Here is a 288,358-nt window from a genome sequence, read left to right on the forward strand (position 1 = left end):
GTTTACAATTCTGAAATTGATTTTAAAGGGTTGACAAATGAAGAAATAAACTTTGCGCGACAAAAAAAAACCAATGCCCTTTAAAAGTTATATGATTGCTCCCATATCCCTTAGCAATTTTAAGTCGTCACAACATGGTTGACAATTACGAGAGATGTGCCTCATTAAATGAATTAGTCACGAACTGTTTAATGAAAAGTCAACACGAGAGTACCAAAAAGCTAAAAGCTCGCATACACCTTGTTTCCTAGCCTCGTACAAATACAGCTGATATTTAAAGACACTAAACAGTTATTGTCTATTTATACCGGCAAGATAATAACAATAATACATTAAGTTAAATAATTAAAATACTACAGAAATTAACATTTACTATAGAAACTATTTTCATCATTCGTAAAAATTGGTCAGCTGTCATTATATTTTAGACTTTTTTAAATGAAAGGTATTTAATAAATTTATCTTCAAAAACATATTGGATATGTGATATATGAAAATATATTTATGAATGTGGACATAGTTTGACAATTAGAATACATAATCTATATAATATAAGTTGAGATGAAAGTTTAAATAAACCAGCTGTACATCTGATCCTTAATCTTACGTTGAGACCAACAACAAATCTCATGAAAATTCAAAACATTATATCTCCTGATTTGAAAGATTTAAATCATGTGACAATCTATGTATAGAAGGTATAACTTCCTTTTCCAAAGAAATGTTCTCTTGTGTAAGGCGTACTCAGGTATGCAACTTGTTTAATTGATTCTGTGTATAATACAGTCACAATTCACACTCATCCCACTCACGTTTGATCTAAAATGAAATGCCCACACTTTTTAAAATGTAAAGTTTGTTGATATACTTTTTGATTTTTTTTACTTTCGTTTCGTACATATGTGCTTAAACATGTTATATGTTTAATTATACTTACAAATAAATCTACCCCGAGTGTTTTTTGCATCTAAGGACAAGAAAAAAGTATGTGTGTTTACTGTACCCCTACCTATCCTAATTTTTATCCACTACCCTAAAGTTTTTTTTGGCCAGTTTTGCTTAAGCACTGTAAAAGTCACAATGTTGCTCCAATGGACTCAATGTAAAAAAAATATATAAAAAAAAATCCCTAGCTACCGTCCCTGTTTTTCCAGCATGTGACAGTAAACACACATACTTTTTTGTTTGGCCTTATGTTTGTTTCCTTTAAAGGAGTAGGTTCAGTAAGACCCTTTTTTGGCCCCAAAATATAGCAGTTTTACAAAATTGTGAAAATGTAAACTTTTAGCTATTTATTGGAAAGTGGAATGCTTCTGCTACACAAATATGGTCTGTTTTTGACAATACAAAGCACATATATCGGGTACTAACATCATTAAGTCATGCTAAATTACTGAAATCTTCACAATTTTAGCATTTTAGTTAAATTTAAGACGGTTCCCGTCTTAAATGAAAGTGACCGCATTCGTTTTCATTAATAATATTGAAATATAAGTTGTATTTGATGATAATACATAACATATATAAAGGTTGAGGATGAACCTCGGATGAACACGGATGCGGCCACTTTCTTTTTTGACAAAAAACATTTGAAAAGTGACGATTTTTTGAATATTTGATAGATTTTTTCATATTTAAGCTTGAATCGGAGCATCTTTAATGACTTAATCAGTTAATATCTTTCACATAAAGTAATTGAATCAATTTAAATAGACACTTAAGTGTTTAAAAAGTGTTCAAAATATTTCTTTAGATGAACCTGAAATTTGAGGCCAAAATCGGCCCTTACCGGACCTATTCCTTTTCCCAGGATTTCCTTTTATGCTTTTAAAATAAAATTAATGAGATGAGGTTTAATTCCCAATCAGATTATCATTCAATAAGGAACAAAATACAAAGGGAATGTTGTTTTTTTGAAGGGTTGAAATCCGGAAAGAAACTGAATATACAGCATATGAAAAATCTAACCAAACATACATGTGGTTAATGTTCGAAACGTGCACAAGGATAATAGTTTATTAGTGTTCAAGCGAAAATACGTTGTATATTCTTAACTATAAGATAAATAAGGCAGAAAGACAATCTGAAAGTATTTTTATTTCATGTTGCATCTTTCGTTTCTGGCATCTGTTGTCCGTGCCCTTTTAAAAACCTTCTTCGCCTATCCAACAGAACATGTTTGTATTTGTTCGTTGTTTCTCAGTACTATGATACTGCAACCAACCCTCCCTACCATCGCTCATGACCACCCATTTACACTTATTTAGAGTTTGCTCTTTAAGGTTTTTTTTTATTATTATCTGTTGTTTTGTATCTTCTGTTCAAGCTGAATAGGATTTTCTTGTGTTTGTAATACTTTTTACCACATATGAAAGTGATAGGGAAAGAGGGCTCTAAGAGATTAGGGGGTGGTACACAAAAAACTGATTGAAACCAATCCTATGTTGTGCTTTTATTAAACCAGGTTATTTAAGATCATTTCTGTTTCTATCCCCTTAATTTTTTAATCGGATTTGCCACCCAATGTATATAATAACAATTATGTAATTTGAAATGTAGGAAATAAGGTAAGATTGACTTTGAGACAAATATTAACCTTAAGACCAAATGTCAAAGATTTGAACAACTAGAAACGATGACAGAATTTATCAGTTAGTAAGGCCAATACCGTAAACTAAGCTCACTACAGATATCAGGCCTACAAATTTTGTACGCGAGACGTGTTGTCTTGAATATAAAAAAAAAGACATCAAATGAAGTACGAAATTATAGAGCATTGCATGAGAACCCAAAATTTTGAAAGGTTTTAACAACTTAACTTGGGTTTTCTTTTCTTGTGGTAGAAAATCCTTGTAATTTTGATAAAAATTAAGTTTTGTAAACAGTCTAATTTTTTATAATGATCATATCAATTATAAAAATATTAATGTCATCATTTTTTGGCACCAGATGCATTTCGACAATAAATGTCTCTTCAGTGATGACCGAGTAAAAAATAATAGAAAATGCTAAGCTTATTAAAAAGACGAAGAGCTATAATTTATGTCAAAACAGAAGTTTTTACTACTGGAGATACTTCTATAACAAAACAATTCCAAAATCGAGATATTTCAAAACAAAAACAAAACATCTTTGACAGAATTCAGCCACTGAATAAACTCATCATAAATACCAGAATTAAATTTTGTATTAACGCCAGACGCGCGTTTCGTCTACAAAAGACTCAATGACATTCGAATCCAAAAAAGTTAAAAAGGCCAAATAATGTACGAAGTTGAAAAACATCCTTCTGCCACACAAATATTATAGTGTGAAAAATGTGTGTTTAGGCCTTCATCTCTCCTTAACTGGGTTTTTGGTGCATCAGACCAATACATTTTTTTTAAAATCAATTTTGAAACGATTTGGATCATTTAATCGGAATAGGGGGTCTCATGTAATGATCATACATCATACTTAAGAAAAAGTCAATGGGCATTTAAGAACTTTTTCTTTGACCTTGAACTTTTTGGTAAGATTGGAAGAACGTGATAAATGGAAAATGTTGTACACGCAAATTTTTTTGTGAAATATTTGGTATGACCCAGGGGTCATCTCCGTCCCCATCTCATTGCACTGTAAGAATGTATCTTGAACATTGTTTTGTCTTGTTTCCAATCGGTCAAACATAGACTCTTTAAATTTAGAGCGTCTTGAAATATCTTGTAAATAGCTCAGATACTTAACCTATGCAATATATTTTCTTATTTCGTCTTTATCAAGATTGATTTAATTCAATAAATCGGGAAAATCCCCATCCCCTCCACTTGAGCATATCAAATATCTTTATAATGATCGAGATCCCTACTCAAAAACACATATATTCTAGTAAATTATATAATCTGTAAGGTAAGTCACTTCGATCCCCCTGCCATTTTTTGAATGCTCAATTGTCTTGCGATTGGTAAGAATATCTTTCCTTAAACATCATATGAACTCGATGATGAAACTACAGGATTATACAAAAAAATATTAGTTTTCACTACACTACTACTATCAAACACTGTGAATTCATTAATATTCTTTGGATAACAATTTTTGTGGATATCGTGGGTAAGAGGGAACAACGACTTTAAAAATTCAACGAATTGCAAATTTTCTAAAGGAATGTATGCAGACTTTGCGAAGATAAAGTTTTCCTCAAACCACGAAAATTGGTACCCACGAAAATAAATGATTCCACAGCAGTTTAAATTCCCAAATCCCTGAACTTTCACAGACAATTTGCCTACCTAATTAATAAATATATAATTTGAGTATTTTATTGATTATTAGTTATTTTAGAGTTTCTGTAAAAAATTTTACATCTAATACTAATATCCTCTAATGTTTTAAAAAAAATCTATGCAAGCGAACAACGAGTCTTCGATCTGTCACAGTTATTTGTTTTCGTTCTGATAATTGATGAAACATTTTGCACAAGACGTGAAGTAAAAACCATAACACTATTTATTTCCTTATTCAATTAACAGCAGATGGTTGTAAAGAATAATGTATGTATATGTCATCTCTTTTATATACATGTATTTTTCAGGATCATGGCCAGTAATTGGAGTCTTTGTGATGTTTGTGATAATCGTCAGATATCCAAACAAGACTTATTCTGGTGTTCTGAATGTGATGTAGGGTTATGCGGAGATTGTAAAGAACATAACAGCAGTTCCAAGCGTTTCCGTCGTCGAATACAAGAAGTTGCCGTTCGATGTTCTACAAATCGCCCAAGTCTGCAAAATACATAATGAGAAATACGAGCTTTTCTGTAGTATACATGACTGTCCATGCTGTAAGATATGTGTGAGGTTCCACAACGACTGTAAAGGTTTAACCGACATCAATGAACTCACGAAAAACGTTAAAACTTCAAATGCATTTTCTGAAATCGAAGATACCCTGCTGGAATTTGTCGATAATATAAATAGAATCATAACTAATAGGACAGACAATCTAACTTCTCTAAAAAAGAGGCAAAGAGAAATTGAAGAAGAAATAAAACAAACCAGGACCAGAATCAATAATCACATTGATAAACTTCAGAACAATATGATGAAGGAACTAATGGCAACTGAACAAAAAGAAAGCAGTAAAATACAGAATTTGTTGACTGCTCTAAAACAGAAGGAAAAAGAGATCACAGAATTCCAAGCAAACATCGCTATTATCAAACAGCATGCAAACGAACTTCAAACCTTTTTGGCCTTGAAACAAATCGAAAAAGATTTTGTAGTTGAAGAACAATTTATTCAATCGATTATCAAAACTGACACCACGAATCAAGTCGATATTTCAATCCAAATCAGCAAGTCTTTACGGCAAATTACAGCCAGCAGTAACAATTTTGGAGAAATTAATGTTAATTCTCAACTTTGTGATTTGTCCATGCAGAAATGGAAGAACAGACAAGCACAGATTATGGTAGCTCTTCCAGCTAGAAATATCGACAAGGTTACTCTGACATCACTGAAACTTATCAATACAAGGACGGCAAAATAACAAAGTGAAGAAAACTATTGACACAAAGTCATCCATTGGTGGAATAGTATATTCAAATAAACATTTGGTCTACTGTGTCAGGGAGAAAGGAATACAGATGATCGATTTAAATGATGAATCCATTACCAATCTTATCAATGAAGAACTTCCAGGCTTAGCTTATGTTGCAACATTAGGTGACAAATTGTTCTTCACACACTGTAATAATGACATGGTTACCTAATGTGATTACCATGGTAACATACTGTGGACGTTCATGGATACCACCGTTCTACTTCATCCATACGGTATCTCTGTAGACAATGATGGTTACGTGTTTGTAGTTGGATATAGTTCTAATACAGTGGTTGTCATATCTCCTGATGGACAATGCCATAGAAAAATTCTATCACGAGAAGATGGACTGCATTTTCCTACGGTTCTACACTATAACAAATTTACTAATCAACTGTTGGTTGCAAATACAAAGACGCTTTTTTGTTTGAAGTCAAACGATAAGTAGTGATGTTTAATACTTCTGTTAAGCTAACTTAACAACACATTTCGTGAATCTGAATTACAGATTATATTTGATGAAATATAATTTAGTTTATATACAAGTGTTTGATAATTGGAAGTGAAATGTTTTCAATATGTATGTATCATTTTGGGCCTATATTATGCATGTATGGTAGAGGTTATTTAAATCATTTTGGTGCAAATACTCATTAGTGGCACTCGTGTCAAAATAACAAAACATAAACAATGAATTAGGACATTGAAGGGCATGGAAAACCATGACATCTAAGACTTATTGTACCAAACACAGCTACAGCCATCGAAGCTTAATTTCAAAAATTTGATTAGAAATCACAAAGAACACAAATATTTTGAACACAAATAAAAGGAGATGATGAATATATAATTAAGTAACTGAGCGTCACTGATGAGTCTCATGTAGACGAAACGCGCGTCTGGCGTATCAAATTATAATCCAGGTACCTTTGATAACTATTTACAAATACCAAAGACATTGCCTTTCACCTTTTAACTTAGCTTTCCGATCTAAAGACGAAGTACATTCCATTGAAGTAGTCAAAGTTTGATAATAATGTTGACTGCAATTATACTTCAGGAGAACTATATATTAAATAATCGAGTCGGTATATGTTAGTCTTTTTTGTTCTGGTCACTTTATTTTTAGTATTCAAATTTAAAGGCAAGCCTTAATTGATTCTTGTAAAGTTATTTAGAATTTTTATTAAGATATGGGGGATTAAGAGTTTAACATATTGTGTAGATTCCTGTACATTATGAAAACTGTCTGTTGTTCTCTAGAAGTCCTTTTAGCATTTGTGTCGTTGTGTTACTTTCTTAAATGACATAGACCCGCATATCATATTATGAAAACGGTTTAGCTCCGTTTGATGCATTTTGAAATTAGTTCAAAAGAATAGTTCTCAAAGTTACCAGGATTATAATTTAGCACGTCAGACGCGCGTTTCGTCTACATAAGACTCATTAGTGACGCTCATATCAAATAGTTATAAAGCCAAACAAGTACAATGTTGAAGAGCATTGATGACCCAAAATTCTAAAAAGTTGTACCAAATACGGCTAAGGTAATTTATGCCTGGTATAAGACAATCCTTAGTTTTTTTTCTCGAAAAATTCAAGTTTTGTAAACAGAAATTTTTTAACAATTACCACATTATTGATATGCATGTCAACAACGAAGTGTTGACTATTGGACTAAAAAGTGTCAAAACAAAATCTCAACAAAAATTGAAACAAACAACTGTGCAAAAAACTAAGAGTTGAGTTAAATTAACACAACAAAACCAGAAGTTAGCTTTTAATTGGGATAAGCAGTTCTTGCTGTAAACGAGTACACGTCTAGCATTTCGTGAAAGAGCAACAAGTGGTTGATAGTCAGCAACGAAGAAAATTAGATTAAAAGGCGGCCGCGAAGAAAACTCTTTAATATATACGACCCATATAATCCAAAAGATGGGGGCGTTTGTAAAACATCGGAAAATATAACTTAATAGTGTAATTAAGTCAACAGTAGTTTCCCGCTATTTAAAAGTCATACATCTATTGAGAAATAAAACCGGACTATTTGATAACAAATGATCGTCATTGCGCAGGATATACTAGAAATAATATTGGTTCTGTATATACCTAATCACAATTTCCTAATGACAGCAGTGCTGAAAGACAATTATTAGAATTCAATTTGCCGAATAATTCGTGCAAAAAAAACCTTACAGTTTTCCAACCGCTGGCTATAAACATAGGAACGGAAGTGACGACGCTCCTAAACGCACGAATGGTGTTCACTAAAAACTAAAGTTTTTGACGGAAATGCATCGAACTCGAAAGTTGTCTATTAGGTCATGTGTCCCCATAGAAGAACGACAGTATTCGTTCCGTTTGGACACTCTAAATGAAGAATGTAGTTATTTGTATTTACAAACAAACTAATGTACTTTGTCTAGGTAACTGTTTCAGAAATGTTGTCAAAATTGATGACATTGGTCTGTTTGATTCACTGATCTTTCTAGTGGATGTACAAATAGTTACAAAAGAATACAAAAAGAGCACCATAGCTTGATAAGAAATATTGTGTTTGAGTCACAGAGAAATTAATATACAAAGATCAAATTTATTGGGTGCAAAATCTTCTACAGACTTACAAATTCAAATTAAACATACGATCGTTACAATTTATGAGGTAACTGGTGTATGTTTTCTATGCTTTGGACTTTTCACTGTAAACGTTTCTACTTTCTAATGAATGTAAATCCTAGAGTATACAAGTGTTTTGCTGGAAGTTGTCGATAATATAAATAGAATCATAACAAATAGGACAGACAATCTAACTTCTCTAAAAAAGAAGCAAAGAGAAATTGAAGAAGAAATAAAATAAACCAGGACCAAGATCAATAATCACATTGATAAACTTCAGAACAATATGATGAAGGAGCTAAGGCAGCAACCATTTGATTTTCTGGAAGGGGGGGAGGGCTATGGTTTTTTTTCTGGACAAATTTTTTTTTTCGCCTGCGGCGAAAAACAATCTATTTTTTTCGCGACAAGTCGAAAACAATTTTTTTCTTTCAATTTTAGCATTACATATAGTGGCAGCTGAGGGATTTAAACAAGAAAATCAAATGGTTGCTGCCTAATGGCAACTGAACAAACAGAAAGCAGTAAAATACAGAAGTTGTTGACTGCTCTAAAACAGAAGGAAAAAGAGATCACATAATTCCAAGCAAACATCGCTATTATCAAACCGCATGCAAACGAACTTCAAACCTTTTTGGCCTTGAAACAAATCGAATAAGATATTGTAGTTGAAGAACAATTTATTCAATCGATTATCAAAACTGACACCACGAATCAAGTCGATATTTCATTCCAAATCAGCAAGTCTTTACGGCAAATCACAGCCAGCAGTAACAATTTTGGAGAAATTAATGTTAATTCTCAACTTTGTGATTTGTCCATGCAGAAATGGAAGAACAGACAAGCACAGATTATGGTAGCTCTTCCAGCTAGAAATATCGACAAGGTTACTCTGACATCACTGAAACTTATCAATACAAGGATGGCAAAATAACAAAGTGAAGAAAACTATTGACACAAAGTCATCCATTGGTGGAATAGTATATTCAAATAAACATTTGGTCTACTGTGTCAGGGAGAAAGGACTACAGATGATCGATTTAAATGATGAATCCATTACCAATCTTATCAATGAAGAACTTCCAGGCTTAGCTTATGTTGCAACATTAGGTGACAAACTGTTCTTCACACACTGTAATAATGACATGGTTACCTGCTGTGATTACCATGGTAACATACTGTGGACGTTCATGGATACCACCGTTCTACTTCATCCATACGGTATCTCTGTAGACAATGATGGTTACGTGTTTGTAGTTGGATATAGTTCTGATACAGTGGTCGTCATATCTCCTGATGGACAATGCTATAGAAAACTTCTATCACGAGAAGATGGACTGCATTTTCCTACGGTTCTACACTATAACAAATTTACTAATCAACTGTTGGTTGCAAATACAAAGACGCTTTTTTGTTTGAAGTCAAACGATAAGTAGTGATGTTTAATACTTCTGTTAAGCTAACTTAACAACACATTTCGTGAATCTGAATTACAGATTATATTTGATGAAATATAATTTAGTTTATATGTACAAGTGTTTGATAATTGGAAGTGAAATGTTTTCAATATGTATGTATCATTTTGGGCCTATATTATGCATGTATGGTAGAGGTTATTTAAATCATTTTGGTGCAAATACTCATTAGTGGCACTCATGTCAAAATAACAAAACATAAAAAATGAATTAGGACATTGAAGCGCATGGAAAACCAAAAACATCTAAGACTTATCGTACCAAACACAGCTACAGCCATCGAAGCTTGATTTCAAAAATTTGATTAGAAATCACAAAAGAACACAAATATTTTGAACACAAATAAAAGGAGATGATGAATATATAATTAAGTAACTGAGCGTCACTGATGAGTCTCATGTAGACGAAACGCGCGTCTGGCGTATCAAATTATAATCCAGGTACCTTTGATAACTATTTACAAATACCAAAGACATTGCCTTTCACCTTTTAACTTAGCTTTCCGATCTAAAGACGAAGTACATTCCATTGAAGTAGTCAAAGTTTGATAATAATGTTGACTGCAATTATACTTCAGGAGAACTATATATTAAATAATCGAGTCGGTATATGTTAGTCTTTTTTGTTCTGGTCACTTTATTTTTAGTATTCAAATTTAAAGGCAAGCCTTAATTGATTCTTGTAAAGTTATTTAGAATTTTTATTAAGATATGGGGGATTAAGAGTTTAACATATTGTGTAGATTCCTGTACATTATGAAAACTGTCTGTTGTTCTCTAGAAGTCCTTTTAGCATTTGTGTCGTTGTGTTACTTTCTTAAATGACATAGACCCGCATATCATATTATGAAAACGGTTTAGCTCCGTTTGATGCATTTTGAAATTAGTTCAAAAGAATAGTTTTCAAAGTTACCAGGATTATAATTTAGCACGTCAGACGTGCGTTTCGTCTACATAAGACTCATTAGTGACGCTCATATCAAAATAGTTATAAAGCCAAACAAGTACAATGTTGAAGAGCATTGATGACCCAAAATTCTAAAATGTTGTACCAAATACGGCTAAGGTAATCTATGCCTGGGATGAGAAAATCCTTATAGTTTTTCGAAAAATACAAAATTTGTAAACTGGAAATTTATCAAAATGACCACATATTTGAAATGCATGTCAACACCAAAATGCTGACTACTGAGCTGGTGATACCCACGGGACAAAACGTCCACCAGCAGTGGTATCGACCCAGTGGTGTAAAAAGTTATCAAAGGTACCAGGATTATAATTTGTACGAAAGACGCGCGTTTCGTCTACATAAGACTAATCAGTGACGCTCATAATATTTATAAAGCCAAACAAGTACAAAGTTGAAGATCATTGAGGATCAAAGATTCCAAAAAGTTGCGCTAAATACGGCTAAGGTAAATTTATGCCTGGTATAAGACAATCCTTAGTTTTTTTCCGAAAAATTCAAGTTTTGTAAACAGAAAATTTTTAACAATTACCACATTATTGATATGCATGTCAACAACGAAGTGTTGACTATTGGACTAAAATGTGTCAAAACAAAATCGCAACAAAAATTGAAACAAACAACTGTGCAAAAAACTAAGAGTTGAGTTAAATTAACACAACAAAACCAGAAGTTAGCTTTTAATTGGGATAAGCAGTTCTTGCTGTAAACGAGTACACGTCTAGCATTTCGTGAAAGAGCAACAAGTGGTTGATAGTCAGTAACGAAGAAAATTAGATAAAAAGGCGGCCGCGAAGAAAACTCTTTAATATATACGACCCATATAATCCAAAGGATGGGGGCGTTTGTAAAATATCGGAAAATATAACTTAATAGTGTAATTAAGTCAACAGTAGTGTCCCGCTATTTAAAAGTCATAAATCTATTGAGAAATAAAACCGGACTATTTGATAACAAATGATCGTCATTGCGCAGGATATACTAGAAATAATATTGGTTCTGTATATACTTAATCACAATTTCCTAATGACAGCAGTGCTGAAAGACAATTATTAGAATTCAATTTGCCGAATAATTCGTGCAAAAAAACTTCTAGTTTTCCAACCGCTGGCTATAAACATTGGAACTGAAGTGACGACGCCCCTAAACGCACGAATGATGTTCACTAAAAACTAAAGTTTTTGACGGAAATGCATCGAACTCGAAAGTTGTCTATTAGGTCATGTGTCCCCATAGAAGAACGACAGTATTCGTTCCGTTTGAACACTCTAAATGAAGAATGTAGTTATTTGTATTTACAAACAAACTAATGTACTATGTCTAGGTAACTGTTTCAGAAATGTTGTCAAAATTGATGACATTGGTCTGTTTGATTCACTGATCTTTCTAGTGGATGTACAAATAGTTACAAAAGAATACAAAAAGAGCACCATAGCTTGATAAGAAATATTGTGTTTGAGTCACAGAGAAATTAATATACAAAGATCAAATTTATTGGGTGCAAAATCTTCTACAGACTTACAAATTCAAATTAAACATACGATCGTTACAATTTATGAGGTAACTGGTGTATGTTTTCTATGCTTTGGACTTTTCACTGTAAACGTTTCTACTTTCTAATGAATGTTAATCCTAGAGTATACAAGTGTTTTGCGGTCTAATTTTTTAAGAAATCATTAACGTCTTATGATCTGAAATTTTACCGATTGTTGCCTCAATATTTTAGCGTCCAGTTGTCCTATAGATATGTATAAATAAAAGGTGTGTTACAAAAATATTTGCAGTAAAGGCTTAAAGCATATTAAAACGTATTCGATCTCGCTCGATTCGAAGTGCCTGCATTTTAGGTTGTCTTTTTAAATTTTCTTGGTTGGTTTATTCCAAAAAGATAGACTAGATTTGAGCATCTGTTGCCTCATTTTTTACAATACGTTTAACTACACTTATTTGCATGATGTTGTAGATATGCATTGAGGACGTTACGCCCAACGGGTGTATCTAATGTACATGACAACATTTTTTTAAACGAAGAATGATAGTTTTTCATAATTAAGAAAGGGGATTTTTAGCGATTTGACCATATAGTATTGAAAAGCATGATAAAAACAAAGTAATAAACTGTATCCAATTTCATTTTATGACATCTTCGTTTATAATTTTGTTGTTTTTGTTTTTCTTTCTTTTCCTTTTTTTAATTATTAATTCTATGAATGATTAAAAGGCGATGTAGGGAACTCAACACATCCATATGTGTATTATCTTCAGTTATTAAACCGTCATCATGTTCGAGTGCCATAGCGCAATGTCAAATTATGCTAATATATGTGTGTGTATAATATCCATTTTCCAGTTGAATTAACACTTACACAGTTAAGCATCGTTGGATGATTTATGATTCCATAAAGTAGTTGTTGTTCTTTACCAGTTATTATATTCTTAATGCATAGATAATATAAATGGGATTTTGTGACACTCGGGGGTCTATCCAGAAACGGCGGCAAGTCTCATAAATGAGTTCAATGTGTGCCATTTGTAGTGACACTTGAATTTACCATTATACATACTTCATTGATGAAAAAGAATACAAAATAAAGAGACCATTAATAACAGCATGATGCAACATAAAGTACTTTTAATACCCCATTTTCAAGTATGAACCACAAAAAATAAAAATGAAAAAAATCTTGTTTACGTTTTATAACTGATTTTCCCCCTTTTAAACGTGTAACTGCAATGAATGTCAAAATCTAAAGAAACTTTAATTAAAACAACTAAATGGCACATTGCACACATTAAACGTTAAGATGGGAAAAAAATAACTGAAAATAACAGGAAAAGTTTCTAAAAATAAGAATGTGTTTAAATCATTTTTTTTTAAATATTAGTTAAATAGTAATAATTTTCTCCACTTTGACGCGACATGCAGGGTCGGATGACTTAAACCGATTAAAAGACAGTGAGGGTTGGTAGTTGAGAACTTTACCACATCTTCTTAGCTTTATAGTTATGAAAAAAGATTTCACGTGCCCCCCACATTTCGTTCTACTTATACGACAAATTAAATATAGCCGTGGTCATCTTTCAAACCGTGAGTTCAACATCAGTTACCCAAAATATGATGTAATCTCTAGTTTTTCTTTAAGCGGGGACTTCGACTTTACTTTATTACATGGAACTATCATGCTTTGAATGATTAAGGCATCATATCTCAAATATAAGACCAGTTTCAAGAACTAAAGGACTATGATTGGTAATTCAGATGTTCGTACCCCAAAATGAATATAACGTACGTCATTTGTTAAATTCCAATTGTTTATGACATTTTTAAACAGCCGCAACCTTGAGGTATACATTTTGAAAATATTATCCTTATTATCCTTAAGGCATTATAAGATTTTAAAGCAGTGAATTTCCCATGACTGTACATTGCTGGTAAATATATGAACGAGTATATGTAATTTGTAATCAGTCCTATCAATTTCAAGGTGGAAAGCAAAATTCAGCTTCTTAACCCGTACCGTGGATTTGTTTGCCATTTTATAGAGCTTAAAATCAAGAAAAAATCTCAAACAATATAAGAACACACTCTACAAGACATTGAACAGACTGGCATGACGCATATAACCATAACATTCAAATTGGACATGAATAAAGGGAACAGTAGTATACCGCTTTTAAAAAGTCATACATCGATTGAGAAAAAACAAATACGGGTTACAAACTCAAACCGAGCGAAACACATCAGCTATAAGAGGGAAACGACGGAACAACAGAAATACCGAAGTGCAACAAAACAAATGCCAATGCAATATACATAATATATATAGAAACGAATCATAAGCATGACATTTTAAGAAGACATGATGGATTGGACCTGGTTTATGGCAAACCAACCCTCCCACATCCATGGCAATGTTAACAAAACAAACTGATGAAAGATGCATATCAAGGTCTAGTTTCAAAACAGTGTTGGTATGGACAATTATTACATTCAAATCATATAAAGATAATTAAGCAATCATGTATTTTTTATTCCAAAAATTGAGAATGGTAACGGGTAAGTCAAAGAGACAACAACCCGACCAAAGAGCAGAAAACAGACCAAGGCCAAGGGTCTTTAAAACAGCGAGAAAATGCTGCACCCGTACAAAAACACCCTCATCACCCGTAGTCGGGTTTCAGCTGGACATTTAATCTTCTATGTAAAAAGCTTAAACAAGCAACTGAGTGTATTTATTAACACTATATGCTGCCTTCGCAACCGAAAATAAATAAATTATATGCGTCTTTTTATCCAAGCTTTTTCAACGTTTGCAGTATTCTGGTAAAAGTGCAGAAAGAGTTGTAATCATTACTTTTGACTCCAACAAACAAAAACCTACAGAGGGAACATCTACAAAGGGTGTGATGTATTAAAAAAGTTCAAGAACAAAGAATATTTTGAACATAAATTTAAAAAAAAAAGTAATATTAATGGGTGCTAACACGTTCTCTTAGTGCAATTATTTCAAACTAGTACATAGTTCAAAAGTACCGTAAAAATGTTAAAATACGCGAAAGGGTTGATAAATACCGAACACTGTTGTTGTTGTTGGTGAATCATCCCTTTTTTTGCCAACGTTAAAAATGACAAAATGCGTTCAATTTCCCCCCAAAGTTAGTATTTTTTGGTAACACAACTTCAAAGATCACCAACGGCAAAACTTTTTCTCTAAAAAGAAACAAAAACCAAATTCTTGTTAGATAAATTATGTATAAGTTAGCTGTACTCTTAAAGTTTTAAGTGTTATTTCCCAATTTACAGTGTGAAAGTTAACATGAAGAGCCCATCATAATTCTATTACACACGTATTAGGCTAAATCGGCCCAAAAACTCTTCAATCAATCTTAATATACATTCTATATATTTATTTGTTATCATTGTTGTGAAGTTTGTACGATTGCCATCTTATTTTCATTGGCACGACCCGATGAATTTATCGTTGCTCTGCCCTATGCGTCGACACATATTGCTCACGTGATACGTTGTTACTATGTTGCTTCGCCATATTACTCACGTGATATGTTGTTCGTATGTTGCTTCGCCACATATTGCTCACGTGATACGTTGTTAGTATGTTGTTACGCCACAGGTTGCTTTCGTGATACGTTGGTAATATGTACAGATATAAATTTGTTGTGCATTTATTAAATTAATGATAATCGGTATGTAATATAGATATATATATATGTAGATCTAGATCTCGAAACAAACTTATTGTATATTGCGGCGTACCTGTTAAGACACGTAGTCCTATTAGTGAGATACACATGTAGTATTTAGATACATATATACAAAAAGATGTGGTATGGTTGCAAATGAGACCACTCTCAACGAGAGACCAACACGGCATATAAGTCAGAATGAACAAAGCCCATACCTTATATATAGTCAACTATAAAAGGCATAGAAATAACAAATGTAAAACCATTCACACGAGAAAATTAACGTCCTAAATGCACTATCGAGTCAAATTAAACTAAACACAGTATGAACAGGATAGAATAATATATTATCACAACGTATAATGTGGTCATGGCCCGAAAACTTCCAAATCGGTAAAGATATTTCCTCGGTCAAAGAACGTTATAATACAGCATAAGGATCTCTTATATTGAACGAATTTGATTATAAATCAATTTGAGATACTATTTTTATTTTTCCGTAAAAATTGTGTTGTAACTGTATTTTTGTACTTCTTGTGTGTGTGTGTGTTTGGAGAAAGGGGTGGTGGTATTCATAACCCTTATAAAGCTTTTCAAAACACTCTTTTTAACGTTCTGATATATAACATCTCATGATAAATACTAACTAAGTGTAGATTCAATAGACGCCTGGTATTCATATTGTTTCACTTAATTAACCAATTTTCTAGCTGATTTACTAGCTGATAGGGAAGATAAAAGCATAAATTAAGTTAAGACCATTATATTTTTGTTTGAGGGACAGTTCAGGATTGATATTTATGATATGTTTTTCGCAGTTTAGAAATTGTTTACTCGATGTTGTTACTTTTTCCCTAGGGACTGAAAAGATCTAATTTGCTGACGCCATTTTCATCAGTAGAAATTTCCAATTATCATTATCGGAGTCATAGAAACTCCAACCGTTCTATGGAATCGTTATATTTCTACATTTGTTGGAGCCACTAGTATATCTTAGTATTACATTGTAACAGTCTCATTAGTTTATACTTTCATACCACAAAATACTACAGATATTGACATTATATACAATTAAGAATGGAAATTGGGAAGGTGTCAAAGAGACAACAATCCGACCATGCAAAGAGCAAAAAAACCCAGCCGAAACCCACCAATTGGTCCATAAACACAGCTAAAATATCCTGCACCTGGAGGCGTGCTTCAGCTGGCCCCTTAACAAACATGACTTTTTGTGTTCTAGTTCAGTGAAAATGGACGTCATATAAAACTAAAAAAAAATGGACTAAAATTAAAATCATACAAGACTTACGGAGGCCAGAGGAGTAGACACTAAATAAGACCATGTTTATCGATTCTATGAAGTAGATTTACAGTTACGATACGTAAAAAAGCTGTGTTTTTTTCAACGAAACTTAACCAGAAAATGCGTCCAGAGGCAACGCAATGTTCCTTATATAGAGAGACCTGTCTATCTTTCAAAAAACATGAAAATATTTCTTGGAGTGTTAATCACGCATGTATGGTTCTCCTGTCTCAATATTGCCTGTCCCAAGTCATGGCCAGGAGCTTAAAATACAGTGGTGTCGTTAGTCTGGCATAAGTATTTTTTTCATAATTGCCTAACATTTTGTCGATCCGGAGATATTTATAGCTTACTCCATATGCAGTATGAGATTTTCGAACTGTCGAAGATCGTACACAGTGACCTGTTTTTGTTCCCAATGCCATCATCGTCTTTTTCTTCTTTGAAGTTAGTCGTCCAATTACCAATTATACCACATCTCCTTATTTATTACTGTTGCATCACGATTGCACTTAGCAAATAAATTGAAAATATCGCAAAGACTGTAAGTGTTAATTTTGGTGATTGCAATCCCCATCATAGTGCAATTGTTAAAAAAAATATCAATAAAATCTACAGTTTTCAACATAACATTAAACAAAATGGGAAATTTGCTAGAAGTAACTTGATTTAAAGTCCGATACAATAATATCAATGGCTATATTGAGGTACATAAAACTGAGTTACATCGGCGCCACATGCTTCAAATTTTGATTTCAATATGAAACAACCAAGAATCTAAACATCAAAAGGAAAAATATCTTTGTTACATAAACATCAAAAGATGGTTACAGTTGCAAAACAAATTAAATGTTTTGATAATAAAATCAATTTATTTATTGAATTACATTTGTTTTATAGCTATAATCATTAAATTAGGTACTTAAAGAACGAGATAAAACTTACTTCAGAAACACGTGCATCACATGTAAATTATAAAAACGCTCGTGTTTCTTGTCAGAATAATGAAAAGACAATTATATTAATGTGTAAATTCATCTTACAATTTGTATAGCTTCATTTCTTTGCCAAATTTCATTTTATATTTTTACTATAATTCTGTGTTTTCAACTGAAAAATACGGAGTAAAACTAGTACAATGAAAGTCGACGTTAGGTGTCGCCTTCAAATTTCTGTAAATTTTATAGACACGTCACACTTGTAACGTTACAACAAATGTTTTGATTTTAACAAATATTTTCTTAACTTTTACAGAATTGTTTTCTCATGCGCAACCATTCTATATGCGTGTTTCTATCCAATTAATAAAGTATGTGTCCTTATAACAGATCGAATGAATGAAACGTTATATATGAAATTGCATAGTTTCCCAGGATATTCAAAACTTATTTCGTCTGAAAAATTCATAAAGGTGTTCTAAAAGTCTACAAAAATCACATCTGAGAAGCGAGCATATTTAACAGCACAAGACCAAATGGACAATATTCTTTATAAAGAACAAACATGTCTGCATTGAACTCAAAAGCTTATCATACCTTTAAGCAGACTTATTCGGAAAGGATATACATGTAGTTACGATACTGTTGTCAGGTTTGCATCGGAAATAAACACAATTATTCTAAAACCAGTTGTTGATATACATACGGGTTATGTTCTTCTCTTATTATATTACGAGAGGGGTTATACTTGATTTTCATATGATGAAGACGAAGACGTAATCTTTCAATCACTTAAATTGAGGTCTGGAGTAGGCATGTCAGTAATTGCTAGTGATTCTTTGTTTAAAATTTATATGTTTCATTGTCATTTCACTTAGTTACTTTTGTTACCTGTTCTGACATCAGACTCGGACTTCTTTTAAACTGAGTTTTACTGTGCGTATTTCTATGTGTTTCTTTGTTCTACATTGGCTAGAGATATAGGCTAGGGGAGGGTTGAGACCTCACAAAGCATGTTTAACCCCGCCGCATTTTTGCGCCTGTCCCAAGAGCCTCTGGCCTTTGTTAGTCTTGTATGTTGTTAGATTTTAGTCCCTTTTTATGTTTTTGAGAACAACAACCACTGAATTACAGGCTACTGAAAATTCAAGTACGTTCATTTTTGTCACATTTATTGCGTCGCAGTATATATATATATATTATTCGTCCGCTATCTGGGACCTGTATACGATATATGGACTAGTTGATGTTAAATAGATAAGGGGATAGTAATTTGAGTGCTTTTTATCTTAAAAAAAAATTATGAAAAAAATAGAATGGATTTTCATTCATTAAAATTTGATCCTTTGTTGTTTTAGACAAAGTTAATTATTTATTAATCACTCTTATATATTTTTATTCCATTAATAACATTTCATATAGAATAGAAATGTATCAGTTAATGGACTCAGTTTCATTTTAAGTGTTGCAATTTACATTTAAAATTGTCTAACTGAATGAATTGATTAAAAATTAACAAAAACATACTGATAGAATTAGATAAGAGGTGCTATATTCATCTAGTAATTAATAATTGTGTTTAGTAGGAGCCTCCAGAGACAAATAATTTGTATGCAATCAAGATATAAACTAAGGTAAAAAAAAGAAAAGAACTTTAAACAACCGTAAAATTGGGGTAAAAACTCTAATTTGGCATTAAAATGAAAAAGATCATATCATAAAGAACATGTGTACTAAGTTTCAAGTTAATAGGACTTCCACCTTGACATAAAAAAAAAAACACTCTGAAGCGGGAGAGACAGACGGACGGAAGAACGGTACAACACACGGATGAACAGACGATCGGGCGAACGACAGACGCACAGACTGAAAACATTTTGCCCCCTACTATCGTAGGTTGGGCATAAAAATGTGACTATCATGAACCAACGACTATCACTAAACTACAGGCTCCTAAAATGGCACAGACATATATAGAAATGTGGTTTTAATTAGCTCTCCGAAGATCAGGCAAAACTATAAACATAACTTAGACGGATATATACACTTTTTATGTCTATGACTTCCCATGCAAGCTTCTATTTCTTTCATCGCTATTATCATTGAATGCAATATTTCTATTCTTACTATAATATTCAGTGTTATTTATAAAGTATGTTCAAATACGAAATAATACTTTAAATTGAACGAAGGATTATGACTATTCTATGGCAGCTTTTATTTCCAGTTTCATGCGTATTCTATGGGATGGTCCTATATGATGACCACACAGTCTGTCATAAACCATGCCTTACAGTTGGAAACCCAAGACTAATATATTACGCTTCATATTTAACAATATGTTTTAAAACACCTCTATCTATCGAAACTAAAAAGAGAGCGTACAGATTCTTTTCATTTTAATTTAACCGTATAAAAAAAATCACAAAAACACTGAACTCAGAGGAAAATCAAACCGAAAAGTGCCAACTCACATGACAAAATCAAACGATAAAGGCAAATTAGTAAAATATCCCTTTGTCATCATTTTTCTTTAATCGATAAGAATTTTCATTCTGTAAAATACATTCTATACATTGGTTTTTGTTCAAACATAGATATTTTTGTACTTTTATATGAACAATATAAGTATTAAAATCCCATTTTGAAAATTTAGTTCAAGTATTTTTTTTTTATAAATTTTAGAGGTTAAGGTCTGGATTTCTTTTATCTACGTGTACTTGTAAAAGATAGAAGTACCATTGCAATCGAGCTACTCATCAATTGTAAATTAAATAAAACGGAGTGATATCAATTATTATTTCACACAGTCTCATTCAGTTCAATTGACAGCTATCTTCAAATACCAATATCGCTGATGAAAAATAAACATTAAATGAAAATAGGTTCAGATTTCAATCACAATTTTAATTTGATACTTTATTTCTGGTCATTTTCAATTTTAAAAACTCCTGTAATTTTTAGAAATGATAAGGAAATTAGTTAAATGATTCATTATTTAAAGATAACATTTGTTAATGGACTTTGCGGTGGGTCGGTTTTTACAATTGTTTGACGCTAATGGTAGTGAAAGAATACAAATTCAGGGTGCGACTATAAACCGAAAGGAAATTCTGTCTTTACACGTAATTTTTATAATTGCGTACTAATTGCCTCGACGGTGTCGTTATAGCATGTTCGCTTCCAGTACGGAAGTTTTGGGGGTTTGAATCTCAGCAGTCTCAACTTATAAAGTTTTTAATTGCTATTTTCTGCGTCTTTGCTAATACATTTCTTATCGTCCTGTGGTAAATATTGCATGCATGTTTAAAACGGTTGCAGTACTAAGTTATATAAAAAAAACTTTTAAGAATTTTGGTCCTCAATGCTCTTCAACTTCGTATTTTATTTGGCCTTTTTAAATTTTTTGGATTCTAGCGTCACCGATGAGTCTTTTGTAGACGAAACGCGCGTCTGGCGTATATACAAAATTTAGTCCTGGTATCTATGATGAGTTTGTTTTTATACTATCGTTTACTATGTTAAATATATAAAAGAAAAAGTTGCTATATAAAATGAATGTAATACAATTGTAGAAAGATAGTGGAGGTTGGCAGGGGCGGATCCAGCAATTTCAAAAGTGGTGGGTGGGTTTCCAACTATATGTCCCCATTCAAATGCATTGATTGACCAAAAAAGGGGGGTCATTACTGAGATCATGGGGGTTACATAATGGAGAATAATGGGCAAGGAATATAAAATATATAGGATAATAAGGTGCTGATTATTCTGCTCTTTGGTCAGATGGCTGTCTCTTTGACACATTACCCGCTTCCATTCTCAAATTTTATTTTCAGTAATTTTATCAATAATGGACAATAAGAATAGAGAACATCGCCTTTATAGTATAATATTTGTTTAGGGGCCAGCTGAAGGACGACTCCGGGTGTAGGAGTTTCTCGCTGCATTGAAGACCTATTGGTGACCTCTGTTGTTGTCTGTTCTATGTTCGGGTTGTTGTCTCTTTGACACATTCCCCATTTCCATTCTCATTTTCAGAGATTAAAGAAGACAGAAATGAAGGACCCCCTTCCCAGACCCTCATTACTTATTATGAAAAACAAACACTTTTACAACATCTTCTTACATCCCTTCCCAGACCCTCATTACTTATTATGAAAAACAAACACTTATACAACATCTTCTTACACCCCTTCCCAGACCCTCATTACTTATTATGAAAAACTAACACTTATCATCATCTTCTTACACCCCTTCCCAGACCCTCATTACTTATTATAAAAAACAAACACTCATACAACATCTTCTTACATCTATATACACATAAATTATTTTATATTACAACATACAATATAATATTCACACATATTTCGATAGGGGTCAAGGAATACACACATATTTCGATAGGGGTCAAGGAATACACATTTTGTCTGTTTTGAAGACTGTTCAATGAAACCTCGGACTCAACCAGTATAATGGATTCATAAGAAACAATAAGATGTGGTTTGAGTGCAGATGATACAACTCTACTTCCAAGTCAAACTTTGTAAAAAGTTAACAGTTATAGGCTAAAGTAGGCCTTCAAGACGGAGCCTTGGCTCACACCGAACAACAAGCTATATTGAAGGCCCCTTAAATGACTTCAGCATTATAATGAACTCTTAAACAGTCTTATATATTTATGATTGAACAAAAGAAATTTAATTTCGGTCATTTGTCATTTTTTTTTTTTTATCTAAATGAGTAAAGTAAACAAAATACCTAACTCCGAGGGCAATTGAAAACAAAAAGACTCTCAAATGGCAAAATCAAAACCTCAAACACACCAAACGAATGAATAGAATAGAATACCAAATTAGGGCCCCAGGAGGGCATATAGCATACAGACAATATTATTATAAATAATAACATATGCAATACACAAACAATAAAAGATATGTAACAAGTGTTATAAAATGAATTACAACTGTCACACTCCTGACTTGGTACATAGAAAATGGTGAATTAAAACTGGCTTTAAAGCTAGCTTAACCTCTGACTAGTTTGGAGAAGCATTTATGTTTTATTCCACCCAATACATTTAATTTGTAAAAGGGAGACAACCATTCAAACGGAATAGATACATTTCCCGCCATTTTTATGAACCGAAATGCGAGGTGAAGCAGTTCGCTACCTGACAATACTAATATTAATATATTTTCATCTCATCACAATTAATATCTGCATTGATTTTTATGTAAAACGTGAGTCGACATCCAAACGCCGCATTAGAAAACATCAAACGCAATTGACATTTCCCTATTTTTAATATTTGAATATATTAAAATGATTAATCTCTCATTAATAGAGCTTTATATCAATCAGTTTTCATTAATTATTGTTATTTATAAAGGCTCGTGAGTGATGGATGTCATATTAAATTGTAATGTATGATAAACATATTGCTAAAACCATTTGTAGTCCTGTCATGCGTACTAAGATCATTACGTACAATTACACGGTGATGACAAAAATACAAAGATGTTCGGAACGTTTCTATTGCTATTGAAGATGACTGAAGTGATGCAATAAACCGTTGTAAATGATATTGCTGGTGACAGATATCGTTCTTTGATCATTTATCTTGTATAAGCAAACTTTAAATCTAGATCAGCACTTTTCGTACATAAAACTGTGGAAATACGAAGGATAATAATGATGGTATCCAGTAACTCAAATATTACTTTATCCTTATCAGTGTCCGAATTTCTCCCACGCGAGATAATGCAGCCATTGTAGATCAGCGGAAGATAGTTAACGACTGAATTATTCGGTTTAAGTATCCATATATATACAATGGATCCAATTGAGCTTACACTATGTTAGTTTGGACATAGATCGACATTCGTATATATGGGATAGTAGATATACTTGAAATGCAGTCGATGAAAAGTGTTTACTTCCTAGCACTTGGGCGATTATGTTTGTACCCTAATGTAATTATAATCTCAGTTTTCAGTCATTAGAGACTGGCAGCGAAGATGAGTTTCCTCAGGCAACGTTAGATGAATTTTGATATTCTTTGGTTTTTTTTATACTTTTCGGACGTACTAAAAATACTTGTTTTATAGCACTTACTTTTCAATCCAAATAGGATTAGCCTAACGTTGCTGTTTACTACACTATTTGTTTACATAATGCTCTAGAAATTTATTTATTGAGAAAAATAGAAAGAAATATTGCAACTCAAAGCAGGTGATAGGGTTAATGATAAGCTTCCTTTGTTTCAAAAAATATTCTCTATAAACATACTCTCGACCAATCAGTCTTCAATTAAAGCCTCATAATTCTTAATATCTATTCTCTATTAAACCTAGAGATCCTCAATAAATGTCTCATAAATAATATTCATTCTGCTATTTGTTATTCGTACTTCAAATACAACATCTGCAATGTCGTAAAAATCTTTTGAAGTCTATTATTACGACACTGAAACGACCTATTAACGGTTGCAGCGCGCATGAAATATGTTTAGAAGAGTAATTTAGCGTAGTATGTGAGAACATGCGGGATTCCAGCGGGTTGTCGGACCTACGTTGTTCGATCGTATCACAAACCGTCTTCTAAATGAGTTGTTTGAATGTTTTGCACGTAAACAAATTAATTTAACATGTTTAACTTCTGATAGAAACATTTTTTTCCAGTTAATCAAAACAACCCTCTGAGTCTTTGAAGCGGTGAACTCACTTTTTTCTTTTGTCGTAGAAATTTTCTCATTTCGTGCTTGAAAACATCAAATGCTATCGCTCTTTCATCTAGAAAACTATGTTTTCTTGGTAAATTTGTGGAGATCCTAATGATTTTTCCGCCTGATAATATACAATAGGAAATCCTCCTTAACCTTGCCAATTAGACAGGTTTTATATAATGAAGAAAACACCTTTACTAACACCTGCTAAATATTAACGTTCAAGACGAAAAATTCAACCTATTGTTAATTTATAAAGTTTATAAATCGGATATTTTGGGAAGATCCTTTTTGTTAACATTTATCCAGACGAAAACTTCTCACATGAATCAAAGTTTAACATTTGGCTGATGTCCCACATTAATCCGTCAAGAATAGTTTTATTAGAAAGTATCTAGCAGTTTTACCCTTAACAGAGGAAGGTACTTCGACAATTTTTTTTTTAATAAGCGTTTCATAGTAAACAATCCTAAACTTTTGAAATTTAAAATTTCGATGTATTGTTTTAATTTCATTTCTTAAAGAGTGCTGAAGAGACTTTAATATTTATAGTATTCAACGAAAGACAACTCCTGCATATTTCTTAATCTTTATTTCCCGTGAATGCCAATCAGACAAGATGTTGGGCATGCCATACATGTAGATGTGTAGATCTATGGGCTTACTAAAATTTTCGAATTCTAAACAGAAAAGAATGAATATTTGTTTATGTCCTCAGCACAATCTTGATTTTCAATATAACTGACAAGAAACAAAATTGTGGTTGGATATATATGTGGCTGCGTTCAGGGGACGATCAATTGAATTTCCTGTGAGTGGAAGAGAGCACAGGGAAGTGTCTATGAATTTTTGTGTTTAACCGATGAACCATTTACTGCATGTCCAAGATGATGAAATTAAACTACAGAACGGATTATTTCGTCCCGAGTACAGATACACGGTTACCATGGTTACAGACATGACCTAATGAGCCATAGGAAATTGACGATTCTTGTTCCAAAAGATGCAATCTGAACCACAATTACACCTTACCGGCAGAATATCAACTACCTCGACCAAAAACTTTAACCTGAAGTGACAAAAAACTTCCAACCTAAAGCAAGAACTGTCATTTTCGATGTATAGTAAACTCTAATTAGGCATTAAAATTCTAACTACATGTAGCATAGGCAACATGTGTATTAAGTTTCAAGTTGATTGGACTTTAACTTCACCAAAAACTACCCTGACCAAAAACTTGGACATGAAGTGGGACAAACGGACGGACGAACGAACGAACGGAAGTACACACCGAAAAACATAGTGCCCCTAGGTCGGACATTAAAATATTACATTTATTAAGTGTTTAGAAGTTTATTCTCAAATTCTACCAGGGTTAATATAACATGGTACGGAGAATGTATCTGGACTCACTAACGTTTTAATGGCTGCCGCAGTAGCTGCTATTCCAGCAAGAGTACCAACAAATATAATCTCATAATTCAATACTCTCTCCCAAAGGGGAATAACTCTGAAAAACAATAAATGATAAGCTACATTTTTAGTTTTATGTTTCCTCAGGGTATCTTAAAAATACAGTCGTTTTACATGTATCCATTTATTTGATTACTTTTAATGTAACTAATGAACCGGTAGAGGAATGAATAACCAACGAAGACAACAACGGAATAGTTTTTTTACTATTATTATAAACACTTTAGAAACATTTTTTAGTCAGCGCAGCGAGTGGCGAAATTGATGAGTAAATACACAATATATTTAATTAACTGATGCCTAAATGTGTACTTCAAAACGTTGTTTAATTAGTCTGCAGAATGCATGTTTTATATAACTCGAATAATTCTGCACCCTCTAGCGGCCTATAGCCTATCTATTAAAATGTAGCAATCGGAGATTAGACGGAGATCGGCGGAATATAACGACTGACATTATTCGGGTTAGTTTTATATCTCAGAAACTTCTTCAGTGTTTTCTCCTGTCAAATATTACACCAGTCATTTGTTATTTGGAGAGATTTTGGTATTGATGGAAGATATTCTTCATTTTTTTTTTTGTGGTTTTTTTTTGCAGAGATTTTTTTTCAATTTTCAGTGCAATTTATTGCAATTTTTCATATTATATAGACCGTGCCATGTAAATTGTTGAAACATGTTTTTTTTCGCTCTAGAATTCTTTTTGTTGTTTATTTGTTGGGTTGCTGTACCTTTGGCATCAACTCATAGAAGTTAAGTAATGTGACCTATCTCAACTACTTTAAATAACTTAACTTACATTTCCTCAATTAGTTCTCTGTTTTGTTCCTCATATGAATGTGGAGGAGCACCATTGACGTCTTTTATGTCATGTTTTGTGGTATTCAGATCTTTTATTAATGGAGTCTTTTTCGGTTTTTCTGTATAATTTTGCTCAGAGAGATCGCCTTCGTCTGTTGATTCAGCATTTTGATAAGAAATTCCGTATTTTTTGTGAATAGTTTGATTGTTTGATCCTTTAGCTAACTTGAGATAGAACACACACGGAAGGATATAGGATAAAAGTGTAGTTGTCGAACCTCCAATCAGAGATAAAATTGCGCCAAAGTGAGGAACACTTTCAGCAACAAATATAACAACTATTACAATTGCTGATCTCGCAATACAGCGTTTCCATGTAAAAGCTGCAAGCAAAAAAACATTATAAAAATAAAATTCAACAATATATGGAAATAAATTCAATAAAAAGTAATAAATTTGTTACAAAACGTTTGAATTTTAAGATTTGTAACCTTGACTTCTATATAAAAAAACTAAGACTGATTGTGTTAGATCACAATGTTAAATATACGCCGACTCTGTAACGTATACTGTAAACCAACGTATATTCGCGGAACTTTATTTCTAAGCAATTCCCGGCGATTTATTTCGCGATTTTTAAATTTTCATGACGTTTTTATATAAGGGAATATTAAAGTTACCAATTTTGCGATGATTCTTATTCGCGTAATTTTCAAAGTCGCTCACTACAATAAGTTGGTTTATCCTGCGATTAGCCAACTATTGTACACAAATAAAGTCTCCTGTTACCCCACTTCCATGTTGAGCAAGTGGTAATATGAATATTCTGTTTCCAAACCAGTTCATTTCGGAGTCCTCTTCGCGGTCCGCGTTTCAACTAAGTCGATTTCTTTGAGAATTTGAGACAATGATTTAGATTTTATTAACTGAATTTGAATGTGTTAGGAGTAATTTAAGGATAAACACAATATATGTACATGTATGTTTTCGGAAAATATCAAAAAAATATTTGTATTAGCTTCGAAACAAGAGGAAAACTCGACAGAGCCTCGCTTATCGTCCAGTTTCTAACGCTCATACACATATATTTTCCGACAACATACATAAATTGTATATTTACAGCATATTTTCATTTATACCGTTTCTTGAGTTACAATCATTATTTATGTATATTTTAATTTGTAAAGATAGACTGCATAGGGACCTGTTTATTATTTCTATTCGCTTCACTGATTTATTCATACGCATAACGTTGTCATAACCATAATTGTCAAAAAAAATTTCTTGTTCAGAAGTCTCGAGTTATAACAACCAAATCATTCGGGTTTTCTATGATCAAGTGCTTCTCAGCATGTAACAAAACATATATTGAAGTTTTTGGTGTCTAGTTTTGTGACAGATGTTTCCGTTATCTAAAGGAGTAGGTCCGATAAGGGCCGATTTTGGCCTCAAATTTCAGGTTCATCTGACCATGGAAGTAATAGTATCTGACGAAAGATTTTGACGCTTTTTAAACACTTGTCTATTTCAGTTGATTCAATTAGTTTATGTGAAATATTTTAACTGATTGTATCATTAAAAACGCTCCGATTCAAGCTTAATTATGAAAAATCTATCAAATATGCAACAAAATGTCACTTTTCAGAAGGTTTTTGTCAAAACAGTGGCCGCATCCGTGTTTATCCTCAACCTTTATATATGTTATGTATTACCATCATATACAACTTACATTTCTATATTAAGAATGAACACAAATGCGGCCACTTTCATTTAAGACGGAAACCGTCTAAAATTTAACTAAAATGCTAAAATTGTGAAGATTTCAATAATTTAGCATTACTTAATGATGCTAGTACCCGATATATTTGCATTGTATTATCAAAAACATCCCATATTTATGTAGCAGAAGCATTTTACTTTCTAATAAATAACTAAAAGTTTACATTTTAACAATTTTGTAAAACTGCTATATTTTGGGGCCAATAAGGGGTCTTACTGGACCTATTCCTTATTTCACTTTCTATAGTATTACGAACCTTACCTTTAGGAACACCTACTTTAGCCTCTAGTCCCTGACAGACAGGGTTGATGAGTATTAAGTATCCAAATATTAAATGTAGAGTCATTAAAATATCTATGATGTAGGTTATAGGTCCTGAGGTCATGTTCTTTACAATGTTTGGATTCAGATTTCGTCCATAGACGAAGTAACCGGAAGTTGTGGTCGGGAGATACATCAACATGACAACTGTAACGATAAAGACTATTTGTGTATATTTGCTGTTGAAAATCTTAATATTTTGATTCTACTCAATTTGTCAATTTTGTATGTTGAAAGAAAGAGATTTCATGTTGTTTAGATTTTCAAAAATAAATGAAAATTTTGAAATTCTTGTTGTTGTGTGGTTATTGTTTTGTCTTGTCTAATGTATTTGATTTTTGTATGTGTGGATTTGTTTTTTAATTTGTATGTGTGGATTTGTTTTTTGTATGTGTGGATTTGTTTTTTGCATGTGTGGATTTGTTTTTTTTAAGGTTTTGATGTATTTTGTATGTTATCATTTTGTCAGCTTCTCATTTGTTGTGTGTGGTTTTCGCTTCTTGTTCACATTGTTAGTGTGCTTATGTGCTTTATTTTTGTTTTGTTGTATTATGCGTTGTATCATTATATGTGTTATGTCTCTTTCCAAATGGGGTTCTCCGTATCTTTTTTTTAAACAAATAACTAAAAGACGGCTGACCATATTAAAATACTCACTAATATATCCTATCAATATTGCCCATTTAAAATCTGTCTTTTTCTTCATGTCAGCTATAAATGTCGGGAAAGCGGGATGACCGCTAACCGAAAACACCAAGGTCCCAAAAGCTGCAGAGAACTTCATAAAATCGGTTGACGAATGTGTTACTGGTGGAGCAGATTTGTTATCGTGTAAAACCTGAATAAGAATCAGGATGCAGGCTATTCCTGTTGACATAGTGGCACCCACACCAATAGGCCTTCAAATACAAAACAAAGTTAAAACGGTCTAAGGAGGTAGACCGAGGTTAAGGGAAATAACTCTTAAAATCACCAGTACGTTTGTGTCAACCATTTTTTAAGAATATATTCTAAGCTTCTAGGTTACATAGATTATTTTAAATCTGTTTCAGGTAAATGCGTAAAATACATTGATGAACTTGCCTTTTACAAACGCTTAACTGATTTAAAGAGTTATCTCCCTGAACCAAGGTCTACTCCTTAAATATACAGAATCATGAAACATGTTGAATATTACAATTACATACATTAAGAGCGCTCTGGATATGAGGTCGGGAGCATAACAATTTAATTTCGCCAAGCGGATCGAGTGTGGAATTTTTATGCTAAAAAAGAAGTGCATCCGATTTTTTGAAATTGTTGCTTAATTAAAAATCATTGCTGTAAAACCTTTTGATTATGTTCAAAAATATATTTTGACGATTTATTAATCGTGTCTCATAGACGTGTATCATGGCCAACATCGTCTGCGTACCCATAATAAACGTATAAAAAAACAAAAGAAATAACAAAATCTTAATGCATAGTTAAATTTCAACTTTTAATACGATGTGAACCACTTTTTTGTTATAAGTGTGATTTTAAAGCTGGTACATGTATATGTTCAAAACATATAAAATTAAGAACCAAAATTGCCGATAACGATTTCAATAACAATTAAATTATGCATGCAAACCCTAAAAGTTGGAAGAGGGGTTAAAATGTTAACTAATAACAAACAAACACACGGAAGGATCTGAACTGCGATGACAGATTATATAAATATTTGGATTGACAAATTGAGTCGTTCAGATACTCCCCTAGTATATACGTACCAAAAGTCTGCAGGAGTACCAAGACATGTGATTGGTGTAAGTATAGCGCCAAGTATCAACAACCAATAGCAGAACGAGATATCTTTAGTAACATCGGACATGAGATCTTCAATATTCTCGGATGCCAATATTAAATAAACAGTAGATGCACCAAACAGTGTGAAGTTAATGGAAAATGTCACCAAATGTCTGAAATCAAAATTATGGTGAGCACATTTTATATTGAAACAATTAAGTCTCTAATTTGTATGTTGATGATGGCAGACGATCTTTTTTATTTGTACATAATAATAACCTAGATAAGAGTCAAAACGTCCGTGAGTCGGCGACCTAGTTAACACTTCGATAAGCTTTGCAATAAATTATAAATGCTTACCGCTCTTAACATTGGTTGCAAAAGTAGTTTCGGTACCATATGGTGTATTGAAACATTAAGCAGGGGAAGTAATTCTAACGGACCGATCACTTACAAGTATTTATACATAGATAATATCTATAATTGAAATAACTGCTCACCGTCCATGTTTTCCATAAGCTTTTTCTCCTATTACAGGATAAGGGTCAGGAACATGATTCCGGTATTCAGGGAACCTGTCTTGAATTATTATCCAGCTTTTCGCAATAATTGTTCCCGTGTATGATGATGTTAAAGTAAATACTACAAGGAGTGGGATTCCAATCCAACCTAAAACCAAAGAGTTCATTACATATTGATAAAATAAAAATGTTCAGTTTTCGTAAATGATAACTTAACTTGCAACAAACCGTCGATAATTTCCATGTCTATTTTTTACTGACAAGTCCCACATCAAATATATCAGTACATAGCTTTAGCTCCGTACTGTCGTTTTATGATAGGCAATTTATAGGGAAATTATGTAGCATAAAAAAAGTTCAACCCTTATACTTTACAGCAACTATAAAATATACATGCCCCACGCCAGGAACCATTTAAATAGTGCATATTACACTTATTTTATGTATTTTTAGCCAAAAAAAAGTCCCAAATTTTTTTACGATGCCACTTTTTCTGCACCAGATGCGCATTTTGACAAGATACCCCATATCCGTATTTATCATACCTGTATCTTCTACAGCTTTAGGAAGAGCAAGAACACCACCTCCTGCTATTTCACCTATTATAAAAACAGCTGTTGTCCAAATAGTAAGTCCATGATGACTCGCCTGAAATTAAAAAAAAACACTGATGAAACTATAAACAAAATATATGTATGTGGGTAAGCATAAAAAAAATATTGGTTTCAAATCCAAAATTACAATACCGTAATCAAAAGATATATACTTCATACTACATACGACAATTTACAAACTGGGCAAAACCAAACAAACAAATGAAACTTTCCACATAGTAATAATACAAGTATGCAATTGAAGTAAAAATAAAGAGGTGTGGTTTGATTGTCAATGATTTGATTGTTATGCGCGCCCAATCCTTCCCCTTTTACTCCTGTGGCTCTGCAAATGATTTTAAAGCATACAAATAAAAGGGGGTCATCGTTTCAATTCATCATTGATATTATTAAATGTCATTTTAAAAGGGTTAAAAAGTCGCTTATTTTTTTTTTATTTTTTGGCAATTTCATGGAACTCTTAGCTTGTTTTCAGTACCTTCTATAACTCTTTGACATAGTTTTACATGTATAAATTATATATCTTCATTTTGTTCGTTCTAAATACGGTCACGTTTGTTTATCTGTTAAACCGTTTTTAACTGATCTAAGTGATTTCCTTTAAATACATTTTTGTATTAATCTTTCTTCTTGCCATTTCTCAATGTTTTTGTTGTTTTGAAAATTTGGCATTCGTTACATATCTTTGATAATACCCGTTTAAATTACGAGCAACTTTTTAAGACCTTGTGAAAATATAGCTTGGCATATCTTATAGACACCGTTTTGCTAAATATATGTGCTGTCGGGTTGCTTTCTCATTTAGGTTTACATCAAAACTCCTTTGAATTATACTTCTTTCAACAAACAATCTCCTGGTAAGGGAGCTTTTTGATTTTTATGGGGGGCTAGGATGAAATTTGAAAAAAAAGGCAGGACAGGATTTTGAGTAAAAAAAAAGGCAGGATGAGTAACTTGGCAAAAAAAAAGGCAGGATGACAATTGTTGTAAAAAAGTCAGGATAAGGTAAGAAAAAAAAAAAGGCAGGACAGAGATTACAAATAAAAAAAAGGCAGGACACAATTTTTCATCCTAGCCCCCCCCCCCCCCCCTCCCATAAAAATCAAATGGTAGCTCCCTAAACTTGGATGCATTTGCATATCGAAGACATAAAAGTTCCCATCTTCATTGAATGTAAAAATCAACGAAAATCTTTTGAAAATCTATTGAATAATTTGTTACCTATCAATAATAATTATATGTTTCTCACTAAAAAAAAAAAAGAAAGAAAAGTTAAATCAATACTAAACCTTTTTTTAAAACAGTCATTAGAAATTGAGGACAGAAGCATTATAATATAATTTGCCATGCCTGTGTTAATAATAAAACAAATTGCAATGTTATTTCTTTATTGTATTTTTTTCATTTTTTATCGCATATTACTAGAACAACTAAAACAACTAGATTTTAACATTGTATATATTCATATTGCAATAGGATATAGGTTTTACTGCTCTTCTTTTGCTCGGTATTGAAGGGAACCAGTTTACTAATTATAATAATAGGGCTAATATCGGGAACGGGGATATACGCGTTATTCATGTACAAAATACCGAAACATCGTTAGATAACTCTTGTCCAAAAGATATAGAGTATCTTCTATAGAGACTTTTTAAAAATGAGTAATTGTAAAAATTAAACGTCAACTTTAATTCATGCACCTGAGATTTCACAAATATTTCGTTTTAACAAAATCAAAAATGACTTCTTACCTGTTCATTGCTCATTTTTCAAAAGATTAATTTACCTCACAAGATAATGGGCACATGACTGTCACTATTCTCATTTACACATTAGAGTACAGGTGTACTAACACATGTAACAAAATGCATTTCAGAAACCTTCGACTTCAGTGGCGGATCCAGAAATTTTCATAAGTGGGGGCCCACTGACTGACCTAAGAGGGAGCCCACTCCAGTCACGCTTCAGTAATTCCCTATATAAGCAACCAATTTTTTTCCCAATTAGGGGGGGACGTGCCCCCTGCACCCCCCCCCCCCTTAATCCGCCTTTGGACTTTGGACAATGTTAAATTTATATTTACCTTATTCAATTGTACAACGATATTAAAAATGTATCTATTATGATAATTTAGGAGGACGGAAAACGTAAATTATTGTTTGAATCTTAACTAGAGATATTCAATTACTAATTTTCATTTATCGTAAAATGGAATATTCAGCAACACAAAAAAAAAAAGAAAAGAAAAAGGATTTGAAATAATTTAATATTATACATTGTAAGATCAAAACAATATATAAGTTTGCCATCTAACTGGTATGATAGAGGTGCAAATAAATATTAGCTATAGGTGAGATCTATCTATCAGCATGTATATATTCATATTAACTAATCTATAATTATATAATCAGATATGAATTGAGTAAAACTGCTGATCATGATGACATTTATAAATCAATATTTGATAGATAAAGATGTAGTTATCGTTTTTAACCGGATTTTTGTGACAAAAATGTCGGTTATTGATTTGGGGATGTACGGCGGGCGGGCGGGCGGTCGGGCGGGCGGGTGGGCGGCAATCAAATGTTGTCCGTGCATTAACTCATGAACCGTTCAACCAAAGCTTTTAAAATTTTAATATGTTATTACTGACAACTATACGAAGGTCAAGTTCAATAATGGCGATTTTGACTTTTACCGTTCATGAGTTATGGTTCTTGAAAGATTGAAAAATGGAGTTGTCCGTGCATTTACGCATGAACTGTTCTACCAAAGCTTCCCAAATTCTAATATGTTTTACTAATGACAGAATCTAGGTCAAGTTCAAATAATGACGAATTTGACTTTTACCGTTCAGGAGTTATGGTTCTTGAAAGATCGTAAAATGGTGTTTCCATTCACGTTGTTGCATTTACTCATGAACCATTCAATCTAAGCTTTTCAAATTTTAATATGTTGATACTGATGACAAAGTGGAGGTCAAATTTGATATTGACGATTTTCACTTTCACCATTCATCAGTAATGGTTCTTGTGATATTGCCAGGACACAAATAAATGTTAATAAATCCGGTTTGCTGTCGTTGTGACAGCCTCTTGTTTTACATATTTTTCGTAGTACACGTGTTGGCCACGATATGTCATAGAAACATAGGTTCAAAGATTCAAATCCCGATAGAAAGAAGTCTAGACGCTGATTTTGGGGCTAAATTTCGGACAGTGTATACTATACATAATTTGTGATGATAGCACTCGAAACAAATTTAAAGGGGAACACAAAGACGTCGTAAAAATTGATGCGGGTATGTGTTTGACGTAGAAACGGGGATGTCGGGGAGTAAAACCTTTTATAAAAATAAAGAGATATGTTATTACTGCCAAAGAGAGAACTATTTAGTATCCACTAGTGACAAAAGGGCAAGGTTGTTAACATTTGTAGGTCAAGGTTAAACTTTCAATGATGACCAAATACCTTTATCGAAGTATATATCGTTTTGTAAGCTATACATTTCCCTGGCTCGAAAAAATGTGAAACATTTCAAAGAGAATTTAATGTGACTTTACATAAATCTTCAGATAAAGGGGTTTCCATCAACCACAATCCCTCTAGTTTGGCAAATGGTTAAGTTGTTACAGTTGCATCTCCTGAATGCAGAATGCTTTTTCAATTTTTTGCCACGAGACAGACGCATTGATTGCCTATTTGCATAACAATATTATTGCTTGAATGTAGCACATGTGGAGCAGGACCTGGTTACCTTTCCATAAGATCAACCTCGGTGTGTTGGTGGTGTCCAAGTTGCTCAGACGTCGCGTACGGTGTTGGTGTTAGTTTTGGTAACGTTATTTAGACGTTATTTTTCATGCATTGTATAAATAAAGTCGTACTTTTTTTTTTATTTCGTGCAGCTCAATCATACAGCATAATTTATATGAGCGGTTTGCTTGACTTGCTACGTATAGAACCGAAATGCAAAAGTGGCACACATTTTTTTAAGTACAGTTAAATTGAAACGGAAAAATAATATTCATTTACATTAATATCCCCTTGGAGCAAAGATATTTTCTCTTTCTTTTGATTGAAACAGGATATTTTAAAAACAAGTTTAAACCACTGTCTTTTCTGCTGCTTTTTCTTTTAGTTTAAACATATTTATTTATAGTGGATTGGGAAACAAGTTATTACAACTTATATTAATCCGTTTCAACTTTGAGGGTGCGAGAACTTCCTTGTAGCCTTAGCCTGCTCTTTCCGAAATCTAAAAGGGTGAATTTTATGTGCAAGAGATATTGCTCTCTCTTAATAAAACACGGGTCAGTCATTTATCGCCCCCTGCCGACGGACTATCATTGTTTCACAAGACCATCATACTCGCAAATGGTGTCAAGGGCTTATTCTTTTATCCGCTTTTGATAATTTCCGAAGAAAAATGTTATTAGTTGAATCGTTTGTTTCATCGCCTGTATTAAATGTTAATAGAATCAACAGTTGAAAGCAAATTCCAAATTAACCACAATAAAATAAATTTAATCAAAATTGCCAATTTAATTAACAAAAAGAAATTTAATCTCAACTATGAACAAAAAAACAGATGGGCGCAGATAATTTTAGCGCAAAACTACTAGGGGACATTATAAGACCTCACAAAGATTTTGTATAGATATGAATATGGTTTAAGGAAAAAAGGAAAATTAGAATTTAAACCATTTATATATGTTCAATTTGGTTCATCATGGAAATAAAAGTAATTATATAGTTGTCACTCAGCTATTTACGTTTTTCTTGATACTATCATCAACTTGCAAACAACAACATATATAAAAATACAATGTATAGGCGAATGTGCTCCACAATCTAGACAAGATAAAGAGAAAAATCAGCAACTTTATCAACAGTATTGTACTGATTGTGCTTGGGTTTTCTCTTCTAGATCTCGCGCATGGGTCTTTGTTTTTTGATAAAAAGTGTGCAAACAAAACAAATATTGAAACAAATATATAAAGAAAAATGCAAGGATGAACTTAAGGATGTTTCATTTATCCTTGTATGTGCCCATCGAAATTGATAAAGAAGCATGCCAGCATTTTTTATCCTTGCATGTTCCTATGTCCCTAGAAACACACTATCCATTCTTTCTGATTTGCAAATGTGCAATATAAATTTATCCTTTTTCTATTATAATCGTTCGTTCTAAGACACCAGGTCCCATGTACTGAATAGAGAACCTTCAAACTAGTCCCCCAAACTGTCTCAAATAATAGATAAAAGGGGAGGGAGAGGGTTTCAGAAACATTAAACCTGTTAAGAAAGTTTTGAATAAGCATTCAATGATATATTTGTCGCTGGACGTCAGATAAACAATGAATCAATACACACAAAAAATGCGCCAATTTGGGTTACGCAATGTTTCAAACAATCTCATTATTATAATTAAATCATACTATTGGTAGAGAAATTCACAATTTGCTATATCAAATTGACAATTTGTTATTTCTAATTGATAATTTGTTATATCAAATTGATAATCTGTTATATCAAATTGATAATTTGTTATACCAAATTGATAATCTGTTATATAAAACTGATAATTTGTTATATCAAATTCATAATCTGTTATATCAAATTGGAAAAAGTTAATTAGCATGGCACGTCGTGAAGGCTTCCGCAATTTTCGACGTTGGGCACTACATGTCAAGTTTTACAGAACGTAACGTCAAAACAAATAAAAAAGCATGGTGTGACATTATGACTAGACAAAAGTAGTCGCTGACTGTGTCGTTAATACTTCCGACATGTGATCGTAAATGGGTTCAAAAAAATCCCTGAACAGTAGATTTTAATGTTATATAGTATTTTTTGTGCTATTATAATTTCAAATTTTCCCCCCTCCAAAACTGTATAATATGACTTATCATACTTGTAACAAAAATGTAAAAAACGGCGTTTTGTGACATTTTGACTAGACAAAAACAAAGAGATCGCGTTTAATTTTTTTTCAATATTTTCTCTTAAAACTTCGACACAATTTTTTTTCATACACTTAAAAAAAACGTTTTCACGTTTGAATAAAATTTCATATCGTAGAAAAGAATGCAACTGCCTATTACTTTTCATAAGACACTTAACAAATGCGCCAAAACGTCAGAAAACGCGAGTGTGACATTTCAACGGATTTGATAAAATGAACAATTTAGGACATAATTTAAACAATACTTACTAATTGAAGACATAGAAAGTTGTATATTTATTGTATAATTTTGACACAGGAAGGGTGGATATGTAAATTGTGGTTTGGATCTGCAGCATTCGTTCGAATTTTGAAGAGCTCCAAAAAATATGCGAGATTTGGGTTTTGTGACAGAAATACAAATTTCAAAAAATCATTAATTCTGCCACGATCTTTTGCAATGCTGTAACACAACTTTATATAAATTTTTTCCTTATTATATATATATAAGGCATATTCCATTTCTACTTTTAATTACGCACATTTTGATATATACATTTATATAGTTATCAATTCCGAAACTTCTAACAAATGCAATAAAGGCGAACTAGAAAGCAAAACCCGTATTATCACCAACACGGTACACGACGTCATAGTCTTTCGTTTTCTATGTTGCGTTCATATACCTTTGGTTTTTTTTAATGTTATACAAGTGTTAAAACTTTAACAACATATTAAATGCTAAATTATTGCATAATCGAAAATTTGTAAACATAATACTAAGCTCGTTTCGGACTGTAACAGCGTGGATATCTCTCCCTGAAAGCTACGGGATTTCGTTAAAGGGTTATTAACAAAGCTGTCAAGAATACTCAACAAGTTTCTAGCGATGGCTCATAATACATGTATTGGGATACTGAACAATAGAGCTCTGCTTGATTCAGCGACCCCGAGTTAGCAGACTACGCGAAAACGGCGACGTCACAGAATTTCATTGTCATAACGTCAAAAACAACAAAGCCGAATGTGTGTCCCTTGTGTTTTATAGCGGAATTAACATGCGTTCTTAGGAGAGAAGGTATCCAAAGGATGAAGAGTGTCGTCTTCTGTTTTTAATTTATTTTAGGAGTACTCGGTTAGTAATAAAATGGTAAGTTAGATTTGCTTTCTTTTAAAATGGCTACTTAGGGCGGGAAATAAAACAAATGATGACAAACAGGCCATCCATCGATCTAGTATATTTTAAAATATCTTCATCCTAAATTCTTGGAATTCAAAGAATTAAGGGTTTAAAACAATCTATAATTAGATTTTCTTCACTTTATCAGACCGTAATCATAATAATCCGTTATGTAACTATCTGCAGATTTTGAACAAAATCAAAAGAAACAACAAAATATCTGACACCACCTTCAGACGAGTAATTTTTCAAATGGGATTTCAAATTTTCACAGGAATTACAATACGACCATGCATAAAATAGCCATTTTTCTCTTCAAATCTATAAAAGATAAGGAGATGTGGTATGATTGGAAATGAGACAGCTATCCACCAAAGTTCAAATAAAGTGAATGTAAGCAATTATAAGCATCCGAAAGGCCTTCAACCTTGAGCAAAAACAATATATCATTTAGTCGGCTACAAAGTGACCCTACAATGGAAAAGTAATTTAAATATATGTTGTTTACAAATCACAAACATACAAACATAAAAATAAACAAGTCAATGTTTAATTTAATTCTCTTATGTTCTAAAGACTGGCCCAAAAGGGTTGACAGTATGGACATCTTCCATGTTTATCATTGGAGCAATAGCCGGTATTGGAGTACTTTCCCTACCTAAAGCTGTAGAAGATACGGGTATGTACTAAATGTTTCCTCCCGGATAGACCTTTATATTTGAGTTCTAAAGTTACTTTTCTTCTAAGTCTATAAAGTAAATACAGTATTTAAGAAAATACAATGTTTGATTACCTTATAATGAATTGTTTTTCACTCTTGCTCATGATCAAATCGTAGACAACCGGCTCGGTTTACTCGTAATAATATGCTCGCCCTAAATGTGGGTTGCCGTAGATTCAAATCCCGACTGGATCAATTCATTAACTTGTAAATTGGTATTTGCTGCTTTTCCGGCCAGTACTCAGCATATAGAAATAATGGCAAAGCATGGCCCATTTAATTTTAAAACAATGTGTGTATGTAGGGTGACATGTCTTTCTGCGGACTTATTTGTAGTGAACTATCACGTCGATAATATGAATCATCGTGTAATCACAGTTTATCCTGATATGCATGAGATATTTGCCACTGGGCGTTGTATGTATTGCCACCCCCATGGATTGATTCGAAAATGAATTTCTCTACTGTAGGTTTCTTAAAAAAATACATTTTAACTAAGCATATACATTGACAAATTTATTACTCTGAGTTTGAATTACCCAACTAAAGTAATACATTTTCTACTATATATGAGAATAAATATTTTTAATGTGTATTCTTTTTCATTTTATACTCTTGTGTTTTTAGGATGGATTGGTCTATTTTTCATTTTTGTATTCATTGTGAAGTCTGCATACACAGCTACACTGATAGGGAAATGTTGGGTGATGATCGAGGACAGATACCCCGAATATAGATCACACGTTCCTGACCCCTACCCAATTATTGGAGAGAAAGCCTTTGGCACTTTCGGGAGGTATGCAAGGACATTATACATATATAGAGAGAGAATGATTTTATAAGTAATGTCTTAAAATATAACATTCATTTGTGCAAGGCTTAGAAACAGTTGCATGTAGAATTCGAGGCTTTGTCGAGTATTTCTCACCGGTGTCAACGTGATGATCGTAACTGCAGTTACGATCATCCCAATATGGCAGACACAAATATAAGGAAATTTTATAAGGCTGATTTCTCAACTTTAACAGCTAATTTTCAGATTTGTATTATGTCAAGAAACATCTTTATAAGCATTGCCATTGAAATATTTGTTCGGACCGGATGGAAAAGCAACAAGAAGAATGAAAATCGAGATACAAAAAATCACGATGATGATCGTAACTTTTATTTATTTTTATCAACGATGATCGTAACTTTTACTTAAGATGATCGTAACTGTCTGTTCCAACGAAGCATTTTCTGATAAATAAGGACAAATAAAGCTGTCTAGTATGCGAAAAAATGTACGTTATCAGCTGATATTGTGATAATAATGAGGAACGATCACTGAGGGGAGGGTCCTATTGGTAAGTGCACAAATGGGTATGACTTCGCGAGATTTCGTATTTATTTTTTTATCTAGTTCAATATTAAAATGCATTGGGGGTTAACAACTTTATATTTATTTCATATGTTTTATATAAATAAGGTATTGGACAGTTCATATTAATGACCAGTTTGTTAAAATTAGAGATTTTTTTTCATTCCTCCCCCTCCCCCTACACTTTAGAGGGACAATAGTACCTTTCGAGGATCTGGTATTTTTGGGGGATTCAGACTTTATAGTTTCTTTTATTAACAGATTTACGATTTTTAAAGGAGAGGTTGAAAAAATAAAGCATTAAGAAGTGTAATCATATCTGTTGAATGAAAAGATACCCATTGAAACCGTCAATAAAGGGAGCTACTATTTGATTTTTATTTGGGGGAGGGGCTAGGATGAATAGTTTTGTCCTGCATTTTTTATGTTGAAATCTCTATCCTGCGTTTTTATTTTTACTCTATTCGGTCCTGTTTTTTTCATCCTGATTATTTTAACATAAATTGTCATCTTGCCTGTTTGTTTGGCCAAGATGTTCATCCAGTTTTTTTTTACTCAAATCTCCTGTCCTGCCTTTTCGGCCAAATTTCATCCCCCCTTATAAAAATCAAATGGTAGATCCCTTATTGATATGTTTGGCTTAACACAACTTCTTCGACTAACTGCAATAACACATGTCATATACCGTAGAAATGTAAGGATTTGTAGCTTGAAAAATCTTATATGAACATATATACCATCTATTTTAACTTGTCCTTCTTTACATAAATAGCCAACCCATGGTAAATATAGGCAACAGTGGTCCAGTGGCGTATTCATAAAGGGATGGGGGACTGCCTACCTAAGAGTAGGTCCGCTACAGTCATTCTTCGTTGATTCCATATACAATCAACCAAATTTACCCAACAAAAGGTGATGCGAGCACCTTGACCCTCCCTCTAAGTCCGCCTCTATAGTCTACCAATGTTTAATAGTCATAGTTTGATTAAAAAAAACAAGGCCAGGCAACAATTTAAAACCGTTAGAAAGTCATCAAAATAATGAAACTTCATGCCTTCCTTTACTTTATTCAGTGAAAGTTTTGGCCTGTATTCTTAAACTGTATCATGAGAATGATATTTATATCAACGTAAATGCATTTTGAATATCAACTAAATTACTCATAAGAAAATAATATTGTGGACATTTGCATATAAGTCTGCTAATCCCCTTATGTCATTTCTTTTTAGAATAGCGGTTTTCATTTATTCTTTGTTTATTTTTAAAATCACAATTTTCTTTATCGTGACTGCTAAATAGGGTGTTCATTGAGTGAAAAAAAACATTCATAAATTTTGAGTTACGATCATCTTTTTATAAAAACAATTCAAAGTTACGATCATCTATAGACGAAGCTACGATCATCATCGTGATTTTTTGAATCTCGATTTTCGTTCTTCTGGTTGTTTTTCTATAACTTATGAAAAAAACATTCAATGGCAATGCTTATAAAGATTTTTCTTGATATAAAACAAATATGAAAATAAGCTGTTAAAGTGGAGAAATCAGCCTTCTAAAATATCCCTATATTTGTGTCCGCCATATTGGGATGATCGTAATTGCAGTTACGATCATCACGTTGACGCCAGTGATTTCTATCCTGTTTCGATCGAGCCGAGTACAGATACAAATTATTTGTAATAATTCGATACAATGTATGATATACAATTATGGCCCGTTGAAAAGGTGAATATCCAAAATTGTCAACACGAGAAGGTTATTTCATTGAGGGCACAGCCCGAAGTGAAATAACTTTTAAGGGTTGACAATTTTGGATATTCATCGATTCTAAGGGGCCACAATTGTTTTATTATACCGAACTAACAGTGGAAGGGCATTTCGAACACCTAGTGTCTATATTTTTAACATTTACACAGACTGACGTTTGAAAATACATTTGTGTTCGATTTTCTCGAATATACAACAAAAGTAGAATCTTTTTGTAAAATATTGATGGCCCTGAAAAGGACCGTTTATAAGAGACATCATCGGCTGCTGCCACTCTCAGCTGTATCTATGTCCAATGCCGTATTTCCTCGTCTCTCGATGGGCTTCCAGTGTAACGTGAACGCTGCCATTTTGTTTATTTACGTTTGTGACGTCATTTTCATGGGAGGTAACTCAAGTACAAATAAACAAACTCAAAAGGTTATTCACCGGTGAATAATAGGGTTATTCACCGCTGGTGTAAATTCTTTAGGGTTATTCGTCCTTCCTTCAATTGAATGAAAATTAACTGAATTATTCCATGTCACGTGATTACGTTTCACCCAATAGAATTGTTTGAAATATATGTAAGGTATAATAATAGTTATTATACTCTTTTTACTGCAACTCCTACAACTGTCCAAGATGAAATATTTAAAAAAAAACAAAACAATTTTAGAATTTGAAGCGAACGATGTTAAAAATGTATTCTGTATTGACGAATCAAAGAAGTTGTGCAGTTGTAGAACTACTGTTGTTAAATCAACGTAATATCATGAATATTGCTATATAAATTCAACATTTGTAATTAGAATAAGTCCATGAAAAAAAGAGAAATAATTTCAAAATGTTTTAAATTAATTATTATAATGAATAGGCCGTTTCAAATTCTAAAGGACTATGAGTATTTTTTTTCAAATAATTTGTTTAGATAGAAGTCTGTGGAGAATAGAAAACATAAAGGAAACCAAAATTGGTTCGATTTTTTTATTTGCTCTGACCGAGTACTAGGAGTCGGGTTCACATACATAGCGTACGACATAGACTGATTTTAAGTATATTGAATTGTTCAAATCATAAGATTGTTTTTATGAAACCGACTCCATAATGTCCAACACAGAATTACAACCTGTCCGAAACTATATGCTCAGAAGTTTACAGTCAGTTATATAAAAATAGTCTATTACGAATATTAATTTTTTATTGGTAAAACAAATTTATTCTTTCCTTCCAGGAACTTAGTTACAGTTACTAACAATATTTTCAATTTTGGAACGGCTGTTGTGTTTATGGTTCTTGCTGCAAATAACGTGGTAACATTACTAGCGAACTACACAGACGTTTCTTTCTGTTACTGGTTACTGGTTCTGAGCGTTATTTTGGCGCCAATGACATGTCTTGGAACGCCTAAAAACTTTTGGTAAGATTCGTTAACTAAACATTTCTATGACATGGTTAGAAAATGAAGTTTCGATGGCTTAATTAAAGTCAACTAAATTACAGTTAATAGGAGACGCACTTTCTTAAAAGATTTGTAAACAAACAGATAGTTAACTTTGTATACATTGTGACTTGGATGAGAGTTTTCTCATTGGCACTCATACCACATCTTCTTATTCATATTGATAAGTTTGAAACAAAACTCGAGGAAATAATAGATCTGTCTTTTTTCGTCTCTGAAAGTTAAAGGAATCAGTATTCTTAAAAACACATTTGCATTTAAATATAGAATGCACAAAGATTCTGCGAAAAGCATTTTTGAAAATCATCATTATCATACATCTAAAACCAATAATATTCTATAATAGATCTATCTTAAAAGTTGATTTAATCACAGTCAAATTCTTCGACTTCGTTTTTGATAGTATTGTGTTGGTAGTTTTGCTACTAATTTGTATCCTATTTATAGGTATATTGGTATAGGTGCAACTATATCTACAGGAATAGCGTGTGTGCTGATAGTTATCCAAACAGTCATGGACAAACACAAACAACCAATCGTACATCATTCCGAAACAAGTACATTGAAGATATTTACAGCCTGCGGAAAAATGGTATTTGCTGTAGCAGGTCACTCAATTTTTCCTACAATCATTACTGATATGAAGAAGAAAAATGATTTTCATAAAAGTGTTCTTTTAGGATATGGAAGTAAGTTAACTATTATTACATAGCATTTTTCATATTTGATGTATTATTAGCCTAAGGTTCAATATCATGAGCCAATGAAGAAAAATAACAGTTTAATATATATTTTGGAATTAGAACATGGCTTTGTTTCCAAAGGAAAGTAGGACGTCATATTAGGATATAGCATGATAAATATAGAATATCAATAAAAACAAGGGTAGTACTTTATATCTGATTCAGTAAAAAAGGGGCAGTTTTTATAGTACAAAAGCAAGGGGTACCTTATAAAAAAACAAGGGGGATGTACTTTATATCAGTAAAACAAAGGGGTTTATAATGTAGCTATCTTTTTGGATCGTTCAATTCCTTTCTTTATTATCTTTTACAGTTGTTTTGTTGATGTACCTGCCCACGGCACTCTCTGGATACCTGGCGTATGGACGAGATGTAAATGTTAACGTACTAAAAAGCCTGTCTGTTGGTAATATGGCTCACATTACAGAAATTTTGATAACAGTCCACCTTCTATTCGGATTTGTTATTTTTATGAATCCTATTTGTCAACAATTTGAAGCTATTGTTGGTGTCCCAGAAGGTAAGGAGTTCTGTAACTTTGTACTTGTTTGGCTTTATAACTATTTTGATATGAGCGTCACTGGTGAGTCTTATGTAGACGAAACGCGTGTCTGGCGTACTAAATTATAAAAGAGACGAAAATTAAAAAAAAAAAAAACATTTTAAAAGCAAAAGTGTTACTATCATTTCCTTGATTAGATACATATGTGTTTATTCGTATTTAAAGAGCAGAGAGAAGTACATTTGTGAATTGCTTTAAACTTCTAAACGCACTGTGTGAAGTTTACAGTATTTCTTATCGTTGATATTCCAAATCAATTAGATTCCTTTCAAATTGCATTCTGTTTGGATGTTGCTTCTTCTTTTTTTTGACTAACCAAAAAGTAAATATCGATAGTCAATTTCAAGTATAGAATGTAAAGTTAATGTTAAGGCAATTAAAATGTTGAAAATTTTTCCTATAAAAAAATCCGAAACTGACTACATTTCCGAGCATATTAATAAAAGTTACAGGCGAATATACATTCTTTCCTTTATTTATTTCCAGAGTTCACGTGGAAAAGATGTGTGGTTCGTCCTATAATTGTATTGGCAGTCCTCTTCGTTTCTGAAAGTGTACCTCATTTTGGAACGGTGCTGTCGTTAGTTGGAGGTTCTGCCACAACGTTATTAGCCTACGTTTTCCCTTGTGTTTTCTATATGAAACTCTGTAGAGATGTAAACGAGGAGCTAAAACTTGGCCCACATCACGTGGTTAACAAAGAAGGTACGTTGACTCAGAAATCAATCGAGTATTCTCCGTTATTAGACCATTTGACTGGAGAGGAAGAAAGTGAGAATGGGTTTGAATGTGAAATGTCGGAAGCCAGTTCACCGGCATCTTCAAGGACAAGAATCAGCGAGCCAATGTGAGTATTCGTACATGTGTAATGTTTCATTGGATGCGACTGAGTATTGACAAAAGTATCTGTTTAGAAAATATTGATAGCCACATGGTGATCTAAAATGTCTTGTATCATTTACAGAAACTTTGCAATATACCTTATTGCTATTCGTCCGCCATTGCTGGACATCACACAGGTTCTCGTACAATTTTGACGTCAAAATACCAAATATTTGACGCCACAATACAAAATATCTGACGCCACAATGGAAAAGTGCTTGTTGTATGACGTCAATAGTTCAAGCGGGACAGATTCTTGGGTCAGAGGGGAATAGCGATAAGGTGTATAGTAATCAAGAGAAATTGATTCTTCAACTTACACCGTGTTTGTTATTTCCCGAAAAAAAATCAATGAAAACACGTGACTTTTATTTAGAATGGGAATACTGAGCGACTGTGTCGACAAATAATGTGTGTTAACTTTTTACATTATATACATCGGACTTGGATATTTACTTTGTCGAAGTCTGCGCTCTATATGCTTCCTAGGCATAAGTTGATTGAAATCCACGCGATTTTCTCAAACTTCCATTGATGCTCAATTTGGCTTATAAATTGTTAAACTTTTAAAGAAAAGCTTTACCAAAAAGACTCATATTTCAATTCTGACGTGTCTTTTCCTGTGAACTTAATATTTAGGACCAAATATTGCCGTTACTAAACTAACTCCCTTAGACAGAAATAGGAAACATTTAATAAAAATATGAATGTGCCTATTTACATGACGTCTTTATTTGAAATAACCTAAAATATGTTTTGAACACTATGAAATATGAAAAAAATAACATAACAAATGGTGTGCACATTGAAACAACCGCATACCGGGTTATTTAAAAGTGTTCACCATATTTTTGAAATTATTTTAGAAAAGATAGAAAACATATGTGACAGAATGATCGAAAAGCTTATAAGCTGTCTGGAAACAATTGAAAGTAGGGTTCAAACAAACTATTGTGTACACTGAGATCCTAAAGAGCACCGCAGAAAAGATTTAAGAACGCATTGACAATTTCAATCAAACAAGTCTATACATGCATTTCGTTCCTTAGAATATAATTCTTAAATTCATTTTTAAGGAGTAAATCACAAACAACCGTTGATGACTTCATGGTCTCATGATGACAAAATGATGTCTCATAAAATATGTCTATGAACTGATAGACAAAACAATTTAAGCCAATGAGAAGACGTGTTACATCCAAACTTAAATTATAAAGTGATTAATATGATCTTAGAAACCATTTATATGCTTAATTAAGTTTTACCAGTGTTTAATTTTCACAAATTATGTTTCACCAGTGTCAAAATTTCACAATTAAATATTTGTCAGATACATGTATTTCACTTTCGGCCTTCCTGTTCTTGTAAAAGATTCAGTATAATCCTTACATTGAGTGATATACAAAATGATGTTTAAAAAAATTTATTTTGTACTTACTTTCAGCGTTATTCCAATGTGGCAGAAAATTTTAAACACCAAGATAGTAATAATTGGCATATTAGGGGGTACGGCAGCAACAGTGTCCGCCATTATTGATATAACCAATCCAGAGAGTTTGTCTGTTCCATGTTACGTCAGTTTACAAGGAGCAGGAACATGAATTACGTTTACCTTCATTGGTTTTCTTTTCCGTGTCTAGCGAACACGAAGCAAGCAAGGAGTGGTACATGAAGGTTTATGTAAAAAAAAAAAAAGAAGATAGGCGTTGAATTTCAATTGGAAAACAAACGATTTACATCGAATACATCAGGGTTATACATGATTCTAATTGGTAGTTGAAAAACCGTACAAAACTGAAGAATCATATCAATTATGGTTGTTCGCTGATCATTTTTATAACTTTTTGTCAGATATTTGAAATCCTCTGGTTTTATCAATTTTGTGTCTTTAGAAAATCGCCCACTAACTCTTTATTTTTCTGTTTGTAATATCATTACATGTAATTTAAACTTTAAAGCCATTTTGAAATTCCTGTCATTATTCATAGTTCTTGAAAGATAAAGAAAAGTGCCATTGTTAAATGTCAAAGAAAACCATCTCCAGCCAAATTTCTGATGGCGCATAACTTAACAAACAGGGACACATACCTTAATTTTTTCTGCTTTTTTAATCTCCGTTATTTTTAAACTTTTCCTTTTAAAAGGCCTTTTTTTAAACAGCAGCGATTATTCTTAAGTATGAATAGATTGAAATGTTTTGTATGGGGGAAATGATGGCCTTATATTTTTTCATGAGAACAACGCCCTCATATTTATATCTAATAAACAAAGTGGGATCGTGCTCCCTCATTATACTTTGGAAAAAAATGTATCCTTAATGTGAAAATTTTACTTGAGATTCCTTTTGTACGAGTTTCTGTTACGAGTTATACGTTTCATATTGTATATACAGTACATTGAAAACTTATATTTAGTTTATTATGTTTACAATACTTGAATCGTAATTCGCCGTTTCAGAATCTAATGCATCCTGGGTAGTACTTTCAAAAGTGTACACCACAACGTCCTGATTGGTTAAAAATGTCATAAACAATGGAAATTTAACCAATGACGTGGAGTTATTTTCATTTTGGGGTACGAACAATGAAATTACCCATGATTCTTTAGATTCTGAAACGGCTAATATGTTATTAGCTAGAAACATTGTACTGATTGTATTTATCAAATTTATGATCCTTATATTTTCTATTTTCTGGAGGGTAAACGTAATAACTCTGTGTTAAAAATTGTAATAAAATTTCTGATGCATTTAGAACTCGTTTCAATGTATTTGAATAAAAATTTCATATGTATGTATCATTTATTTCGCCAGATATACAGGTATAATCAAACCATAAAAAAATATGATTTTTTTTCTATGTGTAGTAGAGGGACGAAAGATACAAGATGGACAATCAAACTCATAGACTGAAAATAAACTGACAACGCCATGGCTAAAAATGAAAAATACGAACAGACAAACAATAGTACACTTGACGCGACATAGAAAACTAAAGAATAAGCAACACGAACCCCACCAAAAACTGGGGTGATATCAAGTGCTTCGGAAGGGTAAGCAGATCCTGCTCCACATGTGGCACTCGTCGTGTTGCCTGTTATTACAACTCCGGTAAATAGTCCAATTCGGTAGTTCACATTCGTGAAAAGGGAAGGGTATAGTAGTTACGACATAAGGAACATATCCGATATCATCTGTGAAACGGTTATTCCATAACGGTCAACCAACTCGTGATGGCGTCCGTAAAATTTACGAAGGGATGATTTCAACTTCACCATTTGGAACTCATGGTTTAATAGCTTCCTTGTGAGCAGCAATCCCCTATCAAGGAAATCATGATAGAAAATACAAGTCCTGGAATATCGTATCAATTGGGAGATATATAGTGTGTATGTAGGCGCTGCTGGAATGTTGCTACATAGGAATGGAAAATTCACAATTGGGAAGCTACAATCATCTGTTTTGTCGTAAAGTTTTGTTTTCAACCGACCCTCATTGTCAATTTCTAGATGTTAGTCCAGATATGAGGCACTCTTAACTGTATCTGTAGTATCCTTTATATCTAGTTCCATGGGATAGATTCGTGCAACATAGTCACCAAATTTTGTTTTATTTAGTGAGAGAACATCATCTTTATAGGGGAACGTAAAGGTAAGGGATATAACTTTTTTACCCCCTTTCTTAGAAGTTCCTGTATGAAGTCAGCCTCATAATAATAAAAACATAAGTCGGCAAGAAGAGGGTCACAATTGGTCCACATTGAAATTCCGACAGTCTGTTAAAAAACACGTCCTCCAAACCTAACAAATATGTTGTCAATCAAGAAGTCAAGCATCTTGATAATGTCAGTTTCAGAGAATTTTTTGTTTGAATCAGAGTGATTCTTTCCAGAGTAGGATTTATCCTTCCCCAAGACAAGATACTTGTATCTACGTTCGCCAGAATGCACGTCAAAAGGGTCATAACATTTTTGTTTTACTAAAGAACATGATTTCTCAAACTCCTATAAAAGCATGTAGCTTGAAAACAATATCGGTGACTTATATATATATATTTAAATAATTTAATTTTGGATGTTACATGTCTTCTGATTGGCTGACGTTATTTTTTATCAGCCCATAGACATAATTTAGTCATGTGACCGTGACGTCATCAACGTTTTTTCATGGTTTACTACGGTTTAAAATGGAATTTAGAATTAAATGATAAGAAATGACTGTAATATTTTTTCTGTCTATTCGAAATAACATAAAAAATGTGGTGCACACTGTTAAATAACCCGCTACGCGCGTTATTTAGTGTGCATCAAATTTTTTTATTTTATTTCTTCATAGACAGAAAAAAATATTGCAGTCATTCCTTAAATGGTGCAATAAACACCACCTTCCGGTAAAGAACGGTAATTGTCTGTGTTTTTTTTTTATATACTGTTGCCTTTTTTGCATTCCCCCGTTTACCATTACTATCTGTAGCATTTGCAGTCAAACTTATTTTCATATTGATATTTGGTTTTCTATATATGTAAAGACTATTTCTCACACCTTGTTGTTTCTCTTTGAAGAAAACTCAGAAATTTGAGAACATGTCGGAAGTTTGAAAATGAAGTTTGTTTTGCTTCATCAAAGATATTCGTATAATATTTAACAGTTAATGATATTATAGAGAATATATATTGAAAGGTTGTCATCTCTATACATACCGTTACATTGTTAAAAATTGCAATTCTAAGCTGTTTCTGAAGAATGCCGAGTGAATCCGTAGTTGGGTCGTTATTTGTACTACATAATTGTCTTTGTAGACAAAAAAAGATTTGTTAATCATGGATCACATTCTTTTAGTTGTCCTTAGTTTCTTTATTGTCTGGTCTTTGAAAATGTTGAATATGACTTTGTAATTTAGAAATTTGCATGTTATATATCAGTCTTCCTGAATCGATTTAAGATTACATGATATCAATGACGTTACGCCACGAGTTATCGTTGCTGCTGTTTGTTATTTCGTGAATAAAGGAAGGAAGAAACCTATAATTCGTATAGCTCTGTAAGCTTTATTAATTATAATACTTCATATTATAAAAGCAGGTACATAAAAATCGTTTTACATTTTTAAAAGCACATTTATAACAATGAACAATATAATAAAATGAGGTATAAAAAAATAAAATATGTTGATAAAACGACAAACAGTAATAGGTATTTAAAATATTGGTATGAAAATGTTGATAGATGGGTCTCAACAAGGACATCGTCCTTCACATGCAACGGTCACATCACTGAAATAAAAAAAGAAAGATTTGAAGAGATGACATTACATGCATAGTTTGATCTACATTAAAAATATAACGAAGCATTATGATAAATTTAACTTCTCTTTAAGTAAGTCTCCTTATTACATTGGTTGCAATGAATTACATTGATTTCCCAGTGAAATAAAACCCGATAATTTCACATGTGAAATAAACGAGGTTATTTCACTCCTTTGACGTCATACAACAATATGCGTTGTCAAGACGTCGATAACGTCGGATCAAAACAAATTGTGAATGCGTAAAAAAAGATATAGTTCCTTACTTTTTCTACCTTAATTTCATAAAAAAAAGCCATTTGCCAATGTAATAAAAAAATAAATCAAAGAATTCAAATATCGGAAAATATTCAACTCGTGACCGAATAACACTGTTAATTAACTCATGCGCTGCGCGCATTCGTGAATTAATGTGTTGTTCGGTCACTCGTTGAATATTTTTCTCTATTTGAATTCTTCGATTAGTTATTCTATAAATATTATACCTGTGGTTTTTCGTAAGTTTCATAGAACAGGTTATATGTTGGATTGCATAATTCAAATGATGTATTTGTTTTGTAAATTTCAGTTCATATAACAGTGTTCTAAATCTAAACATAATATTCAATTTCCGTAAGCAAATGCAAAAGTGGATAGTTTTGGTTGTTATGTTAGGGTCTCTTTTCAATTTTCATGGCAATTTCATTTTAATTTCATAGTGTCGGCTTTAAAAGTTTTGCTGCAACAAATGTACTGATGTTACAAAATTAAAAAAATCTTCCTTTTGTGAGCGATATTCGTTTTCATAGCGTGTCGAATCAGTATCAAGAAAAAATCCAATTGTGTAATAAGCTAAGATATTTTTAAGTCAGTGACAGTTTGTTGTTATCAATCCGTTTGATGTGTTTGATGTGTTTGAGTTTATGATTTTGCCATTTGATTAAGGATTCCGTTTTGAATTTTCCTCGGAGTTCAGTATTTTTGTGATTTTACTTTTTGTTGCTCTGATGTATTCAAGAATGGATTTGTGTAGTTGAAAGCACGTTTTTGTTAGGCGAAATAAATCAAAAGTGTTGAATTGAAAGATATTATTCCAGTGTTTCGTGAACTCACCGACACTCAGCCAAACATCTATTACTATATGTCTTGTCATCTATTCCACAAACAAGTTTCCTTTCCTTAGTACATTTACATGCCCTTGACGCTTTACAAGGACACCGACCTTCACAATCGACTCCATTAGCCCTTAAAAAAAATATCAATACATTACACATGTCTTTAATCTTCTGAACGCAGATATGATCGTCGACAAAGACATCTACGTTTTTTATGTTCACTTTTTTGTTTGTTTGTTTTACTATTTGTTGTTAGGTTAGGTGGAGTAGGTGTTATGAAGTAAATATCTTATACTCACTTGCAATCTGCCATGCATCTGTTTGCGTACGTCTTTCCATTTTTTCCACAGACAAGTTTCCGTTCTCTGGTACACTTACACAGTTTTTGTTTCCTGCATGGGCATTCTTTTTCGCATTTGATATCTACATTCCTTAAAATATAATAGAATGAAACTTATCCCATGCTCTAGAATGTGATTAATTTTCCCCTTCCACTAAGATTGACATTTTCATAATTCTGCAGTTAGAATAACATTCACTGGTTTAATTATTTTTCATATTCTGTAAGGAATTCAAGGTAAAATGAAAATTGTAATTGGTGTTATATTCTTTAACCTATTTTGCATATTTCATTCAGGGAATTAATTTAATTTTAACAACTTAAAAACTAACTTACTGACATTCCGCCATACACTTGTTGCTGTATGTTTTGCCGTCACGTCCGCAGACTGGTTTCCGTTCTCTGGTACACCTACACAACTTTTCTTTTCTACATGGACATTCACCTTCACATTCAATCTCAACATTTCTACAGGAAGGAAAAGTTAAGATTTTGTCCGATTTTGTAAAACTTATTTGTTAGTACTGTATGTCTTAAATGACCAAAAAGTGTTTTAGCTCTTCTGTAACACACACTAATGACTTTTGATCCCCAAATATCTTTTTCTTTAGAAAAATCCAAAATGTCGGAGATTAAATAGTTTATCCGTTTTGAAGATTGAAAGAAAAAAAGTGCACTATCATACTTACATATCATTACATACAGCTTATTATCATTATTATAGCACATAAATCAATCAATAACTCCATGTCTTATACTAGTTATTGTGAAATTATACTGATTAAAGTACGATGTGAACGAATAGTTATTATGCAATTGTGACACATAATTTTGAGGGGACAAATAATATACACGATCACCGATGATGAAATCACTCCAAGAAACAAAAACACGTGCAATCACGACTTTATTAAAAAACTAATATCTTATTTCACTATAGGAATTCATGCAACTATGAAATCAACTTACTGACACTCTGCCATACAAGTGTTGCTGTAGCTTTTTCCATCACGTCCGCAGACCGGTTTACGTTCCCTAGTACACCTACATATTAACTTTTCTTTTCTGCATGGACATTCTTCGTTACAAGCTATAGGTGTACTGGCACAATCCGCTCCACACTTGTTCCCGTATGTTTGGTTGTTGGTTCCACACACCGGTGAATAGTCCATTGTACAAGGACAAAAACCTTCCAAGGATCTCGTACAAGGACATTCTCCTTTACACTGAATCTGTGCACCTCTGTAAACAAAAGTACATCACTTATCTTTTACATTTTGTCCTATTAATAAATGGTAAAATTATACCTTTATGAAAACGTATCAATTATTTATTAGTCCAAATATCATTAGGACTTGGCCAGTTCTAAGTTGGCAAGAGGCTGGTTTAATCGGTATTAACCTGCGAAAATTACCAGTCACGTGATACACAAGTTATTATCTCGTGTCCTTACTTATAAACATGTATACTATAACTAGATATAAAAACCGTTAATACAACACTTTTGTAATTTTGATAAGTTTGAAATTAACTTACTGACACTCCGCCATGCAACCGTTGCTGTATGTTTTTCCGTCACGTCCGCAGACTGGTTTCCGTTCTCTGGTACACCTACATAACTTTTCTTTTCTACATGGACATTCACCTTGACATTCAATCTCTGCATTTCTGCAAAAAAAGCAAAATATTGTGTTTTTATAATGGTTTAGTCTACGTTCTACGAGTTCCCTGAATTAAATGTTTCCGTAAGACAAATTTGTTACTAGCATAAAACAAAGTTGATTGATCGCATGAAAGAATGGTTAAGTTTTTGTGGAATCAACTCTTTGAAAACTAAACACAAACGCACGCAGACGATGTAATCAGATATATGTATAAGTTTTTTTAACCTTTAAAATTTCTTTAATAACATTAACGGTACCAATTTTCCTGACCAGATGCGCATTTCGACAATATATGTCTCTTCAGTGATGCTCGTGGCCGAAATATTTGAAATCCAAAGCTTAAATAAAAGATGAAGAGCTATAATCCAAAAGGTCCAAAAAGTATAGCCAAATCCGTGAAAGGAATCAGAGCTTTGCACGAGGGAGATACAGCAAATTTTAATAACACAACAAATCCGTATTTTCATGCCAGTAACAAAGTACTGGCTACTGGGCTGGTGACACCCTCGGGGACTAACAGTCCACCAGCAGAGGCATCGACCCAGTGGTAGTAATAACATTAACGGTACCAATTTTCTTTAAAATATGCTGATTGCATGATGCTTTTAATATTTCACTTTATAAAAACAAGTGACACATAATTATATGAAACGCATTAGCAAACACTACTAATCTAGATAGTTGTATCAAATATGAATGCACAAAACCTAACAAAGTTCAGACAAAGAGTGTCAAGGGAAACAGAAGTTGCGGTTTGAAGGAACAATATACCGGTATACCGTGAGCTATTCATTATTATTATATCAAATGTATAAGCATTTGGTCAATACTAATTTTGATAAACAAGATGGATGTGTAAACGTATCACATGAAGCTTGGTACCACATTTCCAGAATTTGTCGCATAGTTCTTAAGAACAAACGGACACACAATATCAAACGAAGGCAACGTTATTTTACCGATATTAAAAACTCCCTCTCTCGGAGCGACAGATATGGTTTCATAAACAAAATACATCCCAAAGAAACAACAAAAACACCCATTTATGACTGAATAATAAATCCATGTACAATATCCGTAATATTAGGTGCTCGGGCATTCAATGAAGTACCCTATACATATAAAATTTCATACGTCAAGTACAGTACACGATATACATGTAGTAACACACATGTTCGACTCAATTCTGATAGCACCTTAAACTTTCCCTTATTATTCGTTTATAAATTAAGATGTCATTAAAAACATATGGTTTCAACTCTCTTGGTCAAAGCTCACCTTTGATGAATTAGGCTATTATTTTTTGTCTTTTTTTTGGTAAAGTAGCTCTTAAAATTTGTTTGGCTTTGAGCGTTCCTGATGAAGGTAAAAAAAAAAAGACATAGCGTCGGAAGCATGCTATTTATAAAGTGTCTTTTTATGTTTGTTAATTCTCAACAGTTACTTATTGTAAATTCCAAACAAACGCGATTTTTAGATTTGAAATAAGTTTTGCAAGAATGGTTCTGATTGATGATCAAGAATTAGAAATACAAGAACACTGCCAGTCCTTTCTTGGCTTATATAGATATTCTTATGTATTCAGTTTTGAATAAATTACTTCGCCTAGCGCAGCTGGATACGACCGCAGAGGTTCAACCCTGAACAGTTGGGACAAAAATGGTGCCAATATTCCCGCTTGATACAGGTCTGAATTTGGATTGTAATCAAATATTTGACACATAATAGGTTTCTGACATAGAATTAATGTAGTCAAATAACTTAGAATTGGTGATATGATGCGAATTTATATTCAATTTTCCGCTTTTTTGCAATACACCATGCTGTTCAGAATTGACCCCCATCCCCCTTTTTTTTGGCAAAAAAAAAATGATATTTGAAGAATTTTTCTTTAAATTTCTGAAACCTGTAATAAAAATTAAAAAAAGTCCGTCCCACCATGGAGGTACGTACTGACAATCGGCACCACATTTGTTCCCATAAGTTGTCCCATCAACTCCACATACAGGTCTGTAATCCATTGTACAAATACATTCCTTCCTACATGGACATTCACCATTACAAGCTATAGCCGTACTGGCACAATCTGCTCCACACTTGTTCCCGTACGTTTGGTTGTTGATCCCACATACTGGGGTATAGTCCCTTGTACAAACACATAAATTGACCACAGAACTGTCACAAGGACATTCTCCTTCACATTGAATATGTGCGTCTCTATAAAAAGGAAGTAGTCACATGTTGTAAATATTTTATCCTATCATTAAACAAAAACCAGTATTGAAATGGGAAACAAGGGAACCACGAGGAAAAAAGATTTTGTTGACTAATTCGGCCCACTAAAAATCACTCTTACACAGGTAAAACGATGACATACATATATTATTAATTCAAAATATGAAATCAAACAAACCTTAACAAATTTGTCAATATAAGTTTGCAACTGCTCGATTTTTGTTTTATACATGTATATATATGTGTGTTTATATCGGGTTGTATAACCGTCGACAGTTTGCAAAGTTCATATCGATAGATAATTGGATGGCGTCAAGTATTGAAAACACACGAAATGTTGATACATAATAAACTGGTTTGTTGTTTATTTTGGTAGTTGAATATAGGTTTCAGTATATTACAAATCAAATATTCAAAATGATGTGTCAAAAAAGTGGACTTGAATTTGACGGTTATATTTATGATAATAAAGAGATGTGGTATAGCCAATGAGACAACTATCCGACCAAGTTGAAATGAAGTGGATGTAAGCAATAATGAGCAAATGAACAGCCATAAACAATTAAAAAATCACATACTGTTTTGTCAGCTATTAAACGCCCACACAATTCATTTGAAACTAACTGCCTAATTTATAACAAAACAATGTATGAACAACAAATATGACAGACATAAACCAACGACAACCGCTAAGCTACAGGCTCTTGACTTTGAACTGGGCTCATGACGAATGAGCCGGGGTTAAACATGTTTGTGAGCGCTGACCGTTCAATCCTCCCCATACCATGGAAAGTGGTGTAACAGCACAACATTAGTTAAAAGAAAATCAAATCAGTAAAAAAAGGCGTAACTAATCAGATGAAAACAAAGCACCAAACACTTTGATGCAAACACTTCCACCAGAAAATAAATTTGCAATTACCACTAACTTCGAACACTGCAATTTGATTTACAGCCGGAATGCATACAATTTTGATAATTGAAAATCAACTTACCGACATTCTGCCATACATCTGTTGCTGTATGTTTTGCCGTCACGTCCGCAGACTGGTTTCCGTTCTCTGGTACACCTACATAACTTTTCTTTTCTACATGGACATTTACCTTGGCATTCAATCGAAACATTTCTGCAAAAAGCAAAACAATATTTGTTTCTTTAATTGTCTATTCAACGTGCCATGGGTTCTCTTGTATAATTGTTTTCAGGGGGAAAATAAATTACTTACACAATAAACAATAAACTCACCATATTAACTAGGATTGAAATTTGTATTTACGCCAGACACGCGTTTCGTCTACGAAAGACTCATCAGTGATGATCGAACAAAAAAGGATAAAAAGGTCACAAAGTACGAAGTAGGAGAGCATTGAGGACCAAAATTTCCTAAATCTTTTGCCAAATACAGCTCACAAAACTCATTTCTTCAATTTTAAAACAAAGAGATAAAAAAAGATACCAACGAGATATTTGAACCCATAAAACGAAAACGAACTAACTATGCCATGGCTGAAAACGGCCAAAAGACAAATAAAAGTGTTAAAAAACCAACAAAATAGGAAGACATTTGTTTTGTTGTCATAATTTGTCTTTGCAGGTTTCTACAATGTTTGTACGTACTGACAATCGGCACCACATTTGTTCCCATAAGTTGTCCCATCAACTCCACATACAGGTCTGTAATCCATTGTACAAATACATTCCTTCCTACATGGACATTCACCGTTACAAGCTATATGTGTGCTGGCACAATCTGCTCCACACTTGTTCCCGTACGTTTGGTTGTTGATTCCACATACTGGTGAATAGTCCATTGTACAAATACACAAATTGTCCTCAGAACTTTTACATGGACATTCTCCCTCACATTGAATCTGTGCATCTCTGTAAGAAAGTAGGACATTCACATGTTTGAGATACTGTATCATATCATTAGAAAAAAGTCAGTATTGAAATGTGAAACAAGGGAGCCACGAGGAAAACCCCCATTTTGTTGACTAATTCGGTCCAATAAAATCACTCTTACACAGGTAAAACGATGACATACATATACTTTTAATTTAAAATATGAAATAAAACAATTTTAAACAAATGTGTCAGTATACGTTTGCAACTGTTTGATTTTTGTTATATATCTATATATGTATGTTTATCGGGTTGTATTATCGTCGACAGTTTTCAAAGTTCGTCTCGATAGATAATTGGATAGCGTCAAATATTGAAAACTCACGAAAGTTGATACATAATAGGCAGTCCTTTACTTGTTTGTTGTTTCTTTTAGTTAGTTGAATATAGCTATACAGGTTGCAGTGTATAACAAATCAAATATTCAAAATGTTGTGTTAAAAAAGTGAACTTGAATTTGATAATAAGGAGCTGTGATATGCCAATGAGACATATATATTCGAACAAGTTCAAATGAAGTGGATGTAAGCAATAATAGGCAACCGAACAGCCCTCAACAGTTACAAAAGCATATACTGTTTTGTCAGCTAGTATACGCCAAAACAATTCAATTGAAACTAACGGCTTAATTTATGAAAACAATGTACGAAAAACAAATATGACAGACATGAACCAACGACAACCGCTGAGCTAAAGGCTCTTGGCTTTGAACTGGCTCATAAAGAATGAGCCGGGGTTAAACATGTTTGTGAGCGCTAAGCGCTCAATCCTCCCCATACATTGGACAGTGGTGTAACAGCACAACATAAGTTAAAAAAAAGAAGAAAAAAATCAGTAAAAAAAGGCGTAACTCACTAATAAGATGAATACAAAGCGCAAAACACTTTCACGCAAACACTTCCAAGAGAAAATAAATTTGCAATCACGACTAACTTCGAAAACTGCAATTTGATTTACACAAAAATGCATACAATTTTGATTACTGTGAAATCAACCTACCGACATTCTGCCATACATCTGTTGCTGTATGTTTTTCCATCACGTCCGCAGACTGGTTTACGTTCTCTGGTACACCTACATAACTTTTCTTTTATACATGGACATTCACCTTGACATTCAATCGGAACATTTCTGCAAAAAGCATTTATTTTATTATTTATTCATCGTGCCATTGGTTTCCTGGTTTGATTGTTTTCAGGAGGGAAAGGTTACTCACACAACAAGCTCGTCATAGAAACCAGGATTACAATTTTGTATATACGCCAGACTCGAGTATCGTCTACAAAAGACTCATCAATGACGCTCGAATAAAAAAAAAGTTTAAAAGGCCAAGTAAAGTACGAAGTAAAAGAGTATTGAGAACTAAACGTTCCTAAACGTTTTGACACATACAGCTAAGGTTACCTATGTCTGAGGAAAAAAGTCTTAATATTTCAAAAATTCAAAGTTTTGTAAACGATAATTTATACCTTTGATTATATCTATGATAATTCATGTACACACATAAGTGCTGACTACGTACCGGGCTGGTAATACCCTTGGGGGAAAAAAACTTCACAAGCAGTGACATCGACCCAGTGGTTGTAAATAAACTCATCATAGAAAAAGTACCAGGATTGCAATTTTATATTTACGCCAGATGAGCGTTTCGTCTTCAAAAGACTCATCAATGACGCTCGAATAAAAAAATAGTTAAAAAGGCCAAATAAAGTACAAAGTTGAAGAGCATTGAGGACCAAAAATTCCTAAAACTGCCAAATGCGGTTAAGGTTATCTATAATTCCTTAGGTAGAAAAGCCTTTGTTTAAAAAAAAAGTTTTGTAAACAGTTAATTTATAATCATGATTATATCAATGTTAATTCATGTAAACACATAAGTGCTGACTACGTACTAGGCTGGTAATACCCTCGGGTAATAAAAACTCCACCAGCGGTGACATCGACCCAGTGGTTGTTTTTATTTACTCAAAATATATACCTGTACCAGGATTAAAATTTGTATTTACGCCAGACGTGCGTTTCGTCTACAAAAGACTCATCAGTGACGCTAGAATCAACAAAAGATAAAAAGGTCAAAGAGATAAAAAAAAAAAGATACCAACGAGATATTTGAACCTTTAAAACGGAAACGAACTAACTATGTCATGGCTAAAATCGACCAAAAGACAAATAAGTGTTGAAAAATAACCAAATGAAACATTCATTAGTTATCATAATTTTTCATTGCGGGTTTCTAAATTTAAGATACTTACTGACAATCAGCTCCACATTTATTCCCATAAGTTGTCCCATCAACTCCACATACAGGTCTGTAATCCATTGTACAAATACATTCCTTCCTACAAGGACATTCACCGTTACAAGCTATAGGTATTCTAGCACAATCTGCTCCACACTTGTTCCCGTACGTTTGGTTGTTTGTCCCACACACCGGTGAATAGTCCAGTGTACAAACACAAAAGTTTTCTGAGGATCTTGTACAAGGACATTTACCGTCACACTGGATCTGTGTACCTCTATAATATAGAAACATGAGTCAAACTGTCTTTCAAGCTAGCTGTTAAACCAGGTTGAATCCACAATTTTCTATATACGGATATGTTTGTACCATGTCGGGAATATGACAGTTAATTTCCATTCGTTTGGTGTGTTTGGGTTTTTGTTTTTATCATTTGATCAGGTGCTTCCGTTTGAATTTTCCTTGGAGATCAGTATTTTTTATTATTTTACTTTCAAAAATCATTCGAGATATACATAGCGAGGATGAGAGACGTCTTAATTGACATATGAATGACAAAACTAATGTCAAAGAGGAGGAAAGATACCGAAGAGGGGTAAAGATACAAAAGAGGGGGAAAGATACCAAAGAGGGGTAAAGATACAAAAGAGGAGGAAAGATACCAAAGAGACGGTCACTCATAGATCGAAAATAAAAACCAAAGAGGGGGAAAGATACCAAAGGGACAATCACTCATAGATCGAAAATAAAAACCAAAGAGGGGGAAAGATACAAAAGAGGGGGAAAGATACCAAAGAGGGGGAAAGATACCAAAGAGGAGGAAAGATACCAAAGAGACAGTCACTCATAGATCGAAAATAAAAACCAAAGAGGGGGAAAGATACCAAAGGGACAATCACTCATAGATCGAAAATAAAAACCAAAGAGGGGGAAAGATACCAAAGAGGGGTAAAGATACCAAAGAGGGGGAAAGATACCAAAGAGGGGTAAAGATACCAAAGAGGGGGAAAGATACCAAAGAGGGGTAAAGATACCAAAGAGGGGGAAAGATACCAAAGAGGGGGAAAGATACCAAAGAGGGGGAAAGATACCAAAGAGGGTGAAAGATACCAAAGAGGGGGAAAGATACCAAAGAGACAGTCACTCATAGATCGAAAATAAAAACCAAAGAGGGGGAAAGATACCAAAGAGGGGGAAAGATACCAAAGAGGGGTAAAGATACCAAAGAGGGAGAAAGATACCAAAGAGGGGGAAAGATACCAAAGAGGGGGAAAGATACCAAAGAGGGGGAAAGATACCAAAGAGGGGGAAAGATACCAAAGAGGGTGAAAGATACCAAAGAGGAGGAAAGATACCAAAGAGACAGTCACTCATAGATCGAAAATAAAAACCAAAGAGGGGGAAAGATACCAAAGAGGGGTAAAGATACCAAAGAGGGAGAAAGATACCAAAGAGGGGGAAAGATACCAAAGAGGGGGAAAGATACCAAAGAGGGGTAAAGATAACAAAGAGGAGGAAAGATACCAAAGAGACAGTCACTCATAGATCGAAAATAAAAACCAAAGAGGGGGAAAGATACCAAAGGGACAATCACTCATAGATCGAAAATAAAAACCAAAGAGGTGGAAAGATACCAAAGGGACAGTCACTCATAGATCGAAAATAAAAACCAGAGGAGGAAAGATACCAAAGAGACAGTCACTCATAGATCGAAAATAAAAACCAAAGAGGGGGAAAGATACCAAAAGGACAATCACTCATAGATCGAAAATAAAAACCAAAGAGGAGGAAAGATACCAAAGAGACAGTCACTCATAGATCGAAAATAAAAACCAAAGAGGGGGAAAGATACCAAAGGGACAATCACTCATAGATCGAAAATAAAAACCAAAGAGGGGAAGGATACCAAAGAGGGGGAAAGATACCAAAGAGGGGGAAAGATATCAAAGAGGGGGAAAGATACCAAAGAGGGGTAAAGATACCAAAGAGACAGTCACTCATAGATCGAAAATAAAAACCAAAGAGGGGGAAAGATACCAAAGAGGAGGAAAGATACCAAAGAGACAGTCACTCATAGATCGAAGATAAAAACCAAAGAGGGGGAAAGATACCAAAGGAACAATCACTCATAGATCGAAAATAAAAACCAAAGAGGAGGAAAGATACCAAAGAGACAGTCACTCATAGATCGAAAATAAAAACCAAAGAGGTGGAAAGATACAAAAGGGACAGTCACTCATAGATCGAAAATAAAAACCAAAGAGGAGGAAAGATACCAAAGAGACAGTCACTCATAGATCGAAAATAAAAACCAAAGAGGGGGAAAGATACCAAAGGGACAATCACTCATAGATCGAAAATAAAAACCAAAGAGGAGGAAAGATACCAAAGAGACAGTCACTCATAGGTCGAAAAAAAAAACCAAAGAGGGGGAAAGATACCAAAGGGACAATCACTCATAGATCGAAAAAAAAACCAAAGAGGGGGAAAGATACCAAAGGGACAATCACTCATAGATCGAAAATAAAAACCAAAGAGGGGGAAAGATACCAAAGGGACAATCACTCATAGATCGAAAAAAAACCAAAGAGGGGGAAAGATACCAAAGGGACAATCACTCATAGATCGAAAATAAAAACCAAAGAGGGGGAAAGATACCAAAGGGACAATCACTCAGAGATCGAAAATAAAAACCAAAAGGCGGAAAGATACCAAAGGGACAATCACTCATAGATCGAAAAAAAAAACAAAGAGGGGGAAAGATACCAAAGGGACAATCACTCATAGATCGAAAATAAAAACCAAAGAGGGGGAAAGATACCAAAGAGACAGTCACTCATAGATCGAAAATAAAAACCAAAGAGGGGGAAAGATACCAAAAGGACAGTCACTCATAGATCGAAAAAAAAACCAAAGAAGGGGAAAGATACCAAAGGGACAATCACTCATAGATCGAAAATAAAAACCAAAGAGGGGGAAAGATATCAAAGAGGGGGAAAGATACCAAAGAGGGGGAAAGATACCAAAAAGGGGTAAAGATACCAAAGAGACAATCACTCATAGATTGAAAATAAAAACCAAAGAGGGGGAAAGATACCAAAGAGACAGTCACTCATAGATCGAAAATAAAAACCAAAGAGGGGGAAAGATACCAAAGGGACAATCACTCATAGATCGAAAATAAAAACCAAAGAGGGAGAAAGATACCAAGAGGGTGAAAGATACCAAAGAGACAGTCACTCATAGATCGAAAATAAAAACCAAAGAGGGGGAAAGATACCAAAAGGACAGTCAATCATAGATCGAAAAAAAAAACAAAGAGAGGGAAAGATACCAAAGGGACAATCACTCATAGATCGAAAATAAAAACCAAAGAGGGAGAAAGATACCAAAGAGGAGGAAAGATACCAAAGGGACAGTCACTCATAGATCGAAAATAAAAACCAAAGAGGGGAAGGATACCAAAGGGACAATCACTCATAGATCGAAAATAAATACCAAAGAGGGGGAAAGATACCAAAGGGACAATCACTCATAGATCGAAAATAAAAACCAAAGAGGAGGAAAGATACCAAAGAGGGGGAAAGATAGCAAAGAGGGGTAAAGATACCAAAGAGACAGTCACTCATAGATCGAAAATAAAAACCAAAGAGGGGGAAAGATACCAAAGGGACAATCACTCATAGATCGAAAATAAAAACCAAAGAGGGGGAAAGATACCAAAGAGGGGAAAAGATACCAAAGACACAGTCACTCATAGATCGAAAATAAAAACCAAAGAGGGGGAAAGATACCAAAAGGACAGTCACTCATAGATCAAAAAAAAAAAACAAAGAGGGGGAAAGATACCAAAGGGACAATCACTCATAGATCGAAAATAAAAACCAAAGAGGGGGAAAGATACCAAAAGGACAGTCAATCATAGATCGAAAAAAAAAACAAAGAGGGGGAAAGATACCAAAGGGACAATCACTCATAGATCGAAAATAAAAACCAAAGAGGGAGAAAGATACCAAAGAGGAGGAAAGATACCAAAGAGACAGTCACTCATAGATCGAAAATAAAAACCAAAGAGGGGGAAAGATACCAAAGGGACAATCACTCATAGATCGAAAATAAAAACCAAAGAGGGGGAAAGATACCAAAGAGGGGAAAAGATACCAAAGACACAGTCACTCATAGATCGAAAATAAAAACCAAAGAGGGGGAAAGATACCAAAAGGACAGTCACTCATAGATCGAAAAAAAAAAAAACAAAGAGGGGGAAAGATACCAAAGGGACAATCACTCATAGATCGAAAATAAAAACCAAAGAGGGGGAAAGATACCAAAGGGACAATCACTCATAGATCGAAAATAAAAACCAAAGAGGGGGAAAGATACCAAAGGGACAATCACTCATAGATCGAAAATAAAAACCAAAGAGGGGGAAAGATACCAAAGGGACAATCACTCATAGATCGAAAATAAAAACCAAAGAGGGGGAAAGATACCAAAAGGACAGTCAATCATAGATCGAAAAAAAAAAACAAAGAGGGGGAAAGATACCAAAGGGACAATCACTCATAGATCGAAAATAAAAACCAAAGAGGGAGAAAGATACCAAAGAGGAGGAAAGATACCAAAGAGACAGTCACTCATAGATCGAAAATAAAAACCAAAGAGGGGGAAAGATACCAAAGGGACAATCACTCATAGATCGAAAATAAAAACCAAAGAGGGGGAAAGATACCTAAGAGGGGAAAAGATACCAAAGACACAGTCACTCATAGATCGAAAATAAAAACCAAAGAGGGGGAAAGATACCAAAGAGACAGTCACTCATAGATCGAAAATAAAAACCAAAGAGGGGAAAGATACCGAAGGGACAGTCACTCATAGATCGAAAATAAAAACCAAAGAGGGGGAAAGATACCAAAGGGACAATCACTCATAGATCGAAAATAAAAACCAAAGAGGGGGAAAGATACCAAAGGGACAATCACTCATAGATCGAAAACAAAAACCAAAGAGGGGGAAAGATACCAAAGGGACAATCACTCATAGATCGAAAATAAAAACCAAAGAGGGGGAAATATACCAAAGGGACAGTCACTCATAGATCGAAAATAAAAACCAAAGTGGGGGAAAGATACCGAAGGGACAGTCACTCATAGATCGAAAATATAAACCAAAGAGGGGGAAAGATACCAAAGGGACAATCACTCATAGATCGAAAATAAAAACAAAAGAGGGTGAAAGATACCAAAGGGACAATCACTCATAGATCGAAAATAAAAACCAAAGAGGGGGAAAGATACCAAAGGGACAGTCACTCATAGATCGAAAATAAAAACCAAAGAGGGGAAGGATACCAAAGGGACAATCACTCATAGATCGAAAATAAATACCAAAGAGGGGGAAAGATACCAAAGGGACAATCACTCATAGATCGAAAATAAAAACCAAAGAGGAGGAAAGATACCAAAGAGGGGGAAAGATAGCAAAGAGGGGTAAAGATACCAAAGAGACAGTCACTCATAGATCGAAAATAAAAACCAAAAAGAGGGCGAAAGATACCAAAGGGACAGTCACTCATAGATCGAAAATAAAAACCAAAGAGGGGAAGGATACCAAAGGGACAATCATTCATTGAAAAAAACAAACTGATAAATAATGTAACTGTTGTTGTATCAAAATTTACACTAGTGTCTGACATTAGTTATATATTTGTTTACAAAATGATGAATTTTGTTCAACATCGTATTTGTCGACTTTATGGATGCGTTAAGCCATTTGAGTCCTACAGGCCAACTTATTGTTGTGGTAATATGTAACAAAACGCATGAAAACTATTCTCGAGATTACTAGTATCAAATAAAGACAACAATAGCATACCACTGTTCAAAATTCATAAATTTACAAAGAGAAAACAAATCCGGGGTACAAACTAAAACCGAGGAAAACACAACATCAACTTTTAAAAGAGGAACTATAAAAACCTGAACAGTCAAGCCACATATAAAAAATGATTTTCATCAAGTTTCTCTATATGATTTACATTTAACTTACTTGCATTCAGCCATACATTTGTTATTATAGGTCTTCCCGTCAGTTCCACATACAGGTTTATATATTATTTACATTTAACTTACTTGCATTCAGCCATACATTTGTTATTATAGGTCTTCCCGTCAGTTCCACATACAGGTTTATATATTATTTACATTTAACTTACTTGCATTCAGCCATACATTTGTTATATAGGTCTTTCCATCAGTTCCACATACAGGTTTATATATTATTTACATTTAACTTACTTGCATTCAGCCATACATTTGTTATTATACGTCTTCCCGTCAGTTCCACATACAGGTTTATATTCTCTAGTACATTGACACAATCGGTTGTTCCTCCTACACGGACATTCACCATTACATGCGATCTCGACACCTTCACAATCGGCCTGGCATTTGTTATCGTACGATTCTCCGTTTACTCCACAGACTTGTCTAAACTCCATTGTACAGATACAGGCTTCACTTTTATTACATGGACATTCTCCGTTACATGAAAGGTCAACTTCCGCACAATCAGCACCACATTTGTTCCCATATGTTTGGCCATTAACACCACATACAGGGCGATAGTCAAGTGTACAAACGCATGGTGTTCTGATGCTCGTACATGGGCACTCTCCTTTACATGCAACAGCAGTATTATCACAGCCTGCTCCACATTCGTTGTCATATGTTCTGTTGTTAACACCACAGACAGGGTCATAGCTAGCCATACAGTAACAAGGGGCTTTACAAGGACATGTGTCATTACAGAGGAGCTCTGCATTACTGTTAAGGAAATGAAAAATAAAAATACAAAAGATAAAAACGTTACTCAACTTTTACTTCCGAATATTTAACGATAATGACTGATAAAATATGTTAGACACCAAGGTCATTAAACATTATTAGTCGAAGGGCATACACTATTTCAAAATTTAATATCAAAGCATCAAACCTACTTATTGAAGCTCCATTAAGCCAATAAGGTGTCTGATGCAGACGGAATGCAATATTAAACTCTTAGCCTGATACATTCGACGAGGTTTTACAAGCACAAGGTCAAAGCCACAAATGGTGGACATTTGTGTCCTCGATAATATCATCCTCCCAATATTCAGCACTTCTGTTTTGTCATAAAACATCATTGTCTGTTCCCTCTATGTAAACTAAATATTTATGAAATGCTGAAATCGTTCGGAAAAAGTAAAGATTTTTTATCAAAGGCATATAAAGCCTGAGTCAGCTTGTGCATAATTTCACTTGGGTGTTTTAAGTTTTCATGTACTTCACATTACAGATGATAAGCCTTTTCATGGAAATAGAATATGTTTTCGAACGAAAATCTAAATATTTAGAAAGCAAATTTAAATAAACATATTTTTGAGGATCACATTCAAAATTACTTTCAAATAATTAATCCTGTATGAAACCTAAGCTCTTGTGCAATTCATTATAATTGACAGTCCAGGGAGAAACTTTGACATTTCTACTTAAAATTACTATTTCTCCGAAATGATAACAAAGTTTTTAAACAATGCTAATTTTAAATGCGTGACTCATACACATACTAATTCGGAATCGATAAGAAAATGATGCTTGTAAATACTAACTTGCATGCTGCTAAACATTTATTACTGTATGTTTTCTTGTCACTTCCACAGACAGGTTTATACTCTCTGGTACATTGGCACAATCTCCGACAAGGACACTCGCCATTACATTCCACTTCAACATCGGCACAGTCAGCCCCACATTTGTTACCATATGTCTTCCCATCAACACCACATACAGGTCTATAGTCCAATGTACATATACAAGGCCGTTTTGTATTTCCACAAGGACATTCACTATCACAAACGACACTAGCTCCATCGCAACCAGCCTGGCATTTGTTACCATACGTCCGTCCATTAACACCACAGACTGGTCTGTAATCCATCGTGCAAAGACAAGGTTTTTTGACGTCTTTGCATGGACATTCTCCATCACATGCGATGATAGCCCTAGCACAATCCGCCCCGCATCTATTTCCATATGTCTGGCCATTTGTTCCACATACGGGTGTGTAATCCATTGTGCATACACACTGGTCAGTTGTATTTCGACATGGACATTCTTCTTTACAGGCCACACCCACCCCAACGCAGTCAGCTTCACATTTATTTAAATATGTTTCATCATTGGTACCACACACTGGAGTATATTCCTTTGAGCATGCGCATGTGCCTTTACAAGGACATTCACCATTGCATGCAACCTTTGTTTGATCACAGCCAGCGTTGCATTTGTTCCCATAGGTCTTCCCGTTTGTTCCACAAACTGGTTGATAGTCCATAGTACAAATACAGGATTTGCTTTTACAGGGGCACTCGCCATTACAAGCCACGTCAGCATTAGCGCAATCGGCATTACACTTGTTTCCAAATGTTTCGCCGTTAGTTCCACATACAGGTCGATAATCTAGGGTACATATACAAGGCTTTCTGCAAGGGCATTCCCCATCGCATGCAATTTGAGTATTTTCGCAGTCGGCATTGCACTTATTGCTGTATGTCTTATTGTTGATGCCACAAACAGGTCTGTAGTCCATTGTACAAATGCAAGGTTTTGTACATGGACACTCTCCATTACACGAAATGGCTACATCACTGAAAGATAAGTATAATTATCATAAAGTGAGTTGAAACCTCTCAACATACACAGAGATCGATAGATGCATTAATTTTTCTTTTTATTGTTACTTTCTTCTTGGGTCAATATAACTGCTTGTAAACTATTAGTTTCCAAGGGTATCGCCAACTAAGTTATCACTGTTTCAGTACTTATATAATATTTAACAAGGTTTTTACAGTTTTTCCGTTCATGACATTAGAAATGCTTAAGAATCTGAGGTTCCAATTTCCTTGGATTAATATGACTACATATAGGTCTGCGCTTGATTTGGTCATATACATCCTTGGGTATTGATTATTTGGGTTTGAGTTTTCCTGATGGAGATATTAATTCAGAAAAGAACTTTACTTCGGACAACGCACGAAACTATTAAATCGTTATTGTCATTCGGTATACTAGTACATGGAACAAAAGCATTTTTGTGGAACTCAATTATATATAAGTTACATTCGAGACTAAAACTTTCCACGTCAAAATGACGAGACAATAAATGTCTTGATATTCAAAACGAGGCAGTCATCTTTGTTTACGTTTGAAGCATTGACATATATGGATGGTCGCACTCCTGCTAACCTAAACTAATGACGAATGTGATATCAAAACGTTCCTTACCAGACTTCTGATGTGCATGAAACAACCTTATGCAGACTGGAATTTAATTAAATTTGAATCGGTTTAATTTATGAATTGACTTACTGACATTTCGCCATACATTTGTTGCTGTATGTTTTACCATCAGTTCCACAGACTGGTTTCCGTTCTCTGGTACACAAACATAACCTGTCTGATCTTAGACTACATGGACATTCACCTTCACATTCAACTGAAACGTTTCTACAAAATGCGAAAAAAAACTATTGTTTGCTTTATTTTATTCCACAGGAGTATTTGCTTTTGCTTTTCATCTAGATAAAGATACATCCTAGTCTCAAGTTAAACTATTTGTCCCGTTAAACCCTAATGATAAAATATGTTGCACTTAATGTTCGTGGGATGAGGTTCATTTCTTAAATGAAACATGAGTTGTACTAGTTTGAGTGTATACATATACTTACCGACATTCCGCCATGCAGTTATTGTTGTATGTTTTGCCATCTCGTCCACAAACTGGTTTCCGTTCTCTGGTACATCTACATAACTTTTCTTCCCTGCATGGACATTGGCCTTTGCATTGTATTTTAGCTCTTCTGTAATGATAAAAATGGCAAATTAAAAGTAAGGAATAATTTTGGGGAAGACTTAAAACCCTTAGAATTATGATTATGTGTTAAAATCTTATATAGTGTTATATATTGATTTTTTTTATGAAAATGAAGACACCTATACTTTCGATACTAGAATATTCGAAAGGTAAATCGTATGATATTTCTAAACCAGTTTACCAAAAAGCTAGAACAAAATCAATAACCCAAAAGCAACTTTCACAGTGACCTATAGTTGTTAATGTATGTGTCATTTTGGTCTCTTGTTGAGAGTTGTCTCATTGGCAATCATACCACAAATCCTTTTTTATATTCAATCTGAATATGATCTATCCCCGCTCCCAGTTCATCCCATTTTAACAATTTTCGCTTCCATTTATGTCTTGGACAAACATTTTCAACGGACAAAGGTATACAAGTTTTGTGTATCAAACTCTTCTATTTCAAAAAATATAATAGAAAAGATATAGGAAGATGTGGTATGAGTGCCTCCATCCAAGTAACAATTTATAAAAGTATACCATTATAGGTTAAGGTACGGCTTTTAAGTTAGTCTTCGAACTTAAAATTTACAATTTCGAATGTTTTAGAAAAATATTGACAATTTAAAGCTTTTTAAAATAAAAATACTCACGAGCATTTCGCCATGCAAGGGTTGTTGTAAGTTTTCCCATCTCTGCCGCAGACTGGTTGGAACTTCCGGTTACAGAGACATCTTATATCCTGTGCTTTTGTTTGACCTTCACAAGGACAATCTCCTTTACATCTAGGTTTAGTTCCACTGTCAAAATAAATTTAATATTTTATTTTATGATTATCAAGTAATTATAAAATGATGATAAAAGCACCCAAATTAATAACCATTTTTCATTTATAACAAAATGTTCATTTAAAGCCACGTTTGTAATACGATATTTACAAATTATAGTTTGTTTACACAACAACTTATAACTTTTGACTTGGAAAAGCAAAAGTAAGACATTGTGTAAGTTGAGAAATTTTTTCAAAGTCTATTGTCTATAACTTACTCGCATTTAGCTAAACATCTACTCATGTATGATTTTCCATTTCTGCCACAAACTGGTTTCCTTCTTGGTTTGCATCCACATGCCAGGCACGGACATTCATTGTTGCATGAAACAGTCGAATTTCTGTGATAAAGCGTAGAAAAAGACATTCAAGAAAGAAAGCATGCTTTTGTAGAAATGGTTAAAAAAAGTACCCTTTCCATGCAAATGTTATCTAGAATCTTATTTGTTTAGTTTCTCTCTTAAGAACATTTATCAAAAGAAGGTGTTTCTTAAGATGTTTGAACTTGATATGAAAAAAATGACATCAGAGAAGACAATTTGCATTAAAGTAAATTTTAAATTCCTTTTTGGAAAATACCGGAAGGGGCAATTGAAACTCGTTACTGAAAAAAAGAATAAACAACAACACGGTCAAAAGAAAAAGAGAAACACTAGTGAACAATTGCCGTGCAAAAACAAGATATTGAGTAATATGAATCCCTACTAAAACACGTAAGAAACTGATATGCCAGTTTTTGTAGCAAGACTGAAATATGTTTAAATACATGTTGAAAGAAGAAGAAAATGCATTATAACTAACATGCGATATCATTAACGTTAGTTTTAACATGCCGATAAACTTCATCTTGGTACATGTACTAGACATCGTAAGCAATATTCAGTATTTCAATTTTGAAATTTTAGTGAAATGCACATACAATGCACAGTATACAATTAAGAAATGACTGTTAGGTTTTTATGTCTATTCGAAATAACCCAAAAAATGTGGTGAACACCTTTGAATAAACCACTCAATTTCATTTTTAAGGAGTATATATCATGAAAAACGTTCATGACGTCACGAGCACATGACAATATTCGAACTTAAATTTCGTATTCTATAATAATAAAAAAATAAAAGATTTTGTATGATTTCCGTTTCCACTGACCATGCAGAATTGTCAGAAAAGTTAGTCTAAGTGGTAATCTATTATAAACTTTGCAGCACATCATTTTTAAGTCCGAGATTACTTTGACGTCCAACGGCTGTTTTGCCAGACAAGCTGGGGCCGTCGGACGTCAAGAGCTCGTCCCATATCAAAAAGAGGATATTTGCCCGTCCAAAATAGATGCGCTACTTCGTCGCTATTGGTGCCAACTAACGGCCTTGGAATTAAATAAATCGGGTATCAATTTGTTCATTTTTCATTTATCTCTTCATTACCTGCCACCCTTTATTTTCTTATATACAGACAGTTTTCACAGTGACCCATCGTTTCAGACATTTTTATTTTTATTTTCAAATGGACGTCAAGTTTCGAGACCTCGGAACGCAAATATGCAAATATTTATGTTTTTTTACCTCCTTTATAGGAGATCGGTAGTTAACTTTAGTGACCAACCACTAGTTTTCACCTCCTTTAGAGGAGATCGGTATTAAGCATTTAGTAGCCAACCACGATAACAGTCGGAAGGTCTCGGACATTTAGATTACTTGCATCGTAAATGAACGAGGTGTTAGATTATGGTCATTTGCATAAATCATCACTTTTTTTCTCGTGGTCACGTGATAATCTTTGAAAATGAAAGTCAAAATGCAGAAATCGATGGGTCACTGTGAAAACTGTCTGAATATAAGAAAATAAAGGGTGGCAGGTAGGTGAAGCTTACATAAATGAAGAGATAAATGAAAAATGAACAAATTGGTACCCGATTTATATAATTCCAAGGCCGTTAGTTGGCACTAGAAGCGACGAACCAGCGCATCTATTTTGGACGGGCAAATATCAACTTTTTGATATGGGACGAGCTCTGACGCCCCATGACCCAAGCTTGTCTGGTAAAACAGCCATTGGACGTCAGAGTAATCTCGGACTAATAATTTTTATCATTTATTTCCATTAAAGTGCTTACTTGCAACCTGCTAAGCATTCATTTTCGTATGTCCTTCCGTCAGCGCCACACACAGGGCTGTAATCTTTTCTGCAGGCACACGGCGGCAGTCCTTCACACGGACACATACCTTTACACGTCAACTTCACACCACTGTAAAAACAAAAATAATAATAGTGAGAAAAGTAACTACAGTCACACAGAGAACTTCAAGGTCCTTCACACGGACACATACCTTTACACATCAACTTTACACCACTGTAAACAAAATTAAATTAGTAAGATATAAATACCGGCATACTGGCACCGTCAAAACGATCCCTAACAGTGCAATTCTTATAAAACACATATCTGGATCCCAATTTAAGCTAGTATCAATAATTTAGTTTTAGTGAAGAATGTGTATCAAATAAAATTTTAGTCCATATTAGAATAATTTAATTTTGGATGTAACGCGTCTTCTGATTGGTTGACCGTGGCGTTATTTTGTAATCATCCCATAGACATAATTTAGTCATGTGACCGTGACGTCATCAACGTTTTTCATGGTTTCCTACAGTTTAAAATGGAATTTAGAATTAAATTATAAGAAATGACTGTAATATTTTTTTCTGTCTATTCGAAATAACATAAAAAATGTGGTGCACACTGTTAAATAACCCGCTACGCGCGTTATTCAGTGTGCACCAAATTTGTTGTGTTATTTCTTCATAGACAGAAAAAAATATTACAGTCATTCCTTAAATATTGTTCATTTATCAGGAAGAAAACGTTATCTTTTTAATTGCCTGAAACCTGGTCTAAAATTCCGATTGTGAATATCAAAACCACTGTGCCCCAAATCGTCCAGTACCGAAGAAAAACACACACACAAAGATATGACAGTTTTTAGCGACCTAATTTAAACGGAAAAGTACTCACCGGCATTTTGCCGAACATCCATTTTTGTAAGTTACTCCATCGGCACCACATACGGGCTTTTTTCTCTTCCCACATGTATCACATGATTTCAATGGCTTACAGGGACATTCACGCTGACATCGTGCCTTTATTCCTCTGTAAATAAAGCATGCACAGATGTAGCATTTTCGACAACAAGAAAAGAATTGCGCTTAAAACGAATGTTACAGGCTGGCTTTTACTAGCTAGCAGTGAGGTGTACGCTTTTGCGTCATGTTGAACACCTCACTGTAAGTTTGAGATGAAGAACATCAATAAAGTGTTTCTTTTGCTTAATGTTTAATAATAATATAAATATTCAATCATTCCTATATTAGCTACAAAGACTTAAAATCTTTAAAATGGTCGTAACCATCTAAATTTCCCGGTCAACATATTTAAGGTTTTACATTTCGTTTGGACAAAGTTATCTTTAATGCGTGTTTTTGACAACGTGATCAAGTGGTTGCCATATTAACATGTACAGCTTATAAAATTTGGCTTTGGAAGAAGTTATCAGAGTAAAACCTGAATAAAACCCGGAGATAAACATGAACGTCTGCGGATTCCATACTTACTTGCACCTTGCCTGACAGATGTTGGAATATGTGTTCCCGTCTACTCCACATACAGGTGTGTAGTTCTTCGTACAGGCACATGGTGTACACGGACACTCGTGTTTACACCCTATCTCTAATCCTCTGAAATAAAAAATAAATATAACAACGATTTTGTTTTCTATGGAGGCCATTCTTTGACAGTCTCATTCAAAAGTTATTTATAATCAGTATTTCATGTTTATAGATGTTCAGTGGTCTGTCTTAAAGTAATCTAAAGCGTTTTAAAAGACCATTATGAATTGATAGCATATAAATAAATAAACGTGAAAAGAAGAAACAAATGACAATCCGTGTCATGTTTTGTTTTTTAAGATATTATCAATTGAAAATTTGGCGGGAAATAATTCTCACTAAATTTTCTAACATTTAGCAATGGCGCCGTTTTTCTTTCAAAAACTATCATGAAAAACTAACAAGTATTTTATAAGATTTTCAAATACAGTGAAACCTGGCTAAACCGAATCCTGCATAAACCAAACATGTTCTAAAGCACCGTCATATCAAATTGTATGCGCTGTGAACCTGATAAAACCGAACATTGGCCAAAACCGAACAAAATCTGCAGTCCCGAAGAGGTTTGTTTAAACAGTTTTCACTGTATTGCTTTTTAAACTATATGAGCGTGCATCATTAATCATTTTGAAAAGATACATGTAGTGTATTTCACATAACCACAATATACTTGCTAAATTGCTCTCTCCGTTGCATGAAAGCCTTTTGTTCCGTGTTGAAGGCCTCAATGTGACATTATGAGATAAGAACAGCAATACAAGAGTCCTTTGCTTTTTATATTGTCAAATAAGTGTAGGGATCCTTAATCATGCATGAGTACATCAAATCCTGACTATTCGTGACATTAACTTGTTAAGTGTGTTCCGGACACTTTATAAAATGTATTATACGTATGCATGTATGTATACGTACCTCCTAATTGCAGCACATTGATGTTTATAAGTTTTCCCGTTTTGAGCACAAACTGGACCACTTTTCTTGTTACATTTAGGACCTGTTAAATAAATGTTATTATCAAACTGTAATATATATTATGGTGATGCTACTTTGTACGTATTTGTGAAAATTTAGGACACAGTACATTTTGTACATAACGCAAATAACGTACGGCTAACAAACAACCATCTAGGGATCCGATCGAGCTTCAATAGCGAGAGAAGAAAAAGGGTCCTCTCCAGTTTACAATGTATCACTGTTGACGCATTGAGGACGAGGTACGAATTGACTCTTATTGTTCTTACATGAGGGTCTGGAAGGGGTTTACAAAAATGGAGAATAATGGGCAAACAGCGCAGAATAAATGTCTAGACAAATACAGAATAAAAAAAAATAGGCAAAAACAAAAAGAAAGAATAGAAAATGATTGGGCGCTGAAACATAACGTAGTGTGTTGGTGATGGTAATGCATCACAGGGTAATGTTATGCGTCTAGTGTACGGGACTGTCCTATGGATGTCTTATGCCGCTGGCTAACAATATTTTTTGCGAAAAGAAAGCCAAGTGCGTAAGTCTTTCCTGCCAGTACATAGCCTCTGCATGGGGATATCGGAGCAGCAAGGGCCCCAAAAATGCAGTGTGTAGGCCCATTGGTATGTGGTCATGCCCTAGCACTCCTTAACCTTGCCCAGACTATGGGTGAAATAGTCCGCCTGGAGAGGGTCTTAGCCAGGTTACGGAAACTAAGAGAGAAGAAAAGAGAAGAAAACTTTAAAATCAAAATCAATGGATAAGCCGAGGAAGGCATCTATCTATTTGAAGGAAAACCATAAACAAATAACCCTGGTCCACAAGGTTGGAGGTTGAGCTAGGGGGTAATCTCCCCTTCTCATAAAACAGCATCTGACACGAGGATTTCCTTGCCCTATGTGCCTCCGGGCAAATGAGGACTAGGTAGGTACATTGTAGGTAAGAAACATGACGAATAACTATTAATCGGGAAAATAAATAAACAATAGGTAAAAATGGTTCAAACAGAAATAATGCTACAAATTATATATATCAACGGTCTAAATACGTGTTTTTTATGGTATAAAACTTTTATTTTTTGATTTTCATAAAAGTATGAAGACAGATATACATGTACATGTATATACAAAAATACTGCATACTAATCTTGTTAATAAGTTTTCTAATATCCGTGTTATTGTGTGAGCCAGTGAATATGTGTACCATCTAAAAATTATAAAAATTATTAATAAGTCATAATTGCAACAGTGAAACGATTGGGACGTTAACAGATTTTTTAACATAAAGCATATTGAAAAAAATAATAAACTTTTCCAGAGAAAAATCGAACAAAATGCTGAATGAAACTAAATGCGACCAAGGTGACATGGCCGCGGCAAATATTAGCAAAATTCAGAAAAAAATGTCCCCTCTAGAGTATAAAATGGTCATCCTTTAAATAAAAAAAAATGAGCCCCTTACCTGATTTTCTCCGCAAGGATTGCACTGTCGTAAGGCAAAGAACAGCAATGAGAATTTGTATTCTCATTTTAGCGTTTGCAGTCGTTAGCCTGTCAACAAGGTATGTATCATTCAATAAGCTATAAATGATAAACCACAATTATGAAGGTTTTATATACGTAAATACTTCAAATCTTATCTGACAGGAAACTTGTCCAAACTTTCACTATCTTCATTTAAAGCGTTTTCCACCTATAGTCTAAGATGTATAACACAAAAGAGGATCGAATCAAATTGTTATTTAAAATTTCTATTTAATTTTCTTACGTGTATTTGTTTACGTCGTTTTTTGTATAATATTTAATTCCAAGTACACTTTATTTAACCTATAATCTCCGAAAGCATAAACACGAAGTTAAATCATTTGACTTCACATGCACCAATGGATTTTTTTCTAATTGGGAAAAGCATGAGTAAGCTGATTTCCAATCCGTTTCTTTTTGTTTGCTCGTAAACTTGTTCGTCTCTTCTTTTTTTTTTTAATTTTCTGTTGGGGTTCCGATTTTTATTATGATTGGGTAAAATACATACGGAAGAAATAGAAATAAATTTGTATACATGTTTATGTATTAAGAACGTTAAAGGAACGTATTTTCGAGGCTTTACTAGCACATTTCTGTCCTTTAAACCAGACAAAATTTAGAGCTCGGCATACTGTTTAGTGTCCTGTCTTTTGCTGAAGGCCGTATGATTTCTGTGTCGTTGTGTCACCTGTCTTTTGTTGAAGGCTGTGTGATTTCTGTGTCGTTGTGTTGCCGTCACATCAATGTACATTTGAATCTTCATTTTTTCATTTTATGAAGTAAATATTTTAAAACGACAAAGACAAACATATATCGCAATCATACATCTTATAAATATAAAAAGCAAGTTTCAATACATGTTAAATTGTGCATAAATCCAGGAGGTCTCTCACTTTATTGCATAAGTTGTGATGCCGAGATGAGGAGAGTGAGAGACCTAATTTTCACCAACCTGTATAATACATTACCTTGTCTTAACGTTTCCAAAATATAAAGATAAATAATTTCCTTCCTATTTATGACAGAATTGCCAAACCTCTGACATTAGTCATATCATTCCCACATATAATAAACGTTTATAGTTCTTGTTATTTATGGGCCTTATAAACAAATGATTGTTTATCAATATTTTAAAATATTTTTTTGTGCGAATTAAATCTGAATGAGTTTACTACCAGATACGAATTTTTTTATGGATTTGCTACTGCAAGGTTCATGTAGTACATAAACAGATGGTTTCGCAAAGATATCGAGCAGAAATTCTGTACATCAACTATTTCACATTTTGTCATTTCGGTGCCGTTTACATGTGTAGTAGCTAGGCTGACTTGACGTTGTGGAATTTGCTTACGTTGAAGGTCGCAAAGTGACCAAATACTTCTGCGTTTGGGCTTTGGTATAGTTAATTGGCAATCCGACAACATTTCCTTATTCTTACAATGTTTAGATTGACAAATCATTGAATCAAACTTGTAAAGGTTCCATGGCTTTTTTTTCTTTTCAGAAAGTTTCATATTCAAAAATTGCACATGGTTTGGTGTGAATTTATCATGCTGGAAATTCGCGACTTTTCAGGCGAGTTGAATTGTACAAATTGTTTAATTGGTCCTATCAGAATCGAGGCCTCCTTAAAAAAAAACGTCGATAAAGTGAAAGAAAAGCAAGCCAATATAAAAAAAAAACAACAACACTAAGGCTTACTCATTAGAGTTGTATCTAAAAGTGAAACTGGCCATGCAAGACCCTGATGGATAGGCAAGGTCGTTATACACCCACAAGTGCCGAAAGTGAAAATGCGGAAATATGTCATACTGTATATTTATAAATGTGCAACAATGAGGATGAGAATGGGGTTATCCCTTATAACAATAAAAGATCAACATAAACAATTTTCCGCGTTAAACGAAAACGATTGCTCATTATAAAAATTATGATGTGACGAATGGCATTTATGTATTAAATTAAATTAAGATAAGGCCAGAGACAAGGGGGTATTGATGGTACAGGCCTTATCTAACCTCAACTAGGGACCTCTCAGTGTATCCGATATTTGGGAATGAAAAAAAGGTACTTGAGAATGACAAATTTATTATCTAGTATTAATGATTCATTGAAAAGGTCGTGGGAAAAAAACGTTCTTAAATATTCTTCACATAATATTTTATGACTGTTGTTTAAATATACCTGCATCTATTAAGTATAAGTACGCATATTCTGGTTTGATTTAATGATATTTCTACAAAATACACACATCAGAACTTACTATAATTACTACGTAAAATTATAATGGTTGTAATCTTGTTTGTTCTTTTTCTTTCAGTTAACGCACTCCATCATAACATTGATGACTGTGTGCCGTGCATGCGGGGGTAAATTTACAATCTTATATTTACATCAAAACTAATAAGGCATTGGCGGATCCAGGGGGAGTTCCGGGGGTTGGACCCCCCTTTTTTCGGGCCAATCAATGCATTCGATTGTGCCTGATGTTCATATGATGAAATCATAATCTTTCAGTCAGTTTAATTGAAGTCTGGAGCTGGCATGTCAGTTAACTGCTAGTAGTCTGTTGTTATTTATGTATTATTGTCATTTTGTTTATTTTCTTTGGTAACATCTTCTGACATTAGACTCGGACTTCTCTTGAACTGAATTTTAATGTGCGTATTGTTATGCGTTTACTTTTCTACATTGGCCAGAGGTATAGGGGGAGGGTTGAGATCTCACAAACATGTTTAACCCCGCCGCATTTTTGCGCCTGTCCCAAGTCAGGAGCCTCTGGCCTTTGTTAGTCTTGTATTTTTTAATTTTAGTTTCTTGTGTACAATTTGGAAATTAGTATGGCGTTCATTATCACTGAACTAGTATATATTTGTTTGGGGGCCAGTTGGGGGACGCCTCCGGGTGCGGGAATTTCTCGCTGCATTGAAGACCTGTTGGTGACCTTCTGCTGTTGTTTTTTTCTATGGTCGGGTTGTTGTCTCTTTGGCACATTCCCCATTTCCATTCTCAATTTTATTCGAATGGGGACATATTGTTGGAACCCCTAGATCCGCCCCTGCAAGGAGTTACAATTACATGGTGTAGTATTGGTTAAGAACAGATGAAGGAATCTGTTCTCTGAAGGCTTCAACTGTGGTGCATTGGACAGCAGTAACTGGTAAAAGGTTTCATTGGATGACTGTCCTTGGATAGAAGGAAAACTTATGAGTCATTTTGTGCCTGTATGTGCCTGAATGAGTGACTGTGAGTGTATTGTCTTGTTCGACTGTCTGATGGTTATTAACAAGTTCGTGGGGTGTATTGCTACTTGGTGGTGTATAATTTTAAAGCAAAATATAAGCCTTGTTCTTATTCTTTTAAGTTCAAGTGTTGGCCAGTTAAGATGGTTAAGCATGTTTGTCACAGAGCTGGTGTTATGATATCGATTACAGGGGTCTCGATTACATATATACCTTTACTTGCTGCACGTCTTTGAACCATTTCTATTTGTGATTTTTGAGATTTTGTATGTGGGTATGTAAAGGTTGTTTGATTCAACTGAAAATTCCAGGACAGATAAATCGTGACCTGATGAAGAATTTTACCCCAATGTCAGATTTGCTCTAAATGCTTTGGTTTTTGAGATATAAGCCCAAATCTACATTTTACACCTATGTTCTATTTTTAGCCATTGCGGCCATCTTGGTATGCAGGCTTGGTCATCGAACGCATTTTTTAAACTAGATACATTGTACCTACCCCTGAATAATGATTATGGCCAAGTTTGGTTGAATTTGTCTCAGTATAGTTTCAGAGGAGGAGATTTTGGTAAAAGTTAACAGAAGACGGTGGACGCCAAGTGATGAGAAAAGCTCACGTGTCCTTTTTGGCTACGTGAAGTAAACGAGACCAGCAAACTATCAACTTTACTAGCATTAAAACACATAAAAAATATATTAAATCTTACCTTTTTATTATTGTTGACAATAAAGATATCCGAACACAACGTTAAAAGCAGAACACACTTGATAGTTAAAATGATTTATATTTTTAATGTAGGTTTCTGAATGTGAGTATATTTTACACCAGTCCTACTATCCCTCTGACAGCTCTGTGTGTTAATTTGATTAGGGATTAAGTGAGCTTAATTAATTACGGTCTTGTTAATCCAATTAAGCAATCATGGAGTCATGAACTTTTCTCCGTGAAGGTGATTTAGAAAAATCAGGATCAGGAAATAATAGATAAACCATCAAAACGTCATATTTGGATATATGACTTTGTGAGAAAAGATTGAAATTTAAATCGCAATTCAAACATAAAGAGTTGTCACCTTTGTCATGTTTTACACCCCAGAACCCCCCTCTTTCAATTCCAACGGACCAGACAAAAACACTTTATTAATATCGCTCGTGTCATGTTAATTAGATACATTTTATTAGATCATTATAAGGATACACTTCTTGGTGTTTGTTTAAGTTGCTCATTTACAAAAACGGCTTGAAAAGTTGATGAAGTGATATACTATATTTTTATATTGATAAAATTTCAAGGTTAAACTTTACTTATATACTTTTTTCAGGATTCGTATATTGCAGATGTTCGTTAATTTACTAGATGCTGTACATGTCCAAGGCATATATCTATACTATACAATGGTGGTTTTCCTGTTTGAACTATTTTACACTAGACATGCATTTGGGACTCTAAATAGCTTACTGTTTGGTTTGAGCCATGACTCCGTGTTAAAGCCGTATTTTTACTTTGACCGATAATGACTAAATGTTTAAATATTTGACCAATAATGTTACACTATTGTTTAAGATAAGGGTGAAGGTTGGTACCTATTAATTTTTTTTAACAAGATGCATTTGTTACCCCAGTCCTAAGTCAGGAATCTGATGTTCAGTAGTTGTCGTTTCTCCTTTGTCGTTTTTATATTGATTAGACCATTGGTTTCCCCGTTTGGTTAGTTTTACCTTAGTCATTTTCGGGGCCCTTTATTAGCTTGCTGTTCGGTGTGCCTAGGCTCCGTGTTGAAGACCTATATTAATTTATTATTTTTAAATTGTGACTTGGATGGAGAGTTGTCTCATTGGCATGCATCCCACATCTTCTTATTTCTAATGAAAAACACACAGTAGAACCATGTACATTTTTATTTATCTCATTTTTTGTAGAAAGGATCCCGCCAGCATGGACACTGCTTATTACAGGAAATAAGCACACCCCTGAAAAATAACAATAATAGTGAAACATTTATTTGTATCTGTGTATCTGTAAAGCCAATTAGAAGAGGTGTTACATCCAAAGTTAGATTGTTTAAGAATAATGTAATGATTGTACATGTATCTAAACATTATTTCAAAATATTTCACAGCATAAATTAATCATATATATATAATCTGAACATGTTTAATTAAAACCTTGACTTATACCGTAATCATTTTATACACCAGCTTTTATCAAGATATGATCTGTACCAAATTTGCCCTATATGTTGATTTTAATAATAGAATATACAAGAAGTAATCAATTGTCAGCAAATTTTAACTTACGCGCATTTTGCCCAGCATGCATTGTAATATGTTTTCCAATCATCACCACATACTGGACTGTATATATACGAACATGCACAATGCCTTTTACACGGACATCTACCAGTGCATTCTACTTTTATTGATCTATAAAAAAAAATAAAGATACTTCATAAATTTCCAGAGGCGCTTTTCTTTATTACATGCAGCAGAATGACTTGAGTTTGTAGGTATAGGATATAAAGAACTAAATGGTGGCCCCGTTGCCGGCAATGCTATTTTTAGCAATTATCTCCTAATAAGGCGTTTTCATTAAACTAATTATGGGAAATCTGTTGTTGTCTAATTGAAGCTCTATATCTATTTGTGATTTTACCGCACTCAAATATATATGGTCCCATGGCTTTTCTTGGTGAATTTTGGGGTTTTTCACGATACCTGACGATTTCGCAGAAAATTTTCCCTAATTTTGAGCAACATAAAAAAATTATTTTCGGCATTTCATACTATACATTTTAGGACAAATTTGTGCTTGCATGAAACTTCATTCATAATGCTTTCCAGAAGAAAAATTTATAAAAGATATAACAACCAATCACAGAGAGCCATCTATTTTTATCTCTATGTCATGTTCCCTTCATAAAATGGCTGCGCCCATGTAATTTTATTTGGTACATTGTAACCTATACGGTAATAAACAATTTTTGAAATTTGATTTTTTTTGCCGCATTAGTTACTTGAACATGGCTTGACTTCATTCTACTATGCAAAATATTTCATTGTTAACTGTATAATACACAGGAATTAATTTCTGGAGCCTACCCCTGTTTAAAAATTGGTAAAAAATTACACTGATTTTTATAGACATTACGGTACTGTTTGTTGCAGGTGTAATATTTTGCCTCTTTGTTAGTATTGCCTTTTCGAAGTAATCATGTGCTTCTGATATTGATCAACAGAAAATTTAATTTGAGTGACACTGTACTGAAAAACAAATAAAAAATTCGGACCAGTTCAATATGAAATAAATTCACTATTTTGAAACGGACTATAGCTTTATAAATCGGATACATGTGCACATTTTAGCTTCTTTTCGTAAAAAACATCCTCTGGTGGTCTATATTAGCTATACAAGTAGTATGGTAAATGTTTTGAATGATGCGAAATCGTTAAGCGTATGCAAATACCCTTGGAGCCGTTTTTACCAAAAAAGGGGGAGGGTTAAATCCGAAGATTTCTGTGTCATGTGATGTGACAAGATCAAACAAGTATCGCCAAAAGTTAGGCCTATGTATGGCTATCAAGCCTGTAAGACAAATTTTGGATAAAAACAGAAAAGACACACCAAGGCGATGAAATCCTGCACCTACCCGTATTTTGAAAGCAAATAAGAAACAGACTATAGCATGAAAACGGAATTTTTCACACAAATCACAACACTAGTGAAGCGTTTTTGATGTCTAAATCTTTCTGTAAATACAATTTTTGACATATTTTGAGACCATTATACGGTAATAAACAATTTTTGAAATTTGATTTTTTTTGCCGCATTAGTTACTTGAACATGGCTTGACTTCATTCTACTATGCAAAATATTTCATTGTTAACTGTATAATACACAGGAATTAATTTCTGGAGCCTACCCCTGTTTAAAAATTGGTAAAAAATTACACTGATTTTTATAGACATTACGGTACTGTTTGTTGCAGGTGTAATATTTTGCCTCTTTGTTAGTATTGCCTTTTCGAAGTAATCATGTGCTTCTGATATTGATCAACAGAAAATTTAATTTGAGTGACACTGTACTGAAAAACAAATAAAAAATTCGGACCAGTTCAATATGAAATAAATTCACTATTTTGAAACGGACTATAGCTTTATAAATCGGATACATGTGCACATTTTAGCTTCTTTTCGTAAAAAACATCCTCTGGTGGTCTATATTAGCTATACAAGTAGTATGGTAAATGTTTTGAATGATGCGAAATCGTTAAGCGTATGCAAATACCCTTGGAGCCGTTTTTACCAAAAAAGGGGGAGGGTTAAATCCGAAGATTTCTGTGTCATGTGATGTGACAAGATCAAACAAGTATCGCCAAAAGTTAGGCCTATGTATGGCTATCAAGCCTGTAAGACAAATTTTGGATAAAAACAGAAAAGACACACCAAGGCGATGAAATCCTGCACCTACCCGTATTTTGAAAGCAAATAAGAAACAGACTATAGCATGAAAACGGAATTTTTCACACAAATCACAACACTAGTGAAGCGTTTTTGATGTCTAAATCTTTCTGTAAATACAATTTTTGACATATTTTGAGACCATTATACGGTAATAAACAATTTTTGAAATTTGATTTTTTTTGCCGCATTAGTTACTTGAACATGGCTTGACTTCATTCTACTATGCAAAATATTTCATTGTTAACTGTATAATACACAGGAATTAATTTCTGGAGCCTACCCCTGTTTAAAAATTGGTAAAAAATTACACTGATTTTTATAGACATTACGGTACTGTTTGTTGCAGGTGTAATATTTTGCCTCTTTGTTAGTATTGCCTTTTCGAAGTAATCATGTGCTTCTGATATTGATCAACAGAAAATTTAATTTGAGTGACACTGTACTGAAAAACAAATAAAAAATTCGGACCAGTTCAATATGAAATAAATTCACTATTTTGAAACGGACTATAGCTTTATAAATCGGATACATGTGCACATTTTAGCTTCTTTTCGTAAAAAACATCCTCTGGTGGTCTATATTAGCTATACAAGTAGTATGGTAAATGTTTTGAATGATGCGAAATCGTTAAGCGTATGCAAATACCCTTGGAGCCGTTTTTACCAAAAAAGGGGGAGGGTTAAATCCGAAGATTTCTGTGTCATGTGATGTGACAAGATCAAACAAGTATCGCCAAAAGTTAGGCCTATGTATGGCTATCAAGCCTGTAAGACAAATTTTGGATAAAAACAGAAAAGACACACCAAGGCGATGAAATCCTGCACCTACCCGTATTTTGAAAGCAAATAAGAAACAGACTATAGCATGAAAACGGAATTTTTCACACAAATCACAACACTAGTGAAGCGTTTTTGATGTCTAAATCTTTCTGTAAATACAATTTTTGACATATTTTGAGACCATTATACGGTAATAAACAATTTTTGAAATTTGATTTTTTTTGCCGCATTAGTTACTTGAACATGGCTTGACTTCATTCTACTATGCAAAATATTTCATTGTTAACTGTATAATACACAGGAATTAATTTCTGGAGCCTACCCCTGTTTAAAAATTGGTAAAAAATTACACTGATTTTTATAGACATTACGGTACTGTTTGTTGCAGGTGTAATATTTTGCCTCTTTGTTAGTATTGCCTTTTCGAAGTAATCATGTGCTTCTGATATTGATCAACAGAAAATTTAATTTGAGTGACACTGTACTGAAAAACAAATAAAAAATTCGGACCAGTTCAATATGAAATAAATTCACTATTTTGAAACGGACTATAGCTTTATAAATCGGATACATGTGCACATTTTAGCTTCTTTTCGTAAAAAACATCCTCTGGTGGTCTATATTAGCTATACAAGTAGTATGGTAAATGTTTTGAATGATGCGAAATCGTTAAGCGTATGCAAATACCCTTGGAGCCGTTTTTACCAAAAAAGGGGGAGGGTTAAATCCGAAGATTTCTGTGTCATGTGATGTGACAAGATCAAACAAGTATCGCCAAAAGTTAGGCCTATGTATGGCTATCAAGCCTGTAAGACAAATTTTGGATAAAAACAGAAAAGACACACCAAGGCGATGAAATCCTGCACCTACCCGTATTTTGAAAGCAAATAAGAAACAGACTATAGCATGAAAACGGAATTTTTCACACAAATCACAACACTAGTGAAGCGTTTTTGATGTCTAAATCTTTCTGTAAATACAATTTTTGACATATTTTGAGACCATTATACGGTAATAAACAATTTTTGAAATTTGATTTTTTTTGCCGCATTAGTTACTTGAACATGGCTTGACTTCATTCTACTATGCAAAATATTTCATTGTTAACTGTATAATACACAGGAATTAATTTCTGGAGCCTACCCCTGTTTAAAAATTGGTAAAAAATTACACTGATTTTTATAGACATTACGGTACTGTTTGTTGCAGGTGTAATATTTTGCCTCTTTGTTAGTATTGCCTTTTCGAAGTAATCATGTGCTTCTGATATTGATCAACAGAAAATTTAATTTGAGTGACACTGTACTGAAAAACAAATAAAAAATTCGGACCAGTTCAATATGAAATAAATTCACTATTTTGAAACGGACTATAGCTTTATAAATCGGATACATGTGCACATTTTAGCTTCTTTTCGTAAAAAACATCCTCTGGTGGTCTATATTAGCTATACAAGTAGTATGGTAAATGTTTTGAATGATGCGAAATCGTTAAGCGTATGCAAATACCCTTGGAGCCGTTTTTACCAAAAAAGGGGGAGGGTTAAATCCGAAGATTTCTGTGTCATGTGATGTGACAAGATCAAACAAGTATCGCCAAAAGTTAGGCCTATGTATGGCTATCAAGCCTGTAAGACAAATTTTGGATAAAAACAGAAAAGACACACCAAGGCGATGAAATCCTGCACCTACCCGTATTTTGAAAGCAAATAAGAAACAGACTATAGCATGAAAACGGAATTTTTCACACAAATCACAACACTAGTGAAGCGTTTTTGATGTCTAAATCTTTCTGTAAATACAATTTTTGACATATTTTGAGACCATTATACGGTAATAAACAATTTTTGAAATTTGATTTTTTTTGCCGCATTAGTTACTTGAACATGGCTTGACTTCATTCTACTATGCAAAATATTTCATTGTTAACTGTATAATACACAGGAATTAATTTCTGGAGCCTACCCCTGTTTAAAAATTGGTAAAAAATTACACTGATTTTTATAGACATTACGGTACTGTTTGTTGCAGGTGTAATATTTTGCCTCTTTGTTAGTATTGCCTTTTCGAAGTAATCATGTGCTTCTGATATTGATCAACAGAAAATTTAATTTGAGTGACACTGTACTGAAAAACAAATAAAAAATTCGGACCAGTTCAATATGAAATAAATTCACTATTTTGAAACGGACTATAGCTTTATAAATCGGATACATGTGCACATTTTAGCTTCTTTTCGTAAAAAACATCCTCTGGTGGTCTATATTAGCTATACAAGTAGTATGGTAAATGTTTTGAATGATGCGAAATCGTTAAGCGTATGCAAATACCCTTGGAGCCGTTTTTACCAAAAAAGGGGGAGGGTTAAATCCGAAGATTTCTGTGTCATGTGATGTGACAAGATCAAACAAGTATCGCCAAAAGTTAGGCCTATGTATGGCTATCAAGCCTGTAAGACAAATTTTGGATAAAAACAGAAAAGACACACCAAGGCGATGAAATCCTGCACCTACCCGTATTTTGAAAGCAAATAAGAAACAGACTATAGCATGAAAACGGAATTTTTCACACAAATCACAACACTAGTGAAGCGTTTTTGATGTCTAAATCTTTCTGTAAATACAATTTTTGACATATTTTGAGACCATTATACGGTAATAAACAATTTTTGAAATTTGATTTTTTTTGCCGCATTAGTTACTTGAACATGGCTTGACTTCATTCTACTATGCAAAATATTTCATTGTTAACTGTATAATACACAGGAATTAATTTCTGGAGCCTACCCCTGTTTAAAAATTGGTAAAAAATTACACTGATTTTTATAGACATTACGGTACTGTTTGTTGCAGGTGTAATATTTTGCCTCTTTGTTAGTATTGCCTTTTCGAAGTAATCATGTGCTTCTGATATTGATCAACAGAAAATTTAATTTGAGTGACACTGTACTGAAAAACAAATAAAAAATTCGGACCAGTTCAATATGAAATAAATTCACTATTTTGAAACGGACTATAGCTTTATAAATCGGATACATGTGCACATTTTAGCTTCTTTTCGTAAAAAACATCCTCTGGTGGTCTATATTAGCTATACAAGTAGTATGGTAAATGTTTTGAATGATGCGAAATCGTTAAGCGTATGCAAATACCCTTGGAGCCGTTTTTACCAAAAAAGGGGGAGGGTTAAATCCGAAGATTTCTGTGTCATGTGATGTGACAAGATCAAACAAGTATCGCCAAAAGTTAGGCCTATGTATGGCTATCAAGCCTGTAAGACAAATTTTGGATAAAAACAGAAAAGACACACCAAGGCGATGAAATCCTGCACCTACCCGTATTTTGAAAGCAAATAAGAAACAGACTATAGCATGAAAACGGAATTTTTCACACAAATCACAACACTAGTGAAGCGTTTTTGATGTCTAAATCTTTCTGTAAATACAATTTTTGACATATTTTGAGACCATTATACGGTAATAAACAATTTTTGAAATTTGATTTTTTTTGCCGCATTAGTTACTTGAACATGGCTTGACTTCATTCTACTATGCAAAATATTTCATTGTTAACTGTATAATACACAGGAATTAATTTCTGGAGCCTACCCCTGTTTAAAAATTGGTAAAAAATTACACTGATTTTTATAGACATTACGGTACTGTTTGTTGCAGGTGTAATATTTTGCCTCTTTGTTAGTATTGCCTTTTCGAAGTAATCATGTGCTTCTGATATTGATCAACAGAAAATTTAATTTGAGTGACACTGTACTGAAAAACAAATAAAAAATTCGGACCAGTTCAATATGAAATAAATTCACTATTTTGAAACGGACTATAGCTTTATAAATCGGATACATGTGCACATTTTAGCTTCTTTTCGTAAAAAACATCCTCTGGTGGTCTATATTAGCTATACAAGTAGTATGGTAAATGTTTTGAATGATGCGAAATCGTTAAGCGTATGCAAATACCCTTGGAGCCGTTTTTACCAAAAAAGGGGGAGGGTTAAATCCGAAGATTTCTGTGTCATGTGATGTGACAAGATCAAACAAGTATCGCCAAAAGTTAGGCCTATGTATGGCTATCAAGCCTGTAAGACAAATTTTGGATAAAAACAGAAAAGACACACCAAGGCGATGAAATCCTGCACCTACCCGTATTTTGAAAGCAAATAAGAAACAGACTATAGCATGAAAACGGAATTTTTCACACAAATCACAACACTAGTGAAGCGTTTTTGATGTCTAAATCTTTCTGTAAATACAATTTTTGACATATTTTGAGACCATTATAGGATATAAAGAACTAAATGGTGGCCCCGTTGCCGGCAATGCTATTTTTAGCAATTATCTCCTAATAAGGCGTTTTCATTAAACTAATTATGGGAAATCTGTTGTTGTCTAATTGAAGCTCTATATCTATTTGTGATTTTACCGCACTCAAATATATATGGTCCCATGGCTTTTCTTGGTGAATTTTGGGGTTTTTCACGATACCTGACGATTTCGCAGAAAATTTTCCCTAATTTTGAGCAACATAAAAAAATTATTTTCGGCATTTCATACTATACATTTTAGGACAAATTTGTGCTTGCATGAAACTTCATTCATAATGCTTTCCAGAAGAAAAATTTATAAAAGATATAACAACCAATCACAGAGAGCCATCTATTTTTATCTCTATGTCATGTTCCCTTCATAAAATGGCTGCGCCCATGTAATTTTATTTGGTACATTGTAACCTATACGGTAATAAACAATTTTTGAAATTTGATTTTTTTTGCCGCATTAGTTACTTGAACATGGCTTGACTTCATTCTACTATGCAAAATATTTCATTGTTAACTGTATAATACACAGGAATTAATTTCTGGAGCCTACCCCTGTTTAAAAATTGGTAAAAAATTACACTGATTTTTATAGACATTACGGTACTGTTTGTTGCAGGTGTAATATTTTGCCTCTTTGTTAGTATTGCCTTTTCGAAGTAATCATGTGCTTCTGATATTGATCAACAGAAAATTTAATTTGAGTGACACTGTACTGAAAAACAAATAAAAAATTCGGACCAGTTCAATATGAAATAAATTCACTATTTTGAAACGGACTATAGCTTTATAAATCGGATACATGTGCACATTTTAGCTTCTTTTCGTAAAAAACATCCTCTGGTGGTCTATATTAGCTATACAAGTAGTATGGTAAATGTTTTGAATGATGCGAAATCGTTAAGCGTATGCAAATACCCTTGGAGCCGTTTTTACCAAAAAAGGGGGAGGGTTAAATCCGAAGATTTCTGTGTCATGTGATGTGACAAGATCAAACAAGTATCGCCAAAAGTTAGGCCTATGTATGGCTATCAAGCCTGTAAGACAAATTTTGGATAAAAACAGAAAAGACACACCAAGGCGATGAAATCCTGCACCTACCCGTATTTTGAAAGCAAATAAGAAACAGACTATAGCATGAAAACGGAATTTTTCACACAAATCACAACACTAGTGAAGCGTTTTTGATGTCTAAATCTTTCTGTAAATACAATTTTTGACATATTTTGAGACCATTATAGGATATAAAGAACTAAATGGTGGCCCCGTTGCCGGCAATGCTATTTTTAGCAATTATCTCCTAATAAGGCGTTTTCATTAAACTAATTATGGGAAATCTGTTGTTGTCTAATTGAAGCTCTATATCTATTTGTGATTTTACCGCACTCAAATATATATGGTCCCATGGCTTTTCTTGGTGAATTTTGGGGTTTTTCACGATACCTGACGATTTCGCAGAAAATTTTCCCTAATTTTGAGCAACATAAAAAAATTATTTTCGGCATTTCATACTATACATTTTAGGACAAATTTGTGCTTGCATGAAACTTCATTCATAATGCTTTCCAGAAGAAAAATTTATAAAAGATATAACAACCAATCACAGAGAGCCATCTATTTTTATCTCTATGTCATGTTCCCTTCATAAAATGGCTGCGCCCATGTAATTTTATTTGGTACATTGTAACCTATACGGTAATAAACAATTTTTGAAATTTGATTTTTTTTGCCGCATTAGTTACTTGAACATGGCTTGACTTCATTCTACTATGCAAAATATTTCATTGTTAACTGTATAATACACAGGAATTAATTTCTGGAGCCTACCCCTGTTTAAAAATTGGTAAAAAATTACACTGATTTTTATAGACATTACGGTACTGTTTGTTGCAGGTGTAATATTTTGCCTCTTTGTTAGTATTGCCTTTTCGAAGTAATCATGTGCTTCTGATATTGATCAACAGAAAATTTAATTTGAGTGACACTGTACTGAAAAACAAATAAAAAATTCGGACCAGTTCAATATGAAATAAATTCACTATTTTGAAACGGACTATAGCTTTATAAATCGGATACATGTGCACATTTTAGCTTCTTTTCGTAAAAAACATCCTCTGGTGGTCTATATTAGCTATACAAGTAGTATGGTAAATGTTTTGAATGATGCGAAATCGTTAAGCGTATGCAAATACCCTTGGAGCCGTTTTTACCAAAAAAGGGGGAGGGTTAAATCCGAAGATTTCTGTGTCATGTGATGTGACAAGATCAAACAAGTATCGCCAAAAGTTAGGCCTATGTATGGCTATCAAGCCTGTAAGACAAATTTTGGATAAAAACAGAAAAGACACACCAAGGCGATGAAATCCTGCACCTACCCGTATTTTGAAAGCAAATAAGAAACAGACTATAGCATGAAAACGGAATTTTTCACACAAATCACAACACTAGTGAAGCGTTTTTGATGTCTAAATCTTTCTGTAAATACAATTTTTGACATATTTTGAGACCATTATAGGATATAAAGAACTAAATGGTGGCCCCGTTGCCGGCAATGCTATTTTTAGCAATTATCTCCTAATAAGGCGTTTTCATTAAACTAATTATGGGAAATCTGTTGTTGTCTAATTGAAGCTCTATATCTATTTGTGATTTTACCGCACTCAAATATATATGGTCCCATGGCTTTTCTTGGTGAATTTTGGGGTTTTTCACGATACCTGACGATTTCGCAGAAAATTTTCCCTAATTTTGAGCAACATAAAAAAATTATTTTCGGCATTTCATACTATACATTTTAGGACAAATTTGTGCTTGCATGAAACTTCATTCATAATGCTTTCCAGAAGAAAAATTTATAAAAGATATAACAACCAATCACAGAGAGCCATCTATTTTTATCTCTATGTCATGTTCCCTTCATAAAATGGCTGCGCCCATGTAATTTTATTTGGTACATTGTAACCTATACGGTAATAAACAATTTTTGAAATTTGATTTTTTTTGCCGCATTAGTTACTTGAACATGGCTTGACTTCATTCTACTATGCAAAATATTTCATTGTTAACTGTATAATACACAGGAATTAATTTCTGGAGCCTACCCCTGTTTAAAAATTGGTAAAAAATTACACTGATTTTTATAGACATTACGGTACTGTTTGTTGCAGGTGTAATATTTTGCCTCTTTGTTAGTATTGCCTTTTCGAAGTAATCATGTGCTTCTGATATTGATCAACAGAAAATTTAATTTGAGTGACACTGTACTGAAAAACAAATAAAAAATTCGGACCAGTTCAATATGAAATAAATTCACTATTTTGAAACGGACTATAGCTTTATAAATCGGATACATGTGCACATTTTAGCTTCTTTTCGTAAAAAACATCCTCTGGTGGTCTATATTAGCTATACAAGTAGTATGGTAAATGTTTTGAATGATGCGAAATCGTTAAGCGTATGCAAATACCCTTGGAGCCGTTTTTACCAAAAAAGGGGGAGGGTTAAATCCGAAGATTTCTGTGTCATGTGATGTGACAAGATCAAACAAGTATCGCCAAAAGTTAGGCCTATGTATGGCTATCAAGCCTGTAAGACAAATTTTGGATAAAAACAGAAAAGACACACCAAGGCGATGAAATCCTGCACCTACCCGTATTTTGAAAGCAAATAAGAAACAGACTATAGCATGAAAACGGAATTTTTCACACAAATCACAACACTAGTGAAGCGTTTTTGATGTCTAAATCTTTCTGTAAATACAATTTTTGACATATTTTGAGACCATTATAGGATATAAAGAACTAAATGGTGGCCCCGTTGCCGGCAATGCTATTTTTAGCAATTATCTCCTAATAAGGCGTTTTCATTAAACTAATTATGGGAAATCTGTTGTTGTCTAATTGAAGCTCTATATCTATTTGTGATTTTACCGCACTCAAATATATATGGTCCCATGGCTTTTCTTGGTGAATTTTGGGGTTTTTCACGATACCTGACGATTTCGCAGAAAATTTTCCCTAATTTTGAGCAACATAAAAAAATTATTTTCGGCATTTCATACTATACATTTTAGGACAAATTTGTGCTTGCATGAAACTTCATTCATAATGCTTTCCAGAAGAAAAATTTATAAAAGATATAACAACCAATCACAGAGAGCCATCTATTTTTATCTCTATGTCATGTTCCCTTCATAAAATGGCTGCGCCCATGTAATTTTATTTGGTACATTGTAACCTATACGGTAATAAACAATTTTTGAAATTTGATTTTTTTTGCCGCATTAGTTACTTGAACATGGCTTGACTTCATTCTACTATGCAAAATATTTCATTGTTAACTGTATAATACACAGGAATTAATTTCTGGAGCCTACCCCTGTTTAAAAATTGGTAAAAAATTACACTGATTTTTATAGACATTACGGTACTGTTTGTTGCAGGTGTAATATTTTGCCTCTTTGTTAGTATTGCCTTTTCGAAGTAATCATGTGCTTCTGATATTGATCAACAGAAAATTTAATTTGAGTGACACTGTACTGAAAAACAAATAAAAAATTCGGACCAGTTCAATATGAAATAAATTCACTATTTTGAAACGGACTATAGCTTTATAAATCGGATACATGTGCACATTTTAGCTTCTTTTCGTAAAAAACATCCTCTGGTGGTCTATATTAGCTATACAAGTAGTATGGTAAATGTTTTGAATGATGCGAAATCGTTAAGCGTATGCAAATACCCTTGGAGCCGTTTTTACCAAAAAAGGGGGAGGGTTAAATCCGAAGATTTCTGTGTCATGTGATGTGACAAGATCAAACAAGTATCGCCAAAAGTTAGGCCTATGTATGGCTATCAAGCCTGTAAGACAAATTTTGGATAAAAACAGAAAAGACACACCAAGGCGATGAAATCCTGCACCTACCCGTATTTTGAAAGCAAATAAGAAACAGACTATAGCATGAAAACGGAATTTTTCACACAAATCACAACACTAGTGAAGCGTTTTTGATGTCTAAATCTTTCTGTAAATACAATTTTTGACATATTTTGAGACCATTATAGGATATAAAGAACTAAATGGTGGCCCCGTTGCCGGCAATGCTATTTTTAGCAATTATCTCCTAATAAGGCGTTTTCATTAAACTAATTATGGGAAATCTGTTGTTGTCTAATTGAAGCTCTATATCTATTTGTGATTTTACCGCACTCAAATATATATGGTCCCATGGCTTTTCTTGGTGAATTTTGGGGTTTTTCACGATACCTGACGATTTCGCAGAAAATTTTCCCTAATTTTGAGCAACATAAAAAAATTATTTTCGGCATTTCATACTATACATTTTAGGACAAATTTGTGCTTGCATGAAACTTCATTCATAATGCTTTCCAGAAGAAAAATTTATAAAAGATATAACAACCAATCACAGAGAGCCATCTATTTTTATCTCTATGTCATGTTCCCTTCATAAAATGGCTGCGCCCATGTAATTTTATTTGGTACATTGTAACCTATACGGTAATAAACAATTTTTGAAATTTGATTTTTTTTGCCGCATTAGTTACTTGAACATGGCTTGACTTCATTCTACTATGCAAAATATTTCATTGTTAACTGTATAATACACAGGAATTAATTTCTGGAGCCTACCCCTGTTTAAAAATTGGTAAAAAATTACACTGATTTTTATAGACATTACGGTACTGTTTGTTGCAGGTGTAATATTTTGCCTCTTTGTTAGTATTGCCTTTTCGAAGTAATCATGTGCTTCTGATATTGATCAACAGAAAATTTAATTTGAGTGACACTGTACTGAAAAACAAATAAAAAATTCGGACCAGTTCAATATGAAATAAATTCACTATTTTGAAACGGACTATAGCTTTATAAATCGGATACATGTGCACATTTTAGCTTCTTTTCGTAAAAAACATCCTCTGGTGGTCTATATTAGCTATACAAGTAGTATGGTAAATGTTTTGAATGATGCGAAATCGTTAAGCGTATGCAAATACCCTTGGAGCCGTTTTTACCAAAAAAGGGGGAGGGTTAAATCCGAAGATTTCTGTGTCATGTGATGTGACAAGATCAAACAAGTATCGCCAAAAGTTAGGCCTATGTATGGCTATCAAGCCTGTAAGACAAATTTTGGATAAAAACAGAAAAGACACACCAAGGCGATGAAATCCTGCACCTACCCGTATTTTGAAAGCAAATAAGAAACAGACTATAGCATGAAAACGGAATTTTTCACACAAATCACAACACTAGTGAAGCGTTTTTGATGTCTAAATCTTTCTGTAAATACAATTTTTGACATATTTTGAGACCATTATACGGTAATAAACAATTTTTGAAATTTGATTTTTTTTGCCGCATTAGTTACTTGAACATGGCTTGACTTCATTCTACTATGCAAAATATTTCATTGTTAACTGTATAATACACAGGAATTAATTTCTGGAGCCTACCCCTGTTTAAAAATTGGTAAAAAATTACACTGATTTTTATAGACATTACGGTACTGTTTGTTGCAGGTGTAATATTTTGCCTCTTTGTTAGTATTGCCTTTTCGAAGTAATCATGTGCTTCTGATATTGATCAACAGAAAATTTAATTTGAGTGACACTGTACTGAAAAACAAATAAAAAATTCGGACCAGTTCAATATGAAATAAATTCACTATTTTGAAACGGACTATAGCTTTATAAATCGGATACATGTGCACATTTTAGCTTCTTTTCGTAAAAAACATCCTCTGGTGGTCTATATTAGCTATACAAGTAGTATGGTAAATGTTTTGAATGATGCGAAATCGTTAAGCGTATGCAAATACCCTTGGAGCCGTTTTTACCAAAAAAGGGGGAGGGTTAAATCCGAAGATTTCTGTGTCATGTGATGTGACAAGATCAAACAAGTATCGCCAAAAGTTAGGCCTATGTATGGCTATCAAGCCTGTAAGACAAATTTTGGATAAAAACAGAAAAGACACACCAAGGCGATGAAATCCTGCACCTACCCGTATTTTGAAAGCAAATAAGAAACAGACTATAGCATGAAAACGGAATTTTTCACACAAATCACAACACTAGTGAAGCGTTTTTGATGTCTAAATCTTTCTGTAAATACAATTTTTGACATATTTTGAGACCATTATACGGTAATAAACAATTTTTGAAATTTGATTTTTTTTGCCGCATTAGTTACTTGAACATGGCTTGACTTCATTCTACTATGCAAAATATTTCATTGTTAACTGTATAATACACAGGAATTAATTTCTGGAGCCTACCCCTGTTTAAAAATTGGTAAAAAATTACACTGATTTTTATAGACATTACGGTACTGTTTGTTGCAGGTGTAATATTTTGCCTCTTTGTTAGTATTGCCTTTTCGAAGTAATCATGTGCTTCTGATATTGATCAACAGAAAATTTAATTTGAGTGACACTGTACTGAAAAACAAATAAAAAATTCGGACCAGTTCAATATGAAATAAATTCACTATTTTGAAACGGACTATAGCTTTATAAATCGGATACATGTGCACATTTTAGCTTCTTTTCGTAAAAAACATCCTCTGGTGGTCTATATTAGCTATACAAGTAGTATGGTAAATGTTTTGAATGATGCGAAATCGTTAAGCGTATGCAAATACCCTTGGAGCCGTTTTTACCAAAAAAGGGGGAGGGTTAAATCCGAAGATTTCTGTGTCATGTGATGTGACAAGATCAAACAAGTATCGCCAAAAGTTAGGCCTATGTATGGCTATCAAGCCTGTAAGACAAATTTTGGATAAAAACAGAAAAGACACACCAAGGCGATGAAATCCTGCACCTACCCGTATTTTGAAAGCAAATAAGAAACAGACTATAGCATGAAAACGGAATTTTTCACACAAATCACAACACTAGTGAAGCGTTTTTGATGTCTAAATCTTTCTGTAAATACAATTTTTGACATATTTTGAGACCATTATACGGTAATAAACAATTTTTGAAATTTGATTTTTTTTGCCGCATTAGTTACTTGAACATGGCTTGACTTCATTCTACTATGCAAAATATTTCATTGTTAACTGTATAATACACAGGAATTAATTTCTGGAGCCTACCCCTGTTTAAAAATTGGTAAAAAATTACACTGATTTTTATAGACATTACGGTACTGTTTGTTGCAGGTGTAATATTTTGCCTCTTTGTTAGTATTGCCTTTTCGAAGTAATCATGTGCTTCTGATATTGATCAACAGAAAATTTAATTTGAGTGACACTGTACTGAAAAACAAATAAAAAATTCGGACCAGTTCAATATGAAATAAATTCACTATTTTGAAACGGACTATAGCTTTATAAATCGGATACATGTGCACATTTTAGCTTCTTTTCGTAAAAAACATCCTCTGGTGGTCTATATTAGCTATACAAGTAGTATGGTAAATGTTTTGAATGATGCGAAATCGTTAAGCGTATGCAAATACCCTTGGAGCCGTTTTTACCAAAAAAGGGGGAGGGTTAAATCCGAAGATTTCTGTGTCATGTGATGTGACAAGATCAAACAAGTATCGCCAAAAGTTAGGCCTATGTATGGCTATCAAGCCTGTAAGACAAATTTTGGATAAAAACAGAAAAGACACACCAAGGCGATGAAATCCTGCACCTACCCGTATTTTGAAAGCAAATAAGAAACAGACTATAGCATGAAAACGGAATTTTTCACACAAATCACAACACTAGTGAAGCGTTTTTGATGTCTAAATCTTTCTGTAAATACAATTTTTGACATATTTTGAGACCATTATACGGTAATAAACAATTTTTGAAATTTGATTTTTTTTGCCGCATTAGTTACTTGAACATGGCTTGACTTCATTCTACTATGCAAAATATTTCATTGTTAACTGTATAATACACAGGAATTAATTTCTGGAGCCTACCCCTGTTTAAAAATTGGTAAAAAATTACACTGATTTTTATAGACATTACGGTACTGTTTGTTGCAGGTGTAATATTTTGCCTCTTTGTTAGTATTGCCTTTTCGAAGTAATCATGTGCTTCTGATATTGATCAACAGAAAATTTAATTTGAGTGACACTGTACTGAAAAACAAATAAAAAATTCGGACCAGTTCAATATGAAATAAATTCACTATTTTGAAACGGACTATAGCTTTATAAATCGGATACATGTGCACATTTTAGCTTCTTTTCGTAAAAAACATCCTCTGGTGGTCTATATTAGCTATACAAGTAGTATGGTAAATGTTTTGAATGATGCGAAATCGTTAAGCGTATGCAAATACCCTTGGAGCCGTTTTTACCAAAAAAGGGGGAGGGTTAAATCCGAAGATTTCTGTGTCATGTGATGTGACAAGATCAAACAAGTATCGCCAAAAGTTAGGCCTATGTATGGCTATCAAGCCTGTAAGACAAATTTTGGATAAAAACAGAAAAGACACACCAAGGCGATGAAATCCTGCACCTACCCGTATTTTGAAAGCAAATAAGAAACAGACTATAGCATGAAAACGGAATTTTTCACACAAATCACAACACTAGTGAAGCGTTTTTGATGTCTAAATCTTTCTGTAAATACAATTTTTGACATATTTTGAGACCATTATACGGTAATAAACAATTTTTGAAATTTGATTTTTTTTGCCGCATTAGTTACTTGAACATGGCTTGACTTCATTCTACTATGCAAAATATTTCATTGTTAACTGTATAATACACAGGAATTAATTTCTGGAGCCTACCCCTGTTTAAAAATTGGTAAAAAATTACACTGATTTTTATAGACATTACGGTACTGTTTGTTGCAGGTGTAATATTTTGCCTCTTTGTTAGTATTGCCTTTTCGAAGTAATCATGTGCTTCTGATATTGATCAACAGAAAATTTAATTTGAGTGACACTGTACTGAAAAACAAATAAAAAATTCGGACCAGTTCAATATGAAATAAATTCACTATTTTGAAACGGACTATAGCTTTATAAATCGGATACATGTGCACATTTTAGCTTCTTTTCGTAAAAAACATCCTCTGGTGGTCTATATTAGCTATACAAGTAGTATGGTAAATGTTTTGAATGATGCGAAATCGTTAAGCGTATGCAAATACCCTTGGAGCCGTTTTTACCAAAAAAGGGGGAGGGTTAAATCCGAAGATTTCTGTGTCATGTGATGTGACAAGATCAAACAAGTATCGCCAAAAGTTAGGCCTATGTATGGCTATCAAGCCTGTAAGACAAATTTTGGATAAAAACAGAAAAGACACACCAAGGCGATGAAATCCTGCACCTACCCGTATTTTGAAAGCAAATAAGAAACAGACTATAGCATGAAAACGGAATTTTTCACACAAATCACAACACTAGTGAAGCGTTTTTGATGTCTAAATCTTTCTGTAAATACAATTTTTGACATATTTTGAGACCATTATACGGTAATAAACAATTTTTGAAATTTGATTTTTTTTGCCGCATTAGTTACTTGAACATGGCTTGACTTCATTCTACTATGCAAAATATTTCATTGTTAACTGTATAATACACAGGAATTAATTTCTGGAGCCTACCCCTGTTTAAAAATTGGTAAAAAATTACACTGATTTTTATAGACATTACGGTACTGTTTGTTGCAGGTGTAATATTTTGCCTCTTTGTTAGTATTGCCTTTTCGAAGTAATCATGTGCTTCTGATATTGATCAACAGAAAATTTAATTTGAGTGACACTGTACTGAAAAACAAATAAAAAATTCGGACCAGTTCAATATGAAATAAATTCACTATTTTGAAACGGACTATAGCTTTATAAATCGGATACATGTGCACATTTTAGCTTCTTTTCGTAAAAAACATCCTCTGGTGGTCTATATTAGCTATACAAGTAGTATGGTAAATGTTTTGAATGATGCGAAATCGTTAAGCGTATGCAAATACCCTTGGAGCCGTTTTTACCAAAAAAGGGGGAGGGTTAAATCCGAAGATTTCTGTGTCATGTGATGTGACAAGATCAAACAAGTATCGCCAAAAGTTAGGCCTATGTATGGCTATCAAGCCTGTAAGACAAATTTTGGATAAAAACAGAAAAGACACACCAAGGCGATGAAATCCTGCACCTACCCGTATTTTGAAAGCAAATAAGAAACAGACTATAGCATGAAAACGGAATTTTTCACACAAATCACAACACTAGTGAAGCGTTTTTGATGTCTAAATCTTTCTGTAAATACAATTTTTGACATATTTTGAGACCATTATAGGATATAAAGAACTAAATGGTGGCCCCGTTGCCGGCAATGCTATTTTTAGCAATTATCTCCTAATAAGGCGTTTTCATTAAACTAATTATGGGAAATCTGTTGTTGTCTAATTGAAGCTCTATATCTATTTGTGATTTTACCGCACTCAAATATATATGGTCCCATGGCTTTTCTTGGTGAATTTTGGGGTTTTTCACGATACCTGACGATTTCGCAGAAAATTTTCCCTAATTTTGAGCAACATAAAAAAATTATTTTCGGCATTTCATACTATACATTTTAGGACAAATTTGTGCTTGCATGAAACTTCATTCATAATGCTTTCCAGAAGAAAAATTTATAAAAGATATAACAACCAATCACAGAGAGCCATCTATTTTTATCTCTATGTCATGTTCCCTTCATAAAATGGCTGCGCCCATGTAATTTTATTTGGTACATTGTAACCTATACGGTAATAAACAATTTTTGAAATTTGATTTTTTTTGCCGCATTAGTTACTTGAACATGGCTTGACTTCATTCTACTATGCAAAATATTTCATTGTTAACTGTATAATACACAGGAATTAATTTCTGGAGCCTACCCCTGTTTAAAAATTGGTAAAAAATTACACTGATTTTTATAGACATTACGGTACTGTTTGTTGCAGGTGTAATATTTTGCCTCTTTGTTAGTATTGCCTTTTCGAAGTAATCATGTGCTTCTGATATTGATCAACAGAAAATTTAATTTGAGTGACACTGTACTGAAAAACAAATAAAAAATTCGGACCAGTTCAATATGAAATAAATTCACTATTTTGAAACGGACTATAGCTTTATAAATCGGATACATGTGCACATTTTAGCTTCTTTTCGTAAAAAACATCCTCTGGTGGTCTATATTAGCTATACAAGTAGTATGGTAAATGTTTTGAATGATGCGAAATCGTTAAGCGTATGCAAATACCCTTGGAGCCGTTTTTACCAAAAAAGGGGGAGGGTTAAATCCGAAGATTTCTGTGTCATGTGATGTGACAAGATCAAACAAGTATCGCCAAAAGTTAGGCCTATGTATGGCTATCAAGCCTGTAAGACAAATTTTGGATAAAAACAGAAAAGACACACCAAGGCGATGAAATCCTGCACCTACCCGTATTTTGAAAGCAAATAAGAAACAGACTATAGCATGAAAACGGAATTTTTCACACAAATCACAACACTAGTGAAGCGTTTTTGATGTCTAAATCTTTCTGTAAATACAATTTTTGACATATTTTGAGACCATTATAGGATATAAAGAACTAAATGGTGGCCCCGTTGCCGGCAATGCTATTTTTAGCAATTATCTCCTAATAAGGCGTTTTCATTAAACTAATTATGGGAAATCTGTTGTTGTCTAATTGAAGCTCTATATCTATTTGTGATTTTACCGCACTCAAATATATATGGTCCCATGGCTTTTCTTGGTGAATTTTGGGGTTTTTCACGATACCTGACGATTTCGCAGAAAATTTTCCCTAATTTTGAGCAACATAAAAAAATTATTTTCGGCATTTCATACTATACATTTTAGGACAAATTTGTGCTTGCATGAAACTTCATTCATAATGCTTTCCAGAAGAAAAATTTATAAAAGATATAACAACCAATCACAGAGAGCCATCTATTTTTATCTCTATGTCATGTTCCCTTCATAAAATGGCTGCGCCCATGTAATTTTATTTGGTACATTGTAACCTATACGGTAATAAACAATTTTTGAAATTTGATTTTTTTTGCCGCATTAGTTACTTGAACATGGCTTGACTTCATTCTACTATGCAAAATATTTCATTGTTAACTGTATAATACACAGGAATTAATTTCTGGAGCCTACCCCTGTTTAAAAATTGGTAAAAAATTACACTGATTTTTATAGACATTACGGTACTGTTTGTTGCAGGTGTAATATTTTGCCTCTTTGTTAGTATTGCCTTTTCGAAGTAATCATGTGCTTCTGATATTGATCAACAGAAAATTTAATTTGAGTGACACTGTACTGAAAAACAAATAAAAAATTCGGACCAGTTCAATATGAAATAAATTCACTATTTTGAAACGGACTATAGCTTTATAAATCGGATACATGTGCACATTTTAGCTTCTTTTCGTAAAAAACATCCTCTGGTGGTCTATATTAGCTATACAAGTAGTATGGTAAATGTTTTGAATGATGCGAAATCGTTAAGCGTATGCAAATACCCTTGGAGCCGTTTTTACCAAAAAAGGGGGAGGGTTAAATCCGAAGATTTCTGTGTCATGTGATGTGACAAGATCAAACAAGTATCGCCAAAAGTTAGGCCTATGTATGGCTATCAAGCCTGTAAGACAAATTTTGGATAAAAACAGAAAAGACACACCAAGGCGATGAAATCCTGCACCTACCCGTATTTTGAAAGCAAATAAGAAACAGACTATAGCATGAAAACGGAATTTTTCACACAAATCACAACACTAGTGAAGCGTTTTTGATGTCTAAATCTTTCTGTAAATACAATTTTTGACATATTTTGAGACCATTATACGGTAATAAACAATTTTTGAAATTTGATTTTTTTTGCCGCATTAGTTACTTGAACATGGCTTGACTTCATTCTACTATGCAAAATATTTCATTGTTAACTGTATAATACACAGGAATTAATTTCTGGAGCCTACCCCTGTTTAAAAATTGGTAAAAAATTACACTGATTTTTATAGACATTACGGTACTGTTTGTTGCAGGTGTAATATTTTGCCTCTTTGTTAGTATTGCCTTTTCGAAGTAATCATGTGCTTCTGATATTGATCAACAGAAAATTTAATTTGAGTGACACTGTACTGAAAAACAAATAAAAAATTCGGACCAGTTCAATATGAAATAAATTCACTATTTTGAAACGGACTATAGCTTTATAAATCGGATACATGTGCACATTTTAGCTTCTTTTCGTAAAAAACATCCTCTGGTGGTCTATATTAGCTATACAAGTAGTATGGTAAATGTTTTGAATGATGCGAAATCGTTAAGCGTATGCAAATACCCTTGGAGCCGTTTTTACCAAAAAAGGGGGAGGGTTAAATCCGAAGATTTCTGTGTCATGTGATGTGACAAGATCAAACAAGTATCGCCAAAAGTTAGGCCTATGTATGGCTATCAAGCCTGTAAGACAAATTTTGGATAAAAACAGAAAAGACACACCAAGGCGATGAAATCCTGCACCTACCCGTATTTTGAAAGCAAATAAGAAACAGACTATAGCATGAAAACGGAATTTTTCACACAAATCACAACACTAGTGAAGCGTTTTTGATGTCTAAATCTTTCTGTAAATACAATTTTTGACATATTTTGAGACCATTATACGGTAATAAACAATTTTTGAAATTTGATTTTTTTTGCCGCATTAGTTACTTGAACATGGCTTGACTTCATTCTACTATGCAAAATATTTCATTGTTAACTGTATAATACACAGGAATTAATTTCTGGAGCCTACCCCTGTTTAAAAATTGGTAAAAAATTACACTGATTTTTATAGACATTACGGTACTGTTTGTTGCAGGTGTAATATTTTGCCTCTTTGTTAGTATTGCCTTTTCGAAGTAATCATGTGCTTCTGATATTGATCAACAGAAAATTTAATTTGAGTGACACTGTACTGAAAAACAAATAAAAAATTCGGACCAGTTCAATATGAAATAAATTCACTATTTTGAAACGGACTATAGCTTTATAAATCGGATACATGTGCACATTTTAGCTTCTTTTCGTAAAAAACATCCTCTGGTGGTCTATATTAGCTATACAAGTAGTATGGTAAATGTTTTGAATGATGCGAAATCGTTAAGCGTATGCAAATACCCTTGGAGCCGTTTTTACCAAAAAAGGGGGAGGGTTAAATCCGAAGATTTCTGTGTCATGTGATGTGACAAGATCAAACAAGTATCGCCAAAAGTTAGGCCTATGTATGGCTATCAAGCCTGTAAGACAAATTTTGGATAAAAACAGAAAAGACACACCAAGGCGATGAAATCCTGCACCTACCCGTATTTTGAAAGCAAATAAGAAACAGACTATAGCATGAAAACGGAATTTTTCACACAAATCACAACACTAGTGAAGCGTTTTTGATGTCTAAATCTTTCTGTAAATACAATTTTTGACATATTTTGAGACCATTATAGGATATAAAGAACTAAATGGTGGCCCCGTTGCCGGCAATGCTATTTTTAGCAATTATCTCCTAATAAGGCGTTTTCATTAAACTAATTATGGGAAATCTGTTGTTGTCTAATTGAAGCTCTATATCTATTTGTGATTTTACCGCACTCAAATATATATGGTCCCATGGCTTTTCTTGGTGAATTTTGGGGTTTTTCACGATACCTGACGATTTCGCAGAAAATTTTCCCTAATTTTGAGCAACATAAAAAAATTATTTTCGGCATTTCATACTATACATTTTAGGACAAATTTGTGCTTGCATGAAACTTCATTCATAATGCTTTCCAGAAGAAAAATTTATAAAAGATATAACAACCAATCACAGAGAGCCATCTATTTTTATCTCTATGTCATGTTCCCTTCATAAAATGGCTGCGCCCATGTAATTTTATTTGGTACATTGTAACCTATACGGTAATAAACAATTTTTGAAATTTGATTTTTTTTGCCGCATTAGTTACTTGAACATGGCTTGACTTCATTCTACTATGCAAAATATTTCATTGTTAACTGTATAATACACAGGAATTAATTTCTGGAGCCTACCCCTGTTTAAAAATTGGTAAAAAATTACACTGATTTTTATAGACATTACGGTACTGTTTGTTGCAGGTGTAATATTTTGCCTCTTTGTTAGTATTGCCTTTTCGAAGTAATCATGTGCTTCTGATATTGATCAACAGAAAATTTAATTTGAGTGACACTGTACTGAAAAACAAATAAAAAATTCGGACCAGTTCAATATGAAATAAATTCACTATTTTGAAACGGACTATAGCTTTATAAATCGGATACATGTGCACATTTTAGCTTCTTTTCGTAAAAAACATCCTCTGGTGGTCTATATTAGCTATACAAGTAGTATGGTAAATGTTTTGAATGATGCGAAATCGTTAAGCGTATGCAAATACCCTTGGAGCCGTTTTTACCAAAAAAGGGGGAGGGTTAAATCCGAAGATTTCTGTGTCATGTGATGTGACAAGATCAAACAAGTATCGCCAAAAGTTAGGCCTATGTATGGCTATCAAGCCTGTAAGACAAATTTTGGATAAAAACAGAAAAGACACACCAAGGCGATGAAATCCTGCACCTACCCGTATTTTGAAAGCAAATAAGAAACAGACTATAGCATGAAAACGGAATTTTTCACACAAATCACAACACTAGTGAAGCGTTTTTGATGTCTAAATCTTTCTGTAAATACAATTTTTGACATATTTTGAGACCATTATAGGATATAAAGAACTAAATGGTGGCCCCGTTGCCGGCAATGCTATTTTTAGCAATTATCTCCTAATAAGGCGTTTTCATTAAACTAATTATGGGAAATCTGTTGTTGTCTAATTGAAGCTCTATATCTATTTGTGATTTTACCGCACTCAAATATATATGGTCCCATGGCTTTTCTTGGTGAATTTTGGGGTTTTTCACGATACCTGACGATTTCGCAGAAAATTTTCCCTAATTTTGAGCAACATAAAAAAATTATTTTCGGCATTTCATACTATACATTTTAGGACAAATTTGTGCTTGCATGAAACTTCATTCATAATGCTTTCCAGAAGAAAAATTTATAAAAGATATAACAACCAATCACAGAGAGCCATCTATTTTTATCTCTATGTCATGTTCCCTTCATAAAATGGCTGCGCCCATGTAATTTTATTTGGTACATTGTAACCTATACGGTAATAAACAATTTTTGAAATTTGATTTTTTTTGCCGCATTAGTTACTTGAACATGGCTTGACTTCATTCTACTATGCAAAATATTTCATTGTTAACTGTATAATACACAGGAATTAATTTCTGGAGCCTACCCCTGTTTAAAAATTGGTAAAAAATTACACTGATTTTTATAGACATTACGGTACTGTTTGTTGCAGGTGTAATATTTTGCCTCTTTGTTAGTATTGCCTTTTCGAAGTAATCATGTGCTTCTGATATTGATCAACAGAAAATTTAATTTGAGTGACACTGTACTGAAAAACAAATAAAAAATTCGGACCAGTTCAATATGAAATAAATTCACTATTTTGAAACGGACTATAGCTTTATAAATCGGATACATGTGCACATTTTAGCTTCTTTTCGTAAAAAACATCCTCTGGTGGTCTATATTAGCTATACAAGTAGTATGGTAAATGTTTTGAATGATGCGAAATCGTTAAGCGTATGCAAATACCCTTGGAGCCGTTTTTACCAAAAAAGGGGGAGGGTTAAATCCGAAGATTTCTGTGTCATGTGATGTGACAAGATCAAACAAGTATCGCCAAAAGTTAGGCCTATGTATGGCTATCAAGCCTGTAAGACAAATTTTGGATAAAAACAGAAAAGACACACCAAGGCGATGAAATCCTGCACCTACCCGTATTTTGAAAGCAAATAAGAAACAGACTATAGCATGAAAACGGAATTTTTCACACAAATCACAACACTAGTGAAGCGTTTTTGATGTCTAAATCTTTCTGTAAATACAATTTTTGACATATTTTGAGACCATTATAGGATATAAAGAACTAAATGGTGGCCCCGTTGCCGGCAATGCTATTTTTAGCAATTATCTCCTAATAAGGCGTTTTCATTAAACTAATTATGGGAAATCTGTTGTTGTCTAATTGAAGCTCTATATCTATTTGTGATTTTACCGCACTCAAATATATATGGTCCCATGGCTTTTCTTGGTGAATTTTGGGGTTTTTCACGATACCTGACGATTTCGCAGAAAATTTTCCCTAATTTTGAGCAACATAAAAAAATTATTTTCGGCATTTCATACTATACATTTTAGGACAAATTTGTGCTTGCATGAAACTTCATTCATAATGCTTTCCAGAAGAAAAATTTATAAAAGATATAACAACCAATCACAGAGAGCCATCTATTTTTATCTCTATGTCATGTTCCCTTCATAAAATGGCTGCGCCCATGTAATTTTATTTGGTACATTGTAACCTATACGGTAATAAACAATTTTTGAAATTTGATTTTTTTTGCCGCATTAGTTACTTGAACATGGCTTGACTTCATTCTACTATGCAAAATATTTCATTGTTAACTGTATAATACACAGGAATTAATTTCTGGAGCCTACCCCTGTTTAAAAATTGGTAAAAAATTACACTGATTTTTATAGACATTACGGTACTGTTTGTTGCAGGTGTAATATTTTGCCTCTTTGTTAGTATTGCCTTTTCGAAGTAATCATGTGCTTCTGATATTGATCAACAGAAAATTTAATTTGAGTGACACTGTACTGAAAAACAAATAAAAAATTCGGACCAGTTCAATATGAAATAAATTCACTATTTTGAAACGGACTATAGCTTTATAAATCGGATACATGTGCACATTTTAGCTTCTTTTCGTAAAAAACATCCTCTGGTGGTCTATATTAGCTATACAAGTAGTATGGTAAATGTTTTGAATGATGCGAAATCGTTAAGCGTATGCAAATACCCTTGGAGCCGTTTTTACCAAAAAAGGGGGAGGGTTAAATCCGAAGATTTCTGTGTCATGTGATGTGACAAGATCAAACAAGTATCGCCAAAAGTTAGGCCTATGTATGGCTATCAAGCCTGTAAGACAAATTTTGGATAAAAACAGAAAAGACACACCAAGGCGATGAAATCCTGCACCTACCCGTATTTTGAAAGCAAATAAGAAACAGACTATAGCATGAAAACGGAATTTTTCACACAAATCACAACACTAGTGAAGCGTTTTTGATGTCTAAATCTTTCTGTAAATACAATTTTTGACATATTTTGAGACCATTATAGGATATAAAGAACTAAATGGTGGCCCCGTTGCCGGCAATGCTATTTTTAGCAATTATCTCCTAATAAGGCGTTTTCATTAAACTAATTATGGGAAATCTGTTGTTGTCTAATTGAAGCTCTATATCTATTTGTGATTTTACCGCACTCAAATATATATGGTCCCATGGCTTTTCTTGGTGAATTTTGGGGTTTTTCACGATACCTGACGATTTCGCAGAAAATTTTCCCTAATTTTGAGCAACATAAAAAAATTATTTTCGGCATTTCATACTATACATTTTAGGACAAATTTGTGCTTGCATGAAACTTCATTCATAATGCTTTCCAGAAGAAAAATTTATAAAAGATATAACAACCAATCACAGAGAGCCATCTATTTTTATCTCTATGTCATGTTCCCTTCATAAAATGGCTGCGCCCATGTAATTTTATTTGGTACATTGTAACCTATACGGTAATAAACAATTTTTGAAATTTGATTTTTTTTGCCGCATTAGTTACTTGAACATGGCTTGACTTCATTCTACTATGCAAAATATTTCATTGTTAACTGTATAATACACAGGAATTAATTTCTGGAGCCTACCCCTGTTTAAAAATTGGTAAAAAATTACACTGATTTTTATAGACATTACGGTACTGTTTGTTGCAGGTGTAATATTTTGCCTCTTTGTTAGTATTGCCTTTTCGAAGTAATCATGTGCTTCTGATATTGATCAACAGAAAATTTAATTTGAGTGACACTGTACTGAAAAACAAATAAAAAATTCGGACCAGTTCAATATGAAATAAATTCACTATTTTGAAACGGACTATAGCTTTATAAATCGGATACATGTGCACATTTTAGCTTCTTTTCGTAAAAAACATCCTCTGGTGGTCTATATTAGCTATACAAGTAGTATGGTAAATGTTTTGAATGATGCGAAATCGTTAAGCGTATGCAAATACCCTTGGAGCCGTTTTTACCAAAAAAGGGGGAGGGTTAAATCCGAAGATTTCTGTGTCATGTGATGTGACAAGATCAAACAAGTATCGCCAAAAGTTAGGCCTATGTATGGCTATCAAGCCTGTAAGACAAATTTTGGATAAAAACAGAAAAGACACACCAAGGCGATGAAATCCTGCACCTACCCGTATTTTGAAAGCAAATAAGAAACAGACTATAGCATGAAAACGGAATTTTTCACACAAATCACAACACTAGTGAAGCGTTTTTGATGTCTAAATCTTTCTGTAAATACAATTTTTGACATATTTTGAGACCATTATATATAGGATATAAAGAACTAAATGGTGGCCCCGTTGCCGGCAATGCTATTTTTAGCAATTATCTCCTAATAAGGCGTTTTCATTAAACTAATTATGGGAAATCTGTTGTTGTCTAATTGAAGCTCTATATCTATTTGTGATTTTACCGCACTCAAATATATATGGTCCCATGGCTTTTCTTGGTGAATTTTGGGGTTTTTCACGATACCTGACGATTTCGCAGAAAATTTTCCCTAATTTTGAGCAACATAAAAAAATTATTTTCGGCATTTCATACTATACATTTTAGGACAAATTTGTGCTTGCATGAAACTTCATTCATAATGCTTTCCAGAAGAAAAATTTATAAAAGATATAACAACCAATCACAGAGAGCCATCTATTTTTATCTCTATGTCATGTTCCCTTCATAAAATGGCTGCGCCCATGTAATTTTATTTGGTACATTGTAACCTATACGGTAATAAACAATTTTTGAAATTTGATTTTTTTTGCCGCATTAGTTACTTGAACATGGCTTGACTTCATTCTACTATGCAAAATATTTCATTGTTAACTGTATAATACACAGGAATTAATTTCTGGAGCCTACCCCTGTTTAAAAATTGGTAAAAAATTACACTGATTTTTATAGACATTACGGTACTGTTTGTTGCAGGTGTAATATTTTGCCTCTTTGTTAGTATTGCCTTTTCGAAGTAATCATGTGCTTCTGATATTGATCAACAGAAAATTTAATTTGAGTGACACTGTACTGAAAAACAAATAAAAAATTCGGACCAGTTCAATATGAAATAAATTCACTATTTTGAAACGGACTATAGCTTTATAAATCGGATACATGTGCACATTTTAGCTTCTTTTCGTAAAAAACATCCTCTGGTGGTCTATATTAGCTATACAAGTAGTATGGTAAATGTTTTGAATGATGCGAAATCGTTAAGCGTATGCAAATACCCTTGGAGCCGTTTTTACCAAAAAAGGGGGAGGGTTAAATCCGAAGATTTCTGTGTCATGTGATGTGACAAGATCAAACAAGTATCGCCAAAAGTTAGGCCTATGTATGGCTATCAAGCCTGTAAGACAAATTTTGGATAAAAACAGAAAAGACACACCAAGGCGATGAAATCCTGCACCTACCCGTATTTTGAAAGCAAATAAGAAACAGACTATAGCATGAAAACGGAATTTTTCACACAAATCACAACACTAGTGAAGCGTTTTTGATGTCTAAATCTTTCTGTAAATACAATTTTTGACATATTTTGAGACCATTATAGGATATAAAGAACTAAATGGTGGCCCCGTTGCCGGCAATGCTATTTTTAGCAATTATCTCCTAATAAGGCGTTTTCATTAAACTAATTATGGGAAATCTGTTGTTGTCTAATTGAAGCTCTATATCTATTTGTGATTTTACCGCACTCAAATATATATGGTCCCATGGCTTTTCTTGGTGAATTTTGGGGTTTTTCACGATACCTGACGATTTCGCAGAAAATTTTCCCTAATTTTGAGCAACATAAAAAAATTATTTTCGGCATTTCATACTATACATTTTAGGACAAATTTGTGCTTGCATGAAACTTCATTCATAATGCTTTCCAGAAGAAAAATTTATAAAAGATATAACAACCAATCACAGAGAGCCATCTATTTTTATCTCTATGTCATGTTCCCTTCATAAAATGGCTGCGCCCATGTAATTTTATTTGGTACATTGTAACCTATACGGTAATAAACAATTTTTGAAATTTGATTTTTTTTGCCGCATTAGTTACTTGAACATGGCTTGACTTCATTCTACTATGCAAAATATTTCATTGTTAACTGTATAATACACAGGAATTAATTTCTGGAGCCTACCCCTGTTTAAAAATTGGTAAAAAATTACACTGATTTTTATAGACATTACGGTACTGTTTGTTGCAGGTGTAATATTTTGCCTCTTTGTTAGTATTGCCTTTTCGAAGTAATCATGTGCTTCTGATATTGATCAACAGAAAATTTAATTTGAGTGACACTGTACTGAAAAACAAATAAAAAATTCGGACCAGTTCAATATGAAATAAATTCACTATTTTGAAACGGACTATAGCTTTATAAATCGGATACATGTGCACATTTTAGCTTCTTTTCGTAAAAAACATCCTCTGGTGGTCTATATTAGCTATACAAGTAGTATGGTAAATGTTTTGAATGATGCGAAATCGTTAAGCGTATGCAAATACCCTTGGAGCCGTTTTTACCAAAAAAGGGGGAGGGTTAAATCCGAAGATTTCTGTGTCATGTGATGTGACAAGATCAAACAAGTATCGCCAAAAGTTAGGCCTATGTATGGCTATCAAGCCTGTAAGACAAATTTTGGATAAAAACAGAAAAGACACACCAAGGCGATGAAATCCTGCACCTACCCGTATTTTGAAAGCAAATAAGAAACAGACTATAGCATGAAAACGGAATTTTTCACACAAATCACAACACTAGTGAAGCGTTTTTGATGTCTAAATCTTTCTGTAAATACAATTTTTGACATATTTTGAGACCATTATACGGTAATAAACAATTTTTGAAATTTGATTTTTTTTGCCGCATTAGTTACTTGAACATGGCTTGACTTCATTCTACTATGCAAAATATTTCATTGTTAACTGTATAATACACAGGAATTAATTTCTGGAGCCTACCCCTGTTTAAAAATTGGTAAAAAATTACACTGATTTTTATAGACATTACGGTACTGTTTGTTGCAGGTGTAATATTTTGCCTCTTTGTTAGTATTGCCTTTTCGAAGTAATCATGTGCTTCTGATATTGATCAACAGAAAATTTAATTTGAGTGACACTGTACTGAAAAACAAATAAAAAATTCGGACCAGTTCAATATGAAATAAATTCACTATTTTGAAACGGACTATAGCTTTATAAATCGGATACATGTGCACATTTTAGCTTCTTTTCGTAAAAAACATCCTCTGGTGGTCTATATTAGCTATACAAGTAGTATGGTAAATGTTTTGAATGATGCGAAATCGTTAAGCGTATGCAAATACCCTTGGAGCCGTTTTTACCAAAAAAGGGGGAGGGTTAAATCCGAAGATTTCTGTGTCATGTGATGTGACAAGATCAAACAAGTATCGCCAAAAGTTAGGCCTATGTATGGCTATCAAGCCTGTAAGACAAATTTTGGATAAAAACAGAAAAGACACACCAAGGCGATGAAATCCTGCACCTACCCGTATTTTGAAAGCAAATAAGAAACAGACTATAGCATGAAAACGGAATTTTTCACACAAATCACAACACTAGTGAAGCGTTTTTGATGTCTAAATCTTTCTGTAAATACAATTTTTGACATATTTTGAGACCATTATAGGATATAAAGAACTAAATGGTGGCCCCGTTGCCGGCAATGCTATTTTTAGCAATTATCTCCTAATAAGGCGTTTTCATTAAACTAATTATGGGAAATCTGTTGTTGTCTAATTGAAGCTCTATATCTATTTGTGATTTTACCGCACTCAAATATATATGGTCCCATGGCTTTTCTTGGTGAATTTTGGGGTTTTTCACGATACCTGACGATTTCGCAGAAAATTTTCCCTAATTTTGAGCAACATAAAAAAATTATTTTCGGCATTTCATACTATACATTTTAGGACAAATTTGTGCTTGCATGAAACTTCATTCATAATGCTTTCCAGAAGAAAAATTTATAAAAGATATAACAACCAATCACAGAGAGCCATCTATTTTTATCTCTATGTCATGTTCCCTTCATAAAATGGCTGCGCCCATGTAATTTTATTTGGTACATTGTAACCTATACGGTAATAAACAATTTTTGAAATTTGATTTTTTTTGCCGCATTAGTTACTTGAACATGGCTTGACTTCATTCTACTATGCAAAATATTTCATTGTTAACTGTATAATACACAGGAATTAATTTCTGGAGCCTACCCCTGTTTAAAAATTGGTAAAAAATTACACTGATTTTTATAGACATTACGGTACTGTTTGTTGCAGGTGTAATATTTTGCCTCTTTGTTAGTATTGCCTTTTCGAAGTAATCATGTGCTTCTGATATTGATCAACAGAAAATTTAATTTGAGTGACACTGTACTGAAAAACAAATAAAAAATTCGGACCAGTTCAATATGAAATAAATTCACTATTTTGAAACGGACTATAGCTTTATAAATCGGATACATGTGCACATTTTAGCTTCTTTTCGTAAAAAACATCCTCTGGTGGTCTATATTAGCTATACAAGTAGTATGGTAAATGTTTTGAATGATGCGAAATCGTTAAGCGTATGCAAATACCCTTGGAGCCGTTTTTACCAAAAAAGGGGGAGGGTTAAATCCGAAGATTTCTGTGTCATGTGATGTGACAAGATCAAACAAGTATCGCCAAAAGTTAGGCCTATGTATGGCTATCAAGCCTGTAAGACAAATTTTGGATAAAAACAGAAAAGACACACCAAGGCGATGAAATCCTGCACCTACCCGTATTTTGAAAGCAAATAAGAAACAGACTATAGCATGAAAACGGAATTTTTCACACAAATCACAACACTAGTGAAGCGTTTTTGATGTCTAAATCTTTCTGTAAATACAATTTTTGACATATTTTGAGACCATTATAGGATATAAAGAACTAAATGGTGGCCCCGTTGCCGGCAATGCTATTTTTAGCAATTATCTCCTAATAAGGCGTTTTCATTAAACTAATTATGGGAAATCTGTTGTTGTCTAATTGAAGCTCTATATCTATTTGTGATTTTACCGCACTCAAATATATATGGTCCCATGGCTTTTCTTGGTGAATTTTGGGGTTTTTCACGATACCTGACGATTTCGCAGAAAATTTTCCCTAATTTTGAGCAACATAAAAAAATTATTTTCGGCATTTCATACTATACATTTTAGGACAAATTTGTGCTTGCATGAAACTTCATTCATAATGCTTTCCAGAAGAAAAATTTATAAAAGATATAACAACCAATCACAGAGAGCCATCTATTTTTATCTCTATGTCATGTTCCCTTCATAAAATGGCTGCGCCCATGTAATTTTATTTGGTACATTGTAACCTATACGGTAATAAACAATTTTTGAAATTTGATTTTTTTTGCCGCATTAGTTACTTGAACATGGCTTGACTTCATTCTACTATGCAAAATATTTCATTGTTAACTGTATAATACACAGGAATTAATTTCTGGAGCCTACCCCTGTTTAAAAATTGGTAAAAAATTACACTGATTTTTATAGACATTACGGTACTGTTTGTTGCAGGTGTAATATTTTGCCTCTTTGTTAGTATTGCCTTTTCGAAGTAATCATGTGCTTCTGATATTGATCAACAGAAAATTTAATTTGAGTGACACTGTACTGAAAAACAAATAAAAAATTCGGACCAGTTCAATATGAAATAAATTCACTATTTTGAAACGGACTATAGCTTTATAAATCGGATACATGTGCACATTTTAGCTTCTTTTCGTAAAAAACATCCTCTGGTGGTCTATATTAGCTATACAAGTAGTATGGTAAATGTTTTGAATGATGCGAAATCGTTAAGCGTATGCAAATACCCTTGGAGCCGTTTTTACCAAAAAAGGGGGAGGGTTAAATCCGAAGATTTCTGTGTCATGTGATGTGACAAGATCAAACAAGTATCGCCAAAAGTTAGGCCTATGTATGGCTATCAAGCCTGTAAGACAAATTTTGGATAAAAACAGAAAAGACACACCAAGGCGATGAAATCCTGCACCTACCCGTATTTTGAAAGCAAATAAGAAACAGACTATAGCATGAAAACGGAATTTTTCACACAAATCACAACACTAGTGAAGCGTTTTTGATGTCTAAATCTTTCTGTAAATACAATTTTTGACATATTTTGAGACCATTATAGGATATAAAGAACTAAATGGTGGCCCCGTTGCCGGCAATGCTATTTTTAGCAATTATCTCCTAATAAGGCGTTTTCATTAAACTAATTATGGGAAATCTGTTGTTGTCTAATTGAAGCTCTATATCTATTTGTGATTTTACCGCACTCAAATATATATGGTCCCATGGCTTTTCTTGGTGAATTTTGGGGTTTTTCACGATACCTGACGATTTCGCAGAAAATTTTCCCTAATTTTGAGCAACATAAAAAAATTATTTTCGGCATTTCATACTATACATTTTAGGACAAATTTGTGCTTGCATGAAACTTCATTCATAATGCTTTCCAGAAGAAAAATTTATAAAAGATATAACAACCAATCACAGAGAGCCATCTATTTTTATCTCTATGTCATGTTCCCTTCATAAAATGGCTGCGCCCATGTAATTTTATTTGGTACATTGTAACCTATACGGTAATAAACAATTTTTGAAATTTGATTTTTTTTGCCGCATTAGTTACTTGAACATGGCTTGACTTCATTCTACTATGCAAAATATTTCATTGTTAACTGTATAATACACAGGAATTAATTTCTGGAGCCTACCCCTGTTTAAAAATTGGTAAAAAATTACACTGATTTTTATAGACATTACGGTACTGTTTGTTGCAGGTGTAATATTTTGCCTCTTTGTTAGTATTGCCTTTTCGAAGTAATCATGTGCTTCTGATATTGATCAACAGAAAATTTAATTTGAGTGACACTGTACTGAAAAACAAATAAAAAATTCGGACCAGTTCAATATGAAATAAATTCACTATTTTGAAACGGACTATAGCTTTATAAATCGGATACATGTGCACATTTTAGCTTCTTTTCGTAAAAAACATCCTCTGGTGGTCTATATTAGCTATACAAGTAGTATGGTAAATGTTTTGAATGATGCGAAATCGTTAAGCGTATGCAAATACCCTTGGAGCCGTTTTTACCAAAAAAGGGGGAGGGTTAAATCCGAAGATTTCTGTGTCATGTGATGTGACAAGATCAAACAAGTATCGCCAAAAGTTAGGCCTATGTATGGCTATCAAGCCTGTAAGACAAATTTTGGATAAAAACAGAAAAGACACACCAAGGCGATGAAATCCTGCACCTACCCGTATTTTGAAAGCAAATAAGAAACAGACTATAGCATGAAAACGGAATTTTTCACACAAATCACAACACTAGTGAAGCGTTTTTGATGTCTAAATCTTTCTGTAAATACAATTTTTGACATATTTTGAGACCATTATACGGTAATAAACAATTTTTGAAATTTGATTTTTTTTGCCGCATTAGTTACTTGAACATGGCTTGACTTCATTCTACTATGCAAAATATTTCATTGTTAACTGTATAATACACAGGAATTAATTTCTGGAGCCTACCCCTGTTTAAAAATTGGTAAAAAATTACACTGATTTTTATAGACATTACGGTACTGTTTGTTGCAGGTGTAATATTTTGCCTCTTTGTTAGTATTGCCTTTTCGAAGTAATCATGTGCTTCTGATATTGATCAACAGAAAATTTAATTTGAGTGACACTGTACTGAAAAACAAATAAAAAATTCGGACCAGTTCAATATGAAATAAATTCACTATTTTGAAACGGACTATAGCTTTATAAATCGGATACATGTGCACATTTTAGCTTCTTTTCGTAAAAAACATCCTCTGGTGGTCTATATTAGCTATACAAGTAGTATGGTAAATGTTTTGAATGATGCGAAATCGTTAAGCGTATGCAAATACCCTTGGAGCCGTTTTTACCAAAAAAGGGGGAGGGTTAAATCCGAAGATTTCTGTGTCATGTGATGTGACAAGATCAAACAAGTATCGCCAAAAGTTAGGCCTATGTATGGCTATCAAGCCTGTAAGACAAATTTTGGATAAAAACAGAAAAGACACACCAAGGCGATGAAATCCTGCACCTACCCGTATTTTGAAAGCAAATAAGAAACAGACTATAGCATGAAAACGGAATTTTTCACACAAATCACAACACTAGTGAAGCGTTTTTGATGTCTAAATCTTTCTGTAAATACAATTTTTGACATATTTTGAGACCATTATAGGATATAAAGAACTAAATGGTGGCCCCGTTGCCGGCAATGCTATTTTTAGCAATTATCTCCTAATAAGGCGTTTTCATTAAACTAATTATGGGAAATCTGTTGTTGTCTAATTGAAGCTCTATATCTATTTGTGATTTTACCGCACTCAAATATATATGGTCCCATGGCTTTTCTTGGTGAATTTTGGGGTTTTTCACGATACCTGACGATTTCGCAGAAAATTTTCCCTAATTTTGAGCAACATAAAAAAATTATTTTCGGCATTTCATACTATACATTTTAGGACAAATTTGTGCTTGCATGAAACTTCATTCATAATGCTTTCCAGAAGAAAAATTTATAAAAGATATAACAACCAATCACAGAGAGCCATCTATTTTTATCTCTATGTCATGTTCCCTTCATAAAATGGCTGCGCCCATGTAATTTTATTTGGTACATTGTAACCTATACGGTAATAAACAATTTTTGAAATTTGATTTTTTTTGCCGCATTAGTTACTTGAACATGGCTTGACTTCATTCTACTATGCAAAATATTTCATTGTTAACTGTATAATACACAGGAATTAATTTCTGGAGCCTACCCCTGTTTAAAAATTGGTAAAAAATTACACTGATTTTTATAGACATTACGGTACTGTTTGTTGCAGGTGTAATATTTTGCCTCTTTGTTAGTATTGCCTTTTCGAAGTAATCATGTGCTTCTGATATTGATCAACAGAAAATTTAATTTGAGTGACACTGTACTGAAAAACAAATAAAAAATTCGGACCAGTTCAATATGAAATAAATTCACTATTTTGAAACGGACTATAGCTTTATAAATCGGATACATGTGCACATTTTAGCTTCTTTTCGTAAAAAACATCCTCTGGTGGTCTATATTAGCTATACAAGTAGTATGGTAAATGTTTTGAATGATGCGAAATCGTTAAGCGTATGCAAATACCCTTGGAGCCGTTTTTACCAAAAAAGGGGGAGGGTTAAATCCGAAGATTTCTGTGTCATGTGATGTGACAAGATCAAACAAGTATCGCCAAAAGTTAGGCCTATGTATGGCTATCAAGCCTGTAAGACAAATTTTGGATAAAAACAGAAAAGACACACCAAGGCGATGAAATCCTGCACCTACCCGTATTTTGAAAGCAAATAAGAAACAGACTATAGCATGAAAACGGAATTTTTCACACAAATCACAACACTAGTGAAGCGTTTTTGATGTCTAAATCTTTCTGTAAATACAATTTTTGACATATTTTGAGACCATTATAGGATATAAAGAACTAAATGGTGGCCCCGTTGCCGGCAATGCTATTTTTAGCAATTATCTCCTAATAAGGCGTTTTCATTAAACTAATTATGGGAAATCTGTTGTTGTCTAATTGAAGCTCTATATCTATTTGTGATTTTACCGCACTCAAATATATATGGTCCCATGGCTTTTCTTGGTGAATTTTGGGGTTTTTCACGATACCTGACGATTTCGCAGAAAATTTTGAGCAACATAAAAAAATTATTTTCGGCATTTCATACTATACATTTTAGGACAAATTTGTGCTTGCATGAAACTTCATTCATAATGCTTTCCAGAAGAAAAATTTATAAAAGATATAACAACCAATCACAGAGAGCCATCTATTTTTATCTCTATGTCATGTTCCCTTCATAAAATGGCTGCGCCCATGTAATTTTATTTGGTACATTGTAACCTAAACGTAATGTCTTTGGTTAGCTTGTTTGCTAGCTGAAGCATGAAATCATTATTAATTAGATATTCTACCATCCTTTAAGAATAGACTAGTCCGATTAATAACAAATGTATCTGTCTTAAGGACTAAACTACTTCGAAAGGAGGGTAGTATAAAGTAAACCTTATAATGACTTCACTGTTCAACTAACAGTCAGGATTCTACTTCGTCAAAATTATCTCCCCATTACGCCAGTTCATTTTCACAATCGTAGAAATGGAAGCCATTGTAGGGATGACGCGCTGCCAATTTTGCTCTTGATAACCGATAAATTTATCCACATAGCACCATTACGATCCTTAAATGCCAGTTGTATTTTAAACGACAAATGTATCTACTAGCTAATGAACATCAGTTAATGATCTTGTCTGCATTGATTCAACTTAAATCTAATGTTTGATCGGTTGTCAGGTGGAATTTGGGAAATTCTTAAACATTTAAACTAATTAAATATTTCGCGGACTTAAGGGTAGACTTAAAATTTTCAGTGGTTGAAGATTATAAACCCTAGGTATCACACACACATTTTTTTCTCGAAGATATGCATTTTCATCATCCAACTTAAAAGACTGTCGTCAAGCACTTTTAGTAAAAAAAAAAATACCTTTCGAACACACCTACTCTGTTTTTGTGATTCAATAGATAGGTATTTCACTTGACCCATATATTTCATCTTTTCGTACTGTGATCTTTTAATGTTATAAAGTCAACCTGTAGCTTTGATAAATAAAAATGATAGAATCTGAAGCGAGATGATATATCAAATACTGTTACTTTGGACGTTTCAAAGACAAAATATACACCTCAAATACGCCCTAACATAAAATGGTGCACTCGATTTTCTCTTTCTGATACAATTGTAACCCATTTTTTTGGAATTTTTTCTTGAGTCACATAATGGAAGGGCAGACACGAAAATTACTGAACTAATGATATGTTCTCCGTCCGTGGTGAAAAAAAAAAAATAAAAATAGGAGGTTATGCATTTTCTACATCCAACTTGATAGATACCCATGCCGTGGACTCGATATCTAATTGTTCTGCATTACTATGTAACAGATAAATTGAAAACTTATGCAAATGGTGTTTTTGAAATGAAACACTTCGAAAAAGAGAAGAAAATTGTCGTTTTATTTGTTTCTTTTCACTTTTAAAATTTGTGTTACTATAGTAAACATTACAGTAAGCATTTGTCGCATTCTATAACAAAGAGCTTCGATTCTTTTGTTCTATTTCAACTGGGTTTCCACCTGATACAAGCAGGCTAGCCATATATATTATCTTTACCTATTTTTCTGTAGCTATCACAAGCACACTGATGAGTCTTATGTAGACGAAACGCGCGTCTGGTGTACCAAATTATAATCCTGGTACCTTTAATAACTATTCATGAGCTTCATGACCAATAACGACTAGTAATATTTATAACCCTACTCTGTACTAGACCCAAATATTGATTCGAATTTCAACATGTTCATAAAGGTATAGTTTGCAGGAAAACATATCACCCTTCCTGGACACAATACTCTGCCTCAGAGCTCACTTGTCTTAGCTCTAACTCCTTATTGCCGCGTGCTAAGCGGTAAATAAGCAAGTATCAAATTAACAATCTTTTGGTAGGGCACGGCTTGTGTTAGCTTTCACGACCTCCCGCACCCGAGGCGAACACAATACAACGGGATCCCCGAGACTTTTGGTTTATAGATGTATATATGTGATTTATGTTATATGTTAAAAGCAGTTGGTGTCGTTTTATATCTATTTAAATTTTCATTAACTTTTACCACTTTTTTATGATCAATTTGTTTGGTATTCAAACAATACAATAAGATATAGTTTTACCTGCATTTTGGAAAGCATTCATTGACGTATGATCTCCCATCAGCGGCACATACAGGTTTATATAAGGTAGAGCAATGGCATGCTTGTCTACATGGACATTTCCCTTGACATTTGACGCTCACTTTTCTGGAAGGACACATTCAAACGTTTAAGAAAAGTAATAAAATTTGATACGTTTTACAAAATGTTTCATAAAAGCAAAACTTTAATTGCAAATGTTTTTCCTTGCCACTGTGCTATAATAGTTGATACTGTAGATTTAGCCGCTGTGCTATGATTGTTAATACCGTAGTTTAAGCAATTGTATTAGGATAGTTAATACCGTAAATTCAGACACTGTGCATAAGGGTGCAATAATAGTTTATATCGTAGCTTTAGCCACTATGCAATTATAGTTTATATCGTGCTATGTTTGTTGATATCGTAGATTTAGCTACTGAGCTATAATAGTTGATATCGTAGATTTAGCTACTGACCTATAATAGTCTACTGACCTATAATAGTTGATATCGTAGATTTAGCTACTGACCTATAATAGTTGATATCGTAGATTTAGCTACTGAGCTATAATAGTTGATATCGTAGATTTAGCTACTGACCTATACTAGTTGATATCGTAGATTTAGCTACTGAGCTATAATAGTTGATATCGTAGATTAAGCTACTGAGCTACAATAGTTGATATCGTAGATTTAGCTACTGAGCTATACTAGTTGATATCGTAGATTTAGCTACTGAGCTATACTAGTTGATATCGTAGATTTAGCTACTGAGCTATACTAGTTGATATCGTAGATTTAGCTACTGAGCTATACTAGTTGATATCGTAGATTAAGCTACTGAGCTACACTAGTTGATATCGTAGATTTAGCTACTGACCTATAATAGTTGATATCGTAGATTTAGCTACTGACCTATAATAGTTGATATCGTAGATTTAGCTACTGAGCTATACTAGTTGATATCGTAGATTTAGCTACTGAGCTATACTAGTTGATATCGTAGATTAAGCTACTGAGCTATACTAGTTGATATCGTAGATTAAGCTACTGAGCTACAATAGTTGATATCGTAGATTTAGCTACTGACCTATAATAGTTGATATCGTAGATTTAGCTACTGACCTATAATAGTTGATATCGTAGATTTAGCTACTGAGCTATAATAGTTGATATCGTAGATTTAGCTACTGAGCTATACTAGTTGATATCGTAGATTGAGCTACTGAGCTATACTAGTTGATATCGTAGATTGAGCTACTGAGCTACAATAGTTGATATCGTAGATTTAGCTACTGACCTATAATAGTTGATATCGTAGATTTAGCTACTGACCTATAATAGTTGATATCGTAGATTTAGCTACTGAGCTATACTAGTCGATATCGTAGATTAAGCTACTGAGCTACACTAGTTGATATCGTAGATTTAGCTACTGAGCTACACTAGTTGATATCGTAGATTTAGCTACTGAGCTATACTAGTTGATATCGTAGATTTAGCTACTGAGCTACACTAGTTGATATCGTAGATTTAGCTACTGACCTATACTAGTTGATATCGTAGATTTAGCTACTGACCTATACTAGTTGATATCGTAGATTTAGCTACTGACCTATACTCGTTGATATCGTAGATTTAGCTACTGACCTATACTAGTTGATATCGTAGATTTAGCTACTGAGCTATACTAGTTGATATCGTAGATTTAGCTACTGAGCTATACTAGTTGATATCGTAGATTAAGCTACTGAGCTACACTAGTTGATATCGTAGATTTAGCTACTGAGCTACACTAGTTGATATCGTAGATTTAGCTACTGAGCTACACTAGTTGATATCGTAGATTTAGCTACTGAGCTATACTAGTTGATATCGTAGATTTAGCTACTGAGCTATACTAGTTGATATCGTAGATTTAGCTACTGACCTATACTAGTTGATATCGTAGATTTAGCTACTGACCTATACTAGTTGATATCGTACATTTAGCTACTGACCTATACTAGTTGATATCGTACATTTAGCTACTGACCTATACTAGTTGATATCGTACATTTAGCTACTGACCTATACTAGTTGATATCGTAGATTTAGCTACTGACCTATACTAGTTGATATCGTAGATTTAGCTACTGAGCTATACTAGTTGATATCGTAGATTTAGCTACTGACCTATACTAGTTGATATAGTAGATTTAGCTACTGAGCTATAATAGTTAATACCGTAGATTCAGCCACTGTGCTATAATAGTTAATACCGTAGATTTAGCCACTGAACTATAATAGTTAATACCGTAGATTCAGCCACTGACCTATAATAGTTAATAACGTAGATTTAGCCACTGAACTATAATAGTTAATACCGTAGATTTAGCCACTGAACTATAATAGTTAATACCGTAGATTTAGCCACTGAACTATAATAGTTAATACTGTAGATTTAGCTTTTGTGCTATAACAGTTAATACCGCACTTTCAGACATCACGCTTTTATAGTTTGTACCGTAAATTTTAAGACATATTTATTTGACTATTTATGCATTTTTCTTTATCGAATAAAATAAAGTATTGCATTGTAATAGGATTTTATGCGAGTTATTAAATCAAATTATAAATCATATCGGTTACTTATTATTATATGTGTCTTAAATATTTTAACAGTTTTATATATCTTAATCAATTCGCGAATTAAGTGAATTTTGTAAGAAAACTAGGGACATCAAGTGATGTGCTGTTTAAAGTAAAATGGAGTGAAATAACGCAATACATTTTGCAATATTATAAATATCTATTTTATGCAGACAAAGTATTTAATCATTTTAGTTTCTGAGTATAGAACATACATGTTAATACAATGTATCCTGCATTTTTATTGAATGATGTTTTTGGCGATTGATATGAAATACTTACATTCGCCCGAAATGACAATTTTTAATAATTATAAAGAATAGATTTTGATAATTAGCCATCACTCTATCTACATGCATTCCACGTAGGAAAAGAATGGGAAGTGAAACTAGAGACTCTTAAGAGCCTGTGTCGCTCCGCTTGGTCTATGTGCATGTTAAAACATTACACAGAAGGATTCATGACAAAATTGTGCTTTACTGAACATTCTTGCTACTTACAATTTTCTCTATCTATAATAAACTTGGCCCTTCTGTTACAGAGGAAAATATTTTGTAAAAATTTACAAAAATTTACCAAATTAATGAAAATTGTTAAAATTTGACTATAAAGGGCAATAACTCCTTAAGGGGTCAACTGACCATTTTAGTCATGTTAACTTATTTGTAGATATAACTTTGCTTAACATTATTGCTTTGTACAGTTTATCTTTATCTATAATAGTATTCAAGATAATAACCAAAAATGGCAAAATTTCTTTAAAAAATACCAATTGGGGGGGGGGGGGGGGGGGGGGGGGGGGGCAGCAACCAAACAACAAGTTGTCCAATTCATCTGAAAATTTCAGGGCAGATAGATATTGACTTGATAAACAATTTAAATTCTTGTCAGATTTGCTCTAAATGCTTTGGTTTCAGAGTTATAGGCCAAAATCTACATTTTCTATCTTCTATTTTTAGCCATGGCCGCCATCTTGGTTGGTTGGCCGGGTCATCGCACACATTTTTAAAACTAGATACCCCAATGATGATTGTGGTTAAGTTTGGTTAAATTTGGCCCAGTAGTTTCAGAGGAGAAGATGTTTGTAAAAGTTAACGACGACGGACGACGACGACGACGACGCCGGACGCCGGACGCCGGACGCCGGACGCAAAGTGATGAGCAAAGCTCACTTGGCCCTTCGGGCCAGGTGAGCTAATATAAAGCAAAACGATACATCTGGGATACCTTGTTAGAACTTTCCACTTAATGGCTAATTCTTTAATGTCATGTCAGGCACAATGCAACACATATATCTTGTTTTTTTCACTTTCACAGATAAAAGCATTAAGCATAGAGAATTTCTAAAAGATTTAAAAAACAAATACAATTACTGGCAATTTGCTGTACACTTGTTGGCATACGTCTGACCATTGGCTCCACATACTGGCTTATATTCTGTAGAACATCCACAGTTACATGGACAACGAACTGAACATTTTATTCCAACTTTGCTGTTGATTTCACAAGAAATAAAAACAGTATAAATTAAAGCCGCAATATAACATATTAAGAAATAATTGATTACACTGCATCCGTTCCAGGAAAACAAAACGTGAGTTATGCTTGAGTTTGGAAGGTCATAGATACGAGACTGTATCCTTTAATATTTATTAAAAAAAATATATGCATACAAATTATATATAATAAATGGAAAATCAAAAGTCCTCTTAATGCAATGTACTATTAAGAGAATATGTAATGACATATTCAGACAAACACGACAGTGTGGATGAGGAAACGTCTACATTGATCTTATTCTTTTTTTGCACTATTTATTAGATTGTAAGTCCACTGTTCCTTTATTTTCTATATTTTAGCACCATATTAATCTCTCTTCTTGATCTTTTAAGCACATTTTCTCTATTTCTTTTTGTTCACATGGTAATTAAAAAATTAAATCTCAATAAATTAAAAAGATCTTGTTTGAAGCACATCAGTCTTGTAAATCTTTCCTCAATACCTTGTAATTGCGAACAAAAATGACGAAATTGACTTTCGATCAAATGGTACCGTATTATATATTTGTTTATTATCTGTCAGTCAAAGTCTAAATCTCCCGGGAATTCTTTTAACTTTCCATCTGTTTAAAACAATTCATAATCAGCTAAGATTTGATATGTGCTTTGAATTTTAGCCGACTGCAAGATCTTTGACGAAAAAAGAAAAAGAAAAAGCAAACTAAGATTTCCTCGGCGGCGTCAAGGTTCAATATATGGTTAAACGTTTTTTGAATATCAATAATTTTGTCAAACCTTGTGAAATTTTACGAAAGTTGGACAGAAGCTGTTAATTCTCAGGAATATCCATGCAGAACAAAATGGTAAATTTATATTTTCAATTTCCCGTATTTTACTGATAAAAGGATTTTTTTTTGCAATAGATACAGTCTGCTGTGAAAGTTTGTTACACTTCAATAACGCTGTCAAACCTTCATCGAACTAAATGAAACTTTGGCAGACGTTTTTTTGTTGTTGTGATTAATGTCTGATGCACCATTTTGCAACAGTATATTTTTTTTCATTTTACAATTGATATTCGGACTGATCTTTCAGCAATTAACTGACGGTCTGAGATAATTATTTTTCACATGAAACCTTCAGATATTGTCACGAAACTTGGACGGAAGTTAACATATTCTAGATCAAGTATAAAAAATATCTAAAAAAAATGTTTGATTATTTTAAATCCTGTAATAGACTGATAAATTGACTCCATTTTCGCGGGAAGCGGTAATCCAAAGCGAGAACCACGGCTTAACAGAACCCTTTACGAATTTTCATAATGCACCTAAACATCTATGCAAATCAATCATTTCATATCCATTAACGACATTTGTACGAAAAAGGGTTTTAGTCGAGTATTCGCTTGACCCCATGGTTCCTTTTAAACATATTTTAAAGTAACTGGTTGGGATGTTTTCTCTTACACTAATGACCATTACATTCCAAATCAACACAATGAATACATTTAACATAAAAAAAAGTATCAACTTGCTACATGTATTGATTAGCTTATAATGATAAATGGGCCTCCTCCTCGAACCCACTACTAACAGGTGTTATAACCTAGATCAGATTGGAACCCTCAAACCCCTAGCCGATGTTGGGGCGTACACTTGAAAATAGCCTAGCTACGCCACTGTAAATCAGTCGGGTTCGAATAAACATCAAGAGGCACCGATGTACCGACAAGGTAATATCTTCTTTTTAGGCATACACTTCTATATAAATAATTAAAAAAAAACCCATCAAGGAATGTGACTACAAAATTTGTCAACAAGTTATGTCCAATTAACAAGATCCATCATGCCTTTATAAACGTTTAGTGTTGACTTACCTGCATTTAGCATGACACTTGCTATCATATGTTTTATCATCAGTACCACACACAGGATTGTAGGTTTTAAGACACTCACATGGTTCTGGACATGGACACTCAGTCTTACATTTGACAGCAATATTACTGTAAAAACAAAATTAACTAAGTCCTAAGTCACCATTGTAATGAGATCGTAGATTTAAAAAATTTATCGCAAGGACAAATTCTTATGTTGCAGGTATTTTCCAAACTTGATTTTTCTTTTATTTCGTTATTCCGTTTTTATAGACCCTATTTGCTTTTTTGTCTAATTACACATAGTGTTTTCTTTCACTTGTCACAATTGAAAAAGTTCTTATGAATTATATGGAGATACTGAAAGGCATACAATTTAGAATGGAAATAGGGAATGTGTCAAAAAGACAACAACACTACCATAGAACAGACAACAGCAGAAGGTCACCAATAGGTCTTCAATAACCTATTTACCTCAGTTTGGCATAGCATTCATTGTTATACATCTTGCCATTAACCCCACAGACGGGTTCGTATGAATCAGGACATGGTTTTACCTCCTCACATGGACACTTGGTATGGCATTTTATTGGAACTTTACTGAAATTACAAATATATGATACATGTACTTTAAAGAAAATCCGCATCAGTCTTATAATGAATAACCGCCCCAGTAGTATACCACTGTTCAATAGTCATAATAACCGCCCCAGTAGTATACCACTGTTCAATAGTCATAATAACCGCCCCAGTAGTATACCACTGTTCAATAATCATAATTCGATTAAGCAAAAACAAATCCGGGTAACAGACTAAAACCAAGGGAAACACATCAACTACCGGTATATAAGAAGAAAACAACAGAGCAACAGTACTTTTCATAGATTGAGCAATAGATTGGTATTTTGAAAAACAGTTGCATTATTTACGTCCAATTTTTATTTACATAATTTGAAAATATTTGTACTTCCTCTAAAACAGTGCATGCTCTATAGATAAAACCTCGAAAGCTTTGAGTATGCTTTATAGATAAAACCTCGAAAGCTTTGAGTATGCTTTAAAGATAAAACCTCGAAAGCTTTGAGTATAAATGTAATCTTAATGCTAAGAATGAAAAGCTTTAATGGTTATATACTTACGCACATTTCGCTTGACATTCGTTTGAATATTGGCTACCATCGACTCCACAGACAGGTGTGACGTTAGAAGGACAGGTACAGCATGGACATTTGTGGTCACATGATACTTTTACATCCCTATATAGAATATTAAAGACATGTCTATATATTACCGCATTACACATTGTTACTTATGGCAGCAATTACATGTATATATATTTTCCAGATAGAAATAGAATTCCAAATTTTGAAAATTCTCAAATGCAGAAAGTGGACAACTTATTACCTTTCTTTCATATCATGATAAGCAAATGAAAGCACACAGTAAAAGTCGGTGTTCTGCAAAAATGTTTATATATATTATTCTGATATTTACCATTTTTTCCCATTTTGATAGCTTTGAACTTAAGCTTATATCTACTGCACTTACTTGCATGACGCTACACAGGTATTACCATATGTTTTACCGTCTACGCCACACACTGGGTGATAGTTCCTGGGACACATACACTTTGTACAAGGACATTTCCCTGTACATAATACAGTGGTTTTGCTGTAAAACAGTAAGGAAATGAGTCTAGGTGATATTAATAAACAATCAGACAAATAAAATGTAAAATACATAAAGAGTCTCGTTATGTTCATCTAACAAAATGGATTGTATGTCTCAGTATGTTCTAAATAAACATACAAAAAGCAAAATTTATACAAGGTAACCTCATAAGCCTGAACGTGGCTGTTCATATAAAGTTAACCGCTTATTTGTCACAATTTTCTACCCCCATAAGCCTGGAAAAAATGGAAAACCACTATTGCGTCTGAAGCGCTTTTCTGGATTAACCTTCATCAGGAACCCTCAAAGCCAAATATTTGAAATCCGAAGATGGATAAGTACCGAAAGTCGTTGAAGAGCTATATGTCAAAAATACCTAAAATAAATAGCCAAATTCATTTTAAGCCACCTTTGCTTGAGGGAGTTGAAACCTTAGTTTTATAAAAATTTCAAAATTTACAAACGGACAATTTAGTAAAGTTTGTTAAATCATGTCAATACAAAAAGGCCTGACTACTAAGTGGTTGAAATGACTGGAAACGTCGTAGCGGGTAAGGCATAAACATTTATTAGCTGGTTATGTTATACCGTGGTACGCGATTTTGGTTCGCTAAAAGTACAATTTCTATAATTAAAAGTAATGCTCGTTTATATATGCGGGTCTTGGGGGCGGTCCTTTATTTCTGTAAACTGTAAATCATTATTCTGTATTCATTACATTTTTTCTCATTATTCTCTTTTTGTTATATTTAAGCACATCAATATTCTCTATCCTTAGTTTTTTAATGGCTCATTTTTCTATACATTATACCCTTCATTTTCTATTCTGTAAACCCCAACCAAACCCTCAGATATAAACTGTTCGTCATATTTCGTTGCAGTTATTTATATATCTAACAGTACATCATTCCAACACAAACAAGACTTACTTTAATTGATTGATTTTTTAGAACATTTATAATCATTTATATTTCAATAAGCAAATTGCGGAGCAATACAAAATCAATATAATGCCATATTTGATTTGTAAGTTACTGTACCTGCAAGCAGCTTGACATTTGTTGTTATATGTTTTACCATCGGTTCCACATACGGGTTTGTATTGTAGTGTACATCGACATGGGGGTTTCACGTGTGTGGTTGGTCCTACTGGACAGGGACATTGCTGGTGACATTTAGTCTTAACCTCACTAAAACATAATCGAATGTCTCAATTACTTAATTCTGACTCTTCATGTTCGTGGTACATTATATTAACATGATATACATTTCTTTGCAACGATAATCATTTAGTAATTAATAATGCATGCATACTCCCACATTTGTTGGACAATGCACTGTGCATGTACCTCAACTCTAAAGTCACAAAAATGTTGCCTCTTCTAAAATTTACCGAATATGATAATAGTATATGCTCTTCTGGATTTTCAAACTTATAGTGTATTTATTTTTGAGGTGCCATAATATTTTCTCAAATTTAGACCAGTTTGTAAACTAAAATTTTGATGAGACGCACGCCATTCCTTTCCACGTTAAATTATTTCATTTTCAGACGTTTATGGACATGATGAGGACGGGTTCAATGTACTGTTATTTACCCGCTACCGGAATTTTGCATACATCAAAACATGTACTTTATATACAAGAAACAATCAATATACAATTACCAAAATATATTCCACACAGTAATCCTAGGACATTAATTTTCACCTATGCGTAGGATTTTGTTTTTAAATATTTAATACTTCCACGTTCTGGGTGTTCTTTTTGTCCGAGGCCGATTTGGTGGTGTTACATCTTACAAAAAATATTCAATTGAATTTCTCTTAAATTCGGTGCTAGGGGACGTGTCAAAAATGCAATAAGGTGAGAGTTTGTTTTTGTTTGCTCCGTCTTGGAGGCCTCATTGTGACTGTGAGATGAAATACAGTAATAAAGCACTGTTCCTTTGCTTTTAGTGTTTTTTTACTGTGTTTATACTGATTCTTTGTCATGGATCATGGACAACTAATATCCTCTGTTTTTCTATTTTATCATAGTCGACCTATTTCAATAACCTGGAGTTGAAAAGTGGTTGACGCATACCAAGTCGACTCAGCAGATCTCGCTCTTTTTGCGTTCAATCGATCACCCCAGATTTAGCGATATTTTTGCCATTCATACTTAGAACAGGACTACTTACAGCTTTACTATTCGATATAATATGGAAAATGTATGCACATTGATGAAACTTTCCATTCAAGTTCGATCTGAAATGGTATACTTACGCATATGCATGTATAGCATATCATTGTATAATTACGCATATTTAGCATAGCATGACAGACACACACATTAAGCATAACATGGCATACTTACTTATATATTGCATAGGAGAGCAGACTTACGTAAATTTAACATAGCATGACAGGTTTTCGCACATTTAGCATAGCATGGCATGCTTACGCACAGTTAGAAAAGTATAACATGCGTATATTTAGAATATCATGGCATACTTATATGCAAATTTGGTTTAACATAGTATACTAGTACTATACTTACGCACATTAAGCATTATATGACATACTATTGCAAATTGATCATGAAATGTTTATTACATTTAGCATACCATTGCATACCAATGCACGTTTGGCATTTAATGGCATACTTACGCACATTTAGCAAAACATTTATTATAGTATGTCTTGTTGTCCTCTCCACACACATCACTTTTGTATGGCGGACATTTACCTTTACATGATACCGTCACACGTCTGTAAAATTCAACCTTTTTTAAAATTTACGACATTCATGCATTATACATCAATTAGCACTTAACGGGATACAAAGGTCAATTTTCAATACTGTTTATAAAGTTTTATTTATAACAAATGGTAGCAATGCAAAGGAAGCGTTGAAATTTCACTACTCCAATAAAGGTCATCATTATAATGTTATTCGTAAACTTTAGCAAGTTCCCATTGTTTAATTTGTAACAAACTGATGCTACACGTGAAATCTATGGAAAGCCAACGGGGTCAAAATTCTTAATTCGTAACTTGTCAATTCGTAACTTGTAACTGTGTCATTTCTAAATTGTTAATTCTTAAATTGTTAATTTGTACTTGTTACTGTGAAATTCATAATGCTTAATTCGTAAATTGTCAATTTATAACTTGCACCTTTGTTGTTTCAACATTCTTAATCGGTAAATTGTCAGTTTGTTACTTGTAACTGTGCAATTTCATAATGCTTCATTCGTAAATTGTCGATTTGTAACTTGTATCTTTGTATCAAAATTCAACATTCTTCATTTGTTAATTGTCAATTTGTAACTTGTAGATTTCAAAATTCTTTATTGGGTAATTGTCTTTTTTAATATTGATGTTTTGTAACTTGTAACATGTGACTTGTCGATTCGTGAATTGTCGATGTGTGAAATGTCGAAGTGTTAAATGTCATCGTTGTATTATGCTAACGATCATTATGACGACAGATGGCGCTCGGGTTCTTCTTCGGTGTATAATCCTTCTGTAAGTCGGAGTACCTCCATGTGGAATATATACCTAAGTAATTTTAATCCATTAATTACAGCAAATGCGTCTAAAAAAAGCAAAACAAAAATTGCATGTTTACAGGATCCCAGTTTTATTTTTATTACTGACGTGGACTTTCGTTCGGAAACTATATAAAAAAACATCCAGACTAGTTCAGTCCCTCAACATATTTGATCTCTTTTAATTACGAGGTTAATGAACTAGTCGTTGGTCAGTGGAATATTACGACTGAATTATTCAGGTATATACAATAAGGAGATGTGGTAATAAACCGTATGATTACCAATGAGACAACTATCCACCAACGCGAAGTACAATTAAAGTCTATGTAAGCAACTATATATATAGGCAACCTAAAGCCTCCATCAATGACAAAACCGTATACCATATAGCTTTCGACTCTGTTATTCATACAGGTATACAACTTGAACTACTCCAACACAACATATGCTATAGTTAAAGATATTATGTATAATAAAAGTAAGCTATGTGTCAAAATTGACAACCAATCAACTCCTTTATTTAGATCATTTATTGGAGTGAGACAAGGGGATGTTTTAAACCCCAATTTATTCAAACTTTTTATTAATGATCTCCCTGATGTCTTTTCTTCTTGTGTTAACCATGTCAATGTTAATAACCAAAGGGTTGATTGTTTAATGTATGCTGATGACATTGTTATTCTCTCAGATTCACCAGAGGGATTGCAAGAGAGGTTAACCATGCTTAACGATTACTGTTCTAAATGGTGTTTAAATGTAAATGAGAACAAGACAAAAGTTATGATTTTTAATAAAACAGGGAGACATTTTAATCTCCCTTTTTACCTAGGTGAAAAAGCTATTGGTTGTACATATAATTATAAATATTTGGGCATCACTTTTATACCCAGTGGAAAAAAATTTCAATGTAAAGATGAACTGTACAAAAGGTCTATGAAAGTATGTTTTAAATTACAACAATGTATGTCATCGTCAAAACGGCCTTGTGTTTCAACTTTACTCCATTTATATGACCATTTTTAACCTATGGATGTGGAGTCTGGGGTATGTTTTCTGTAAACTCAGCTGCATGTAAGAAAAATGATCAATATATTTTAGAAAAGGTGTTTTCAAATGATACATCTGAAAAATCACATATCAAATTTATGAAATATGTTCTAGGTGTAAATAAAAAATCCAGTAATCTTGCTGTGACTTCTGAACTAGGGAGAATACCCAATGTATTTTTATATTATATTAACAATGTTGAAATATTATCATCGACTCGATAATTCTAAGAACATGTTATTATATGATGCATATTTATGTAGTAAAGAACTTCACAATAATAAAGTGAATACATGGTTTTCAAGTATAGACTGTATTTTAAAAAAGCTGGGCATTCAAACATGTAATTTAAAAACCAGTATCTACTCTTTCACAAAATTTATCAAAGATAAGCTATATAAAAACTATATCCATTTCTGGAAGGAAAATAGAAATAAAGTTTTACAATCAGATCAAGGTAAACTTGCTACCTATTTTTCCTTTAAAACTCTATTTTGTTTTGAAAAGTATTTGGATCTAAAAGATTTTAGATTAAGACAATAAATCTGTAAAATTAGAATAAGCGCTCATCCATTAAGGATTGGGACTGATAGATATGCCAAACTTTATGTGAATAGGACACTGAGAAAATGTTTATACTGTACTTTAAATAAAGTTGAAGATGAGATACACTTTGTAACTGAATTTCCACTATATATTGGTAACAGAAATGAATTTTTTACTGAAATTTCTCTAAATTGTAATAATTTTCAATCTTTAGACAATTTTTCAAAGTTTTTATGGCTATTTACACAAGAAAATTTAAATGTGTATAAATGTTTAGGAAAGTATTTATCTAAAAATCTAGAAATAAGGAGAAGTTCAAAAATAATAAATGCAAATTAGCCACACATATACATATTTTAAGTGGTATATGATTTTAAATGGTATATTTTAAAGATGTAAATTGTATTATCTGGTTCTGTCCTGGCCTTTTATAGCCTTTTTAATAGTATTAAGTTGTTTTCTTATATGTCTCTAACTTATGTCTAATCTTACGTACTTGTATGTAATGTCATGAAGGCTCTTTATAGGGCCCTTTAATTGGAAATAAAATATGCTTATTCTTATAGTCGGCTTTAAAAGGCTACATCATTACTGAAAACCCCAAGTACTAGTAATATTCTATTCTGCTGTTGTCGGTTATATGGTCGGGTTGTTGTCTCTTTGACACATTCCCCAATTCCATTCTCAATTTTATGTATTAATATATATGCCTACTGAATTTTTCTGGACAAGAAGCTTAAAAATTGTCGCTACCAGATTTCCTACAATAAAAATGTATAACCAAGAGTCCCTCGATCTCAAAAGCTGCTTAATGCCCCGTACTCCCGATATGAACCCCACCTGGTGCCACACCTCCTTATAGCCCGGCAACCTTACTAAATCTAACATGTTGTTAATCGTTAATTAACTGAAATGATTCACGATCTTAATCAATATACCTAAAAAAAAAAATAATTTACATGTCAAATATAAAATAAAAAATCATTTGCAATGAATTCGTAACATCCTAATATCCTATTAACAAACCAGGTTGTATTCCGCCTGGGTCTTCTGTCTATCATTTTACTCTAAAACTGACCAAATACATACTCCTTTGACCAAACCCCAAATAACGTGCAAATATTTTCGTGGAGAAATAAAATTAAAGAACCTTATTGAGCGCGCTCACACGCCCCACGTCCCCACCGTTTGATTGTCACTGGAGAAATAAAATCACTGTAAGAAAAAAAAGTTGTATAAGAAAAAAAATGAATCATAATTTCCTGTCGATATGTACATCTGCATAGTAGGGGCGGTTCCAGCCATTTTAAAAATGGGGGGTTCCCAACCCAGGATAAAGGGGGGATTCCAACTATATGTCCCTATTCAAATGCATTGATCGCCCGAAAAAAAGGGGGGTTCCAACCCCCGGACCCCCCCCCCTCTGGATCCGCCACTACATAGTATGACTTGTCCTTATTATCTACAAGGTTTCATGATATTCTGTGGTGTGGTTTCAGAGGAGTTGCGACGACAAACTGTTGCAGAGGTATATCGAAGCACATAAGTTCAAAGGGGCGTAACTTCTAGAAAAAAAATGAATTGTAATTTCTTGTCGATATGCAAATCTACTTAGTATGTCCTTATTATCATGAAATTCTGTTGTGTGGTTTGAGAGGAGTTGCGATGACAAGAAACAGGACCGATGGACTGACGTACGGACGGAAAGGCAGACAGACAGACGGACGGATCAAAACATTAAACCCTCCGCAACTTCGTTTCGTGGGGTATAATTAGTGTAAGCATATAAGAGATAATTGCCTCTTTCATGCAAATGGCGTGATATGACAAGATCTTTTCTCTGACAAGTCAGAGGGAGAGGGCGTCAATTTGTTTAAAAGTGGGAGTATTAAAAAGGGGGGTTTGAAATTTAAAAAAAAAACAACACTGGCCTTTGTTAGTCTTGTATGATTTTTAATTTTTGTTTCTTGTGTATAATTCGGAGTTCATTATGACGTCCGGTATCACTGAACTAGTATATATTTGTTTAGGGGCCATCTGAAGGACTCCTCCGGGTGCGGGAGTTTCTCGTTGCATTGAAGACCCATTGGTGGCCTTCGGTTGTGGTCTGCTCTATGGTCGGGTTGTTGTCTCTTTAACACATTCCTCATCTCCATTCTCAAATTTATGTAGGTGACGCGTGTAGTAAAAAATAAACAGTTTCATAGTTTAACGATCATGGTCATTAAAAAATATATAGAGGGGACACCTCCTAGTATATTTCGATCTTGTACCATGATCCTTTTAGATCTGTATCTGTAGGGGAACGTTTTTGGGTACAAATACCGGCTTTCAGGTTGTCGTTTGTTTATGTGTTACATATTTGTTTTTCGTTCATATTTTTACATAAATAAGGCCGTTAGTTTTCTCGTTTGAATTGTTTTACATTGTCTTATCGGGGCCTTTTATAGCTGACTATGCGATATGGGCTTTGCTCATTGTTAAAGGCCGTACGGTGACCTATAGTTGTTAATGTCTGTGTCATTTTGGTCTTTTGTGGATAGTTGTCTCATTGGCAATCATACCACATCTTCTTTTTTTATATTTAATACAACGGTAGAGAGAGCGCCGTCGATGTATTGACGATGCACGAGAGCAGTTTCATAACGGCTGTCAACGCTCGGTGTACGCACTACGCTTCTTCAATGTGGTTCTATTCAAATACTGTTTATACGAAAAATGAGTTAGAATATTGTTGTATTTTACTCGTTGAGATCTCAAAACGCTGCCTGACCTTTAAAATATATGCGGTTTCTCGCATTCCGGTTGACAATATCTCAAATTTTAGGGCCTCGATTAGTTTTTCTGGTTCCTTTAGATTTTATTACAAAATAGTGCATATTCAACACAGTTTTGATATATAGTATACATTAACTAATGGCTCATTTAAAATATTTTTTCATTCAGTTTGTTTTACAAAAAACTTATATGATATCATTAAACATTTTTTATAGATATAGGAAGATGTGGTATGAGCGCCAATGACACAACTCTCCATCCAAATAACAATTTATAAAAGTAACTCATTATAGGTCAAGATACGGCCTTCAACACGGAACCTCGGCTCACACCGAGCAACAAGCTATAAAGGGCCCCAAAATTATTAGTGTAAAACCATTCAAACGGGCAAACCAACAGTCTAATCCATAAATAAAAAAACAAAAAACAAAAGAAACGAGAAACACGTTTAAATTACAAAAATAAACGACAACTGCTGTACATCAGATTCCTGATTTATGTTCATTACTCAGGAGCCAAATAAAAAAAGACTGTTCGTCCATTTGTTTCTTGTATTAAAACATATCATTAGATAATTATATTCTTTTCTGAAATTTTAATATTGAGATTATAATATTAATGAATGATGGTTGTCAAACCATTTCTGCCATTATACATTGAGTCCTAATTTGCGGGCCCAGGACAATATTAGTATTTTTCCAGCACCGTCTTATATTTCATGTGTTTAGTCTTGTTTTGACCCGGTTAAATATTAAGTAGAAATTTCTTGCCAAGTGACAGTTATATATTTGCGAAGTTGATAAGGAAGCCCGTTCCACCGACACATCTATATGCCTTAATAAAGGAAGTGACACACCTCATTGCAGGTTTGGTGACCAGTACAGTAAACAAACATGTGTATACGAGGTTACCTCAATATAAAACCGAGTCCCTTTTATTGATGCCATATAAAACAAACAATCATGTATTTATCTATTTGTTATCTTTTATATGTATACGCTGTACATAATTGATTTATACTCCTTTTCAGTAATGATGTAGCCTTTTAAAGCCGATTGATGAAGGCAGTATGTTGCCTATAGTTGCTTACATGGACTTTAATTGTACTTCGCGTTGGTGGATAGTTGTCTTATTGTCAATCATACGGTTTATTACCACATCTCCTTATTGTATATACCTGAATAATCCAGTCGTAATATTCCACTGACCAACGACTATTTCATTAACCTCGTAATTAGGGGAGATCAATTATGTTGAGGGACTGAACTAGTCGGGATGGTTTTTTTATATAGTTTCCGAACGAAAGTTCACGTCAGTAATAAAAATAAAACTGGGATCCTGTAAACATGTAATTTTTGTTTTGCTTTTTTTAGACGCATTTGCTGTAATTAATGGATTAAAATTACTTAGGTGTATATTCCACATGGAGGTACTCCGACTTACAGAAGGATTATACACCGAGGAGAACCCGAGCGCCATCTGTCGACATAATGATCGTTAGCATAATACAACGATGACATTTAACACTTCGACATTTCACACATCGACAATTCACGAATCGACAAGTCACATGTTACAAGTTACAAAACATCAATATACAAAAAGACAATTTACCAATAAAGAATTTTGAAATCTACAAGTTACAAATTGACAATTAACAAATGAAGAATGTTGAATATTGATACAAAGATACAAGTTACAAATCGACAATTTACGAATGAAGCATTATGAAATTGCACAGTTACAAGTAACAAACTGACAATTTACCGATTAAGAACGTTGAAACTACAAAGGTGAAAGTTACAAATTGACAATTTACGAATTAATCATTATGAATTTCACAGTAACAAGTTACAAATTAACAATTTACGAATTAACACTTTAGAAATTACACTGTAACAAGTTACGAATTGACAAGTTACGAATTGACAAGTTACGAATTAAGAATTTTGACCTCGTTGGCTTTCCAAAGAAATCGGCCCAACAAAACACATTTCAAAATTCTGCGGTTCATGTAACTCACCAGTCAGTCTTTTCTTAGAATGAATGCCCAACAAAACGAAAGAATTAGAATTATGATATTTATGAAAGAATAAAAAAAGAATTTAAAAACAAACCTTTAAATTGCATGTTCTAAAGTAAAAATGTACTTGTTGTCATCGTTTTTGTCAACTTTGCAGCAGTGGAAATACAATATCCGGCTTACATGCTGAATCTTCACAAATGCATCTTTTTACTCATAAATGGTTTCAATATTCTATCGTGTATATATAAATTTGTACTTACTAAATACATCTATCGTTAGTTTTCTTACTTGCAATTTGCTGTACATTGATTATCGTACGTCACGTCATCTGATCCACACACTGGTTTATATACAGCAGGACAGACACACTTCTGTTTACAGGGACATTTTTGGTCACACTTTATACCAACATTTCTGAAATAAATTTATGTATTTATTTATATTTGTGTTTGCTTATCTTTAGACTTGCGCTTTGAAGACACAATTTAAATTGCAAAGTTTGAACAATAATACAATTAATGGTTCTTTTTGTCTGTCAGCATAATGTGTAGTAAGGTTCGTGTATTCGAGTCTCTCTCACTAGTAGCAATATTTCTAAGTCTGAAACGAACATTTTGGTTTGATCGAGTCTTAATCGATTGTATTTACTGCTAGAAAAAAAACATCAAGATTTGTTCAGACTTTCAAACGCTGTCATAATATACAGTGTAAAGTCTGTTCAGTCAGTCAAGATAAACAAGACAGGACTGTTCTTGCATCCGATTACGACTTGACTACACCATGTGCTGTATTTTCTTGACTGCTGTTAGCGTTTAAGCGTTGTTTGACTTTTTTTTGTAAATGGTGGATGATTTTTTTATTGATTGTCCCCTTAACTAAATTATAATAAAATTGAGAATGAAAATGGGGAATGTACAAAGAGATAACAACCCGACCATAGAGCAGACAACAGCAGAAGGTCACCAACAGGTCTTCAATGCAACGACAAATTCCCGAGAAAGTTCAGTGATAATGAACGCCATACTAAACTCCAAATTGTACACAAGAAACTAAAAGTTAAAATAATACAAGACTAACAAAAGCCAGAGGCTCTTGACTTGGGACAGGCGCAAAAATGCGGCGGGGTTAAACATGTTTGTGAGATCTCAACCCTCCCCCTATACCTCTAGCCAATGCAGAAAAGTAAACGCATAACCATACGCACATTAAAATTCAGTTCAAGAGAAGTCCGAGTCTGATGTCAGAAGATGTAACCAAAGAAAATAAACAAAATGACAATAATACATAAATAACATCAGACTACTAGCAGTTAACTGACATGCCTGCTCCAGACTTCAATTAAACTGATTGAAAAATTATGTCTTCATCATATGAATATCAGGCACAATCCACCCCGTGAGGGGTTTAGTATCATACCATCATAACATATATGAGAAGAACATAACCCGTGTCATTCCAACAACTGGTTTATTAATAATAAATGTGTTTAGTTCCGATGCAAAGACCCTATAAGTGAATCAATATTAACGCCAAAATATGCAATCTTTAATGACCTGACAACAGTATCGTAACTATATCCCTTCTTAATAAGTTTATTTAAAGGTTTCGTTAGCTTCTGAGGTGAATACTGACATTTTTGTGCTTTATAAATAATATTTCCATAAAATATTGGATGTGAAAGACCTGAACGTATAAGAAGTTTGCATGTTGAGCTATATTTCCGAATGATGTCCTTATACCGATGTATATTACTTACTTGCATCTAGCTTGACATTGACTACTGTAAGTGTTACCATCATTCCCGCAAACAGGTTTATATATGGTTGGACACACACAAGGTGGAACACACGGACACTTTTTATGGCACTTTATTGGTATCTTTCTGCAATTATATATCATCTAATTCATTAACAAGAAAAAAAGGAACTACCAAGAGAAAAAAGCAGACGTAGAAAATTACGTCAAACGCCTATTATAGCTAGACTTTATAAAGGCCCTAATTCAATTTTGTTTGACAAAAAAAAATTATGTGCGCAAAAAACCTCCACTTTAGCCTAACCTTATATTATAAAACTAAAACACACGATAAAACATCTGTACAACTACCAATGATCAATGCATGAAACATAACTTTGATAGTATATAGTATATGTATATAGACAATAACAATCAAAACCAAGGAGTAAACAAAGACTCAAAAACAAAAACTACAATCCCCTTCCCTGTCATGAATGTGACCTACCGAATTAGACTATTTACCGGAGTTGTTATCACATAATCAACACGACGGGTGCCACATAGGAGCAGGATCTGCTTATCCTTCCGGAGCACCTGAGATCACCCCTAGTTTTTGGTGGGGTTCGTGTTGCTTATTCCTTAGTTTTCTATGTTGTGTCATGTGTACTATTGTTTGTCTTTTTGTCTTTTTCATTTTTAGCCATGGCGTTGTCAGTTTATTTTCGATTTATGAGTTTGACTGTCCTTCTGGTATCTTTCGTCCCTCTTTTACATCAACAGTTATAAATAATAAATAAGAAACAACACGAACACTGTATTTCATATCTATACTTATAAAAACAACTATATGGCAGTTGGTCCAGGTTTTGGAGTTCTGTGTAACGATGTACGAAATAGACCTTTAATGATTTTGCATTTAATTTAAGAGATGAGCGAAACATATCATATTTTGCAGGATAATTCTCCACATTATTTTGCATTTAATTTTAGAGAAGTTCAAAATAGACCTCAATTTAAAGAAAGATTGTAAGGATGAATGAAATAAACCCTATTTTGCTAGATTACGGTTTATGTTATTTGAAACGTATCAGTTATTATTTTGGGGTATAAGAGATAGGCTTAAATGCATTCCATATTTCTTTCAAGTGTTTTAATAATATTAACGGTACCAATTTGTCTGCACCAGATGCGCATTTCGACAATACATGTCTCTTCAGTGATGCTCTTGGCCAAAATATGTCAAATCCAAAGGTTCCAAAAAGTATAGCCAAATCCGTGAAAGGAATCAGAGCTTTGCATGAGGGAGGTACATTCCTTAATTTATAATAATTTTTAACATTTTGAAACAGCAAATTTTAATAACACAAAAAAATCCTTATTTTCATGCCAGTACCGGAGTACCGGCTACTGGGCTGGTGATACCCTCGGGGACTAACAGTCCATCAGCAGAGGCATCGACCCAGTGGTAGTAATAACATTAACGGTACCATTTTTTAACAATCCCGTTGCTATATTTCTAAAACGTTTTGTTGTAATCATAATAATCCGTTTCTCAAGATATTCACAATTATGCATACATTTTTTAAAATTGTTGTTTAACTCCACTTAAAGTGAAATACCGTAGTAGTCCTTTTTGTGGACTGCCAATTTCTGCATCCTTGACTTTTACTCAATCGTCTCAGAAGTACACTCAATAATTAACTTACTTGCATGTGGCTTGACATTCGTTGCCGTACGTCACACCGTCCGTTCCACACACTGGTTCATATACTGCTGGACACACACATGTTGGAGTACACGGACATTCACGATCACATTTTATAGACACCTTTCTAAAACAATTAAAGATTCACAAAACCAAGATAAACAATCTATCTCTTTTACTTATTATATTCACCATATCTGGAATTAGTATTATATAATTGGTTTCTCATATTTACATTACGTTAGTCACAAAAATACAAAACAACTACTGTGGATTCCTTAGTATTTGTTTGTCGTGGGTTTCGTGGAACAGGTGAGCCACAAATTCAAATGTTCAACGAATTACATGTTTCGCTGTTCTATCTTGTCATTTTCTGGTTTAATTGCTAAAAGCCTGATAATTTTGCTGATAAAAGAGGGACGAAAGATACCAAAGGGACAGTCAACATGATAAATAACACTTATATACAATGGATATGTTAAGGTTTACTATAAGGTGAACTAAGAAGCGCATATAACATGTTTAAAGTCTAGATTCGAAAAACATGGGTGATACAAGAGCACGTATTTATATCTTTATTAAAGTTACGTACACTGGTATGTAAACATTACCACGTGTATTTGTTTATAACTATACACGTGTTGAAAGTATATAATAGGTTAAATGTTTTTCATTGGTCGAGTTAGAACTGACCATAATATTTGAATAAGGTCAATTCAAATATTTTGTGCTACACTTTTGGCGGTTGTGAGAATTTAAGATATTGTCATTCGAGGTTCGCTTTTGGTGCAGTAAAGTTTCCCACCCTCCCACCTGACTTGATGTATTTTTCTTATGTTATTTTTGTTTATTGTGAATAATGTGTGTAAAAAACAGAATCTTTAAATTGATTCATAATATGTCTCTGAGTACATAATGAAAATTGCTTTTACCTTTGTAGGTTGGTTTTTGTGTTCGTTACCTGCAGCGGCCTAGGCAGAAAGTAACAGATGAACATTTAGTATTTTGCATTTGTCTTTAATAAAATTAAAGCTTTGCTACACACTGTCAGGCGAGCTGATCCCATACAAAGGTGTTGAGTTTATATTTTTAAATTCTATGTTCGCTTGAAGTTATGAATTAGAACATAAGACAGTTGATACACTTAAATCTAAATTTATCGTCGCTGATGTCAATTTAACGCCTATATGTTTTTCCAATTTCAAATAATGAACAATCATTTTTTTTATAGTAATTTAACATTTAAACAAAACACTCGTGAAATAATCAAAAGCTAAATACAATTACCGGCAATTTGCAGTACACTTGTTGGCATACGTCTGACCATTGGCTCCACAAACTGGTTTATAATCTGTAGAACACCCACAGTTACATGGACATCGACCTGGACATTTTATTCCAACTTTGCTGTGTATTTGAAAAAGAGCATTGCTTATTGAACATAAAATAATTAAAGAGCACACAAAAAGAGAACAGATGTACGCTTTAGAAATGAAAATAAAATGTTACAAAATGTGAAATCTAAAACTGCTTTGTGATGGAGGATGATAACCATTGTGTTTACTGGTATTATTCAGTTGGTGCAAGTGTCACCATGACAGCAACTAAATTATTGCCTTTATTCATTCCTAAAACAGAAGGTAGGAATAAAATGTACAATTCAAAATTGAAATGCTAATTCCAGTTTTCAACTAAATATATATTGCAGGATAATGATTGATAATTCCTTCTGCTGAAAATGAGTTTGATTTTCTTATGTAATATATATTAAAAACACATAAAAGGTCTGATAGGAATCACTAAATATACAACAAGTTACATTCAACCACGTTCACCAACAAATTCCGTACAGTGACCGTTTGCGTTCCGGAACTATTATCATTTACTTAATTACTATATCTAGTATGCAGATCGTAGCTATAACTGCAGGATAGTTTGATTTACTAATAAACTTCTCCTCACAAGAAGTCAAACAAAACAAATTGATATACAAAACAAAGACATAGACAAACAATAACAAACAACACATGGATCAGCTAGCTTGCCTTGGAAAAACACGGAAGTAATTTTTTTTACAGTTGCCTTTTTATAAAAGAAACCTGGGTTCTAATGAAGTTTTATAGTCCTACCTGCATTTAGCATAACACTTGCTATCATAGGTTTTATCATCAGTACCACAAACAGGATTGTAGGTTTTAGGACAGTCACATGGTTCTTGACATGGACACTCAGTTTTACATTTGATAGCTGTATTACTGAAAACAAATTTTGTATTTCAATATTCAAAATTATAGACAATTTCTGTAAAACATTAGTTTTCTTTTTATAAAAATGTGCATATATTTCAAATTAAAAAGAATTTTTAAATTTGATCTTGAAGTCTTGCACAATCTGTCATGAAGGGCTGGATTTGTCTACAGAATAGAGAATTGTTTACCAGTTAAACAGATAGGTGGTCACTTTGTTGTGCCTTAACTCCACTTTATGTTTTGAATTTACTAGTTGGATTGCTGTCTTTAGCGTTTCAATCAACATTTCAGTTTAACATGTTAGTATTCAATTGTGTAATAGTTGAAATTGTTTTTGCGGTATAAATACTCGTTGGCGATACACTGAACATCGCTACCGACGAGTGTAGATTACTCATTTAGTTCGACTCAATTTTGCTTTTACTTTGTTTCACTGAGTCCAAACATACACAATTTAAAGTCAAATATAAAAAAATACCTTAATCTAGCGTAACATTCATTGTTATATGTCTTTCCGTTCACTCCACAAACTGGTTCATTATTTTTAGCACAGTAATCGGTGTTTTCACATGGACATTTTGTATTACATTTTACTGAAACTTTCCTGCAATGTTATATAATGACATTGTTGTAATAAGAAACTAAGGGACACGAGACGTTGCTAATAAAATTGATATGAAATTGAAAACGTCGTCATAGGTAAATAGCGATCAGTATCATCGGTAATCTCAACTCGTTTGCTTGCTTTCCTCCTTCAAAATCTATAATTATCTGCTCTTTGGTTGCGTTGTTGTTTCTCTGAACATTCCCCATTTCCATTCTCAATACTTTCTTGGTTTTTTTACCTTGAAGTTCTTTATTTTTGTCAATTGTTATTTTGTTTTTTGTCTTTTATTTGTTTGTTTAATTTCGTTTTTTCTTTGTTTTTAAGGTGTAATTGTTTGCATTTTGAGACGTGGAAGGGAAGGGGTGCATTTTTTGTTTTTATTGATATTTATTATTATGTATCATCAGCTGCTTGAACCACGGTTGTCGATAAAACCATAATTTTACAAGAACTAAATGCTGTATTATTAATAATAATGCGCAGCTTACTACATGAAAGAAGTTTGTCTTACAGGTGAACAAATCTGTGATAATCGCAAAATTGGAAATGATGAATAATCAGCTTAATTATAGTTAATAAATACTTTTTAAACAGGATTATTTTATGTGTTACTTATTACGCAAATAATACTTTTTCATAAGGTGTAACATATTTAGAATGCATGTCAATCTCCGTTTAATATATTTACGACCTTATTTGCACTTGTGGCGATTGAGGTCCTTTAGGTCATATAGCTTTTCAACTGTTTCAGTTCTCATTGACGCTCAAATATTCGGATACGAGCGTTCAAGATGAAGAAAACACAGAAAAGCGCATCTGATGAATGATCATTTATAAAGTATTCTTTTCTTTTTTGGTTGACAATTGAAAGTCTTCATTTAGTACATGAATTCTTTTATTTCGCTAGGTTGCTGGTTTAATGACGTTACCCAATATCTCATTTTATTCATAGAGCACAAATGTAGCACGCATATTTAGGGCGATAAAATGATAATAATTCTACACGAAGACGCCCTGTTTTTCACGACGAAGTTAGGAGAATGGTAACGAGACAGGGTGCATCAATAGGATACTATTATGCGAAAGTTGTATGTAAAATCGTATATACTAATTAGATATATGAAGTAAGGTATGAGTGCAACTAAGACAACTCTCCATCCAAGTAATACTTACTTGCAGGAAGCGACACATGTGTTTTTATATGATTTCCCATTAACGCCACAAACAGGATTATAGTCTCGTGGACATTCACATTTCTTACATGGACATTTTCCTGTACAGGATACAGGCACTTTTCTTAAATACAATCAAGTCTTACATTTAACAACAATACAACTAAAAACAAAGTTACTAAATTATAATCCTGGTACCTTTGATAACTATTTGCATTTCAAATATAACACCATTTATATTTTGTTCTTTTTATAATGTGTGTATTTGTTTTTATTGTAGATGAATTAACAGCCTTCAGTTTTGATATTTCCAGTCATTTGGTTATTCGGGTGTCTAAATAATTAAGAGGCAGATACATGTAACCTCGTTTTGTCACTTGTCAAAATGAATTGTGCTACATTCGACATGTCGAGGCCTTATATGGCTTGCTATAGGTTATGCTTGTTATTGAAATCAGTATAGTGACCTATAGACAAACTTCTATATCATGTGATGTCTTGTTATTTTTCATTCGGAATCATACAACATCTTTCATATTCACATGTGTACGTATAAGATAATTCTTTTTTATGTTTTGCCATGATGGATACCTCCCGGTGCCCTTATCTATTTGTGGAGATTACTGTACATTTGTTTTATTTCATTTAACACATTCGTCCCTCTTATTATGTAACTTGTTAATAACCAGTTGTTTAATTCACAAGAAAATGTTGCTCACGTGAATTTAATATGAAATTTACGTGCAAAATGTCTATGAAATTCAACTCAAACGAACTTCTACATGAAAATGTTCATGTCAACTTCATGTAAATTGAGATTAACTTGAATCGCATGTGAAATTTCTCATGAAATTTAAAAAAAAAAAAAAAAAGATTTTTTCATTATTTTGATTAAATTAAAAATTTAAATGTTATTTGAACAGGATATGGGGTATTCAATACACTTACAATATATATTATAGCCAAATAACCTTAGTGTGTAGGTAAAGTTAATATCTTTGGTTAGGTTGCTTGCTAGCTGAACTGCGAAGTCAGTATGAGGTTGGGTATGCTACCCTCCCTTATGAGTACACTAGTCTGACAGATAACCGATTTTTCTGTCTGTAGTACTAGACTCCTCGGAAAGGATGGTACTATACCTAACCTAATGATGATTTCACGGCCCCAATATTACCTTTACTTACACACACAGGTCATTTTGGTGTATAGCAAAACACCCGATGCTTAATTGATTAAGTATATCATTGTCGAATCTGTTTTGTTTTCATAATCGAAACAATATATACTGTATCTTGAAAAAATAACCAGAAGTCGAACATTGCCTGAGATTTCGGGTCAAACATTGCACGATATATTACGATGAGCTTAGCAGAATGGTAAAGATACAGGATGTTCGAATGAGATGCTGATATCATGCTAAGGTTTTATGTGAATGGCATACTATTATACAACTTACTTGCAGGAAGCGACACACGTGTTTTTATATGATTTACCATTAGCGCCACAAACAGGATTATATTCTCGAGGACATTCACATTTCTTACATGGACATTTTCCTGTACAGGATACAGGCACTTTTCTTAAATACAATTAAGTGTTATATTTTACAACAGTATTACTGGAAACAAAGTTTGCATTTCAAATATAACAACATTTTTTTTTCTTCATTTTCATAATGTATGCATTGGTTTTTAATATAGATGAATTTCAAACTTTTTTAAGCAAATGCATTGACCTGTGTTTTCCTTTTTCTATGATTTTATTTTATCCCATTGGGTTCGGTCTTCCCCGTATGAAATATCAACCTTCAGTTATAAATATGTTCAGTCTGTTGGATCTTCTTGTGCCTAAATAATTAAATATATATCAAGGCATATTACCTCGTTTTGTCGCTTGTCGGAATAAACTGTTTTATATTTGTCGTCGAGGCCTAATAAAGTTTGCTATATAGGATGGGATTTGCTAATTGTTGAAGTAAGTACGGTGAACTTTAGACAAAGTGCTAACTTCTACGCCTTTTGGGTTCTGGTTGAAAGGTGTGTCATCTGGAATCATGCATCTTTTCATACGTATATGTGTACGTATAAGATAACTTTTTTTATGTTTTGCCATGATGGAAACCTCTCAATGCCTTTGACTTTAACTGTTTGTGGCGTTGGATTAGAGTACAATTTGAATTAATACACTATTTCTGTTAATCATGTAACTTTTCTATAACCAATTATTTGATAGCTTAAAAGAGCACTTGAACCGAGTGTCTCTATTAAAGAGTTAAAATTAATCTTTTAGATTTTTTATAGCTCAATTTCTTTTCATTATAGCAAACAACCGACACAATTCAAAGGCCAAAATTTCAACAGACTCTGTTTTGTCAGAAAGACACTAACAACGTTTACATTTGTGGTTACATCAGACATAAGTTTCTAGAAAATAAGAAATACGATATCAAGGAAATAATTGGAAAAAGACAAAGATGGACAGGAAACTCCATATAGTAGTACATAAAAGAGAATATACGAAAGGAAAATGACACACAACAGACAACTTGAGATATGAAAACAACCTACTGACTTAAAACACATGGGAGCAAATGGGCAACAGAAGGCTAAGTATAGTTCTTGTTCAAGCAGCGACATGTTATTTTATTTAACTTTAAAACAATACATAAATGGAAGGATAAACTTATAAAAATATAGTAACCAAATATTAGACATTTTTCATACTTACTACATTTAAAATTGAGAATGGAAATGGGGAATGTGTCAAAGAGACAACAACCCGACCAAATAAAAAACAACAACAGCAGAGGGTCACTAACAGGTCTTCAATGTAGCGAGAAATTCCCGCACCCGGAGGCGTCCTTCAGCTGGCCCCTAAACAAATATATACTAGTCCAGTGATAATGAACGCCATACTAATTTCCAAATTGTACACAAAAACTAAAATTAAAATAATACAAGACTAACAAAGGCCAGAGGCTCCTGACTTGGGACAGGCGCAAAAATGCGGCGGGGTTAAACATGTTTGTGAGATCTCAACCCTCCTCCTATACCTCTAACCAATGTAGTAAAGTAAACGCATTACAATACGCACATTAAAATTGAGTTCAAGAGAAATCCGAGTCTGATGTCAGAAGATGTAACCAAAGAAAATAAACAAAATGACAATAATACATAAATAACAACAGACTACTAGCAGTTAACTGACATGCCAGCTCCAGACTTCAATTAAACTGACTGAAAGATTATGATTTCATCATATGAACATCAGGCACAATCCTTCCCGTTAGGGGTTTAGTATCATACCATCATAACATATATGAGAAGAACATAACCCGTGTCATGCCAACAACTGTATTTTAGAATAAATGTGTTTAGTTCCGATGCAAAGACCTTATCAGTGACTCAATATTAACGCCAAAATATGCAATCTTTAATGACTTGACAACAGTATCGTAATTATATCCCTTCTTAATAAGTCTATTCAAAGGTTTTGTAAGTTTCTGAGGTGAATACTGACACCTTTGTGCTTTATAAAGAATATTACCATAAAAAATTAGATGTGAAATACCTGAACGTATTAAAAGTCTGCATGTTGAGCTATATTTACGAATGATGTCTTTATACCGATGATAAAATTTAGTAAATGTTTTGACTAGTTTGTGATATCGAAAACCCTGGTGTAATAATTTTTCAGTAATACATAAATTTCTCTCGTTCAAATCGAAAACATAGTTACATACACGAGCGAATCGTACAAGTTGAGATATATAAACACCGTAAGATGGTGACAAGGGAACGTCACCATCTAAAAACGGATAGTTAACGATAGGAAATGAAAAATCATCCCTTTTATCATAAATTGTAGTATTCAGCTGTCCATTAGTGATATAGATATAAAGATCAAGAAAAGGGCAGTGGTCATTGTTAGTATTAGCTTTATTTAAAGTAAGTTCAACAGGATAAATTTCATTAATATACATACTGAAGTCGTCATTATTGAGAGCCAAAATATCATCCAAATATCTAAAAGTATTATTAAATTTGTTTATCAGATGTTGTTTCGATGGGTCTTTGCTTATTTTTGTCATAAATTGTAACTCATAACAATACAAAAATAGGTCCGCAATAAGTGGTGCACAGTTAGTCCCCATTGCAATTCCGATAATCTGACGATATACGGAATCTCCAAAGCGAACAAAAATGTTATCTAGTAAAAATTCAAGGGCATGTATAGTATCAAAGCATGTCCAATTAACATAGTTTTTTTGTTTATTGCTACTAAAAAATGACCTAAAAGAGTTTGAACATATATATTCACATTCTGATTTTTTGAATGCCCATTTAATTAGGTGTGTGAATTTTTTCTTAATGAGAATGTGAGGCAATGTGGTATACAGGGTAGAAAAATCAAAACTTTGAACAGATTCAAAATCACCAATATAAGCATGCAATTTATCAAGTACTTCCAACGAGTTCTTGACACTCCAAAAGTAATTTATTCCACTATTTTCGAAGGCCTTATTTGAACAATTTATTATCAGGTTTTTAATTGTACCAAGTGTGCTGGTAAGAAGAATAGACAATTTAGTAGTTGAACAATGGCTTGAAGACGAAATAAATCTATATTTGTAAGGGGTTTTGTGTAGCTTCGGAAGCCAATACATAGTTGGGACTTTCATTGTATTTGGCTCTGCTTGTAAAGCGGTGGCTAACAGTTTATGTTTGTTACAGATTTCGTTTTCTGAAAATGGAGTCAGTTGGAATGTTGGTGAATTGGTGATTTCCTTTTTCAGAACCTCAATGTAAAATTTACGTCAAACAATAATAATATTATTAGCAGCTTTATCTGCCGGGACAAAAACAAATTCCTTGGCTAGTTCTTTTAGTTTATGTTTGATACGAGAAATAGGTTTATTGTGGTTATTGTTTATAGTAAAATGTTCTTTAAAATGTTGAATACGTATATCAACTATCTTCATTACTGAATTAAAAAAAGAGTCCAAAGATTTTTTGTCAGCTTTTTCCCGTTTTATCCATTTCATACAGTAAGTATGGAGTGAGTCGTGGATGATATTACGACACTCATTCCAATTAATAATTGACGGGGGACGATATTTAGGTCCTTTACTGAGGAATGATTTTAACTCTCGGTCTTGAACGATGTTAAGATCTCCTGTAATAACATGGGAAATGGGTCCATAAATATATTCGGAATTACTGCAATTACATGAAGTAGGTGTATTTTCACTGATATTAACATCTTTACACAATTGACTATAATTAAACACAAATTTCCGGGTAGATTTCTTGTAAATATAACAAATAAGAGGTAGCTCAGTATTGTCAAAATATCCAGGAATTTGTTCTTTAACAGAATGGTCGTTAAATATACCGGCAATATTTACAAAATCAAAGCCTTTATTGACATACTTAATTTTAATAAAATGTTTTTTATGATCTTCAGGGCGATCAATTTTGGGAAATAATTTAGAGTAACAATATGCCATAATAATTTGAACAATTTCATACTTAGGACTGCTATATGAAATTGTGTTGCAATCCTCCAAAATTTTATTTAACTTATTAACCGGTAACGAACAGAGTTTTGTTAACAGATAATGTCTGCCGTTGTTTTTTGAAATAGAAATTAGGTCCGAAATATTGGTATGATTGGCCCGAAATTTTCTTTGTATACATGGTATTTTTTAAATATCAATTGCGAGCTCCAATATCACTTTTTTGGGTGGCGATCCAACTTACGCACGATGTCTATTCAAGAAAAAATCCTGATACTCTATAAATCAGATAGTATTTGTCATGTTTGTGTGGTTTTCATAACTGAAACAAGAGTTTTTCATTCTTTGACATTATAACTGGAATCATTATATTTCAATAATATCAAGCATTACACGAGATTTTACGATGAGCTTAGCAGGATGGTAAAGACACATGATGTACCGATTAGACGCTAAGGTTTTATGTAAATCGAAATATACCAATACTTACTTGCATAAAGCGACACACGTGTTTTTATATGATTTACCATTAGCACCACAAACAGGATTATATTCACGAGGACATTCACATTTCTTACAGGGACATTTCCCTGTACAGGATAAAGGCACTTTTCTAAAATATAATTAAAATCACTAGGTTAAAGACAGGCAAAAGATACCAGAAGGAACATTCAAACTCAAACGTTGAAAATAAAATGACAACGCCATGGATTAAAAGAAAAAGACAAACAAAAGGATAGACAGACAGACAGACAGACAAACAAACAATCAGATAGACAGACAGACAGTAGAATACAGACACAACATAGAAAACTAAAGATTTACCAACATGTACCCCCAACAAAAGCTGAGGGTGGTGATAGGTGCTTAGGAAAGGTGAATAGATCCTACTCCACATGTAGCACCCTTGATGTTGCTCGTGTATAAGTACAAACCCAGAGATACGTCTTATTCGGCAATTCACATTTGGGGAAAGGGGGGCTGGATGATAGTTACAACAATTGGCACATATCTGCTATCATTTGGAAAACGAATATTCCATAACGGTCAGCCATCTTGTGAAAATTTAAAATTTACGAAGGAATGATTTCAACTTCACCACTTTACCTTAAAGTCTTGGTAACTCTATTCACACAGTGAATAAAAAATTGATGGCAAATATTTCCTTTTTTTGGTTTATACAATGTATACATTTTGTACCTTGACATATGAAAATGTAGCATAGACACTTGACTACTACTGAAGACACCTGCATGTTGCTTTTTGTGTGTATTGGCGGCCTTTGGTTGATATCTGCTCTTTTGTCAGGATATTGATTCTTGACTCATTTCCCGCTTCTAATATATATATTCCTTACAGTTAAGCACCGATGTGGACTCAGCTCACAAACACAAAAAGGGACACATGTGCATCACGTGACAACATTTGCTGTGTTCTTGCCCCTTCGACGCATACCACACATCTGATTTAGTTACCAATCACATACACACTTTCCCGAAATCAATTTTTCACATGACGTTCACTAGTATACCTTCTTACAAATATATACTCACGCGCATTTTGCATAGCATTCATTTGAATATTGTTTCCCATTGGTCCCACAGACTGGTGCTATGTCAGCCGAACATTCACAACATGGACATTTGTGGTTACATGATACTTTTACGTTTCTAAAAAATCAGAAAGAAAAATTACGAAAAGGGTAATCAAAAATAACTGTAGGTTTCAGAGAGGCAGACACAACTAAAGCTAAAATAATCAAAAACAAAAACGAAAATAACACTTTACAGCACAATACATAGAAAAATAAAGATTTGAGGACAGAAATACAACAGATTCAGCTCCTATTGCAACACTCGTCGTGTTAGGTAAACATAGTGAAAAAGCTTGAGACCACAACTGATGGGCATATTTGACATTAGCGACATTAAGCCATACATTATGGTGCTTCTGAAAGTTCCGTTAACTCCTGACCAATAAATATAGATTAGAACAAGCAAATTTAGAATTGTATTCTTATATGACATGTTTAATTTCTTTCGCTTTATAAACATACACATGCTCGAAATAAAGTTGTTTGCACATGCGTTTTTTTCCAATTGATCCTGCATTAATATATTTCATTAAAGGGGCAGTAGCTACTACAGATAGAAGGAATGTAAAACGCGATTGTTTTTGTTCAATTATTAATGAAAGTGAATTTATTTAGTGAAATACTCATTCCCTTTTAGCAGTCAGTATGGTTCAATTTTGTTATAATAAGATGATGATGAATTTGTCACTTGCAAGTGAATAATGCGACCTCATTGAATCCGTATTCATGTGAACTTCAATTTAACCCCTTAGCAAGAGACGAATAACGCATGCACTGTCCGTGTTCAGTTATTTTTAAAAAGCAAAAAGAATGTCAACATTAAAAGTGAAACAAAGGTTAATCATTTGATTGACTAGTTCGACCCACACAAAAATCATTCATATACAGGTAAAACAATGATGACATATATTTTTCATCTATAATATGAAATTAAACAGACCTAGAAATATCCAACTGCACGAGTTTATATATCTATTTATTTCGATATTTATGTTTATATTCCTTATATGGCCAGAGGATGTCAACTCGATAGTTATTAGATGGCGTCTAGACTTTAAAAAAACCCCACACGAGACGAAACTACATTTTATCGAGCCCATGCCTAGTAAATTGTTTGTTTTAAACTTTTTGTAATTTGGACGAATGATTTAGATTGTTAAAAATCAAATATGAGAATTCAAGTCAAATCAGTGAACGTAAGAACCCCACACGAAACGAAACTACATTTTATCGAGCCCATGCCTAGTAAATTGTTTGTTTTAGACTTTTTGTAGTTTGGATGAATGATTTAGATTGTTAAATCAAATATGAGAATTAAAGTCAAATCCGTGAACATGAATTTGACAGCTTGTGCCCAAAATGATGTACATGTTGTTAAATATACTTGACATATTTGACCTAGATACGGCAACGTTTATGTTGACTGTTCAAAAAGCCTCCCTCTGAAAAACTCAGTGCATGTAGTCTTCTTGTTTAAAACAAAAAAGGGAGGTCTATGGAAGAGCCTACACAAACGCTCTACATTCTTACCCATCGGACATTGAAATTACCGTAATTGTCCTAATCAGAGTCGAAATAATTGTAGTTTACAAAAGTAGTACGTTACTCTATACTTCTCGAAAGTAAAATGAAAGTTGAGGTCAGCTTTCATTAACATTATTTCGTATATAAGTAGCAATGTTTATTCTAAAAAAAATTATCTGGAAGCTCATTTATACTCTTATTTACACAAGTAATTCATCAACAGTGTTGGTTACATCGTTGGGTTGTACCGATCAAGTTGACAACAGGTTGTTGGTGTGTATGTAATACCACCAGTTCATAGTATATCACATCCGGTTGCATACAAAAATAGGTAGAAAAAAATATTCCCTTGAACTTGACAGTTGTAGGTAATTAATCTTACATTTCATTTCAGTAAAACATTTCTATGTCATAAGTCATAAACAAATATATTTGGTATTTCAAAGCACCCTTTTTTTATTTTGGGTTTTTATAGAATATTTTGGAATCTTGAGGCTACATGGTTACTAAAGCTTATAGTACTGGAAAGGATAAAACTTTACTCATGCCAAGTATTTCTTTATTTGAAACAAAGATAAATTCCGCATATTTAACAAAGACTAATAGGGGGAAATCATTGGTGGTATTACACTTTTGTATATTGATTTTGTGTAAATTGTCATTCACAATACAAACGGTTAGTTCAGCAAACGAAGCATTCTTAAATAGTTACAGTACATGCATGTTTCAGAAGAATCCGTTATTTTGATTGGATAACAACGCTTGTTCGTCATACTAGAATTCACCTTCATGGCCCAATGAAGTTTAAAATTCATGATCACACGTGTTATCAAGAAAAAAATGCACAGGATATTTAAAAAAAGAAATGATAAAAAAACGTTTTCTATTATCCTATTGAAAAAATGTAATTAGAAGTATTGAATGTTTATTTTAGTAATTGCATAGGGTTGGAACAGCGTGGACCGTGTGCACAGCTTTAGTATGAAGCGCCAACATGTACTTCGGTCAACACTTTTACACCCCAATGAATTTACAAAAAAAAGAATCATTCAATTATTAATTTAAAAACACCTGATAATGGATAGAGTATGCGTGTTTTTTTTCTTAATCAAAACAGTACTTTTTTTTTCTTTCCTTGACAACTAACCGGAAGCATAATAAATATTGCTGGTCACACATTGCTGGTAGGAACAAGGATTATACCGATGACATGTCATTAACATGAGAAGATTTTTGTAAAGGATATAAACTTTAACTTACTTGCAGGAAGCGACACATGTGTTTTTATATGATTTACCATCAGCGCCACAAACAGGATTATATTCTTTAGGGCATTGACATGTTTTACATGGACATTTTCCTGTACATGATACAGGCACTTTTCTAAAATATAATTAAATCCGGATTAAGCATAGTCGATAACACGGTGAATAAAAGTTAATAACAGATCTGTTTTTGTTTTTGTTTTTGTTTCTGTTTAATTTGCATATGAAACATTTATAAACGCGTGGCTATTAAGTGCTTTACATATATTATGACACCTGTCTACTGTTGAAGGTTGCATGTTGCCCTTGAGATGTCTTTTGGTCATTTTTGTCGATGGTTGGCTGTCTCTTTGATGTTTCTTTGAACTTATCATGTTTTACCCCAAGCAATATAAAAAAAAATCTGACAACAAAATGTTCTGATTTTACAGCCTGACGCTGACCATTAGGAAAAAAAATGAATATAGACATGAAAGTTCTGTATACAAAAAATACATACCTACAATCCGCTTTACACCTATTGATATATGTTTTACCGTTGGCACCACACACCGGTTTAAACTGTAGACTACATCGACAAGGAGGCTTTACGTGTTTGTATGATCCATAAGGACAGGGACAGCGCATGTAACACTTTGTTTTAACCTCTCTAAAAGTACAAGATGTAGTTTACGTTCGAGAATCTTTATTTTGATATGATTATATCTACATGTATATGATACATTTATGTAGAACATAGCCGAATGGTGCATTGTAATACTTTTTTGGAGAAGACGTTACTAAGTTAAAAAAAAAACTGTGTCTAATCCATTTGTCATTTTTGAACAATAAACAATGTTTAAACTATTGTAATACTACATATTTTTATGTGAGCATGTATAACCATGTACCTTTAGTGTTTATATTCAATACAGTTTAGATTTGATACAATATTTCTACAATGCATACACAAAAAATTGCAATAACAGATGTTTTGTCATTCTGGTACACTTATTCAAAATAAATAACTCTATGTGACAAGGTTGCATGAATATAGTGCATTCACAATCAAGATAAACATAATTATGTTTGATATTTTTGTTTTTTATAATTATAATGTGACATATGTGCAAAACATTAGTTCCAGTATGGCAAACATACATGTATGCTGATTTGCAAAACATTTCGATCCTGAATAGCTTTCATAATTGTAAATAATTGGAAACACATTAGTGCCAATATGCCTTACATGCGCAACATTGGCCAACTATTACTTTAAGAAAAACACACTTACGCACATTTGGCAAAGCATTCGTTCCAATAAGTTTTATCATCTTGCCCACAAACTTGTCGTCTCTGCTGAGAACATTTACATCCACATGGACAGGTTCCCTTACACGATACAGCAATACCTCTATAAATCATACAAATAAGAAAACAGCAAATATCAAAAAGTGTTACTACAACAAAAAAGACAGATTTTTAAAAAGCACTGAGGCTGTATCAGAAATGCTTAGGCATCATTGACACTTATTTTTACTATTTCAACTCCCATATATATAGAATAGTTTGTACACAAAATATGTTTTAGTATTATATTTAAAAGTCAAAAAATAAACATCATAATTAGAAAACAAGAAAAATTAACTGATAAATTTTCTCTTTTCAAGTTATAAAGCTTACATCTATTGACAAAAAAATATTTTCAGGTGGAAAAGTGTAACAGTTTTGTATATTATTGACGACATCACATCTGTCCGTTGCCATGGACGAAATATAAATCGTCTTGATCTTTGAAAGTTACCAATTACCTAACGAATAGCCAATGGAAGTATCGCAATCTCGTCACATGGTGCTGAATAACCTACTCAAATCAATGCAGTTTTCGTATCACTTTTTAATTGTCGCAGTGTGATACGAGAAATATCTCTTCACAGCAGAAATGGATAACTGGCAATAACCATAAGAGAAATAGGTGTGACAACTAGTCAGGATCAAATTACGGTATATATGGGGTCAGTAAATTCCATATGGTATGAGAGCGAAGCTCGAATCCCCATATTGAATTTACTGACCCCATATATACCGTATTACGTCACTAGCACACTATGTAACGAATTTATCTTACCGACTATCTTAACTTGTGAAATTTAGACTATATAGTGACCTTTCAAAATGAGCAAGTCTTCAATACTTTAGCATTAAGAAACCAGTTACTTTCGTTGATCCTACAAAAACAGATGCCAACAATAACAACTTGTTAGGTTTAAATGTGTTTTATGAGTTTATTTCCATCTTAATCAACAATTTCTTCGTCTGTTGAAACCGTTAAGATTTTTGTTCAATACCGTTTTGTTTTTATAAAGGGAAGTAACACCACTACTAACCGTGTATGAAAAAAGGTCCCCCCCCTTTCTTACCTAATATGGAATATAAAGGGATGTAACACCACTACTAACCGTGTATGAAATAAGCCCCGCCTTCCTACTAACCTAATATGAAATATACACGGTCTCCACGAGGACGCTTTTAACCTATCATATTCCTAGAAATGTATAAGAGGTAAGATAAAGCTAGATAGTAACTTTCGTTATGCAATTCATATAGTAATGATTAACACGCCCACGGCTCGTTCATTATTATATTTAAATTACATATCTCCAGTAAATATCAAGCGAAACTAATATCTATACAAACCTATGTGATGCATGACATTCATTTTGATACGTTATCATATCTTCCCCACACACTTCCCCACTGTCAGCATTACAATCTGAAACAAAACTTGTGATAGAAAATCATTCAAATGATAATCTGAACAATGTTGCGGCTTTACACAAGACTTTTTTAATAGTTCACCTTTTAGATTTGATATGATACAAATTTCATTTGATATAGTTGTATAAGTTGAGAGCTGACACTTATATTTTCCCTTTAGTCGGCAGTGGCACCACATACTTATATGATATGAACAGACTATAAGCGTTTTCCTTGTTTAGACTGGATTCTGATTTTGATAGATGCTTTAGAGTAGTAAATATGTTTTGTTGATGTCATGTTTGTGAATATAGGATTGATAGCCAAATTCTATTTTTTATAAAAATAGATGATGAAGGTAATTTCTTATTTAAATCTAAATTAAATTAAAACTTCAGGCCTTAATTTTTAAGAAAAAGTAAAAATATCTTTCCATATATAAATGAGATGTATAAATTGGATAAATAGTTTTTATTTATTTCATGTCCGTCAGTTATACGGTATGCTTCTCCTTTCATTATCACATCTTCTTATATCTATATAATGTGACAGTGTTATTTTGTTTTCATGTATGCCACTAACCCAATAAGGGCATAATAGTGATTGTTTTCAATATATGTAAATATACATTTTGTATAAATTCAAGGCATATTTATAGAAGCCTATATATTGTCATTGAGAGGTATACAATTAGTTTTGTAGCCGTCGGGTTTCTGTCTGTTTGACATATACCAGCACGAAAAGGCCACCCGCTGATTGACGCTCCGACACAAGGGCGAAACAGCAGACGTCCACGTTTGAGTGATTAAGAGTGTCAACAGCATCTCCTTTTAAAAACAAAAACCTGAAAGTTACCAGTCTATGGAATTGGTTATTTATTTTCATACCTTGGCTTGAAGCATCTATACTGGTCACAGCCATTGCTAACAATAATAATACCAACTTCATCTTCTTTAGGGTTCGTCTTTTTCAATATTTTTTCTGCAAAGGAATATAACTTACTTCAATTTGTATATTTGATCTGAAAGATTGATTGAAATAAAAATCAAAGATGTCCCTAACTCACGGTCACCCCCTCACTGACAAACAGCACACCCTACATCGAGAGAAAAAAAAACTTTAAAATATTTTAAAAAGATGTATCCTTGCACTTTTATTTGTGTCCTACAAAAGAGGGACGAAATATACCAGAGGGGCAGTCAAACTCACAAATCGAAAATAAAGTTACAACGCCATGGCTAAAAATGAAAAGGACAAACAGACAAACAATAGTACACATGACACAACATAGAAAACTAAAGAATAAACAACACGAACCCCTACAATGTTGCAAACATGCATCGAAATTCACCAACAAGCCTTTTAATGGCTGACTATTCAGTGTTGGTTTTGTTCATTGTTGAAAGTCGTATTGTGACATATGATTGATTTGTCCATGTCAGTCTACATCTGGGTAGCAGTTGTTTCATTAGTAGTTCTAAGGCATGATCTTCTTAATTTTGTTATTAATAGGATCATGTTTGCCCTCCACGTTGTGTCGTCTATACTCGTGAGAATTGTTTTATATTTGTTTTTTCCTGGTATTTTATAGCTGACTATGCGGTTATTGGTTTTGCTCATTGTTGAATACCGTACGGTGACCTACAATTATAGTTGTTAACAATAACATATATGTCATTTGGTCTTTTGTTGAGAGTTGTCTCATTGGCAATCATACCACTTTTTTTTTATATAGTAAAGCATTATTCTTAACCCCGCCATATTATGTATGTTGCTGTCCCAAGTCAGGAGCCTGTAATTCAGTGGTTGTCGTTCGTTGCCGATACCATATTTGATATTTAGTTTTTTCGAACTATAATCCATGACGAAAATTATAGCAAAGTTATCTAACATACATCTTTGTGTGTCACGAGATTGTCTAAATATTTGTACGGTTTCAATATTTTTCAGCAATGCAAAATTTTATTTTTATTTTAAAACATGAGACTAAATACAAAAAAGGTAACTTTTATTTAATATTAGATTCGCATCAACTTACCTCAGTAGATGTTTCCATTTGTTGGTGACGTTTGTAGAATTTCACGGTATTTTATTATTGTCATTCAAAACATTTTTCCTATCATAAAAATAATCCGTCTTGTCGTAGATAACTATTGAATAGATTTTTTCAGTCTCTGCACAATATTATATAATATACTATATCATTACAATATGTACAACGCAAATCTAAAAATGAATATGTTGGTTGGTTAGATTGTTTTCAGTAATTTATTTGCAATTTGATTGCTTCACATGGTTTGAATAGGGATTTAAACCGTTAAAGCGATTATTTCTTGTGTTTTACAAGATTTTTACCTTGCAACAGGTTTGAGAAAATCGTTTCCTGAAAATATACATACAGCTATTTGACATGCTGATTTTTAATGGGGAAATGTAAATTGTTTTTAACAATGTAATACATGCAATATAAAGAAAAATAAATAAGAACCGGCTTAAAATAACTGATTTGTTTAGGGATAAAAGTTTTAAAAAATAATGTATTTTTTTCTTCATAACTTTACAAAATCTTATTGTTTGACTATTGATTGCAAAACGTGCATTTACAAAATTAAGGCTTTATCCATCATGCATGTTTATGTCTAGACTTAATGCTCTAGTCGAAATTTACAATTAACTAAAATACATATACATGTACATCGTGTTTTAAAATCTGTAACTGATATTTTTAATATGATAACAGATTAAAAGCTTCATTTTCCCCCAAAGCCAAAGGGTGACTGGGTAATAAAAATATAGTAACCTTGGTCTTCTTCCGTACGGCTGTAAAACCATTCCCAAAGTTTGGCGTTCGTTTGGCTGTTCAGAATGTATAAATAAGGAGTCACATCCGACCAGAATGGGGACGTAAACTGGTGCGTCTTGTAGGGAGCTCATGCAAGAGTAGTACGCTCTCTACACGTAAATAACCCTTGCTTAATTATTTTAGGGGTCCGTATGTGGCCTTTTGGAAGTCATAACTTCTGTCCCTATCCAATATACACTCATTTTGCATTGGCGGTTCAAATTACGCCGACCTTCATTCCCGGGACAGCCTATATTACATGAACATGCATGAAACATTTGTAACTGAACATTGAAAACCAACAATCAATCAATCAATCATCAAATATCGAAATGGTAACTGTCTTTGATTACTTATGGGTGACTGAAATATACCAGTTTTTTTTTCAGAAGCATCCCTAATTTTCCGGCTGATTCTTTCCTGTTATTCAAGAATCTACCATTTGTTTTAACAGTTACTGTTCGTAGTTCATTACCCTGAGAATGCAGGAATAATTACCACATGAAGTAAACAAGCGACAATCAATCGATCCCCCTGTGCTAGTTACTTTTTTAGTGAGATGGTAAAAATTATAAATAAGGAAAAAAAAACATGCAATGATATTTCATACATAAAGTAGTATTCATATCTACAATGTACAAGCGAGTAATAGTCAAATATCTTGTGGTGATCTGGTTCAGGAAGGATAAATATCGGACTTCAAGCGGACTTTGTGAGTGGACACACACAAAAGGGAAAATACCGTTTCCTCTATCATTAAATGATATTGGCTTGTTTTCTAGTTTATCTTAGATAAAGTCTATCTTGTATTACTCGATAGCGTTTATTTTATTTTTACATTCTATAGTATATTTTTAAAAACATGTAACATTAATTTTATTTAAAAAAAGAGGTCAAGAGCTTTGTTTTTGTTATATTGCACTTAGTTACTTATACAATGATAAATCATCATTAATGATAAAAATAAATACCTCGTGTTCACTTCCGCATTATAGCATAGGATGAGGATAAGCTGTTTTAATTTTTGACATAAAACATAATTCGCACTTTGGGAAAAAAGTCAAAGGAACCGAGTATTTGTTTTCCTTGGATGAGTTGAATCGGTATGTATTGCACGGCGTCTTTTTTATGTACCATGTTATCTCTCTAATGACATTTTTTACCTATAATCACAGGACAATACTTTGGCAAAAAGTAAATCTCCAACCATAGCATGCATAGGTTATTACTTCATATCAAAAGCTACTCCTAATTTGTTTGATTTTATATATATATATACCAAAAAATAATGTGCGGGCAACAGATTACGTACTAGAGCCTGGTATTTGTTACGTATTAACATTTCAATTATGGTTTACTTTTAGTGTTGTCCTATTGACAGTACTTGGTAATCTTCTCTCAATTCCTCACAATAAGTCATAGAAATGCATGGTTTGACTATATGGACAACAGCAGTATTTATTATTGGGGATATAGCAGGCGGAGGGGTATTGGCTTTGCCAAGGGCTGTGGAAGATACAGGTACAGTAATCATGCATCTGCACTTTCATTTATAAAAAAAAACGAGTGATCCTATATTTTCTAACTGTGAAAATATCTCATTAATGATTATCCTGAAACATGTGTAAAGCCAGATATATCAATATAATTAAAATAATTGAAATAAAACTCTCTCTCTCTCTCTCTCTCTTGACATTCGGATCCTGTCCATGTGTCCAGGCTACTCTTACAATGATCTGAAAATGCTGATTTCTTATTTATTGTATACAGACATTTCGGGATCATCGGCTTTTGTCATATTGATACGCACTGTCAAAAATTTGAAAGCAGAAATTCCATTGGCTTATTACATGTAGTCTAATTAATTAATCACTAGCACAGAAAGTAAAAGGGAGTGTAGCCAGGTTGTTTTTTTTGTAATTATTTTATTTTTGAAGATGAAACATGTGAAATTACATAATACAGTATTAGACACAAGTATAAAAAGTTAAATAACACTTGTAAGGTCAATTAAATCATAATGGTATAATAAGATATAAATATTACAATTGATTTTGTTAATTTAATGCTGCTTCTAACAATTGCCACTTCTGATCCAATTTTATTTTTTGTGTAGGGGTTAAGAAACATACAGAGTATTTTTCTATTTTGATCCAAATTGAATACTTTAAATATTCTATCCCACCATATTTTGTGGGCAATACGCTCTTACATCTACATTTGTATATATAGTATTTAAGTAACAACAAAATATTATTAACTGTTTTACTGTTGACAAAATCCTCAGACACACCTAAAATGACCTCTTTTGCACTAAAAGGCAAGAAGATGTCATAATTTCTATAATGGAAAACCAAAAGTTTTTTGTTACATTACATTCCCAAAAAATGTGAAAAATATTTTCTCTAACTTCTGAACAAAATGTACAAAGTTCAGTTTCTTTTAATTTACATAATTTTATATAAAAAGGAATTACATGGTAAAATTCTATGAACAATCTTAAATTGAAAATTTTGTAAAAACGAATTTCTTGTTATAATGAAGGGCATGGAATAAATAGCATTCCAATCTTCAATCTGTATATTTAAGTCTATTTCCCATTTGTTACTGGACGATAGTGATAATACTTTATTATCCTCCAGAAATAAATTATAGAAAAATTTACAAGATTTTGGTTCTTTTTTAACTTTATCTACTAATTTATTTTCAATATTATCAAGTTTAGAACTACCTTCTATCCTACTTTTCCATCTATTTGGAATAGCACTTAAAATACCATAAAACTCTACAAAATTAGTCTTGATATTATACTTTTTCTCAAATTCTTCATATGAGAATAATGTATTATTATCCGACACCAGATCATTGATAAAAAATATACAATTTTCAATATATTTACCCTTCAAAATCATCTTGCCATCCATTTTGATGTTTGGATTTAGCCATATGGACTGGGCCAGAATATCGGTATTGTTTTCAACTTTCAACTTATTTTTCAATTTTGAAAAATTAACCAGGATATCATGCCAAAAGGGATTGACTTTTTTTGCTAAGTAAAGCAATCCTTCCTTACTTAAATGTAAAATTTTGTCCCCCCCAAATTTTTGTATATAACTAAGCAGCAAAACTTTCCAAGGAGAATAATTTTGGGGGTCTAGTAATTTATACAGCCAAGACATTTTTACACTATAACAAAAATAGTAAATATTAGGCATCTTAAGACCGCCATCACAGTGTTCGGACATAACCACTGTTCTTTTCACTTTATCTGGTTTTCCTTTCCATAAAAAATTGAAAAATATATTTTGAATCTCCTTCAAAACCCCATCTGGGGGGTTAGGAAGGACAGTCAGAACTTGAACCAAAATGGGAAGTGCTAAAGTTTTAATAACAACCACCCTCCCAATATATGTTAGTTCTCTATAACCCAAGTATTAAGAAGTGACTTGATACTGTTTATCTTGGCTGTAAAATTACATAGAGTCTTATCCCTTTTAGCAAGCTCAAACCATATACCTAATAGTTTGAACCTCCCAGAAAGGTTCCAAACCAGATTTTTTTCTGGCAAAAGTTTTTCCATACTACCCTTTTTTGACCCAATCCATATGGCCTCAGTTTTGTCAACATTACACCTAAGTCCAGCACATTCTGAAAATTTATCAAACAAATTGAGACATTCATTTAGAGACTTTTGGTCACCATCCAGGACTAGGGAAGAATCATCAGCATATTGACTCAATAAAAATTCAGAGTCATTAATTGATACCCCAGCAACATCAGGGTCATTTTTAATAGCTGCACTAAGTAGTTCCAAAACTAATATAAATAAATAAGGAGACAGAGGATCCCCTTGACGAACCCCTCTTTTCAATGAAAAGAATTCTGAAATATATCCGTTGTTTAGCCAGGTTGTTAATATGAGCGCGGACAAAAGATCTCTATTTCAATAAGCATATCTACTTTAAAATTATTCACAGGATGGATTGGGTTTGTTTTGATAGTTGTTTTCACATTGCTGTCTACATACACTGCCGCAAAGGAAAGTGCTGGGTAAGAATACAGGAGAGATATCCCGAATATCAATCACATGTTCCAGATCCTTATCCAATCATGGGCGAGAAAACGTATGGCAAAACTGGCAGGTATACCTTAGTAAATCACGAGAAATTCTAAAAAATAAAACCAACTAATGGATATAGTCTTGCTTAAAACGATATGAATTAAAATTATCCACATGAGTTATCTCTCTTTGATCACTAGGATAATGTATCTCTTTTTGTAGCTCAGACGTCGTTCATTATAATTCACAATAAAACGAGATAAAATGAGATGAAATATCAAGTAGAACTATGTAATAATGAACTTAATCCACATTTATTTAATGTTATCAAAGAGAAAGGTTACATTTAAAATGAACAGTTTTTATAATTTTAATTAGAGCACAGTTACTACAGTAAGGATTCTTCTTCGTCAAAATTATCCCCCATTATGTCAGTCAATTTTTACAATCGTAAAAATGGAAGCCATTGTCGGAATGACGCGATGCCAATTTAGCTCTTCGAAACCAATAAATTAATCCACATAGCACTATTAAGATCCTAATATGCCAGTTGTATTTCAAGACAAATGTATATACTAGCTATTGAGCATCATTTAATGTACTTTTCTGAATTCAGTCAATATATAACTATTGTCTGATCTGTTGTCAGGAAAAAATTTTGAAAGTTCAAAAATTCTAATAAAAAATTTCGTATAAGGGCAGACTTAACATTTTCAGAGGTTGACGACTTATAACCCTAGATAGCATTCACAACAAAAGAAGCTTTTTATAGTTATGCATTTTTTTAGATCCAGTTGTAAAGTTTGTCGTCAAGTACTTTTAGTAAGAATGTGTTACATGTATTAGAACACACATACTCTGATGTTATGAATCATTAGAAAGGAATTCCACTTGACCCACATATTTTATTCATTAGTGCCGGAGAATTTTTGATGATATTAAATTAAGCTGTAGCTAATTAAATATATTGAATTAGTTTAATATAATCTAAAGCGAGATGATGTATAAAATATTTACAAGACATTACAGTCAACCTAAACACGCCCGAACATAAAAAGGTGCACTCGACTTTCTCTTTTCGATGCTACTATTGTGCATTTTGGGGATTTTTTCCCCCCAAAAAAAGCTATCGCCGGGGACAGAGATGCAAATAAATGCTTTTGAAAGATTAAGCATTTATCCATCTGTGGATTTTTTCGGTGGAATTTAAGTTATGCACAAACAAAAATTCTGTTTCTCAGCATCATACAAAAAGTTTATATTTTTTAGACATTGACATTGAGCTATCAATATTATATAATTGCCTTTCAGACATTTAGTTACGTTAACGATGAACATGTACAACTTTGGAAGTTCTGTTGTTTACATGGTATTAGCGGCGGGTAACATTGAGACTTTACTAACTGACGTCACCAAGGATATATCGTTTTGTTATTGGTTGATGATACTGACGTTCATTCTTGTTCCAATCATTTGCCTTGGTACACCAAAAGACTTCTGGTAAGTAAATATAACGGTTGCATGTATGTTAATAGAAATTGAAGGGGAGAATACGATAATTTTGTTTTATGTTGGTCTCTCTCGATCAGAAAAAAACAAAACAAACTAGAAACCCTTCAGATGATAAAAAGGATTGCGTTTGTCATACAGAAATAATTTAATTTTGAATGTAACACGTCTTCTGATTGGCTGACGTTCTTTTGTTTATACGCTCATAGACATTATTTAGTCATGTGACCGTGACGTCATCAACTTTTTTTTATGATTTCCTCCGGTTTAATATGGAATTTAGAATTAAATTATAAGAAATAACTGTAATATTTTTTTTGTCTATTCGAAATAACATAAAAAAAATGTGGTGCACACCTTAAGACAACCTGCTACGCGGGTTATTCAGTGTGCACCACATTTTTTATGTTATTTTTTCATAGACAGAAAAAATATTACAGTCATTCCTTAAATAACATTCCATCAAAAGTTGACTTGCATATAATTTTTAATTCATTTTAACATGATCATCTGACCATATCCTCAGTGTCCAATATCTTCTTGCTACAGTTCCATTAAGTTATGGGTAGCAGAAACTCTGCAGGGAACTGGTGTGAGATGATATCGAACACTCCTGGAGTACCAAAATGGGGATATACCTTTCCTATAGATTCTAAACAAGACAATGCTTAACTTTTAAGCAAACAACAATCCAAATGACTCAGTATAACAAAACCAATCAAGTCTATGTCATGAAATTAGCAATTAGGTGTCATGATTTCTATCATGTCTATTGTTCAACTCCTATTATGATGGACAATAAACATCAAAGACTAGAAGGACTTGTGGTGCCTCTGCATTGAATAAATTAAAAACAAAAATAACTCAACATTTCACATACAATCCTGTATATCACATTTTGGTACCACACGACTATAAACAGACAATGGGTGGGATGAGGTGGGATTAAAATAACTTCACTTGCAGGCTATAAACATACATTACAGTACAAACGTTGCCTATTCTGTCAAACGTTTGCCTCCTCATTGAGTGGATATTAAACAAATGAGACAGAATCACATGGACTTCCGCCTAAGTTAATTGGCCAATGAGGTTATGACCATATCCTCAGTGTCCAATATCTTCTTGCTACAGTTCCATTAAGTTATGGGTAGCAGAAACTCTACAGACTTCCTGAAGATGAAACCCAAAATCTCAAATACAGTATAATGCCTCTTCCCAAAACTCAAAATAAAACATATCTTCTTTCTTAATATTATTTATTACATAACAAGTGTTGTACAGATAACATAATTATACATTGCTCTTAGATTCATAAAATGTATGCATGGGTATTTTATAAATTTAACAATAATAACTTGTGCAATTTCAATTATTCAAATAAAACTTATCAAAATGATAGTTACGATGAAAACATTTTTAATTACCAATGCAAGTACAATGAATATGGTGCAAATACTTCCTTAAACTTCCTCAATCTTAGGGCTAGATCACAATTAAGATTACTTTTACTCTTTGTTAAAAACATGAACTAAACTAGAATAGTCAGCTTGTTCTTTAAATACAGTTTCAATATTTTCAGACCCATTTGCAACTTGAGATAATCTCAATGCAATACTGCCTGCATCAACTAATGTATGAATTCTACTATAGTACTCGGCACTTGTTCTGCCAAACCAACCAATATGTTTCATTGCCTGGTCTACATTTTCAGCTGCCCCTGATAAAGCCATGGTAACTGCACAACCTGATCGAAAGCTATGGGGGGTTTCTCCTTCATAAATTCCCAACAGTGATAAGTAATAACGCAATCTCTCATACATGACAGAGTAATTGACAGCCTTATCCAACACTCTGCCTTTTTCAGAAACTATTCTGAACAAATAACCTACTGACATATCAACTGTACTGACTTGGCAAAAATTAACATAATCAAGCAGACCTTGTACAGGACAAATAGACAAGTCATCACACTTTTTAATAACAAATGTATTACTCTTTCCCTTATCACCTCGGAGTGTCTTTCCAAACGTATGTTGAAAAACCAAGCCACTATTATCATTTAATACTTTTACCTCCTGAGCAACAACTAAAGAAAGGTCACTAGCCCTATCACCTGCAAAAAATTGTAGTTTCATCCAAGCTCTATCTCTATACAGAATATACCTCTCCCGTAATGACAGACCAGGACTTTTAATTTCCCTATCAATGTATGAACACATTGCCTTAATTTTTGATAAAAATATAGGCTTAGCTTGTTTTGGCAATACATGTGCACTGGCTTGTTCTTCCCTGATTAGTTTAAGATATTCTTTTACTATGGGGGCACAAGCAGGGTTACCAGACTTAGAAAAAATGTCCCAATATCTCCCAAAGCCATTATCATCAAATATATTAACCAATTGATTAATCACCCCTTCAACTGTACCGGAAGCCAGTCGTTTTGGACAAAAACAGTCAAACTCCCCCTTTTGGCCTAAATGTTTGCAATGAACACCGTGAATAGTAGTTTTTCCAGAAAAATCCTTCCAAATTAAAAATCTTCGAATATCATCAGGTGTACAAACTGACAAATGTTTGCAATCTAAATCTTGGAGAAATTGGAAAAAAGAACCTTGAAAACTTTTCTTCCTCTTGTGACCTGATGAACAAGTTATTCGTTTATCTAACTCGTCCATTCTTCCCTCAATTTTTTCCAAATCAATGTCACTATTTATCTGCAATGACAAATATAAGGTCCATTTTTAGGTCAATGACAAAAAATTTAACAATTAAAAATTGAAAATATCTTAATAGGACTTATAACCTCAAAAGAAATACAATGCACATGCATTACCCAATAACAATATACATATTTTTCATAAATGAAAAGATTAGCAACACTGGTACATTAAAATTATACAAAAACATTCAATTCATTTTAAGTTCACTTGAAATATCCGTATTACAGATGTATTACTTCACATGAAATATAAACAAAAATAAGATCAAGAAAAAGAAACTCTGAATGCCCACAATGGCCATCTTAAACCAAATTCATCAACAACAAAGCCTTTCCTTGAAGGTGCTTTGACAACCCCTTTTTGACCCCTAGCTCCTAGAAGAATGGAGGTTGATGAACAACTAGTCAACATTGGCCACCACATAGGAACTGGATAAAGTTCAGGTACCACAACTGTGCAAGAAACTGACTGTTCCTTCAAAAAAACATAGCAAAGGAAAAATCAATACATAGGGTGGATATACATACATATTAGATTCTGCCTTTAAATCTTGGGAAAACACATTAACACCAGAGGTTTCTGGTGTTAACCATGGGGTAAAATGTCTAAGTGGCCTACTGTCTACTGATTGCATTACATTCGAGTCTAAAGACATAAGATCAACAGTATGTGGACCAAATCGAGAATCAACTAAAACCCATGAAGCATTACTCAACATAGTATCAGCCGTGTTCAAAATTCTAGAAGGACCATCAGCCTTATTCAGTTCAGATGGAACAAAACTTAGATGCAAATCAACATTTTGCCCAGCGACCAACTGAAATATATCCTTCATACTACAATTCAAGGCCGGACATTTGCTCCCTTGACTATTCCAGGCTCCTATTACCGCCATGCTATCAGTTAATACATCAACCCGAGAGTCTAATAAAGATTTTCCCAAAGATTGCAATGCCTTCAAAATGGCTTCAGCCTCCTTTTCATGAATAGGTCTAGTATCATCAGCCAACCAATAATCACCCATAGTCAAATGGTTGTCACCTAAATTCACAAGTGCCCCATATCTATAACCTGAAGAGTCTGTAACCATGTCAATCTTATTATGAAATTCTGGTCTCCATTTTGAGAAGCCTTCCCATTTGTCCAAAAATTTCCAATATTCAATCTCCTCTTTAAGAGGTCCAAATACCCTAACAGGCCTACTACATTTAGTACAAACAGAAATAGCAGCATTCACCTCCCTGCAAAAAAGCTTACAGCCAGGTACAGCTAATTGCATACTAATACACTTTCCAGAAAACCTTTGTAAAGTTCTCAAGTCTACCTCCTTAGAAGACAAAATAAATTCACGCAACTCAATAAATTTTTTCCGCTTATCCTCTGGTAAAATAAATGCTTGCTTTTCCGAATCAACGAAAAAACCAAGAAATTTCTTACAAAATTCTGGAACCAATGAACACTTCTTAAGCGAAAGAGTATACCCTAACCTTGTCAAAACCTCCAGCATAACATAAACCAACCTCCTACCTTCGAACTCTTTCTCCTCACTAGACTGCAATGGGCCCCCTCGAGTTACTGAAAACCTATCATCAATATATAATGTATTCAGTACATTTAATTTTCTTAAATATGATGTTACACACATCCCTATTGACTGGTATATGAATATGCTTGCTTTCCAACCAAAGGGCAATGTTGTGTAAGTCATGTAAAATCCCCCAAACTGAATACCAAAATATGTAAATGAATGTTGACTAAGTTTAACATGGTCATAACCTGACTTTTCATCATATGTTACCATTAATGCATCTTTCTGTACTAATCTAGGAATATCTTTCAAAGTTTCAAGATGAAATGGTAAATCTTTCACCCACAAATTTAAAAAACGTTCATCATGGCATAAACGTGGCTTGATGGGTTCGACTGTAAGTGGCATTACTATTCTAGGGGGTTCACATTCACCAACTGCTCCCAACAGCTTAACTGAACCCATAGCAATTTTCTCGCATAATTCTTTCGAAATAAAATCAACATGTTGCTTACAAATTTTTGAATTTTGAAAATATTGATTTGGAGGGATATCCGAATCATAGAAACGACCCTTAAAATTTCCTTTAAAGTATCTGAAAAAATCTGTAGCATCAACCCCATTTATAAGCCATTTTAGTATATCTTTATCATCTGTCCCTACTAGAATATCTTTCCAGTTAGACAAATGGTGATGAATCTGACCGCTTAGAAAAAGATCAGGATCACGCAAAGGAAAAGTCCCACTATCAAAATGAACACCACATGCACCATTCAGAACTTCTTCAGCCGAAGGAACGTGTGTTGTAAGTGAAGGAGTTTCACCTCCAAGTGTTACCCATGCTGGTTCTTGGCGTACTTGTACCTTTTCGGGATTAAAACCACTTTCCATTTCCCATTCTGGAACATGAATGTTGAATGAATTTAAACTTCCCAATGTATTACTATTCTGAAGAGAAAATAAAACTCTCTCTATATCCAAGAACCAACATAAGAGCACTTTAAGGAGAAACCCCTTCACCTACAATCCACGTGGAACATGTAGAACCACTAGGGTATCAGTGACCCTTGAATTGTAAATGAAGACATTTCAAATAGAGAAAAAATAAAATAAAATAAAAAACAAAATATTTCACAATAAATTAAAATTCCCCAATTAATTGAACATACAAATATACGAAAAACATTATTTTCCCTTTGCAGCCTTCATTTTGTCACAGTCTCTTATCTGATGACTTGTACTCTCGCAAAACAGACAAGCACCTCTCTGACGTATTCCAGAATTTCCAAAATTTCCAGAATTTCGGGGTCTACCCCTATAATTATTATTAAAGCCACCTGGATATGGCGGTTGCAAGTAAGGCATAGCATTGTATGGATACATACAAGGAGCCTGGTATGGCGGGTATAAATTATGCAATGGCGAATCTTCAGGTTTTGGAGTAGTATCCTTTTCAGGTTGCTTTTCCTTTAAACACTTCGACACAGCTTTTGTGATTGCATCCGCAACCTTACCACCCAGTACGGACAAACACAAAGAAGAGATATCTAATTTTAATTGATGTCGGTTTGCCTGACGTGTTAACTCTTCAAAGGTATCGGCATCATCATGATTAACCCGCCTTGCAGCTTTAGCAAGTTGCTCCAGAGTAAGTAATATGAGTGAATCACTAGGATTATCTTGCAGACAAAGTGTCCTCACCTTCTCCTTTAAGTTCTTAACAACTTCTTCTTTTGTAGTATTCTCTAAGTTAGCAATCCTGTCTTCCAAATCGTCCCTCTTCCTTTTATTTGTCCCATTGTTGTTGTTGTCACCACTACTCTGCACAATGTCACCACTCATCTGCACATTGACAGGATTAGCACTAGTAGTGGGAGTCTTAAAAACAGAAAACAAAATCGGTCTTAAAAACAGAAACAAAACCGGTATCATTATTAACACACATTACATAACACCAGTCAATGCCAGTGAATCACTATTAATATCAAAATTCTATGTAAATTACCACAGTGTTGTCAATATTTTCATTTATAAATATGAATAAACATATACTTGGATTCAACCAGTATGGATTACGTCACAGTAAGACAAGTAATTATGTATTAACCAACAAGACAATTTTATATTTTTATATGCTCGTTATGTGGTACAATTTGTTGCTCATAAGTGAAGGCCACACAAAGACCATAAATGATGGCATTGTCCAATTACTTCTTAGGTTATTATCTCATTGGCATACAATTTTAGAAATTCTCTAGTGCGATCATTGATTTGTCTTCTAAGCTTATCATCCCAGAATTGTATATGTAAAATTCAATAGATTTAATTTTATCTGCCAGCCAAGACATTACATTCAAAGTGCAGGACTAGAAATTACTTACTTGATCTTGTGACTGGGTTAAATCTTGTCCACTAGGTTGCCCATATTCATTTGCATACAGTATCAAACAATGTGTGGCCCAACTGGCTTCTTCAACTGTATTATCTCTATTGGCTAATTGAAGTAAATCTTGTAGTTCTGCACCAGTTAAATCCAGAACCTGATCAATAATTTAAAAAAAAAAAAAAAAAAAAAATGACAAATAAAACTCAACAGAGCTTTTGTTTTACTTCTTGTACTAGTAACCTTGCTAAATTTAAATAAAACTGGTTTATTTATAATGTATTACAAAACACTTGACTTGCATATGATTGTCTATAAATGGTTTTAAAATAGTAGCAAGATAAATCAAGTCAAACAATGAAATGATTAATAGTACTACAAACCTGTTGCCTCAGATCATCCATGGATAAATTATCCAATTTGTTGTCCTTTTGAAAACGGGCAAACTCCTTTAAGCCCTGTGGTTGTCCTCCTCTTATTCTCTTAATAGCTGCCACTAACCGTACCCCTTTTAATGAGTGCCTCCGTTTCAAACACGTGGGTAAAACCATCTGAAAATAAATACACAACTCTACACACTAGTCTAGACATCAAATGACCTTGCGCACCTGTTGAGGGAAATCCCCTTTTGGCATTTTTTAAAAACTATCTGAAGTACCACACATAATAAACGAACATAGGCAAATGTTATTTATCATTATAATCTTAAAGAAACAAACAACATTTTTAAAAGTGTCTATCATTTGATTATATAAATCAAATCTTATAAAATCTATGATAACACGTGTCGAGCGCACCTTTCGCCACGACGGGATTGTTGAAAATCTTTATACCTCATTAAATTTCGTGAGAAACTATGAAATGAACATATCTTATCAACCAGTTTAGAATATAAATACAATACAAATGTTAAAAAAAAAAACATTGGTCCTATAGATATAATTTATTTCGCACTCGACCTCGTGGTGTCGGACTTTCCGGCCAATCTAAAATTTATTATATCTCCTTGGCCCTGGTTATTTTTTCAAATTATACCTTATAACCCTTGTCATTATTCTTCAATTATATCTCAAAACCTCTTGCTTTATCAAAAATAAATATTACCATCTCTAAATAAATCAAACCATCTCCTTGGCCCTCGCCATTTTTCCAGTATCATATCTCATGGCCTCTTGCCCATTTAAAAATGTATTATGTCTATTGCTATTCTCAAATTACATGACCTCTTGTCATTCTTATATCATATGGCCTCTTGCCATTTAAAATAAAAAAATATATACCTTTCCTATGAAGTATGTTGCCAACTTGGCCTGAGCAGTCAGGACACGGTCCGCTCTCTTCAGTGGATATTAAACAAATGAGACAGAATCACATGGACTTCCGCCTAAGTTAATTGGCCAATGAGGTTATTACACTGTGTCTAAACCACACCGGCAAAATTTGCTCGGACTCGATGGTATCTAACATCCGGCACAATGACGGAACACCAATAGACAAAAGAAAGGTAGGTTTCTCCTTATTTTTTAATTTTTTTATGATATCGAAGAATATATATACATATACAACTATTTTCTATTGTGAGATGCAATATTTTCTACAACCGTTCTATATTAACGGAAAAATAAGTCAAATGCATGTCAAAATGACGAATTGAGTGAACCTTGCCTCGAAATTGTTTAATTTCTCGTTAAATTGTTCACATTGTACGGAAAGAAAGGTACGGGAAGATAGACATTGACACGGAGATTGCAAATATAGTTATTAAGAGCATCTCCATAATTGTATCTCTGTGTATGGAACGAAAGAAATGGGTCATGTCAAAATGGAACTGGCCGGTTTCGTCAATGCATACAACCCGGTTTCGTCATAGATTTCAAAATGCATAACCCGGTTTGGTCAAATAAAAGAAAATCATAATCGCATTACATTATAATTGATTATTTAACTTCAGCGTTCAAAAGGAGTTTTGTGGGTCGTTGGAAAACAAATTCGTTCACCGGACAACGATTTATTATTTATATGAGTCTCAGATTCAAATAAATAATAAGCAAAAACTTGAATTCCTACTCTTATAGAACACAAATATTTTAATTTACTTTGCATTCCGAAATTTTTTAACAGCATATTGAGATTAAAGCTCTTTAAATATGCGTTTTCTATATGAGTTATGGGGAAATATGTTGAACATGTTTAAACTTGAAATTAAAGTTTACGGTCTTAAAAGTCGAAACACACAATTGATATGTGATTTCTCGCACAAAAGGATGGACACCTTTATAAGTAATCTAATCATTCTATGTATGTAATCTTTTCTACAATCGTTAAAAATAAATCTTCTTAAGGATAAACGTTGATAATAAGACAACTGTATATGCATGCATAATCGACATAGAAAATGAATGTAGGATTACAACTACCATGCATTAAAATATTTTTTTTTATCCCTTATTGTAACTATACTGCTATGTACAAATTAGTATAATAGTATAATAGTCTCAGGTCATCGACAAAATTCAATAATAATTATTTTGTTAACATTACTAAAAAAAAACCGAGTCTGTACTGTCGCCGTTGTGTTATGATGATCGTACACTGACGTTGGTCAATATATTTTGACAATATATACGGACAGACGGATTCAGTTTATTTCAAAGTGGACGTATTATTTAAAAATGTCTATCAACATGAAAAGTTCATACATATTCCAAGCGACAACAACCCGACCATAGAGCAGAAAACAGCCGAAGGCCACAATGGGTCTTCAATGAAGCGAGACACTCACGCATCCGGTGGCGTCCTTTAGCTGGCCCCTTAATAAATTTAATACTAGTTCAGTGATAGTGGACTTCATAGTAAACTGCGAATACATGTATATTTATTATATTTAAGGGATAATTTTAACTATGATACAAGTTTTGACACACATCGCGCATTTACTATACAGGCTCTGCCATCGGACGAGTTAAGGTTTTTTCATTATTTTTTATTATTTGTACTTTTGTTGTACTGTTTGTGTCAGCGACAACACTTTGACTCAGTCCATTCCCGAATCACACGCTTGTAATTCCATGGTTGTCTTTGGTTGCTTTATACCATATGCGTTTTGAACAAAAAATAGGCAGGTAGTTTTCTTGTTTGAATTGTTTTACATTTATAATTAAGGGCCCTGTTATAGCTTGCTTTCATGCAGTTTGTGTGTTTTGCTCATTGTTTAAGGCATACGCTGACCTAAACTTGATTAATTCAACATTATTTTTGTGTCTAAAAGAAAGTTGTCTCATTGTCAATGTTTATGGGATAAGCGGTTACCGTCACTTCTTCTTAATAAGACCTAGATATAAATGACGGTCATGTTTTGCAAACCAACTTTTATTCACATTGAAAAAACAAAACTGTCAGATATTGTTTTCGAACGTTATCTTGAAGTTTCAATTGAATTTGAACTGTACAAAAAATGAATTTGAACTGTAAAAATAATATGAAAAACATGCCTATGAGAATAAATGTGCCTACCAGAAACGGGGAGAAAGTTACTGCTATGTTATGGATGCTTAAGTGTGAAAACTCGCTTTAGTGCGCAAGTAACACAGGATATATAGTACCAGAAAATCTGGCAGGACTGCATGCATAATTAATTTGTGCAGAACAGTATAGACTATAGTCGGTTTGGGACTGATTGGTCAATGATTGAATGCATAAATGTATTAATAATTGATAGTAAATATTGTAAACTAAGTGTATATAATATAGTATAGTAAATTAAAATTAGGGCACAATCAAAACACATCCTTTTATTTTTCATCTTTACATACTACTATTATAAACAAAGAAAATATAATAATGTTACAAAATAATTAGATACCAGTGTTTGCTATTCAGTATTTATATTCCATTTAAAAGTTAAGTGAAATAAGGGATACGCCTTTCATTAGAAAAATGTGTATTATCATAATTAACTATGTCCAAAAGTGCCCGTTTACAATAGATTTTAACACGCCAAGTTTACTTTACAATAAATATATATTTAAATTCTCGAAAGACAATGTTCAGATCCGTGCTAAAGTTTCTTTTCATAAATTGTTTGTTAAAAAAAACCAAAAAAAACCGGGTGATATATATAGACGAAACCGGGTGATTGTGTAGTAACAACATTGACGAAACCGATTTATTTTAATTTGACATGACCCTTTTCTTTCGTTCCATACACAGAAATACAATTATTGAGATGCTCATAATAACTAAATTTGCAATCTCCGTGTCAATATCTATCTTCCCGTACCTTTCTTTACGTACAATGTGAACAATTTAACGAGAAATTGAACAATTTTGAGGAAAGGTTCACTCAATTCGTCATTTTGACATGCATTTTGACTTATTTCTCCGTTAATATAGAACGGTTGTAGAAAATATTGCATCTCACAATAGAAAATAGTTGTATATGTATATATATTTTTCGATATCATAAAAAAATTTAAAAAAAAACGGAGAAACCTACCTTTCTTTTGTCTATTGGTGTTCCGTCATTGTGCCGGATGTTAGATACCATCGAGTCCGAGCAAATTTTGCCGGTGTGGTTTAAACACAGTGTCTTATTTCGTGTGTGGTTGAGTTGCTGACCACTTGGTGCACTTCTCGTATCCCCTTCTTTGTATATTGAATGAATACAGAAACACATTGTTTATGCATTCATTTTTTAAATATTTATGTTGATACTTTGATATGAGCGCGTCACTGATGAGTCTTATGTAGACGAAACGCGCGTCTGGCGTACTAAATTATAATCCTGGTAACTTTGATAACTATTGAGCTAGCGCTTTGCAACTAAGCCAATCGTCGTTTACAAAAACATGTTGACAAAGGAATTTTCGTTTACTTTGATAAAAACTTCTTTTCAGGCCGATTGGAGTCGGAGCAACATTTTCGACAGCCATAGCTTGTATATTCATTGTTATACAGGCATTAAAAGACAACTCTCATAATAAAGGTACAACTGTTCATTCAGATGTTGGAATACAAAAGTTTTCCTCTGCCTTTGGAACAATGGTTTTTGCTGTCAGCGGCCATTCCGTATTTCCAACAATTATAACAGATATGGAAAAAAAGGAAGATTTCAAAATCGCAGCCTTACTTGGATATGGAAGTATGAATACAAAAAAAATATATATATGAAATTCAGTACTATATCAGTCACTGTTTTTAAAAACCGCAAGTTTCTGAAGAGTGACCTCTAAAGTTTTGCAGCAACTGTCAAAATGGAAAAAAGCAACACATAAGCAGCAATTTTGATAATATAGATTTGCTATGATTTCAAATAAGAACAAGGTCCAAATTGCATGGATTTAAGATACCACAGGACACCTCATTTATCAAAGCTCATACCAATTAGTTATAAAAGAGAGACGAAAGATACCAGGGGGGGGGGGGGCAGTCAAATTCACAAATCGAAAATAAACTGACAACGCCATGGCTAAAAATGAAAAAGACAAACAGACAAACAATAGTACACATGACACAACATAGAAAACTAAAGAATAAGCAACAATAACCCCACCAAAAACTAGAGGTGATCTCATGTGCTCCGGAAGGGTAAGCAGATCCTACTCCACATGTGGCACCCGTCGTGTGGCTCATGTTATAAATAATCCGGTAAATAGTCTAACTCGGTAGGTCACATTCATGAAAGTATCAAAACCAATCAAAGCATGTGCGATGAACATATTTGTAGAATTTTTGCGTACAGAAATTTAAAATATCCGCAGCTGGATTAAATTTTACATTTTGGTTGTGTTCTCTGTGTTCACTTTTCTAAAAGGTTAATTTAAATTAATTCTTTATTTAAGAATTGAATGCTTCTTTATGTAAATTTATTGGGGTGTAAAAGCGTTGACCGAATTACATTTTGTATTCCGCGCTTCATTCTAAAAATGTACGCACTGTCAACGCTTTTACAACCCTATAAAGTTACAAAAAGAAGCATTCAATACTTATAATTACATTTTTTTTAGCTATGATCATGAAAACACGAATTTTATATATTTTATTATTTAATTCAACTGTGCACTTTATTGTTGGAGCACGTGTTATCATGAGTGAAAAGTTGTATTGAGCAATGCAACTGCTTACGGAATAACACGTGATGTGCAGTTAGCCAATCAGAATAAAATATTATAATGAAACATACATCTAATGTAATTATTCATTTAAAGAGAATTGTCAACAGCAAAAGGTTAAGTGTTTGTCTCTTCATCATGAATATACATAAAAAAAATGATATTTGTATGTCGTGTATGTCTGATTATTTAAAATAAACGATCACTACTCGTATTCAAGAAAGAAAAAGTGTATGGAACTTATGTTATAACTTTAATTTGTTGCTAGACACATCTTTAGCAGAGATCAAATGTCATTAGAAGATGAACAACTATAGGTCACCGTTCTGTCTTCAACAATGTGCAACACCAACACCACATAGTAAGCTAAAGAAGGCCTCGAATTGATGATTAATGTAAAACCATTCAAACGAGAAAAAATACTAATTAATAAACAATAAACGAAAAAAAAAACATTAAATACTGCAAGAAACGACAATTACTGAGTTATAGTATTTTGAATAGTGTCAGGCACGTGTGTAGCGGGATTAAAATGTTGGCGGACCCATGAGCACTCCCCTTACCTCGGACAGTGGTGTAACAACACAAATATATATAAGAACAAGATATGGAAATTTATAGGTCAGAACATTGCATTATAGTTACATATCTTGATTATTTTAGTTGTTCTCATGATGTACATACCAACCGCAATGTCTGGATACTTTGTTTATGGAAGTAATGTAGATGTCAACATAATCAAAAGTATATCTGCCGGTCCTCTCGCGTATGTAGTAGAGATATTAGTCACATTGCATCTTCTCTTGGGATTTATCATCTATATGAATCCAGTGTGTCAACAGTTTGAGGCTAAAGTAGGTGTTCCTAAAGGTATGAAAAATGACTGATGGTTGATTAATCTATTCATTGTAACATTTTTGCAAGTTCAGCACAAACCAACCAGAAACATATAAAGCAACGGCGTTTTTGTTTTGTCGAACTGAGATTTATTAAGATTCTATATAACTTTAGCATTTTTTGTCAGAATAGTGATATAAATACCGGTTGTTTACTTATTTTTATAAGATGATGTAAGGATATACCGAATAGATCAATGAATAAATATTTAATTTGGTCTTTTTAACCTTTCTATTCGAGTGTCACTAATGGGTCTATTGTAGACGACTTTGGCGTGCACAAAAATATTCCAGGGATCTGATAAATATTAAGGAAAAAACCCATTGACTAGTGTAAATGGTGCTCGAATGATTTCAAGTAACGATAAATAATTAATGTAAAATATATGTTTCTTTCAGCTTTTACTTGGAAGAGATGTATCGTTAGACCACTGATCGTACTCGTTGTCCTATTCATAGCTGAAAGTGTTCCTCATTTTGGTTCTATTTTATCTTTGGTTGGCGGCTCAACAACAACTTTACTCTCCTATGTATTCCCTTGCTTATTCTATATGAAGCTCTGCAAAAGTAGTGGTAACAAAACTGTTGATCCATCATCATCAAGTCACAGAGTTGAGTTTAGTGCTCAGAATGACGACGTACGTGACGATACAGTGGAAATAGTAAATGATGAAACGCCCCTTTTGAAAAACCGTCCAATAACTGCTAGTGATGAGGGGAAAAAAGATGAAAATGATTTGTTAGCAAGTTCAAGCAAGCAAAATGTTCAAGCGAAATTTGACCCGCAACCAAGCTCAGAACTTATGTAAGTTATCTTGAAACTAAAATTAATCGTAAATCCAGACTAAATGATTACCTTCTAAGTATGGACATTTTTGCATCTTATTATGACATTAAAAATCTGACAACTTAATAATAATTTACTAATAAAAAGTAAGTTTACTGATGTAAACGTAAACTGCAAACACTTCAATATAAATAACCTTGCAGTTTGCGATCTTTTTATTAATATTTTGACATGAGCAACTGTCTGACACTAAAATATAATATATTAAAAATCATTTTATAAAGATATTGATGCGAGTAAAAGATTGTTTTATAGTACAATAAGTAACTATTTTGCATGCGAGTACAGTGGTACTTGTATCACAGTGACACCAAAAACCAAAGACATTTCTAAACTAAAGCGTCCGAGTTTAGAACAAAAGATATTCCTTAACTAAAGCGACATATTTTATTTTGTAAGGTCCGAAACAAAGTTGTCATTTTATTATAGCTGTTTAAAACTATCGATAAAAAAAACATTATCTTTATTTCTATTTCCAAAGGTTATTAAAATAAGTTGTTAGATTTTTTATACAACAGTTAATTAGAATTTATATTTTTCTCAAGAGTATTGACAGTTTCAATTTTGATTAACAAACTTCAACGTACATGCTTTTTTTCAGATTGATTCCTCTTTGGCAAAAGGTTTTGAACATCGAAATCATCTGTATCGGTATCATTGGCGGTTTGGCTGCAACCGTGTCTGCCATCATTGCCATAGCAACTCCTGATAGTTTGTCTGTGCCGTGCTACGTTAGTCTAAATGGAGCAGGCTCATAATCATTGCGAGTCATGTTATCAATGAACTGCTATTATAACGAAGTCTCCTTTCAGTTATATGAATGAACCTTTTTAACATTGATAATCCCGTCAGATATATGTATCAAGGCTGCGTGTGACCTACAGTTAATAATTATATGTGTAATTTGGTCTATTATGGAAAATTGTCTTAATGCAAATCATACCACATCTTTTTATATTATATGAACCTTTTTAACTTAGATAATTATATTTAAGTACAACCTCGTCGTTGGTGGTTAAGCTTTATGGCAGGTTTCTGTTAGTCTTAACCCAAAACATGTAATACCTTTTCCAATTTAAAAGTCTATGCAGCGAGGGTTAAACTTTTATTCCCCTACACTAGATAGATTGGATATCGCACGTTATCTTTGGCTGTCTATTTGATAGTAAACTTACACTCTATATATATATATATATTAGCCTATTGACGCTTACTGAACACCGCCTTATTATACATTGACAATAGTGAATACACAATCAAACAGCAGAAATAATTACTTTAATAGAATATTTATAAGTGATTTATAATTTTTGCTAATTTATCTAATAGACATGCGATAGAAAAATTTCTGACTTTAGAACTATCAATTTTTGATGTCATGGATGCTTAAAAAGTGAAATATTCTTCAGCATTAACCGCTGATTGCTTCGAATTTTTTAATTAATTTTTCTGTATTAATAGATTTATTAATATAAATACATTACTTTAATCGACTGTGAAAATATAGTCAGAATTTGAAGTTTTTACTTTTAACCGTTGATAGTCTGTTTGGAATTATGTGTATACGAATACGACGCAATTTAGTATTTTACCACTCGTGGATAAAAAAAAATGCATAAAACATGTAGACTAGATTAGAATTGTTCAAAAAATGATGAGCTGTTTAAATATTTTAAGAATTCATAACGTTAAACAAATAATTATTACAACAATATTAAACATGATAACTTCCAAATCAAACTAGTTTAAAGCTAAAGAATAGGTAAACAATGTAAATGATAGTTATCACATATAAACAGGTAGTCTATTGTTATCTTTTTCTTGATATTGAAACAAGGAAGTTCAACAATAAGTACAAAATGGCGACTTCAGCAGATGCAAAGGAAGAATCTATCAAAGAAGATTTTGCTGATTTACTGACATGTACTATTTGTCTTGAAACATTTAAACAGCCTAAGTATTTACCGTGTCTACATACATTCTGTGAAACCTGTATAAATACGTACATTGTGTCTACATTGAAGGAAGAAAAACCAGAGGGATTCAAATGCCCGGTATGTCGTCGCCTTGTGTGTCGTGGGAACAGTGCGGAAAAACCAGATACGTGGGCAAGAAACTTGCCTGGGAATCATTTTGTCAATTCAATGATTGACAGAAGAGCTATGCAGAAAGCAGAGAAACTTTGCGATGCTTGTAGCAACGATAACGTCTCACAAAAAGCAATATCATGGTGCACTGTTTGCGATGAAGCGTATTGTGGTCCCTGTGAAGTCAGTCATAAACGATTTAGAATTACACGGAACCACAACTTAGTAGCCATTACAGATATAAATGCGGAAATAAATGCTCAATCTATTTTTGCTTATGTTGCTTGCGATGAACATCCAGACAAGTTAATAGAAATATACTGCAAGGATCATTCCCAACCATGTTGTACCGTTTGTGCTACTGTACATCATAGAAAATGTGAACATGTTGTTACTATAGATAAGGCTGTAGCCGGTGTTAAGGAATCAACAAAAGCAAAGGAACTTATGAAAAAGTTACAAGAAACAGTTGAAACATTAGAAGCAGTTATTATTACCAGTAAACAAAATACAACAAATTTTGAAGGAGAAATAGATGTTGTGTTAGTAGAAATTGGGCATATTCGTGAAAAGTTAAACAAAAAACTAGATGAGCTCGAGAAAAGGATAAGAGAAGAAGTAATTAGTACAAGGAAAAACAATGTTCTGAGATTAAATGAAGAATCTGCTGAATTATCATCATTGAAGAGTACTTTTAATCAGTGGAAAAATGTATTTGAGGCTTGTTTATCACAAGGGTCTGAAATACAATGCTTGATCAAAATGGAAGAGATTTCAAGCAAGCTGCCACAGTTCGAACATGATTTGTCAAAATCTATACAGGGTATTAAGGACATTCATATTAAGTTTGAGGCTGCGGATGTTATTTCGGACACTGCTTGTTTCGGTCGCCTACAGTTCAATGACCAAAGACCGTCTCCACCTGGATTAAAATTAATAGACTTTCATACTGGAAAGATAAAAGTGTTGTTTACAATTGCGATTAAAGGCAATTATATCAGTGGAATATTCTTCAACGACGATATCATTATAGCCTATTATGATAATAAAAGGATCGTTTATCACGACAATACCGGGAAACAAACAAACGCTTTTGGCATTTTGAACAACCCGACTGATATAACAAAAGTGAATGATCAGACAGTAGCCGTGTCTTCTGATGCACAGAAGATTTTTATAATTAACGTTAAGCCGTTTAATTTGGTAAAGACATTAGATATCAGTGTTCCTGTGTGGGGATTAAGTTTGGTAGAAGATGAGTACATAACTGCTAACAACAATACCATTTATTGGCTAAACGCTGAAACGGGTGCTAAAATAAAAGAATTACCAACAAGTACAGACACACGATTTGTCACTTGTTACAAGAAAAATGAGTACATTTATGAAAATAACAGTAATTCTGTTAAACGTGAAGCAGCTGTTGGAAAAAGTTTCCAATATAATCATAGTAGCTTAATCAATTCGTATAATCAGGAGATTGATGAAGACGGGAATATATACGTTGTAGGATACGGTTCAAACAACATACATCAGCTGACTCCTACTGGACAACTCATCCGTATCATTCCTGTATCAGATATCGACAATACAGTTACACTTCCTTGGGTGATGCGCTTCAAACGAAATACTAACCGGTTTCTTTTAACGTTTCATGCATCGAGAGGTCCAGTGTTAGTATGTGAAATTGAATGAAATGAAATTCATAAACTACAACTAGTATATGTATTGTTAATACTTAAATGTACATGATGTAATGAAATATAAAAATATAAATATAAAAATCTGAAATGTGTTTAATACTAGTAATAGGGTGTAAAATCAGAGAGACAGCAATCCAACGACAAAAGCAGAAGTCATCTAGGGGGAAACATAAGTCTTTCTGAATTTTTGGTTCTTAATGCTCATCGACTTTGTACTTAATTTGGCCTTTATTACTCTTTTGCATTCGAGCGTCACTGATGAGTCTTTTATAGACAAAAACGCGCGTCTGGTGTACACAATTTAAATCCTGGTATCTATGATGAGTTAATTGACAAGTGTCGTTACAATATGTCAAGCTTTAAAAGTGACTATTTTTTTTAATCGGTTGATATAAATACCTTTAAGTTGCAATGTAAGCTGTATTTTCTTTCCAATGTTCGTATTAGTTTAAATATTATTTATCTGTCCATGAAAATTAGTACCAACGAATATAACCAGTATAAAAACGTTTAATCTTTTGTTGGATGATCTTTATACATGAAACGGTATGTGATTGATTGATTATTGTTGGGTTAATATCCAGTGTAGATTATTTCATGAGTATACATGAACAAGGCTTGTCAAATTATTTAACTATTCATGGTTTCAAAATTAGTCGATTGTAATGCAGGGCGGGAACTTTAGACTTTCAAATGTTAAAACAAATTGAAAAGTAGTTGTATGGATTTTCCTTGCAGAAAGAGTAACGCTCTCGGAAAACGGGACATCAACGTTGTATCTAAAAAAAATATTGCTGCGTATTTATGCATCCGATACTCCGAACTGCTAAAGTGAAGCCACATCTTTTTTAATGTAGAGATGACCATATTTCTTAACGTTGGGGCAATAGTTTGGTTTGAAAGGGGACAGTATAGCAATACACATTCCACTTCTACATCCAAAATGTCTATTGACATATCATCTCGGTTAAAAGACAGATATTTTCTATACAACTTAATGTTTTTATATATAGAACAATTTGAGTTAGATTTCAATATAACACTTTGGAACAATATGCTAGGCTAAATATTGTGCGTTAATTTTACAATTTTGAAAGTAAGCGTTTTAGTGTATGAATGATAACATTTATTTGTTACCTTTGCATATCAATAATTTGTACAGATATTAAGGTTATGTCAATTCTATTCGTTCAATATACCACACTTCAATATTCGTATGAAGATTATGTAAATATTGTTAAATAAGTCGTTTAAAACTAAATGTTGGTGTCATTTGATTTAAGTTTGCATTACTTAGTTCTTTTCGAAATTTGTCTTTTTTACACGACTAATTTACACAACTACGCATAACACATTCATCCCATTGCTAATGAAACAATAACCAAAACAAAATGTTGACTTAAACCATTTTCAAATTATTATCAAAAACAGGAACCAACATCATAATGAAAAGCTGACCTTACTGCTTAGATGGACGCGGCTTTTTCTTTTTAGGTTCCAGTTAATTTAAAAAAGTATTCAAAAATTGATAAATCCTTGAATTTCTATGTTTTGGGCTTTAGCATTCCTGGTGAAGCTAAATCATGGAGGGTATTTCCGGACGCACCAAAGAAATACAAAGGCATTGCCATGCTTCTTAATTGAGATTTCCAATAAAATGACATACGTACCTAACTCGACGTACGCACGTAACGGGACCGGTTATTGCTAACCAATTATTTTTTTTAAATGCGTTTCTCAGGTTTTAATTAAGTATTCCTAAACTATGATACCCATTCATTATAAATTTTATCAATATCAAATATTTCTAAGATGATAAAAAACGAGAAAAAAAATCATGATGTTTATGTATCACGTGATTATTGAGTTTCCCACCTAAACTGCACTGTCATAAGACCACGTATATATACGTATCTTTACCTATTATACGATTCATTTGAGATATCTTTCATGGTTTTGACCATGACTTTATTTTTCCGATTTTCTTTTGCAAAATTTAATAAACCTTTCATTATTTGATATTTGTATTGCTTTTGTTTGTCGTTATCAGATTGGTGTCTCTTCTTCTTTTCTTTAACTTCCGTGGGTATTAATCAGAATGCGTCTCTGTTAGAGTTGATAATTGGGATGGCATCATACTTTATCAAGAATCTTTTCGAACGCGCTTCCTCTGCAGTTAATCTCCATAATATACAATCTCCGATATTTTTTCGACAGGTCAAAAGTACGTCAACGGGAAGTGTATATTTAAAAAAAATATAAGACAGGTTACTTCTTTAAATCTTAATAGTTGACATACACTTTTCTTTCAAATGAAAGTCAACGAACATTAAAATTAAAAATATTGTTATTGATAATAACGTATGTAAAAAAATGTGTACACCAATTCGTTATATAGATTGTAATTTGGAAGGTGTACTTGTTTCGCAACTTATGACTAATAATCTGCATATAAACATTGACCACTGTGGATAGTAAACTATCAATTTATAGTACATAGTAATTTGCTAAAATTATCCTATCCCCAAGGATCTCTGATTAAAGTTGAATGAAAATGCCAATTTACATAGTTGTTACATTTTTCAGTCTTGACGGGACTTTTCTTTTTCTCTTACTTATCCAAATAGAAGTAGATTCTAAAGCTATTACGTATATTGATTGATATAGCGGAAATTTTTAGTTTCCATTTTTATCTCGCTTTGGGTGTATATATATATTAAAAAAAAGTGACAACTATGCGGCAGTTCCATGGACAGGATCACCAGTGAAGGTGTTACACGACTGACAAAAAACATTTTATATTCATAATTATATACTTGTACATGGGAGTGACTGGTAGCAGGCTGGCCTCAAATACGGATTCCATTATTTTTTTTTTTGGACCCCCTAATCGAATGACTTTAAGTACTTTTCGGCTTCTCCACATAGCATGGTGCATTTACGAGTAAAAGCAGGTTTTGGTATACTCGTAGAAAGACAAGTGTGTCTTTATAGTGGTTACGCTCTTGTTACCTATATGAAAATGCGGCTCTAAGTGTTGGGCATGTATTAAAAGGTATATACATTTATCATTATCATTTCATCATCCTTAATATATACTAGTATGTAATATTTGTCGCTGATATAAGACATATATAAGTATTATTATCATCATCATAAGTACTATAGCTTGAGGCTAAATCTCCGTCGCAAGTACATGTATAATATATATAGTTTGAGGCTTCTTCGTCGTAAGTATTATAACTTGAGGCTTAATTCTAATTTGCTTTTTCAGCCAGTTTATGTCGAGAAGTTATTTTACTAATGCATTTCTATGCTACATAGTTCTTAAAATATGTGTAATTCTTATAATTCTTAAATCAAATATTCCTGATATTAAATTCACATTTTGTTATTAACTGGCTTCTATATCAAATATCAATATATACCATCAAATGCACAATTGACATAACGTAACTCAGGAGTTATGGCCAACATATTGACTATCTAAAATCAATAATGTTCGATTAATGAAACAGAGTCTAAAATAAAGTAGCGCCTACCTCCAAAACATCATGTTAATAAGATCGTATACGAATTTGAAGCATACAAGTAGCAAAATAGCCTTTTCCTTGAATGTTACATTTGTATGACGTCGTGTTTTGAGCGACGTAAATTCGCCAAAACATTCATCAAATATTTTTTTTAAATCTTAATTTCATACATTTTCAAAGCTTTGTTGTTTTTTTTTTGTTATAAATGCTTTAGAAGAGTAAAAAGAGTTATATATTTGTTTTTCAATCTCAATTTTCTGGAAATCCAAGGTTGATGGATTGAACGTTAAATATGTGTTGGATTTTGATAACTTACATAAGAAAAAGCAATAAATATCACCTAATTTATAAATCTATAGATATTGTTTTGATTTTCTCTCTCCTGGTGCACATTTTCCCTGTATCTGTAGAGAATTTGCTGAACTTTAAAAGTCGTTTTAATAGTTATTGAAGACCGTACAATGATATAATATAGTTGCATACAAAATATGTAAACATGTAAACATTATTAAAGGAGGATACGGAATATATCTTTGATATCTTCGTTCAATATCAATTGCATCGTCTGTCGAAACCTTGTTTCTTTAAAGGAACTAACAGTGTATTGAAATTTACCCCGCCTATTCACTTAATATGGAATATACACGGTCTTCAGACGGTTGAGTTTAATCAATCATATTCCAAGAAAAGTATATGAGGTAATATCATTTACCGGTAAGGAATCATCATGTTACCATTAACTGTCCTATATGTTTAGTAGTAACCCTCCTCTTTCTTATAGTTATTGTACAGATGTAGGTAGCATAATCAGGTAAATGATAATTTAAGGACTGCAAAAAGACAATCAATTCACAAAATTTGTTTCTTCATATGAAAAAAATTACTACGAAAGAACAATTACACAAAAACATGTTATCAAGGCCATCTTTCAATACAATAAGTTCGTGACTCATCAAGACGGTCTGTTGAAAAACAATTAAAATCGATGTTTACAGAGCCAAATTCCAATTTTTATTTCACGGTCATTTTGTTCTCATTTTTTGGTTGTCTTCTGTACATCATTTTAGTTGATAATGCTCGTTGTAAGTTTTATATTTGGTGCTTTCAGGAATTTCTTTTTGCAAAACAATTCTCCTTGTCCGTCTTTGGATAAATATACAAATCAACCTCTGATGTCGCTCTCATTCTTCCTGACATCTTTTTCAGCTACAATTAAAAAAATAATAATTGAAAAATGCTGAAAGTCATCTGTTACATTGTGTATGCTGATCCACACTTTAAAAAGATTTGTCACATGTCATTAATGATTGACATTTTCTTCATAACAGAAAATTAAGATATAAAAAGTAAGCATTAATTCGGAACAGGTGTATCGTCAATTTTTTATTCATTTTTCTTACTAGCTATACCAGTATTGTTTGTAAATACACTTAAATAGAGGTGTTATAGTTTATCAGCAAAATGTTCAGGTTTTGACAATTAGAACTGAAAAAGACAAGATATTTATGAATATTACCTATGACATTAATTTTATCGTTCACGATGAGATAGAATAAGTTAACAATGTACAATGAAACTTTTCACATATCATTGAGTAGCTAGTATGTGGTCTATATTTATCTCGTTATCTATAGTTGAAGGAGAAACTTAGACATTGAGGACAAACATGGAGACTACAGCAGTCGTAAACATGATCAAGGAAGAACCCTTAAAAAAAGATTTTACCGATTTATTAACGTGTACTATTTGTCTTGAAACATTTAAACAGCCAACATATTTACCGTTCTTGCATACATTCTGTGATACCTGAATAAGAGTCTTATATTGTTTCAACCGTGAAGGAAGAAAACCAAAAAGGGTTTAAGTGCCCAGTTTGTCGTGGATTTGTGTCGATTGAAAAAAGTGAAGAAAAACCTGAAACATGGGCGATGTCTTTACCGGGAAACCATTTTGTCGTTTAGATGATTGATCGGAAAGCAATGCATAAGGCTGAGCAATTATGTGATGCTTGTAGCACTGAAAACATTTCACAAAAAGCAATATCATGGTGCACCATTTGTGAAGAAGCATATTGCGATACTTGTGAAGGTAATCAGAAAATACAAAATTGCCCGAAATCACAAAATATTGCCGATCAAAGATATAAATGAATATACGTCTTCGTCCAACAGGTGTGCGTTTGTTGCTTGCGATGAACATCCAGAAAAGACAATAGAAGTTAACTGCAAGGATCACTCCAAGCCATGTTGTACCATTTGTGCTACTGTACATCATAGAAAATGTGAACAGGTCGTAACTATAGATAAAGCTGTAGCCGGGGTAAAAGATTCTACAAAAGCACAAGCACTATTGAGGAAACTGAAAGAAACAAGCAAAACACAAGAAGAAATAATTAAAACCCGTGAACAAAACACGACACATTTCAAAAAAGAGATAGAAGTTGTTTTAGTGAAAATTTGGAACTTGCGTGAAAAATAAAATAGAAAATTAGATGAACTAGAAAACAAATTAAGAGAAGAAGTAAATAGTACAAGAAAAAACAATATTCTAAGATTAAACGAAGAGTCATCTGAATTGATAGCATTGAAGAGTACTTTTGACAATTGGAAAAACTTATTTGAGGCTTGTTTATCGCACGGATCTGAACTACAATGCTTGGTCAAAATGGAGGAGATTACCAGAAAAATGCCGAATATCGAAAATGATTTGTCTCGAATTTTACAATGAATACGGGACAACTCGATTAGGTTCGAATCAACAGATAATATTTATGATAGTGTTTGTTTCGGTCGACTGCATTTAAATGAACCAATGCCGTCTCTTTCTAGAATAAAGACTGTAAACTTTTACAGTGGAAAGATAAACGTATTGTTCAAAATCGATATTGCAGGCAATTAATATCAGTGGAATATTCTTTCAAGAAAATATAATTATAACCGACTATGAACAGAACAGGATCGTGTGTCATGACAACATTGGGAAACAAACGGAAGTATTGACCATTCCGAACCGCGCAACTGATATAACTAAAGTGAATGATCAGACTGTAGCCGTTTCGTCTGATGCACCGAAGATTTTCATAATTTATGTTAAAACATTCATTTTAGTTAAGACATTAGATACCATGGTTCCTACGTTGGGATAACGTTTGGTAGAAGATGAGTACATAACGGCCAGCAGAGGAACTATGTGTTGGCTAAATGCTCAGACGGGGGCTAAAGTTAAAAAATTATCATCAGGATCATATCCAAGATTCGTCACTTGTTACAAGAAAAACGAATACATTTATATGAATAGCAGTAACTCCGTAAAACGTGAATCAGCTGTAGGAAAAAGTTTCCAATACAATCACAGTAAATTAATCCATCCGTATAATCAAGAAATTGTAATATATACGTTGCAGGAAATTCCTCAAACAACATCCATCAGCTTACTCCTACTGGACAACTTATCCGTATCATTCCTGTATCAGATATCGACAACACAATCACTGGATATGCATGGGTGATGCGCTTCAAACGAAATACTAACCGATTTCTTTTAACATTTCATGGATCGGCTGGTTCAGTGTTAGTATGTGAAATTGATAAAAACTGCAATTTTTACAAGTTCTTAAAATATTTGTATGTTTAAGGAAATAAAATATTAAAAATTGATGATAGCAATGACTGGGTGTATATAATAGTATAATCTAAAAGGCATGTGTATGCATGGAATAATGGTATTGCCGGTGTATTTAAATGACACAACAAACCAACAATGGAATACTTATCCTTTTCTTTTGATATGTTATGCACTTTATGCATCGGTAGGTCCAGTGTTAGTATGTGAAATTGAATGAAATTAAATTTATTAACTACTTATTCAATGTAATAAAATAAAAGAAAAAAATGAGATACCGGTTGTAATGTAAGCCATCCAATGACAACAACCAACCAACTTTCATCTAAAGAGCAACATACAATCAATAACAAAAATCTTTCGGAATTTTGGTTTCTTGATGCTCTTCAATTTTATACTGAAATATTTGGCATTTATTACTTTATGTCATTCAACCTTTACTGATGAGTCTTTTGTAGACAAAACGTGCGTGTTATGTACACACTGTTAATTTAATCTTATCTGTGTTAAGTTTACTGACAAGTATAGTTACAATACGTCAAATGTGCGTATTAGTTTTTACATTATTTCTCTACCCTCGAAAATTTGTACTAACGAATATAACAAGGTTTAAAACTATCATTCATCTGTCGACTGATTTTAATACAAATTGAAACGATATGTAATTGATATATTATTGTTGGATTAATATCCAGTGACAAGTATTTCATGAATGTACAGGAACAAAGCTTATCAAATTAATCAACTACTTATGGTTTCAAAATTAGTCGATCGAAATGAAGGACGGGAAATTTAGACTTCCAAATGTTAAAACCAGATTGATAAGTAGGTGTATATATTTTCCTTGTACAAAGATTAACGCTCTCTGAAAACAGGATATACACTTTGAAGCTTAAAAATATTGCTGCGTATTTATGCATTTTATTGACTGTCCCTCTGGTATCTTTCGTCCCTCTTTTATAGTTCGCACAGCTATAGTAAATACACCTTTACTATCGTAATGAAGAAGTATAAATGCCCATATGTAAGCCTTGGTGAACAGTTTGGATTGAAAAGGGTATAGTATAGCATATTGCATTTCTACTTCAATAACGTTCAAGCCAAGAAGGAAAACATCCTGATTAAAAGACAACTAGTTTCAAAGCAACTCATTTTTATTTACTATAAAATTTATAAATTTTCATGATAGTATAGTTTTTAAATCAAAGCATTTGAATGTAAACTGTTATGGACTTTCCAATTTGATTTTTCTTCTGAGTTCAGTATTTTTGTGATTTTACTTTTTTTATATGGAAAGACTCGTAACTGAACTCACTTTCTTAGTTGATACTAAATTTGTAGTTGCAACGAAATAGATAAAACAAATGAAATGAAATTAAAAAAAAAGCGGGTGTCATCAAATAGTCAAATGTAATAGCTATAAATGACGTAATAATTTAAGATATATTTCGAATATGTACTCTCAAATCGTACTTTCGTGTGAATTTGACTTGTTGATACAATCTGTAATTATGGTTTTGGGTGTTATATCTCGTCTCTCTATTTTCTTTTTATATATACCAGCTTTGATAAGTGCTTAGTATGACTGTAACATTTTACTTCTGTTCTCGTACTATGAACAATAAAATTATTTATTTTGTAAAATGATATGTCCGTATTCAATTACTGAATACCTTTCAACATCATTATGGCACATACCAAGTCAGGAATATGACAGTTGTTGTCCATTCGTTTGATGTGTTTTATTATTTGATTTTGCCATTCGATTAGGGACTTTCCGTTTTGAATTTTCCTCGGAGTTCAGTATATTTGTGATTATACTTTTTACCTGTGTATTTTATTTTATTTGACGGCATTCAGTATTTAAAGGTTATGATTGTCTTTCTGATATTGTCTAACATATCACCCATTATTTTATTGATATTGTATTTATATTGTCATAGATCAAATTTATTCGTTCAGTGTATGTTAACTTGTTTGTGATTGATTTTGATTGAGTTCCACTTGTATTTTGGTCAATTTGATGGGTTAAGGTGGTATGGGTGTCTTCCGCCATCTTGGATTGTAAAAAACAGAGAATCTAATGTCCAGATTTTCTATCAAAGTAGCAAAATTTGATGCAGGAATGCAGATATTTATTGCGCATTTCCATTTAAAAGAACAATTTGTAAGAATATAACTTATAAATATCAATATTTTTACAAGTGTTGATTATTTTTGGTTGTTTTTAAATGTTTTTGAATTTGGATTTTTAAGGGGAGGTAATTCTAAAAAGTGCATTTTCTTAAGGATTCTACATGGAATTTTCCAATTTGTATTTTTGCTGAAAAAAAACGAACGGTTACCCTATCTTTTCTTTTGATATTCCGAAAGCATTGTCTGAAAGCTATCGTTTCCTAATTTATTTTACAATTCTATCATTTTGTTTAGTTTCTTATTACAAAATAGTGTTTTTTCCTGTATAATCCATACAAAATGTGCCATTTTGTCACAACCTGTATCTTGAGAAAATGCGCGGTGACCTATCATTATTATTATATATTTGAATATATATCAATAGATACTACGTTTTGGCAAAGTATGAACAAATTATATCATTTTTATTCTAGACTCCCATACCACCTTAAGCCTTTTTCAACTGATTTTTATAGTTCGTTTTTGTGTTGTACTGTTATACCACTGTCCCAGATTATGGGGAGGGTTGGGATCCCGCTAACATGTTCAACCCCGCCACATTATGTATGTATGTGCCTGTCCAAAGTCAGGAGCTTGTATTTCAGTGGTTGTCGTTTGTTAATGTGTTACATAAAAAGTAAAATCACAAAAATACTGAACTCAGAGGAAAATCAATTCGGAAAGTCCATAATCACATGGCAAAATCAAATAACAAAACGCATCAAAACGAATGGACAAGAACTGTCATATTCCTGACTTGGTACAGGCATTTTAAAATGTAGAAAATGGTGGATTTGTTTTTCGTTCTTTTTTTATATATAAATAAGGCCGTTAGTTTTCTTGTTTGGATTGTTTTACATTGTCACTTTGGGGGCTTTTATAGCTGACTATGCGGTATGGGCTTTGCTCATTGAAACCTGGTACATTGTATGTTAGCTATTATTCGTGTGTTTCTCTGTCCTATATTTTTTCCCATTTATTTGTGTTGTAGTCCTGTCATGTAATGTTGTCATTTTAATGTTATGTTCAACATTGTCATTTAAGCGGGGGGTTTGGCATGCCACAATACCAGGTTCAACCAACCCTTTTTTCTCAAAATGTCCTGTACCAAGTCAGGAAAATGGCCATTGTTATATTATAGTTCGTTTCTGTGTGTGTTACATTTCAATGTTGTGTTTCTGTTGTGTGGTAGTTCTCTTACATTTAATGCGTTTCCCTCAGTTTGTAACCAGGATTTGTTTTTTTCTCAATCGATTTATGAATTTCGAACAGCGGTATACTACTGTTGCCTTTATTAATAAATTGTGACTTGGATGGATGTGTCTTAAGGGCACTCATACGACATCTTATTATATCTATGTAACACTTTGACTCAGTACGATTGGTTACAAATTGTAAGGAAACTTTGAACTTCGATAAGAACTTAGTGACGTGACCGTTTTAGTAAAATTGAGAATGGAAATAGGGAATATGTCAAAGGGACAACAACCCAACCTCAGAGCAGGTAACAGCTGAAGGCCACCAATTGGTCTTCAATGCATCTAGAAAATGTAAGACTGTTTGCATTTATTTGGAACTGTGTTTATCAAAAGTTCGTACAGATATGGAATTTTTAATTTTATTCGTTCAGTATACCGCACTTCTGTATTTGTTTATTTGATGAATACGTAAATATTAATAGATAACTCGTTTAAAAAAAATTAGGTCTCATCTTACGCTAATTTGTTACTTAGTCTTTTCAATATCACGCCTTTTTACACAAATACGTATCACATATTTATAACATTGTCAATGAAAAAAATAACCTTATATAGAATTACCATGACTAAAACAAATTTTAAAATTATTATCAACAAAGGATCTTCGAAAAGATGTTCTGAGAAGGACGCGGTTATTCTTTTTCTTTTTATCATGGTTATGTTTAAGTTATTTGAATAATCCCAAAAAATATCCAAGTACTGATACAACCTTTGAATTTAAAGTTATAGCATTTATGTGCAAATGGCCACTTCTTGTGTAGGGGATTAGAAACATACCGGGCGAAGTGGATCATGTAAAATGTGAAGAGTCAAAAATTAAAATTAAGGTTCAATAAATTAAAAATAAATTATTGTCATTCATTATAAATGTTTTATCAATCTTTCAAGTGTTTCTTACAATTTTCATACATTGTAGATAGAACTGTATCCTGTAATTTCGCATGTTTCATTTTGATAAAATCAAAAACGTTTAAAGAACGAAAGAATTGTCTGTTTGCCTTACACATTTAACAAATGATAATTTACAAGTGATACTAGAAATAAATATCCGACTATTTAAAAAAATAATAACAATTTATGTTGATAAGTTAAGTAAAAGAATGTTAAATTAAGTCTTTATTAATTAACATTCCTTTTGTGAACTCTAAGTATAAGTTTAGAGGGGTAAATTTCTTTTACGTACCAACCTGACAAATACAAATGTTTATACATCATGTACATATCGCACGCCGATCCCTTGTTAGTATCTGCATAACCAGAATATTTTAAAGAGTCCTACTCAATAATCTAAAAATAGTATGACTTCTATATTTATCACGTTATTGACAAGGAACTTTAACAATAAAGACAAAATGGCGACTTTAGGAGACATAAAGGAATATCCGTTAAAAGAGGATTTAACCTATTTATTGACGTGTACTATTTGCCTTGAAACATTTAAACAGTCAAAAGTTTTACCTTGCCTACATACATTCTGTGAGACCTGTTTAAGTTCCTACATTGTTTCAACAGTAAAAGAAGAAAAACCAGAAGGATTCAAATGCCCATTATGTCGTCGCCTTGTTTTGGTTGGAAACATCATCGCAAAACCTGAAACATGGGTTAAAACTTTGCCTGCAAATCATTTTATCAATTCATTGATTGACAGGAGAGCAATGGAACAGGGTGAGAAATTGTGTGATGTTTGTAGCAATGAAAACTTTTCTCAAAAAGCGATCTCATGGTGCACAATTTGTGATGAGGCCTATTGCGATGCATGTGAAATCAATCATAAAAAATACAAAATGGCGAGAAATCACAAGATAGTTTCGATTCAAGATATCTCGGAAGATACATGTTTTGGAAATGTCTTTGAATTGGTTGCTTGTGATAAACATCCTGACAAGACAATCGAAACATTCTGCGAAGATCACTCCAAACCATGTTGTACCGTTTGTGCTACTGTACACCATAGCAAATGTGAACACTTCGTTGCCATAGATAAAGCTGTAACCGGAATAAAAAAATCTATGAAGGCACAGAAATTAATGATGGAATTAAAAGAAACAAGTAACAATTTGGAAATAATTATTGACAATAGAAAAAAAAGTACAACAAATTTCGAAAAAGGAATAGATGTTGTTTTGACAGAAATCAGTAATATGCGACAAACATTGAATGACCGTTTAGATGAACTTGAACTAAAAATCAACCAAGAAGTAAAAAGTGTTAGAAAAACTAGTATTCTAAGACTGAATGAAGAGATTGGTGAATTAGTGACCTTGAAGAGTTCCTTTGATTATTGGAAGCATATATTCAGTGCCTGTTTGTCTCGAGGATCTGAAATTCATTGCCTGATCAAAATGAATGATATTTCAAGTCAAATGCCACTCTGTAAAAATGACTTATCCACAGTTTTAAAAAGTATAAGAGACATATCAATTAAGTTCGAAACTATGAATATCATTTCAGACACTATGTGCTTTGGTCACTTGCATTCCAAAGAACACAAACCCTCCCTTTTAGGGAAGATGCACGTGGTTTTTACGATTGATGTTAGAGGTGCCTATACCAGTGGGATATTTTTTGAAGACGACATCATCATAACGGAGTACAATAAAAACCGAATATCTTACCACGGTAATACTGGAAAACAAGTAGACACATTAGAATTTGAAACGAATGAACGTCCAACCGATATTATCAAGGTTAATGATCATACAATAGCCGCCTCCATTGATCAACTTTGTTCTTATGGAAAGATTTTTATCATGAATGTCAAACCTTTGACATTAATCAAAACAGTCAATATAAATGTTGGAATGTTCGGAATATGCATATACATTCGTGAAGAAATCATTGCACATAGTAGTATCATTTCCTTGTCCAATATTGAACACGGTGTCAAATTAGACGAGTATCACGCAACATTTGTAGGTAGACAGAAGGAAAAGAAAAACATTTTTAGGAATGCACATTCAATAAGATTTCAATCACTGGTTGGAACACATGTGGACTGCAAGAGTACATTGAGCACTCCATTTCACCAGAATATTGATCTTGATGGCAACATATATATAGTAGAACATTATGCTAAAAGCATCCATCAGGTGACACCTGACGGACAAATCGCCCGTACCATTGCTTTATCGGACATAGACGAAGATATGACTGAAAGGCCATGGGTGATGCGTTTTAAACCAAATACAAACAAGTTTCTTGTGACATTTCATGGACCTAGAAGTAAAGTATCCATATGTGAAATTATTTAAACTGTTTTAAATTTATGAATTTTAACCCCTATTAGTACATGTATATGTCACCTACTGAATGACATTTATTTTAATTAGTTACATATAGGGTTTTGAGATATTTAAGAATCAAATGCTGTTTTTCGTAGTTTTGACAGCCTGTGAAAGTGTTAACAGTATATCAAAATATTTTTCGCATATAATACTTAACACTAAATTATATTTTGATTTCCATTCATATGATTTAGTATTTTGAACACGATACAAACATGTTACACGTGACTTTTTAAACACACGGTTATAATTCAATACAGTACATGAATACATGCATTTTCACCAGAGAAAAGGCATGCACCCTTGTATATTTTGATCAGATTGTTATACTGATATCGATTTTTTTTGTGTGATGATTTTATAAAGGTTTAAAATATATGTAACACTCCCAAACGTGTCTTTCCCCCTAAACGTGTCCGATTCCCCCAAATGTGTCTTTTCTCCCTAAACGTGTCCGAAATGTACAATATTCCTCAAACGTGTCCGAATTCATAACCCCCAAACGTGTCCGATAAATGTTATTCGCCAAAACGTGTCCAATATTTAACGCCAGAACGTCTCATGTCTTTTAGCGTTAATACATGTATCTCCTAAATAAAATCGCTGATAACGTTGACGACAATTTTATAATGGGGACACAGGTGACCAATTTTTCATTTAATAGCTTTAGTTAATTAAATGTAGGTGTTTAATGAATATCATAATTCAAAATTTAATCTGTAATTGTTAATTAATTTTTGACTGAAATTGCTTATTGTTCAGTTGCAAGTATTTCAAACTCATTAAGAGCGAACCTGCACATAGTTATAGAGTTGAATTAATCGGTGACTTTGTAAATTATTTTGTACTTTTAAACTCCAATGATGCGTTTTAAATTTATCAGAATATTGCCTGGCGAGAGTTAAGCAGCATTTTTTTTAACTTTTGTTAATAGTTCTCCATCTGTGTGTATTTCAAAAACTCATCAAATCATAAACTGGTTATCCGGGTTTTTTTTAATAAATTTTAGGTTTCCAGCATCACTAAAGACACACGATCAAGACATAACGTCCAGTGCCAAATATTTCATGCATTGGTTTTATAGATTCTTTTTATCAATATAAATGTTATGTGATCAACGCCGGTTCAAGAGCGAAATAGTTTTACATTTGCTGTACAAATGAAATTTAGACTGTTGATAGCGCATTTCCAGTTGCAAGTATTTCATAAATATTTAGAGAACATATATGTTTTAATGATTTTACTGTTTTCTATATACTCTTTAAATTATCTTTAAACTGATGATTGTGTATTGTCCAGTTGCAGTATTTCATATATATTAAGAGAGAACATAGGTTACAAGTTTTTATTTTTTTTACATTTGTACTGATACATTTATTTTAGACTGTTGATCGTCCAGTTGCCGGTGTTTTACAATATTTAGAGAGAACATACAAATTTTAATGTGCAGAGAAAGGGACACTTTCATCCGTTAACTGTACAGTTTAACTAAACATGTTTGCTTACAATTTACATACGACATAGTCGAAATGACGCCCCTACTTTTACCCAGTTTTTTCGGCCGGTTTAAATAAGTACCTTATCTATATTTTGAATGAAATGGTAAAATTAGTATACATTAATGGAATAGCAATAACCAAATAACGCTTGATATGGACACGTTTTTGGGATTGGACACGTTTGGGGGTTTGTTGAAAATTGACACGTTTGGGCGTTTATACAACTGTACAAATCACACGCTTTGGTGATGTTTTTAACTAGACATGTTTTGCAGTTCAGTGACGTCAATGTGGACACGTTTTGGGAAATCGGACAAGTTTGGGGGAAAGGACACGTTTCTGAGTGTTACATATATATATGAGACATGCAGAAAATGTTCGAAACAAGAAATGAAATAAAAACAAGATTTGTTTCAGCAGATAAGTTTTTTTTTCAATGTGTCAGTCCCACACGTGAGCGCAAAATTCACAATAGAAAATAGGATTTCAATAGATTTAATAAGTGAAGGAAATGTAGATTTCCCCTCTGCAACAAGTGTGTTTCGATATTTCAGTATTCGTGTCGCCAAACATATAATTATATTTTTAGTGTTTTGTAGACTGACGTGTTATTTCTTTTCGTTTTCCATATTGATCATATTGTTGTGTTTTTATTGTTGTAGACATCAGAGAGTGTTCAGAGCACACTTTCAAAAGTTTTGCTATCATATTTGATTTTCATTTTTCTTTTTTTTTAATAAGAACATAGCTTTCTTGTCGTATGAGATTTAGATACAGTGTGATTTAAAAGTTTTTCAGACATCAATTATAGATTAATTATGTTTTATTCATGTAGTTGATATTATATGTAGAGAGCATTATTTAAAATTGGTTCAATCCAAATGAGTTACTCTCTTTAAATAACGATATTATTATTATTATAATAACGTTGTCAAACCTCCTCAGTTAGGACAGTTAGAAAAGTGATAAAAGTGTAAAGGCTTGGGATTACCAACATTATTATTTAAAACAAATGTAAGTTCTCCTGAAAAGAATTGAGGTTTATTTTGTTTCCAAAGCAAAATCATAATTGATAGTCAATGTTTAAAAAGTAAAATAAAAAAATACTCAACTCCCAAGAAAATTCATAACGGAAAGTCCACAATCAAATAGCAAAATCCAAAGCTCCAACTCTTCAAACGAAAGGGTAACAACTGTCATATTCCTGACTTGCTATATTCATTTCTAGCTCACCTGGCCCAAAGGGTTAAGTGAGCTTTTCTCATCACTTGGCGTCCGGCGTCCGTCTTCGTCCGTCGTCGTCCTGCGTTAACTTTTACAAAAATCTTCTCCTCTGAAACTACTGGGCCAAATTTAACCAATCTTGGCCAGAATCATCATTGGGGTATCTGGTTGAAAAAATTTGTCCCTTGACCCGGCCAAACAACCAAGATGGCCGCCATTTTAACTTAGGGCTAAAATGCAGTTTTTGGCTTATAACTCAAAAGCCAAAACATTTAGTGCAAATCTGACATGGATAAAATTGTTTATCAGGTCAAGATCAATCTGCCCTGACATTTTCAGTCAATAAATGGTCAGTTGACCTCTTTAGAAGTTATTGCCCTTTATAGTCAATTTTTAACCATTTTTCGAAAATCTTAGTAATCTTTTAGAAAAATCTTATCCTCTGAAACTACTAGGCAAAATTACACAAAACTTGGCCATAATCATCATTCGGGTTAATCGGGTATCTAGTTTAAAAAATGTGTCCAGTAACTCGGCCAACAAACCAAGATGGCCGCAATGGCTAAAAATAGAGCATGGGGTAAAATGCAGTTTTTGGCTTAAAACTCAAAAACCAAAGCATAAAGAGCAAATCTGACAGGAAGTAAAATTGTTGATCAGGTCAAGATCTATCTGCCCTGAAATTTTGCAGATGAATCGTACAACCTGTTGTTGGGTTGCTGCCCTTGAATTGGTAATTTTAAGGACATTTTGCTGTTTTGGGTTATTTTCTTGAATATTATTATAGATAGAGATAAACCGTAAACAGCAATAAAGTTCAGCAAAGTAAGATCTACAAATAAGTCAACATGACCAAAATAGTCAGTTGACATCTTTAGAAGTTATTGCCCTTTATAGTCAATTTTTAACCATTTTTCGTAAATCTTAGTAATCTTTTAGAAAAATCTTCTCCTCTGAAACTACTAGGCAAAATTAAACCAAACTTGGTCATAATCATCATTCGGGTTAGTCGGGTATCTAGTTTAAAAAATGTGTCCGGTAACTCGGCCAACAAACCAAGATGGCCGCAATGGCTAAAAATAGAACATGGGGTAAAATGCAATTTGTGGCTTATAACTCAAAAACCAAAGCATAAAGAGCAAATCTGACAGGAAGTAAAATTGTTGATCAGGTCAAGATCTATCTGTCCTGAAATTTTCAGATGAATTGTACAACCTGTTGTTGGGTTGCTGGCCCTCAATTGGAAAGTTTAAGGAAATTTTGCTGTTTTTGGTTATTATCTTGAATATTATTATAGATAGAGATAAACTGTAAACAGCCTATAATGTTCAGCAAAGTAAGATCTACAAATAAGTCAACATGACCAAAATGGTCAGTTGACCTCTTTAGAAGTTATTGCCCTTTATAGTCAATTTTTAACCATGTTTCGAAAATCTTAGTAATCTTTTAGAAAAATCTTATCCTCTGAAACTACTAGGCAAAATTAAACAAAACTTGGCCATAATCATCATTCGGGTTAATCGGGTATCTAGTTTAAAATATGTGTTCGGTAACTCGGCCAACAAACCAAGATGGCTGCAATAGCTAAAAATAGAACATGGGGAAAAAATGCAGTTTTTTGCTTATAACTCAAAAACCAAAGCATAAAGAGCAAATCTGACAGGAAGTAAAATTGTTGATCAGGTCAAGACCTATCTGCCCTGAAATTTTCAGATGAATCGTACAATCTGTTGTTGGGTTGCTGGCCCTGAATTGGTAATTTTAAGGAAATTTTGCTGTTTTTGGTTGTTATTATCTTGAAGATATAGAGATAAACTGTAAACAGCAATAATGTACAGCAAAGTAAGACCTAAAAGAAGTCAACATGACCAAAATGGTCAATTGACACCCTAAGGAGTTACTGTCCTTCATAGTCAATTTTTAATAATTTTCATAAAATTTGTAGATTTTCACAAACGACACAGGCTCTTTAGAACCTCTAGTTTATGTAGAAAAGGTGTATCTAATTGAATTTTTGTCCACCTAATGACCTAGTGTTGCTTATTCTTTAGTTTTCTATGTTGTTTCATGTTTACTATTGTTTGTCTCTTTGTCTCTTTTCATTTTAGCAATGGCGATGTCAGTTTATTTTCGATTTATAAGTTTGACTGTCTCTCTGGTATATCTTTCGTCCCTCAATTAAGCCTTATTCAACTTATAGTTCGTTCTTACATTGTATGTTGTACTGTAATACCACTGTCCTAGGTTAGGGGGAGTGGGGATTCCCGCTTACCTGTTTAAACCCGCCACATTATGTATGTTCTTTTTTTATATATATATAAATAAGGCCGTTATTTTTTCGTTTAAATTGTTTTACATTGTCATTTCGGGGTCTTTTATAGCTGACTATGTGGTATTGGTTTTGCTCATTGTTGAAGGCCGTACGGTGACATATAGTTGTTAATTTCAGTGTCATTCTGGTCTCTTGTAGAGAGTTGACTCATTGACAATCATACCACACCTTCTGTTTTTATATACATTTGCATATAAACCTAAAACGTCAGCGTGAATAAATTCGCGTATAATGCAAATTTTAACAAAGATAAATATTGGTTTTTTTTCGTTGTTGATACCTTTTTTGGTAACATAGTATTTAAGCATAAATGCATCTTTGTTTTTCACAGGTAAATCAAGAAATCGCTTTGAAATTAGTAGACTTAAAATATTTTCTATTTTGGTCCAAGAATTTTTGAAAAACTGCTTATAAGTTTGAAACTTGCTAAAATTCTGAAGATTGATAAAAATTACTGACAAATTTACCTCATAAATTTTTGAAACCTGAATGTATATGTTTGCGAGTGTAATAATATGCGACTTCAGTTGATCAGAGAGAAAAAAATCAAGGAACATCAAGCATTCACCGTTGCCCAGTGGAAGCATTGTACCGTGTGGAGACAGTACGGAGAAACCTGAGGTGTTTTCTCGAAACTGACATTTAAAATATCAATGATTGACATGAGGGCTATGAAGAAAGCAAAAAAAGTGGCCAATTCTTGTAGCAATTAGAACATCTCTCATAAAGCAGTTCCATGGCGCACTGCTTGTGACGAAGCGTATTGTGGACCATGTGAATTAATGTAAGATTCAAAAGTACTCACAAATTAGTTGTCATTACAGATGTAAATGCTAAAATGTATGCTCCAAATATGTTTGTTTCTTTTTCTTACGATGAACTTCTAGATAAGACTATCGAAATATGATGCAAGTCTTTCACAACTTTGTGTTACTATTTACCACACAAAATATGGGAACATGTTGTTACGATAGATAAAGCTGTATCTGTGTGAAGGAATACACAAACGTAAAGGTGTAGGTAGAATTAAAATGACATAAGTGACAAACTAGAAGCTATTATTCAAACCCGGAAGCGAAATGTTATAAATTCCCAAAGATGAATAGATGTTGTGCTAGTAGAGATTACAATTTTACTGGAGGAAGTAAAGACAAAGATAGATTAACTAGGAACTATAATAAGAAGAGTACTAGGAAAACAATTTGGTTTCTATTAACATTTCATTCTAACGTCCTAGTATACGTATGTGAAATTGAATGACATGAAATAATTAAGTTCCGAAATAAAGTGTACATGTAGATATTCAGCTTCCGAGTATTTGAATACTGACACATACTTGTTTTTTTCAAATTTTTTGGTTTTAGCATTCCTGGTAAATAAATAATGAAAATCACACGAATCAAGTCTATATAATTAATCTTGTTATTTTTCTTGATTTAGTTCTTATCTTTTTTTAATTCATAGAATTCTAAAAATAAAGAATTCAAGGATTGGAAAAGTATACACTTTAAGTTGGATTAACTGTACTATCTGTATACTGTTTTGATCGTTGCAGTTTTGGTCATCCTTTGAAATATAAAAAATGAAGATGTGGTATGATTGCTATGAGACAACCCTCCACGACAGACCAAATGACACAGAAATCAACAGCTATAGGTCACATATGGCCTTCAACAATACGCGTATCCGATACCGCATAGTCAGCTATTAACGGCACCGAAATCACAAATGTATAACAATTCAAACCATAAAATTAACGCTCTAATTAATGTCCAAAACAAAATGAAGAAAAACTAATATTTTACACAGCAACAAAGGACAACTACTGAATTACAAACGTCTGACTTGGGACAGTCACATACAGAATGTGGCTAGGTGAAACATGTTAGCAGGATCCCAACCCTCCCCTAACCTTGGACAGTGGTGTAACAATACAGCATAAGAACAAACTACGAAGTTAGTTGAAAATGGCTTAATTCCTCATCAGATGTATAGATAGAGATACATATAACAAAACAATAGAGTGGACGTGGATGTGTACTTGTACATCAAAACAACAAAAAGACACTTAGTGCAGATCTTAGAGAACTCTTAGCTAATGACAGCTAGTACAAAGCAAATAACAACTAATAAAACAAATTATGTATCTCAAACTAAATTAATAATCAATACACATCCAACTTCCAATCCGTCATAAATAGTTAGAGAAAAATGTTACCTTGTGCAATGCCAAGATACAAGATCCATGAAAGTGCAAATGTTTATAACAATAATATTTAGTTTGCTTTAAATTTACTGATTACAAATTAAATATTAATTCCAGTTAAAACAATATTTAAAGATATAATGACAGTGTTGAATCGGTTACCTTTAAGAATAAGTTTATTCAAAGGATCGATAAAAAAACTTTAAAACCAAATATGTTTATGTATTGAAGAATTTAGTAAAGTTTAAATAATAAGAGGTAACGAAAACCTTGACTAAATAGTTTACCAGTAGTACATATTTTACGTTCGTTAAGATGTAAAACGTCACAACAGAGACGGACATAGCGAACGAGTTTGAGTCCTTTTTAGAGGCGTCGGTTGGTGGTGATAGGTTTCGTCTATTGCTGTTACGCTAGTGCTAACGCCATTGCAAAAATGAAAGACGACGAAAAGAAAAACAATAAAAATAAAAAATGTGGTAGGTTGTCAATGAGTCACTTAACCACCAGAGACAAATAAAGACACAAAACTAAAAATAAACAAGATCTATATAGCCTTACTGAAACTAAATACAGGTACAACATGTACTACAGAAGATGTAGCATTAGTTATATCAAAACTATTGATATGTTAATTTTGTGGAATTTAGACCAGAGGGTAAAAAATCTTTTCATGGCCATTTTTAACGCTTCGTGCATCTACTCCTTTGTTCATATATCCATTAAATGCTACATTTGCAGTAGACATTTTTTTACGCGAGGGTAGTTATGTGCGATATTTAACTGCCTTTTCAAAGATATAGTATGAAGGGCGTATATAATGAACACAGCGACGATGTGTATATGTCCCTTCAACGACCTTAACAGCAAATAAATCCCGACTTACAAATAACATGATAAACAGTATCTCATATTGTTTGTTCTGATAAAATTGTTGTGTAAATTTATATGTAATATTGTGTAAACTGATTTATAGAAATGACAGTGCAGTTACACTATCATGACTGATTGTCGTATTCTCAACAAAATTGCAATAGAATATATAAAGTGAGTATATTTTTTTTCTAAAGACTTGGTAAAGTTAATAGTATTTTAGGCCCATCACATGACGTCAATATATGTAAGTCATCCAAAAATAAAGACTAAATATTTATAATGCATTTAAACAAGTTGTGTGAGCGAATTCCGTAAATCAAGTCAATGTACTTCAATATATTTATGTTAAAAAAAACTTTGTCTTTCAATGCGATCTATATAATAGAGGTGTCATCACCTGGTGTCATGAACAAACCGGTTAATTGATATAATTTCAATTACTTAATCATCACCACGTTTTACAGGTCGTTACGAGAGCATATGCACGGTGGGTATGGTTGTCCTGCGAGAGAACGTTCTGTGCTGGTGATTCGGTCCTGACGGGTGCTGGTGATCATTGAAAAAATGTAAACAAAGACGAAAATGATGATTTTTGACGTTTTCTCTCATTAAAAATGAAAGGAAACAGTTGAGATTTTTCAATTTTGTTTCTTATGGGTTTATAAGCAAACCATTAAAAATTTGACACTCTAAACTGCTTCAGTAAGCGTAGCACAAAAAGGCTCATTTTCAGAAAATCTAGAACTGGAAAAATAAAACAAAAATGCTCATGAAGTTTCCATTCTATACTCAAATCCAAAAGACAAAATTATTTTGTGAAAAACCCGTGCAATTTAAGAAAACTTTGCATTTTCTCAGTTTTTTTATGTCCTGATACTGTGCTGGTGGGTCCTGTCATTGTGCTGGTGGGTCCTGATACGGTGCTGGTGATTTTGGGTAAAAGGTTTGTCATATTTGAAACAAATGTTACAAAATCAATAAAATTTGGCTGATAATTGTATTCAATCGGATCTGTGACTCCTATTTTTACTTTAGTGCATCCATTTGGCTGTTTTATAAGCGTTTTCAAATAATAGTAACTCATATTACATAGATGAGCAACATCTTCCGTCCAATATCAGATGAAAATATATCTAATTAGAATAGTTTTATTCAAGATATTAAATGCCTTTCAATTGATGATTCTTTACATAATATGTTAACTTAAACAATTTTAAAAGGTGCTTAAAGTAAAGAGGGGGTCTTATATTGACATTAAGGTTTGACTGGTTTATTCAGTTAAATATGCGTTCCACACACCACTCGAAGCTCCATTAAACCAACCCCTCCTCCATTCCTCATTCATTGGTACAGTGGTGTAACAACACAACAATTTGTCACATAAAACAATAACATTAAGAGACAAATTATTGAACAACGCATACTCGCAGCTACTGTGAAAGCTAGTTCAAAGCCGCATTTTCAACTAACACCGGTAGATAACCAAGTTATCTTAGATAAAAATATCACTCGTACCGATTATAAAGTTCATGTTTTAATGTTTGATAAAGCAAAACTTTGAAAGTGTGCAGTGAATCTTGTGCTCACAATAGTTATTTCATAACTATGTATAAATCAGACATCTTAATTGAGAAGATACCGAGAAGTATTTCACAGTTAATGATCATGAAGGGGTAGATATTGCATAGAAGTAAAACTAGAATAAGAAAAAAATATATAGTATGTTCTGGCGAAAGACTTTAAAAATTCTTTGCTTTAAACTCTAAACAGCTTCTTATTGTTGTAAATTGTTAAATTCTCAACAAAATCTCAATAACTTTGTTGGAACGAACAGAACAAAGGTGACCTATGCATGTAGTTGTTAATTTCTGTCATTTTGGTCCCTTGGTGGACAGTTATCTCATTGGCAATCATAAGCACATCTTCTTTTTTCATATTTAAATAAAACTTTTATGGAGTTTGATTTACTTTTAAGATTCAACCCTGGTGAGCCATGTTAATTGTCGGTATGCTGTTGCAAAAAAATAAACAATACTATAATTAATATGTTCTTGTCAATTTGTTTAGGTAAAACAAAACCTACAAAAACTTCGAAAACAAGAGAGATTTTTTTTAAATGTCATGATTATCTGTCGATTTCTAGAGCTATGCTTAGTATTAACTTCAGATGACAGCTAGGGACTTCACATACTGGTGACCATGCTATCTTTCACAATTATATTCATATACATATATAAACTGAGACTACTATAACACATCACTATCAATTTATCGGATAATGTGAGTCTCCTTATAGTTAGCTACGTTATTTAAACCTAGTTTCGTATTTAACCGTAGCATACGACATATATCACTACCTTATGTATATACATATAAGGAAAAAAAAACAATAATATATATGCACACGAATGGAGAGGAATATCTCAAGAACGTTTGCAATCTCAAGGAACGATAACTCTGCATGGATGATTAAACATTTTTTGCGGGAAAAATACGGATGCCTACTCAAATCCATTCTTTTAGAAAAATCGAATTATTTCAGTAGATTGTCCAATATGCACTTGTACTGCACTATTATTTATATAGTAGAAAAGAATGATATACAAATACATGAACATTATTTATACATGTAGCTGTAATAAACAAGTATGAATATAATAAATAACAATAAACCAGAGTATACTGAGTTGTATCTATTTGTCTTAGAAAAAGAAATTATATCTGTAAACAAACCTTACTTTCAGGTATAGAGATGTAGTTTTTTTTCTGAGACAAGTCTTTATCATAATATCCATCGGACAGATGTCATCAGATGTTCAGTACATCAGTACTTTGATTTTCAACTGTAATGGCTTTTAAAAGTGAAATGTAGGTGTATAATTTATTTATTTTTTTGCATCTTATATACTATTATAACTATCACTCAATTTGTAGTATGAAGCTACGAGATATTTTAATTTTTAACCGGATTTTTGTGACAAAAATGTCGGTTATTGATTTGGGGATGTTTGGCGGGCGGGCGGCAATCAAATGTTGTCCGTGCATTATCTCATGAACCGTTCAACCAAAGCTTTTAAAATTTTAATATGTTGTTACTGACAACCAAATGAAGGTCAATTTCAATAATGACGATGTTGACTTTTACTGTTCAGGAGTTATGGTTCTTGAAAGATTGAAAAATGGAGTTTCCAGTCGTGTCCGTGCATTTATTCATGAACTGTTCTATCAAAGCTTCCCAAATTTTAATATGTTGTTACTGATGACAAAATAGAGTTCAAGTTCAATAATGACGATTTTGACTTTTACCGTTCAGGAGTTATGGTTCTTGAAAGATTGAAAAATGGAGTTTCCAGTCGTGTCCGTGCATTTATTCATGAACTGTTCTACCAAAGCTTCCCAAATTTTAATATGTTGTTACTGATAACAAAACAGAGGTCAAGTTCAATAATTGCGATTTTGACTCTTACAGTTCAGGAGAAATGGTTCTTGAAAGATTGAAAAATTGTTTTTCCAGTCGCGTCTATGCATTTTCGCATGAAACATTAAACCAAAGCTTTTGAAATTTGTATATGTTGTTACTGATGACAAAATAGAGGTCAAGTTCAATAAGGACGATTTTGATTTTTACCGTTCAGGAGTTATGGTTCTTGAAAGATTATAAAATGGCGTTTCTATGCACGTTGTTGCATTTACTCATGAACCATTCACTCTAAGCTTTTCAAATTTTAATATGTTGATACTGATGACAAAATGGAGGTCAAATTCTTTAGTAATGGTTCTTATATATTGCCAGGACACAAAAATATATAAGTAAATCCGGTTTGCTGTCGTTGTGACAGCCTCTTTTTGAAATTAAAAGCACATTTAACAAAACCGATTTCTGTAGGTGCAAACAAGTATAATTTCAACTGAAAAAAACAGTTACACGAAAAGATGAAATATAGATTTTAATTTGCATATCTGATCCTCCTTCTCCATCCAGCATCAGCTCTTTTTTTTTGGGGGGGGGGGGGGGGTAAAAATGGGCAATCATTTTATCGCATTCTACTTCCAAGCGTCTTTGAGTTGATTGTTTTGTCCTGAAAACACATAAATAAAAAAACATTTGTTTGATATATCTGGCTTTACTTTCGAATTAAAAAAAAATATATATACAAAGGTTGCATGTTAATGTTATAGTACTAAGAATTCACAGTATCAAAAAATGAAATAAATGTGTGAAGTGAAATACCTCAGTAACGAGTCATTACTACAGAGAAGGTGTGTTTGGAACACAAAACTTAAAAGTCTTGTGATATTACCAGTATTTCTAGTCTGGTATTTTTTTCCGTTCACTCGTTTTTCACTCAATTTTAATTAGATTAAGGGATATCTTTATTTTTATTCATGAAATATATTTAAATATAGAAAAGTAGGACACATCACTCTCCCCCTCCCTTTAATTCTTTATCAAAAATCTTTGACAACAGACTTTCTGTTGAGATTATAAAATGCAAAACATAAAAAATCTTATTTCTGCTAGTGTTATCTAGGTTATATCGTCATCATTCTCTTACAAATTCAGACGTTCCTCTTACCCCTCCCCCAAATAAAAATAAAACATTAAAAAACATTAAAAAAAACCGCAATACTATAATAGACTAGTCATCCTTTAGTCAGCATTAACTTGTTTCCAAAGAAATCTGATTGTAGCTGCTGAAGACACACGATTCTAACTCACAGAAACAAGGCTGAGTTTCATTTGGTTGAATAAAAAGAAAAGTATCTACAAAATGGGCAATCATTTTATCGTATTCTACTTCCAAGGCGTGTTTGAGTTGATTGTTTTGTCCTGAAAACACATAAATAAAAAACAATTGTTTGATATATCTGGCTTTACTTTCGACTTAAAAAAAACATATATAAAGGTTACATGTTAATGTTATAGTACTAAGAATTCACTGTATCAAAAAATGAAATAAATGTGTAAAGTGAAATACCTTAGTAACGAGTCATTACAACAGAGAAGGTGTGTTTGGAACACAGAACTTAAAAGCCACAAGTTTGTCAGAGAAACAATATTCAGGACGTTTAGAATACACTGAATTCATTATCCAAACTCATCTAAGAAGTGTTCAGGCTCACCTGAGTCTGATTGTTTGCCTTGATCAACTTTGTGTATTTTTGATTCGTACAAAACATGTTAAATCCCCAAGCATTTTAGCGCCCGGTCCAAGTCAGACGACTCTTGGATTTGCAAGTCTTGTATGTCTGTTTTGTTTATAATTTCAGTACATTAAAATGTTGATAACCGATAACAGCTGTTTAAATCATTTTAAATGAGAAAAACAGAAAACAGTAAATTCAAAAATTATGTGTTCTTTTTTTCATAATTGCAGTAAACAGATTCACAATAATGTCAATTTTAAGAACACATATAACAGCTAATTAGTCAATTACAGTTAAGCATCAATGATCTTGAATAATTGCCACTTTTGACTAAAATATAAAGGCACAGAACCAGGACATAGGAGCACAGAACCAGGACCGTTTTTCTTATCACCAGCACAGCGACAGGACAATTTCATTTAACGAACTTGCACGACTTTTGCAATAAAATATTGTTGTAATATACTTTGCATGGTACTTATGACGTATCACAGAAAAATCAAGCAACAAAACAGTCGTTTTATTGTCGTTCTGATACAATGTAAACAAACCCACCAGCACAGAATCAGGACCCACCAGCACCCGTCAGGACCGAATCACCAGCACCGAACATTCCCTCGCAGGACAACCATACCCACCGTGATATGGGTCCGCTAATTATTATGAGTATAGGCCTGGTATCTTTGATACGTTTTTTTTAAATGGAAAAGGTCGCGGAAGTTTCAGAGAAGCCAATCAAATAAGCAAATTTTAAATCACTTTCAATGAATCGTCTCACATACAATTGAAGTTCGAACAAAGTTATTTGTCATTTACAAAGCTGTGTTCGACCTCAAACAAAGCAGCCATATTGTATCGCGATATGAACATGATGTACTACTTGTTATTAGCAATCATACTACATCTCCTTGTTCTAATGTGCTCTTTCGTCAGGTTGTTGTATCTTTGACACATTCCCAATTTCCATTCTCAATTTAGTACTCAGATTAATATAATCAGTATATATAGAAATTTCTGATATCTATTTCAAAATAATGTCAGAGATAGAAAATTCAGGTTCATGATTATCAATTAAATTTATTATACTTCATCATGTTCATGTCAAAATGCAAGATTTTGATTGGCTAATACAAGGGTGTCAATTTACTCTATTACCCTTCATACAGACGCTTGCTCAAGTGTGCGCTTTATTAAATACGACTCTATCCTATGAAAAATACTCTATCACCCTTCATAGTCTCGATAACCCAGACGCATATATATATAGCGTCTGGGGTGATTAACCGGACTGGTCAGATATTTATAGGGGGCGTAACAAATAATTAAATATAGAACATATCTATAAATAGCACTTCCGTTATCCCCATTATATTTGAAAAAAAAATAATAACAACAGTAAAGATCAGTAAACAGTGTAACGTTACATGTATATCTATTAAAACTGACATTCTTGTAGCTGATCCTGTTGCCCAACTTGTAGATGGGCAATCTTAAAAGAACGATAAAAAATACTGTAATTAGCGGCGATCTTTTTTTCTGAATTTTTGTCACATGTAAAAAAAAATTAAAGACATGATTTTTTTTCGTGGGAAAAATTTGGTTGATTATATCATATAAGGAAACACTGTAGCATGACTGTATAGTGCCCTCCTTATAACAAGTTCTGGATCCGCCACTGGTCGTGTATAGAGGATACCACGCTCTCTGTGCGCTAAGAGAGGGATCTGTAGGTGGACCGTTGTACATAATCCAATATACCTTAATTTTCTGGCGAGTTATAATTTCTCGAACATGTATCCCCAACGGGCTATAATTTAGGACCTCATCTTTATAATTATTGTTATTTTTTTTTCGTCCTGAACATTACCATTATTTACCACAAGACGATAACCAAGCAACCCAACTTGAAGATCTATTTTTATATTTTAACACACCACGTTTAATATTCTCTTATCTTCATACTATAAACTACCATTTTTCTCTATTTTCATATTATAGCACACCACTATATATATTCTCTATTCTTTATATTGTATCACATCGTCCTGAACATGCATGAAATATTTGCCACTTGACGTTAAGCAACCAACAGTCGGTATATTGTAGCCACGTTAGTCTGTATTCCTTAATTTTAATTTTTATCCATTTTTCTTAGTTTTGTCTCATTCTTATTTCTGTAAATTCTTGTTATAATTTATGCTTTCCATTCTATAATAATCTTTCAAATATCTGACGCACTGACCTTACTCGAAAAGCACACATCAAGTTACGTTTATGGAAAGAAAAACAACTCTAAGATTACAATGTAAAATTTAAAAACCCTGTTTAACAACTTATCACTGGCAGATCAGTGAGATCACACAATGAGTCAACTCAATTTTTATTTACAAAATTAACTGATCTTAAAATTGCTAACGACAGAATAGTCTGAATGTTTCACCAATAATCTATATCGCCTAATCCTTTTGGGAAGAAAACATTTGGGGACCAACCTTCACACAATACCACTTTGCCAGTCTCCGTGTCTATGAAGAAATACAGAAGTTAACCAGTCATTCATGAAACCCAATACTCTTTGAATGCATGTTTGAATCAATCACATTGAAAAGGTGGAATGGGATTTATCCCATACTGCATGATAACTTATACAAAAAATAACTGAAAAGTGTATTCTCCTACTACAAACTATTATAATATCCATCATGACTTTTGTATAAAAGGGCAGCTTCACAAAAACAACAACTTCGAATTCTCCTGTACATGTGAACCTTTATATAAAATAAGGAGATTGCTAATGAGGCAACAACCCAGCAGAGTTCAAATGACATGGATATTCGCAAATAGAATCACTGCTCGGCCTCCAATATTAAGAAAACTCCATACCATATAGTTAACTGAGAAGGGCCAGACATGTAAATGAGATACAACGCAAACATGAAAACTGTTAAATTGTTTATATGATTTTTAATTTGTTAATACAAATCTTTAAAATTCTCCGACATATCTGACAACAATGTGTTTCTTGATGTTTGTTTCATTTAATTAATATATGTCTGTGTACCTTTTTTCGCTTTGTGGTTGCTGTCAAAATAATGTTAACCCAACATTTTTGATACTGTGATTTATTTATAATGATTGCTGCTGCAGTAATTAAAAAAAAAATCTTTGAATCTTTTTTCTTATAAAATTGAAGCTGTTTATGATACAATGAAAATTCGAATATTTATATAGTTTTTTTTAATTCTTCACATTTTACACATAACAACTGTGTCCCGAAATCATCATTGGTTTGTCTACAAAATAAAGTAAATGTTAAAATCATATTAATTTTTGGTCACCAGCATAGCATATATGAAAAACAAAATGTTTGGAAAAAAACATAAATCATATAGAAATATACATTTAGAAATGTCTTGGTGCAAGCTGAATTCCGCTACGGGATGCGAGATTATCTCGCTGTGGTGATGACACGACCCATTGGTGGCATTGGGTTGTTTCCTGCTCTCTTGTCGGGTTAATGTCTCTTTGACACATTCCCTGTCTGTATTCTCTATCAAAATTATGCATGAATTTTTATCATTGTTATAGGCCATACATGCAGTTGCCTATACTTGCTCTCATCCACCTCCTTTGAACTTGGGGTGGATAGTTGTCTCATTGGTATTCATACCACATGTTCTTGCTTGTATAATGTTGACCTTTTGGTACTTTTATTCTCAATTTTTGTTTAAGTCAACAAGATGTCCTCTTAATCATGTTGATGTCTACTTTTGGTAATGTATGTCATTGGGTTCACCGGTTGCTGCCACATTGACACCTCCTTTCATTGATGCTGCATCTATTGTTTTACTGTCTTGTTTTACATCAAAAACAAATTTACAGTGTATTCCTCATGCCATGGTTTTGTTTCAAGGTTTAGATAGCCAATTGGTATATATTCACTGACAACATTTGTATTCTTTTAAGGACTTTTTTTAGTGTGAAAAAAATGCCTCTTAAAAGTGCAAAAAAGTATTTTTCGTTTTTAAGTTGACCAGTCCAGACTTTGTTTACTAACAGTATATTTAAATTACTTTTCATAACAACGTGTCGCACTTCTTAAATGTTTGTATAAGCTAAATGCATTTGTTTAAAAAAAAAATCGAGCATAAATCATTTTGACCGTTTGGTGTATGTACAAAATCAGTGGCATCTTCTAGATATACTTTGTTTGTTTTTCGTCTGCTTATGTTTTTGAATTGCCTTCCCTCCTTCAAATGTGTACAACATTGCGCATCTCTCCTTCCCCACCCCCCCTTTTTTTTTACACATATCAAAATGCAAACTCCTTTATACACTACATATAAATACAACAAACTTATCTTGGATGAAGTTCATATTTCGGCGTCATATTACTTTTCCATCAAGTATTTTTAAAGTTAACAACCCCAAAATGTATTTATAGCGTACACACGACTGTTCGAGTGGTCCCAGTCAATACAAAAATTGCCATTTATTGTATGATTATTAACTTGCTTACGTAGCACGGACATGCATGAAAGAATATATAACTACTCGTTGTTTCAGTTTGCATTAAAATGTATGTAACAGTTTGTGGTGTTATATCATCTTACCAAGGTTTGATGTGCTGTTATTTTCCTTCGCGGTCATGGAAGCCATGCTGTCTGGTGTTTTCCACGACTTGTATGTCGTCACAAACAAAATATAAATAGCTTTAAACAACAATCGGTACACTCGGGCTTTTCAATAGTATTATCGTAATATAATTTCTTCCGAAGTCAATAACCAACTTCTTGGTTATTCGTCTTGGACATTATCTTTAAAAACTAGCTAAAAAAGCCGATACTATTCCGAATGTCATAAATTACCATTTTTATATCACTTGTCATCCAGACGCTCTACTTTGAAAAATAAAGCGGCTGGATGATCGAGACTATCACCCTTCACAGAGACGCTTGATCAAGTGTGCGCTTTATTAAATGCGACTCTATCCTATGGCAAATACTCTATTACCCTTCACGGAGACGTTTGATCAATTGTGCGCTTTATTAAATACGGATGGTTATGTACAAGATGTCATAGTTTATTACTTTGAATTTTAAATTTTATCGACAGTAATAATAGAACATTCAATATAATAAATTAAAAAACACATAGCTGAGAGGGTGATAAAGCAGATTGGAACCCCTCGAAAAGTCATTGTCAACCTTGGCTTCGCCGCGGTTGACAATGTTTTCTCGGGGTACCAATTTGCTCTATCACCCTCTCAGCTATGTGTTATTTATATTTTGTTGCATTTATTAAACTTTTGCATCAATGTGTTTATAAGATATGGCGAGGATAAATTACATATATGACAATAATTGACTTTTTTTGGTTTAATAGATAAAAAGACATGGAAGAGTGGGCATTGATACAAGAGGTAAAAGAAAACTTTAAGTCATTTTACCCGGAAAATCACAAACAAAACAAAAAAGAAAGAAAATTATAATGTATAAACAACCATTTAGTCAATATTCATGTACATAGTTATTTCAGCAAATATGGAAATGAAAATAACAATTATTTCCCATACTTCAGATATTGAATAACGCAACTTGGAAAATAAAACTTTTTGTCAATGAAAGGTGAAGTATATTTGAATAATTTGCCAATTGTGTTTATTAGATAAGTGTATACGGAATCATATATACCACCAATCGTGTTGTTTCATATGATAGCATGTATACGGACCATCACGTTAGAATGAATTCTATAATTTTGCAGAATAATAACCATGGCCTGACTGTATGGACGACGTCTGTTTTTATAGTAGGCAACATAGCTGGTGGTGGTGTGTTGGCCCTACCAAAAGCTGTTGAAGAAACAGGTAATGCATTATTGAATACCAGTGTTAGGGATTTTTTTGGAAGTTTCAGATAGCATTTCTTTTTTATCTAGTAATTCCATGGATAGTCAACAAGAACACTTAGTTAGAGTATACTGTTAACCATGTTAACCCTAGACAATTTTAATTAGCAAAGAATAGTTTGTTTTCAACTGTAAGCAATGGAATTTATTTTCAAAAGTCTCAACCAATTATATTTTAATAGGGAAGTAATAAAAACGAACTATAATTCTTTAATTCCTTCTCAGTTGGTTTCTAGTGAATAGTTATCCTATTGTTAACTGTACCAATCTCGTTATTTTTATATATAAAGATTTGTTAATTATAAGCTTACGAAGTCTTTGGACCATTTTTTTTAACCATCATCTAATTAAATTTGGTGAGGGTTTTTTTTTTCTTCAATTTTTATTGTTTTACAATCATTTGTGTCGTGCATATGATTTGTCTGTTTACAAAATGAAATCCAATGTAATGATTTACAGGTTGGATTGGGTTCATTTTGATTATTGTCTTTGGAATATTTTCTACCTACACTGCCACATTAATTGGTGAATCGTGGGTAATCATTCAAGAAAGGTATCCAAAATATCGGTCACATGTGCCGGATCCTTATCCAGTAATTGGGGAGATAGCATATGGAAGAAAAGGAAGGTAATATATTATTATTTAGGTAAATTTTAAATAAATTATATATTACAGATAGCTACATGTAATTAACGGGTAGTGTAACATTCACAGATTCTTCATTAAGATGTACTCATCTCAAACCGAGATATGCATACATCTGAAAGATATACCATGTTTATACGCAACATTCAAGCAGCATCTGCATATTGATGACATATCTTTCGGGAGTATGAAGAATATCATTTCCAATTTTTGTTTGCCAGTATTTGCAACAAACTAGAGGCTATTGGACCAAATAGTCTTATTACTGAGTATGGGGTCATTATTTTTAATTTGTCCATCATGGAATAGTACTCCATGGAAATGATTTATTTATTAATTTTCACAAAGAAATTATTTTAAAATATTAAGGTCGAGGACATAAAATAAAGGCAACAGTAGTATACCGTTATTCAAAAGTCATAAATCGATTGAGAGAAAACAAATCTGGGTTACAAACTAAAACAGAGGTAAACACATCAACTATAAGAAGATAACAACGGATCAACAGAAACACTGAAGTGTAATAAAAGCCAACGCAAATGCAGCATACATAGAAACAAACTGATAACAACTGCCATATTGCTGACATGGTACGGGACATTTTAAGAACATTGTTGGGTTCAACCTGGTTTTATGGCTAGCCAAACCTCGTGCATGATTGCAATACTAAAAATACCGCTAAAATGACAACTTTCAATGTACATGACAGGAATTCATTACAAATAAATGCAAAAACACTGAGGGCAGACTTCCTATACATTGTACAGAAGAGGGTTCCCTACGCAGGAACTGCTCCAACAAAGTTGTGAGGAGAAAGATTAAATAAGACACTTCGTAAATTTATGTTCACCGTCACGAATTGGTTGATCAATACAATGTGTCTGTGTCTAAACTAACTAAGGACATTTTAACCACGTGTTAGATTGTGGTTTGCCATCTACGTAGTCTTATCTTTTAAGTAACGAATATGACAGTTTCGATGTGTGTTAATTCGCATTGGTATACGGCGTTTCTCGGTATATGTACATCCAGCAATCATGTATTTATTTATTTCTGATGTTTTATTTGTAATTCTGATTGGATATTGTTTTATGACTTCTATATTTTATTTTCTATTCGTATATGAAAGTAAAGATAGTAAATCACCTAGTTTGTACCAATAATTTCTTATACCTATACCAAACCTATTGCAACTAAAATTTTCAATTACAAACGCGTTTTGCAGAATCTCGATATTGACGACTTCAAGTCTAAACCTCCTGATTGCACTTGTGCTAGTTCCCAATTCATGTATAATCCTGCTGGCCACGTTATTACCGGTGACCTTAACATTGTTAATAACACTTCTCTACGAAATGTGTTATCGAAAGGTCCGAAATATCGTGAGCCTAAATCCATCAATTGGAAATACAACTTTAAAATTTTGATGGACTCAGTCGAGGATTATGCCAGGCAATGGGCTAAACGTGAAAAGGAAGACGTAGACACTCTATCCGAATGGATTAAAGCAGTGAGGTCGTTAATACAAATCAGAATCAAGAAACTGAATAGGTCCATCGATGCCCATGCTACGTCAATCTTTAAAGACCCAAATGTTGCTAAACACTTATCCGACCTCCATGATAAATATGTTGTTGTCCCCGCAGACAAAGCCCCAAATAACATCGTTTTTGTCTGTAAAAGTCACTACATTAATTGCTTGATAAACGAATTAGGTATAGACAATTCACTTGGAAACTCAACATATACCCTCACGACACTTACCAAAGAGGAAATCCTGGATAATCATAGGTCTGTTCTTTGTTCCTTTGGTATTTCAACCAAAGATGAAGAACTGGATCTTCCATCACTGTCTTGGATACCTAAACTACATAAGTGTCCTTACAAACAACGGTATATTGCTGGGTCTTCCAAGTGCTCCACGAAACCTCTTTCTAAATTATTAACATCTATTTTATCAGCAATCAAAGACGGGCTTCAAAGTTATTGTGAAACTGCCTATTCTAGAGGTGGCGTGAATCAGATGTGGATACTTAAAAATTCCAAAGATCTTTTAGAGTACATACAATCTAACTCTCTTTCATCTTGTAACAGTATTAAAACATTTGACTTTTCTACTCTTTACACAAGTATTCCACATTCCAAACTAAAAGACAAATTGAAAGAGTTGGTATTACTTTGCTTCATAAAAAAGAATGGCCAACGTAGATAAAAGTATCTTGTCTTAGGGAGGGATAAATCATACTTTGTAAAGAATCACTCTGATTCAAACAAAAAATTCTCTGAAACCGATATTATCAAGATGCTTGATTTCTTGATTGACAACATATTTGTAACGTTCGGAGGACTTGTTTTTCAACAGACTGTCGGCATCCCAATGGGAACAAACTGTGCCCCTCTACTTGCCGACTTGTTTCTTTATTATTATGAGGCTGACTTCATGCAGGAACTTCTTAGGAAGAAAGATAAGAAGTAATATCCTTTAACTCTACTTTCCGCTATATAGATGTCGTTCTTTCACTAAACAATTCAAAATTTGGTGACTATGTGGAACGCATCTATCCCATCGAATTGGAGATAAAGGATACTACAGATACAGTTAAGTCGGCTTCATATCTTGACTTACATCTAGAAATTGACAATGAGGGTCGGTTGAAAACAAAACTTTACGACAAAAGAGATGATTTCAGCTTTCCAATTGTGAACTTTCCATTTCTAAGTAGCAACATTCCAGCAGCACCTGCATACGGGGTATATATCTCCCAATTGATACGATATTCCCGTGCTTGCATTTCCTATCATGATTTTCTTGATAGAGGGTTACTGCTCACAAGGAAGCTATTAAACCAAGAGTTCCAAATGGTGAAGTTGAAATCATCCCTTCGTAAATTTTACGGACGCCATCACGAGTTGGTTGACCGTTATGGAATAACCGTTTCACAAATGATATCGGATATGTTCCTTACGTCGTAACTACAATCCCCTTCCCTTTCATGAATGTGACCTACCGAATTAGACTATTTACCGGATTTGTAATCACATAAGCAACATGACGGGTGCCACATGTGGAGCAGGATCTGCTTACCCTTCCGGAGCACCTGAGATCACCCCTAGTTTTTGGTGGGGTTCGTGTTGTTTATTCTTTAGTTTTCTATGTTGTGTCATGTGTACTATTGTTTTTCTGTTTGTCTTTTTCATTTTTAGCCATGGCGTTGTCAGTTTGTTTTAGATTTATGAGTTTGACTGTCCCTTTGGTATCTTTCGTCCCTCTTTCATATATGTAAATAATATATGTGCATGTACTCGTACTGATCACAGCTTAACACTACTCACTTTTTGGACAAATCATCATGGAAATCCCCGATGAATTGAACGCTTTGTTAGCAGCCACGAAGTGGTTTGGTAAAGAACCTGCCTGGAAGTTCTCGGCAAGTACTGACTAGGTGACAGTACAGTTGACGTGGACCAAGGCTAAGGAACAAGAGTCATCCTCCAGTAAATCCAAGCCGGCCCTGAAAAAGAGTAAACCACCATCCACCAGGAGAAGGGACGCCAAACGTTACGACCAGTGGATGGCAAACAGAACAGCCGTGGTACCTGCTACTCAAATCCAACAAACCACCATCACGCAAACCGAGACAAGAGACAGTGTAGTTGGACATGTACTTACACTAACTAAGTACAAAGGGGAACCAGTTGGGGTTGTAGTCAATAGGGATATTGTCACTAGTCCTTACAACCCCCAAAAAAGCCTGCCATCGCCTGGTATTCTACAACTCCAGAAATGACAGAGGCTATCGCAGTAGGATCGACTTCGATGAAGGGTTTGACATCGACGACCCAGACATACTGCGCACACCACCACACATATCGCCCGTCATCAACGCAGATTCCAAAGAGGCAATACAAACAGCCATGCTAGCAGCACGACCTGATACTCCGTACCAGCAACACCAAAGCAGTCGGAGTAAAATGAAGGCCAAAAGACAAACAGACACCAGTCTGTAAAATAGGTTTTTCCAGTCGGCAATATCCAGACAGGATAGCTGGACGTGAAACATCCACATATCATCATCATCACCTAGTTCATTCATATGACTTTAGTTTAAAGCAACTATATGCGCAGGATATTTTTGTTTTTTCACAGTTTGAACATGTTGAAGCAGAAGAAATCCCGACATTGTTATATGATACAATTAGTTACACAATTACCAATATTTCTATATTATTTATTCTTGTAATTTTTATAAAATACATCAAATAACTTCATTACAAACTTAATCCCGATATATGTTCAATTTTTAGAAAATGGCATACTAGAATTACGAACTGTGCGTCACACTAAAATGTCAACGCCACAAAAAGTGACGTCACATGTAAATTTCTTAAAATTAAAGCTCTTTAACTTCGTAATTCCTGACATTTTTTGGTGGTCATTTAACAATTAAGATTCATATGTTTAAGAGAATAATTTTGCGTTATCTGTTTTATTATCCAATTAGGAACCTTGTGAACGTTGTGATGAACATCTACAATTATGGTAGTGCTGTGGTCTATATGGTGTTAGCTGCTGGAAACATCGAGACACTGTTAGCAAAAGTGACAGAAGATATATCGCTATGCTATTGGCTAATTATATTAGCCGGAGTACTAGCACCACTTATATGTCTTGGAACACCAAAGGATTTCTGGTAAAATACTATGTGTGTGTTCGTATTATTAAATGATATTTGGTGCAAAAGGTGGATTGTTTTATCAAGAAAGGGGCAGCCATGACACACAAACAAGAGGTGTCTATTAAGTTTATTCGCAAATATCATATACGACTCCTTTTTGCAAGATATACGCTCAAAACGAAATGTATGATCCCTCAACCAAACGTAATAGACTGTGACGATAAATATACTATCTTCCTATATATATATATGAGGATACAAACACAAAATGTCAGTTTTATGTAAATCTAAACATGCTGTGAAAGTAAAATACAAAACTGTCTCCGTAATGTATATCTCCAAGATATGTTACTTGTTATTGATTTCCTTTTTAAGTAATTTCGCTTAACACCATTTTTTTTTTTATCGTTTTGTTACAGGCCGATAGGGGTAGGAGCTACGTTTACCACTGGTATAGCGTGTATTTTGATAATTATCCAGTCACTAAACGACAAGGACCAACACATGCCTGTTTCCCATTCAACTACAGACCCACTTAAATTTTCTACATCATTTGGAACAATGGTGTTTGCGGTCAGCGGTCATTCGGTCCTACCTACCATAATAAATGACATGAAGAAAAAGGAAGATTTCAAAAAAGCAGCTTTCCTTGGATATGCAAGTAAATTTGTAAGCTTTGATATCTCCGTTCTAAATAATTTTAACACATCAATGAAAGAGGGACGAAAGATACCAAAGGGACAGTCAAACTCATAAATCCAAAACAAACTGACAACGCCATGGCTAAAAATGAAAAAGACAAACAGATAAACAATAGTACACACGACACAACATCGAAAACTAAAGATTAAACAACACGAACCCCACCAAAAACTAGGGGTGATCTCAGGTGCTCCGGAAGGGTAAGCAGATCCTGCTCCACATGTGGCAAATGAAGATCATTCGGACAAGTCTGTTTGATGAATCGTTATGTCTTATATCTAGAAAAGCACACGTCATCTTTTTAATCTGCTAGTATTTGTTTCTTTGTTACCATGTATAACCTATTTGATATTTAACAGGATTAACAAGGCGTAACTATTGAATCAATGAATGGGTTTGTAGATAAAATTGAGAAAGGAAATGGGAAATGTGTCAAAGCGACATAGATGTTTTTGTGTTCTATTAAATTGTTCCTTTTAAAATTGTTACACGATGATGACTGCTGTACCCGTATTTTGACTATTTTATTTTATATGTCTGTTTAGTTCACGCATCATTGTAAATATAACGGAATTTATTGAGACTGTCATCAAAGGGAGAGGTTTAGCGCTATAAAACAAGGTTTAATCCACCATTTTCTACATTTGGAAATCCCTGTTCCAAGTCAGGAATATGACAGTTCTTGTCCATTCGTTTTTGATGTGGTTTTTTTGTGTGACATTGTAATGTATTTAGTAACTTGTCTTCTTTTAACAGTTGTCCTTATGATGTATATGCCAACAGCCATTGTAGGATACATGGTGTATGGAGAGAATCTCAATGAAAACATAATAAAGAGTGTTTCAGCTGGTCCGTGTGCCTATACTGTAGAGGTGTTGGTCACGTTACACCTATTGTTGGGTTTTATTATCTTGATGAACCCTGTCTGTCAACAGTTAGAAGCCAAACTTGGCGTTTCTACAGGTATGTTTATAGTCGATTAAATTTACAATTGTGCATATTTTTAACGGAACAGGACGAACATGGTGTAAAAATAAACGAAACAAAGTTAAAAACACCTTCAACATTTAACAAAGAACAACATAGAAAACATAACACTGGTCAATACGATATCAGGTGCTCACGTAAAGGTAAGCAGATCCTGCTCCACATATGGCACCCGTCATGATGCTCATGGCTGTACAAACCCGGTGATAAATTGAATTCAGAAAGTCACCATTGATTTACCTTACGGCAAAAACATATACTTTAACATGTAACTTTATACAATAAATTCGAAACGCCGATTGTTAATTGCTTATTCGACGAAAGTAATATTTTCGACGCATTTGGTACTGTATTGACTCGGTCTATCAGTACTTAGACTTATTTTGTACAGTTAAGACTAAGACTCAGACAGAACACCGAAGACTCGATGTGGTTGAGTTTAGACTCAGTATACATGGTATTGTTGATAAAGACTAAGTCTATTATTAGTTTCGACTCGGTCTTTCACAGTATAGACTCCTGAAAACCTGATACCATCCCTAGTTTTTGTGGGTATCTTGTTGCTACGTCTTTAGTTCTCTGTGATGTGTTTTATGTACTATTGTTTGTCTGTTGGTCCTTCTCGCCATAATGTCGTCAGTTCGATTTTGAATGCCCCTTTGATATATTTCGTCTCCTTTTTAAAATCAACTTTTATTTTTGTTTTAAGTCAGGGCAAACGGACAGCATTTATATATAACGAATCTGGTCAAGAAAATGCAATCCAAGCAACGGCCAAAAAACACAAATAACTCAAAAATATTTTTGACAAAAATAAGAAAATTAGAAAATGAATCTTACAAAAAACCTGGCCGTAGTCCATTGGCGCAAATCAACACTAAACATTAAGCAGGGCTGTTTTTATCGAATTAAAATATATGTTAATAATAGACATCTTTTACGGAATTTCATAAGTCACTGTTCAAAGGGAGATAACCGAAGTTTTTATCAATTCTTTCACTCTCATATTGAATTGTATACTGCATAAATAATCACTTTTGATGTAATACAACTTAATCACATGTAGCGTTCGTGACAATCAATCAAAAAATTCGACAAAATTTTTGAAAACCACTCATCGTCTTACCACTAAAAAAAAGTCAGTGACATATATACATGTACCATGCATAATTTATATACTACAACATAATTCTTAAGTCATTCCCCGCATGTGCAAGATATAGATAACACAAAGAGGTTATAAAAAATACTATTTTTAACATGACCAGTTTTGTTCTGTTCATCCTACATTGTTGTCAATATAATGGATATTGATACGACTGGCATTTATACGAGTGAGAGGTTTAGCTAGCTACAAAACCATATTAAATCCACTATTTTCTTCATGAGGCTTGTACCAAGTCTGCAATATGACAGTTGTTATCCACTCGTTTGATGTGTTTGAGCTTTTGATTTTGCCATTTGATATAGGACTTTCCGATTTAAATTTTCCTTGGAGTTTGGTATTTTTATTATTTTACTTTTTGTTGGGTTTTTCATATTATGTCAATTTATTTTCGACTCAAGTACAAATAATGTGAGGGAGGCAATTTACTTTATCCCATGACTCAGCGGAAGACAGTTGATAATGTCTTTCTCGGGATGACAATCTTCTCTTATCACCCTCTCCTCAATGTGTTATTTATATAATGGTGTGAGTGCCAATGTGTCAACTCTTCATCCAATTCACAACGTATATAGAATTATATATTTTCCGACAATGTACAAATTTTGTATCATGTAGATGACTTGGTTTATTTCCCCCTATTTTTTCCTAAAATATTCCTGGTTTGCTCTTTAACAAGTGGCTTATCCCATAACATTGAGAATTGAAATGGGGAATGTGTCAAAGAGCTAAGAGCAGACAACTACTGTACCATGTATCTTTAATACCTTATGTATATAAATAAAGGTAGGATATAATTAAATCTAGTTACTTTATTTATGATATAGATATCCGGGTGCAAAGAGTTTCAATCTATCAGATAAAATCCAAATTATCTACTAAATTATGATCAATTATGTTTATCATCTATAATATTTAGTATATTGTAGACGTGTGAAATATGTACGATAAGTCATGTGGTTTGGATTCAGAGGACATGTGATATAAAAACTGAAGGTAAGAATAATAAAGTAGGAAAGTAATTTACAATTACATTTACATATCTTTAATTACAAAACGTGATTTTAATATCGTTCTCCTTGAGATAGGATTGCTTATATTTTTTTTATAAATAATTGTATAATTTAGTGATTCATTTATAGATAAAATAGTCTACATTTCCCAGGGGCAAAACTTTTGCACAACTACGTTCACAATGGTAGAATAACATTAACAATACAAAACTAATTGGATTGTATTTTTTCAACTGATTTCGTTATGTAATAAAGCAATTGTGGAATATATTAGAATAGACAGCAACCAAGGATAAAAATTCAAGAACATGATTTACTCCTATACATTATTTTCGGTTTCGATTTGCCCTGAATAAAGACAAATAGTAAAAACTGAATTCTAAAAGAGTGGCGAAAACTATCATATCAAAGAGACATTAAAACTCAAATCGAAAAGATGCACAAAAAAATTCAAAAATAAATAGAAACAAATATAATTTTTCACAAAATAAAAATAACATATTCTCAAAATAAAAAAGAGTTTATGGTATAAGACGGTACCCAACAAATTAAAAAAAAATAGATTATGTCTTGCTGTTCCGTGTGAGTAAAGGCTCGTTGTTGAAGGCTGTAGCTTGACCTTTGGGGTTTACCTTTACAAATTGTGACTTGGAATGAGAGTTGTCTCATTGGCACTCATATTTTCTTATTTTAATAATTTCGTTTAATTTTCATAACATTTTGAAAATTTATTTCCTTTGACCTATTGACAAAAAATATATAAAGAAATAATTGATTGTATTTTATACAAATACCGCCAGGGTACATACGCAGTTACAGGAACCTTTAGGAATGTGAACAAAGTGTTACATGTACCTCTGGGGTACTTGAACAAAATGTTTCGTGAACCTCTAGGGTACGTGAACAATGTGTTTCGTGAACCTCTAGGGAACGTGTGCAAAGTGTTACGTGTACCTCTAGGGTACGTGAACAAAGCGTTACGTGTACCTCTAGGATACGTGAACAAAGTGTTACGTAAACCTCTAGGGTCGTGAACAATGTGTTTCGTGAACCTCTAGGATACGTGAACAATGTGTTTCGTGAACCTCTAGGATACGTGAACAATGTGTTTCGTGAACCTCTAGGATACATGAACAATGTGTTTCATGAACCTCTAGGATACATGAACAATGTGTTTCGTGAACCTCTAGGGAACGCGAACAAAGTGTTACGTGTACCTCTAGGGTACGTGAACAAAGTGTTACGTAAACCTCTAGGGTCGTGAACAATGTGTTTCGTGAACCTCTAGGATATGTGAACAATGTGTTTCGTGAACCTCTAGGATACGTGAACAATGTGTTTCGTGAACCTCTAGGATACGTGAACAATGTGTTTCGCGAACCTCTAGGATACGTGAACAATGTGTTTCGCGAACCTCTAAGATACTTGAACAATGTGTTTCGTGAACCTCTAGGGTACGTGAATTACTTGTAACACGTACATCTAGGATATATTGTACGTGAACAACTTGTAACGCGTACCTCTAGCAAACGTGTAACAAAATGATTTATGGACCGAACGGCTCCTCAAAGTAAATATCCAAAAACAAGAGTTTTTTAGTATATTTATATAGTACAGTAAAACACGAAAATAAATTTATAGAAAACCAAAAAAAAAATGGATTTTCAAAATACGCCGGAAGGAAAGCTAATCAAGAATGTCCTGTTCCGAAGTACTTATGGTTTTGAGAGTGCATACAATATTGTTTCTATTTACAGATACTCCATATAAAGATGAAACCTACTTAAGAAACTTAACATGTCATCTGAGACCAACCAGGTAACTAGTTCTTTGTAATGTGCACTTTTTACAATCTTATAGATAAAGAGGATTTATATATATATATATATATATATAAAAAGAAGATTGCCAATGAGACATCTCTTCACAAGAGATCAAATGAAACAGCCATTAACAACTATAGTTCACTGTACGGCCTTTAACAACGAGCAAATCCCATTCTGCATAGTCAGCTATAAAAAGCCTTGAAATGACAAATGTAAAACAATTCAAACGAGAAAACTTATTAGTCTGTTAAACGTCTCCATAAAACATAGAACAAACACATCGGATAGACCTTTCTTTACAAGTTGAAAGCTGTAAAAAAAATTAATCAAACGAAAACCATGCTATATTGTGATGTATACCATTGAGTTACATCTTTTAAACACCTACATGTAGGTTTCTATATCAATAAAACAAACGAGACCGTTTTGACGATAGTAAAAAGGGTATATGGCAGTTTAACGTCCAGTGGCAAATCAAATGCATATTTAGGAGGAGAATATGCTAGTGTGCTACGAATTCTAATCCAGTTTTGTTCTAGACCGATACGCTAAGCCGGGTTTTTAAAGTTCAAGTTCATAAGGTAACATACAAGAAGAAAGGTCGCCCTAACTGAACACCGACTTGTCTTTCCTCTTTCCTCCTTAATGCCGCGAGCTAAGAGGAGAACCTGATTCAATCCCACGACATCCATGTATGTACCTTGATGTGAACACGCTTCCATCAGAACACTGATACGATTATGTATTGACGATAAAAAAAATCATGGTTAAGTTTTTGAGAATACAGCACAATTTAATTTAAAACAAATAATTAAAAATAAATAATTTATGTAGTATCTATTTCAAATCTACACATTAATTTAACATGATTAGTTATACAGATCTTACAACCATGTGTTATATGAGAAGTATATTATAGTATGATTTTTATATGTTGAAGCCGACTCATGGGTTGACAATATGGAGTACCTCTGTATTTATCGTTGGTGAGATCGCAGGATCTGGTGTTCTAGCATTACCGAAGGCAATCGACAATTCAGGTTAGTCATCAATATGAAGGAAAACGATGTCCAAGCTAAAAAAAAATAGTTAACTATTTTAGTCACTATTTGAAATTCAACCCAAATTAAAAATGTATTTAATAAGAAAAAGGAAGGTGTGCTTAACTGTGGTATGAGTGCCAATGAAAGCATTATATAGAGGGAAATGTCGCTTCAGTGTATCATCAAAAAAATTCATATACTTTCAATAGTTTTTGTTTTTTTACTTTGAGTTTTCTGTTAACTTAGTTGAAAAAGAAGAATAAAAAGGTCCATATAGTCGATAAAAAGGATTATTTCAGCTATCTTTTTTAATCACTGAAAACACCCTATTACCAAGTTTACTTCCGTAATTTCCGCATGACTGTAATGTTTGTAATCCAACATTTTACATAATCTATAATGCTTTTCATTAAACTAAGTATTTACTTTTAATGTATCCAGGATGGATTGGTCTGGTATTAATAGTTGTGTGTGCCTTTGCCTCAGCGTATACTGGTGCCATATTAGGAAGAGCTTGGCTGATAGTTCAGAGTAGAAATCCACAGTACCAGTCACATGTTGTTGATCCTTATCCAATCATAGGCGAGCAAGCATTCGGAAAGTTTGGAAGGTATTTTAATTTTATTAGACAACATTTAATAATCGCTAATAAAAGTTATGTAGTTTTCAATTTTATCTGGATTTACTGGCGACTGCAAAATCGTATATGGAATATTTTATCAAGTTCATGACTGGCTTTTGATATATAGATGATCATAGATATTTTATTTTTTTACTTTTCCATATAGTTATAGTTTCATTGTATGTTTTTTGCAGTTTGGAACAGTAATTGCAGAATTCTCTATTCTCCTTGGAATTCTTGTTTACAATCACTTACATTTAACATAAAAAGAGGAACATTAATATGTCTCTCACTTTTAAACAGATAGTTTATCAATGTTGCTGCTCACATAGGACGAAACCGCAAATTCTTTTTGATATAAAATTTATGATAAATGTGGGTAAAAATGGAATTTTAGAATATGTCAAAAAGCAGAAAACAGCCCAAGGACACTAATTATAGGTCTTCAACATAGCAAGAAAATTTCGCATGCTTGCTTCATCTGTTCCCTAAACAAAATTGTGTGGTAGTTGAGCGAAAATGGACGTTACACGAAACTCCGAAACATATAAATGAACCAAAATTATAAAAACATACAAGGTTAACAAAGGCCATGTAGGTTCCTGACTAATTGGGGCCAAACATGTTTGGGAAAAAATAAAATACATGTAAAAAAAAATCTATGCACTGCATCGTATAAAAAAAAATAATCTAAATTTATTTATATTTGATAAAAAAAAATCACATACAATCGGAAAACTACTGCATTAAAAAAAATGATAATTAAACTTGCTGATTTCTATGTATAGTACAACTTATAAGCCAGATGAATTCCGATGGTCTGTATACATGATCAGTTCACAAGTATATTTTTATTTACATGAAGCTGTAATAAATATTGGTTCTATACATTTTTCCAAGAACTGGTGGAGGTGTTTTGTGTCTATAGTATTTTAAATTTTATTGTAGATATTTAGTTTCATTTTCTATAAATTTCACCCTGTTTGGAGTGTCTGTTGTATTTCTGATTCTGGCAGCAGAGAATCTACAGGATTTGATCAGTCATGCTACAAAAGACGTGTCGTTCTGTTACTTTATAATCATACTAGCTGTTGCATTGATGCCTGTTGTATGTCTGGGAACACCAAAAGATTTCTGGTATGTAATGCGACGCTAAGATTTGTCGTATCAGAATCTATAGATTTATAGGTATTTTCATTGTTTTAACACTAGAACGAAATTACTAGTTCGCCATTGGTTGTATGCTAAATTGTACTAGTTTTTATCTCTGAGTGTGAGTTGCAGCAACCCAACAATAACTTACAGCTAAGCTCATGAGAATTTGTAAGACAAGACATGCAAACGACCCAGGAGCAGGATACATGTATATGCGTTTTTTTTATTTTTCGAAAAATACTTATTTGCATTCATTACACATTAATTCTTGAAAGTCCACTATCCTGTGGCAGGGAATCGAGATGAAGTAAAAAATGGAAGCCAGTAAACGATCTTTCATTACTAAAAGTTTCTACAATTTAAATCAAAATTTCAGATCGAGGCTCTAGAAAAATTGCTTTTTTACTACACGTCCATAAGAAGCTTTAAATGTCACAAGATACTTTGCAAAGTCATAGAAAACTTCAAGTATAGTACTAAAAGTGCAAAAGAATAGAACAAGCAAAAAAAAACAAAAAAAAACCCAACAATACCCGTAATTATCGTCACGCTTTCGAACTTCGATCTAAAGTGAGCAAAATACTAAACACGTCGCTCCCTCAGGACTGAAACTCGACGATTTCTCAATAGATCACACTAAAGGCATTTGAAGATTTTGCTTTCAGCTGGTCAGTTATTACAATAGATCATGTTTTGCAGGCCAATAGCAGTTGGAGCAACATTAGCCACGGGATTGGCATGCATCTTATTGCTAGCGAGAATTATACAAGACAAAGACAAACACGGAGACACTGTAGTACACTCAGAACAAGAATTCACTTCATTTTTCACAGCTTTTGGTACAATAGTGTTTGCATTTGGTGGACATCCAGCTTTTCCTACGTTTCAAGCTGATATGAGAAATAAGGCAGACTTTAAATGGGCTGTGTTGCTTGGATACATGAGTAAGTTGTTAGGGTATACAATTTGAATTTATTAAATAAAAAAAAAATCATTATGAAATTTGTATTGCTCAAGTAACTAAAAAATTAGAATCTAAATAAAGATGTTTGTTTCAAAACTTGGCCAATACTAAACATTTATCGCTTCAGGTTATTGGTATATATATAGTAGATATTTCGATTCTTGGATAAATAGATACATGTATAATATGTATATGCATTATTAAAATTATTGAATTGTATTTAATTTTGATAAATTATTTCAAACAGAAAAGAGAATATAAACGAGGAATGTGTCAAAGAGACAACAACCCAGCAATGAGCAAAGTACAGCACAAGGCCACCAACATGTCATCAATGCAGCGAGAAAATCGCACACCCTTCTCAACAGGCGCGGATCCAGAGGGGGGGTTCCGGGGGTTAGAACCCCCCTTTTTTTTGGACGATCAATGTATTTGAATGGGGAGGTGTGGTTGGAACCCCCCCCCCCCTTTGTCCTGGGTTAGGACCCCCCCCCTTTTTTTTTAAATGGCTGGATCCGCCCCTGCTCAATGACTGGTTTCGTTCGATTACACTAGGGATTTTCACTGATAATACATTCTAGTACTAGTAATAGAACACATTTTATTGCAACAAAAGTAATAACTATGTTTTTCAATGTTATAACCTCATCTTTCTTCCATGTTTACAGTTGTGTTGGCAATGTATCTTCCAACATCGGCGTCGGCGTATTTCATCTACGGCGACACAGTAAAGGATAACATTTTACTGACAACGACGGACAGTCCTATCACCTACATAGTTCAGACTCTTATAACAATTCATCTGTTGTTTGGATTTGTTATCGTCATCAACCCATTTTGTCAGGAAGTAGAGTCAAAATTTGGAGTTCCAAAAGGTATGAAAACTATCAATGAAATAAGAATTGATCATAGCCTAACGTTCAGTGGCAAGTATTTCATAAACATTCAGGACGCAGGATTCTTATTTAGTAGAATAGATTAACGAATATAACATTCATCAGACGTTACTATTTTTTGCATGTATTCTAATCGCTCTGTCAAATATTTTGGTAAATTTTTCGTTTGATTGCTATCTTTACTTTCGATATAAAATATAATTTAGAGCTATAATCTTTATTGGCGACATATGATGTATACTATATCATTTAGAATTTACCTGAGAATAATTATATGAAAAACTAAGGGGACATTGTTACCAAATTTTTATGGTGAAAACAGGAAATCATTTATTGCTTACAGTTAAAAATCATGCAATAGTACGTCTTCGTATCATAACATATTTTGTTTGAGTTAATTGTTTTTGGGCTCATTTTATTTGAATGTTATAATTGATTTTACCCATTTAAAAATCGTGTCAGGCATTTGCAATCATACCACATCTTCTTTTTTATATTTGAATGTTAAGTATAGATAAACCAAAAAACATTGTTGGTACATAACAAACTATCTTGTAAAGTAATTAGAAAATATGTTTAAATGCACGCACAGGCGCTTGGGTCTAGGATACAGATTTTTTTTTTTTTTTTTTTTTTTTTATTAAAATATTCAATTTTCTATAGAATGAAATTCAAAACAGTGTGGCTGTGGCCATTGATTGACACATTAAATGCATCCATTGACTCGGACAATTTACGTGAACGTTTGTCTGTAACGACCACTGTTTACGACGTACCTACGATAGACATTTAAACTGTGGGGTCACCAAAGGTTTCTTAACGCCTTTAATTATAAAATAATTCGACAAATTAATCAGGAATAACCTTTATGTGTTGATTTATATAATTGATATAAATCAAAACATCGTGTTATTTCTGAATATTTTTCGAATTACTTTATTAAGGTGTTGAGAACCTTTGGTGACCCCATAGTTTAAATGTCTTTAAAAAGTACACAATGAGCAGTGGTCGTTACATACAAACGTGCACCTAAATTGTCCCAGTCAATGGATGAATTTAATGTGTCAATCAATGGCCACAGCCACACTGTTTTGAATTTCATTCTATTTAAAATACCCAATTTTACTATCCATACTAAGAAACAAAGTATGGATAGTAAAATTGGGTATTTTCTCTTGGTCGTTTAAATCACTCGAAACTAGGTGAGACATGCACAGAAGTGATAGATATGTATTATAAATATAGAAAATTGAATATTTTAATAAAAAAAAAAAAAAAAAAAAAAAATCTGTATCCTAGACCCAAGCGCCTGTGAATGCACGTGTAAAGTTTTTGAGTTTTGTCATTATTTCCCTATTGTCTCATTTTATTTTTTCCAGAATTCACATGGAAACGATGTGTTGCTAGGCCACTGATGGTCTTATGTGCATTGTTTGTAGCCGAGACAATACCACGTTTTGGTGCCATTTTAGCATTAGTTGGTGGATCAACAACAACTCTGTTAGCCTACATTTGTCCTTCAGTATTTTACCTTAAACTTTGTCGGAAACCTCGTGATGACACAGCACCATTTGTCAGAGATGAATTCATTGATAATGAAGCCAGTCTTCAAAAGCTTGACACGGACTTTATGTAAATATATTTCGCTAAGATAAACAATTTTGAATTTTCATGAAATATTTCAAATCAAATCAGAATATTATTGTTTTAAAATCCCAAAGGTTTGATTTTTGCGAAGACATACACAGCAATACGGTCCGTGTAACACTTATCAATTCAAAGTTTTAAAAAGTTTTAGAATTTTAGATTTTTGGAATTTTTATCAAAGTTTCAAAATATCAAAATTCCAAATTGTGTAAAAGTTTTGAAATTTTGAAATTTTAACCAAATAATTAAAATATTAAAATTCTAAATATCGTTTATAAATTTGATAGTTTAGAAATTTGATCAAACTTTTAAAAAACTGAACCTAATGTGCAATTTTGATTATTTCACTTTTTGAAAGTTTGATTTTTTAGATTTTTGATTAAAATATCAAAAATAGAAAAGGGGCGAAAAGAGGGGTACCTGTAAACACTGCTCTGATTCTTAGTTTGGAATACATAGCTCGAAATATATCAAATCACTTTTTATAACAAAATAAACAATTAAAAGAAAAGGTCGTTTTTTATAAAAAAAAAAAATATCCTATTTAAACCTGCATCAAATAAATTGATTTAAATATTTGATAGAAAGATAGCGTTTGAGATAAAAAAATAAGAAAAAAAATAAAAAAAATAACAGCTATTTGGTGTTCCCAGTGCCAAAAAATTAGAGGTAACAGTGAAACGAACTCGCTGTAGGCAAAATAGTATTATTCGCCTTTTTGACGTTCCTGATGAAGGTAGATCCAGAAAAGCGCTACAGTCGCATGCAACTTTAATTTTTTGTTTTGTTTTTTATTGATTGCATGACGATGATATATTGCCTTTCATGATTGATTTCAGTTCCAAGTAATGAAGGAATACTTAATTTATGGTGTCACAATGAACGTTGTGCTAGGCGTGCTTCAGCAGGCCCTTAGTTAAAAACAGTTTACAGGGTTGCATTCAATATCGTAGCGGCTACGTAGTGCTACGTATATTTATGACTATTGAACGTGTACAGCTAGCCGAGTTTTCTACATAGATATTGATAGCAGCTACGTAGCGGCTACGTAGCTGCTACGGTATTGAACACGACCCTGGTTCAGTGATGGTGCAGTGATGGTTCAGTGATAATATACGTCATACTAACTTATCTACGAAATATAACAATGGACTAAAATTAAAATTATACAAAACTTATAAGACCAGAGGCTCCTGAATTGGGACAGGCGCACAAACGCGGCGGGGGTAAACATGTTTCGTGAGATCACAACCCTTCCCCTGTACATCTAGCCAATGTTAAAAAAAAACCCACAGTAACACACACAGTTAAATACACTTTAAAAGAAATCCAAGTCCCATGTCAGAAAAGGAAACAAAAGAAACTAATCAAAATGACAATGATAATAAATTAACAAAGGACTACTATATATAAAGCTAGCAGTTACTGACAAATGCCAGCTCCAGACCTCAATTAAGCTAATTTAAAGATAATAACTTCATCATATGAATAACAGGCTCTCTGTTGGATTTATTGCTTATTTGTTCCTGAACACTCATGAAATATTTGTCACTGGCAACAAAAAATGGATAATTTAAAATAGGTTGTTCCTGAACATTTCATAAATGTAAGTTATTTATAAACAAAATATTAAATAAATTGATATGATACATATGTAAAAGAGAACTTATAAATAAATAATTTATCAAAAAACAGCTTGTGTTTATCTTTTAAAACAAAAAAGTTGTGCATTTCTGTCGGGAGGAAAAATACGTCCACAAATCAGAATTTCGAGCAAAGATCTGAAATTTCGACCTCGTTTTACTCAAAAAGTAGCAAATGAAGGTATGTTTTTGATTAAATATTTTATTTTAAACAGGTAAAAATAGCCTACATTTGTATATAATTATCTTAAAGGGAAGAAATTCTCACCGTCAGAAATAAACTGTTCATGGATATGCCCTTAAAATTACACAAGTAACAAATACGGAACAATGATATCCCTTCATATACTTTGTACAAGCATCAGTCCAAACGTTGTCTAAGGGTGCAACCATTTAACTTCAAAATTAGGGATATGGTTGTTTTGTCGAAGTGAAGAAAAAAAAACGCGCTCAGCGCAAACAATTTTATTAAGTTTTCCATCGCTATTAACAAATTATTTGGTTCAAAAGTTAATACTATAAAGCATGGGGGAAATCCGGATTTAGAATTTTTTTTTGTCCTCTGCTTGCACAAATTTTGTTTTCTCCAACAAATTGGAGATCAGAATATTTTTATGTACCTGTATTAAAGCCCCTCGTGCAAGTATCCAAGTAAAAAAAGTGTCACTTTAGTGACTTTATTTATACATCGGATTCCCAAAAAGATAACTATTTATCACTGCATGATATAAACTTTTTAAAATGATTTTCTATTTCCAAACGCCGACACATACACATTGATAGATGGGCGATTAATGTACAGCGGCATCTATCACATAAATATGAAGGCTGAAAATAATGTTTATGTTATACGTTTATGATATGAATGTATACTGCGTTTGCAAAACCAGAACAATAAGTTGGATGTTAACGACTTTATTTGGCCCTTTTAATTTTATTTGACTTTATTTGCCTTTTAAACTTAATTTGATTCGAGCGTCACTGATAAGTATTTTGTAGACGAAACGCGCGTCTGGCGCAACTTCATATTTTACATTCTAGTATTCATCTATGGTGACTTTATGTAGATACCTTATGCAGTATCCTAGAATGTAAGCTACTAATATTGGTCTTACTCTGAATTTCAGTGTAAAAATTCCAGACAAGCACAACGTTCATTGCGACACCATGAATTCAGTATTCTTGCTGTACCAATACTTAGATCTAAAATCGTTGATACAAGGCAATATGTGATCGTCATGCATTCGATAAAGAATGAATACAAAACGTTAAAATTAACGAACGAAACACTTTTCTGGATCTACCTTCTTCATATTTAAGGCCAACAATTTATAAAAAACAGAAATAGTTGATTAAAACGTTAAAGACGATCGTTCAAAATGTACATGGAATGATATATTCATCTGCCGACGTGATTGCAGAAAGTAAGAAGTCGGAAAGCATAACAGAAAAATTTGAAATCAAATGAGATAACACAACGTGTATTGAGCCATTTTATTGCTTAAAGTTCGGTAGAATATATATATACATCTTCTTTTTTATATACTCAACCTTACCATACTATTTGACCTACTGCGAGTTGGTCAGTTTTTACTGTTACTCCTAAAATATTGGTGCTGGGAAAACCAGCAAGTAAAATGGTCAGTATCAGAGCCGTGCGTTTAAAATGAATTCTCTTCTTTTGAGAAATATTTATTTTTGTCATTCAATTTTTCACCTGTTACAACTGCCTGTCTGTGGTTTTATGTTTTACATTAACTTTTAAGTATCAGTAAGTCTTCATTTAATTTTGTTTCGTTTCGTTCCGCTTTTATTTCGTTTTGCAGTTTACAGGTACCCCTCTTTTCGCCCCTTTTCTATATTTGATATTTTAATCAAAAATTTAAAAATCAAACTTTCAAAAAGTGAAATAATCAAAATTGCACGTTAGGTTTAGTATTTTCAAAGTTTGATAAAATTTCTAAACTATCAAATCAATAACGATATTTAGAATTTTAATATTTTAATTATTTGGTTAAAATTTCAAAATTTCAAAACTTTTACACAATTTGGAATTTTGATATTTTGAAACTTTGATCAAAATTCCAAAAATCTAAAATTTTAAAACTTTTTAAAACTTTGAATTGATAAGTGTTACACGGACCCAATACGTACAAATAAATACAATTGAACTCTAACCGGCAAAGGTTGAACAAGGACGATATAAAATAGCTACACACGCATTCCTCATTACGGATCTTAATTGCAATGTTGGTTTTACACGTCGACTTTCGTTGATTTCTCCAGTTACTCCGGCTGATTCCATCAAAAACAAATGTGACCGCCTTGAAATATCCAATGTCGATAACAAAAATGGCGACTGAAAGTGGCAGACGACAACAACGAACAAACAAGTACTTGGTCTATTTGTAAACAATTGAGATAATACAGGAAAAACTTAAACATTTTGTTTTAACCCAAAAAGATGGTAACAGTAGCTTGTGCAAATTAGTAAAAAAAAACAAAAAATGGACTATTTTGCTGTGCTTCCATAATTTGACATTTCGAAATCGAAATCTTGAAAATGTTGAATTAAAAAGTTTAAAAAAAAAATCAGGACCAGTAAAAACAAGAAAAAATAAGTTTGAATTAAAACGTAGATTAAAGTTTATCCCTTATGCACTAGCCCCTAAAACGCAAATCGTTAATTCCTAGATACTAATGAATTTTCATGTTTACATTTTGCAGTGAGGTACCATTATGGGAGAAAATTTTAAACTATGAGATTATATTTATCGGACTAATCGCAGGGATAGCTTCGACGGCATCCGCCATTAAAGACATAGCAAGTCCGTCCAGTTTTAGAGTGCCATGTTACGTCGACCCGAGCAAACCAGCATAATTACAGATTCCATAACTCTTCAGGGAACCCTGCCGCGACGGCTGAACGCATGATTACTGTGGACATAATCATATATCTGTGGTGCTTATTTGTGCATATTTATGTAATAAAAAGGGACTTCAAATGCATTTCTTGTCTTTAAATTAAATAGCAATTGTTTGCCTTTATATGAACAAGTTTCGTTGACATTTGTCTTTAAATTTTTTTAATAGTTTTGTTCGTTTAATACTATGGAGTTATTCCGCTTATATAGGTTATTTTGAAACCTTCTTAAATCATTATTCACATACTCATTTGTAAATCCAAAACGTTCATACGTGTAGTATATAATTAAAAAAAAAGACATTGATTCATAGTATTGAGACTTTTAGTTTATTCTTTCCGAGGTGTGTCTTCCTTGGAATTCGTATTTAAAGGTTAACATACATAAATATAAAAAAAGAAGATGTGGTATGATTGCCAATGATACACATCTCCACAAGAGACAACAATAACACAGAAATTAACAACTATAGGTCACCGTACGGCCTTCAACAATGAGCAAAGCCCATACCTCATAGTCAGCTTTTACGGATTAATTTATAGTTGGATGAGCATACTCAAAAGTAATTAAGATACTATAAAATTAATTCAACGTATATTGTTAAAATTATATGAATGTTTGAAAGGAAGAAAATCTTCAAATGATTTTATTTCATAATCGACTGAATATATAGCTAAATGTAGAAGAATATCGATAAATATGGCCATCAGAATTTCCACAAAAAAGTTATGTCGTATTAATATAAAACATAACTAAGTTTACACTAAGTATGTTTATGTGTGATGTAAGTTCGAAGATGTAATCTGCTACTTTGTAAACATGTGTTACACAACAGTTACAGTAAAACCATCTATAAAATAAAAAATAAAACTAATGTTTTTAAAAATCGTGCATCCGTTCCTTCCATGATTTACCTCCATCGGCCCCTTGAATGCTGAAGCCGAAAATTTTTGGAAGTGTTGATGTATTTTATATTATACGCAGGTTTTACATTTATATGACCAAGCGCCCGTTTTAAAAGAATAGCAAAATCCATTCTCGGATAAGAGATACCTTCAATCAGTATGATTAAATCTGATTTATCTAACAATCTTGTAATCTATTTATACAATTAAAACCGAACACAACAACGTTTGTACAATTCTAAAAATCTTAAATTTCCAAATACACGTAGGTTAGGAATTTACAACAGAGAATGCATAGATATGCTACTAGCAAATACAGTAATGTGCGATATGAACTGGTATATTTAAAAAGTTCAGCATAATGATAAATATTTTATTTTTATTTTGAAACAGGTTAAGTAATTCAATGTGCATGAGTGCTATCACATGTACATCTCAAATGAATAGCACCATGCGATTTGAACAGGTAAAATTCAAGAATGTTAGAGTTGATAAAGGTAAAGAAATAGCAACAGATACAGACCGTGCTAATATCAAATATAACCAAAATGAAAAGCACTGCATCTCTGTATTGATATCATTTGGGGCCAAATTAAACTTATCTTATCGAACATCTTTACTGAACGAGTCTTTCCTCCCTAGACTAAGCAGTGCTGTATTTTTTTTATTGTAATAGTCAGTCGATTGGGATCTGGCTTAGTGTGGACAGAGAATCTGAAATGTCGACTAAGAGGAAGGTCTGTCTTGCATTCAAAGTCGCTATTGATGGCCGTTCATATGTAAATGATCATGAATAGCTGTTTACCACATTTGCACTGTAGAAGAAACGCATCATTTGTAGTCTTGCATTTAACATGGCAAAAAAGTAATACCATAGGACTTGCAGTTGAACTGCCTGCAGGGTATTCAGTATTTCCTTGCAGACATCGTTTATAAGAGGTAGGACTGATTTTCCTGGTATACATGATATATATTTGTTCACTCACAGAGTGAAAATTTAAAAGTATATTCAAATCCTATTTGAATTTAATTATAGACGCATATATATGACATTGCTATCTCAAATCTGTTAAATGATAAATGCATACATACAGCGTATAAATTGTTCCTCTCGACGAGCTCTTCATTTTATACAATAATCTCAAAAATTTCCGATCGTCTGTTTAAAAGTTACAACGGGATGATTCTTAAAAATATAGTTTCGTGTGCATATCTTTTTAAAGGTCACATATATCAATGTACTATAAACTGCAAGGATAATCAGTAAGTCAAGACCTTCAATTTGAGATCAATGAAAGGTCATGTTGAAATTTCACCTTGACCTTCACAGTATACTATGACCTTGACCATGTGATATTTGAAAGGTCAAGTGGTCCTGAGTTTAATGGTGGTAGTCCCATGTCCCTACGACTTCCGGTTGTCAAGTTTGGTATTGCATCATATATTTGATTATTCATTGTGACCTTGATGAACTTTGAAATTGTCCTAATTTTTTTTTTATTTAATGTTGTCCTTCAACTTTATATCATTTATCATTTAACAGATTTGAGATATCTATTGTCGTTTTAGAGATAATGCAGTTTGAAATTTTACGAGTGGAGGCATGTATTTCTGAATCAACAACAGCTTACCACTTAAAATGTTTAAGAAATTGACGAAGTTAACATAGGTATATGTTTGACCAAATACCAAAAACATTCCATGGAAAAAAACATCAAAAAATCAATTTGAAATTTTCATGTTTTGCATTGACTTTGCAAGTTTCATAACGGCGATATTGCATCATTTTTGGCACTTTGTCAAATGGGGTCATCTGATATATCAAATTGAAGGTCTTAAGGATGTACTTAGGTGAGGTTTCGAAATTTGTGTCAAATTTTCGGACTCCTTGGTGTTTTTCCATACAATACAATGTAAAATATTTTGCCCCATAACACCCATTTATTTTTTCATACAAGACTTAATAGCTCATGAAAGGTCATTTACCAAAATTTTAGACGATTCTTAATTTTCTTTCTTTTGTTTTGAGACCTAATAATACCAATGCAAACATAAGGTAAACGTCAGAGTCAGCCTTTTCCCGCCATATTTTAAATCTCAAATATCTCGAAAAGGAGGTCCATGACATATCAATATTTTTAACTTATTTTTATCCTTAGTTGATGCTCTACCAGCTTATAGTATCATAAACTCTACTTAAAATCGAAAATTTTAAACCCCCTTTTCATCCCAGGGGGACGGGTTGGGTCATTTAGTGCAAAAAATCAAATTTCGCATATCAAATGAAAGAACATAAAGCGTACATTTCAAATTTCAAATTGACGACCCCAAAAATTGGTTGTATGGGGTTATTAAGTGCAAAAATCAAACTATATAGAACATGGTGTTGTCGCATATCAAATGAAAGCTCATCTACCCTGTGTTGCATATATCATACTTCCGATCTGAAAAATGTCGTATATCAAACGAAAGGTGTTACAAAGTACATTACAAAAACAACACTTTTACAGGAAAGACCTTGCAATTGTTTTACAAACAATTGAGATACTAGTTCTTTTATTACCTTTTGTTTAATGTAATACTGTAAAAGTATTAAAGTAAAACAGAATATATGTCAGATCAGGGACATGTTTATACGTCTCTACTCAAATCAAACAAGAATAGATCAAAACTAATGCATTTATACCTTGTAAAATTTGAATATATATCTGATTTAAATAACAGGTTTGAAAAATGTGAGGGTCTGGACTTTTTTGTGTTTTTTTTTTTTTTTCATTTCTGTATTACATTGTGATGTTTATTGTTGTAATTACTAATTATGTCAATCAATTGTAACTGATCATATGCCCTTTATGTGCCCTGTACTTTGGGAAATAAAAATATTCTATTCTATTCTATTCTATTCTATTCTATTCTATTCTATTCTATTCTATTCTATTCTATTCTATTCTATTCTATTCTATTCTATTCTATTCTATTCTATTCTATTCTATTCTATTCTATTCTATTCTATTCATTCTATTCTATTCTATTCTATTCTTTAATTGTTAAAGCATTTTTCTCTATTCTTATATAAATTTTACTCAATATTTTTTTATTTTTTTCTATTTTATCATCTCAGTATTTTTTCTTTTTCTTTGTCTATTTTTCTCTATTCTTAAAAAAAAATGGCTCTTTAATCTGAATATTTTGTCAATTTTCTCTATTCTGTCAACCCCACCAAGACCCTTTAATATGCATTTAGATCGGCATCTTAAACTTTTTGATTGACGCAAATTTTACCTAATTTTTGGTACTTGGGTTAGTATTGTTTATATAAAAAAGAAGATGTGGTATGATTGCCAATGAGACAACTATCCACAAAAGACCAAAATGACACAGACATCAACAACTATAGGTCACCGTACGGCCTTCAACAATGAGCAAAGCCCATACCGCATAGTGAGCTATAAAAGGACCCGATAAGACGATGTAAAACAATACAAAAGAGAAAACTAACGGCCTTATTTAAACATGTTAGCGGGATCCCAACCCTCCCCTTACCTGGGACAGTGATATAACAGTACAACATAAGTGTCAATTAAAACATAAATTTGTTTAAGTAAAGAAAAATGTTTGTCTTTTTACTTTTTCAGCCATGGCGTTGACAGTTTATTTTCAATTCATGAGTTTGAATGTTTCTCTGTTATCTTTCAACCCTCTTTTGAAATAAATAATTCTCACGTCACTTATCTCATTGATGGTGTAAGAAATATTTATTTGTCTTTATTTTTAATACAGCCATACTATAAACATACTTCGACTTGGATGATACTTTTTTCACCAAATAAATATCATCTAATATTAGAATTTTAGAGAAAAAAAATATTTTCAAGAATAAATCTGTCATTTATGACACTGATTTAGACAAGAAATTTTCATTTTAAATGACCAAGAGACCATTCTTTCTTCACTTGTATTTTGTTTAGTAGAACGTGTACACGGTGCAATAGAACTGAGAACTGAACTCTGAGTCAGCTGTAAAAAAATGAGAAAAAAAACAGGAAAAGCATAATTTGCCTGTTTTACTTCTATTATTTTCCGACGATTTGAAAAAAAAGATAAATCAGGGATATATTATATTGAGGTTAATTATATATTATATATAAATATATACTAACTGTATAGCCTTCCAAATACTGTTTCGATCCCTAGCATAACTGAAGAGACATTAAGTGACGAAATCCGGACATTGTGTAAAAAAAAAATAACACCTCATCATTTTTGGTTTACCATCTTTGCCGCAAGTTTATTGTTTTCTGTTTGGTATTACATTAATACAAAGATCCATTTGATAAATTCAGTTGCTCGACCTGTTAGTCAATTGCGTTTCGTTAAGATATACCTTTTCACTTTTTGGTCTTTTGGAAAATGTTGTTTGTGCTGTATTGAGACCGCTCTACAACGAAATTTGTTTAACATGCACACGTATAAAAATTGCGGTTTTTATCCAACGCAATCATAGGTTTGAACGTTGTTTTCAATTTAGACTTCAATCTTTAAATTTTCGAAAAAGCAAACTTACAGATTTAACATTGTTGGACTGATGTTTAGACGAGTTATATATACAGAATCTACACAGCCATGTATCACCATCACTGCTTGTGATCCGATGGATAAATCTATTGTAGAGATGTCACTGGTTCAGACATACTGTATCTGGCATTGATTTGTAGGATCCTTTACAATAGATATTTCGGCTGATCTGTAACAATTTCATCTTAATGCCTTATATATCATGTACTGTGTTACGACGCTACATTAAAACTGACAAGGAAAGATAACACCCGGCCACCGAAAGCTTTATTATTGTCTAGTCAAGGTTGAGTGGTCTAGCGCGTTGGATACAGTGCAGGCGATTTGGTGCCTTAAAAATAAAATGATAGCTCCCTTTATTATAAGCTGTACCTTTTTTAAAGGTGTCATGAATGACTTTAGACAGAGTTCATATACACCAAACAAATGTCAATAAACGGATAATTTCTTTTGTTTTAATTTCAGTTACTTTTAACAAACTGCAGGCACAGGGAATGAAGTTATGTAAACGATTGGCATACGGGAAATTGCAATCGTTCTACAGTTCAATGTCATTGAAATAAAAGACAACTCAAAAATCTGATGACCATTGTGTATATCATAACATCTCTAGTATTGTAAAAGATAATATAACCGGCGATACAAATGCCGTTTGTTCGGGTATTTTCCAGGGCTGCAGTCCACTGATATATGTTTTATTCAACGATAGTAAGATTACACATGTAATTAATGAAAAACCATTGACTGAAGACACTGTGTTAAATTCTTACCGCGTTGTTGACAGTCTTTCAGAAACTGGGATACAAATTGCAACATCATACACATGCATTTGCGAAAATTGTTATGGCCAACATACCTACAGAATATTAAGAAACCTCTTTGACACAACAAGTAAAAGGTCGCATCTTTCTGAGATTAAATTGCCATATAAGTTCATCATCTTACCAAGAGGTCTTATTTTTTTGCGTCGAATAAGTATAATGAATTGCAAAAAGACGTAAGGAAAGCAATCGATGAAAAGAAAAACGATTGGAGGTATATATGGCGATATAATGTCGATGACGAACGCTTTTTCTATTACCTTATTCGAATATTGGAAGACAAACTGATAGTGATAATTCTTGCTGATATTGTAATAGTCATTGCGCTTTTTTTCAAGTTTTACTGCTTTCTGTTTGTCCATCGTGCGGCTAAGCTCATTTTAAAACCAAAATTTCCTATACCGATTATCGAAGTTCTGCTGCCTGATGTGCAGACAAATATAGGTGACTATGCTGTTGAGGAAAACATAACACATGCCATCATGATTGTCGCCAGTGATGATGATTATCATTTTGTCGTACATAATCTCATTCCTTTCTTTAGTGATCTGGGTTATTCGTTACTTTTCCCACAAAATGACATTAATGGTGGACAATCAAATATAAATGGTTATTCTCAATCAGTAGCTTCTTTTAAACTGTATGTGGTTGTCGCAACTACGGATTTTAAAAACGATTTATGGAACAATAATTTCGTTTTGTCAAATTTAATTTTGCCAAAGATGTATGAACAACGATATAACCAGCACAGAATATTTGTAATAAAGTTCAACGATGTAAACATCCCACACCCACTTAGATGGTATGAACATGTGACAATAGCTGATTGGTCAACCAGACGAACTGATGAGGATAACTTTAGAACATTGAAAAACAAATTTAAGTCACTGATCGAAGAATTGAATCGTTAATAACTGAAAGGACTGTGTTACTTTATCAGTAGTTCTTTATTTGTATGAAACAACATTATAACAAATTAGTGAATATTCGAATTAAAAATAATACGAACCCTGCTCATAAAAAACAGTAAGAAAATACAAAATGGCCATTAAAATTTATTAGAATAGTTGATAGCCCGCCAAATCCTCGACAAATTACGATAATCGACGAACTTTTTAGTGGAAAAACATTAGATGGAATGAAAAAGACCGATCATCAAACCAAAATATCGCGGAGGGGGGGGGGGGGGGGGATGTGGTAATCTCAAAACTTAAAAACTCTGAAGGAGTAAGGAAGGACTGCACAACATAAGTCCCGTTTTTTTCCATATAGAAGTAAAACAATCGGGGATAAGTGTTATTCCGTATAAATGTTAAAAAGATGTAAGGAAGACGAAATTTCAGTTACGGCAATGGAAAAATTAATATATCTGAACACCAATGAATTTTCAAAACAGACAGTCCCTTAGCTTATGAATTTGCCATTTGATAAATGCCTTTTCGTTAGATTGACAACAACGTGGGAACAAAACAAAATGGGTATACATGTAACATATTGGGATGCAGCAGCCTGTCAACATTGTGTTATTATCGTAATCACTACAAAAACTGTAAAAACAAATTATGATTTGTAAATTGGGGATTCTGATTTACAGCTCCGTCTTATTTTTTTTTTTTTTTTTTTTTTTGTGGTACGCAGCAGTGTTATAAAATCTCTTAAGCTTTGTCTTCTAATAGTTATCTCGTGGTTCCATATGGATCAAATGTGTCAACTTTTATCTTTTATGTTACTTAAACGATAGGTCCTTAGTTTGCAATGTATAAGTCTCGTCGGAATGAAGCAACATCTACATCACTACACAATCATACTGCGTCAAAGTTAAGTCAGTTTATGCTTTGATAAGCACTTTGATCGTTCAAGATAGCGTTAGCTGTCTAGAGTGACATTTTGATTGAAGTCTCATATCTTTTTTTTTCTCAGTAGGTCGATCATGAATTGAAGATGTAAATTAATAAATATTCGCACTCGGACGATGAATGACATTTTGCCGAACATTGATGAAATCTTTCAAATTCTAGATAATATGGTATTGCTTAGGCAGCAACCATTTGATTTTCTGGGGGGGGGGGGGGTCTGGGGGCTATGGTTTTTTTTTTCGCCTGCGGCGAAAAACAATCTATTTTTTTCGCAACAAGTCGAAAACAATTTTTTTTCTTTCAATTTTAGCATTACATATAGTGGCAGCTGAGGGTGAAACAAACAATTTTTTTTTCTCAGAATCAAAAACAAATTATTTTTTTCTCCAAAAACTGGAAACAAACTTTTTTTCCAAAAAAAAAACATAGCCCCCAAATATAGATACATTAAAGATGTTATATTTACCGCTGGACGATAAATGAAACTGTTATTGGTTGTACGTAAATGTATGATGGTGAGTATTTATACAATCTTTACCTGACGGGCTCGCGTTGATGGCTCCGGATTTGATATCCTTCGCTTATCTACCCTTCTGAAATTCGTAAACTACGTTGTGCAGTATACATGGTATATGCGACTTATTAATTATTGTCTTAAATTCTTTAATGCAAAGCCAATTAGTGGAATTGGCTGTGATACTAATATGATATCGTTTACTTTTCTGCATTGGCTAGAGGTATAGGGGGAGGGTTGAGATCTCACAAACATGTTTAACCCCGGCGCATTTGTGCGCATATCCCAAGTCAGGAGCCTCTCTGGCCTTTGTTAGTCTTGTATTATTTTAACTTTTAGTTTCTTGTGTACAATTTGGAGTTTAGTATGGTGTTCATTATCACTGAACTAGTATATATTTGTTTAGGGGCCAGCTGAAGGACGCCTCCGGGTGCGAGAATTTCTCGTTGCGTTGAAGACCTGTTGGTGACCTTCTGCTGTTGTCTGCTCTATGGTCGGGTTGTTGTCTCTTTGGCACATTCCCCATTTCCATTCTCAATTTTATTGTTATTTTATGATATGATTAGTATATGTTTACATTAGTTAATGTTTTTACATAAATGTCTCATTATCAAAGTAAAAAACATCTCTATAAGAAAAGTGGAACTTCGATCAACGGACGTTTTAAAAGCATAAGAAACAACACCGTTTGAGGTCTTCAAAAAATAAATTCGCATCTGTGTAACAATGCTACTCAAATAACTCTAATCATAAAATGAATATCGCAGGCAAATGAATAGAGATTAGTTATTAACAGCCACAAAACAATCATGTCATCTTCGACCTCCATTTGCAATCTGCATCAGAAATATTGGCTTGCGAAGATGCCTTAAACACGACCCTCCACTTTGCCTTTTTTATCTTTTTTTTTTCTTCTTCACTCATTTTACTCTTGTCTTTTTAGAATGAAAAAAGTCTTGTTAGCCATAGATTTTTTACATTAATTAATTTCAACAAAAACTCTTTTGACTAATTAAAATCTAATTACAGCACATGCAATGTTAAAAAAGACATATTATATCTTGAATTATTTCTTATATAACACATTAAAAAAGTTTTGTAATAACTATAGCTTATCTCACCAAAAATAAAGCTGTCTCTCCGGTGTTCATCTATTTTTCTAATAAAAAATATACCTAAAAGTTTGTGAAAAACAAAGGAATTTCATCAGTCAAGAAAAATGTGCCAACATCTCCTGAAATTATTCACAATTACTACGTATTGGACAAATTTTCAAAAACGTTTTAAATCATGCACATTAATTCACAGTATAATAGTGCAAAATGTGTTCTTGAGATTTTTTTAGTATTATGGACAGTTATAAACAAATGACCACGCTATAAATTACCGTGGATAACGAAAAACATCAGATTTCATAACAGACTTTGCGATTTTTTTAAGGCTCTATCAAGAACACGTTTAAGAAATTTTCAATTATTACTTTTCTCAATTTACATTTTTTTGAAAGACTACTAATAACCTATAGCGATCATGTCAGCAATGTAAGATTCTTAAAGTATTTCATAATGTATGTGTACGTAGGATCATATTAATTTATTGCTTACATCCACTTCGTTTGGCAATCATACCACATCTCCTTATTTTTAGATAATCGATATGGTTAAATAACGTCGTAAAATATAAATATATTTTATTATAAAATTTAAAAAAAAGCTTCATCTGTATTCAACTTGCACATGTTGCAAAAAAACTTTTTGTGAATTTCCTGTGGGTTTTATTAAACAAGTAGATACAGGACCGTACCTTTTTTGTTATTATATAAATCGCATCAATTAGCATAAAGTAAACATCGCGTCTGGCGTATATACAAAATTTAGTACTGGTATCTATGATGAGTTTTATATTCACACTGAGGGACGTAATCTAAAAAAAAAAAACCACGAAATTATCTTATGCTATTTTTAAGCATAATCTATGTATATCAATGCATACATTTACTCATTTAAACAATACGTGGTTTATTTGTATTTCCAGTAGCAGGATAACTTTGTCAAGAATCTTGCAAATGGCATTAAACCCATTTTCTGATTTTGTTGTTTGTAATATGGTGACAATGCCCTATCGCAATATTTCTAAAAATAGATCAGGTGTTATCCAAAAGTTTGGAAGTAGTGATTACGTGTCTCAATTTAAATTCTTAAAATAGACTACTAATACCTATACCCATGCTGCCAGCAATATCTGTAAGTGTAAGTCATAATATTTTTGTATGTTAATCATTTATGGTTATTTTGTTTAAGGAAAAGAAAACTGTAATGCATGTAATTCAAAATGAATATTTTATTCAAACGCAAAAAAATCTGCATCTGCATTCTGAATCTGAACTAAATTTTGCAGAAAGCTCTGCGTGAATTTCCAGTGGATTCTAACAACCAAATAGATACCGAACTTACTTGTTTTTTTACTAAATCCCATTAGTTCTCGTAAAATAAACAATAAATTACTGAGCGGCGTAATCGAAAAAAAGACCCCAGAATTGTCTAATACTATGTTTAGATCTGTTTAAACTGTTAAATGTATATCAATGTATTCTTTTTACTCATTTAAACAATAAGAAGTTTAATTTGTATTTCGAGTAGCAGATTCACTTAAAATGTCAAGAGTTTAAAAATTTGTACAGTAAATCAATTCTGATTTCGGCGGAAAATGCAATTCGTCATATTTCTAAAAATAGATCAGGTGTTTTCCAAAGTCTAAAAATGTCTCAATTAACATTCTACTATGACAGGTAGAGTAATGCATTGAAATTTTTAAATTTACGGTATGATTTAATTACTAATAATAACTTATAGCCATTCCGCTAGCAATATCTGTAAATTAAGAAATAATTCATGGAAGCCATATATTGGTTGAAATTTACACATGGCCTGGGCTAGCTGTGATATTCGAATTTTATCCTGAGCGTTAGCGAGGGATAAAATTAACGAATATCACGGCCTAGGCCATGTGTAAATTTCAAACAATATATGGCTTCTATGAATTATTTCGATTCTAATAGGACAAATACGGTCATAAAAAAACTGAAGGCAAGCGAGGGTGGGTATGCTGTGTGTGTGGCTGTTCTGTTTTACTCCCTGCTAGATAAAGCTCAAATATCTTTATAAATATGTAGCTGGCATAGGTTAGTTCGTGAATAACTGCTAGAAAAAATCTTTTTAATTCTTTAAATTCTCAAACCCAAGATTTGCAATATTAATTTACATGTTTTTCTCGTAAGCTTCCGTTAAATCCAAAGTTGACATTTTGTAACCAAGGAGCCGCCATGTTGCCTTGCTGAAACGAGTAAATATGCGAATAATGCAATAAAATAGAAAATAAAACAAAACCTACCTCAAAAATCAGTTTTAATACAATATCATACAAATTCCGATGGTTCACGCAACAGAAAACTTTCAACTTTAGCGGTTTCATTTGTATGACGTCATGTTTTGAAATGACTTAAATTCGCCAAAAAGATAGACTTTCGCGGAATTTCATTTATTCTTTATTTTGTTGATATCTCCGAGCTCTTGTGCGTTACTTCTTTTTATTATGCATGCGAATAAGAAAAAAAGTTATTTTGTCTTTTTTTAATTGCCCTTTTTAAAACAATAAAATCGGCAGAGGGTCTGCAAATAGGTTCCAATACATGTAGATTTACGTGGGAAGTATATTGTAACAGCCATTATTATGTATATCTCTGAGTCTGCGCTAAGTATATTTTATCGAGAATTTTATCACAGTGTTGTTTACAAAGCTAAAGAAGCACGTCATATTAGAATGCTTTATAAAGTTTTTGTATAATAATTCTTGTTTGCAGTTGTTTTGTTTTTTGTTTTTTGTTTTTTGTTTTTTTTTTTTGTTAAAGGGAAACAGTGTATAACCGATCATTGTTTGATTACCTCATAGTGCAAAAAAAAACAACCAAAAAACAAACAAATATTTTATTTGCCAATCACGGCGCCCAAAATGAGCAAAATAGTTACAATATAATTTTCAATTAAATATAATGTAAAGTAATTTAAAAATAGGTTAAACAAAGCACATAATATGATTGATTTTGATTTAATTGATTAACTCAAAGCAAATGAAGTAAGCAATTTGTAATAATAAAAATATAATATGACCCAGTGCCTGATAATCTGGTCCCTTTAATGGACAGAACACCTCATAGTATACTTATAATTTATTAAATAAAAGAAATAACTGATGTAAATGCATATATGATCATACATATCATTCTATATCTATATATAATTTAATTTTGGATGTAACGCGTCTTCTGATTGGCTGACGTCGTTTTGTTTATAATATCATAGACACAATTTTGTCATGTGACCACGACGTCATCAACGTTTTTCATGATTTATGCCGGTTTAAAATGGAATTTATAATTAGATTATAAGAAATAATATTTTGTCAGTCTATTCGAAATAACTTTTTTAATGTTATTTCTTCATAGACAGAAAAAATATTACAGTCATTCCTTAACCCTCTTGCTGCCGGAGGGACACATATGTCCAAACCGGCAGTGCCGGAGGGACACATATGTCCATGGATAAATTTATGCAAGCTTCTTATCAATGCTGTATCTCTTTCAATTAAAATACGGAAGAATAAACAGGGTTATGTTTTTCTCCAATTGGTCCCAAATGTAGTGGTCATTTTGTCGTGACGTCATATATCGAATGACGTTGTTGTTTGGCATGTTACGTCACAGACGTTGAGCTGTCGTATTTTCCGGCATATGAAATGCAACCTTGAAAAACGGCCGGCAGCAAGAGGGTTAAATAGAGAAATCTAATTTAAAATTGTATCCCTGTTTATATTTAAAACCTCTAATTATTGACAATTTATTATCAAAATGGTGCATGAATATTTTATTCAAATGTGAAAAATAGTTGCATCTGCATCATGAGTCATCAGAGCCTGAGTCTGAATTCAATTTAGCTGGAGACATTTCGTGAATTTCTGTAGGATTCTGTAAAAATTAACTATATTGCATTAATTATCCATAAAGTAAACAAAATTATTGGGTGACTTATTGACACAACACAGAATTATCAAATACTATTTAATTTTAATCAATGTAAATAAATGTATAAATCTTAAAATAATTTACAGCTAGCATAGACACTCATGTATATAGGTCCCGGCCGCTATATAGGAGGCATTAAGTTTTACGTTTACGTCCTTTTCCATACGTCTGTCCGTCTGTTTTATCTGTCCATCCCAAAATTAACTTCCGTTTCCAAATTTGTTTTTCTTAACCAAATGTTATGAATATTTTACAAAATGCTTTTAAATACCCATCTTCGCTAACCAACAGTTACGACCCACTCCCTTCTCTACACCTTTTGCGGATTTAGACAGAGTTTCGGAGACACAAGGTAATGATTCATATTGGCTGCAGTCGTACCTGGCTGCATCCAATCCATAAGCGCATATAACATAATCACGTGCAAATAATGAATACGAAGGTTAACAATTACAACGTACTGATTGTTTTTTTTCCAAAAAAAATATTACGACAATATTTAGTGACAATTTAAATGTTATTATACAACACATAGAAGTTCATGTGTATGTTTCTTGCACAAAAGCTGGAATGCCAACGTATATTTTCGTTTCTTGCTTCATCAAGTTTGTAGACTCTAGACGCTACCGTGTTTTCATCTCAACACTGCAGAGAGTTCAAGTGTTATCAATAGTTAAGAATATTGTATTCGGAATGGGCGTGACTTTAATCAACCGATAAATGGTGCAACAGTGTTATCACAAATATTGGCGTAACCTGTCAAAGGTGGAGAGAGAAGAGGGGCTAGCTAAGATAATAACTACCCTTTCACAGATCAAGTTTGAATTTGAGAAATGACACTCGGTTCATGTCCCTTTATATATATATATATATATATCGAGACGTTGCCGAATTTGACGTTTCCACACTACAGTGTACCTCAATCAAATGTTATAAAACGAAAACACAATGCTTATTACCAAAGAACACAGATTAAATTTAGGTGAAGTCACATGCACCGTTCTAGTCAGTTTTTTTAAGTTTTGTCCTTTTGTGTGCATATTTAAAAAAAAAATATGTAGAATTTGCAGTATATTTATAAGCGGGGGCATCTGTGTCATAGAATCATAGTGATGGAGAACAATGCGTGATCAGCTTTATCATGTTAATTGTTAAGGTGTCGATATGACATAATCAAAGCAATACTAGTAATTGAATTGTCTTTTTAATTTAAGAAAAGATTGTCCATTTAAAGACAATTGTGATAGTCAGTAATAATTTAAAACTTTTAACGAATATTTCAGTTGGTTAAAAAAAAAGCACGTTATGCAGAGTGAATATAGTAGTGAAAAAGTTTGATCAAGGAGGTATACCAATTGACCAATGAAACATTCAAATTGGCACACAGAACAGTTCAAACCCTACTTGACAAGTGACAATGGCCGAATATCGAATAAACGACCGACAAGATGCACCAACAGGCATTATAACAGTGGATAACAACAGCAGAGTTCATGCTGCACAAGTTAATGCATTGAAATACTTAACTTTAACGGCCTTTTGCAGTATAGTACCATTTTTCATTTTTCTTGATTTTAAGCAAATACAAGACCCTGATTTTATACTGATTTTTGGCGGAATCATATCATTTTTCATATCAATGCTGTTACCAACAAGTGTAAGATTCGTATTTCGTTATATCATACCAGTTATGATTATCCCATTTGTAGGAAAATGTGAAAACCGTGAAATAGACATCAACACGTCTTATTTCTGCAAAGAATATGAACAATACAAAGACTTCACTCTTTTTCTTTTGCCTTTGTTTTACTCGATAAGCGCATTTAAGATACGATCTGTATTTGGATTATTTGTGATTTTATTTCAACGATGGTTAGTTCAATTCAGAACAATTCGAATTATTGGATATATTATCTTGTGTTTTGTAAATGCAGTGATCTTTTCATACTTAATTTATTTAGTGATGATTTACATTTTATATGGATGGTTTTATTTTCTTGTGCGGACCGACCTTCATAATTCCACAATATCTGTAGAAGTAATGGATATTTTGCGGAATAAAGATTATGTTCTGGGACCACTACAACCATTCGAAAGAACGATGTCCTGGGAAATATATGAATCCAATGCTAGTCACTCATGGAATTCTTCAGGATTTGATGCAAAATTTGACAAGGTTAAACTTCCAGTATGTAGAGGCATTTATTATAGAGTTGAGGGTGAAGATGTTGACATAACCTGTAACATTAATAATACTAATAGCTTTTTCAAAATGGTAAACGGTTACGAAACCAACTTATATCATTTTCACCTCTTTGATTATGTCGAATGGAATCTAGGTCCAACTACAACCATTGATTCGTGTAGAATGAAAGCCTCAACAAAACATGAAGCTAAAATCAACTTAGAAATGACACTTCGAATAACTGATTTATCAGCTGAATGTCTAAATCGAGAAATAGAGTTATGGGCATTTATGATAACGAGGAGTGAAGGTAAACAAAGCACAATAAAAGTTAAGTTTGGATCATTCTTTATTTACGCCCAGAAAGAAATAGTTAAATTTGTTCATGTACCTCAAGGACATATATTATCTTTAAATGGAATGTCATTTCACAGTTTTTCTAACGCTGAGGATCAATTTGTTTTTCATAATATATCAAGTATGGCAAATGCAAATATATCCGGTGACACAAATGGCATTTGTTCTGATATTTTCCAGGGCTGCGGTCCAATGATACATTTCCTCTATAATATGAGTAAGCTTGGACATTTTTTCAATGAAAACCCATTCACTGCAGACAGGATTTTAAATTCTTACCTATTTTCTTCTAGTCTTACAGAAACTGGAATACAGACTGTGGAATCATACACATGCGTTTGCGAAAATAGTTATGGTCAACATACTTATAGTATTCTGAGAAACCTCTTCAACACTTCAAGTCAAACAACATATATGTCTGAGATAAAATTACCATTCAAGTTCGTCGTCTTACCCAGAGGAATAACTTACTTTGCGTCAAATAAGTACACACAATTGCAAAACGACGTAAGAAAAGCTCTAGCTGAAAGGGAAAAAGATTGGAGGTATGTTTGGCGATATTATGTCGATGATGAACGGTTTTACTATTTCATTATTACCAAATTAGAACACATCATTATAATGATAATATTTGCTGATATTTTTATGATGATAGGGATTTCTTTCAAAGTTTACTGCAAATTTTTTGTTCATCATTTAGCAAGGATAATCTTGAAACCAATACATCCTCTATCGATTTGCGAGGAACTGCTTCCTGTTGCTAACTCAAATATTGGGGACTATGCTATTGAGGAAAACGTAACTCATGATATTATGATTGTCGCCAGCGACAATGATTATGATTTTGCCGTACAGAAACTTGTTCCTTGCTTTACAGATCTAGGACTGTCTGTTCTGTTACCACAGACTGATATTAATGGTGGACAATCAAATATAAATGGTTATTCTCAGGCAGTTGTAACGTCAGTAATGTATGTGGTTGTCGGAACGAGGGATTTTGAAAATGATTCATGGAACAATAACTTCATTTTGTCCAATTTAATTCTACCCCGGATTTGTGAGCAACAAATAAACCAGCATAGAATCTTGATAATAAAATTCAACGACGTGAACATACCCCGCCCACTAAGATGGAACGAATACGTTGCGATAGCTGATTGGTCTACACGACAAAGCGATGACGATAATTTTCGAAGATTAAAAAACAAACTGAAATCAATGACTGAAGCAGTGTTTATGAATGAAAAAAATGTATGTACTTGTCCATTACAATAATTAGTTTGTAAATTTTACTAAAACAGTACTAGAAAATGTTGAGTGAAATCGTAATCATAAATTCTACTTACCAAATCCATAAATCTGACCTTACAGTGATAAATATTTCAAATACTATTATCGTGCTCTCACTAGGAAATCAACCAATCAAAATATAGAATTTACTGTTCTATTAAAAAATTTGAACTCCGAATACGGAGTTTTATTACTGAAAGGACAGGGGTTGTAGTCCTCAAACATTTTAATTGGTTGATTTTAGTGTATGAGTACAACAAACTGACTAGAACGTTTTTTTATTTCTAGGTCTGGTTTCATTAATTGATTTTTCTTAACTCTCCTTTGTTTATTTTATGTTTAAATGTTAATTTTAGTTTTGACTGTCATTTTTTTTTAAAAGTTTCTGTTGATATCGTATTGTTGAGCAATGAATACATGACTGAAATCAATCATTATGTATTATTATTGTTACCGTCACTATGTTTGTGTTGTTTGTGTGAAAGCTTTTTGACCTCTTGTATTGATTGTCATACATATTGAACATGCAATTTAAATTTAATTTAAAATTAGATAATCACGAGAAATTAAACATTCAGATATGAGTATATTCAAAATGTGTCGTTGATATTTGCATAAACGCTTTAAACCTTTTGCATTTTGAACGGAAAACTGCAAATTCACCTCATTTAGATAATTTAAAAAAAATGTAAATACATAATCGAATATTGAAAGATCAGAAACGGACATCACCACACAGATTCCATCATTCTGTTTTATACAAAAAATGCCGCGAGTTACAAATGTACATCTGTTTTTGGTGAAGCTGTTCTGTTCACTTTCTCTATCAAAATCTTTATTACTGGTGGATGATAAGTAAATGAGTCAGCTGATCATTGATTTTAGATATTTTTGTAGGAACTAGTACACAGGAGAAGTGTATATGTCAATGAAACAGTAACCTCGACAGTGGCCGATCCAAACATTTCCAAATAGGGGGCACTGACTGCCTAAGTAGGGGGCCGCCCCAGTCATGCTTCAGGGATTCTCTAAATAATCAATCATTTTTTTTCCACAAAAGAGAGGTGGGCAACCTGGCTCTCTCTCAATCTGCTTCTGCTCGAAACAACAAATAGATAGCTAGAACCTTTTACAGTAGAAATATTTATGTCGTCATACTGTTATAGGTTCTTAATCTTCCAAAGTTTTAATTACATTTTGTAAATCAAGTATTTGATATGAACACAGAATTAGTCAAATAACACAGTTTTATGATATGACTAGCATTCTGAGATCATAACTCTTGCTCCTTTTTTAAACGACCGCAATACTGACCATATATCGAGGGAAAGAATTTTTTTGGAATAAGGGAAAGGGGGGAAAATGGAGGGGGAACATTTTTTTTTCATTTCAGATTTCAGAAATTTAAAAAAGAATATATCTTCAAATATTATTTTTTAAGGGGGGTAATATTCAACAGCATAGTGTATTGCACAAAAGCAACAATTTAAATAAATTCAAATCATATAACCAATTTGAAGTTCTTTGACTACAGTTATTCTGTGTCAGAAACATATTATGTGTCAAAAATTTCGTTAAAATCCAAATTCAGACCTGTATCAAGCGTGAATATTATGTCCATATATTGGCTCAACTTTTTAACGTTAGACATCTGTGGTCGTATCCAGCTGCGCTCAGCGAAGCAATTTATTTAGCATTGATGAGAGTTCGAGTCGTAATAATTACCCTGGTCAGAGTGCAGCAGAAATTTACGTTGTGGTATATAATCTTTCAAATGTTACCGTGTCGGTCTAAATTACAAAGCATGGTATATTCACATCATATTTTGTGCTCCAGAATATGCATGTTATGTTGTTGTTGGGTGTTAATTTGACCTCAATGGATAAATCAATCTTTTACACGTCACGTGCTTCTCATATAATCTTCATTTTGATCAAACGTTACGAAATTTAAAAATTTTAGAAATTAAAAAAAAACAACTTTAAAAGAATTCAAGATAAAGGCCTATTTTCACCTATAAAATTAATGTTAACTTTTTACACACTGTGACTTGGAGGGAGTGTGTCTTATTTTCACTCGTACCACATCTTCCTATTTCTATCCATGTGAACTCTCATGCATAAAGGATGCCATTTCAATAGCAATATCTGAGAATATTGTTTTCATCGGTATTTATTTTTGATAAACTAAAACTACCCCTTTATATCTTGCTGTTCGGTGTGAGTCAGAGCCCCATGTTAAAGATCGTTCTTTGGCCTGTTATAGTATATACTTTTAACTAACTTTCAGTAACTATCGACTTATTTGTACTCGTTGTGATTTTACACCACTATCCCGGATTAAGAGAGGGTTATTTCTCCTTAACAAGTTTAACCTCGCCATCTTATATATGTTTCTTCCTTTTTATCATTTTAGTTGTTTGGCGTGCAGATATTATTCTTCAAGTAGAGTTATGTCAATATACATGACATATATTGGGACACTATATGAAGTCTACATGGAGATAGTTTAAAAAAGCAAAGTCGAAATAACAAACGATAGTACTAAAAGTTCAGCACAATTTGCGCTTTTGACAAAATAAGTAGTGATATCAATTCAATACTTCAAAAAGATCTGCAAAACCAAATAAGAAACAAATTATACATATATCACACACAAAAGGACGAGATCGTATGTGTCAATCGAAATCGTCCAGTGTAGCGAAAAGCAATGGATTCGAAATTAGAAAAAAACAACTTTTTTTAGCAAACATTTCTTTAAATTCGATCTAACAAAAAAGCTGCTACACAAAGAAAATCACTTTTCCATTCCGATGTACCAGCTACACACAATGGCCAAATAAGCATCATTTTCCACTGGTTGATTGACATACTATATCTTTATTTACCAGAACACATTTGGAATCACTCAGGGGTTCACAAATACCTAAAATTAAATAAATAAAATGAGGTTTTATTTCAAAGTAAATATTGTATTTTTATGCAACAGCGATGTTATTCTTCAATTTATCTTGTATTATACCTAGCCTTCAATGTTTTATGAAAATATCAATCAAACTGTAACTTTGTTTTCCTAACAATAATATCACCAGGTCGATAGTCAATGCATTGGTACTGACATGATTTATTAAATGCTTGGCTTAGAATCTCCGTTGATACATTTAGAAATTATTAGAAAACAAGAATGTGTCCATAGTACATGGATGCCCCATCCGCACTATCATTTTCTATGTTCAGTGAACCGTGCAATTGGGGTAAAATCTCTAATTTGGCATTAAAATTAGAAAGATCATATCATAGGAAACATGTGTACTAAGTTTCAAGTTGATTGGACCTCAATTTCATCAAAATTTACCTCGACCAAAAACTTTAATCCGAAGCGGGATAGACAGACGAACGGACGAACAAACAGACGCACAGACCAGAAAACATAATGCCCATAAATGAGACATAATAAAAGTGCAAATAGACAACTTTGATAATAAGAAAAAAAATGAATAACCTTTTTTTCTCAAACGCGAAATCGGAAAATCAAGAAATCGAGAAAGCGAAATCGAGAAATTGAGAAATCGGGAAATCGGAAAGTTGAGAAATAACGAAATCGAGAAATCGGGAAATCGAGAAATTGAGAAAGAAAAACGCACAAACACGAAAGAGAAAACACGAAAACGCGAAATGAATTTTTCGACTTCGCGTTCTTGCATTGTCGATTTCTCGATTTCCCGATTTCTCGATTTACTTATTTGTCGATTTCCGGATTTCTCGATTAACCGATTTCCCGACTTCGCGTTGTAAAGGTGAGAGGAGAAAACGCAAAAACACGAAAAGGGGAAATGGCCGCATCCGGTCACTATAATTACCATCAAGTCTTTTGAGATCTTGGGTACTTCAACATATTTGAATTCTTAATTACAATTGGGTCTGAGGATTCCTAAGGCATGTAATAAAATAATTGAATTATAAAGTGCTATTTACCTTAAATGTATTATGTATAGCAGACAAAAATGCATCAACGATTCTAGTATAGTGCAACAAGGTCAATAAACGTGAACATTTTCTTACTTACCTGGGTGACCAGATGTAGCAGCGCTAGGAGTTTCGCCTTTTGTCCACGTGCAGTCTGGGTCTCCAAGTTCTTGTCCATTCGTACGACCATCTTGGTCTGAGTCTGTTTGACACAGTTTCTTTGTCCATTTGAATCCAGCAGCCTTAAAGTCCTGTCAATTGCCATACATCAATTTAAAGATAATTCTGACAAACAAAGCAGGGTTGTTAAAATCATTTCCAATTCAAAAGTTTATTCAAAGTAAATGTTTGAAATTATTAATCATGGGATACCTATGCTTGTTGATTTCATAGGTAGACTTGAAATTTTATGATTGAACAAAATAGAAATTTTAGATAGATTGTATAATATGTAAGCCTCAAATCTATGTCCGGCCTCAAATCTATGTCCTTTCCGCAAATCTATGTCCTTTTTAATATTGCGTCATAGACGTTCCAAATCTATGTCCTTTATTGTCTCAAATCTATGTCCTGTATTGTCTCACATCTATGTCCTTTATTTACTCAAATCTATGGCCATTTTTGGCTCAAATCTATGTCCTTTCAATGGCGTAAAACATAACAAAACGTAATCGAGTAAACAATGAAAAGTTAACAATTACAGGTGTAAGTACGGCCTTCAACACGGAGCATTAACTCACACCGAACAAACATTGTACAAGTGGTTTATATGACAAAAGCAAGGTTAACATTTTAACTATTAATACACATGGTTTAAAATTACTTTATGTTTTTTTCTTTAAAACTGGAGGGAAATCTGTTATGAATAGTGGACTGATGGAATATTTTCAAAAACGTCAACTAGAGATTTATCCTCTTGAAATGTTTTCTGACAATTATCGGGATATCTTTACTCCTACTATTGTGGAATATTTACAATTCAAAACAAATCCAGCCATGAACAAAGGGACTGCAGTGTTGACATCTAATTGCTTGAGAGAAGGGATATGCCAAAACATAGAATGATTCTTCTCGGGGAAATATTTTCGTTATTAAAAACATTATTACAAGTTTTACATTTGAACTAAATAGATATCAGTTAAGACCAAATAATTGAAATATGTTCTTTTGTGATTCACAAATATTTCAATTAAAATATAAAAAACGTTTTATTTTTAGCAATTTAGAATTATTTTTTGATACTTGTATCCAAGGAAAAACATAGATAAAATGGTATAAATGTCAATGAAACAGCGATATGAACAAATTCAAAGACAAAACGAAGTAAGATGAAGTTGCAAACAAATATTCATTCTTTACTGTCTTTTTTAGTAAAATAAATATGGTTTGTGGTTTCATTCTTAAAGACGGTATACAATAATAACACATGCATGTAAAGATTTTAATCACACACTTGAAAAAAGACTTAATAAAACAAAAAGCATATAAGACCGTACTTGAAACAATATCATAAATACCAGCTAGATAATTTAGCCGGATTTTCTTAAACGTATACTATACTACGACTCTTGCACATACATGGAGAACACATACCAACTTTAAAATATTGAATTATGGGAAATTACTTAATAAAATAAAAAACCTATAAGGCCGTACTTATTAGACGGGCATAAATTTGCGCATGGCGAAACAAATTGGAAAAAAAATTCAAACATAACACAGATTTGAGACCTTATCTTTTTTTATAACGGACATAGATTTACGAATGACGTCGCGATTGAAAATCGGACACAGATTTGAGGCCGAATCATTTTTTTCGGACATAGATTAGCGATTGACGTCACGATCGGGCATAGATTTGAAAAACGGACACAGATTTGAGGTTGTACACAGATCTGAGGTTTACATATATAAAAAAAGAAGATGTGGTAGGATTGCCAATGAGACAACTGTTCATTCTTCTTATATGCAGAAGTTATAGAGAGATTGTCAGCTCGGTGGTTAAAATAGTAATGGAAACCATGCACAAGTTTTACTGAATATTAAAGCATTGTATTGTATGTTAAAGAGACATATCACATTAATTTACATTGATTAAATCTTATACCTCTGGAATTGAAACAAAACCTGTGAAAATCGAACGAAAATCATGCGAGTCAGAACATTTGGCCCTCTGGGGTTTCTGGCGGATCCGCCAAAATAAAAAACAAATAAAACACGTGTATGGCACCTGGTAGGTGTACATGGGTTGACATGTTTGCTGCTTAGTCAGATACAAAAGCAAAATATTCTGCAGAACTCTCACCCATGTGTTCTCATTTATTAGACTCAGAATTGTGAACTTTCCTGTAATAAATAAATCTGTTTTATTTATATATATTCGTTTTAAATACTAATATAAAACAAATGTGGTATTGTTGAATGCCTCACTAAAATAAGATGCCTAGTTACGGCCTTGACAATGAGACAAATGTCCATCATCTTAAAAAAAAACCTAGGATGTATAGATTTAGAATCTAATTTCGTTTACATAAGTATCCATAATTAATTACATGTAAAAAAGAAAATTATAAGAAGAAGAAAAGATTTACCAGTCCAAATTGACATCTTGTCCCTCCTCCTGATGCCTTGTCGTGTCCTACTCCCCACCATGTCTGATTAGTATGTCCATAACAAGGATCCGGTACCTTATTTCCGTTGGGTATATTATTTTTAAATCCTGGAAATCCAAAAACAACGGTTAACAAGACCAGATATACAATTCCTCTGAACATGACCACTCTTTTGTAGTGTTTTAAAAATATCGATATGAATTTAGCAGGAAATCACATGGAATTAATTGATCCTTTACCTGGGATTATGTAAAATAACTACAGTAAAACCTGTAGTTTATTAAACCTTTTGGTTACTGAATTTGATGAGTTATATCTATAAATGTTTAATTTAAAGGTAAACTTTTTCCCTGTCATGTCTGCTCTGTCTAGATTTTGACATCACCGAATGCGACTTACTATTTTTTTCATAAAATGACCTGTATCAAGTCAGGAAAATGGCCATTGTTACATTATAGTTCGTTTCTGTGTGTGTTACGTTTCGGCGTTGTGTCTCTGTTGTTTCGTAGTTCTCTTATATTTGATACGTTTCCCTCAGTTTTAGTTTTTAACCCGGATTTGTTTTTTCTCTATCGATTTATGAATTTTGAACAACGGTATACTACTGTTGCCTTTATTTACTGTATAGTTCTAACTACAATAAGCAACATGACGAGTGCCACAAGCGGAGTAGGACACGATACCCTTTTGAAGATTATCATTGGTTTTGGTTGAGGTTAGTGTTGCTTGTGTTTGTCATTTCGTCTTTTCATATTTTGCAAGAATTTGGTTTTTTTCTCCAACTTATTATAATGAAGTTCTCCTTTCCTCTTTTTCTTATTATGTACAACTGGTTCTTTTTTCTTATGGCATAAGTTAAACCAAATCTTGATCGATTTAAAATCAATTCAAATGTAGAAGTTGTAATACCATCAAATCATAGTACGTCACATCCGGTTTCATACGAAAAATGGTCGAAATAAATTTCCCCTTGGATATGACAGTTGTAGGAAGTTAACCCTGTGTTTCATATATCCTGGTGATTCTAACTTGATGTTGCTAGTTTACTAAAGCTAATAAACAGGGGGAACATGAAATTTTATTGGTTAACTTCCAGTGATGAGTATAACCTAATATGCAAAAGTATGTCAATTGTGTCTGTAGTAATGGATAGGATACAATTTCTCTCATGCTAAATATTTACCGTATTTGAAACGAAGATCAATTCTGCACATTTTCTTTTAAAGTGTCACCTTAACAATGACTAATAGAGTAAAATCAATGGTGACAAAGAGAAGCTGTACATGCACCAATGACCTTGTATGTATTTATGCTATTTCACTGAAATATCGCAACCATGAAAATATTCTGAGTGGATCAAGCCAAAAAAACATATTAGATTTTAAACGGTATTAACATAGAACTGTACCTTGAATATAAGTAGGTAGACCACGCCAGAGTCAGTGATTTGGGGTAACTTTTAAGGACTTATTCACCTTATTTGCTCTATTTAAACATTTATTATAAAACAAACTCTTTCCTCGGTAATTGTATAAGAAATGTATAGTAATAAGTTAATGATATGTTTTTAAAGCAATAACACCAAATAATTAATAATAGGGAACCTGTATATGTTCTTCCCTGGAACGCAGCGCAAACTTAAGATTTACGTAAGGACTACTTGAATCCTCCGTGGAAACTTCTATATGGACAGTAGAACAAATTCTGAGTCATAAACATATATTCTGGTTGTTTCGAAGCATCACTTTGTTTTATTTGGTGTTTCTAACAAATATTTTGACAACTTGAGCTTACATGGTTGCAAACAGGAAAAAATGGACGAACTTTTGATTGGTAAACCTCCAGTGGGGGTTATTATCTTATATGTAATGAGATGTATGTGAAACTATGTCTGTAGTAGTGGACAGGATACATCTTAACTCGTGCTAAGTATTTTAAACAAATATAAATTCTGCAATGTTTTTCAAGTGCAAATTTTAAAAAAGTAAAAATCAATTCGTTAAAAATAAGATTAGATATGATTGCCAACTGTCCATCAAAGACATAAATTATCATTTTATGTCATCATGACTCAAAACTAAAGTTCACATGTATTTAGAATATATATGCTTATCATAACGGTGTCATAAGAACGGTAGCCATCTAATTTTTGCGCATCTATACTAATAAAAAAGTTATACATGAATATTTTTTTTTTAGAAACAATATCAAAGGAAACAAAAATTAATTCACATAGTTTTTTCGATACCCCCCTCCCCCTTCCTTTTCATTTTCTCTGTAAAAAATGATTCATATTTAAAGATATATGCTTTTCGCAATAGAATCACGGGTGTTACAACCATTATCTTATTGTGGTCATTCTGCTTATAAGTTTTCTCTGAACATATTTTTTATCATTTCGACGCGTCGGTCTACTTAAATTTACAATTCTTGAAATACCCGTCCACCTAGCTCTATTTTGATGATATGTTCTATTCAGAAGTGTATCAGCAGTGTGTCAACTCAAGGTAACCATCAACATTCTGATGATTACTTTCTTGTGGATGCCTGTGTGATGTTGCTTTTAAAGATAATTACAATTTTCTTTAATTTATTAACTTTGCAAATTTTATTTAACTTTTAATTTAAACAGTTTATATTATATATATATATATATATTCATATGAAAATAAAAACAATAGGTACATTTAGTTTAGTTGAGAGAATGGTTCAAGGAGGTTTTTATGAGTAAGTGCATCCTTAAAGTTGTCTGTGTAGGTTTGGTTTGAAATTTCAGGTGGTAATTTATCCCAATATTTGATTGCTTGGCTACAGAATTTAAAACTGTCTTCGTCACATTGAACTTACCTGCATGTTTGTTAATGGGGAGATGTTGTTTGGAACTGGCTTTTAGTGGGTATATCTTCAACGTGTATGAATTTGTTGAATCTAAGAAGTCTGGTACGTTTGCCCGTTTAGATTATGTAGCATTTCAGATGCACATCTAGTGTTGTGATACCTGTTGTAAGTATATCGTGCAGTTCTTCATTGCACCGGTTCTGGTCTGTTAATGTTGTCAGAAGTTCGTGGATCCAAAACTGTTCAGCAATTTTTATAATTTTGTCTTATTATAGTTTGATAAGCTCTTTCCTTTACTAATTGTGATATAATTTCTAAAGGATAAGGATTGATTTGCCTTTGCCGCTGATTGTTGTTTATGTTTATTTCATTTGAGATCTTAAGATATTGTAATACAATATAATGTTTTGTTAATTGAACACGTTCTAAGATATGGCCATGCATGTTTTAATAAAAATGCATTTCCTTTTTCTTTGTTGGATTCTAAAGATGTTACATTTGTCCGGATGGAACGACATCAGTCAGTCTTTCTCCCATTTTGTGGCTATTTCTATGGGTTCTTGAAGCTTAATTTTGGCAGGTAATAGGCGGGTAAATATGCATCTGCAAAGAGTCTTATTTAGTTAATAGGCTGGGTTTTATATATTCAGGCAATTCGTATTGGTCCTAGTACAGTTCCCTGGGGAACGCCTGATGATATTGTTTTTTTTTTTAGATGTTCTGTTTTCCAGAAGGACTGTTTGAGTTCTATTAGATAGGAATGATTTAATATATTGAATTGCCTGATCTGAAATGCCGTAGTGTTTAAATTTATATAGAGAGCGTTTGTTTGGGACTCTATTGCATGTCTATATTGCGTTTTTTAAGATAGGTTTTGTACCTTCTGTTAGAGAAGCTAGAAAGAAACATAAGAACAACTTTCACAATGGCATTTAGATATTAACAGTATGTGTTACAAATTTGACGCAATTAAACCGATTTTACTTGATAAAATTGTTGACTGTCTACTTTTCTGAAAGAAATGAACTAGAAACCTCATAGCAACGTGCATGTGCCTGTTGGTCAAGTAACATGTCACTTGTTGTCTTACTGTTGTATGTTATTTGGAGAATTGTTTCAAGGTACGGTCTTCAACACGGAGCCTTGGCTCAGACCGAACATCAAGCTATAAAGGGCCCAACAAAAATCTTAGTGGAAAACTATTCAAACGGGAAAAACAACGGTTTAATATATATAAAAATAAACGAGAACGAGAAACACTTAAACTTCTGAATATCCGATTCCTAAGGTAAGTTGTAATGCAAGGCACATGGTTAACCGGTAATAAATGGGATTGACAACGTGGGATTTTTTAGTTTATAAAATTGAAAATTGGGAATGTGTCGATGAGATATCAACCCTAACAAAGAGCAGAACATAACCCAAGACCACCATTGGGTCTTCAGCACAGTTAAATAAGTTTACAAAATATATGAATATCCAATACGTCCATAAAGTTATGTATCAGTTTGAGAAAGAAAAAAGAGGCCACGTATCTCTACAACAACTAAGTTGCACTCTACCAAATTTATCACTGACGCAAACAGCATCCAGTGATTTAACACATTTTGACCAATTTACACACCCAATGGTCAAACAGTGTCCGGAGTGCATTTTTGAGTCCAGTGCGATGTAAGACCTACTGAAAAGTTCTACTCTAAATTGTGTGTGCGTAGTATTTTTGAAAAAATCTATGCTATAGGTTTATTTATTCTTATTACTTATTCTTTTAAGCACAATTAACTATTCTATTAATCAGACTTACAAGAGGGTGATAAATTCCAACCCCCTCAAAATAAAACAAATTAAATGTAGAATCATTTTAACGCTCCTGTCCCAAATAAGGAAATATGTTATTTGAAGTATAGGTGATACAATATAGTTGCCCGATTTTTAAATACAGACTGTTACATGCATTAACAACTTTTCTAGAGGCGGGCAATTTACAGCTCGACAAATTTCTAATATTGATGCTAAAATATATTAATCAAAGATATACTGTTATATTATGTTACGGGTACTGTAATGAAGGTATTTGCTGACAAAAGCAAGTTACCTCATTTATATGATATTCTTAATACACAATCGTATCATACCACGTCTTTTCTTTTAAGGGAGTTCGCTTCACAGTTCAACATAATTAACTTTCCAAAACACAAATCTATATTGATAGGGGATTAATGAAAGAACCCAAAGAGTAAAAAACAATATAGGCCACCGTGCTTGATTTCGAGATATAAGCCATTGAAATTTTGGCGGAAAAATATTCTCTCTTGACTTTTCGTATCTTAAGTTTAAGCTCTCAAAAACTTTAAAAAAACATAGTTAAAATTTTATAATACTTTTACAGATGGCTTATCATTATACATGTAAAAGATTTACACAAAGAAAAATGGGGGTCACCGGGCAAATTTTTTCAAGGCATTCAAATAGATAAAACCAGAGAATTCCGAAAATCTGACAAAAAATCAAAAACATGACAAGCCAGATTCCTTGAGTTCCGACGTGAATGTACTTTTTTTGAAACTTTAACGAAGATTTCACATCAATTAATTTGTCCATGTATTTATAACTTTCAACGAGACTAAACTGTTAACGGAATAAAATTTGTCCGTTCCAACGTTTCGCAAAAAATATTTTTTTGTAATAATACATATACAGGTACTAATAACGACATTAGACCGTACGGTGACCTGTTCGGTGGATAGCTGTTTTATTGGCAATCATACCTCATGTTCTTATTTCTATACTTTTTTAATTGTCGATATGTGGTCAAATATTTCGGGATGGCATATAGCATATAAACAATATCATTATAAACAATAAAATTATATGCAATGCAATCTAGACATTAGATATGTAGTATGTAAGCATAACGAGACATACACAACAAAATAATAACAACACATTATGATTAAATTAATATTATGTTGAAATTGACTCAAGTGCACTAGGTAAGTGTATTTTGACTATTAAATAAAAAGAAGGCTAAAGTAGTCTGAGCCCAATGTAGAAATCTCAATAACAAAAACCACTCATTTAACTATAAGATATACTGCAAATAACATACGATTTGTTTAACTAGGCATAATAACTTTTTGACATATCTATTATGGTATGTATAAATATGTTATACAAGAATTATAAAGTTAACTCTAAAACATGGACGTCATCTAAAAGTGAATAAAGTGTATCTTCATAATATATACAAGACGTAGAACCTTTTCAATATTGAGGAAATTTCAAGTGTTTTATAAGGTAATTCATAAAAAGAGTAATATTTTCTTTAAGAATTAATTTTGTGGTTTTGACAAATTTCGCACTAAAGCCTATAAAAGATTTTTTTTTTTTGTCCATAAGAAAAATTCATGCGTCACCTATATCTTAATATATCCCCGGTTTATGTTTTCGGGGTTAGTGTTGATCAGTCCTTCGTTTTCGTTGTTGCTATTTATGCCTTTTTTAATGTTCGTTCGATTGCATTGGCAGTATGTTTCTAACCTTGGCGTTTGAATATTTGTCTGTTATGACCCCGTTATCAAATAATTGACAAAACAAACATATAGAAGTCTCAAAGGTGTATTTTTAAAATAAGGGGGAAGTCTGACAAAATCAAACGTTAGACTATAACAATCAACTAAATTTCATATTTCTGACTTGGTACAGACATTTTCCGAAATAAAATGTTGGTTTAAACCTGGTTTTATATTTAGTCTAACCTCATTCTTCAAAGGTTTTCATAGTTCCGTTAGATTGACAAAATGTTGTGCTCCAATAGACTATTGAAACTTGATAAGATAAGTACAACAAAACAACGTAGAAGCAAAAACATTCAAAAATGCATGAATTCCAATTGAAAAGACACAAGCTGTACTTCCATCTATTCTCACATACATATGGGGGCAGGAAGCGAGAATCAGGGAATGGGGGAACCGGGGATTAGATGAGTAAAAACATTGATAATTGATTGCTCTGGGAGTAGGTGTGGTATTGAGAGTAGAGAGCGAGAGAAGTTGGAAAAGAATTTGTATTGAGAATAGAGGGGGAGAGAAGTGGAAATTGTCCACCCCTCAAGAAATATGCGATTTAATTGGAATCATTTGAATTTTGGTGTGTATGACAAGATTAAAATGTTTTAATGTTTTACGTTAGTACTTTTCATTAGTATCAAGGACTAACAAAATTACTAGTACCGTGTGAATCACATGCTTTGAGAACATACATACAACAATAAAGAGTAATCATTTCTTTATTTAAAGTATAGCAAATACAATGCAAATACTATGTGTATAAATATATGTGAGTATCACCAACCCACTACCCAGTAATTCGAAACTGGCATGAAAACACGGATACTGTTTGATTGAAATTTCTTACATTAAACTTTTTCAGGACTCGTTTTAAATTAAGGAATATGTATAACTCATGAGGAGGTCTGATTTCATGTCCGGATTTCGCTATACTTTAGGTCCTATTAGGTGTTATCGAGTCTACAATGTCTTATTTGGAATTAGATTTAAACTGTCGGAATGCGCATTTGGTTCATTTAAATTAGTAATCAGTGATTCGAAGTAATACTCCGTCAAAAAAATGTTTAAGGATGGCATATTCATCCCAAGCAGCGTTGAAATTATATGTAATCATTGAAACTGATTGGATGGTGAGTTCATTCAATAATTGATATTTTACCGAAATATGGTAAAAGTTCCTCAACTCATCACACAGGCTCGAAAAACACCATCCTTGTTTTTAAATCCATTTGCCAGGATTTCATCATATAGTCTTATAATAGAGACACCAGTGTGGCATCCTGGTATCTATGATGAGTTTATTTGGAAGATGTGTAGCAATCAATGGTAGATCAATGCTTAATCTTGTTGGAAATGAAACATTGTTGCTATTTTGTTTTGTTTTTATGAAAACGGTTTATCATATTGAGGATAGTCTTTACTGATACGTAGTACTTAAGACAGCTATTGTGTAATGTATGAACATAATTGTAAATTCGGGGTTTTCAAATTGTGATCTTGAAACGTGTTTGTGATCCCTATGTAAATAAGGTTTGCCTGATGAATGAAAGTGTTAGGATTTATAAAATTTAAAAGAATTTTATAAACGGCATGGTAAAAAAAAGAGGACTGCTTCTACCCTCATATACATTTGGGATATATTTTTATAAGACAATAAGGTGCAATACAAATTGTAAAACATCAAAAAGTGGCATGTTCATAAATATCTCTTAAAACCATGGCGATATCTTCACGTTTAAATACGTTTTATGGAGCCAAGGTCAAGAGAATGTGTAGTAAAAAACAATTAATATTTTTTCATGGAACAAACGTCGGTGAACATTATTTTGGAGCACGTGATATCCTTCATTTCTGTTTTTATCTAATATTGTAAATTACCCAAGTGCTAGTCGAAAGTAAAATAACGATAATAACGAACTCCGAGGAAAATTCTAAACGAAAATAGTTATCAAAATAGCTATCAAACGCACATTGATGCTACGTATATTGTTTTAATGTGTCTATCTAGTAAGATCACAACTTAAGATGGTTGTTCTAATTAGTTAAAGCGTATACAAGAACATTTTGAACAGCAGTAGTAAAGTATGTTTTCTAATTTGCTTTAGATGAAGTAGAATAAAGTGATGTAAAGAATCAAGTTAGGAGTCATTTCATTTCACTTCATTGGACTATAGAAAAATATCAAATCATCATAGAGGATATTAAAACAGGAACTTAACGTGTTACAATGTCATTAGTCAATAACACAGTAGACAGAAATAGTAGGATTCATGCTGCACAAATTAACAATTTTAAATATTTCATTTCCGGGACTCCTTGTAGCATTGTACCATTTTTGGTATATCACATTTCCAATACAATACTAGACCCTTATTTTGCAATAGTTGTTTGTCAAATCACATCAGTCTTTGTTTCAATGTTGGTACCAGTGCAAATGCGATTCATATTTCGTTATATGATACCAATTCTAATTGCTCCATTTGAATTTGAATACTTACAAAGTGGTTTACATCTAAAAACGTCGTTTGTCGGCAAAAGCTGTGAGCGCCACAGAGATCTAACACTTTTGTTGTTGCCGGCGTATTGCATAGTGTGTAGATTATATGTACGACTTGCTTTCGGAAATTTTGTGATTTTATTTAAAAAGTGGTCTTTTCAATATAGACACATAAGTATTATTGGATATATCACTCTGTGTCTTGTAAACGCAGTTACTCTTACTTATTTTATCTATATAGTTAGCATTTACATTTTCAATGGGTGGTTATATTTTCTTGTGAGTTCCGACATTGACAATTCTTCAATATCTGTAGAGGTTTCGGATATCTTTCGGGAAAAAGATTATGTTTTGAAACCTCTGCAACCTTTTGAAAAAACAATTTCTTGGGAAATATACCGTCACAACAGCGACCATTACTGGTCATATACAGGAATTGATGCAAAATTTGATGATGATAAACTGCCAGTATGTAGAGGGATTTATTATAGAGTTGAGGGTGAAGATGTTGTCATAACCTGCAAAATTAATAATACGTATGGAATTGTTGAAGTAAATGAAGGTAACACAATTAACTGCATGAGTTTCCCCGTCTTTGACCATTTCCAATGGTATCTTGGTAGTGGCTTGACTAACGGTTCATTGAAAGTGTCACCCAAAATTAAACCAAACAATATATCAGAATTTACATTGCGAATAACTGACTTAAAAGCTGAAAACTTTAAACATGAAATATCTTTGTGGGGATTGTTTAACCAAGAAGAAACATTGAGAGTCAAATTCGGATCATTCTTTATAAACAAGCAGAAAGAAATATCTAAGTATGTTCATGTTCCTCAAGGGCATATTGTATCATATAATACAATGCCGTTTTACAGTTTTTCCCCTATTGATGCACATATGGTTACCTTTGACAGTCTTAGATTTTCATATGATAGAAATTTTACCTTGAATACAAATGCTGTATATTTTGACATTGATAAAGGCTGCGGACCGATGATCCGCGGGCTGTTTGATATGAGTAAGATAGGAGATATATTCTATAAAACCCCGTTTTTTAAGGATAGAGAGTTAAATTCTATCCTTTCTCATTCTGCTTTAACTAAAACTGGGATACAAACAGTAAGTTCATACCAATGCGTTAGCAAACATAGTTATGGCAAGCATACCTTCAGTATTATGACGTTCCACTATAACGCTTCAAGTAATAAAACATATATATCTGAGATTAAATTACCATATACGTTTTACATCCTTCCAAGGGGACTCACGCATTTTGCGGCGAATAAGTATCAAGAATTGCAAAATGACGTCAGAAAAGCAATAAATGAAGGGAAGAATGATTGGAGGGATCCTTGGAGATATTTTGTCGATGATTTACGTTTTGAATATTTTATTTCTTACCAAGTGCAAAAAGTCATTTTAATGATAATTTTGATTGAAAGTACCATCATTATAGGGATATTTATCAAAGTTTACTGCAAAGTTTGTGTCCACCATTTAGCTAAAATGATATTAAAACCAAAAACTCCATTTGCGATACGCGATGAAATGCGGATTACTCGGGCAAATATTGGGAACTTTGTCATTGATGAAAACATAACACATGACATTATGATTATCGCCGCTAGAGATAGTGAAAATGATTATGCATTTACCGTACAGAATCTTATTCCTTTCTTCGAGAATCTGGGACTCTCCGTTCTATTTCCACAAACGGATATTCACGGCGGACAATCAAACATTAATGGTTATTCTCAAGCAGTGTGTTCGTCGTCTATATATGTGGTTGTTGGAACTTTAGATTTCGAAAATGACCCATGGAGCAATGGTTTTATTTTTTCCGATTTAATTCTATCCCAAATGTATGAGCAACAACAAAACCGGCATAGAATCCTGTTGATAAAGTTTAGCGATGTGAACATCCCATATGCACTAACATGGAATGAACACGTTACAATAGCTAATTGGTCTATCAGACAAAGTGATGATGACAATTACAGAACATTGAGAAACAAATTGAAATCCATGATAGAAGCACATCATTATGGCATCCTTAATGGAGTTAAGTAACATATTGTTATTCTACGTTTCTTTTTCATTTAATTTTCCACTTCTTTGTCTAACTTATATCAACCAATTTAAATGTAGGTATACCATAATGTTAAACAGCATGTGCAGATTTGCATACAGGTATGGGATTTTCAAGATGGCTACCGTTACCATGGAAACTGTTACGATACGGAAAAAAACTACATTCTTCATCTTTCATGATAAGACCTAACTGGATCAAACTTTATGGAATTGTTCTCTGGCATGCATATATTAAAATTTGTAATTTGTAGACTATATATATATATAAATACAACAGGCTATTATTTCAACTTGGATTTATTTTTATTTATGGAATTTGCATAATTTCGTGCTTGAAATTTTTAATAAATTATATGTTTAATCTGTATTATCATGTTTTGAGCGGTGCATAACACTTTCCATACATTGTATTTTGTATAGATAGTGTTGTGCGCGCCACAGTGCATTCTATTGAAAATGTGCTTTCTTTTTTGTAATAGGTTGTGTTATGCGCAGCACAGAACATCATAATAATCATGGAATTTATTAAAAAATTTCCAGCACAAGAAATTGTGCAAATTCCATAATTAAAGATAATTCCATGTTGAAACAATATCCTGTTATAACACGGCTTGATATAAGTTAAAAGTCTTTCTTACGAGGGCACTGGATCGTTACGAGTAACCAAAATGTTCCAAACTTTATAAATTACAAAAATGTTAATTGGCATGTGTAGATGCGCTGTTTCAATTTTGAATATCCAAAATTGCTGTTGTTACCCTAGCAATTAGAAGACGAGTACGCCATTATCAATTACTATCATTGCAAATCTGTTTATGTTCGTGTTGCTTTTGTTCAGACTTTCATTTGTTTACCTCTTGACAGCTTTGTTATGATTCCGAACATGTAGCTTAGTAAAAGAAAACTATCATGACCCTTTTGACCCTATATATTTATAAAATAAAATGTATAATATAGTCCTTATACTGTCAAAAGTCAGTATTTTCGAAAAGTGTCTTTAACGGAACTGATGACATGATATATAAAAATAAGAAGAAGTGGTATGAGTTTCAATGATACAACTCGCCATCGAAATCACAAGTGTAAAAGGCAACCAACTATAGGTCCAAATACGGCCTTTGCAGCAAGGCCCCCACAAAGACTCGGAACACGCAGGAAATTCAACGGTATGCACGCAAAGCAATTCAAACCAAGAAAAACAATCGACTTAATTTATGTCAAAAGAATAAATGAAAAAAATAACAAATATGACAAACAGCAACCAAACAAGCCTCCTGACTTTGGAAAGGCTCACATATACTTCTTGTATGGCGGAATACAAAATCCTCAAACCGTGACAGTACAAATTAAGACGAACTGTATTAACTAGTTGGATTTCAGATCGAAATGAAGCACGAAAAGAAAAACTAACAAAAAAGAAAAGACACAAAGTACCAAACTAAAACAGAAGTCAGGCTAAAGTATCAATCAGTTTAGATGCAAAGATTATGATAGTTTAATAAAATAGAACTCAGCAAAATGTCCGCTTTAAAAAAAAAGTAGTTCTCATCGGTGAAACAATACTACAACAAAAACTGTAATATAACCAATAAGAATCTTATCTGTATATCACACTCAAATGGAAGGAAATTATGTGTAATATTTAAACCATCCATAAGATTAAAGAAAAGGAATGAATTACAATTTGAAAAATATATATATATTCTATCTAACAAAAAGCTGCTACATGTATTCAAAGAAATATTGGCTCTTCCATTCCGAGGAAACTTCTACACACAATGACCAAATAGGCACCATTTTCCTGTGTTCGATGCACATTTTATATTTTTATTTACTGTGGCACATTTTGGATCACTTAGTGGTTCACAAATACCTAAAATAAAAAAAATATATAATAATTATTGTTATAATTCATATTGCATTATTATGTAACGCCGATGTTATTTTTTTTACCTTTTATTACACACAGCCTTTCATTCTAATTAAAACACCTATCAATGTAACTATATTTATATGTAATCACTACTAAAAAAAGAAGTTTCTGGACTGTTAGTCCATGGAAGTATTATGTCAATATAATAATTCCATGGTTAGTCCAACCAGTTTTTATCAAGTCAATAGTCAGTAAATGATTTATAACATACCAGTCTTTGAATCTCCGCTTACGACTGACTAAGTATCTACCACATGTTCTAAGGGAAGCAATCCCGTCAGAATATAGTAGATATTTCTAGAACTTAAATCATCTAATCACCGTGATAACTATTCTTAGGACATTTATAATATAGCCAATATTCAAATATGCATGGAACTTTTATAATATAACAAATATTCCTTATGCAATATTTTATCCATTGTGAAGGAAATTTTCTTTAGCATTGGATAAAATATTATATAAGGAAAGTTCCAAATAGAACTTTTGTTATATGCTAAAAGTTCTTTGAAACAAAATTCATTTTTGGAACTTATATTATGTCACACCCTGTCCTCCTTACCTGGGTGACCAGATGCAGCAGCACTAGGAGTTCCACCTTTTTTCCATGTACAATCAGGGTCTCCAAGTTCTTCACCATTTGTACGACCATCTTGGTCTGAATCTTTTTGACACAAATCTTTTGTCCATTCAAATATAGCGCCCTTAAAGTCCTGCATAGTTAAGAAAAACAGTTTAAAGATTATTCAGATCAGACGATCAAAAACTAAAGCAGGGTTTTCATATCTTTTCCAATAGAAAAATTTCATATTACTAACTTATCAAGCTGATTTACATGTATTTCAATGTTATATTAACACTGGCTTATGTAAGGCAGATAAATGTATTGCCACAAAGAAGGTAGTGTGTCGACAAATTAGTCAAAATTCGGTAATATGAAAATTGACTATTCAAAAGCTAAAATAAGAAATAAATGTTCTAAACAATTTAACGAATATGCGATACACAATTACAGGAAGATTTATATTTGGTAGGGGAGAATGCGCAATTTATACTGATATTAGAACCAGTGTATTACATGCCTCATATTTAGGCAAAAAAAAGTTACTAGAAGTCAATTTCGGACAATTTATATTGATTAAGTCTAATACGTCTTAAATTACAAACTTTTTGTCATTTATGAAAATTTGAGGCAGATCCGCCAAAAACGCTTATGAACCATATTTATAGCGGAAAGGCGGATGTGCTGTGGTATTCCATAACATGTTTACTGTTTAGCAGTAAACTATAGAAAAATGTCTACAGAACTGCAGGCCATTTGTTTTATTAATTAGACGAGAATTACATGTATAAGCTTGCTTTCCGATTATTCAACAGATATCATAAAATAAATTACTTATTTTTACATTCCAATATTTCATTGATATACAAATGAGACGTGGCACCATTACTAATATCCATCATAGATAAAATGAGGATGTATTGTATAACCTATTTTTGTTTGCATAAAGGTGGTTTTGGAGTATAAATTAAAAATGATATAATTTGTTCATAATTTGGCAAAACATAGTATATATTGTGATATTTTCCAAAAAAATGATAGGTCACCGTGAATTTCCTCAAGCTACATGATGTGACAAAATGGCACATTTTGTATGGATTTACAGGGAAAAAAACATCATTATGTGATAAGAAGCTATACTAAATGATAGAATTGTAAAACTAAATATAGCTTATAGAAAATGCTTTGGGAATGCCAAAAGAACAGATAGGGTCACCGTACTTTTTATCCGGCTTAGATATTAAATGGTCAAATTTCAATTTTCCTTCAGAAAAAAATGCACTATTTCAAAGTTACCTCTCCCGAAATGCCAATTTAAAAACATTAAAAACCAAGCAAAAATAATCCATGCTTGTGAAAATATTGATATTGATAAGTGTTAATCTTGTAAATGTTCTTTTTAAAAATGAAAATTCACATTAGTTATCTGCATTCCTGCATTAAATCTTGCTTACTTGAGGGCAAATCTGGATCTTATGTTCTCTGTTATTTACAATCCGAAATGGCGAAAGACGCCCATACTATCTTAATATGAAAAAGTGATAATGATGACAATTTATTGGTAATAAGAAGATATTTTTACCAGTCCAAATTGATTTCTAGGCCCTCCACCTGGTGCCTGGTCGTGTCCTACTCCTTTCCATATCTCACCAGTCTGTCCGCTGCAAGGATCTGGTACATTATTACCATTTGGAATATCATTTCTAAACCATGGGAATCCAAAAACAACAGCTGCCAAGGCTAAATATACAATTTCTCTGAACATGACCGCTCTATTACTTCAAAAATATGAAAGTGTGTTTGTCTCCCTTTGCAAGAAATCACATGGAATGGTTCAGCCTTTATCTGGACTTATGTAAAGCAACTACAGTGAAACCTCTGTCAATCGTAACCGTACCTTTTTGTGCCTAAATGTTGTTAAGTTATATAAAAGTTTGGTTTGAAGAGATACAAAAGAGGGACTAAAGATACCAGAAGGCTAGTCAAACTCATAGATTGAAAATAAACTGACAACGACATGGCTAAAAATAAAAATACAAACAAACAAAAAATAGTACAGAAGAAAAAACATAGAAAACTAAAGACTAAGCAACACGAACACCACCAAAAACTGCGAGAGATATCGTGATCTTTGGAAGTGTAAGCAGTTCCTGCTCCACATGTGGCACCCGTCGTATACTATCCTGTCCGCTTTTTCAAGATTTTGACATTACCGAATGCGGCTAATCAGATTTTTAATTACAATAAGAAACATGACGAGCGTCACTAGTGGAGCAGGATCTGTGTTCCCCGTTTGGAAGATCATCCTTGGGTTTTTTTTCGGTTCGTGTTTCTAAGTCTAGTATTAAATTTGTAGACTGTTGTATTTGTTTTCGTTGTTTTTGTTTTTTAGCAAGGTATTGTTGGTTTTAGTGCGACTTTCTTTGCTCTTAATCCTTGGTATATTTCTCCTTATCTATACTGCGTACAACTGGTGTCCCGTCTTCTGTTGCCCAATTATGATTCATTTAAATATATATATATATAGAGAGAGAGAGAGAGAGAGAGAGAGAGAGAGAGAGAGAGAGAGAGAGAGAGAGAGAGAGGAGAGAGAGAGAGAGAGAGAGAGAGAGAGAGAGAGAGAGAGAGAGAGAGAGAGAGAGAGAGAGAGAGAGATTACAATCATAAAGTTAAATTTAAAAAACAATTAATACTATAAGTTGAAGGAGTATCAGTTAAGGAACAAAATAAACTGAAAAATATTGATAGGTTATGGAGTTCCTTTTTGAGACCTTACATTTGCACCTTACATTTGCATTGGTAACATTTGGGTCTCATTTGCTGGTTAAATTTGAAAATTGACCTTTTATGAGCTATTGAAGTCCTTTATGAAAATAAAAATGGATGTAATGGGGCAAAATATTTTACACAGTATGGTCGGAAAAAAACCAAGGAGTCCGAACATCTGACACTTATTTCCAAAACCTCGCATAAGAGCATCCTTAAGTCAACGAGACAACAACCCGTACACATGTAAATTAACGCTATGAACAAGTGAAATGTGAAAGAGCCTATTCTTTTAATCGGTTTGGAAACACCCTGATAGGCTGTCTACAGGTTTAACTGTATATTATCTGCTCCGATTCCAATGACCTTTTATTTGTTCTTATTTCATGGACATTCGGTGTTATCTTAAATTCTACATTTCCGTGATGTCACTATCTGGTTCTTATTTAAGTACATCTAGACGAAGTTATGTAAGAAATTTAGAATTATAGAGTCTATATAATATATTGTTACGATAAAGGATGGTCATCAGAAAAATAACTATGCATTGGTTTCCAAAGACTTAATATAGAAAGATCATTTTAACAAATATATACCATTTTAGGTGGATGCATGGGGTGCAATTTAACCTTTTTTCTCAAACCCGAACGACAAACATGATATGTCCCTCATACTAGTACATGGAGGAAATGTAATCTGATAACATCGTAGGCTATGTCAATTTACATTTGGTGGATGAATGGGTGAATTGAGATCCTTTTCTAACAGAATAAAAAGTAACTGGTCTAAGCTTCAGAAACATTATTAAGACAAAACAAATGTAGATTTTCATCCAAGTAAAAAAATTATCTTTGAATAAAGAACATTTGCCATTGAATCACACCCGATACGTCCAGGTGTGATAGTGGATAACGTATGTACCACATTCTTGAAGACGATATACATTTACAATAAACTGGACACTTGTTGTTTTCTTTCGTCACTACACTAACCTTAGGAGCAGAGATTTGGATTGAATGGCGGACAGGTTTAACATTTACCCTTCACCGAAATACAGTCAAACTGTCATTTATAAATAATATATATTCATTATTTCATACAAAAATATGTATGACCTTTAAAATACCGTGTTAATCGATGGTGAGATTGACATGAAACAGCTCTAAATTATTCCTCAATAAACATTTTTGTAAATTATTGATAACATAATGGATACTTCAATTTGTTCTTGCTTTACTTCGAGAACCAATAGATTATGCAAAATTGTTACTGAAACATGCACCAAGTAACAGCAGTACTAACAAAATGCTCGTACATGCATGGTATACGTAACATAGCACGCATATTATGCCATACCCGTTTTGTATATCCTTTCTATAGGAAACTTCGCAAAAAAATCAAAAATTGATATTATGTCCATTCTGTATAAAAATGCTCAAATTTATAGATATTAAAGTTTTATTCCGCTAAATAAGAGATCACCATCGATTTTAAATTTTGAGTATCAGTTCTCTACTCTCCGCCATCTTGTCACCTTCTCCGATGAAAAATCCCGATATGTCAATAAACCACAAAGGAACAAAACTACAGTAAACGATGTAGTCGTAATTGCGTGTCGATATCTTGTCAATCGTACGGTTGTTTTATCTGACTGACTAACTTGATACGGAAAAAGGTCTTATATTTTTAAATAACCATATAGTCTGTTATTTTTAAACTGAAAATATTGTAATTAGTTAAAGTCATATGAAACGAGTGAGTGTTGAAAAATAATGTTTTTCCAATTCTTGAACCAATGCATGTATATATCACAAACTAAGTCCTCTGTGCACGATTTTATCATTATTTACGCAAATATATCGTATAATCGTCAATTTTTTTTCTCTCTGTCTGTTATGATTTAACAAATATGGCTGCTCATTAAATGCCGTGTTTTGAAGCCGAAGTTTACCGATTGTCACCTTATAGTAAATAAATAACAAAAAGCATGGGTATTGAGCACGTGCTTAACATGTACAATCAGATAATTGTTTATTTTAATGACAGATTCGTGCGTATTGCGATCACCGGATTTTTACGAGGAGGGTTACGCTCAGGTCACTATGCATACGGAAAATATGTCGGCGAATTGCTTCCTGGAAGCAAGCAATTAAAAATAAGTAAACTTCTTCTAAATGTGGACAAATTAAAGAATTTTCCTCAGAAAAAAGTATATGTACAAAAGTTTTATAATGAAAACTATCCATTTAGTTATAAAAAACAGATGCATATTTTTTTTTAATTTGAGGTTTCATATGACTTTAAAAAGTCAAAGTTCAAATCATAAAATGATAAATAAGTGTTCCGTGGAAATTGTTTTCGAAAATCTAATTCGTTCATAATTCTTTCAAGTAATAAACTTTATTTAAATAAATTCGGATCTTCCCTTATCTGATCACCAGCATGGCTAAAGGTATTACTCCCAAAGGTATTGGAAGGGGTGTAAGGTGACACGTCCAGGTATTCAATCGATTTCCTGTCCGGCGGGCTTGCAAGTTCATGCATCGTTTCACTTCTGTAGGTATTGATCAGTGTACACGACCGTTACTTATAACTTTCCATTTTGAACTATCAGGTGCATGTATAATATACATTTTTGTCTTGACTGAGTGTCCGAAAGTGATATAATATACTAGTCATTACTGAACTCATACGCTTGTTTATAAATAACATTTCTGGTGTAAAGAATATTATTTATAAAAAAAAATAATACAAAAAAAAAATAATTGAAGAAATACAAATCTATTTACATATTTTTCCAAGGGTTAATTTGGGAAAATGTAATATATACTCGTTGTCAATAGTTTAGGACAGATTGGAACATACCAGAATTATTGATCTAAAAAAATGTGCGCACTTGTCGACGATTCGTGTATACATACGCCTGGTAGAAAGTTACGGAACTATAGTCAGTAGCGCAATTTAAAATATGTATACATGTATACATTGAACATAAGAAAGAAACATGCATTTTGTGTAAATTGTGGTAAAAGTTTTGTAAATAGACTAGTCCATGTATGCCAACAGTATGTAATCAACGAATTCGATAGACTATTGTATACCAAAAGAAGAAGAAAAAAAAGAAACAATTTGATTTAAATACAGGTCAATTTATAACTTGCTTTGGTTCATCGAAGTTAAGAACATAGTAAACTCACAGATTTATATATCAATTAAATTGTTCTCGAATAAAGGACGAAATTCGTCATCATCACAATTGTTCCAACATTCATGTAAAATATATGCAACTGGACGTACACTAATAATCCCCAAGGAATGTGAATATTTTCTAGGAAAACTATTGAGTATCAATTTCGGGATTTATTTTCTTTCTTGATATTCAATGACAGCAATTTAAAGAATAAACTGCTTGTCGGATATTTGTCCGCTTTAGGGGTATTCTTGCAAGTTGAACAGACTTATAATAACATTCAAAAATAGGGAAAGATAACATTAAATTCGTTGTCTTTTAATTTTAAACATCGTTGATCAAATAGTTATTTAAGTATATATATATACGTTGGGAGACGACGATTATTATAGTTGTCTCAGATTTTAATAAGGACGTTCCCCATTATGAATAAATTTGGTTGACGTTTATCACACTTGAAAAGAATATCTATTCGTAATTTTTCGATTCCATTACAAAAATATTTTTTTCTTTATTCGTACATATTATATTCCGCTTCGGTAGAGTTATCTTCAGATAGTTTCATATATTAATTAATACATGGCTTTCAAAAGTCTAAATGTAAGTGTTCTCGTACATTTTTTCGCCTAATAAAGACAAATAAAAATGATTTAGTAAAGCTATTTCTAATTTCTAAGTCCCCCTTTTTTATGAGACATAAATCAAGGACAAGACTTGTATATCATTTCATTCTGACATATGAATTAAGTTTCCCGTCTTTAACCGAAAATTGTGTATTTCTTAGTAAATTAACTTATTTGAATTCAAATAAATAATAGCACCAAATATAATTAAATAATTCCACGGCGACCAATTTTTATTTGTCACCAACTTGAATATGTATTTTTAATGTGTGTATTAAATGCTACCACTGATCCGAATAGACAGTCACACCTGGCAAGGTGTGCCCTAGAGGCGTGGTTAAATACCGAATTGCAAATAACAATTTACCTTTCAACAAGCCATCTACGAGTATTGCCACAGAACCGTAAATACACACATCGTATAAACCTAGCCATAGCAGAGATAGTAAAAGGTCAATAATAGTACACCAACATATTGTCTTTACAGATTATTGTACTTTAATTTGTTCACCTTATCAGTCCGAAAATGCATTTATTAAAAATAAATTTATAACTTTTTGTGTTGTCTACAAAAATTATTCGAATATATACGTTTAACATAGATAATTTATCTCACGAATGAGTACAATTGAACGTCTGTGCGTTTTATCTTCTTATTATCGGATGGTTATTAGATAAAGCATAAGTCATCGGCGCGCTTACGATTACGTTAAAATATGATTAAAAACCAAGACTTTTAATGATTGTATTTTAAATCCCGGCATGCAAAAATCAGGAGAAAACGTCACGACCTACAGGAAGTAGTTGATATTTTTTCATTAATTATTGAATTTCTCCTTTATTACTGCACATATAGCGATAAAACTTTGTGAATATATATATTATGTCATAATGAACATATTTAAACCACAAGTAAAAAATCGTGAATTTTCCCTTTAAAGCAAAATGACTGCCCCTTAAAGACCGGGGATGACCTAGAAAATTTTACACCCCTACAGCAATTAAACCTATTTGGATATGGGTGGTCTTTAGATAGATAAGAAATGTAATAAACAGCTGATGGTGATAATGTAAACAATAACACATGTTGAATAGACAAGAAATAAATGTAAATAAAATATTTTACTGTACACATTATTTACATATCTAATTTCCAGATTAAATATATATATAAAAAATAAAAATAAAAAATTAAATAAAATTTATCAACTTTCTTTATTTTTTTGTCATAACTCCAAATTTTTTTGTCACACAATTTCATATTTTATGTAGTATTTTATAGTTTAGAAAACTGTCATGTCTATCAAAATTGTGGTCACAGATAAATGGAGTCTATTTGTCTTTTCCATATATTGTTCCTATAAGAGTAAGATGGAGGTTTATAATTTTTCTTTCCTTTCATGCTTCTTGGTGCATTTCTCCTTTCAGGA

The 288,358-nt window shown here is 33.0% G+C and overlaps 11 protein-coding genes, 2 long non-coding RNA genes and 1 pseudogene across 36 annotated transcripts; 7 read left to right on the forward strand and 7 right to left on the reverse strand.

The window, feature by feature from the left end:
- Window positions 1-715: 715 nt before the first annotated feature.
- Window positions 716-4,982, forward strand: LOC139491958 (uncharacterized). Its single transcript, XR_011656676.1, has 2 exons — window positions 716-748; window positions 4,574-4,982. It is a non-coding gene; the product is annotated as an uncharacterized lncRNA (long non-coding RNA).
- A 21,164-nt stretch (window positions 4,983-26,146) lies between these two features.
- LOC139493030 (uncharacterized) lies at window positions 26,147-33,858 on the reverse strand. Its single transcript, XM_071281170.1, has 8 exons — window positions 33,844-33,858; window positions 32,024-32,126; window positions 31,458-31,626; window positions 30,942-31,130; window positions 29,845-30,086; window positions 29,128-29,334; window positions 27,085-27,469; window positions 26,147-26,323 (listed from the first exon to the last, which is right to left on the reverse strand). The coding sequence occupies exons 1-8, from the start codon at window positions 33,856-33,858 to the stop codon at window positions 26,173-26,175; spliced, it is 1,461 nt and encodes a 486-aa protein (XP_071137271.1). The 3' UTR covers window positions 26,147-26,172.
- Window positions 33,859-39,038: 5,180 nt separating this feature from the next.
- Window positions 39,039-49,487, forward strand: LOC139491959 (uncharacterized). 3 transcript variants are annotated; one of them, XM_071279926.1, is made up of 8 exons: window positions 39,039-39,189; window positions 39,796-39,898; window positions 40,568-40,736; window positions 44,281-44,466; window positions 44,956-45,197; window positions 45,565-45,771; window positions 46,300-46,660; window positions 48,140-49,487. In XM_071279926.1, the coding sequence occupies exons 1-8, from the start codon at window positions 39,187-39,189 to the stop codon at window positions 48,294-48,296; spliced, it is 1,428 nt and encodes a 475-aa protein (XP_071136027.1). In that variant the 5' UTR covers window positions 39,039-39,186; the 3' UTR covers window positions 48,297-49,487. The 3 variants fall into 3 exon arrangements, with proteins under 3 accessions (XP_071136027.1, XP_071136028.1, XP_071136029.1); XM_071279927.1 differs by having other exon boundaries at window positions 39,053-39,174; window positions 48,140-48,393; XM_071279928.1 differs by having other exon boundaries at window positions 39,055-39,189; window positions 46,300-46,518; window positions 48,140-48,393.
- Window positions 49,488-51,717: 2,230 nt separating this feature from the next.
- On the reverse strand, window positions 51,718-79,434 carry LOC139491960 (serine protease inhibitor Kazal-type 5-like). 19 transcript variants are annotated; one of them, XM_071279929.1, is made up of 23 exons: window positions 79,320-79,342; window positions 78,290-78,378; window positions 76,775-76,856; window positions 75,809-75,931; window positions 75,213-75,347; window positions 74,313-74,444; window positions 72,417-72,539; window positions 72,023-72,169; window positions 71,242-71,373; window positions 70,883-71,020; window positions 69,124-70,161; window positions 67,772-68,299; window positions 61,486-61,749; window positions 60,233-60,364; window positions 58,949-59,212; window positions 58,326-58,457; window positions 57,049-57,312; window positions 54,968-55,099; window positions 54,401-54,673; window positions 53,768-53,899; window positions 53,391-53,522; window positions 53,090-53,221; window positions 51,718-51,965 (listed from the first exon to the last, which is right to left on the reverse strand). In XM_071279929.1, exons 2-23 carry the CDS (start codon window positions 78,354-78,356, stop codon window positions 51,926-51,928), a joined length of 4,542 nt encoding a protein of 1,513 aa, XP_071136030.1. In that variant the 5' UTR covers window positions 78,357-78,378; window positions 79,320-79,342; the 3' UTR covers window positions 51,718-51,925. The 19 variants fall into 19 exon arrangements, with proteins under 19 accessions (XP_071136030.1, XP_071136031.1, XP_071136033.1 ...); XM_071279930.1 differs by lacking the exon at window positions 72,417-72,539 and having other exon boundaries at window positions 79,320-79,421; XM_071279932.1 differs by lacking the exons at window positions 53,090-53,221; window positions 72,417-72,539 and having other exon boundaries at window positions 79,320-79,434.
- Window positions 79,435-83,477: 4,043 nt separating this feature from the next.
- On the reverse strand, window positions 83,478-163,340 carry LOC139491962 (agrin-like). 4 transcript variants are annotated; one of them, XM_071279948.1, is made up of 26 exons: window positions 163,074-163,340; window positions 161,923-162,016; window positions 160,976-161,051; window positions 159,573-159,692; window positions 158,799-158,948; window positions 158,295-158,417; window positions 155,470-155,586; window positions 154,407-154,529; window positions 149,855-149,977; window positions 148,400-148,522; window positions 147,098-147,223; window positions 146,500-146,625; window positions 145,658-145,777; window positions 144,372-144,497; window positions 142,685-142,810; window positions 141,217-141,342; window positions 133,645-133,746; window positions 132,034-132,183; window positions 130,871-130,993; window positions 130,462-130,578; window positions 129,797-129,922; window positions 129,326-129,451; window positions 127,321-127,440; window positions 123,318-123,443; window positions 83,892-84,017; window positions 83,478-83,564 (listed from the first exon to the last, which is right to left on the reverse strand). In XM_071279948.1, the coding sequence occupies exons 2-26, from the start codon at window positions 161,981-161,983 to the stop codon at window positions 83,501-83,503; spliced, it is 2,946 nt and encodes a 981-aa protein (XP_071136049.1). In that variant the 5' UTR covers window positions 161,984-162,016; window positions 163,074-163,340; the 3' UTR covers window positions 83,478-83,500. The 4 variants fall into 4 exon arrangements, with proteins under 4 accessions (XP_071136049.1, XP_071136051.1, XP_071136050.1 ...); XM_071279950.1 differs by lacking the exon at window positions 154,407-154,529 and having other exon boundaries at window positions 163,074-163,338; XM_071279949.1 differs by lacking the exon at window positions 133,645-133,746 and having other exon boundaries at window positions 163,074-163,278.
- Window positions 163,341-164,871: 1,531 nt separating this feature from the next.
- On the forward strand, window positions 164,872-184,905 carry LOC139491966 (uncharacterized; annotated as a pseudogene).
- Window positions 170,774-177,480, reverse strand: LOC139491965 (uncharacterized). The gene is made up of 5 exons (XM_071279954.1): window positions 177,361-177,480; window positions 176,464-176,631; window positions 176,079-176,237; window positions 175,399-175,575; window positions 170,774-172,163 (listed from the first exon to the last, which is right to left on the reverse strand). The coding sequence occupies exons 2-5, from the start codon at window positions 176,629-176,631 to the stop codon at window positions 170,955-170,957; spliced, it is 1,713 nt and encodes a 570-aa protein (XP_071136055.1). The 5' UTR covers window positions 177,361-177,480; the 3' UTR covers window positions 170,774-170,954.
- A 447-nt stretch (window positions 184,906-185,352) lies between the features above and the next one.
- LOC139491967 (E3 ubiquitin-protein ligase TRIM45-like) lies at window positions 185,353-187,811 on the forward strand. Its single transcript, XM_071279955.1, has one exon. The coding sequence runs from the start codon at window positions 185,709-185,711 to the stop codon at window positions 187,713-187,715; it is 2,007 nt and encodes a 668-aa protein (XP_071136056.1). The 5' UTR covers window positions 185,353-185,708; the 3' UTR covers window positions 187,716-187,811.
- Window positions 187,812-199,663: 11,852 nt separating this feature from the next.
- On the forward strand, window positions 199,664-201,995 carry LOC139491968 (E3 ubiquitin-protein ligase TRIM33-like). Its single transcript, XM_071279956.1, has one exon. It carries the CDS (start codon window positions 199,664-199,666, stop codon window positions 201,560-201,562), a length of 1,899 nt encoding a protein of 632 aa, XP_071136057.1. The 3' UTR covers window positions 201,563-201,995.
- Window positions 201,996-218,100: 16,105 nt separating this feature from the next.
- LOC139491969 (uncharacterized) lies at window positions 218,101-219,808 on the reverse strand. Its single transcript, XR_011656681.1, has 2 exons — window positions 219,494-219,808; window positions 218,101-218,173 (listed from the first exon to the last, which is right to left on the reverse strand). It is a non-coding gene; the product is annotated as an uncharacterized lncRNA (long non-coding RNA).
- An 817-nt stretch (window positions 219,809-220,625) lies between these two features.
- On the forward strand, window positions 220,626-231,243 carry LOC139493031 (uncharacterized). The gene is made up of 6 exons (XM_071281171.1): window positions 220,626-220,749; window positions 221,250-221,418; window positions 225,939-226,127; window positions 226,532-226,773; window positions 227,571-227,777; window positions 231,071-231,243. The coding sequence occupies exons 1-6, from the start codon at window positions 220,626-220,628 to the stop codon at window positions 231,241-231,243; spliced, it is 1,104 nt and encodes a 367-aa protein (XP_071137272.1).
- LOC139491970 (uncharacterized) lies at window positions 229,875-242,784 on the forward strand. The gene is made up of 9 exons (XM_071279957.1): window positions 229,875-229,962; window positions 231,737-231,797; window positions 232,746-232,845; window positions 233,290-233,458; window positions 234,419-234,607; window positions 235,325-235,569; window positions 236,258-236,464; window positions 237,865-238,117; window positions 242,503-242,784. The coding sequence occupies exons 2-9, from the start codon at window positions 231,777-231,779 to the stop codon at window positions 242,654-242,656; spliced, it is 1,338 nt and encodes a 445-aa protein (XP_071136058.1). The 5' UTR covers window positions 229,875-229,962; window positions 231,737-231,776; the 3' UTR covers window positions 242,657-242,784.
- Window positions 242,785-261,637: 18,853 nt separating this feature from the next.
- LOC139491971 (temptin-like) lies at window positions 261,638-267,076 on the reverse strand. Its single transcript, XM_071279958.1, has 3 exons — window positions 266,836-267,076; window positions 264,345-264,495; window positions 261,638-263,204 (listed from the first exon to the last, which is right to left on the reverse strand). Exons 1-3 carry the CDS (start codon window positions 267,016-267,018, stop codon window positions 263,125-263,127), a joined length of 414 nt encoding a protein of 137 aa, XP_071136059.1. The 5' UTR covers window positions 267,019-267,076; the 3' UTR covers window positions 261,638-263,124.
- A 12,455-nt stretch (window positions 267,077-279,531) lies between these two features.
- LOC139492553 (temptin-like) lies at window positions 279,532-282,156 on the reverse strand. The gene is made up of 3 exons (XM_071280708.1): window positions 281,932-282,156; window positions 280,350-280,500; window positions 279,532-279,727 (listed from the first exon to the last, which is right to left on the reverse strand). The coding sequence occupies exons 1-3, from the start codon at window positions 282,112-282,114 to the stop codon at window positions 279,624-279,626; spliced, it is 438 nt and encodes a 145-aa protein (XP_071136809.1). The 5' UTR covers window positions 282,115-282,156; the 3' UTR covers window positions 279,532-279,623.
- Between the last annotated feature and the right edge of the window lie 6,202 nt (window positions 282,157-288,358).

Source organism: Mytilus edulis, chromosome 10 (genome assembly GCF_963676685.1).
Source record: "Mytilus edulis chromosome 10, xbMytEdul2.2, whole genome shotgun sequence".
Classification (NCBI taxonomy): Eukaryota; Metazoa; Mollusca; class Bivalvia; order Mytilida; family Mytilidae; genus Mytilus; species Mytilus edulis.

Excerpts from the sequence above, each read along its gene's own strand:
- LOC139491962 (XM_071279948.1), bottom strand. The coding sequence starts at position 161,983 with ATGAAGTTGGTATTATTATTGTTAGCAATGGCTGTGACCAGTATAGAT. Across the intron at positions 144,498-145,657 it reads AAGTGTACTGCAAATTGCCG|AAAGGTGTCTATAAAATGTG; the intron begins GTAATTGTATTT and ends TAATTGTTTTAG. Across the intron at positions 142,811-144,371 it reads GAATGTCAAGCCACATGCAA|AAAGATACCAATAAAGTGCC; the intron begins GTAAGTTAATTA and ends ATATAATTGCAG.
- LOC139493031 (XM_071281171.1), top strand. The coding sequence starts at position 220,626 with ATGAATTCTATAATTTTGCAGAATAATAACCATGGCCTGACTGTATGG. Across the intron at positions 226,128-226,531 it reads GGAACACCAAAGGATTTCTG|GCCGATAGGGGTAGGAGCTA; the intron begins GTAAAATACTAT and ends GTTTTGTTACAG. Across the intron at positions 226,774-227,570 it reads AGCTTTCCTTGGATATGCAA|TTGTCCTTATGATGTATATG; the intron begins GTAAATTTGTAA and ends TTCTTTTAACAG.
- LOC139491968 (XM_071279956.1), top strand. The coding sequence starts at position 199,664 with ATGGCGACTTTAGGAGACATAAAGGAATATCCGTTAAAAGAGGATTTA.
- LOC139491967 (XM_071279955.1), top strand. The coding sequence starts at position 185,709 with ATGATAGTTATCACATATAAACAGGTAGTCTATTGTTATCTTTTTCTT.
- LOC139491959 (XM_071279926.1), top strand. Across the intron at positions 44,467-44,955 it reads GGAACGCCTAAAAACTTTTG|GTATATTGGTATAGGTGCAA; the intron begins GTAAGATTCGTT and ends TCCTATTTATAG. Across the intron at positions 45,772-46,299 it reads TATTGTTGGTGTCCCAGAAG|AGTTCACGTGGAAAAGATGT; the intron begins GTAAGGAGTTCT and ends ATTTATTTCCAG.
- LOC139491971 (XM_071279958.1), bottom strand. The coding sequence starts at position 267,018 with ATGTTCAGAGGAATTGTATATCTGGTCTTGTTAACCGTTGTTTTTGGA. Across the intron at positions 264,496-266,835 it reads CAAGATGTCAATTTGGACTG|GACTTTAAGGCTGCTGGATT; the intron begins GTAAATCTTTTC and ends GGCAATTGACAG. Across the intron at positions 263,205-264,344 it reads TGCTACATCTGGTCACCCAG|GTATTTGTGAACCCCTGAGT; the intron begins GTAAGTAAGAAA and ends ATTTAATTTTAG.
- LOC139491970 (XM_071279957.1), top strand. The coding sequence starts at position 231,777 with ATGTCATCTGAGACCAACCAG. Across the intron at positions 231,798-232,745 it reads TGTCATCTGAGACCAACCAG|CCGACTCATGGGTTGACAAT; the intron begins GTAACTAGTTCT and ends TATATGTTGAAG. Across the intron at positions 232,846-233,289 it reads GAAGGCAATCGACAATTCAG|GATGGATTGGTCTGGTATTA; the intron begins GTTAGTCATCAA and ends TAATGTATCCAG.
- LOC139491960 (XM_071279929.1), bottom strand. The coding sequence starts at position 78,356 with ATGAGAATACAAATTCTCATTGCTGTTCTTTGCCTTACGACAGTGCAA. Across the intron at positions 70,162-70,882 it reads AAATGTATGGCGAAATGTCA|TGATGTAGCCATTTCGTGTA; the intron begins GTAAGTCAATTC and ends CTTATCTTTCAG. Across the intron at positions 68,300-69,123 it reads AAATGTTTAGCAGCATGCAA|TAATGCAGAGCTCCTCTGTA; the intron begins GTTAGTATTTAC and ends TTTCCTTAACAG.
- LOC139492553 (XM_071280708.1), bottom strand. The coding sequence starts at position 282,114 with ATGTTCAGAGAAATTGTATATTTAGCCTTGGCAGCTGTTGTTTTTGGA. Across the intron at positions 280,501-281,931 it reads CTAGAAATCAATTTGGACTG|GACTTTAAGGGCGCTATATT; the intron begins GTAAAAATATCT and ends TTAACTATGCAG. Across the intron at positions 279,728-280,349 it reads TGCTGCATCTGGTCACCCAG|GTATTTGTGAACCACTAAGT; the intron begins GTAAGGAGGACA and ends TTTTTATTTTAG.
- LOC139491965 (XM_071279954.1), bottom strand. The coding sequence starts at position 176,631 with ATGGTTTTACCCACGTGTTTGAAACGGAGGCACTCATTAAAAGGGGTA. Across the intron at positions 176,238-176,463 it reads TGGATGATCTGAGGCAACAG|GTTCTGGATTTAACTGGTGC; the intron begins GTTTGTAGTACT and ends ATTATTGATCAG. Across the intron at positions 175,576-176,078 it reads TAACCCAGTCACAAGATCAA|ACTCCCACTACTAGTGCTAA; the intron begins GTAAGTAATTTC and ends TCTGTTTTTAAG.
- LOC139493030 (XM_071281170.1), bottom strand. Across the intron at positions 31,131-31,457 it reads GCTTATGGAAAACATGGACG|ACATTTGGTGACATTTTCCA; the intron begins GTGAGCAGTTAT and ends TTTTGATTTCAG. Across the intron at positions 29,335-29,844 it reads AATATTGATAGGATATATTA|TTGTCATGTTGATGTATCTC; the intron begins GTGAGTATTTTA and ends TTATCGTTACAG.